At 43.0% G+C, this 239,596-nt stretch overlaps 2 protein-coding genes and 1 non-coding gene across 10 annotated transcripts; 2 read left to right on the top strand and 1 right to left on the bottom strand.

The window, feature by feature from the left end:
* Positions 1-36,304: 36,304 nt before the first annotated feature.
* RXRG (retinoid X receptor gamma) lies at positions 36,305-234,595 on the bottom strand. 8 transcript variants are annotated; one of them, XM_074389872.1, is made up of 22 exons: positions 164,207-166,041; positions 131,552-131,696; positions 124,255-124,542; positions 120,813-120,910; positions 118,981-119,182; positions 118,081-118,253; positions 116,762-116,829; positions 115,160-115,241; positions 112,193-112,331; positions 103,047-103,207; positions 102,340-102,414; positions 82,014-82,172; positions 80,567-81,837; positions 64,379-64,626; positions 55,507-55,651; positions 52,604-52,783; positions 46,187-46,347; positions 45,941-46,070; positions 44,805-44,937; positions 43,491-43,582; positions 42,077-42,182; positions 36,305-36,793 (listed from the first exon to the last, which is right to left on the bottom strand). In XM_074389872.1, the coding sequence occupies exons 13-22, from the start codon at positions 80,613-80,615 to the stop codon at positions 36,646-36,648; spliced, it is 1,392 nt and encodes a 463-aa protein (XP_074245973.1). In that variant the 5' UTR covers positions 80,616-81,837; positions 82,014-82,172; positions 102,340-102,414; positions 103,047-103,207; positions 112,193-112,331; positions 115,160-115,241; positions 116,762-116,829; positions 118,081-118,253; positions 118,981-119,182; positions 120,813-120,910; positions 124,255-124,542; positions 131,552-131,696; positions 164,207-166,041; the 3' UTR covers positions 36,305-36,645. The 8 variants fall into 8 exon arrangements, with proteins under 8 accessions (XP_074245973.1, XP_074245967.1, XP_074245969.1 ...); XM_074389866.1 differs by lacking the exons at positions 131,552-131,696; positions 164,207-166,041 and adding an exon at positions 234,553-234,595 and having other exon boundaries at positions 115,160-118,253; XM_074389868.1 differs by lacking the exons at positions 124,255-124,542; positions 131,552-131,696; positions 164,207-166,041 and adding an exon at positions 184,033-187,286 and having other exon boundaries at positions 115,160-118,253.
* Positions 181,006-201,913, top strand: LRRC52 (leucine rich repeat containing 52). The gene is made up of 2 exons (XM_003928069.4): positions 181,006-181,925; positions 201,461-201,913. Exons 1-2 carry the CDS (start codon positions 181,304-181,306, stop codon positions 201,778-201,780), a joined length of 942 nt encoding a protein of 313 aa, XP_003928118.3. The 5' UTR covers positions 181,006-181,303; the 3' UTR covers positions 201,781-201,913.
* On the top strand, positions 233,241-233,313 carry TRNAK-CUU (transfer RNA lysine (anticodon CUU)). The gene has a single exon. It is a non-coding gene; the product is annotated as a tRNA-Lys (tRNA).
* Positions 234,596-239,596: the final 5,001 nt, after the last annotated feature.

Raw genomic sequence — 239,596 nt, 5'->3', positions numbered from 1 at the left:
TGCATGAATATATTAATGAGATCATTAAAGGAAAGGTTTTTTGTGCATCTAAGACATGATTCCAATTCCTCCTTTCTTAGCCATCAATAACTTATCCCCAATCCTTTTTTAACCTTACAGTTCAGAGGGGAAAAAAATTGTCAGGAGGGTACCAAAGATGACGGTATTCCAGGTGGACGACTTGACTTCAGCAAAGGCATAAAAGGGAGAAAGTCAAGATGAGTTAGAGAATCTCTGTGAACAGAAGGAAATGGGACAATGCCGGGAGGTTTAAATACTGGACTTGACGTTTATGACTCCACAGGCCATAGAGAGCCTTTGAAAATCTGGGATTATTAAATCTGGTATCAGTGTGGCTGATGAATTCGAAGAAAGAAGAGGGAGATAGAACAGATAAACTTAGTTGCTCTCATGTAAGTGAGAAATCCAAGGCCTGTCCCAGGGCAGGGACATTGAGAGGGATGAATGTAACAGCCAGATCAGAAATCAAGTCAAAAAGCTCAGCATCTGTTTAGTTGTGAAGTGAGAAGACAAGAAGAGGAAAAGGCATTAGAGGCTTGGGGAACTGTGTGGAGTAACAGGAATAGGAAGTGTGGGAGGAAAGCAGCAGGATGGGGCAAAGAAGAAGTTTGGTGACTTTTCAAAATGTTTTCCCATCCATTATCTCATTGATTTCATATGCAAGTGGAGTGAGCTCCGCCCTGAATGTCAGCTAAAAACTGCTCTGCCCCTGTTTACAGCTGCCAAGTCTCAATGAGCAAACCTATGCCTTGATCCTTCTGGTGGTACCAGGGCACCCACTGGCAGGTGCCCTGCCCTCTCCAGGCAGCCCCGAACCTTCGCCAGGGCTCAGCCACCCGTCCTGGCTCTGAGCCAGCAGCAGCTAAAAGCTGGGCAGTGCAAACACTGCGGCCTGCCATGCTTGCCAGGAACATGGATGGGTGTGCCCCAGAGTTCAGCCAGAGTCTCGGGGAACATCTGGGCAGGGTGGGGAGGGAGGAGCACAACCATTGGAGTTTCTTCAGCGCCTCATCTTTCTTCCCGCTGTGTAGCAGGCTCTGGTTTCACCACTGACTCACTTCCAGGCACAGGCAAGTGGTTTCACTCCAGGCTGCAACTTCTCCTGTGAGCAATGGGGCAGATAATATTCCTCACCTCCTTAGGACAGCAGGTGTTGATGAGAGGGCTCTGCATGCTCCTGGCTGAGCCTCAGTCGGATGGCACAAGAGATTGCAAACACTGACATAATCATCAAAAGTCAGTCCTGGTTGGGCTCCAGCATGAAATTGGTCTAGCCTCTCACCTCACAGATGAGGGACCTCCAGTCCATAGCCACCACCGCTCCACACTGTCAACTGTTGGTTTTCAGACACATATGTTGGGGCCTCTGATGGATCCCTACATCCCAAGGAAAATCCAAATTGCTCTGCACAAGCTGGCCCCACCCAACATTTCCAGCCTCCTCTCCCTCGCTCCCCTTCTCTCTTCTCTCCTCTCCACTCAACTCTAGGCATTCACGACTCCACACTACCCCCCACCCACCCCTGCACTGTGACTCAGACACTCCCCATCCATTTTCCTGGCACAGACCTGTGCTCTCTCCTGCCTTCAGGCAGAAGTCCCCTTCCCTTTCTTCTCTGCCCTGTTGAAGACCCACCTCTTGTGCCCTCGGACAGGTAATCAGCACCTCCTCTGCCCTGACAGGCTGTTTACCATTTGTCACAAGGTGTCCCCAGTTTTCCTTTAGCTACCTGCCTCTTTCACTGGAAAACACACAGACATGTGATTTGGGGAGCTTAGTGTCTTTAGAGTCTTTGACAGTCAGGAATGAAGAAGGAAAAAGGCAGATGATGATAGGGTTTACAAACCCAGGGTGCGGCGAGGTCTTCCTCCAGCCCCTGCTCTCTGCCCAGTTCCCCCTGATATATAACACACAGGTTATTAGGCATCCTTCCAGTTTCTTTAAGCATACCTCAAAAAACACAACACAAATATAGATCCTTTACTTCCCACTTTGTAACCCAGAACACAAACTTTTTTTTTTAGAGGCCCTTTAAAATCCTTCAAAGTTTCTCATATTCATCCTCCCTCTAGTCAAATCTTCAACTCCTAGTTTTAACTATCCATGAAACACATAACACCACACATATACTGTAAGTCGTTGTACAGGCGCATCTTGCATTTATAAATGAGTGAATTCCTGGGAAATCATGTAAAATCACATTTGCATTAAACTAGTCACATTTCCAGTGCATTGAGGGAGCATGTTGTTTAAAGATGCTCAGGAGTGAATCTTTTTACTGATGAGGAAATGGTTACTCTGCTACTCCCCACACTGTTGGTTCAGTTCAGATTTGCTGATACCTCATTTTTTAGAACCCAGCAATACAAATTTAAATGAGAGCAAGTTTCTCTGTCTGGTGAGTAAAAGGGTAAAATTTAGAGCCAGAACTGCTCCCACAGAAACCCCCTCAAACCCAAAACACAGGAAACTGATAGCCCTCCTTGACCCCACCTTTTCATCTATGGAGCCAGATTCTGTGGGTACATATGCAGCATCCTGGGGATTGGCAAGGTAGTTAGAAACTGATTCCTTGATTTCAGCTTGCAATGGCACCACCTAATGATTTTAAAGAAATTTTTTTTAGAGACAGAGTCTTACTCTGTTGCCCAGGCTGGAATACAGTGGCAAGATCATAGTTCACTATAACCTCCAGCTCATGAGCCCAAGTGATCCTCCTACCTCAGCCTCCCAAGAAGCTGGGACTTCAAGCATGTGCCACTATGCTCAGCTGGTTTCTTAACTTTTTGTAGAGATGAGGTCTTGCTATGTTGTCCAGGCTGGTCTCAAACTCCTGGCCTCAAGCAATCCTCCCACCTCAGCCTCCCAAAGCTCTGAGAGTACAGGCATAAGCCACCATACCAGCTGGCCATCTAGTGACTTTAACTGTCCAAGATTGTACATCAGGGGTCCATCATCTACAGCCATGGGCCAAATCCAACTGACTGCTTGTTTTTTACACAGCCTGCAGACTAAGAGTAGTTTTTACATTTTAAGATGGAAAGAAAAATATTTTGTGACATGTGAAAATTATATGAACAATTTACATTTCAGCATTCATAATAAAGTTTTGTTAGGACACAATCATGAGCCTTTGTTCAGTGACTGCTCTCACCCTACAGCAACACGGGGGAATAGTTGAAACTGCATAGTCAAAAGCCTAAAATATTTACTATCTGGCCCTTTACAGAAAAAGCTTGCCAAACCCTTTTCTAAAAGATATTACAAGACCCAAAGTAAATATCCAGATGAAACAGACATTTCTTTCAGCTTTGGGTGTTCATACCTGGCCAAATAGGATCTCAGTGGTGAGAGTTTTGTTTTTCTTGAAGAAAAGCATCGCTACCACGAACCAATGCTGAGAGAGTCCTCGTCTGCCTCAGAGGATCAAGCTAACCTTTCTCAGCTGCTCGTTCTTGGAGTTCAATATGGGCAGGTGTAGCGGGTCAGCCAACCACCTGGGAACGCTGCAGGTTCCATTACCCTCCTGCAGAACCACAGGTGTCCACAAGAGGGCAGCAGCTCTCCTGTTTGCTGTTCGCTGGTGGCCCTCCCAGCTTTGAAGGACTGCCAGCCCACCTGAGTGCTTTGCTGGCTGAGCCCCTACAGAACTTTCTCTAGCTGGATGGTCAAAAATGGAGCCATCTTACTCTGCAGAAAACCTATATAAGCCTTCCGGTCTCCAGCAGATAGTCCAACATCTTGGTGGCTTACCATCAAATCTGTTATTCTTGAAGTGTCAGCAATTTTTTTTAAAAGAGAGAAAAAAATTCTAGTTTCAGTCCCTTACTTCTTGTCAACTCCCAAATCCTTTTTTGCTATATTCTAACCCAGCACACTGCCCCAGTTTTTCAGCTGCTGTATCTCAGTTCTAACCCCATTCGTCTCTGTCCTGCCCTGCAGTGCTGGATCCGGGACCCTGCAAACCCCCCTCTGCTTTGCCTGGTGCCTCCATGATAGGCTCCGCCAGGTTAGGGTGGAGGGAGGAGGCATTTCCTTCCCTGAAGTTTGCTTCTTTGGGCTTCCTTACGCCTACCTGTTGTTCTGAGCGACACCTAGAAACGCTTCTTCATCCCGGTAGCAGCACCCCCTGATAGCAGCTGAAGCCAGCTGGCATCTTCCCCAGCTCATGCAGAGCTAGCTGCCCCGTGCCCATCTCAAAGACACTCGCATCAGCTGCTAGCGCTCCGTCCTCGGAGGTCTGGGTCCTGGGTCCTCCAGGCCTCTCCTCCAAGGCTCGAATTTTTATAAAGCCAACCTCTTCCTTCCCCACTGGCTCCACGTCATTCCGACAGCCCTATGGGTGGTAGGGCCCTTGGCAATTGCTCCACTTACGGCGAACAAGTGTTCTCTTCCTGCATTTTCAGTTATGCCTCATCTATTTCTTCTGTTAAGTTTTCTCTAATCAAATAACTGGGGGTGGCTTCGCTTTGCTAACTGAACTCTGACTGACAGATACCTTTTCTCAGGTCTAAAACCAATAAGAGATTTAATTGTGACCATTGGGTCGGAGATCCTCCAAAAGTCCACCTGAAAAATTAAGTCTACAAATGCCCACTGTGCATCTACACGTGAACGACACTGGCTTGAAGCTGAGAAATGGGCACCGCTGATCAGCTCAGGTCCCCTGTTCCGGGGACCTCCACCCTGACGTCTGACCCTGGTTCTTTGCCTTGCCCTGCAGGGCAGCTCTGTGACTGGTGCTTTGGACTGGTAAGGAATGCAGGCCAACTGGCTGCCTCCCTCCTCAACACGTGTTGCTCCTTGTTCCTTTAGCGACTGTCACCTAGCCCCCGACCCCCGACAGTTGCACCATCCAGACAAAGGAACACAGCAAAATAACGGTATAATACCTTGCACCCCACAGCGGCCTGGTGAAAGGGGCAACCTCACCGATCTTATTGAAAGGCAGCAACCCTCATTCTCAAGCACGATTCTTTGTAGACAACACCCACCTGGGGAATGAAGAAAGACGCCACCTTGGACACAGAGAAGCGGGCGCAGAACTTATCTCCGCCACAGCTTAGCTTGACTAAAAAGGCCCAGCAGCAGATTTGGGTCTGCCCAAGGGAAAGAGTGGGACAGGAGGGCAGGCAGGGGCCGAGGAGGGAGAAAAGGAGGCCATCGTGTCTCTGCTGAAAACAAAGCTGGACTCTTCGCAGACCAGCCAAGCCCGTCAAAGCCCTCTCTTCAGGAGCCACTGAAATGACAGATTGTGCTGGTTATAGCATTTAAAAAACAGAACCCCCTCAGCCGTCATCACTGGAAAACACAGACTCAACCAAATTATCTGGGATTCCTTTTCATGGAGCTTTGCCCCGCCTTTGCCAGAATGCCCCCACCAAGGCTCCAGCAGCACGGGGACGTTGCTGTGAACTTGAGCGCACCCTGCTGGCAAGTGGCTGCAAAGACACAAGGGCCGTCTTTTCCTGCCACATCCTCATGCCACCTGTGTGCACAGCAGCTTTGAACCTGAAAGCTGCTTTGCCCAAATTTTTGTCCTCTTTCCACACTTTTGTGGTGTCAAACAGACTTCCGCATCCTCATCTCCCTTTTCTTTTCGATTTTTCTGTCCAGTTCTTTCTCCATGTGGCCCCTGGCCTCCTGAACCCCACCACAATTCCCTTTTTAAGACTATCTGCCGAACCCAGCCAAGGCTTGGCTCCTCAAAAGACCATGAGCAGCTCTTGGATCATTAATGGAAGTGATTGCGTTTATTGGAGAGGTGGGTGTTGGGGCAGGGATGGGTAAGGGGAAGAGATTCTCTCCCAACCCTCAGGGTTTCTGGTTTTAGACGCCTAGAAGAAGAGAACCAACCATGGGGAATCAAGCAATTACAATTTGCAATTTGTAATTTCTTAATTACATTGAGAAAAACATCCCAGACCCACTCTTGCAGCTGACCTCAGGCTACGCATGCCTTGGACCAGAATAGCTAACTAGTCAACCCCTTTCACCTCTTCTGGGGCTGTGGACTATGGCTCTGAAGAGGTATGTGTCTGGGTAAACGCAGCCCACACATATACCACTTAGGTATGGATTCCTTTCTCAAGAATTTACTTCATTTCCTAATGAACATTAAGAATTCAAATTCCTTGATTTAGTCCCTGATATGGTTTGGATCTGTTTCCCCAACCAAATCTCATGTCAAATTATAATCCCCAATGTTGGTGGTGGAGCTTGGTGGGAGGTGACTGGTCCATGGGGACAGACTTCTCATGAATGGTGTAGTGCCGTCCTCTTCATACTGTTCTTGCAATAGTGAGTGAGTTCTCATAAAACCTGGGCATTTAAAAGTGTGTGGCACCTCCTCCTACCCCTCTCTCTCTTGCTCCTACTCTGGACATGTGAAGTACTTGCTCCCCCTTCACCTTGTGCCATGATTGTAAGCTTCCTGAGGCCTCCCCAGAAGCTGAGCAGATGCCAGCATCATGATTCCTGTACAGGCTGAAGAACCATGAGCCAATTAAATTTCTTTTCTTTATAAATTACTGTCTCAGGTATTTCTTTATAGCCACTCAAGAACAGACTAATGCAGTTCCCTCTCAAGAAGGTTTGAGAGGATGCAAATAATTCTCAAGCACCCTTCTTCACTTGAGCTGTCAAGTGCACAGTGCAGGTGTGTGAGGAGCCCAAATCAAAGCCAGATGGACACAGCTGGGGCTGAGAGGGTAGGAATTATTCTAGAGGCTTCTCTCCCCAGCTCCTGTTCCAGTGTCCACTAACAAGGAAATCACTTGGAAACCTGGATATTAGACAACTGCCTTCCCGTCATACTGCCCTATTTCCAGGATGGCAGATATAAGGTCTTCATGCCATTCCCATCCCCACCACACACACACACACACACACACACACACACACACACACACATCAAAGATCAATTCATTGATCATAGCAGTGAACTGAGATGCAGTTCAAATTCCTGCTCCACAGGAATTGGAAAACAGCCACTTCAAATCAGAACTAGCCACACTTCCGGCTAGTTCATGCCTATTTTAAAGTTAGAATCTTCAAAACACCAATATGTGGTTGATTGTTGTCTGAAATATTCACTATTCCAAATCTGAGCTCAAAGTCAGCTCTGCTATGGCCTTGTAAAAATCTCAAGTTCCTCTCCATCTCCTCTTTTTTATATATAAATTTGAATATCTGTGGTCCTTTGGTGTGTTTTTGATCACGGTTCCACCTCAGTGCCTTTGCACATCTTCCCTTCATCCTGTTCCCTCTTCTCCCAGATGCCTCCATGCCTCCTGCCTTCACTCTTTGGGTGTCATTCTACCACTGCCCTATCAGAGAAAGTGTTCCTGGATCTCTCTAGATAAGCCCATACCCTCCACCTCCATCTCCAAGTTGTCTTCTCACCTGGTGTTTCCTTCATAGCATGAATCGCCATCAAACCTATTATACGGTTATCAAAGAGTTGATTTTCTGTTTCCCCTGCTAGAAGGCAAGTTCTTTGAGAGCCTTATCTTGTGGTTTGCTTGTTGCTGATTCCACAATGCCTACAGCAGGCCATCAATAAATGCATGCTTAATGGATGAATGAATACGTGGGTAAATAAACAAAGGGAGAAGTTTGGAAAGCGGGAAACTTTTGCCTCACTCTTCAAGGGAAACACCTGCCCTCTGCACAGAAGAACTTGCAACAGAGGCAAGGTACAAAAAGCGGACAACCTCCGAGTGAGGTCTTCCCCACACAGCATTACTATTAACCTCGAGCAAATTCATAGTCATGATTTAACTGTGAATGCAAACATCCCTATTACCTTTTACTGATATAAACACAAAAATGTACAGCATATACTAACATACAAAACATACTTCCTCAACACATATAAAATGCCTTGCTAACCCAGACTAATTGGACATAAGGCAAAAGTGAATTACTGGAAAGTCTAGACTGTTAGATTTTGTGATAGAATACACTTTTATTACTTTCAAATTCAGGGCACCCTCCTTAGTCAACACTCAGACACTTATTATCTCTTTAATTCAATTCAACTGCCAAGAAAAGCCACAAACCCAGAAATAATCAAGAAGTCCTTCAGGCATCAGCAGCAATGACAGTATCCAAAAATAGTCCAAAAGGGAAATCTGCTGAGATTCAGTTATTTTGCTAACCAAAAGAAAGTGCTCCTCCCATTGACTGTTCGATGCCTACACAAGCAGAACTTTGCCAGCACCCGAGTCAAAACACAAAAGAGGAAATAGGTACAATAATGACAGTAACAATAAGCACAATATTAACAAATAATATTTATTGAGCACTTAGTACCTGACCCTATTGCAGTTGCTTTACGTGTATTATACATAATCTATGTAACGACCATATCAGGTATGTGCTATTATTGTGCCCCTTTTACAGACAATGATACGGAGGTACAGAGAACACAATAATGAAGGGAGAAATTAAAAAAAAAGAACAAGGAACAATCAGGTAGACAGCTATGGCCTGTGGCTAGGGAAGTAGAAATTATAACTTAGATTGCAAATGTTCTGTCAATCAAAGGAGATGATGATGGAGCACAGAGTGACCAAGAGGGAAGGCAAGTGGCATACACCAACTATATGAAGCCCAGTGCAGGGTATTCAGTGCTAGGGCTCCTCTGTGACTCTGGGGAGTTCCTCAGTCGGCCCTCCCCCCGTAAAACCTCCACAGTGATTACAAAGACTATAGAATACTCAATTTCTTTGAATTTGCATAAACCAGGTATCCAGAATACGACTTGCCTAGAATGCCTAGTCCAGATGTGTTGACAGCTCAAGTTATTGCAGGACCGGGCTAAATGTTTGGATTGTTATAGCCGGCCCATTTATTTTTTTGCAAAGAATAACTTTAAAATAACTTGAATGTTACTTGGCCTCAAGTGGTTTAAACAATCTCCCCATAACTTTGTTCTCACTATTCTCTTGCACTTTTTTCTTTTTTCAGTGGAAATATGGATTTCAAATTGGAACATTGTCATATGATCACCAATTCTGAATGCAGTAGACCCCAGACTTATGCATGTGTGTATTTCTCTTTCAAATCTGGACCATCCACAATCCTTTGGCAACAGCTGCTATCTGGTGTGCAAGCAGGAACTACACACGAAGGTGAGCTTCTCCACTGCCCTGGGGCCACCCAGGGCAGGGGCTGGCTGGTAATTTGGAGGTTTAGGTGGATAAGCGGTGTTTTCCACTCATATGTGAAATCTGTCAGCTCTCAGCCTGGAATTGTAAGCAGAACAAGTGAAACTTCCTAGGCTGCAGCAGCTCTTTCCAAGCTGCTCCCACAGAGCAGAATGGGATGCACTGGCTGAGATTCCTGGAGTGTCCTAAACAGCCCCTGAAAGAACCCCTCTTAGCCCAGCCCATGTCTGGTCCGCGGTGTGTTGAACATTCTTACCTGAGACTGAGTTTTCCCTCCAGGTTTCACTGAGTAATTTGTAAGGCAGCTCTCAGGAATTATCTCCATTCCCAAATCCATCTCAGTTGTTTTTCTAACTGCTAGTATGGCCCTGAAGTACCTCATAGAAGCCAAGCCGCTGATTCACGCATGCCCCAGGCCCCAGCAGCACTTCTGCCTCCAGGCAGACCCCAAGCCTAAAATGTACTCATGAGATCTTGGAGGACACATTTCCGTGGTAAGTATGTATCCCTAACTGCTCCAGGAACCCAGCTCAGCCTCATCTGTTTCACAGGGTGCTGCAGGGAGTCCCCTCTCCAATCGCTAGCCAGGATTTCCGGGGTGTCGTCCCACCATCTCTGTCCCCAGCAGAGCTAAATCTAGGCATGGATATTCAAAGTCTTGGTTACCTCATGATCGTTGTCTGAAATATTCACTATATGCACTTAAATACAGAAACTGACGTTTTCCAGACATTTGTCTTCCCTTTTTAAGTGTCAGCGACCTTAAGAAACGGAACTCGGTGCACCTGCTTTTTCTTTGTGGGTGGCGAGCAGAGACCAGAGACTCGACCTTGCTCCCTGGAGGCTGCTGCCTCCACAGGGACACCCAAATTATTCCAACCTCCACAAGGCAAAGCTAAACGAAGTCTTGTATTCAGCCTTTGTTCAAAGATCATGCTCGTGAGGTTTTGCATCATTCCAGCACTTTTGCATATTATGCAGTTCACACAAAGTGAACAATGGTTAAACTTTCAGGAGTAGAGCTTAGAGTAAATGTTTTCCCTTCCATTCACTTTTCTGTGGACACTTTTTTTTAAAAAAAACACCCTTGCATTACTGTTAGAAAGAACATCTTTCTTCAGTAAAAACATATAGATTGTAGTTTTGACAGGAACTGAGTTCCTGCATGTTTTGAAGTTTTAAAATATTTTAATGGCTTATTCCAAGTTTGTGTTATTTAAAAGATGATACTTACATTTAGCAAATTGACTGACTTACTCTAAAGATCCACGATTCAGCTTTGTGCCTGTCTGTTTTCAGACTTGTCCACCTGGGAGGGAGGAATGGCCTCATCTCTCCCCTTCCTGGCTGTCAGTCACCAGCAGGGCCCAAGCACACAGATCCCAGACTTGGCATGGTCCTTTCAATAAGCTCCCTGTGGGAAATTTTATAAGTTGCTGTTTTTCTTCACCCTGAGAGATGCACAAAGGCCAGACACAGTCATGATGATTTTGCAGGTGAGAAAACCCAGCTACTGGGAGTTCAGTCCAGTGGATTTCCCAGTTACTGGAAGTACTGACCGCAGGTTTCATGTTGGGTCTTTTAAGACTGATCCCCTGGGCTAAAATCATCTGATAGACTTCCTAAACTGCCTTTAGAGTCGTCATGGGTAACTTCCATTAGCCCTCCGGGAGGGGAATTAAAAACATATTTTTAAAATTCTCACAAGTGATTCACCTTCCAAAATGAAGTCACCCAAATCGATTGCAAGATAAGCTTGACAACAATTAAACTTGTTTCCTTTCGAGTCAATTTTGCACTAGCAAAAATCTCACCTTTATAGTGCTTAAAGAAATTAATGGGATTCTGCAGCCATCCTGTGTGTTTCTGGGAAAGAAGCAAGGGAGCCAACCACTGAGGTAAAAGACCCTGTTGCCCCATCCACCTAAACCACTCTGCGCTGCTCTGTCTATGGGGTAGCCATTCTTTATTCCTTTACTTTTCGAATAAACTTGCTTTCACACAAAAATAAGTAAATAAATAAAACCACTTCCACTTCCACACTTAATTCCTCCCATCCCACTGTAATTGCTGACCACACCCACCAGTCCATTTAGTTACCAATGGTCTCTGGTACTTTCTGTCATCCCAGTGGTACAAGACTGCTTAGTGCCAGCAAACTTGGCCAAGGAAAGCAGAAATTTCAGGTCTGTGCAACGGGTGCTTCCAGGTAGACACAGGTGTGGAGGAAGCAAAGGACAATTCCTCTAAGTAAGACCTAACCTGGTTGCTTTCCAATCATTCCAAAGTGGCATCGAAGGAGGCCCTCAAAGGAAGTGGTCGTGTCCTAGTGTTCTTAAAACCTGGCTTTGCCTGTAGCCCCTTGCCTTATAATCCCCATATACTTGGTATTATATCCCCATTCTTCATCTGTCCTGCATATCTCTAATGAGCCAGATTTTATGTCTATATTAGGCAAGGATTTCTCATTTGGAGGCTTTCCTTTTAAATTGTGTTGTGAATGTCATTGCTTTTCTCTCTCTCTCTCTCTCTCTCTCTCTCTCTCTCTCTCTCTCTCTCTCTCTGAGTTTTGCTTTTGTTGCCCAGGCTGGAGTACAATGGCATGATCTCGGCTCAAGCGATTCTCCTGCCTCAGCCTCCCAAGTAGCTGGGATTACAGGCATGTGCCACCACGCCCGGCTAATTTTTGTATTTTTAGTAGAGACGGGGTTTCTCCATGTTGGTCAGGCTGGTCTGGAACTCCCGACCTCAGGCGATCGGCCCTCCTCAGCCTCCCAAAGAGCTGGGAATACAGGCGTGAGCCACCGCGCCCGGCCAGTCATTGCTTCTTAAAACGTTTTCTTTCTGTAGGTTCATAATACTGCACAAATAACCGGTACAAAACACCATCATAAAACATTTTAAAACATGAGCCTACGAGACCATTGTCAGGGTGCGGCAGCATTTCAAGGAAGAAAATCACCAGCTGGATTCCTTCTATTAGCTTAAAGGTAGGGCTTGTGCACACACTAACACTAACAGTTAATAATACTAAATACAACTACGGAATAAATGAGTGTTTCTGCATTTGAGCTGGACAACAAACCAATAAATGGGTTAGGGCCTGTCGCTCACATTTGACGGGCGAGGACCCTGAGCCTGGCTACCTCGCTGCTCCCCCGGGACCGCAGGCTGCCTGGGCCGGGGGCGCGCGGAGGGCGGGCGCAGCGGGCAGAGCTCTCGGGGGCGCCCCGCGCGCGCGGCGTTAGCTAATCTTCTCAGGGCCTGCGGCGGCGCTTTCTCCGCCAAACCGCAGGGAGGGACGGCCCGGGATGGGAGGGGGCTGGGAAAGGTTTGTTGTTGCTTTTTCTGAATTAAAAGAAAACTGGGACTAAAGCAAGGAAGAGAACGAAGTTCAAGGGAGAATCTGGCAAGTCACCTAGGGCAGCCGCTGGACCGCCGCCAGAGCGCTCTCGGAGAGGGCGAGGCCGCCGAGCGTGTGATGAGCGCCTAGTGAGTATTCACTGTGCATGATAGATGACTGGCCTGGAATCCTTCCACGCCACAAATTTGTTCCTCTATACACCCAGGCAACCAAAAAGCCAAAAGAGATGGGGGGTTGGGGAGGGGGTTTCTCCCGGCTGCCGGCCCCCGCAGCCTCAGACGCTCCCAGCCCCGCCCCCCATTGTCTTTGACTCTGCTCCCTCCTTGGCCTCCCTCGGCCCCCGCCTGGCCCTGGAAGCAGAGCTGAGTTTCCCCTCTCTCAGTGTGCGCACTCGCAGCCCCGGTCCAAGCCCAGCCTCTCCAGGCAGGGATTAGTGCAAGCGTCCGTTGGCTGCAAGGATCGAGGACGGCCTCTCTACCTCCCTGCCTCCCTACCTCCCTGCCTTCAGCACCGTCCCCTCTGCGGCCCCCCTGACCCAGCCATCCACAGCACAGCTGCCAGAATCGCCTTTCCGTTCCACGGTTTTGATCATGTAACATCCCCACTTGGAAGACCGGAGTGAGTCCCAGCGGCCTCATATGTCAGATCTCAGTTTCTAACCATGAGCATTACGGTCCTCCCCGATGGCCCCCCGTCTTGCCTGCCCTGTCTCACTGGCCTTCTCTCCAAAATCTTCCAGTGCAAAACTTCTGGTCAGATTATGCAGAACTTTATAGCCTCTGCCTCCCCTACCCCAGCATGCCGTCATTCCACAAGTATTTATTGAGCATCTACAAGGTTCCAGGCACTGAACTGTGAGCTGCAAATAAAAAAGAACAACAACAACAAAAATCATCCTGCCTTTAAAGACTGTACTGTCAAGTGAGGAAAACAGAAACAAGGAAATTTTCTGGCTCCAGTTTGTCACTAAAACAACACAGTTCACATCTCAATCTGAGTACAGCTATGTAAATAAACGAATAAAAAGGTCGTGCACAGATAAAAGACTGAAATGAAATATACCAACATAGCTATCCAGGTATCCCTGGGCAGCTGCATAGAGGAATTAGGGTAACTGTTTCCTTCCTTTTTTTTTTTTTTTTGTTTGTTTGTTTGTTTTTGAGACAGAGTCTGGCTCCATCTCACAGGCTGGACTGCGATGGTGCAATCTTGGCTCACTGCAACCTCTGCCTCCCAGGTTCAAGTGATTCTCCTGCCTCAGCCTCCTGAGGAGCTGGGATCACAAGAGTGCACCATTATGCCCAGTTAATTTTTGAATTTTTAGTACAGACAAGATTTCACTATGTTGGCCAGGCTGGTCTTGAACTCCTGACCTCAGGTGACCCGCCAGCCTCAGCCTCCCAAAGTGCTGGTATGACAGATGTGAGCCACCATGCCCAGCCTGCTTCCTTACTTCTTCTTTTAGGTAGTTTCTAAAATTTTGACCAGGCATTAATTTTTATGATTAAAAGCAAACTGTTTTGTGTCATTTCTTATTTTTTTCTCATTAAAAAAGCAATGTCTTTTTTAAAGAAAATTTTGAAACTACAAAATACATTAACAAGAAAATAAAAACATTCCCAATCTCAATATAGTGCATAAAATATCAACATTTTATTTGATTAGTACCTAAGTATTAACATGCCTTTTTTTAAAATTGGGCTCCTGTTATACACAATACGCCATAACATTTCTACTTAACATATGATAAATAATTTTCCATGGTGATGAAATGTTCTATGGCATCATTTTTCATGTCTTCACAATATCCAACATGAATGAACCATAAATCGGTTCAATCAATTCTTGTACACACATCATTGTGCCTCTCCCTAAAGTGAAAGAAAATTGTGGAGACTGAAAATAGGCTTTTGACTCATTCAGACCTGGATTCAAATCCTGTCTATACCACCTGTTGGATATAATTTGAAGCACATTTGCTAAATTTTTCTAGATCTCATTTTTCTCCCACATAGATAAAGTGATAATAAATCTTCCTTATGGGGTTACTGTGAAAGCAAAATTATATTGATAAATTGTTTTGGTCATGCCTAGACATAGAGCTCAATGAATAGCAATTGATAGCCCTGATTATTTTCTTAGAATGCATTTCTAAAAGTAGAACTTTTGGGTGAAAGTGTTTAACCATTTTGAAATTTCCTGAGGCATACTGCACTATAATAAGGAGTGTACAAATGTCACTAAAAGGAAGGAGTCAGGAAGAAGTATTTTTTAAAAATTAATCTTGTTTTGGGCCTTGTGTACCCAGTGCAATAATGGGGTCACTCAGTAAAACGGATGTGAAGCAATACGGTCTCTAATCTCCAGTTGTTAGAACCTGGCTGTTCACCAGCCTTCTCTCCACCAGCATTAGTGCCTCCTGCTTCTAAAAGTCTTACTCAGTTGAGTCTTCCCAGATTCTCTAGAGCTTACCCCAGGGAAGCCCTCTTTAAGACCCTTCTCTACTGAAGACTTCAGGTGTGTCTTCACTTTGCACTGCTCGAGACTTCTGCAGTCTCTGTAACATGCTCATGCCAACTCCTCCATCAGACTGCAAACTCCTGAAGTCCAAGGACCAAGCTACATTATAAAAATGAAATTGCTTTTGATTCTTTGACTAAGCAAGTGCTATCTGGGTAGAATGAATGTCCCCAGATTCCAAGTATTCAGGAAGATCTAAGACCTGAACGTAGCTACTATATACAGAATCTACTATAAAGGTGAGAAAATCTGGATTCTGGGAGGGGAACATGCCCTTCCCAAGAGCACGCATCAAGCAATGGCACCTCATTCCTGTCTCTCCACCTTCTTGCTATCACCTCCAGCTGCCTCCCACCAGTTTGCATGTTTTATTGCTCAATCTAAGCCCTGTGTTATCCAGTACACTATCTCAATTTGAAAAATCTTGCCCTCGACTCTTGCTTTAGTGCAGCCTACTGCCCTACTATCATCCAGATCATTTGTGCATTTGAACGTCACACTCCCACCCACCACCCTTCCTTGAACTGGGGGAGATAACAGAATCTGTGCCCACCCCAGCATTCCTGCACATCCTGAACATGAAAGCAGTTGTGAAACATGCGGAATCCTCCCCGATTCATTTCTTTTTACCTTACATCCCTTCCACTTTGATGTCAGTAGAATATTTGAAAGAAAAGAATCTAACGTGACCTACTACCCTGGAATGCCAAGAAAAACAATTACCAGGGCAATGGAGCTCAGGGAGCAGCCGGTGGACGTGAATGAGTGGGGTAAAAATGGTTTGTTTTCTGAACTCGTTCCACCTCGGGGTTGACGAGCAGGTCTTTTGCTGGAGGCTGTCCAGAGCTCCCCACTTACCGAATCTCAGTGACCCACAATCCACTCCTAAAAGGGAGAGGCTCTTTTCCCTCAGTTCCCTCCGGCTCTTAGCATGGCTCAGTAAGAGCCCCAGAAGTTTCCCAGAAGTAAAGTAGATTTGAAAACACTTAAAATTGTAAGGATGGGTGGTGGAGTCAAGTGAGAAGTGACTGGAATACAAAGGAGGATCTGCCTTCTTCCCAGGACGGCCACAGAGTGATGCTAAATTGCCTTAGGGAGCTAGTGAATGCCACAGGGAGCTCAGTTCTATCCTGCCCAGACACCCAGAGCCTATGACCACCAACGTCTCCCCAGTTGTAGTGATTATCACAACTGGGCCCTTTTGTGCAGCAGGCTGGTGCTGTGGGGGATGAAGATCAATGCGGGCTTTGGAGAGGGCTATTTGGTGGTGCATCAGAATTTGGCCCTTACCATGGCCAAGAAGGCCAGTCTTAATGTGGCCCTTTCTCCCCTCCCTCTCTTCCTCTTGCAGCAGGCAGGGGTCACGGACACTTCCTTCTTTACAAGCTACTTTCTGCCACAGGGCATTTACACTTGCTGTTACCCCTGTCTATATGGCATGCTGTACACAGCACCACAAGTATGTACCAATCAACCTGCGAAACATATGATGGACTTATTACTGGTACTACCTGTCCTGCCTGCGGGCATTACTACACACACACACATACACATGCACACCCCTGGCATCTCTGAGTGGATCTGCTGTATCTCAGCATTACTAGCCTCTTCTCTTCATTCACATCTCTGATTAGCTGACTCCTCCTCAGAAAAGCCTTTCCTGGCTACTCTCTAAAATAGCACTCTCCCTCCCCCTGCCTACAGCATCTTCTCTCTCCTTACCTGGAATCATTTTCTTTATTGTGTACTCTGCCTAAAGTAGAATTATTTACTTATGGGTTTGTTTGCTTTTCTATTCTTTCCCCGGGTTCTAAACTCTATAAGAGCAGAAAATTAGTTTACTCGTTGACGAATCCCAAAGCCTAGAACAAAACCTGATTTACAGTAGGCACTGAATAGAATATGCATTTATAATCAGTCACAAAAAGAACTTCCAGGTGTGGTTTTGATGCATAAGGAAGAATTTTATGTAAACTGGGAGAGGTTTAATAGCTGAATCTGTCTCCCCTCTTCCCACTGAGTGCTTTGATTTTGTTTTAATGTGCCAGAGTTTCAGTGGACTTGATGCCTGAGTGGTTTCTACAGGGCTGGGACACCCCCAAAAGCCAGGGTTCCTCCAGTAAGAATGATGGAGGTGTTTCCAGAGGAAGTCATCTGAGAGAGGAGCTCTTTGCAAATGACTGCTCAGGGACCCAGGATGTACACTTACAACCCCTACCCAAGTCAAAAGCATGTATAGAAGAGTGATATATCTTTTATAAGTCATACCTCAAATTCCATTGTTTACAGAGGAAGCATAAGCCATTTAGAAATATGACGAGTTACGAGCCCTGAGCTGGAAGGCTTGACCATGGAATTTCATTCTCTTTGCTCATTTATGTATGCTAAAATGTTTCTTTTCAGTGTTTGACTGTAAGAAAGGCAAATGACTCAGAAAGGAGAAGAGCTTGCATAACAGCTAAGTGTCCATTGGTAGCCATGTGCTGTGAAAGATGAGGACCATGTGGTGTGGTAATATCTTTTTCTGCCACCAGGACGGTAGGAAGTCCTAACACGCAATGTGGGCATGGCGAGTGCTCGTCGAGATTTCTGATTCTCTTCTCCTTCTGAGCACACATCCCTCAAAGTTATATGTATTCCTGTGACTTGCTTTGGCCAATGAAATGTGAATGGAAAGATGTTTGTCAGTTCTGGGAGAGAATAATGTAGAGCCAGGAGGAGTCTCCGTGCTCTCTTTTCCTCTCACTGTGAACCCGAAGCCTGATACTGAGGTGGCAGTGGAAATTCTGCAGTGTGGGACTGAAAGTGTCTACGGCCAACAGAGTCCTCCCTTCGAACTCTCCCTTCAACCTGAATTGGCCTCATTTTATGCACTGGGATTTGGGGTTGTTTGTTACAGCAGAAGCCCAGCCTATCCTGACTGTAGCATCCCTGTAATACATCGGGCTCCTTCCCATGCATTAACTCACACGAGGACCACTGCAACTCTGTGAGTCTCTTTGCACAGATGAGGACACTGAAGCTCAGATTCCAAAAACCGATTCCAAAGCTGATTTAACAGATTCCAAAATCGATTCTCTTCCCACTATACTATGTTATCTTCTACTCTGAAGAAGATTCAACTTGTACATTTCTCTGGATCCTGTGGGACCTGCAGCCCTTGTTCAGCAACTGTGGCTTGTTCGAGTTTGGTTAGTTGTGGCCTACAGCCTCACTGGCCTCATGATTCGACAAGGGAATCAGAGAAAGAAGCAAACGCTTATTCCGCCCTACAAAGCAAGTTCGAGAGCAGGCACACCATGAACACGTGGAGGAGCAGCGCATGTGCATTCGTGTGAGGTCAGGAGGGCACCAGGGAGCCTGGGGCTGAGCAGGGCAGTCCGCGTCCAGGGAAGCCTGACAGTCAGCAGGGGGAATGTCAGGTTGGACTGGGTCCTGGAACACTTGGGTTCCAGGCCTGGCTCGGCCTGCCTTGGTGACTCACCTTTCTGGGCCCCCCTCCCAGCTGTGGAGTAAGCATTTTGGATTCCAACCCTGCCTGCACATTAGCACCACCTGGGGAGCTTTAAAAAGACAAATCTCCACCCAGCCTCAGAGATTCCGATTCGGTGGATAGGGGCAGTGCACAGGCCTCTAGTTCTAAACAATTTTAAAAAGGACACGGATGCACGGGCAGCTTTGGGCGTCACTGCGCTAGATCATTCTAGGACCGCCTTTCTGTCGGTTCAGTGCCTGGGATGCGCCCTCACTACACATCTGTTTTGGCCAAAGGTGTTTCAGCTATCCCTGGAGTCCACCCTAGACCTCTGGGGAAATGTGTCTAAGGCCTGTGCCAGGACTCAAGTAGCCACTCAAAGTCAGAGACTCCAGAGGGACCGTGGGATTCCACGGGGCTTCAGATCCACTTCCCAAGCTATGCCATTGTGAAGAAAGTGAGACGAAGAGTCGAGGAGCTGGGAAGGTTAGTAAGCAAAAGCTTTCCCTGAGACAGCACCTAAACTTTCACAGAAGACGGCCCTTCTAAACCAGAGTAGTTTCATCACAGAGCAGGTCCTAGAGCAATGCTCCCTCTCGAATCCCATCCACAAGGCAATGCTTTCCTGGCCTACACAGAACTAGCCAGCCTAATGCAAAGCTTCTTCAGATTTTCCTCTCAAAAGACCCCTGCCCCAGGACTTCTCTGCCCTGTAGAGCTCTCATCCTGACACTGGCAGCATTAGCTGTGGGCTTGGTTGAAGAAGAAACTGTAGCGATGCCAGGGAATCAGCAGAAAGACCTCCAGCTTCCCCACAGCCTCTTGGCAGAACTCAGGGTGGCCTCTCGGCTGATGTGTTGCAGCCAGGCTGCTGGGTACTTGCCTGGACTTAGTGCCAGGCCCCACAGCAGAGGGCAAGGTGTGTGGCTGCCTTGGTTGGCAAGTACATTCCAATTCTGGAATCTCATGGATTCGTGCTGCAAATTAGCTACCTCACAGCCTCTGTTCAGCTCACTGCCCTCTTCTGCCAATTCTAGCTCTAATTTTTTTGTCCATCTTCCTCCTCCTCATTTTCCTGCCATGATCCTGCTTCAGGTCGTTTCTTCCTCTTGCTTGGCCCTAATGTGATGGCACCCCAAATACTCTTCCCACCTCTGTTCTCTCATCCTCCAACTTAGGATATGCAGTCCTGCCAAGATGATCTCCCTAAGTCACAGCTCTCATTCTGCCACTCCTAAATTAAAAACAAACCGAAAAATTTCCCAGTTGTCCCCATCATAGGTCAGATTTTCTGAAAATAGAGTTCGAGCAGGAGACTCGCATGCAGAAAGTTTCCTGGGAAATCCTCTTGGGAGACAGACCGGTAAGAAAGACAGATGGGCCCCAGGAAGAAGCTGGCCCACAGGTGGTGGTACCTGAGGCCTCTGCTGGTTCTATGAGGAGTTCTGGACCTGGGATGGCCCTGCAGAGTAGTCCCAAATTGAAGCAAGTTTCCAAACATCAGCCAGTCATTGGTTACAGTCTACGCCACCCCACAGAGGGGCATATTCTCAGGCAAGACGGCTCCCTATAGCCAAAGGCAATGTTTAGTGAGGAACACAGCTCAGAGACATCAGCAGGGGATGCTACCAGCATCCAGAGCATGACTCTGTGGACCCTGAGCAGAGCTCTAAGAAGGGGACCCCATTATCCACTTCTATTTCCTCAGCTTGGCACTCAGGCCCACCTCCCATTCTGCTATAAAACCCACCCCTCCCTTTTTTTCTCTTTTGCCTTTCTTTTTTATTATAGGACAAATATATATATAAGTTTGCCATCATAACCATTTTTACATGGATAATTCTGTGGCATTAATTCACAGTGCTGTGCATCTACCATCACTATCCATTTCCAAAACCTTTTCATCACCCCAAAGAGAAACTCTGTAATCATTAAGCAGTAACTCCCATTCCCCGCTTCCCCCAGCCCTGGTTACCTCGAATATACTTTCTATCTCTATGAATTTTTCTAGTCTAGATACTTCCTATGTGTGGGATCATACAACATTTATCCCTTTGCAACTGGCTTCTTTCATTTAGTGTAACATTTTCAAGGTTCACCCATGTTGTAGCATGTATCAGAACTTCATTCCTTTTTATAGCTAAACAATATTCCATTGTATGGATAAAACCTGTTTTGTTTATCCATTTATTTGTTAATGGACAGGTGGGCTGTTCGTATTGTAGTCAATAATGGTGCAATAAACATTAACATTCAAAATATCTGAGTTTCTTCTTTCAGTTCTTCAGGATATACACCAAGAAGTAGAATTATTCCCTCCTCTCTTATAATCACCTAGGTTTCTGTTGAGCAAACCATTCACCAGCCCTGGACCATGACTCACGATTCTCTGCCTTCCAGAGACTGGTATATTCTGACCTTTCCACCTGGAACCCCCTTCTTCTCTTCCACATCTCAAATTGTCTCCATCTGTGCTAGGCAGAAAAAAAGGGCTTCCCACCAAAGATACATTCATTTTCTAATGCCCGGACCTTTGAATATTACCTTACATGACGAAAGTTGTGGTTGAGGCAAGCATCTTGAGAGGGGATTATCCTGGATTATCTAGTGGGTCCTGAGTGCCATCACACGTATCATTGTAAGAGGGGACAAGGGAAAGCAGGCAGACACGCACAGAGGAGAAGGCATCATGAGGGCGGAGAGAGATTATAGTGACGCAGCCCCAAGCTAACGAACACCAAGGATTGCCGGCGGCCATCAGAAGGTGCAAGGGACACGGAACAGAGCCTCCCCTGGGCATGCCTGGGTTGTGAAATCTTTAAGCAGGCATGAAGCCTTCTGTGCCACAGTATTTCATTTAAATTCACATTAAGTACTTAGCATGAGCCAAGCTGTGTTCCAGAGACCAAGCCCTCAGTGTAAAACACATACGTTTTTTCAGTTTTTAATTTTGTAGGTAATTCATTTGATCAACAAGTATTTATTAAACAGTTACTCTGTGTGCCAGACACTGTTTTGGGCTCCAGGAATACAATGGCCAACAAAGTAAACGTCCCCTCGTCCTTGACACTCCTCAAATAGTCCTTGTCCTCAGGAAGGAGACAAAAAATAAACACATCTGCATACATTTATATGTATTTCATGACAAGGAATGATCAATGTTATGAAGAATTTTAGAAGCAATATATAAATACATGCTCATTATAAAAAAGAAATAGAAAAGATGTGGTAAAATCTGCAAGCGCTCTTCAGCACTGCCTCCCATCCCACCTCCTCCAGAAGTGACCACTGTTAGCAGGGTGTGTCCTTCCCATCTTCTTTCTATGCAGTTACATAAACCTTACAAATCACCTCTATGGGTATTTTTTGAATAAACAGGACCATACTTGATGTGTTACCCTGCATCTTAGCATAGAATTGCATGTAGAGTAAATGTTTGCTCTGTATAGGTTGATGAGTACTGAGTTTCTTAAACTTCTCGAAAGGCCTACCCCACCTGATGCCGAGCATCAGGGCCAGGTCCAAGGTCAGCAGCTGGTTCTCGGCTTCTTCTGTTAATGGGTGTGTGCCTAGGTGAGCTCCTTGGTGCAGAGAAGAGGTGTGAACAAAGCACTCTTTGCCAGCCATGTGGACGAGGTGGACGCGGCACCTCCCCAGGGCACCAGAATCCAGTATATCTGTAGACAGTCTTTCTGTTTCTAGCCCCCGTGTTACACCATTTTGTTCTTTTTGGAGATGGAGAAGGGCCTCTTTGCGTTCAGAGTGTGTATTGAAGATTTGGGACAGCCGTAGGCCAGATCCCTAACCCTGGTCTGAGAGGTATCTTTCATTCCTTCAACAGACATTTTCAGATAGACTTAAGTATCAGACAGGGTACCAGAACCTGGCCATGACCACTCCTGGAATAACCCCAGGAATGGAGCGGAGCAGCATATGCAGATACAGGAGTCCACATCCCACTGGCCTCCTGGCTTCACCTGCTTTGAACACACCCAGGAAAGAAAACAGTGGCTATGATGTCTAAGCTGCTGTGATGGATGCACTCACAGGTGGGTGGGAAACTTTTCCGCTCTTAAGTCCAGCCCTGTTCCAGGCTGTAGGAAAATTTTCTGTTTCCACCTCTGCCTTTTGTTCTCTCTTCTACCATATGCCACAGCAGTGTTAGGAAGATTACAGTCTCTCTCTCCCTGTGCGTGTGTGTGTGTGTGTGTGTGTGTGCTCTCCATATGTTCTGTGTTATCACACCCATTGTAAGATGGAAAGATGAAGGCCCTGAGAAATCATTTGAGTAGAAAGGGACACTCCAAAAAGTGTTTCTCTGTCTCCAGGAAGCCTGTGTCTAAGTCATGGACAATAGCTGGGTGTTTTCCAGCTTTTAAATCTCTTCGAGGAAATTGGAACATGACTGAACCCATCTTGGACCAAATTCTAAAAGCCACTTTTTCAGACAAATTAGCTTCCTAGTTGTGTCACCTGAATTACAACTAAACCACACTGTCTCCTTCCATTGACCACATGGCCCTAAGTAAGAGATTTTGCCTTTTCGTCATTACTGAAAAATTTTCAACTTTTCTTCCAATTAATTCCTCATAGAGGACTTATTTATATTAGACATTTGACAATGTAATTTTTAAAGGAGAAGTAGAAGTCACTGTTAAAATGTATATGCCATATTTATTGATTTGTGTTCAACTGTTACCTTTACAAGTTTGTAACTTTTTTTCCCTTTTTTCTTTTGTGAAGTGGCACTCTGCAAGCCAGCTGATAGGCTTCTGAGTCAGTGTTGCTGTTTCTAATTATTGAATATCTAGAAGCAGCTCCAGACAACTGCTCAGCATTACATTTCCACCAGCAAAACCTGAGAGACAGATCTTGGTTACAAAATGCTGGAGCTAAGGGTTGAAAGACAACTTCCATTATAACCTCCTGTTTTCACTCATTTATAATTACCCAAAAACTGTCCTCGTGCTCCAAGTCATTTCATGCTCTGTTTCCACCCCAGGGATGAAATTGCTTGGAAAGTTTGAACAAAAGTGGTTTAGCCAGTTTAGATTCAGGAGACTTAGGGGAGAATATCCTTTTACAACTGAAAAACAAATAATGTGTATCTCTGGCTATGGACAACCCCAAAGCAGCTGTCACCTTATAACATCGGTTCTCTTGTGTGGGTGGTTAGCTTTATCCAAGAAAGGAAGTGTCTGTGAATGCAGCGGAAATCCAGAATCTCAAAGAAAAAATCAGAAGCAATGATGATATGGATTTGTGCTTTCTGCTCTACGATTTGGTGGCCAATGGGGGAGTGGGGCAGGAGAAGGAAGATTTACATTATATTATCTGCAGAATAAAGACTGTCCTCTTTTCCTGGGATTAACTGTTTTGTTTGCAATAGAGTGCAGTGGTTAAAAGTATGGGATTTAAGTTAAGGCATTCCTGAGTTCGAGTTTGGATTCTGCCCATGACTAACTGTGCGACACTGAATTAGTAATGAAACCTCCCTTAGCTTTGATATCCTCTCCATTAAAATGGGGATCATGATAGTAGCCACTTCATAGACGTACACTGAGGGTAAAATAAGGTACTGCATATGAAATGCTTGGCCCGGTGTCTGGAGTACCATGTATGTGCAATGCAGGTTGCCTGGTCGTAGAGCAATGGTAGTAATGGAGAAATACACAGACATGGCCACGTGTTGAATCTGTCAGTTGTGTTGACATCTAGGTTTTTGCCTTTCAGGATCCATTCCCAATTCCAGTGAGCACACCTCGGTTTTCATTTTAGGAAACCATTCCTTCCCAGGTTCAGCCCATGTGATTCATCCCTTGCTATCCCTCCCACCATTCCCGCGGGTGTATCTGGGACCTAATTCCAACCAAGTAGAGCCTGTGAATATCTGCTCCAAGATTTCTGCTGGAAAAGGTCTCTCCTCCTTTGGCTGGTGTCACTGGCCCACAAGGATGCCAACTTAGAGTTCCTGGAAGTCACTTTTGGTCAAGATTACCAAGAATGACTTGAACAGAGGGAAATGCAGACCCCAGGGATAGCAAGAGTCTTGAAGGTACCAAGCGAGGGCCTGGGCCCTCCATACCTGGAGCTGATCCTGTCTTAAGACTTTCAGTTTTGTGAGACTTTAACCTAAACCAGATTGAGTTGAATCTGTATTATTTCGGTTAGTCCTCTTCAGAATAGAAGCTCAAGGCTGCAAGCATCCAGCAGTGAGGCAGAACTCTTCACGACGTGTTTATAAAACACGTAATTTTTCTGCCTCTGCTTTGCTGGCAGCTTTGGACAAGTCCCTTTGCCCTCTGGGTCTCTAGGACCTCCATAGATAGATCAGGCAGAAGGAAGCAGTGGCTGCTGAAGTTGCAACATCCTGAGCATCTGTGATTTGGAGGAAACAGAGTATTGGAGAATCACAGTCTATACGTAGGCTTTTGGTTACAGAGGAGAAATTATGCGTTTGTGGTTAAGGATTAGAGTCTGTCTCACTTTAGAGACTGGTATTGACTTTCAGCTCTACTACTTGCTGTATGACCATGGACAAGTGACTCAACCTCTCTGAGACTCCTCTTCAATTGTAATATAAAGATATTAAGATCAGATAGAGAAAGAAACTTTCTACTCTTCCTAATCTCACATGCTCATTTTAGCTCAAAGATGAAGGGCTCCTGCTTTTCTACTGGACATAAAAGTCCTTGAAGAAATCCTTTGGCTTCCCTGTCCAACCTGTCACTTGCTCATCCTCATAGGAGAGAGGTGACTAGTCTGATTGGCTAGATGAAGGAGAGTTGTAAAACTGTACATGAATGATTTTTTTATGTCAGTTTCATTTTGATCCATTCTTTGTTTTGCTCAGTACTGCACTTTGCCCTCCAACAGCGATGCTCTGTGTAACTCTGGTCAGTTCCTTTCCATTGCGGCAGTGTTTCAGTAAACACGTAGATGGCCACAGACAGAATGGCATGTGCCTCTCCATTTGTTCAGATACGTTTCTGCCTTGGACAAGGTGAATGAGACGAGGGGGAGGGGTAAAAGCCTGACCTGCTGCGTATGTTGAAGTTCAGTGAGCCGTGTGCTTCCAGGACCCATGGCATGAACCCCGTAACAGAGGCACTCTCACCACGGGAGGTCCCTCTTCTTCAGCTTCTCCACCTTGGAAAGCGTGGCTAAATCAGGTCGGCCCTGCTCTATGGACTTGGACATCTGTAATTCAGGAAGGGCAGAGGGTAGAAAGGCCTGTCATGTTCTCCATTACGGATCTGTCTCTTAAAAAGCAGTTACTGTGATCCCCACATGGCTCCTTGAGTCTCTTGTTAGGTTAATGAGAAAATGATTCTGGAACCTTCGGTGAAGGAAGTCCCTCCAACAAGACTCTAGAATTGCAAACCATAAGGTGAGAAGAGGGTGGATCTGCCCACATCAAAATTAAAGATTCTGCTCAAGTGAACAGATGGTATTAGATTGGGAGAAACGACTCGTAACATTTCTGCTATAAAATGGCAGAAATTTCTCATAGTTCTGGAGACGGGGAAGTCCAAGATCAAGGGAACCAGTCTGGTTTCTGATAAGGACCCACTTCCTGGCTCATAGATGGCCAACTTCTGATTGTGTCCTCACGTGGTAAAAGGACCAAGAGATCTCTCTTGAGTCTCTTTTATAAGGGTACTAATCGCATTCTCTGCCCTCATGATCACTTACCAAAAGCCCCACCTCCCCCATTACCTTGGGGGTTAAGATTTCAACATTTGAATTGAGGGGAGAGGGACATAAACATTCAGTCCATTGCCATATATAGTAAGCACTTACCCCTTCTGAGCCAGGCCTAAATTGTGATTCCTTTAAGATAAGCAATAGAATACCCATAAGAAATCTGAATGGTGAATAAAGAAACAGGAGCTAAACCTTTCCAGTAATAAGAGAAAGACGAATCAGAGGAAGGCTTTGGATGAAGCACCCTGACAAAATTAGAAATCTGAACTATATCAAATGCTAAGAAGGATATATGGAAATGAGACCCTTGTGCACTGGTGGGAGTATATAATGTATATACATTGGTACAAACGTTTGGAAAACAGTAGGAAAGTATAGTGAAACTGATTATGCGAATACTCTACTCTCTGGGGCATATACCCAGGAGTAGGACTTGCCTACAGGTAAGCAAGGAGACTTGTGCAAGGATGCCTGTCACCGTGAAGAGCCGACGGCCATCTACGTGTTTGCTGAAACACGGTGCGGCAATGAAAAGGAACTGGCCAGAGTTACACAGAGCATCGCTGACGGATGGCAAAGTGCTGTGCTGAGCAAAACAAAGAATGGATCAAAATGAAACTGACACCAAAAAATCATTCATGTACAATTTTAAAACCAACAAAATACTGCCATATACTTTCTGTAGATGTTAAGTGTAGAAATAAGCCTGTGGGAGGTGGATCTTCAAGGACCTACTAGAAAAAAATAAGAACTTGGAATCTTTGGAGAAGATTTGGATCTGAGATAGTAGATGACAGGAGAAAAATAAACAATAGAAGTACCTTAAATTGTCTGTTTTACCATAAACTCAGGGAGATAAACTTAATTCTGCTCACCTGGGATTAGAAACCATCTTTATAAATCTATATATAGGTCTTTTGAGACAGGGTCCCACTCTGTCAGCCAGACGGGAGTGAAGTGTGGCAATCACTGCTCCCTGCAGCCCTGACCTCCCAGGCTCAAGAGATTCTCCCACCTCAACCTCCTGAGAAGCTGGGAATACAGGTGCACACCACCACATCTGGCTAATATTTTTGCATTTTTTGTAGAAAGGGGGATTTGCTATCTCTCCCAGGGTTATAAATCTATCCTTTAACAGAGCAATAAACTCATAGCAGGTGCTCAATTCATAATTTGATAATTTTTTAATCTGTGCATTTTATCCTTCAGATTCTGGGCTTTCTAAGGAATAGATTCTCTCTGAAATCAGTGCCCAGAGCTAAGGTCGATCCCTGCTTTCATGTAAGGTCGTGGAGCAGAATGTCAATCCATCTCTAAAAGACATTACTGATTCAAAGAGGAGAGACTATCTGGTTAGAATCTTTGATTTTACTGAAGAGAAAGCTGAAGGCCTGAGGGGTTCAGGGACCTGCCCAGGTCAGACAAGTCACTTGCTGCATGATCAGAAGAGGACCACAGGCCCTCTAACTCCTTGTCCCCTGCTCCTTCCACCAGGCCATCTGCCATCAGCATTGCTCCTCCTAAGGGGAGCAAGATCAGCTTTCTGTGAATGCCCACATCTGGCTCTGCAAATTTGGGAAGGGCTGATCTGGCACTTTTGTACTCTGTATGACAACCAGGAAAAGAACAACAGAAAAGTTCCCTAAAACACCATCCCACTAAAAACTCACATTTAGCCAGTCTCAAATGTCCCAAATTCTACCTCTGGGAAAGAGGTCTGTCATGTTGCTGTAGGAGCACGATTGTTGAATGGAGCGGTAACACCCTTTGAGGAACCAGTCCTGATGTGGCATTAGCCTTCGGCTTTGAATGTGATGCTGGTGAATGGGCAGTTATAGATTTGTGTCCCCGTTAGCTAGTGGAGTGGCTGACAGGTGAGTAGGAAGCTGTTCCTTCCCAGCTGGAACCTGACCCCTCTTTCCATGCATTCTCTGTAGGATGCTCCAGCCATTCCCGCTTGAGATTCCTCTCTAAGCCCATTTCCCCAGAGTCTGATGCAAACACTCCACTGAGTGAGTGAGCATCTGGCTAAGGGTACCCTTTCCTCTGAGTCTATTTGAGGTTCATTTCCCAAACTATTATTTTTGTTTTCCATTTTTAAAATCCCTTCCCCTCTCAGGCCTCCTGGAAGCTGCCTTCTCGGAATTGTGCTGCCCTGAGCGGGCAGCAGAGGGCGCCCAGGCCCAACAATCTTCCCGCACAAAGTGTGCAGCCCGGGAGGGGCGGGTTGCAAGCATCCCTCGCAGCTGCACAATCCGAGATGCCTGGGGAGGCTGGGCCGGGCCAGTTCCTCTGTGGTCTGTGGTCAGAGATGGCTATGTGCGCCAGCACTGTCGCGGGAGACATTTCCATGGAGTTCTGTGCTCCTCCCTGGCTGGGAAAGAGTTTGGGGCTCCAGTTCTCTTCACAAACGGACACCTCATATTCATATCTGTCTTCCCTGCCTGCCTTCGGAAAAAAGGGGTTTGTGCTTTCCATTCCACTCCTCACTTAGCCCCTCCCAGTAACGCCTTAATTAATCTTGTAAATGCGGCCCCAAGCCTTCTCCTAGTGGAAAGGCATTGTTGATTTATTGCCTGAAGCCTTGAGATCATTTGGCTCCAAGACCCAGCTCTTCCAGAGCCTGAGTCAGATTTTTTGAATTACAGAAGTGGTGGCAAATTGTCATACATAGAGAGTAGATTTGGTTTTTAGAAATAATCAAATGCCATTCGGCTCCAAATCTCTTGAACAAAGCAGGAAATAAAGATGGAAATACGAATGTGCCAGCCTTGGGCCTGGTGTATCCTGGATTCCGGATTGATGGGCATGGTACATGAACCTGGACCATGAGAGTAGTTGAAGTCTTTATTTAATAAGTCCTTAGTATAGAATCATGAGATCATGTATCTTAGGTGGCCTTAAACCGGCTCTAAAGACAAATATAAAAGGGAACTATCCAAGGAAAATATCCTTGAACTAAAACTCCTGAAGGAGATGTTGGCTAAATGTTGGTTTGCTTATCCAAGTTCCACATTTATTAAAAAATATCATCCCTTATTATTTTATATTTGTTCTTCATATATACCAATCTCTCAACCTACAAATATTTCATGGACACAGAATATGAAAAGTTCCCTGAGGGCCGGGTATGGTGGCTCATGCCTATGATCCCAGCACTTTGGGAGACTGAGACAGGAGTTCAAGACCAGCCTCCCCAACATGCTGAAACCTTGTCTTTACTGAAAATACTGGGCATGAGTGGTGGTGTGCACCTGTAGTCCCAGCTACTCAGGAGGCTGAGGCAGGAGAATTGCTTGAACCCAGGAGGTGGAGGTTGCAGTGAGCCAAGATCGTGCCACTGCACTCCAGCCTGGGCTACAGAGTGAGACTCCACCTTAAAAAAAAAAAAAAAAGTTCACTGAGGATATAGGTCTAGAGGTGTTGGAGTTGAGTGGCACTGGCTCTGCACCTGCTGTGACAGTAGCTGAATGCTGACCACCATGTGTGTCCCAAGACAAGTTGTTGAATCTCTGGAGTCCCAGTTTCTCATCTTTAACATGGAGACCTCAGCAGCTCCTCTACCTACTTCTCCAAGGCCAGATTACCACGACAGACTGTCACATGTGTTTTGTGAACTTCAAAGTGCTGTAGATATATTGTTGCTTAGGATACAGTGGTCCTTGTGCTTTCTGCTTTTCGCCATTGTAAGTTCCCTGAAGGCAAAGAATATGCCTCAAGTTCTTGAGCCACTGCCTGCTGTGCCCATGAAAAGTAACTTGGCAGGCAGTGGAGACCTCGTACCTCCTCTTAACATCCTACGCAGGACTGGTTTTCGGGCTCAGGGCTCCAGTAGGCTCCGGGGCGTGCTGTGGGGACAGACTATTTTCAATGGGCTGCCATCTACTGGGAATGAAACCAGAGGTGCCAATTGCACTAACATGTATTGAATGCCAACTTTGGGCTGGGTACTCTGTTCAAAGACATTATGAATATGCAGTTGAATCAGACATGATCTGCTCTCAAGGAGTTTACAAGTCAAGTCAATAGTATGTACAATCAGTCAATAATGCAATGCGCAGTGCTGAACGGTTTCTAATGGAAACACAGAATAATGATAACGTTACAAAGATGGAGATCAGGAAAAGCTTCACACAGATGTGGCCCTTGAGCTGGTCTTAAAGGATGAGTAGGACTTGAGTAACTACAGCTGGTGAAGGAGTCACGCCAGGCAGAGAGGAATGTCTGAGCAAAGACGTAGACAGCAGGTCATTTAAGAAATAGCTAACTCAGCTGAAGGTATGTGCAAGGTACACAAGGAGAGAGCTGGGAACTTTTACTCTGGGGCCTAGCCACGGACAGCCTTGATTGCCCTGCCAAAAAGCTGGGGCTTATGTCAGAGGCGAAACTAAATCATAACAGCTGATACTTTGGGCAGATGGGCTGGGCCAGACCATCTAGGCTATTCCAGGGGCAGAAGTGAAAACGATGTTGCTAAGTCTGAGAGACTGGTAACCAAAGAAGGCAAAGTCAAGCTGGTGCATGCCTGGGGCCCAGGTTTTTACTAGTGCGGCTGGTATTGCAAAGCTTCTCCAGTCAATGAATACAAACAGAAAAGCTTTATTCTCTTCCAGCCAGACTTCAGACCAGCTCTGTGTTATTCCCACTCCTTGCCTATTAACAGTACTCAGGCAAAGCCCAGAATATCTCACTTCGGTAGTTACAAAGTCAACTAACACAAACTTACTGGTCACTTCTCTCCCTCTGCCTCTACCTTCTTCCCCCTCCTTCCTTTTTGGGGTCTTCCTTCTCTCTCTCTCTCTCTACCAGGGAACTGGGCCCTGGAAGAAGGATGAGAAGAGAGAGAAGTGCTCTTAAGAGTGTGGTGCTGTTGATGCCTTCCATGTGGCAAGAACCAACAGGTGGCTCTTCTCAGTGCCTACAGTGAGCCTTCAGGAGGGCCCATGGGGACTCTGTGCCGCACGGTAACAGCTATGGGCAGCGAATGCTCTGCTTGACCCCTAGTTCCTGCCCATAGCAGTTCAACCCACAGCCTCTTACAGCGGGGGTCCCCTTGCCGTGAGAGGCCACTCTCTTGGCTTGGTACCTTCAGGATATTCTAAACACAGTTTTTTTCCAGGGAATTCATTTGGCTCGTAGAAAATGCCACATCCTGGGCAAACCAAGAACACAGAGGAGGGCGGTGGGATGCTGTTCTCTCCCTTTCCTTCCCCCACTTACATCTTCACAAGGGGCCCCTGTCCTCAGAGGTGTCTCTCAAGAAGAGACATCCATCTTGCTCCACCGGTGGCCCAGGCGCTTCCCAGCACTCCCTCCCCACCCTCTGCAGCAAGGTAGGGCAGTGGGTTTCTGCTGCTGGGCAAGCATGAACCAGGATGCCAGGCACCAGCCTCCCCGTTATGTAGGTGTCCACACCCACTGAGTGGCTCTTTTCGGCTCCCTTCATTTGCCAAGGGGTTGGGGACCCCTCCCTCTCGTGGTATACCCTGGAGGGATAGGGTAAGTAAAGCCACGAATCAACTCCCCAAGTACTCCTTATTCTAAGGACTTCTCTCCTGAAATTCCAATCTTCTACGAACATAGGCTCAAGAAGAGGAGTAAGTCACAGAAGCAGCTCATCTACCTTCAGAAGTCTTTAGAACCTGAGGGGACCTCGTGGCCTCACCTTGGGGCTTTAGCCAAAGTTAAAAAACAATGGAAAATACTATTTGCTATTTTATTTCATTAGTGATGCTTTGTAGCAGTTTTGCAATCTAAGTACTTTCGATTTGGGGACAGATAATTCTTTGCTTTGGGCCATTCTGTGCGTTATAGATGTTTAATAGCATCTCCAGCCTCCACCCATCAGAACTCCCCTGTCATGACAAGTGTCTTCAGATATTGCCAAATGTCCCTGGGGGTGGGGAGGGACACGCTTGCACCCTGGTAAGACTACTTTTTTTTTTTTTTGAGACCAAGTTTCGCTTTTGACACCCAGGCTGGAGTGCAACCTCTGCCTCCCGGGTTCAAGTGATTCTCCTGCCTCAGCCTCTCAAACAGCTAGGATTACAGGTGCCTGCCACCAGGCCCAGCTAATTTTTATATTTTTACTAGAGACAGGGTTTCACCATGTTGGCCAGGTTGGTCTCAAACTCCTGACCTCATGATCCACCTGCCTCAGCCTCCCAAAGTGCTGGGATTACAGGCACGAGCCATCGCGCACAGCCTGAGACTGCTTAATAAAGACTAAAGCAAATCATTTAAAGTTTTTGAGCAAAAAAGCAGTATACAATTATAAACATATTTGGTTGATTTCACAGAAAGTTTTTGAACAAGAAAGCAATATAAAATTATAAACAAATATTTGGTGGATGTCACTGAAGGATATGAAAAGAAACGGCCAAGGCCGAGAAATGCTTACTGTGCAGATGACATCTTTTTCACAGTCTTTAATAGTGTACAAAGTGCTGTCCTTAAATTATCTCACTTAACTTTCACAGCAAGCCTGTGAGGAAGGGCGGACCCACACTGCAGGGGAGAGTTGTCGGTGTGGTGGATGGGGGCTAGGGTGCGCATTGCTCTCAGGTTAGATAGGGTGTGGAGAGGAGTTAGGTGTAGGGTGGGGCTTTTCCATGGAGTCTGAACTTCTTTCCAGACTCAATTAAGTAATAATACTCATAATAATGGCGTACTAAAATTAATTGAGAGCTCACCACGTGCCGGACGTAGCCCTGTGTCCAGTTCACAGATCACCTCATCTGCTTCTCTCAACAGGCTCCTGTGGACAGGTACTATATTTTTCACAGTTTACAAAGTAGAAAACAAAGGTCTAACAGGTTAAATCACTTCCCCAGAGTTACTCAGTGGTCAGATGGGATTTTAATTGAGGCCGGCTGGGCTGACTCTGAGCCCGTGTTCATGGCCATGGCACCTCCCTGCCTGCATTTCCTCCAATCTGACTCACAGGCAGGCTCCACAGCCGCTAGCGCCCTGTACTCACGTGGCCCCTGAGGCTCACACAGGCCTTCCTGTTAGCAGCACTGTTTGTTAGGAAAATGGGGTAGTTCATTCCCATTTTCCTGATGAAGATGTGACCTAGAATAAAAGTGTTAAGCCAAAACTAAAAACTGGAAATTGTTGATCCCTTTTATACTATGTTGGATGATCCAAGCTGGCTGTGGAATAGAATGTTCCAGCAACCTCCTCGAAACTCCAAGATTAAGTTTTAATTGCAATCTCACTCTTCAACAGAAGATAAATTAATATTTTTGCCCATCTTCCATGCCAGTCACAGGACTAAGAGCATTAGCTTATGTAATCCTCACAAGAATCCCATTTCGCAGATTTGGTAACTGAGGCTCAATGAGGTTTAATTCCATCAGGAATGACAAAGTCAGGACTCAAAACCCAAGTATGTCTTATGTACTTGCTCTCACACTAGGCTTTATGCATCTTTCATCTTTTTATCCTTAAAAGGTAGGTATTATTATCTGACCTTTACAAATAAGGTAAGGAAATGAGAGGCAGGGAGGGTAAGTAACTTTCCCTAAATCAAAGACTACAGCTGGCAGAGCCAGGAGCCAAGCTCTGGCTGCCAAAATCCAGAGCGACAAGCTTTTTCTTTTCTTTTCTTTTTTTTTTTTTTTTTGAGACAGAGTTTCGCTCTTGTTACCCAGGCTGGAGTGCAATGGTGCAATCTCGGCTCACCGCAACCTCCGCCTCCTGGGTTCAGGCAATTCTCCTGCCTCAGCCTCCTGAGTAGTTGGGATTACAGACACGCACCACCATGCCCAGCTAATTTTTTGTATTTTTAGTAGAGACGGGGTTTCACTATGTTGACCAGGATGGTCTCGATCTCTTGACCTCGTGATCCACCCACCTCGGCCTCCCAAAGTGCTGGGATTACAGGCTTGAGCCACTGCGCCCGGCACGACAAGCTTTTTACCCCAGAGCCATGAGCTCAGGCTCTACAAGAACCTATGGAAAGCAAGGCTACATTCCTGTTTTAAGTCAGGCTATGCAGTATAGCATATGGGACTCCAAAAACATTAGTCAGTCTCGACCATGCTATCTCCTCACACAGCTGATTCTGCTTGTAGGTGAGGCACGTGGAATGAGGAAAGATCTCACTCTTCAGAGATGTGGGCCCTAGAAGTTTGTCATGGCTTCTGTGGAGCCAGGCCTTCGCGAAGGTGAGCCTCAGTCCAGGTGGAACTGAGCGCCCACTCAGTTGCTCTTGCTAGGGTATAAGGAGGACCGGTTCAGGAAGGAGCTGGCCTTTGGGGCCCTGAGTCTCATAGGAACCCCCCTTGCCATGCAGCAAAGACAGCCGGGCTCCCACCAAGCTTCTGTTCAGGCTCAGTGAGGTTCTCCAGCAGCAGTTCAGGAGACACTGCACTTCATGGATGTGCAGCACCCTGCTGAGCCCTGATGAGTCTGTGTTTTGCTGCGGGCAAAAGCTAAGGTTTGCTGGAAAAGGCATCAAAGATTGGAATGGGGGCCAGGCGCAGTGGCTCATGGTTGTAATCTCAGCACTTTGGGAGGCCAAGGTGGGCAGATGACTTGAGGTCAGGAGGTTGAGACCAGCCTGGCCAACATGGTGAAACCCTGTCTCTACTAAAAACAAAACAATTAGCTGGGCATGGTGGTACACACCTGTAGTCCCAGCTACTCAGGAGGCTGAGGCAGGAGAATTGCTTAGACCTGAGAGGCAGAGGTTGCTGTGAGCCAGGATCCTGGGAGGCAGAGGTTGCTGTGAACCAGGATCCCATCCATCCCTGTACTCCAGCCTGGGCAGCAGAGCAAAACTCCATCTCAAAAAAAAAAAAAAAAATTGGAATGGGACTCAGGTGACCACCAGTGTGAGGGACAGTGAATTTTCCTGGAAGGTTTTTGGTTACCTATAAGGCAGTTGAATGTGTCCAGTGAATTATGCTGGCAGAAGGAAGAGATCAAGGAGGGTACAATTAAATTTTAACACCCATCTCCAATCATTTTCATCATAGTTCACAGTAAATGCAGATACACAAGTAAAGGGAAAAAACAGCAGAATTCAGATTTTCCTTCCATTGCTTAATGTCCAAGGCTAAGAGATCCCTAAATTTTTCTTAGTAGTAAAGTAATCACTGATCGCACAATTGTATTTTGACTGGAGCATTAACCTGGAGATTTTGAGGGGACAAGTTATTGATGGGGAATGAGACAAATGTCATCCACATTGTCATTTAGGGAATTCTTTCTAGCTGTGTGGAACCCAACTCAACACCACAGATGTGTGCTTTACCAGGCCCTGAGTCAGGTGCTTGTGGTATGGAAAAGGTAAAGCGGGGCTCCTAAGTGCAGTTGTTCACCCTGCACATTTACAACCCTAGGAGGTACCATGTAATTCACAGCATACATGGATATGTGTATCTGTTAAGCCCTATTCCTGCAGGTGGCAGGAATGTGAGTTCAAGACAGTGAGCTATATGGGCTGTCCATGGTGTCATGGTCCATACCTTCCAAGAGCTCGTTGTCCAGCAAGCAGTTGAGATTCAAGAACCAGGTAAATCTGGAGATCCCAGGCTGAAAAGTGGGAGAGGTTTTCTCTCTTTCCCTTTTAAGAACAGGCTGCATGGGGTTAAATAAGATTGGAAAATAAACTAGGCGTACTCTAGTCTTTTCACTGTTGTTGCTGGCTCATGATATAACAGAAAAATCTATTCCTTTGTTACCAACTCCCAGAACCTGGGATCTTCCACCAGCTTCCAGGACAGAGAACATCTCTCCTTTGGCCTTACACTGAATTGCCTCCAATCAGAATAAGTCTCTTTCTGCTCATTATTCTTAGGAGGAAGAGAAAAAAAAAAAAAGATTTTTAAAGACAGTGTTTCTTCCCAGTCTCCCCAGAATCTTCCCTGGGACGAAGCTGGCTGTGCAGCGAATCCCGGCTGAGACACAGGCATTGTGCTCTGGGATTTACAGTCTCAGGACCCCAGCCCCAGCCCCGACCCCCTTCTGATACCCCTTCTCCATGTCTGAGACAACTTCCCTGTAGCACAATAACACACCCCATGCTCCAGCAGTGCCAATTTCATATATATTATTTTATTACTCATTTGTTTGCTTTCCAGGGCAAGTGAAAAAATAATTTAAACCAATTGTATGTACAGAGGCTTGGTTAGTTTTCCCAAGAACTTCCAGAAAGTCCCCCAGCCCTGCAGACAGCAACGAGTATTACCTTTAACATCTATACAAAAGTCCACCTATAAAAGTCTCATGTGTAGAAAGGTTTTCTTTATTATAAGCATCACATTTTGGGGACAGGAAAGGGGTCAGGGTGGGAGGTGGAGGAAAGTGCGGGGTGGGGGTCCACACACACCTGCCCAGGGGTCATCCTGGGTGGGGAGGCTGTGGCTGGTGGGGCTCAGGTGATCTGCAGTGGGGTCTCCAACATCTCCATGAGGAAGGTGTCAATGGGGGTGTCCCCGATGAGCTTGAAGAAGAAGAGGTGCTCCAGGCATTTCAAGCCAATGGAGCGCAGAGCTGGGAGGCGCAGCAGCAGCTTAGCAAACCTGCAGGGAAGCCAAGAGGCATCAGGAACAGGGACTGGCATGCACCACACACCTGCACCTGCTGATGGGAGACCGTCCGTTTGGTCTTCTTGACCAATCTATGATAGAGGAGCTGGAAGGGGAGACAAGGGAGTCACAGAATCTCTAAGCCTAGAGAGCTTCAGAAACAGGCTAGAGGGCTTGTCAGCCTTAAAGGCAGAAGCTGGAGCACATGATCCTTCAAGAATCTTGCAGTCTGTAGCCACGTCCCAGGATTGCCCTCAGCTCCCTTTGTTCACGGTGGGGAAGAGGAAGAACTGGATGACTGTGTCCACTCACGATGCCAGCCTTACTGGCTCATCACATTCTCTGTGTCCCTTGGGTATCTGCCCAGATCTGCTGAAGCACTTAGAGCAAAGCATGAGGCACCCAATGTGCTGAATCCATGGCAGCTGTCACCATTAGATGAACATGTTCGAGAACTCCACTTCAGCCACCATGCTTTCAATTTGCTTTAGTTACCCACCCCCACAAAAAATTTTTTTAAGAATGGGGTCTCGCCATATTGCTCAGGCTGGACCTGAGTAGCTAGGCTCAAGCAATCTTCTCACCTCTGCCTCTCAAGTAGGTGGGACTACTGGCATATGCCTTGGGGCTCACAGTCACCAAATTTTTGTTGCCAATTTGTAACCAATTTTTACCTTTTTTTTTTTTGAGATGGAGTTTCACTCTTGTTGCCCAGGCTGGAGTGCAATGGCGCGATATTGGTTCACTGCAACCTCTGCCTCTCGGGTTCAAGCAATTCTCCTGACTCAGCCTCCTAAGTAGCTGGGATTACAGGTGCCCACGACCACGCCCAGCTAAATTTTTGTATTTTTAGTAAAGATGAGGTTTCACCATGTTGGCCAGGCTGGTCTCGAACTCCTGACCTCAGGTGATCCCCCTGCCTCGGCCTCCCAAAATGCTAGGATTACAGGCATAGCCACCGCACCCAGTCAATTGTTATGAATTTTTATGGTCAACTTCTTAGTCTGTGCTTACCCTTAAATGGGGAAAACAGGAGATAGAAAATAATGGTCTCTGCCTCTGAGAAGCCCATGATCTGTTTGAGGAGAGGACACATATATACAACGCATGCATACACACTAACCCACACACACACACTCACACTCTGATGCTCTCACATTCCCTCACACACATGCACTTGCACACACAGCCACACACATACACACATGCCCACTCATATGCACTTTCACATGACCTCACAACAGGTGCATGCACACATACCTTCACACACTCTCATGCACAGACACCTTCACACATAATGTCACATGGTTGCACACACATTCACACGCTCTCGCACTATAGTCATGCACATTACACACACACACATGTGCACACAAGCATTCTCACATATTTCATACATGTGGTCTTACACCCATACACATGCACACTCATGCTCACGCACACATGTGCATGTATCCACTCACACATACATGCAGACACACACTCAACACTCACACTCCAACGTGTCCTATGACATGCCCACACACACCCTCACATGCTCACTCATACATACCCTCACATACATTTTTCTGTAAGTGAGGACACTTGTTGTGAGATTCACAACAGGGAGAAAGACCAGTGTGTGAAGGAATTCATCTCCCATCTCATGTCCTTTTGGGCACCTCTCTCTGTGACATTTTTCACTCGCCTATGTGGCCCTCTGTGCACAGTGCAATATCAGCTCACTTTTAACGTTATTAATGCTACTAGATATGAAGTCACTCTACTCACAACTTACAATAAAAAGTTCAAGGACCAAAATCACATTAGGCACTGTAGCCCTAAGTCAGAGATTTCTGGTTCCAGCTGAATCTTGACTGAGTGTCACAATGTTATTTCATGGAAAAGTTACAAACTGGAAGTTCAATGTTCCTTGAAAATGTGTATATTTCTATACTCATGCCATATGACATTTAAAAGAAATGTATCAATACAAGAAAAATAAAGTGGCACTATCTTTAAAAAAAAAAAGTAGAAATTGCTTCTCTACAGGGAAAAATTAAAGGTCTATGCCAATGCCACACATTACTGCAAAAGCCTCCAGCGGTAAAGCCCCTGAAAGCATTTGAGTGGCATCGCCGTTCAGGAAAGAGGTCGTTAGACAGAGAATAAGGAGGCTGGACTCCCAGCCATACCTCTGCCGGTAAGCTTTATGGAAGTAGGCAAAGGAAACGGCTTCTCTATAAGTGCAAAGTTAGACCAAGATTAACCCTAAAAATGTTTTTTAACTCTAAAAAAGCCAAGATTTTACAATATAAAAATGCTAAGTATGCCATCATACTGCTGCTCTCTGTTGTGTGATCTGGATTTAGGAACTGAGTTCAAAGCTAATAGAAATAAACACACACATGAATGTCACAGCCATGGAACTGCCAACGCATTCCTCACCCCTGAGCAACAAGGGGGATTTATGCCTTTGGAGGCGCCTGCTGTGTGTGCAAGAGCGTGCGTGTGTGAGCTCTGTGACCCGACTTTTGATCTCTGCTTTCTGACCAGAGAAAGCAGAACGCAGCCAGTGACGTGCACTTCTGAGACATCTCCACAGAGTGGCAGCACTCTACCACTGAGAAATCCACCTCCACCTGGCTATGCCAGGATACCCTTCAACCACATTCTGCAGAACTGAGGTGACCAGCCCTCAGCACACTCACCTACCTGGCCAGTGACACCCCTGTTTTGCCTGCTGAGCCAACTACAAACACTTAATCAGGGCAGTCACCCTCAGTCCAAGCTGTACTGGAAGAACCCACGAGACACATAGGGGACCCATCCTCTGCTACCTCTCTGCAGTTCCAGGCTCTCCCTAGTCCTGGCAACAAGTGTTGGCCTTTCTCCTCAGTGTGTGGAGGCAGCCTAGGCTCCTGCCAGCCCTCGTCCAGCAGAAGAGTCAAGTTCCAAAGTTTTCACAGTGACATGCATTGGAAACAACCCAATGTCCATCACAAGGCAATGACTAAATACATTAGGATATGTTCACGTTGCAAGATATTACAAAGCCATTGGAAATGATAATTTGTAGTTGTCAATAATTGAATAAAATTCCTAGAATGGCTAAGGGAAGAAAATAATATACCAAACTGTACAATTTCATATCTAGAAATGCATGCACGATACATGTAATACATAATAGATACATGAGGATACACACGATACATAATAGACACACGAGGATACTGGAAAGAAATGTACCAAAATATTTCCAGTAAGTTCTTATTACCTCCTTTTCTTTGGACAGAGTTTCACTCTTGCTGCCAGGCTGGAGTGCAATGGTGCGATCTCAGGTCACCACAACCTCCGCCTTTCGGGTTCAAGTGATTCTTGTGCCTCAGCCTCCCGAGTAGCTAGGATTACAGGCATGCACCACCAAGCCCCGGTAAGTTTTGTATTATTAGTAGAGACATGTTTCTCCATGTTGGTCAGGCTGGTCTTGAACTCTTGACCTCAGGTGATCTGCCCACCTCAGCCTCCCAAAGCGCTGGGATTATAGGTGTGAGCCACCACGTGTTTTTTCAAAATATTTTCTATTTTTTTTTTTTTTAGCCAAAGTATGCATTGCTTTTATAATTAGGAAAAAAGCAAGTTGGAGTTTTTTGTTTGTTTCTTAAGAGAAACAGCAAGACATAGAGCCAGTTTCAGGAAAATGATATATACGACACTCATTATTTCTAATGCCCTGCATACAAATATGTGTTCAAAAATGAAAGATTTGATAGAAAGTATCCAAATCAGGGCTTCAGTTACTATGACTTGCCTAGGGCTCACACCTAACAGAGGTCAAGCTAATGCTGGCAGCCAGGTCCTGACCCCTTGGCCAGGGCTCACTGAATCTCATCTATAGTGAAGTGCCAGGTTCACTAAATACCAGCCTTTTCTTCTCTTCCTTGGCATACAGCAGGACACATTCTCCAGCCTCCTTTGTGGCCAGCTGAGCCACATGACTTGGTGTCAGCCAAAGAAAGTGAGTGAAAAGATGAGGGCCCTCTAAGTCCCAGGTCTGACGCGTATGGCCTGGCCTCTCCACTCTTCTACCTCTTCCTCCTTCCTTCATCTGGATGCAAAACACACTATGGCTCTGGGTCATGATGGAGACACAAGAAAAAGGAGCTTTGATCCCTGAATGACAGCATGCAAGCCAGTCACCTCTCTGAACTGACTGCCCACCCAGATTTCTGAGCAAGGAATAGACATTTGTGTTAAACTGCTGGCATTTGGTGGGTCTATTATTACACCTTAATCTCACTAATAAACTAGGCCCTGCCTATTCATTGCACCAAAGGGCCAAAACCTACCTACTCAAATTCATCCACAGCCTCCAACAAAAAACACAGCTCAACCTCTTCTGGACAATTGCTAGATGCTGGCTTATGATCCAGGATAAACATCTAAGTAGATACTAGACTTCACGGAGGAATATAAATCATTAGTGAGCGTAGGGAGCATGTAAAATTAATCGCCCAAACAAAATTAATGTCTTAAGACAGTCTTTTCAGTTTCATTTCCAGTTTTCTATGAGATTTGAGGATCATGTGTCCGTACTTTAGCTGGCATCAGTAAAGAGGGAAAACTCTTTTGCTTAGCTGTACTTTGGAAGAAACTTTTGAGAATATTTTTGAATAACCCAGAAATACCTATATTGCTAGATGGCCTCAGAGATCTGCTAGACCAATATTCTTCTTTCCAAATGAGGAGCCTAGACTCAAACCCAGCACCTTGCCAGATGCCACACACATGGCACCTGGGGACCAGCAGCCACGTCTTCTGGCTACCAAAGCCTGTACTTTGTACTGCGTGGGAGTTTCTACGGGGGCAGACAGAAAGCAATACAGTCACACCGTGAACACAGGCTCTGTGAAATCACACCCAGTGGGTTCCCATCTCACCTCCATCGCGTGCTGGCATTATGGTCTTCCGCAAGTCACTTAACTTTTCTGAGGTTCTGTTTCTTGATAGAAATTGGAGATAATAATTCCCACAATTATACATTTGTTTGCTATTTATCCTCCATTTAAAGGTGTGTACTATGTGTCGGGCACTGCTTTATGTGTTGAGGCTAGAGAAGTGAATGGTGAGCAAGACAGACAAGGCCACTAGCCCTGTGGAGTTAACACTTTCAGCTTGTTATGAAGATTAAATAACATTTGAAAACACCTAAACAGTGCCTGCTGCACATTAGGAGCTCAGGAGATGAAGAGTGGAGTCCTTGCTGCCATGACTATCCTTCCGCCAGCACTCTCTCACCTGCCTGGCTGTTCCGGATACTTCTGCTTGGTGTAGGCCTCGAGGGTGGCATAAACCTTCTCTCGCAGAGTCTCCACCTCAGAGGGGTTGGAGAGGCCCTTGGCATCTAGAAGAGATGACTGATTTAGCCTTTGGTTACACACCTTCCAGCAGAGGCTGTCCCGGTTCCCTCTGGCCACCCTCCCTAGAGTTACTAGAGATACCCTGGATGAAAACAAGTGTGAAATAAACAAAGCTGGTCATTCATGCCCCCTTGCTCTTCTTTCTGTGCCCAACTTACCCAACAAACTCTTGGGGCAAAGATTTTAAATTCCATTAATAGGCAAATGTACCCACCACTGACTCTAAAGAGGAGAGCTTTACTTTATCCAGGCCATTCTCGAAGTACTACCTACACACATTTACTGAGTATCTACTGTGTGCTAAGCATGAACTGAATGATAAGATGAGGCACAAAAGCTGAACTGGCACGTGTCCTGCATCAGTGAACTAACTGCCTAACTCTGGAGGTAAAGCCTCTGCACTAGTGACTCCTCATTCTGAAGGTTCATCTTTCTTGACCACAGCTGCGTTTGCTGGAGCTGATCAACTCCTTCGTGAAAGACTATTTTCCCTGAGCCTACAGGACACCACCTGTCTGATTCTCTCCCTATCTCACTGCCTGCCCCTTCTCAGGTTCCTTTGCTGGCTCTTCCTTTTCTCCCTGACCTCTAAATGTTGGCATGCCCCAGGGCTCAGTCCCCAGCCCTCTTCTCTGCTCTGTCTCCCCAGATGATCTCACCCCAGTGTCACGGCCTTACACAGGCAGAGGCTGCCAGCTCACAGATGCACATCTCTGGTTCTGGCTTCTCCCATGAGGTCCAGACTCATATGAGCTTTCTGGGCAGCCACTCTTGGGTATCTACTTACCCATCTCCTATTTTAATGTCCAAAGACAAGATCCTGATTCCTACCCACCTACTCTCAGAACCTGCTCCTCATGGAATTTTCCCCACCTCAGTGAATAAGAACTTCATTTTTCCTGTTGTTCAGGAAAACAAAATTAAAAAAAAAAAAACAGGGAGTCATATTTAACTCCTTTCTTTCTTTTACATCCTATAGTCAATCCATCAGCAAATCACAGTGGCTTTACCTAGAAATATAGCCAGAATCTGACTGCTTTTTACCACCGCATTCACTGCCACCCTGGGCCACTGTCATTTTTCATCTTCCCCACTTGCCCCAGACATGTGCCTGCCATGCCCATTCAAAACATTTTTTTAAGATGGCTGTGGCTGACACTGTGAGTTCTCCTGGATTCCTGGCTCTGTCGTCTCTGTCTCAGCTGAGCCGGAGGACCAACAACATGGGAGCAGTGGAGGCTGGCCACGGAAGGGCTGAGCGCACACAGCCCCTGGGGTCCAAGGGCAGTTACCTGGGTTAAAGAGCACAATGGCTCGCAGGCACCCCAGCTCCGACTTGTCCATCTGCATGTCTTTCATTTTGGAAACCAGCTCAGTTAGAACTCTGTTAACAGGAAAGGAGCAGGTAATGAGAAAACCATGAGTACCAGGCCAAGAGTCAATACGATGAATTCAACCAAAATTTTTATGTACCCACTCTGTTCCCAGACGATGTACCAGGTACTAGGGACACAGAAATGAAAAAGATGCAACCCCCCATTGCAAGGTTACAGCTTAACTAAAGAAACAGACATAAAAACAAGCAGCAACACAAAGCCCGGGAATATAACAGCCATGAGCAAAGTCCAAGTGGGCTCCAAAGAGGCAGCAATGAACTCTGAGCAGGGAACCGGAAAGGTATCATGGAAGTCTTGGAAATTAGAAATGCAACACACAAAGCAAGCTAAGGGCATTGCATATCTAGAAAAGCACTGCAGAGGGCAGCAGTCAGTGAACTGGTACAAATGTCCAGGCACCGTGAAGGGGGATGGGTCATTCCCAATGACATGTTGGACTCTACATGGAACATGTGGGAAAGGGCAGGGAAATAGTAGAGACAGTTCAGTGGATATGCACATGATTAAAAAAAAATAAAATAAGACCATTTACCAAGGAGGTGGAAAGGGGCCACAGGGCCCTGGCACTGGACAGAGAGATTAATTTCAACTGAATTCTCCTCTTTACCAGTTTTCCATCCTCCTACTCTCAAGTCATTAACTACTCATTTTATTTGACTCCTTGGCAGACAGCTTAATTTTCCTTTAGTATCATTTAAGGCCCAGAATGTCTGCCAGGGTGTCCCTGCCTGACCAAGATGGGTTTGCTCCTGCTGCAGGCCTCCTTCTGAGATCATCCAGAGCCCAGCATAAACAGCCCATTTTGTTTGTCCTCTTTCAGACAGATCCTGATCCCTTTCCCATCCCTGGCCCCTAGGATAAGCGGTTCACCCTCTCCACCCACAACTTACTAGCTGGTGTCAAGATCTAATCTCATCTTGGAAAACCCATTGGGATAACAGGTTCTTCCATCTGCCTGGCAACTGTGCTGGCCTCTGACTGGCTCCATCTTATTGTGATCTCAACCTTTATTTTAATCTCCCTCATTCCCCAGGTTTATAGTTTCATGTGCCAAGTGATCTCTGCAGTCACGTGCAGCTAACTGAGCTGCCCGTCCTCCATCCCAGCACTACCCAGAGGTTCATGCCCACATGAGAATTCATGTACATACACTTGTGTATACATACACATACATAATACACACAAATACTGAAAGCAGAAGAGAGACACCTGTCAAAGATGGAGCCGACCCCAGCACTATGGGCACTGCTCCGGTGGACATGTAAACCCGTGGCCAGAAGGATGCCATCCTGCACGGAAACTGAGCGGTGGGAGAAAGAGGCAATCAGCAATTCATTCCACCCTGCAAGGATAAGGAGGAGGTCTTGAGGGAAAACAGACCACATTCTTTCTTTCTTTATAATCACCCAAGGCATGTACTATTATCCCACAGAACACAAGCAGAATTGAAAATCTAGGGAGGTTAAGAATTAGTTCAAGAGGACACAGCTAATTAGTGAAGAAACAAAGCCTAAGACTGGAGTCTGCTGACTTACGGCTCTGCACATCCCCTACTCTCTCTCAGATGCAACCCAGAATGACAGCTTGAGGACAAGGATTCTTTTTTTTTTTTAATCAGTCAACAATGTGGATTGAACATTTAGTAGATAATAGTCACTATGTTAGCTGCCATGGTGGACAAAGCTAATATACCTTGCAGTCTCTGCCCCCAGGACCTGACAACCTAGTTTTGTTTGTCATTGTCTAGTAACTCCCAACAGTATGTAGCTTCCAGCTGACAATCAATGAGTGCTCATTATCTAACAGGGATGAATGAATGGACTGGTTCCCAATGCTCAGCCAATCTTCATATTATTTCCCTGCTGGCTCCGTGACAAAGAGGAGATATGGAGTATGTCAATGGTCTGCAAGTGTCCCAGAAATAGCAGGCAAGAGAAAATACAGCACATAGAGTCTTAAAATAGGAAGACCATGGAACTCATCTAGTACATGCTTAAGCAAACATCTTTGGCTTCTTTATCTCACCTATGAAATGGGTGAGATATTTGCCAATTGCATTACAATAATGAGGTGCTGCTTCAAATTAGCCTCAATAAAAATGATTGAACAGCCTTTGAAAAACGCATGCAAATTATAAAGCCATGGTAAAATTTGCATGGGAAAAGAGTCCCACTCCTTCCTTAACAATGTTTCACTTGGGAATAAACAACTCTGCATGGGGTTATTTCATCATCAACATGGTACATAGCTTGGATGTGTTGCAGCTTCATCAGGCCACCTTTTTTTAGGATCCCAAGAGCAGTTTCAAAATTGTCCCAGAGAGAAAGGCAGACAATATACTTTACCTGCCCGAAGCAGAATGACCTGGTCCTCCAAGGTGAGGTCAGAGAAGTGGGGAATACGCTTGGCCCATTCAACGAGGGTGAAAAGCTGCTTGTCAGCCGCATGACATATGTTGGTAACAGGGTCATTTGTCTGAAAAAGGAAGAAAGTACTGAGAGGACAGGTCCCAGGGCTTGAATACACCCCTTTCTCCCATTTCCAGCCCTAGCCAAGAAATGGAACACACATGTGTATCTAAGAGCACATACCGAGTTCTCCATGTTCATGTCACCATAGGATTCTGTCTTTGGTTCAACAGCAAGTTCAGCTTCTAGAATCCTCTCCACGGGCATGTCTTCATGACCACTACTGGCACATTCTGCCTCACTCTCAGCTCGCTCCCGGCTCCTCTGTCTTTCTTCTTGCACAGCTGACACGCAGCAGGACATGCAGAGGTTACCATAATACCCACAACAACAATGGGAAAATGTATTACCCACCTAAGCCTTAACTTACTCATCTGTGAAAGGGGAATCATCATGATCCTGAATTGGGAATGTTGTAATGTTGACAGACGAAAGAATGAAAGCAAAGCTGTTTGCTTATGCCTATGCAGAAGGAGGGGTTCTTTAGTGACCACACTAAGAAGTGTGCATCTTAAGCTTTAATAAACTCTTTATCTTCTCTTTTAATGGGCCACCCTCTCTTTGCTATCCCTGCAGATCCCCACATTCTTCCTCTACCTGCTGCCTCTAAAAAACTGTGAGCATGAAAGAGTTAAGTAGCAAGCACATTACTTTAAAAACTCCCTCTGTCAGATCCTATGCATCATCCTTGGCATTCACGTCCCATTAGGTCTGCCCCTTGTGCACCAGCTTGAACACAACATCACCTGATCTGACTTGTCAGGGAAGATCTTCAGGGAGCCAGCTGTGGGTATTTAGTAAGTGAAGGGGTGGAGGGATGTCACCTAGATGACATTTCAGAATCTGTGGCTGATTTTGGAGATGGGGGAGGGTACATAGGCAAAGGTGTAGGTTGGAATTATCTCAGCCTCTCCAAAGCTTAGGGTTTTCATCAAGGTTCAGCCCAACTCTCAGAAGCCTCCATGTCTATACATTAGGTTGAAAAGCAGACCCCTGCCCCCTCCAATTCTACGCCCTTCAGGAGAAAAGTTTCTGTTGAGTTAGTTTCCATCATCTAGAAGGCTGTAGTTTCCATCTTAGTCACAACAGCAATAAACAGAATTCAATATTAAAACACATTTTTTACATCCCAAGAGTCAAGAAAATTATCCTTTAAGCAGGTGACTAGCCTGAAACTCAGTGACAGCTACTCCACTAGCAGCTCCTATTTCTGATCTCTCTCCCTTCCTCCCCGTAGTCCACTTGTGAGAGTGCCTCCTACTCTCTCAGGAGATAACGAGCCACAGAGGCTGCAGAACAGACTGGAACCGCAATGCCGAACATCTAGTTTGTCATGCGAGCCATATCAGTCTTTCAAGGTAGGTCAGAGAAGGGTATGACTGCAAAAACACAACTTAGACTCCAAAGCTTAGTGGAGACATGCCAAAAAGCCTCAAGACACAAATGGTACTGTGTGACTGAGAGAGAGGCCAGGAGGGTAGAAAGGAGAAAAGGAACAAGGGAAAGAGACAAGAAAACAGGGGTGAGAAAAAGAGGAAACGGAAGGAAGAGAGAACAACGAGGAGAAGACAGGGAAAATAGGAGCAAAAAACATGTACGTTGGAGTCAAAGAAACCTTTTTCACATATAACTCTTACTCCTTCCCTGCTAAATGGCACTGGACGTATGACTGAGCCGGGCAAGCCCCAGTTCCCTTATCTGTGAACCAGGGATTAACTGAAATAGTTAAGGCTGGTACTTAGGTAAGGCTGGTACTCTTCAGTACCTAACTGAGATAATATCGTAGGGATGAATGAAGCAATTACAAAAAATTCAATATAAATAATCATTTTCTCTTTCCCTTTGTGTCTTTTTAGCCCCTTGGGTTCATCTCTCCAGCTCCCTCTTTGGCCTCTTCCTCTCTCTACTGTTGTTCTTCCTCTTTCTGTCTCATGCTTACTTTCTGCTCACTCTGTCAGCCTTCATTCACTGACAACATGTAGATTGTCATAATATGTATTTTTTATTATAGTTGGATTTACCAGGAAACGTGAATGCTTCTTATATTAATTTTTTAAAGGTAGGTTATGAGCTTCTATTTGTCTTGACTTTAAAAGATGAGGGAAAGCAAACTAGGTTTAAGTTTCATTCGTGGTCCTCAATTTCTTCTACAGACTTGTAACACTCAAGGAAAATAACCTTCAAGCTTCAAAGAAAATAACCTAATGTCATGGAATTAGATTCTAATTCCAGCTTTGCCATTAATTGAGCAAACCCTTTGCTGTTCACTTTTCCTCTTTGTGCTTAAATCTTCCTGTTGTAAACGAGGAGTCATATATTGTTACTGGTGGGTTGCTTCTACATGTCTGACATTCTAAGCTACTGTTACAACACACATCAGGGTCCATCCAGGGAATCCTGGATGATCAAAAATAGTCCCAACCCCCTGCCTTATGAAAGGATTTTAACCATTCATCCAACATGTGATTATTCTGTACTTATTACAATAGCCAACATTTAAGAAGCTCTTTCTCTGCGTCAGGAATTATGCGCAACATTTTAGACAGATTATATTTTATTTAATCCTCACGATAACCCTCTGACATACTATGAGCCATAGAGAAACTAGTAACATATCTGAGGGCATATGGTAGGCCACGGTGGAGCCAGCACAAGCACCCACAATGGCTCCTCCTGGGCCCATCTGTAACCTCGCAGTGCTGCTCCAAGGTACTGGGCTTGTTCTATTGATAAAGACCACACAGGGCTCATAAGGATACCAATGCTGCCCAGGAACAGCTTTAAAGTAATCCATTCTCCAGTCTTGAAACTACATGTATATGACCAGAAATCATGGAAATAGACATTCCAGAATTCCCAAGGTGGCCCAAGAATCAGAGGATCCCAGTCCTATACCGGGTCTGCCATTTGCTTGCTGTGTGAGCTGGTGCAGGTCCCTAGGCTCTCCGAACCTCTGATTCTTCTTTCAGGAAATGGATGTGTTACCTTTGAGAATAGAAAATGTCCGCTCTATCTTTAACATGATGTATCCTAAAAGGGTAACAGGTCCTGGCCCCTGGTCCCAGGCAGGTAAATTCTGTGCCTACCCCAGTTCCATCTCTTTATCTGTGTGATTTCCATTATCTCTCTGTTATCTGCTCCAGGATGTTATTATTCTTGTCCTCAAGAAAGAGTGCAAACTGAGCCCCAAATTCTATAAATCAAGACCAGAAATGATGGTGATGAAGGACAGGCTATCCAGTAGCCTTTTGAATGTGGCCTCTTACGTAGCGAGAGGAGGAATTGATTCACTTCTTTGCCTTCTCTTTGTCAGGGTAAATGGTACTGATCTCTTTAGAAAGTTCCCTAAGAGGTCCTTCCCCACTCCTAATTTTTACTACTCTGCTTTTCATTATTCTTTCTGTTTCTCCACATTATTTTTTTTTAAATGCAGGAGCAAAAACTGGGTCCAATTTTCTATTAAAGTATACAAACCGTGCTAGATTTGCAAGAAGAACTGTCTAGTTTCTTACAGTTCACATGTCCCTGTTTTCCTTCCTTTTTATAAAATAAATAAATAAATAAATAATCACACTTCCAACATTTGGCCTATTGACCACTCTGTTCCTGAGCTGGAGATATTCAGCCTGAGTTTTGAGAGATGGATAAGACTAACTCTAGAGAAATAAAAATGATGCTTTCTCTGACTGAGGCCATTCGCTTTCTTTTAAATCAGTATCATTAGCTTAATGAAAACTGTTATTTTTCCAAGTCAACTGGAAACTTATCTCAAGTGTTTTAGGAGGAAAACAATGACCCTGCAGGCACTGGACTCTTGTTAATGGGAGAAACCCTTGTAGTCATTAGTTTCGTTCTGATAATCACAGTGGGGGAAGCTCCAGGGAGTATCAATTCTATCCTAGTGAAAAAAAGATGGTCTTCATCAGCAGGTATTTTATATCATGTATTCCAATCTATAGCATCATTGATCCCACTGCCACAGCAGGTATGACGTAAGCACAGAGTAGGCACTCAGCTAATACTCAGTGAATAAATGAATGAGTCATTTTTAGGAGCTCCTGCATTTCTAAAATTTCCAATTTCAGCATTCAGTTTAAACTATTCATTCAACAATTTATTAAACGGCTACAATGTATTAGTCACTGGCGATAAAGCAGGGGGAGGAAAAGCAGGCAAAGCCCCTGCTTTCAGGGATACAGAGAGTAAACAAGATAAATATAAGTGTTAGATAGTGATAAGTGCTGTGCAAAAGAGACAAGGAAGGGTTGCAGGCAACTGGCACAATTTTAGACAGTATAGCCAGGCAAGCCTTTAGTAAGAAAGTGAGAATTGAGTCAAGATCCAAAGGATGAGAAGTGAACCATGCAGACACCTGAAAAGAAGCCATTCTAGACAGACAGCAAGTGCAAAGGCCCTGAGGTGGGCACATCCCTGGTGTAGTTGAGGACCAGCAAAGAGGCCAGGAAGGTTGAGGCTGAGAGACAACAGGGCATCCAAACCACGTACAACCTTAAGTCCTAACAAAGATTTTTGCCTTTTTTTCTGAGTGATAAGGAAAGACATTGGAGCATTTTGGCAAAGGAGTACCTTGACCCAATCTACTTGTTCAAAGCCTCCTTTTGTCTACTGTGCTAAGAAGAGACTGTAGAAGGACAAAGAAGCAGGGAGATGTCTTAGGATGCTATGTAGATCACTACAGAAGACAGTGGCTTGGATTGGGGGGGTAGCAGTAAAAATAGTGAAACATGGAAAGATTCTGGGCATATTTTGAGGAAGAGACAAAATTTCCTCACCCACTGCATGTGATGTGTGAAGGAAGAGGGGAGTCAGCCAGGTACGGTGGCTCACACCTATAATTCCAGCACTTTGGGAGTGCTGGTGGATCACAAGGCCAAGGCGGGTAGATCACGAGGTCAGGAGATCGAGACCATCCTGGCCAACATGGTGAAACCTCATCTCTACTAAAATTATAAAAATTAGCTTGGAGTGGTGGCACATGACTGTAATCCCAGATACTTGGAGGCTGAGGCAGGAGAATCGCTTGAACCCAGGAGGCAGCGGGGGGCAGGTAGGGCAGGTTGCCAAGATCGCGCCACTGCACTCCAGCCCGATGACAGAGCAAGGGTCCATCTCCAAAAAAAAAAAAGAAAAGAAAAAAAGAAAAAAGAGGGGAGTCAATGGTTTTTGTTCCGAGCAACTGGAAAATAAGTGGTCATTTCCTGAAAGGGGAAGACTGCTTGAGGAACAGGTTGGGGTGTGGGGCAGATTATCTGGGGCTAAGATTTGGGTCTCTTGCTCTTAGATGTCACAGCAAGGGCTGTCCTCAGTTCCTTCACAGCCTGGCAGGAAGGAGACACAGATCAGCGCCAATCTGGGAGTCAGAGACCTGGGGTCAATTTGTTGCCCGCTTTTGGCACCTCAGAAAACTCCCTTCACCTCTCTGAGCCTGTTTCCTCGTGTGGAGGATGGTTACAGTTGATTAGGTGACTCTGTAAGGCCACCGTTAGCATCTCGACATGTTAAGATTCCAAGAATTTGTTTCTCGTGAGTGACATTCCCTGTTAGCGGGGACACAAAGAGCCCCTCTTCATTGACCCTGTCAGTCAGATGTCGTCTTCTCACAGAAAAGAAGTTCCTCAACAATGAGGAGCCTGCTGGGTCTGACTGAACTCCTTCTTCTTATTTCCTAAAGAAAGGCAGGGCCTTCTTACTCCAAAATCTATTAAGATTCACCACTAGCCCCATGTCCCTGCTTGAGCTGGCTAGTTAATTAACTGCCCACTTCAATTTATTTGTGTTACTTAATGGAAAGACTTTTCCATCTTCTAAAGGAAGAGAAAGTACCTTCAGAGGTTTTTTCTCTGACACTAGAATACCCAGCTAAACCACAGTATAAATTAAAAGATGTAACAGTTTCAACACACAGCTGTAGTCTCTCTGAATGGGAAGGCTAGGTATGTCAGACCTGTGTAATGCCAGTAATGCAAAAGATGATGGAATATACCAACGTCAAAGAATTTAAAGCAGACTAAGGTATAAAGGCTGAGTGAGTGAAATAAAGCCTGCAGTTTTCCCCAGAGAGAGACCTAGGATTAGAGGAGAAAAGTCACCTCCACCCTGGTCAGTCTGACAATCCATTGGTAGAGCACAACATAAGGACCCTGAAACTTTGGCTCTAAGACTTGCTGCCTGGCTACTGGAAGAAAAAGGGAGAAGGTCCAGTTTGGGGATCACCATCTGGGCTCCAGGAGAGGATGGGTAAATGTGGAGGAGAAAGATGCCTCTTGCCCTCTTTGCTCTGGAGAGACACATTTCCTAGGACAAAGGTACATTGAAATACATGAGAAGTCATGGTTCCCAAGGTCATCCTAACCTCCAATTCAGACTTCTCTTTAGAGCCCTGTGGGCAAGAAGTTTGAAGTGGATGGAGGTTCGGATGACTTTGGGCACCATGACTTCTCGTGTTTTGCAGTTGCATGTCCCCTTGCCCTAGGTAATGCTTCTGTCCAGACACATGTATTGGAATTGAACGTGTCTCACCTTCCCTCTTCATGCCCATGACAAGGCACTTCTGATAGCGACAGTACTGGCAGCGGTTGCGCTGACGCTTGTCAATGAGGCAATCTTTATTATCCCGACATGTGTAGATGAGGTCCTTCCTTATCGTCCTCTTGAAGAACCCTTTGCAGCCTTCACAACTGTACACCCCATAGTGCTTTCCTAGTTATGAGAAAAGAACATTCCATAGATTGTTCTTGTGTTTATTTGGATCTTTCATTCAAAAGAACCTCTTGGCTCTTCCCCAGAGAAACAGGCACATCACTTGGGCATTGGGACAGAAAGCAAATAACAACTAGCAGAGAATGCAGGCTTGATCACAGGAACCAAACTAAGACAGAGCAAATAAATACACCTTTCCTTGTGTGTTTCCTCTGTATTACTAATTCTAGATAGCATTATTAGAAAATTCCTAAGGCTAAGACTTTCTTTACATTTATTTTATGAAGGCAACTCTTGGGTATAGTTAAGCAAATGTCCTGCCTTCATTCAAAACGTTAGTGTAAATGATAAATAAAAACACATATGCTTGTCACATATTACCTAGTGGGAAAAGAACCCCAACTTAACTGATATTTCCTATTATTGAAACCCAAGTTCTTAGGAAACCCATTTAAATGTATTGTCCTTTACTATAAACTATAAACAGAATTCTGAGCTATGAATTTTTAAGTGCTACTGCCTGTTTAGGAAATTAATTTGTGGTTTATCTTTATATCATTTGACAATCAAGCTATGACATAAAGATCTGATATTTTTCAGCCAGGCATGGTGGCTCACACGTGTAATCCCAGCACTTTGGGAGGCCAAGGCAAGCAGATCACTGGAGGTCAGGAGTTGGAGAACTGCCTGGCTGACATGGTAAAACCCAGTCAAAAGAGAGAAAGAGAAAGAGAGAAGGAAAGAAAGGAAAGAAGGAAAGAAAGAAAGAAGGAAGGAAGGAAGGAAAGAGAGAGAGAGGAAGGAAGGAAGGAAGGAGGGAAGGAAGGAAGGAAGGGGAAAATTAGCCGGGCATGGTGGTGCGTGCCTGTGGTCCCAGCTACTTCAGAAGCTGTGGTATGAGAATCACTTGAACCGTGAGGCAGAGGTTGTAGTGAGCAAAGATTGAGCCCCTGTACTCCAGCCTGGGTGACAGAGTGAGACCCTGTCTTGGAAAATAAAAATAAAAAGAAGGTGATTTTGCTTTATCCAGACTAATTTGTTGCATATTTCATTGCCTTTATTACCTGCTCCACACATGCAGTTTTTAATTACCCCAGGCCAGGGTGGCTAATTTGTGTCAGGAGAGCCACCAAGCCCAGCCTCACACAGCCATCATGAATCAATCACAGTACTTTTTCTAGGTAGAAGTCTTCTCAATACCAGGCACTATGCTTGATTGATTGAAATTGTGGAACTTCAAAAACATAAGGAAACAAATCATTCAAAACATATTTACGTCTAATTCTTGAATGTAATATGTGATGTCATTGAGCTACAGAAGTGACATGACTTTCTAATTCTGTTTCACTTAGGTTTCCAGCATCTCAGGAGCTCACAGTTCAGAGGAAGCCATTCTACAACGAAATGATGGTTAGAGATAGGCTGCCTGCGGAAAAGCCAGCCTGTGACTCATTAGTTGACCATACTACAGGCTGGCTTCTCACATTGCTGAACTCATGGCAATGATAAATACAGGATTTTATCTCGGGCCCAGAAAACCTAGTGCTCTCAGATCTGAAATATTTGTCTTAGAGAAATATGGGACCAATTTTTCAACTGTTTGGCAGAGTCATTCCCATGGCTTTTCAATATTTAAATGAACCTCATAGACTTTCAACTAGAATAATCATGGCAGAGAAAACACTCAGTTGGACTATGGGTGATGTGCTGTTATGGCAATGGCCAAGTTTGCATGATTTGGGAAGTGTTTTTTGAGAACAAGCAAACATCAGCCATTCAGCTAGGTAAGTTCTAGGTGCCTGGAACTTTCAATGGAGTGATATTCTGTAGTGGCTTTGGTGACAGTAAGAGGATAAGGAAATATTCAGTTAGCCATCATGGGCAACTATAGAAAAGAAAATAACCCACCCCTCTTATTATTCTTCAAATAGTCAAATCGGAGATTCAGATGTGTTCAAAATTGGTGGGGAGGAAAATATGGGACAGAAAGAATGAAGAGGAAAGAAGCAAGGAAAGAAATAACCGAGAAAGCGAGAAGAGAATCAAAAGTAAATGGTGAAAACACATTTGTTCCTGCCTAGAAAAACATCTTGAAAACCTAGAATGTTATAGCAGGAGATATGCTAAAATATTAAAGGGTTTATCTTTCTTGGGGACCTTACGGGTAATTTTTTACTTTTTCTTTGCAGTTTTATAGTTCTTTCAAATCCTGTACATTAGGACATTATTTTTAAAATTGCTTATTTGGGAGGTTTTTTTTTAAATACTTTTTTTTTTTCTTTAAGATGGGGTCTCACTCTGTGACCCAGGCTGGAATACAGTAGCATGATCACGGCTCACTGCAGCCTTGACTTCCCAGGCTCAAGCAATCCTCTCACCTCAGCCTCCCAAAGTCCTGAGATTATAGGTGTCAGCCGCCACACCCAGCAAAAATACTTGATAATCACAACAGCTTCTCTCTCTCAGATACATGTATAATAATGTGACTCCAGAGAGGGGTTTCTGAAATGTTTCCTGTAAATCTCATCCTCAAAAAATAAAGCCATACTTTAAATTCACCCAGACGGTAGCCTGTGAATGCAGTGACAGAAATGTACAGGCGGGTTCCCATCTAGCCCAACCTAAAGGGACACTTTCCTTTCATTGGGTACAAAGTATTCAGGTGGACAGTGGGCAACCCCTTCTCTGGGGCACGTTAGCGGGCTGTCTGCTTCTGCATGTACCTGAGGATCTGTCTCCACAGATGGCACAGATGTGTTTAACCAGCGATCCAGGGCTGGTGGACGGGTAGTTCATGTTTCCAATCCCGGGAAGCCCTGCTAAGGGCTTGATGTCCTCTGAACTGCTGACACTGTTGACCACATTTAGCTGCAAGAGAAAAAAAATACTGTAAAGCACAGAGCCAGAGTAAACTCAATCCCCAAGGCCTAAGGCAACGAGGGCATACTCAAGAAAAAACAAGTTCTATTTCAAGAAACAGTTTCCAAGTGCAGAGTGTTTGAAACTGCCTATCTGTGAGATGAACTTAAGGGAGGGAAAAAAGTGTCATAGGAGGAACAATATCATTTCCAGAAGCTAAAACCTAAACCAAAAATCACAACAACACAACTCCATTAGAGTCTCTCTGCTTTTATTCATTTTACTCATGCGTTTTATTTGAGCTAGAAATCCATGCCAAATTACACACCTAGGACAATGTCAGCTGTGTATTTTTAAATTTTTATCAACTATTGACTGCCTATTCAGCCGTGCTGCAAGAGGAGCTATGGCCCTCAGGCTAAAGCCTTACACTCTAACAGAGCCAAGCAAAAAATGCAAATCCATTCATTAGTCAATCAACAGACATTCCCTGGGCACTCAGCATGCCAGACACTGTGCCAAGCTCTGGGGTACAAAGGCAAGGAAAAGTACACACCCAGAAGGAATTCACAGTGAAAATGGAAAAGGACATGTGTAATGGTCATCTCTGCAAGCACATTGAAAACGCAGACTCAAATACCCAAATCATTGCAGTAGCACCAAAAATTGGGTAGAAAGCCTGAGATCTATTTTAAACCTGTTTGTAATAGATTATCTTCCTGTGAAACTGTAAAATCTGTAGAGCCAGAGGCTGTGTCTGCCTTGTGTTTTCAGCACCTTCCTCATGGAGCCCAGCATGTAGTAGAGTCAGTAGATTTGAATGGCTGTATAAATGTATCTCGTGCTATCCCTTCCTCATCCCTTATTGTAAGTTAATATCAGCTCCCCACCACCACCTCTGTGTTTCCCAGTGCTCTTGGGAAGATTCCTAAGGAACTGCTGCTAAGTGTCTTGTATTCACCAAAGAAAGTAAGTTGAATAAATTTGAGCCAGTGATCCAATCAGCAATAGAAACCTAGAAAATATATCTCTCATTCCTCAAAAATATACAATGTCATCAAGGAGTTAGAACATGCACAAGAAAATAAGAACATTCACAAGCAAGTTCACATGAAGGTAGTGCAGGGTATGCACTACCAGCAGAGGTAAACGTTTAGGGGTTAGGAACGACTGACTTCCCATGGTCTGTCTCAATTTTAAATCATAGTGCCTAACCAAAGTGACAATAATTCTCAAACTGAATCAAAGGTAGGATTTTCCTCTATTCAAGGCTTTGGGACAGAAGAAAAGTTCAATAAAGCAGAAACTACAGAGCCTAAACTAGGTTCCTTCTAAATTCACTAGCTTTTTCAATTCACTAAGCAAATATTTATTGAGTGCAGAAGGCAAACAGAGGCTATTGGTTAAACGTTGTGAGGGATACAAAGAAGAAAAGACACAGCCTTCGGTGCTTTATTTGGAAATCAACATCACTATTAATTTTTTAAAATTAATTTGCATAATAAATGACAACACATATGTGATTGAAGAATTCTCTCTTTCTTCCCGCACCGCCCCCTTTTTTTTACAGAAGGCTATAAGACATCTGGAACTTGTAACCAGCATTTTGTTTTCATAGGAAAACATTTTGTTTCCATAGGTTCTCAACCCTGGGGGCTTTGAAGAAAAACATGGACCCCATGTCTTGAGTTTCTGATTCCATGAGTCTCAGGTAGGATCTTAGCTCCAGCATTTCTTTCTTTCTTTCTTTTTTTTTCCTCCCTGAGATGTAGTCTCCCTCTGCCATCCAGGCTAGAGTACAATGGCATGATCTCCGGCTCACTGCAACCGCCATCTCCCTGGCTCAAGCAACCTTTCTCCTGCCTCAGCCTCCTGAGCAGCTGGAATTACAGGCATATGCCACCATGCCGGCTAATTTTTTTTTTTTTTTTAAGTACAGACGGGGTTTCACCATGTTGGCCACACTGGTCTTGAACTCCTGACTTCAGGCAATCTGCCCACCCTGGCCTCCCAAAGTGCTGGGATTACAGACGTGAGCCACTGCACTCAGCCAGCTTTGGCATTTCTCTAATTTCACCAGATAATGTTCATGTGCAGCCAGGGTCAAAAACCACTGGTGTCGTGTGACTACTAGGCAATAACTTTCTTCAAGGGCCTCAAAGAAACAGATGAGCACCTGGATCCAACTGATGAAATGGAAGAATTTTAGGTCAGGTGCCCCCATAGAGATAGCACTCTAGGTGACCATGGCTCCATCCCCAAGTCCTCAGATGGACAAGAAAAGTCATGGGAGAAAGGAAGAAACCACCATCACCTGAGGCTCAAGGGGATCTCACCCTTCCTTCTCCTCCTATCCCTATCTCCAGCAGGACCAGCTCCACTGCCACCAGCCTGCAGCAACCACAGAGAGTAATGATTGCCATTGCTACCATCCTCGGAGAGGTTGCTCATTGCTAATTAATTCTGTTAATCCTCACAACAACCCTTAGAGGTCTTCCTATTTACAGATAAGGACATTGAGACTTAAAGTGAGTTTATTCCTTTGTTTATTCAGAAATAATATGGAGATCCATAAAGGGGGAAGATGCAGGCACCGCCTGAAGCAACTGGCCATTAATGAGATTAAAAATCAGTTCGGATCATTTAGGAAGGAAAGATCACATGCTGTTGAGATCAGGGAAGACTTTATGAAGAAAGCTGGGACTTGACAGCCTTCAAAAATGGGTAGGATTTTGGATGGGCTAGTGTTGGGCAGAAAGCTTTGAGAGCAGAGGCCGAGAGGGAAGCCCAAGTGTTTGTGGAGCGAACATGTCTGGTGGATGGATGGGAGATAATGCTGAGAAGTGGGCTATGACAGAGCCTAGAAGCTGAATTGCCTGGATAGGAGAATAGATTTAGACTGGGAAGCAATAAGTAGCTACTAGAGGTTTGGAGCAGAGAAATAATGACCTGAAATTACCTCAGTGAAGTAAATGAGGCAGAACATCAGGAAAGATTGAAGGAGACATGTAAGGCTATTGCACCTGCCGGGACACCAGGTTAGGTACCTTGCCAGGCCTGACTGCTTGGACCTAGAACACCAGGATCCTGGATTCTAAACCATCATTCCTCCTTTACCACTTTGTCTGCGTTGGGTGACAGGTGGTCCTCAATCCTTACCTGCCCTAGCAGCTTCCTTCCCCACCTCCTTGGCCAGGAGCCCCTAGAGGAACATACTTGCTTTAAGGCACTTTCTCCCCAGTCGGAGCCAGCAGCCCCTCTCCAACACTCTTCCTCTTCATGAGTGGATGGTGGCGGGAGGGGCAGTTGGGACAGGTGGGTTGATGTTTTCTCTCCCCATCTCTCTGGCTGGCTTGGGGTTTGTTTTGGGCTCAGAGCAATGGCAGATGAGATCAAAGGCAGCCATCAGAGCATAAACCCATTAGCTGCCTGGTCCCCAAGTCCCCCAATCCCTGCTGTCTTGTTCCATTAGAAACAGTCTACTGAAATAAGCACTTTAGAGCCAGGATTCACCAGGCAGCTCCTATCTGCTGCTGCACGCAAGCTGACTGCTTCCTGAGAACAGGAAAGAAACTTACTTGTCTGCTGGATTGTCTTCCCTTTTGCAGACTCAGCCAGGTACCAAATTCATTCTGGATGCTTCTGGAGCCAACCTTGAACACTGAGTCTTGCCTTTCTGAGCTGTGTTCAGCCCAAATCCTTCCACCAAAGGTTAGGCTGCAGGCAGGCGCTCCCGTTCCAGGGCGCAGAATCCTTCTACTGGCACTGCCTTAATCAAGTTAGGGCCTTTGTCATAAGGGGTAATAAGCCTGGATCTCTGACCTGGGTTTGGTCTAAACCTGCCACTTCCTAGCCATGCCGTCTTAATCAGGTCATTTCACTTAGCAAAGACTCTATTTCCTCATTTCTAGGTGAGTGTGTGTATCGTTGGCGGGCAGAGAGGTTGAGGCTTCAAGTCTTTTGTCCCTGGCTCAACTAGATCTGCTTTTATCTTATGTGTATATTAGACTTCCAAATATGCTTACATCTGAAGAAAAGACTTTACGGCTTTATTTTTTTAAATCATCAGACTAGATGAACTTTAAAGTCTATACCAATTCTAACATTTGCAATTTTTACTTATTTTCTATAAAAATGCAGACAGACTTAAGAGGATAGTAATTCGGTTATCAATAAATACCTATGCAGAAATTAGCAATGATAGAACCCAGGTCAGGCTGCAGAGTTCAGGAGGGGAGAAAAAGACAGCAGTATCCCAAAGATCTGTGAGGCCCATTTCAGAGTCCAGCCAGCAGACATCATGCAGACAAATATGCAGTATACACACACACACACACACACACACACACACACACACACACACAGAGAGAGAGAGAGAGAGAGAGAGAGAGAGAGATAGAGAGAGAGAGAGAGAGGAGAGAGAGAGAGAGAGAGAAATGTTTCCTAGATCACATTATCTAAAAAGTATATAAATATCTTCCCAATTATATACTGATGTCTTTAGAAATTGCATCACTGCACTTAGATACTCCCCAGACCAGGGATTGAATCTCATACACAATTTTGGTATCTTCCATGCCCAGTTCTGGGCCTGGTTCAATAAATGTTTCTTGAAATGAATTTCTCTAGAACCTTTCAGAAACACAGTACACCTGAATTACCTAAGTGTATAATACTATCACCTGGGAATAATCATAATAGTACCAAGTTACTGTTATAGAGCAATGCACACCTTGAGAAGTGAATTCTAAATCCACATCTCCTTTGACATGCTTTAAAAAAATCCCTGTAGGGTAGTCAGGGCAAATATTTGTAACCTCACAATAAAGAAAAGGAAACTGAAACAGAAACAAGTTACAGTGGTTTGCAAAAGATTGCACAATTCCTGCCTTCATCGTACCAGTTCTGATCTCTTTACTCCTCAAGATCAAAAATCCAACAGCTGCCAAAAGAGAAGCTCAAACAACAAAATGACAGAGCACAGAGTAGGAGACTGGCCCTGCCTGCTGCCCCCACCCCTAGACACTTCCTCCTCCCTATACCCCCAAATCGTACTTACTCAAGACCCAGGTCACAGAATGAACATCCCTCCATCATGAATCACTCTCAGCCCAGTCCTGGGCAAGGAAGGCAGGGTGCATATTAATAATCTGCCCAGATGATCCACAGGGTCCAGCTCACTGTAGCTAATACCAAGGCCTTTGGTCCGGTGTTGTCTCGTTAACTGGGCAAAGCTTTGCTGCTGTGTGGTTCCGGAGCCCAAGCCCAGAACACTGCTCAGGGTCTCAGGCTGTTGAGCTTCTCCAGCACTTGGCAAGCTTAATATAGCTCCCCAAAGCCAAACTTGGCCTTGGCCTCTGCACACAGCCCAGTTGGCCAGGACCAAAGCTTCCATCTGACCTTTCAACCCCAATCCCTCTGTACAGACATACGGTCCAGGAGTAGTGGCCCTGCTACTCACACAGCTCTGAGGATGAATTGACTAGCCAGGCTTGGCTCAATCAGACTTGAGTGTGGTTGCTAAAAGCAGCCTTAGAGGGATGGTGCCTTGCCCAATTCCTACCCACAGGATCTGTCTACCACCTCCCCCTATTTTATTTCTTTTCAGATTCTATGATTTTTATTTGAAACTATCTTGTTTATTCCTTAGGCTTTTGTCTTTCCTGCCTGCTGTTGTGTAAGTGCCATGACAGTACAAACTTTGCCCACCTTATTCTGTGCTTATCCCTAAAACTTAGGACACTGTCATTTAGAGCCTGATGCACAGTAGGTCCACATAAATAGTTATTGGGATGAATGTCAATGCCTTTTGCAAAACTGTACTTTCATCCCAAAACTTCAATGTACTTTGTCTCTAACTACCAGATTTTACTGGTAGTTAGACTTTACTGGCCTTCTGTTCTGTCTCTAACTACCAGATTTTACTGTCCTTCCTGAACTCTGTTCACAGGAAAGAAAGGGAATAAACCAACTTCACACATTATGAAGCATAGGGTATCAATGGCCCTGATGATTACAGTAGGTAGGAGTGGCATAAATGCATGTACACCCCTACTGCTTCCCCATCCCCACTCCTCTGAGCACTTTTACCCTCACTGGGGTCAAGGAATATATACTGAGCAATTTATAGGTCCCTCTCTTTGCTCTCTTCAGGTCTGCCCCTGACAGCATACATGCAGCACCCAAGTTCAGCGTATCTGCATAATGCGGCCACCTCTCCCATAAGATTCCTTGGGAGCACTGATTATCCATCTTTTAATCCTTGGCACCCAGTAGGAAGATCTTGAGGTCACTGCTCAAGTCAGCATATATCACAGCATTAGGCAAATGCAGAGTTGTGAACACAGGGCTGCGGGCCAGGGACAGGTCCTCATCGTGGCTCTGTTTTTGACTAGCTGTGTGAGGCTGGACAAGTCACTTGGGCTCCCCAAGTCTTGCTACTTCATTTGTGGAAGACAGGATTTGGATAGAATGAGTGATCCTCATCTGAGCAGGAGTAGGGCAGGGAGGATCCCCTGTGGAGCTTTTGCTACCTTCACAAGGGACAAAACATGGGATGAGGGAGAAATATGTACTCTGAAAAAGGTCCTGCAGGTAAGAACCATAAGATTAGAAACTGGGGTGAAGATAACTGGCCAAATTACACCCAAGAAAGTAGTTTATTTGGCCTGAGGAATGCTTTAAAAGTCTTTGAATTTGAACAGCTTTGAGGGAGCAGGGCAGCCCTCCACAGCCCACACCTACCCTCATTCACTTACACACCCCTCGTTTACTCACCTGTGTTACCCGACTGGCCCCAGCTCCTGTAATCCCTACACTAGCTGATCTCTCAGTCTCCAAATTATCTATTCTATGGAGCAACACATTTTTGAAGTCCTTACTGGCTCTATGCTGTAACTCCACATGAATTTGCTTTCAGACCCCTAGAATATGCAGTGTCTCAGAGGAGACTCCAGGCAGAAAATGCCAACATAAAAGGAACCCTGCCTCTTCTCCAAAACTACATTCAAAGGACGCTTTGGGACTGTGTTAGTCAGTGATCTCCAGAGAAATAGAATCTACAGGAGGAGTGTATGTGTGTGTGTGTGTTTAAATTTTCATTATAAGCAATTGTCTTCACATGATTATGGAGGCTGACAAGTCCCAGGATCCACAGGGCGAGTCAGCAAGCTGGAGACCCAAGAAAGCTCATGGTATAGTCCAAAGGCCAGCAGGCTTGAGACCCAGGAAGAGCAAATGCTCCAGTTCAAGTTCAGAGACATGGAAAAAATAATGTCACAGTTCAAAGGTCATTAGGCAGGAAAGTTTCCTGTTAGAGGACGGTGAGCTTTTTTGTTCTATTCAGATCTTCAACTAATTGGATGATGCCCGCTCACATTAGGAAGGACAAACTCCTTTACTCAGTCTACCTTATTTAAATGTTCATCTCATCCAAAAACACCCTCACAGAAACACCCAGAACAATGTTTAACCAAATATGAGGGCATCCTATGGCCCAGTCAAGTTGACACATAGTTAGCCATCGTAAGAACCTGCCAGTTCTCCCTCTAGGTGTGCTGGTAGATGAGGCGGCAGAGATCCTGGCTATTACACAGGAAATGAAGAAGGTGTGGCAGATGGGATTATTGTTCCTAATACTTCACTCCTTCTAATTCTTCATATTCTTTGTATCGTGTCTCTGTAGTACCTCCCACTAGTATAGACACAGCCTTCTTCCTTGCCCCATCAATGTTGGCATCAGTCATATGGTTTTCTTAAGCTGATGGAATATCAGTGGGCATGATTTGAGCAGAGACGTCACTGTGCTTTCTGGATTGGGTTTGGACTTTTGCACTTCTGTGATACACCATGAGAAAACCATGCCCCAGGTAGGTGCTGCTCCTTTACAGTGGGACATGATGAGCCTGCAGCTGAGCCCACTCACCCACCATCTGAAGCAGAGCCATCTATCCTAGCTTAAGGTAGGCATATGAGTGAGAAGATAAGTGTTTGAGGATTTCTGTTATGTGGCATTATTGCAGCAACAGCCAACCACTACAAGAGGGGAAAGGTGATGACCTTAGTGTGGCATTGTTAGAATGAAGTAAAGACATCTGGCCATCCTATAAATTCTGCAGAGTAACAACCTAGCATGAACCACGCACATACCTCTTCTCCTTCACGACAGAATGCACTCGAAATTAACGTAGGTAAAATTTCCTTCCCGATTTCCCATAGTCTTAGAGACAGCATGTAACACAGTGTGCCTTGCTCTCAATTTGTCCACTACCATACCTGCCTATTTCTCCTCTCAGCTGTAAGCTTCTGGAGAGCAATGACCATACCCTGATCGTTTCTGCATTACCTTTAACAAGAGCACATGGCAATTCGGTGACTCAATAAATGCTCATGATTGAATTGAGAGGAATAAAAGGGGTCCACTCTGCTGATGCGAGTTGTCCACAAACAACCCTAGAGACGTTGAAATCACAGCCAGTGCTGAGCTACTAAAACCACAAGGGAGGGTCCCTTTTGGTCACAGTCTCCTGGACCATGAGGAGTCGTCAGGTCTTCAGGACTGCTCAGCCTGAGGACACATGCAATGAAGACCCTGCCTAAGGGACGTCTGCAGACACCATCCAACCCCTTCAGCAAGCACGCGTTACGCACATGCTAAGTGCTGGTTCTGCTCCAGGAGCAGCCTGGATGAAACCATGTAAGATGGCTGGAAAGGCCTTGGAGAGGAAGAACACCTACCTGAGAGCTAGGTGGGGCCACCAGGTTGATTCCTGGAGGGGCTGCCAGCGCTCCTGTGGGTGGGCCCATGGCAGAGGTGATGACTCGATATGGAGAGCCCAGGGCATTGAGGGGGGTCCCCACTGCACTCAGAGTCCGTGGGGCACTCACTGGGGTGTCCGTGTAGCTGGGGTGGCTGTCCATTGGTTTCCCCGTGGACAAGGCTGCCGATGGGCTCATGGATGTAGAGCCAGTGTGGCCAGGGGAGCCTGTAAGGAGAAAGAATATAGGTGGTCCGAGGCTGGGAGGCATGGAAAGGGGCCCCATGGAGACAAAGGCCCAGCCCTACCTTTCTTTCCTGTATCCTGCCCCTCCTTTTAGCCTACATGCCTGTGAGCCCTAGCTGCTCTCACCTACACTATCCTGTTGATATAAAGAGAATCGAGGGACACAGAGGGGGAGAGGGCCCGCCCTAGGACAGAAATAAGCATGGATATTTCAGTTCTCTGGGGCCCAGCCTGAATCCACTCTGGACTATGCCAGATCCACAGCCAGTGGAACAAGGGGCACAGCCCAGTAGCCCTGGCCTGAGTGATTATGGTCTGGGCCAGCCAGCTGCAGAAGGTGAGTCTATACCAAACCTCAGGTGCAGTGAGTGAGTAGGTTCCCAGAATTACCTGCCTGGAACTCATATTGCTCTGAGAATTGGGCAAGGCTGAGATTCATTCATTCATTTAAATGCAACAAACATTTATTAGGGTGCCAGATGCTGGGGATTCAGAGCTGAAGAGCACACAGTCACTGACATCAGGGGAAGGCAGAGGCTGTGTCATACTCCTGGCTTCCTATATCTTCTTAAGCTTTACATACATGATGTTCTTGTCCTGTCCATCTCTATAGCACAGGGTTAATTAGCACTCAGGGGAGAAGACTTGGAATGGACTAGGCACGGCTTTATGGCCACAGAGGGCCAGGAAGCACAGGAAGGCAAGTGCAGGCGGGCCTGCTGAGACCATGTCTGTCTCTGAGAATAGAATGCTGCACCCACGAATGTCTGTGGAACAGGGTCTGGGCGAGGAGGTCATCAGTACCACTTTCTTCCAATAAATTGATCCCATATTCACCTATAGTCAAAAGCAAACTCGAGAGGAAACAGGAGAGGGGCCCCCTGTCATCTTGAGAGCCCCACATGGAACATTCTCTCCACAAGAGAGGAGCTATAAGCTTTAGGAGGTGTGGCAGCAAAGTGGAGACTAGAAACCACCACAGGGCAGCCCACCGTGAATCACATCACTAGATCCCTGTGCAGGTAGCATGCAAGAACAGATGCGAAGAAACCCTGTGCACAGTAGCTGCATGCGACACATCCATGGCACCCATGCCATGGATAGAAAGCGAGAGGATTAAGTGCTCAGTAAGCACGGTCTGCTGGAGAAGCTACCCCATTCTCGGATGCCTACTGTGGGTCATACACCTTGCCAAACAGATGTGATATGGAGTGAGGAAGTCATATACCTGACGTTATGTGGCTCACTGTCCACCCAACAAGTACCTCTTGACAGCCTGCTACAGGCAAGGCACTGTGCTAAGCCTTTGGGCAACATCAGTGAATGCTAAGTGTAGTGTTAGGATCAGGATGCTGGGAGGAACTTGCTTCCTTCAAGTTCTGGAGAGCCGGAAGTGTCAGAAATATAAGTGTGAAACTACTCCCAAACATAAATATCCCACTGAAAAAAGATGTCAACCTGCAGTTTCTCTTGGAGCTTTTGCTAGCTTCGTCAAGGGCTACTTGTGGAAAGAAGTCACTCCAAGGAAGCTGTGACCCTCTTGTCATTTTACCTATGGAGCTTCGGCCTATCAGGGACAATTACCTCATAAACGAGTAAGTCCCAATACCCCATGTCTTAAGTACTACAACCGGGGAGGAAACAGGCTATGGGTCCACAGGGGAGTGGCAAAGGGGTTAAAATGAATAACTCAAACATTTATTATGTGTCCTCGAGAGCATCAGGCAATTTCTGTAACTCTTTATTTTGACCGTAAGCCTATGAAGTCATTTCAGCCTTTTGCAGATGAGAAACTTAAGGCTCCATCTAATTGCAAACCATTCTCAGTTTCAAGATGACTTACCTCTGCCTCCATTGTCTAGATGCTCTTATTCATCCTTCAAGGTCTAACTCAAGTACCACTTCCTCCAGGAAGCTTTTCCTGGTGTTCCTGCTCTGGTTTGCTGCCCTTTTTTTGTTTTCTAAAACTGTCCGTACTTACTCATATCTTGCCTTTGTTATGCTGTATTGCCATATTTGTTTATTCCCATCTTTCCTCTAAACCAAAAGGAAAAAAACCAGGTCCAGTTTTGTTTTTCCATCTCTATCAGAGTATCTGGAGCTGCCCAGGTAGTAATTGGCAAAGCCTCAATTCGAATTGTCAATCTGAAACCCCCGCTTTCCTCTGCGTTTGCTGTCAAGGACAGCAGAGATGATTGGAGAGCCATCTGCACCAAGAGTACAAGATGACTCAATTCTGAAGTGATCTCAAGCTGAAAGTTCATCTGAAGGAGAGAAAAGAGGGCAGCACTCAAGAACTAAAGCCAAAAAAACCAAGACTCTTTTCAGATGGCCACTAATTGGAAAGAGCAGTTTTAGACTCTTCCAAGGCCCTGGGGGCTCTGACATTTAACGAGGCTAATGTATACCTTGAGTCTATTACTAAGATAAAGTGTGACAGGTAAGTTAGGAGCCAGCCCTGACTCAATGGACGAGGAGCCATAAACTCCACTGGGAAGGCAGCTGTCCTTCCCCACGACCAAGCTATTCGAAGGAAACTGATTTTCCCTTTTTGCTTAGGCTTGCCCAAAACAGACCAGATGACCCTGTAACTTTCCTTCTTATTCTGCTTTAAAAGATAGAGAGACTGCACCTTCTATTTCTTTACCCCCAGGGTCAAGAACCAAAGCCTGACACCAGGCCTAGACCAAGGGGACAGAAAAGAGCAAGAGTTTGCTTCACACACTCATCAACCCAACAGTTCCAGGGTGCGGACCCTCTGCCACCAGTGACAACGGGCATTTTAAGTGATATGTTGACAAACTTTAAAAAATTAATCATTTTATATTTATGTTTTGTTTCCTTTTGCTGATAGGGAGTAACTGAGCTCTCCTTTTTTGTTGTAAGATTATCTTCCTAAAGAGAGCTATTTAAGCTTTCTTGAAAAGAGTAAATTGATTTAAGAAAAAGTCTAAGTACACAGGATATATAAAATATCATGAAAATAGTATGCAAAGAAATGATGTTTAAGAAACATCAACCTGCACAAAAATATACAAATATGGACTTTGAAGAACTCATGAGTTGTTTCAAAAATAAAATGTGATAATGATATGAAAGTGATTTGAAATTTAAAGTACATTTTTGTTGTTATCATTATTAATAAAACGTGAGGCAATTTGACTACTTAGCGCAGTGGTGAGGATGGTACATTGTTGAGATATAATGAAATGATGAGTCAAAGTTTGGTTCTTAACGGCCTTTAAAACATGGTTTATTTCTGTTGAGTCAATGACCCAGAAGAGGCGGGCTATTTTATAACTATTTTTTTTAAAATAAAATAGAATTTAAAAAGACAAATACATCTTAGACAAATGCATTTTAGTTCTTTGCCTTTTACAAAGGCCCAGTAGTTCTTAGAAATAAATAGCTTTGCTTTTAGACAAGTTGAAAAATAACAACTTTTATGACTAAAGTGTTTCTCAATGGAAAATTAATCTATTCTCCCAAATAGACACTAATGCATACCTGTCCATGATGTTTTTGTCAGCCTTTCTCACTTCTCTTTTTTTTTTCACAGCCCCATGGAAAATACAGCAAGTATCAAAAGGCACCACAGTTTTCCATATACCTGATTATATCCTATTTCTTTTCCTTCCTCACCTAGCCTTCTGGTTAAGCTCTGAACTAGGTAGAAAACTGAAGGTTTATCTTCGGCATCAGCTGAAAGCAGGCAGGCTCCTGTTTGAAGGACGAATGATGTTTATTGAAAATTGATCCAGGGTAGGCACTGTCTATCCCTCAACCTAGAGCAAGTCTAGCCCAAATCTGAAGTCAAGGTTTTCTCTAATTTTTCCTTTTGGTCCTTACAATGATTTGGATGCATGTGTCCCTCCAAAATTTGTGTTGGAATTTAAACACAAGCAGTAAGAGGTGGGGCCTTTTGGAGGTGAGCAGGCCATGAGGGCTCCACCCTCATAAATGGGATTAATGTCCTTATAAAAGAGGACTTCAGAGAACTGCCTGGCCCTTTCATCTCTTCCGCTTGAGAGGATGCACCATTTGTCCATTTTTCTGTCCCTTCCATCCTGTGAGGCACCATCTTGGAAGCAGAGAGTGGCCCTTACCAGACACTGAACCCCTCGCGCCTTGATCCTGAATTTTCAAGTCTCCAGAACTGTGAGCAATAAATTTCTATTATTTATAAATTACCTAGTTTGAGGTATCTTATAGCACAAGATACCAGCAGGAGAAATGGCCTGATCCAGTCTCTCAGCCCAACTCATACTGTGGCATGACCCCTGGCCCCAGCATCCCATGAAGCTTGCTCCCCGCCCTCCCCTGTGCCCTCATGATCTTCCAGCCTCCTGTGCCAGGCCCACTGCCCAGATGCCTGGAAAATGCACCAAGTCTGTATTCTGCAGAGTTCATTCTCTTTGCTCGGGCAATGATTTTATTACAAAATACCTTATCTGATGAGAAAGTGCTAGTGGAGTTCCTCAAAAGGTTTTCTTCTCTCCTGGCAACATACCCAAGCATAGCATTGCATACTCCTGGGCCTCATTTCCCCCAGTAAGGAGGGCACTTAGTGACCTGTAAGATTCCTTCCAGCACTAATGTTTCATGAGCATTGGGTAGGATATAGCTTATTGGCACTGAAAAAAAAGAAGTGCAGGTCTTGGTGGTCTGGAATGGCCTGCGTCTGGACCGGGTGCTGAGGGGCACCTGTCATCATCAACTGGACCATGTTAGGCCTTCAAACCATTTGGCATTCCAATTAAAGGTGCTAAGAGTGTTACCAGGAGCCAAACTGCGACGGGAATCCATACAGTGCATGACTCTACGATGACTCCGAAAGTCCCTGGGTGCATTGACGGCACTAGGCTTCAGGGCTGCAGGACGAAGGAGGAGACCAGAGCTCCAAAGTCTGAGAGTTCTAGGTAGAACTTAAGGCTCTGCTGCTTTCCAGCTATGTAAATTTGAGTAAGGAACATGACCTCTGTAAATTGCAGTTTCCTCAGTCATAAATTGAGACAAATAGGCCTATCTCAGAGGACTGCTGATAGCTCGTGAGACCATGAGGTCCATTAAGTTTTTGTTAATGTATATAACTAGGTATAGAGTTTATCAACAGAAATTGTTTGCATAAGAAATCAATGTCCCTGATGTTTACCAGAACCACAATCTCTAAACAATGAAGTGCGTACGTGTGTGTGTGTGTGACAGAGAGAGAGAGAGAGAGAGAGAGAGAGAGAGAGAGAGAGAGAGAGAGAGAGAGACTTACTGAGAAAGGGGACACAAAAGCCCGGGTACTTAGAACTACAGAATTCTTACCAAGGTAAGGAAGTTGCTTAGCAACCTCATCCTCAGCCAATAAAAGCAAAATGTCAAGCATGCAGTTTTTCTGACTGGCCAGACAAGGGAGCAAATGGCTTGGTGTTTCCCCCGCTTTGCTGCTGTGCCAGGAAGGGTAGAGAGTTTGCTCTCCCACTAGTAATCCTCTTCAGGTTGGAATGGAAACTTGTAATGAATCATTGATAATGGCTAACGCCCACCCATGGGGAAAGGGACAGAGCTAAAGACTTGGCATTTCTCAGAGTCAGTAGTCTCTATATGAAGTCACGGGAGCACCATAGGGCCCTATCCCTCTCTGATCTCTCCCATGGTGGAACTGTCACACACCAAAGCCTGATTCCATTCCTCCAGTGGAGGGATATGGTGTGAAAGCCCAACAATCATAGGATTCTCAGACACCTGGCTTGTTCTTTGTCTGCAGCAAATTTACTCACATATTCTTTCCCTGCTTGGCTCTTAACACAGACATGCTGCTGAGTAAAGTAGGCAGGAGACTGCCAGGCACAGGCACTTCAACCAACAACTGACTGCCACCTCCTCTGCTGTGTAACAATAACAATAACTAATATTTACGGAGTAGTTGCCACAAGCCAGACATGGTTCTAAATGCTTTACATATACATGTTGAGCGTCTCTAATACAAAAATCCCAAATCCAAAATGCTCCAAAATCCAAAACTTTTTGAGCACTGACATGACTCCCAAAAGAAATGTTCATTGGAGTATTTGGGATTTTTGAATTAGGAATGCATAACCAGTAGGTAGATAATGTAAATATCCCAAAATCAAAAGAAAAAACAATCTGAAATATCTTGATTCCCAAGCATTTCCAATAAGGGATACTCAATCTGGAGTAGCTAACATTTATTAGGCACCTACTATGTGCCAAGCACCTTTCCAAGGGCATGACATGCAGCATCTTGTTTAATATTCTCAAGGGCCCTTGAAAATAAGATACTATTAGTACCTCATCCCCATTTCACTGACAGGAAAGTGGAGCCACAGGGAGGTTGAGCCAACTGCCCAAGATCCCCTAGCTGGTAAGGAGCAGGGCCAGAATCCAAGTCCAGGCAGTCTTGTGCCAGGCCTGCTGTGCTGAACTCCTGTATTGCGCTTGCCACTTGCCAGGGTGGAGAGGAGATAGCAGAAGGTAACCCAGATAAGCCCCAAATGGGTGGATTATGTGTAAGGACAACTAAGATATTCAATTCTTGCCCTATGCTCTTCACAACCTACTTATGGATCATAATGCATTCTTTTTCCTTGAACATACGTAATTGTGGCAAACGAACAAAATGACTAGGAGTGAGGGGGGCAGGAGACTGGGTCCCCAAAGGTGCTAATAAAATGAGGATTCAAATATCTTTCCAGGTGGACCTCCATTTATTTTAATATGTGAAACCCGATTTTACATTCTGGAGTAGAGGTTGGCAAACTTTTTCTTTCAAGGGTCAGTAAGTATTTCAGTCTTTGCTGGCTGTGCCATCTCTGTGACAGCTACTCACAATATCCTTTTGCAATGTGAAAGGAGCCACAGTCAACGTGTAAGCTAACGCACACAGATGTGGCTGAGTTCCAATAAGCTTGCAGACCCCTAGGAGATCATTCTGGAGAAGTTTTATTACTATTACCATTTCTGATTGCTCTTCCGTTAGTAGTGATTCCCAACACCTTAGCTCCACACTGTTCTTCCTCCAGCTTCCCTGTCACAGAGCGGGATTAACTGTCAAAGCTACACAGAGGGGCATGCAGATCAGTGAGTTCAACCCCTCCATTATAAGCAAGGACACCGGGGAAACCAGGGATGGCTTGCCCAGGACCTGTGGCTGTTTGTGGTCTTCAAACTGAGTTCCCATGAGTCCCCTTGGAGCCACCTGAGGTAGCAGGAAGAGAAGTAGAGGGGGGCTGAGCCACAGACAGTCCTCCTCCCCACTTTGGTAAAATAGCTCAATGCTACCAACCATATGGGGTAAGGGTTAACCTTCCACAGTGTGAGGGCTAAATAAAATCAAGCCTGAAAAACTGTAAACACATCATACAAGTTAATTCCCTTTTTCTATAGAAAATCTGGAGACCATGGCACTAAATTTAGCTAGAATTTGGTATGTACCTTTTTCTTAGAGGAGATTCACCTGTTGTTAAAGTGTCAGACTGCACACTATGAGGTGCTAACAACATAAATAAGACTTGGATTCTGCCCCAGAGAGAGCACTGTTTTCAGAAAATTACGTTTTAACCAATCATCCTAAGGCAGGTAGGTGCTCATGAGGTCAGACAGAGGGAGCCATGACCTGGGACTTCCAACCCCTATCATCTTCAGGGGACCCTCACCCCAGGCGGTGACCCTGATAAGTCCCGAACCCCTCCATTTCCTCAAATGCAAATTGAGCAACCTGGAGTTCCTTGCCCGTTTGTCAGCTACTGTAGCCAGATGGGGGCACAAGTGGGGGACGGCAAGAGTTTCAAGGTTAAAAATCAACCCCACACTCCTGGTGGGATTTCAGAATTAACAACGAAACTTGAAAAATGGAAAGGCCTGTTATCATCTTTAATTCAAAAAGCATTTACAAGATGTCAGATGAACGGAAAACAAAGTGGTTAATGAATATTTTCAAGTGTTTCTTCTAGGCTGGTTGCCTGGGTTTCATTTCTGTGACTCAACATCTTTGTTCCACCTTTTCATTTTACTGGTCACTAGTGACATGGGGAAGCAGCCTCCTGGAGGGTTCAGGGCTCACTGTATCTGTGTTTTCACCGCCCCAGCGATGTGGAGAGCAGAGGTGAGAGAGCAAGGGAAGAACAGCCTAGAGCAGGCGTCCCCAAACTTTTTACACAGGGGCCAGTTCACTGTCCCTCAGACCGTTGGAGGGCCGCCACATACTGTGCTCCGCTCACTGACCACCAGTGAAAGAGGTGCCCCTTTCTGAAGTGCGGCGGCAGGGGGGGGGGCGGATAAATGGCCTCAGGGGGCCACATGCGGCCGGCGGGCCATAGTGTGGGGACGCCTGGCCTAGACTGATGGAGAATGCCAGTCAGTCAGCCAGCAGACCTGGCTAAGCGTCTGCTTGTACATGGGCTGTGCAAGACACCAAGAGCATGAAGCCCATCCCCTGCCCAGGCAGACTGTATAAACTAGTTACAAGCTCTGAAGCCTTCAAAACATTTGGAGGTTAATTATTTCTACAAATTTTTCTTAAGGCTGAGTTTAAGTGAATGGATCCAAAGAATTCGGGGATTTAGAGCTTGAGAACAGATATGTTCTGAATATTACCCAATGGTAACATTGGACTTGGAATATAGTTCCTGCATTTGAAGATGACTGCTGTCTTTAGAAGACAATCTATAGAGATTATCTTGCTCAGATAGAGAAAGCCTATCTGAACAAGAAACCCAGAGAGAGAAAGAAACAGAGGTCATGGATTCAAGGGCTGGGTGTGCACATAATTGATGTTCAAGAACTTTAGGAACAAGAGGAGAACTGGGAGCACCCTTATTGGCATCTGCTTCAAACACTCACTGACATCTGCCTTCATGGACTAACCAGTACATGATGTACCAGTATAAGGAATTGGCTTAAAGGGACAGCCAGCCGGTCCTCGTTAGCAGGATCCCCTGGAGCCTCTCATTTGTTAGTGATGGCATAATATCCATCTGCACCAGCAAGGTCTATAATTTGGTGCTGGCTGGGAAAGGTGGCGTGCAAGCAAAATGTCATTAATTATATGCAGAAATGTTCACAGAAATTCTGCTAGACTAGACTCAAATTCTAGGTCTATAATAATTTGCAGCAAGTCCTCAAAAGGGCCGCTTTATCATTCTGAACCTCAGTTTCCTAATCTGTCTAATGGGAATAATTTCTGCCATGCAGACTACACTGAGTTGGTTTGAAGCTTGAGCGACACAGACAGTGGCCCCCAGGAGAGGCCCCTCTATCTGTAGTGCCCAGCACAGGGCTTGGCATAGAATAGGCACTCAACAAATATCTTTTGGCTGATACAACCAATGATTGGTATGAAAATAAATAGCACATGTTTATAAAGAGTTTTCGGAGTGTAAAGCATTACATAGTGAATGGAATAAGCTTGGACCCAGGAGCCAGAAGAAGTGCTGTTTTTGCCTATGCAGCCTTGGGCAAGTCTCTCAATCTCTCTGGAATTATTTTCTCTTCCATAAAATGAGGTGGTTCTTCAAGTTCTAAAATTCTGGTTTCTGAACAAAAATAACCAACATGGTCTTATTAATTTACAACATAATTAATTCAGAGTGGTGACTAAATTGGTCATGGTATAAACTAGTTTGTATTTGTTCATTCACAAAATAATAATAAAAAAGGTTTGTTAAGCAAATAAGATGGTAGAAGTGTTGAGCCTATTTAAGATACATATGTTTTCAAGCAATTTAAAAAGCAGAGTAGGAGCACATTAGCATGTTAACGGGCTGTTAATTACAAAAGAATCTTTTAAAGCAGGTTTTCTAAAATCCCCACTTAGTAACCATTAGCTTTTGGTACTTGAAACACAAACTATTCACATGTATTACTTAGAAGTAATAAAATTGTAATTTAAAAGTAATCTGCCAACTTGTCACAAATTTAGACTGATTTTTCTCTCAATTGATCCAAATGAGTGAGGTTTTGCTATAATTATATATAATGCTGGTGATAATGAGGCTGATTATCAATCTTTCCCTGCTTTTCACTACCTCCATCATTACGGATTTTAGGGGAGGGGGCGGAGGTGGAGGGAAATGAGAGGAGTGGGAGCAAGGGGAGGAGGGGGGTGGAGGAGAGGGAGAGAGGCAGGGATGCCACTCTCTACCTCCCCCTTCCTTCAGGCACTAGAAGCAACCCCAGCTCCCACCCCAGCAGCTCATCAGCCCTTCTCTGGGGGCTGCATGAATCCAGGTGGAACCGCCCTGTGCAGCTCGGAAAGGCTAGCCAGCTTGTTGGAACTGGGGTTGCATGAAGCATACAGCAGCGTCAACCCATCAGCTAATGCATCTTTTCATTCTCACATTCCCACTGAGAGGCTGAGAGGGCTGAGCCTCTGGGGGCAGAAGGAGAGCCTCTTCTACATGCTCTCCACTCTGCAACACGTTCCTTGATTTTCCCCACTGAGGAAGCCAGAAAGGGCTTTGGTAGCAGAGAAGGCTTCCCTCTAATCAGAAGAAAGCTTCTCTCTGCTGCCTATTCCCTGGAAATTTAATGCCTAACATCTTGTTTCCTCCATCTGTTAAAATGTAGAGCTTTGCACCAGTAAAACAGGTATCAAATACCTTCTGATTCATCTCAGGGTGACTGTGCAGCCTAAATGTTTATGTGAAAGTCCCTTTGAAAACGCTGATAATAATTCAAATGTAAGAAATGCATATGAGCTCATCCCTGGTGTCTGAGTAGCTCTTTTGTGGAAAGAGTAGGGAGAAGAAGATTGGGCTGCGCTGGGACCCCTGAGGAAGGGAACCAAAACTGGGGATTGAATTGCAAAGAGCAGGAGTCAGGATGGGGAGTGTTCTAGTGAGAATGGGCCAGGGTCAAAATCCTGGGAGAGGCCAAGTATTGAATTGGGAAGGGGCAGGAAGGACTGTGCTGGGTAACTGCTGTAAGAATTCACAGAGTCTCCGGGCGCGGTGGCTCAAGCCTGTAATCCCAGCACTTTGGGAGGCCGAGGCGGGTGGATCACGAGGTCGAGAGATCGAGACCAACCTGGTCAACATGGTGAAACCCCGTCTCTACTAAAAATACAAAAAATTAGCTGGGCATGGTGGTGTGTGCCTGTAATCCCAGCTACTCAGGAGGCTGAGGCAGGAGAATTGCCTGAACCCAGGAGGCGGAGGTTGCGGTGAGCGGAGATCGCGCCATTGCACTCCAGCCTGGGTAACAAGAGCGAAAACTCCATCTCAAAAAAAAAAAAAAAAAAAAAAAGAATTCACAGAGTCATACAGTATAGGACATGGTAGGGCTGAGATTAACATCCGAACCTGCTGCTTTCCCTCATGTTAGAATACCACTTGTATCATTTATTAGCCAAGTTCCCTTTGGCAAGTTATTAATTTCTCTGTCCCCCAGTTTTTGCATCTGTATATTGCGGATAATAAAACTACCAACCTTTAAGTGGTGTTGTAGTTATGAAATGAGTTGATATAGGTTAAGTATCCCTTATTCAAAATGCTTAACAAACACCAGAAGTGTTTTGGATTTTGGATTTTTTTTATTTTGAAATATTTGCATTATACTTAGCAATTGAGCCTCTATAATCCAGAAATCTAAAATCCAAAATGCTCTGATGAGCATTTCCTTTGAGCATCATCTTGGCACTCAAAAAGTTCTGGATTTTGGAGCATTTCAGACTATAGATGCTTGGATTAGGGATACTCAACCTGTATTTTCACTTTTTTCTTATCACTGAGCTAGGGCTGAGTCAATCTCATGAGAGCCACCAAAGTCCATGCATTCTAGAAAATACACTTCCATTCCCTGGGCCTCTGTGTCTCCTACTTTTAAAAAGAGGAGAAAACACCAGCTTCCTCTGGGACACTCGCCACCCAATGCTGGTGGCTAAGCTCTCTGCAGATCTAGAAGCTTCATAAAGAGGGGAAGGAAGAGGTGGGACATTGAGATGACTCTGCACAATTTCTTCCCCCAGAGGCTATTCAGCCCTCTCTCTTGGTGAGATTGTAAATGTTTTAGAAAATAGTTTATACTAAATATGTTCCTTCCTAAATCTCATAAACAGTTACTCCTTCCCACATAAACCATAACCACTTATGCCCATGGTAGGTTTCAATTAGCCACCCACATATCTGTGGAGGGGAAAAATATGTTCTAGCATATACACACACATACAAGCACCTCCAACTCAACCCCTTCTCTATGGCTATTTTCAGGTGAAAAAGCAAATATTCTGCATGAATGGTCAGGGTCAACTGGACAGGACTCTTGCAAATCAGTATATTCCCAAGAGAAGCCACCAATTAATTCTGCAGAGATTACTGTTGCTTCTCAGTATCTCTTAAACTATCCTGTGGCTTATTCCTCAATAGCCAGCCCATTGAGTCTGCAACAACCAGTCAGTGCTGAGGCTACATTTTTGAGGTTGGACTGGGGCACCAGGAGCTCCCCGGGGGTATGCTGCTGCCCCTGGCTTTGCAGAGCAAATGTGCTACCCACAGAAGCTGTGAGAGGCAGCTCTGAGGTGTGAACTCTGGGAGCCAGTCTGCCTGGGTTCCAATCCCTGGCTGTGCCATTTTCTAGCTATGAGACCTTAAGCAAGTTATTTCACCTCTCAATGCCTCTGTTTCTTCATCTTTAAAAGGAGTGCCCACTCTTAAGGTTGTTATGAGGATTACGAGTTGGGGTGGTAAAGTGCTTACAACGGTAGCTAGTATTAGTGTTACAGTGTGTTTGTTAAATGAAATGAGAAAAGTCCTCTCTCTCCCTGATCTCCTTCTCACCCTGAGGATTACTGCACAATTGGATGGGGGGATTACAGGCTTTGTTTTGCCATCTTCTAAGAGGCAGCAACTGTTTCATCCCAGAAAAACAAACCTATTACTGAGCAGCTGGCAAACCCTGAACTTGGCAGAGAAGAAGAAAAGGGTTCTCTCATCATCACATGGTAGGGTTCAAAGCTGGGGGATTGGGCACCTTTGTAGAGTCACTGTCACCCAGGTAGCCATGACACTTTGGCCAATTTGAGCAGTCTCTTTTTCACTGATCAGATGATGCTCTGACATCTGGTAAGCACAGTCCCAGACACAAATCTCAGGTGTTAGTTTCCAAAGATGGCTTTGCTTCCCTGGAGATTCTTACACAAATCATGGGGGCCCTCTGTAATTTCATATGCTAATATGTAAAAGGGTAGGGGGTTAGACACCAAATATTTTAATACGTGCAGTGCAACCTGCTGCACTGAGGCAAGGGAGGTTAGAGGCTGAAGGTGAGGTCCACTCTAATCCTGCAGTTTCCCCATGACTGCTGTGAGTCCTCCGCCATTCCTCTCCCTAATCACAGGAAGTTCTGAGGCAGACCTCCCTGCAGATGGGGCAGGAGTCCTTTGGCTCAGTATTCAGGCCTCCTCTTAACTGGCGCATGCAAACAAAATGGAAACCATCAACAAAACTAAACAAAATAATTGTTCTCCTCCCTCAGGAATGACAAGGAAAAGTAGCGTTAGAGGAGACATGGCCCTTTCCCCTCAAGTTCCCTGTGCTGTCCTGAACTATTTCCTTCCATAGCTGAACCATTGTGTTGTCCTCTATCTGAAATCTAATTACACTAAGTACCAGAGCTCCCACAATTACGAAAAGCTAAGCCAGCAACATACGAGGGTCTTTGTGGATTTAATTTTATTTTCCCAGATTCCTTATTTATTATTTTACAAAAATGTCTGATTTTTAATTATTTTGCATGTTAGTCCCTGAGCAAAATAGAGGGGAAGAAAATATTGTATTAGGTAGCAAATCTGTGGACAACACTATAGCAGCTGCTTTTCACATGCTAGCTCATTTAATTTTCACAATACGCTATGGATGAGATTATAAATCCCATTTTAGAGAGAAAGACACTAAGTCTCAGAGAGGTTTACTAGCTTGCCTCAGATCACAAAGCTAATAAGTGAAAAACTGGGAACCAAACTCAGCACACTATCTCTCTCTGCCCCCTCCTCCTCATGCTCTTTTCACTATATTAAAGCAATAATATTATAAATTTGAGTAAGGGGCTTTTCTGGAAGTGTTCTGAAACTCAGCCCCAAATAAACTTGGACTAGTCCCTGCCTTCCTTTGAGCCACAGTTTACACATCTATAAAATGAGAGTCTAAGATGCTGTTTCAGGTCCTTAGGATGCTAACATTCCAAGATTCCAGCCTCCATAGAATTTTAGCTAGACCTTCTTTCTCTGGCTCTTACTTTAGTTCTCTCCCTAAATCTTTCCATCTTCAACCCTTTTATTCACCCCAACTGTCTCTGAGGGTCTCTTTGGTATTAATGAAGCCATAGCCTCACAGACCTTGGCCCACAAATCTGGTGGAGAATGAGCATGCATCTCTCACAAATGAACTGAAATATAAAGGAAAAAGCCATTCTCAGCTGTGAATGGGACTGAGGTGGGCATTGAGGAGGCTTTTCACATCTGGAGCCCAGCTATAGACTAGAGATCAAATGCCCAGGTCACAGCATTGGCCACCACTCTCACTCTGTCATCAGACTGGCCTGAAGAACTTGAACATTACCTCGGGAACATTTCCATGGCCCTCACCCCGAGTCCAAGTGCAACCTCCTCATGTGTTTGCTATTACACACACCATGTAGTATTATGATGTGTCTGTTTAACAAGCCTGCCCGAGTCCCAAAGGGCAGAGACTGTGTCTCATTCATATTTGTATTCCCAGTGCCCAACACCATGCCTGCCTCATTAAAATTACCCTGAATGAATGTGCAAACTCCCTGATCTAACACCTCCTGGTGTCAGAGATCACTTCTACCTTGCAGTGTTTCACCATGCCTTCCAGAGGGTCCTGCCCAGCCAAGGTAGGCAAGCTTTACTCCCAAGGCTTCAGATGAATTGGTCCATGGAGGAAGTCAGGAGAGCAGGGATTTTTCAATTCTCAAGACCTTGTAAGAATTTCTGCTTTGTCTTGTTTGCCAGAATCCACCTTTGGCTCCCAACAACATAAGCTACATGCCTCCAACTGACAGGCGAGAGGCCAGTGGGTCAGCTGTTGGTTCTATTTACTCAGAGCTGGGTGGCTGTACTGTTTCTGTCACTGAACCAAGGGATCCTTGGGACGGATGTGCTTGGGCGTTAAGGCAGCCTGAGGACCTAGTCTCCGGAAGCTTCTGTGAAGTGTGACTGGGCTGCCCTGCCTGGCACAGTGACTGGAATCTTCAGTTTGCCAATTATCTAAGAGCCCCAACCCCCTACCCCCAGATCTCTACCTTCAGAGTGGAAGTGATTGCAGCAACCCTTGCAATAGAATTGGGGGCAGCAGCAGGGGAGAAGAGAAGAGGCTGTTAGCAAATCAAAAGGAAAGAAAACAGGGAAAGGAAAACACAGTAGCAAATTAAAGCACTATGTTTTGTTTTTAAAAATCCAATTAAAGAGAAATCTGCTTTCCAGTAAAACAATCATCCCCTTGTTACAAAGTATCCCAGGAACCCTCAAGACAGGCAAAACCTTTTTAATCACATTTTTTTCTCATTGCAAGTTGGCTAATAGGAACATCATAGTAATTCCCCCTTAACTCTTCCACTTTTCACAACCACACAAACACACTGGCTTATAACAATGCTCTTATTTTATCTTTGTCTCAGACACATTCTCAAGCATGCTGGTTTACACTCTCCTTAGAATACCCCCACATCCTCAATCTGATATGCAAACGTATCCTCACCTACGGACCATTCTCCCTTCCTCTCCTGTCTCTCATGCACGTGTGCACATACACACACAGAAACGTTATATACACTATATACACATATAAACATACATGTTCTCCTTTTAATTCAGTACGAATTCAGTCATTCATGTTTCCCAATTTCTTTTCAGTCCCTCATACAGGTCCAGGCAGTGAAGCCCAAGAGAGATACTTACCTCCATAGCCTGCGGGAAACTTCATGAAGTGAGAATAATTTCCATACATGTTTACTCTTCAGTTCATGTTCCTCTCCTGTGCGGCTTCTAAATATTATAGCCTCTCCCGGCGCCCAGGCACAGCCCGGCTTTCTTCAACTTGGGCTAACAAGAGTGGTCATCGCTTCCTAGCAGCCCGGGGAGCACAGGCTGGGCCAGCCCTCTGGGATTAGTCAGGAATCTGCCTCTAGATCGGAGAGTCCACATAGTGCGTTTGAGACGGCTGTGGCGGCAGCAGCTGGTGCCTGTCAGTAATCACGCATAACGCTGCCGCCGCCGCCGCCGCCGCCGCCGCCGCTACTCTTGCCACCGCGGTCGCTGCTGCTGCTGCTGCTGCTCGAGATCCTGTTGCTAGTTTGATTAACTCAGGGCTGGGCTGCTGCGTGCGACTCTTCCAGCTCCCGGCGCGTCCCCAGAGGTCCCTACCGGGTGGCACGATCTATTATCTAGGAAGCCAATTGATGTGTGACCGCCCGGTGTAGGCCAGGAGAGAGGGGGGAGGTGGCAGGGGATGGAAGACTCTTTAGGTGCCCGTTCTTTGACTTGCATCCACAAAAATCAATGGGGTTTTATTAAAATGCATTTTCCCATTCGAGCTTCTATCTGTCTGATGTACTTGGTATTTGATCTGTGAAAGGAGTGGGTAGGGTTCAAGAGAGAACAGGGCCCTTTCAGAAGCACAAGATTAGAAAAGCGTGATACTCAATCTCCAGCTATGGAAAACTAAAATAGAGCAGCCCTCAAGTTGAGGTGGGCCCCTCCTGCTTGGGTGGCCGGAAGCATTTATCTCTGCTCTAACAATGGGAGTTTGACAAGTGCAATTGGGAGCCCAGAGCTCACGCACATGGAAAACTTACAGGTAAGGAGGAGGGGTTGGCTTGATGTGGAGATCTTTCTCTGCATTTATTTTATATACCATTGTTTTCCTGCCACCTGTTCAAAACCACCACTGGGTCCTCACTGACACAGAGCCTGTCTTGTGTGGAACTGACCCGAGATGAAAGAATCTAAGCACCCCTTTGATGTTTGGGACTGTCATACAGCTTTCATAATAGTCACCGCTCAGCCTATACTTGAACACCTCCAATAATGGGGAGTTCACCATTGTCTCATTCCATCTCCAGGCAGTTTTCACCACAAGGAAGTTTCTTACAGAGATGAAATCTGCTCCTTTTCCCCACAGCTTCTGGCCACAGGTGCTAGGTAGTTTCCAGGAGCCACACAAGAGAAGCCTGAAAGACAAAAAGTCATTCACAGTGGAATGCTCTGCAAATTCCAATATTGATCTGCTGCACCCATAATCTCCCTTTCTTTAGGCGTTTGTGGCTCTTTCAGTAATTTTGTATATCACCTAGTGTTCATGTCTATTCACAACCTGTCCTTTTTCTAATAATGTACTTCAACTTACATAGATAACCTCACAGTGAGGAAGGGGGTTGGCCAGACTTGGATGCAGTACTCTGGATATGGTCCAAACCTTTTCCTCATGGTATATGCCTCGGCAGGGTGATGGTGTGCTGTCAGCATACCCATTGAAGGTCCATTTCCTGGGCTGCGCTCTGACGGGCTGGAAAAAAGATGAGAGATTTTCTCCTGATGCAGCACAAGACACAGAGAGCCAGAGAGGTAAGTCAAATCAGGGCCCCACAGAAAAAATTCAGCATTCAAGTGCGAGGAGAAGCCAAAACAAAAATGTAGAATAAAAGGCCAGAGGCAGGAACAAAGTCACGATGACAAAGGAGGAGGCCAAAATGAGGAATCAGAGCAAAAACATGTTAGAAAGGAGGAAGAAAGATCCCGGCCATTCCTGTAAAGAGCTTTGGAGAGCCCAGAGCTGCCTTGACTGATGCTGGGATGAAGGTCCAGTGGATATAAGTAATGTCGGGTACAGGAGAATCATTTGCTCACTGGCCATTAGCTGAGCAACTCTTCGTGTTAATTCATGTAGAACTAACTTGATAAAAATCTCCCCACTCCTACCTCCCCCAACTGGTGTTCTCTCATGCACATTCTTCATGCCATCCTCAGGCAATTGGTTTGGGGACCTGTATGAAATGCTTCCTATATTGCTCTGAAGTTAAAATTTTTTGGCTTCATTCTTCATCCCAAATCTTTTGGGATCCTACTTCTGTTGTCCAAAGTATTTCTTATTCATACCCCTATTTCATGACTTCTGAAAATCTGATGAACTGCTTTTTTATATCTTATTCAACTCACCGATAAAAATGTTGACATGCACACAGCAATGACAACATCTTATATTACCAGAAAGTCGATTCATTATTACCTTAGACAGCTTACCCTGCTACTTACTAGTTATATGGCCTTGAAAGGCTGTATGTATAGTAAAGGCACCAACTTACAAGCCAACCTTGCTGGGTACAAATCCCCATTTTATTGCTTACAGCCTCATGATACCGGCAAATGACTAAATCTCCCTGAGCCTCAGTTACCTTATAGGGTTACCGTGAGGATTAAATGAGTCAACACATGTTAAGCACTTGAAATATACCAGTTAAATACTAAATGCTCAATACATGTAATCTAATTTGATGCTGATGATGGGGAGGAGGAGGAGGTCGAGGAGGTAGAGGATGTAACCTTAAGCAAATCACTTCATGGCTCCTCTCCCTTTTCTCATTTGTAAAATTATGGAGCAGAGCTACTTGAATTCCAGTATTGCCTTCAACTTTAAAACTGAATGCAAACTAATCCATCACTCATTCCGTAATTGTCTATTTTCTCCATAGTGGTATCTGAAGCAAGTGTCTGACAAGCTACAGTTTTCTATTGTATGCATGTTAGAGAAGGAAATGAGTTACTTAAACTGGCTTTTTGGTGAACCTGTGTTTGCAAAGGTATTTCCAAGTTCTCAAGTACTCAAAACCGTTCTTTAAAAAGCACAGTCTACAGACTTCTCCAAGGTCATTGTCAAGATGATCTGTTGGTGGCTTATGGCAGACTCTTTCTTTACATTTTTTTTTCTTTGTTATTATTCTTTACATTTTCTTAAGTTCAGTACATTGTCAATTTCTTTTCCTCACAGAAGAAAAACCAAATCCTAACCTGGCATGGAAAAGCCTCACCGTTTGAGAGGTGTCTCACCCTATCAGATGAGCTCTATGGAGAGGAAAGTGCTTTGGGGCAGTAATCGCAAGGCCCAGGATACACACTCTCTGGGAAAAACATCCATGCTGCCTGCCTCACTGAGGTTTCCAGATTTAGTTTTGGTTTTGTGGCTCATATGTGATAAGAGTTGGGCAGGAGCTCATTTTTACATTGCAAAGTTCTCTACAATTGCTTTGTAAAACAAATGTGAAGAATTAATATGTTCCTGATTTTCTTTCCTCCCTTTCTCTGACAGTTGCTTCTGATCTGGCTGTAGGGGCACGGTATGTTCATGCACCTACAGCCAGGTCAGAAGGAACTGTCAGAGAAAGGGAGTGGCACTTCCAACTTCCAGTTTGATATAATTAGGATGTTTTTCCTCTCCAGCTCCCATGTTGAAACGTGATCCCTAACGCTGGAGGTGGGGCCTAGTGGGAGGTATTAGATCATGGGAGTGGATCCCTCACGGATGTCTTAATGCCATCCTTTTGGTTATGGGTGAGTTCTTGCTCAGTTACCTCACAGGAGATCTAGTTGTTTAAGAGTTTGGGACCTCCCCCTCTGCTGTCTTGATCCCTCTCTCACCATGTGACACCCAGGCTCTTCCTCTGCCTTCTGCCATGATTGAAAGCCTCCTGGGCCTCACCAGGAGCTGAACAGACACTGACACCGTACTTTTTGAACAGCCTACAGAACTGTGAGCCAATTAAACCTTTTTTCTCTATAAATTACCCAGCCTCAGGTATTTCGTTACAGCAACATGAAAAGAACTAATACATAGTTCATTGTTCATGCCCATTTATTTTCTCATCTCTAAAATTCTTGCCTGTCATTCAAATTCTATCTTAGTTCCCACTATGACCACACTTATCCACAAAGATGTCTCCCTAGCCTAGGCCTGACAAAACTTATAGTCCAATGTCTTCAAGTGATACTTAGCATGTATGGCCTTATGGCACCCCCAGTGCAATGGAAAGGAATGGTTATCTTTCCTTTGAATGTGTCTTATCTTCATGATTGTTAACTCTTCCAATATAGTGATAATGTATTATGTGTTTTTGTTTTCTCACCTAAGTGCTAAAACACACAGTAGGTGCTCAACAAATATTTTTGTATCAAAAATGCTTGACATAATTAAATATGTCAAAAACAAGATACCAAACAGTACCCCAGTATGCTTTTCTTATGATACCTTCCATATGGCTTAATATCCCATAACAAACCACACACTTTGCCTAAAGTTCAATAAATATGAATGTGGTTTTTCTTTTTAACCCACTTTTTTTTTTTTGGCTTGACATCATTGTGTCTTCCCTAAGACCATTATTGATATGACAATGTTATCCTAAGTGGCTGGTATTTCTAATCTAAGCCCTTCCCAAACAACTCCACTGACTTCAGTCACTATAGTGTCTCCAGCTGTTACTGAACTCTCATTAGGATGTCAAGTGAAAGACCAAATGCTCAACGTCTATAGAAGGAATTAGCTAATTCATTCACAGGAATTCTTGGCCTACTTCTTGTCAAGGCTAATTATCTAGTGCTCTTAAATAATATGTTCTGCTTTTACCAAAGCCATTAGTGCCTTTGAGTAAATGAAAAGAGCATGCATTTTGACTAGTATGTTTGACTGTTTGACCCAAATTCAGCCAATAATATTTTATGTTCACCCTGGTAATCAAAGAATATAGCTTTACATTTGCTCTTCTTTTTTTTCTTTAGACCCATGGTGATATAAAATAGTATTTTGCAGCAAATACAAACATAAACCCAAACTCATTCATTTGACAATGGCCAACGAACATTAGATATAGAATTTAGATGCAAATATCTCTATACTAATATTATGTATTAATATTTTTATATTTTTGTAATACCTGATTAATAGTATATTAAGTTTCAATGTGTTATCCCCAATATTAGACTTAAATAGGACAGCTTTGTTACCCCAGTTTTATAAATGGGCAATTTGAGACTAAGACTATGAAATCAGAGAAGGAAAGACAGTTGCTTGGACAAATTGGATTTTGGATCTCGTCTCACAACTAGGTAGTGAAAGAAATGAGCATAAAAGCCAGGTGCCAACTCTGACATCTAGTCATATGTCTTTCTCAAGATCACAATCCTTCTCTCATTAATGATATGCTTCCTATCTATGCTTGTGTTAATGGGGATGGGGTTCCTCCTATACATAGTTTTTTTTTTTCTTTGCTGTTAATCATATATTCACTTATCATTCAGCCAACACTTACTGAGAGCTTACTGTCCGACAACCAGTGGGGATGTAAGAACGGAAAAGATAGGTATAGTCCCTGACTTCATGGAGCTTATGCAGCCTGATAGAGGAGACGGATATTAAACAAATAGTCATAGAAACATATATTCCAGCATAAACCATGATAAGAGCTATGAAGGAAAATAATTGGATGAGATGAAAGACTACAGGAGGGGAATCTCACATCAATTGGAAGGTCAGAGCAGATTTCTTTGAGAAAATGACAGTTACATTCAGATCTAAAGGATGAGTAGGATCCAGTCTGGGGAAGAAAGCAGGAGGATGAGGAGAGGGTAGATCACAGAGAACAATAGATCTAACAGCCCTGAGGAGAGAATGAAGTCAGTGCATACGAGAAGCTGGGGGGTAACAGTGATCAGATCTCCCAGGTTAGATGGTCTGGCCATCGAACATGAGCCATCTAACATGGTCGGGCCATCTAACATGGGAGATCTGAACCACCTAACATGGGAGGTCCGACCATGGTCTGGTCATAACATGGGAGCTCTGAACATTCCTACCCCACAGTGAATTCCATTGTTGCATTTTCTCACCCATGATTCTTTGCTTGACATGTCCATGTCAATCAACTCCTGGCTTTGCCTCACCTTCACTTGCTGGTCAGACAGATTACTCACCATTTTTCTGTGACACCCCCTCCCTCAGTAACTCACCACTCTTGTGTCTCTCAATATTTTCCTTCTTGTATGATTATCATGACTGCACCTGAAAAACCCTATTACTAGATGACTAGTAACCGAGTTTGAGTCATTTTTGTAGCTCCTAAAGCCTTTAATACCAGAACCTAACTCATAGGAGAAACCCAGTAAATGCATGATGCATGAAAGAATAAAAGTTTGTTGATTATGCTGAGATGTCCTGATGTCAACTCCAGGGCACTGGGCATGAGGAAATGAGTATTCCCATTCCTAGGTTCCAACAATTTTTAACAGCCCGATTTTCATTTTCATGAAGTCCTTTTCCTGGAAACAGACTCCTGTGTGGACAGGCTCAATGCTAGCACTAGTGCAATACATCAGTCTTGATGACTAAGACCCTCTGATGATGGAAATAAGGCACCTAAATCAGAAAAATTGACGATTAGCTTTAAATTAGAACAGTTTCGTCTATCATTCAAAACACGGCCATTTCCAAAAGGCCTGTTCAAAGGCACAAATTATATCTAAAATATGTCACCCACAGCTTAGGAACCAACTGTAAGTTTGCATCATAGCTAATTGCTCAAGACACTGGTGAAACCAATTGACTGAGTTTGCCTTAAGAAAATGATTCCCAAATTTGCCTGCAAGTTGGAATCATCCAGGAAGCTTAAAAAATTACTCATACCCTTGTTCACCTACAGAGATTATTTAATTAATGTGGGATTGTGGTCTGGGTTTTGGAACTATCAAAAGAACCCCAGTGATTCTAATGTGCAGATGAGTTTGTGAACCATTGACTTACATGAGAACATTCTCATAACAAGCTAAGAAAAACCCATCAGCACAAAATGAGAAACTGTTTCCCGGATAATTCCAAGGAACTAATAAGATCCACTTTGCCCATCTGCTAGTACGCACAATTGGGGCTTATGAACCCAAGAAGCTCTTGCTTAGCGGGAGATGTGGTGGCTATGGCCATCTGCTGTGTAGACATAGCATATACTGACTTGAGGTTTCCGGGCACTGTGTCCTCAGCATGGCATGCTCCCACCACTTTGCCTCTGCTGTCAAAATCTTACTCATTAAAGGCCAGTCCCTCTGTCAAGTCTTCCCTTACAGTTAATACTTTCACTGCTCTCTCCAAAAATGCTTACATCTTTATTACAGCACTAATTTAATTTCCCTTACTTTCAAAACTAATTGTTAAACTGGAATCTTCTTCTGAGTTCAGGCACAATGTTTTATTCACCTTTATATTGTCAAAGAATGTAGCATTTTGATTTGTACGCACTAAGTGCCTAATGAATGCTTATTGAATGAATGCTGAGATTACTACAATGAACAGGGCAGACTCTATCCCTGCTCTTATGGAGCTGTAGGCTATGAGTTACGAGTAGCATAATTACCCTTAACTCCAAACTAGGTAACACTATTACAAAATTTCCAAGGTAGAAGGAACCATTGCATAGATGCCTCTATCTCTTGGTTCCCAGCCAAATGATGATCACAAAACCTTCCCTGTCATACACAACTCAACCACAGCTGCATCGCACATGGGAGCTCTCAGAATACAAAGCAACTGTGACCACACTGAGAGAAGAATAGGGCAGAGACCAGGGGAAAACATCTGGTCCCCTCTAAAGAGGGGACAGCAGTGCAAATGTGGGACACTCTAATCTAGACTGGGTCGAGATCCAAGGATTCCCAGCCAAAGAAGTAGATGTCAGCATGAGAGCTCAGGAAAGTCTGTTCAAGTCCCTGAGAGAGAGAGGAGGAAATGTGAAAATACAGCCCAGCTTCTGAGACCAAGTCACTGACACTTAGATTTTGTTGAACGGACCTGTATTAAGAACCACTGTGTACTGGCTACTGGCTACATGTATTCATGTATTCAGGTGTAGATTTGGAGGCTGCAACCCAATCACACTCAGGCAAAGCAGTCTATTTTCAGATCCCACTTACTCTTGGGGAGAGGCTCTAAATATACCATCCAGTGACTGCAGGAGGCAGATTATCATTGCTGGCAGCTGAGCAGGGTGGGGCAGACAGGGACATCAGGAGCCTCACCATCAACCTCAGCACAACTCAAAGGTCCCCACCACTTGTAGAACTATATTTACATAAGGGCAAATGTCTATTATTTGACTTGGTTTTCATTTAAGAGCTCTTGGGAATAGGTTTTGTATGGCAGGAAAAGCCACTATGTGATTTCCTCCAAAGATCTACTGAGCAAAGCATGTAGATGTCACAAGGTAGGCCTTAGACAAAACCGACCTTGTTCTGTTCTAAGGCATTTACATCATTGGAAGGTCTTGCAATTACATAAACTAAATAATGAAACTGTCTACATATGTAACACCTGATAATTTACAATATGCTTTTGTACCTCATTCATAAATGTGTATAAAATATTGTTACAGCAAAATTCAAGAAGGCTACACTCAGAAAGGATATTGGATTTTAGGACATGAGAATTTACACTGCCAGAATGATTTCCTCTGTAGCAGGGAAGGCCTTTTGAGTAGATGTTCAATAGAGACATAGTTTTCTTACTGCTGAAAGCCAAACACTGCATAATCCTTTCTGTAACCACCCCTATTTCCAGGCAGCTAATACCAAAAGGCCAGAAGGCATGTAGTTTTGGAAGGAATTGAGAGAGAGCCACGCTAACCACCAGGATTTGGATAACTCTGTCCAGTAGTGAAAATGAATAGACATAGCTGTAGGTAGAGAAACAGTTGATTGAGGAAAAGGTTGGGCAGGGCGTGCAGGTAGAGAAGGACAAAATCAGAATGTTTAGCAATATCAGAGTTTGAGAAAGCTCTGTATTCAGTGTATTATTACATTAGGCTTTGAAGAGGTACTAGACCCAGTTTGGCTGGTATCAACCATAGAGTAGCATCCATGGGAATCAGAGAAAGATGGGGTCTGAGACATTCCACCTGCAGCAGGGTGACTCCAAGCCTCCAGGCACCATCTACATCAGACTCATCTGGAAGGTGGCTAAACACACAGACTTCTGGGACCTGTCCCACCCTCTGAATCAGAATCTGGGGCTTCAGTGTGCCTGGACATATGTCCATTTAACAAGCTCCATGGGGGATTCTCATGAGCATGATGTGAGAATCACAGCCTTAGAGAATTGTATCTGCAGAAAGCGAAGTCTGAACTTAGTATGCCACATGACAGCATCAGAGGTTATTTGTTGATTCCTTCTGGTTACTCTGAGGAGTTGATATTAATGCCATTTTAGTCCAATTTCCAAAGTCACAGTTATTAGTAGTGGAGTCAAGATTAGAAACCAATTCTTTGGCAGAGAGGAAGGCTTTTCTGGCTGCCTGTGACTTCACCCACAAGCAGCTGTTGAGGATGCTACGCTATTTCTGATATGGCTCAAACATTAGCGACTCTTATGGTGGAATTTCAGACACATCAGCAGGCTGAGACAGATATTTAGGGGTCAGAGCCTTTCTGACGCCAAATCAAAGCCTATGTGTGAGGCTGATGTTGAACCCCCACTCCCTTCCACAGGAGGCCACTTGGTCCTGCACAGACACCTGTGGTCCAGATCCTTGGCAGGCCTCAGCCAGCCAAGACTGAAAGGGTGTGAAAGCATAGGTGGACATGGCAATGGCGACGGAGGAGATTTCTTGACAGCCTGGCAGATGAAGAGAGCTTCCAAGGACCTCAGGCCATCAAAGGCAAAAGCAAAAAGGGAGGAAATTCAATAAGTAGTTCTTGAACAGCCATTGCTTCCTGACTGAGGGACAGGGATATGCCCTCTCCACACTTGAGTGAGGGATCAGTCCTGCCTGGTAATTAAGAAAAGCAATAATGATCAGCACTAAAAATGAATCACCCTTTTTCTGTGAGAGGGTGGGCAGAGGACTATTTTTAAACTTCCATTTATTGACTGTTTTGTCAGTGATAGACCAGGAAGACGCTGTGAGGGAGGTGGATGGGCCGCCACCCTTCCTCCTTACCTCACCCACCCATCCCATCCTGTGCACTTCTGACAGATTAATCCTCCTAACGCACAGCTCTGATGGGACTCCTAGAACCAAAGACCTTTTTCCCCTTTTTAGAAATAGGGTCTCGATCTATCGCCCAACCTGAAGTGCACTGGTGTGATCACAGCCTTGCACTCCTGGGCTCTTGCAATCTACGTACAGTGGCATATGCCTGTAGCCCAACCACTCCACCTCAGCCTCTGGGTACAGGCCACTATGCTGGGCTCTTGAACCAAAGACTTTTAATGGCTTCTCCTTTGTCTACAGAGATATCTACACTGGGTTTCATCTCATTTCTCCATGCCCTTTAGCCCTCACTTCAACGAGTACATTTCAGTGTCTAGAAAAGTAAACAAGTACTCTCCTATACACTTTTTGCACATTCCTTTTTCCCAGGTTTTGCTCAAACTGCTTTCCTATCCCGGGATACCATCTCCCCCACTACCCACCATTTCAGATGAATCCCATCCCATCCTTTTCTGGGCATCCTGAATGTTCCTCTCCCTAATCCTTTCTAACTAGGTAATCACTGTCTCTTTCTATCTTGCTTTCCCTCTCTCTCTCTTCTCTGTCCTGTGCATCTCTTTCTCTGTCTCTCCTTGCTCTTGATCTCTCATCCCCACCCCCAAGTCCACAGCATCATGTACCTCTATTTCTGATCTACGACTAGCTACTAAGCTGTGTAACCTCTGAGTTTTCTCATTGTGAAGCATATTCACAGACTGGTATCACTTAGCCTTCTGCTACTAAAAACTCATTACTCATGTCTTTTGCTTTTGCATTTTAGCTGATGTTCAGCTTCCACACCAAGGGTTTGGCTTAATTATAATGAGACAGGGAGCCCAGTTTCCTTCTTGGGGGCCAGGCATGTCTTCCCACCTCTCTGGATCAAAGTCTCCTCTGTGGGAACCTTTCCCAGCTGTGCCCCACATCCTTCCATCCTGGCCAAAGTTGGCACCTGTGTTTCCACATCAGTTTCTTACTGTACATGCAATCTTCCTCTCCAGCACATATCACAATTATAATTAAATTAACTGTCTAACCAGGTTTAACATCTGCCTTCCTCCACAATAGGAAGCGCCATGAGGACAAGGCCACACCTCTTTTATTCACCATTGAATTCCCAGTGCCTGGAACATATTAACAGTTGATGGGCAATAGATATTTGGTGAATAAATGAATAGCATTTATCACACTCTGCATCTGATTATAGCTTTGTGTGCAGTGTATGTCTCATCTACTCTTCACTGTCTTTAAGAATATAGGTGATATAGAACAGCCTTTGTATCCCCCCAACACTTTCAACAGTGCCTTGTCCATAGTAGGTGCTCAAAAAAATAGTTGTTAAGCCTATTCCTCTAATGGGTGAGTAATCTAATGCCTATGAAAGGGAGTCAGTAGAAACACATTTGATTCAAAAGAAGACACATTTAGTCCAACAAATCAACAGGTAATTACTGAGTACTCCTTCTGCAAAAAGTATAGGGTTATCTGTCTCTCTAATGGGTGAGTAATCTAATGCCTATGATGGGGAGTCAGTAGAAACACATTTGATTCAAAAGAAGACACATTTAGTCCAACAAATCAACAGATAATTACTGAGTACTCCTTCTGCAAAAAGTATAGGGTTGTCTGTCTCTCTGTCTGCCTATCTATCTTTCAATCTGTCTGCTTGTCTAGGATTAGAGAAGTGGTTGTAGAGACAGTACAGGATCTGGTCTTGAGACCCAGATTTACCCTGAGTGTCTATATGATCTTGAGTAGCCAGGGCCCTCTAAACATCAGTTTCCAGTTTCTTTAGCCTTTAAAATGAGCATAAAATTTTTAGTTCACAGGGAAATTGTGAGGATTGAAAGAAGGGATGTATCTGAAAGCCTTTTGTAAAACATGAAGTGTAACAACATGTATAATTATTGTGAGTGCACGATGAAAAGGAAAAAGGCGACAGAATGAAATATGGCTGTGAGAGTCTCAGTCCCTCTCTAAGCAGTGAGGCGCAGGCCAGGAGTACAGCATGAGGTCCAAGCTCGCTGATTCTGCCTGTCCTGACCCCCTGATAAATCTCTAAGCCTCCAAGACACAGGTTCATCATCTTGTCAAATGGGCTCCAAGTCTCCTGGCTTCCTGGGAGGAGCTGCCTTACTAATAAAGAGATTGTCTTAATAACGTGAAGTACCCGGGTGCTATGGTAACGGGCATTACATGATCTGGAGAAGAGGAGCAGCTTTTGATAAGAATAGGGATCCTGCAGATGGGAAAAGGGGGTGGGGAGGCATGCAGGATGGGAGTGGAGGAAAACGCAAATGTGGATAGACAGAGTCAGCACCAGAGGGAATGAACAAACAGTATTGTTGTTGGTTCCTGTCTTTCAGGGTGTCCTCTCCTGTCTGGGCCCTACTATGGGGGTTTCTCGAACATTTCCTGATTTCGGAGTGCTACTGCAATTTTAGATCCCCATGTACTTAAGCTGATAGCCCCCATGGCTTTTTAAATACATAAACACATGCAAAATCTGGATAAAACCAGGTCGTGATTAAAAAAAAATTAGAAACCCAAGTTTCTTGTATTCACTGACGGATTATTTTAATAAGTTCTCTCATAACTGTTTGAAACAGCCTTGTGATCAAAGATGTTTTCCATAAGTCCTACCAATGTGGAGAACCAGGAAATGTATGCACTATGAAGACATCAATGCCAATGCCAATGTCCATGCCATGAAACTTCATAACCTTATTAAATATCACTGGTCTGAGAGTATACTGTACAACTTAGAAGGGTGTTGGTGCGGCCAGGCACAGTGGCTCATGCCTGTAATCCCAGCACTTTGGGAGGCCGAGGCAGGCAGATCACAAGGTCAGGAGATAGAGACCATCCTGGCCAACATGGTGAAATCCCGCCTCTACTAAAAATACAAAAATTAGCTGGGTAGTAGGACACGCCTGTAGTCCCAGCTACTCGGGAGGCTGAGGCAGGAGAATCATTTGAACCAGGAGGCAGAGGTTGTAGTGAGCCAAGATCGCACCACTGCACTGCACTCCAGTCTGGCAACAGAGTGAGGCTTTGTCTCAAAAATAAAAATTTTTTTAAAAAGGGCGGCAGGGAGTTGGTGCACATTAGATGGGGCAGAGGAAAGGAAAAAGAAAACATGCCTAATGAGTGCTTCTATGTTTCAGACACTGGACTGGGCACTTATCCACATTAGTTTCTGCCAGAGAGTCTGAGAGCTTGGGTTCTGGTCCCAGCTTGCCACCAGCCAGCTGTGACAGCTTTGGGATTTTTTAGAGAGAAGCACATCTGTTCACGAACACTTTTTTTATGATTCTGTTATTAAAAGAGCTTCCTCCTCATGTGGTCACTAAATGTCCTCTAGTTGACCTTTGCTTTTGTTTTTACCTCCTGCTATTTCCTCAGTTATAACTGAGATCCTAAGCCAATCACAGTAATGAAGACAGTTTAGTTCCTTCTTGGTTTTATATTTTGGCTTAAGCTTGTTTTGGTAAATATTAGCTGCCTCAACGGCAAGTTGAGTGTGACTATTTTGTGTGTTTATTGCATAGATGTTTCTACTGCTGCCAGGACTAAAGGAGATGGGTATTAAAAAAGAGGAGGAATTTAGATTAGGAGACTGAAAGAGCTTCCTGACTTCCAGGCTATAGGGTCCACAGGAAGGTAGTGTCCTAGGTGGCTGTACATATTCTCTTTCTATGGCCTTTTAAAGGAAAACTAGACTCTTTCCTTCATTAGTGTAAGGTCAAATGTGCCTACAGAAAGAAAAAGAGAACTGCCCATCATTCCTTTCAATATTTTATGTAAGTTTCATGTAGCTTTGGATTTTTCAAAAACATTCTTTAGTCTGGAAAGAAATATAGCAGAATATGAACAATGTTGAACTTTAGGCCATACAACCTTGAAGTGATTTTTATTTTCTTTTGCAGAATTCAATAGTTTAACAAATTCTCTATGACCATGTATTACCTTCACAATGAGAAAAACAATCAAAGTATTTATAAATCTTAAACAAAAACATTCTTTAGTCTGTTGACTTGTTTGTTTTTGCCATTGGCATATCACAAGTCACAGTCCATTTCCGCCATACATTCTATTTCATAAAGCAACTGACGAATAATAAACCAAACAAACAAAAATAGCCTGGAATCCTCACCTCCCTGAAAAAGCCATGAGATTGGAGCCAAATATTGTCAAAAAGTCCAAAGACGACAAATGTTAGCAAGGGTGTGGAGGAAGGGAGCTCTTGTCTACTACTGGCGGGAATGTAGACTGGTACAGCCATTACAGAAAACAGCCATTATAGAACTTTCTAAAGAACTTAAAAATAGAACTATCACGTGGCCTAACAATTCCTCCTCCAGAAATATATGCAAAGGAAATGAAATCATTGCCTTGTAAAGATGTCTGCACCGTCATGTTCATTGAAGCCGAGCCATATTCACAATATCATATCACAATATCATATTCATAATAGCCAAGATATGGAAACAACCTAAGCGTCCTTTGACGGAAAAATGGATAAAAAACTGTGGTACAGGCCGAGCGCAGTGGCTCATGCCTGTAATCCCTGCTACTGGGAGGCTGAGGCAGAGAATTGCTTGAACCTGGGAGATGGAGGTTGCAGTGAGCTGAGATCATGCCACTGTGCTCCAGCCTGGGAACCAAAGCAAGACTCAGTCTGAAAAAACAAACAAACAAACAAAAAATTGTGGTACATACATACAATGGAATACTATTCAGCCCTAAAAAAGATTGAGCTCTTGCCTTTTGACACAACATGAATGCCCCAGAGGACATTATGCTAAGTAAAATAAGCCAGACAAAGAAAGAAAAATATTGCATGCTCTCACTTATATGCGGAATCTAAAAAAAAAAAAAAAAATTCAAATATACAGAGAGAACAAAACAGTGGTTAGCAGAGGTGGGGTGCAGACAGGGGAGACAGGGGAGATGTGACAGATATGTAGGATGACACATCTAGAGGTCCTGAGATCCTCATGTACAACATGAGTACTGTAGGTAATAAAATTGTACTGCCTATAGGACTCATGCTAAATTAATAGATTTTAGCCAATGTGGCCACAAAAAAATGGGTTACTATGTGAGATAATGAATATATACTTTGCTTTACTATAGAAACTTTTTACTATCTATATGTATCCTAAAACATCATGTTCTGTGTCTTAAACATACACAACATAATTTATTAAAGATTAAAAAAGGCTGGAGCACAAAACCAACATTTTATGAGCATCCTGGGTACAGCCCCTCAGAGGCCCACTCACCTGAATTACATGAGACGTCTTATCCCATCAAAGAATCAAACTCTTCAGTTGCCCCTCCTCCTCCTCCTCTCTTCTATGCTCCCTCCCACCCCTGATCATTTAATTATCTGCTTTTCATGTCCTTCAAAAGTCACTGAAAAGATATACCAAAGATTTTTGGACTAATAAAACTTGTCTTGGTCCTCGTCTATACTGCTAATTTTCTAACCTTTATAAAAGTGTATGCCCAGTGAAATCAGAAGACCTGGATTCAAATCCTGACTCAGCTCTGTACAACATATCTGACCTTAGGAAACTGTATTAGTCCATTTTTCAGGCTGTTGATAAGGACATATCCAAGACCAAGCAATTTACAAGAGAAAGAGGTTTAATGGGCTTACGATTCCACATGGCTAGGGAGGCCTCACAATCGTGACAGAAGGCAAGGAAGAGCGAGTCACATCTTACGTGGATGGCAGCAGGCAAAGAGAGCTTATGCAGGGAAACTCCCATTTTTAAAGCCATCAGATCTTGTGAGACTTATCCACTATCACAAGAACATCACAGGAAAGACACCTCCCCCACATGATTCAATTAACTTCCATTGGGTACCTCCCATGACACATGGGAATTGTGGGAGTTACAATTCAAGATGAGATTTGAGTAGGGACACAGCCAAACCATATCAGAAATATACTTATCCTCTCTGACCTTTCATGCTCCCGTCTAAGAAATATGGACAATAACTGTGAAAATCAGATTTTAAAACATACAAAAATACATGACACAGTGATAAATACATAGTAGGTGCTCAATACATATAAGGAAGGTCTACAGCTATTATTTTGAGAGAACAGTTCAACCCTAAAACTAGTCACTAGAGTTAACCAAGACATCCACTGGATCCTTTTGACTTTTCCCAAGCAGAACCTTCAGCAGCTTAACCCCCAAAGGGTCAAGCTGATAAGGATAACTTATGCAAGCTATGGCTGTCAACAATCTGAAGTTATCTGGACCTGACATTAACCTTAAAAACAGCAGGGGGTGTTAAGCATTGAGGCAGCTCTACCTGCTATAGCACAGTAGAATGGTCCTCTTTGTTAAGGATTCATATTTTCCAATAGGTTCAATAAATATGATTTAATGAACTGTCATTCACCAGGTACTCTGCTGGCCCAGAGGACCGAAAGAAGTTGAAGAAATGGTTCCCGCCCTCTGGAGTATACAGCCTAATAAATAATTTTGACATGTAAATCTGTGTTATGTGACACTTTCCTTTAGTAGCTGCCCTCTCTTTCCCTTCCCAGCTACTCTTGAAAGGGTTGTTGAGGCAATCCTCATACCCACCTTCTACTTCCTTCTCAGTCCACTTCCTTCTCAGTCCACACAGCCTGCCCTCTAGGTCCATCACTCTAATAGGACCACTCTTTCCAAGGTCATAAAAAAATCTCTTTGTTTCAAACTTGAATAAATTTTATCTATGTTTATTTGCCAGCATGATGTCACTCAGAACAACTGGCCATTCCCTTCCCTACCTGAATCATGCTCATTTGGCCTTCTTGGCATAAGTCTCTCCAGATCCAAGTGTCAAGAGGCCCACTAGACATTCACACTTGGATGTCTCATAACCATCTCACACCTAACATTACCCAACTAAACTCATGATCTTCCCTCTAAACCTGGTTTTCCCAGAGTCTGCCATCCCCAGATGGTATCTCGACCCACCCTGGTTATGCAGGCCAGAAATCTAAGAGTCATTAATGAAGCCACTTCCCTCTAGTTCCTTATTTCTCATCCACAATTTGATCCTATCACTTTTCTCTATCTCTGATGTATCTACCTTGTTCTATCACCTTCTTTTGCCTACACTTCTGTAAAAACCTTTTAACTTCTTTTCTGTTTCTACTGCTAAGACCTCCATTCCATTAGCCACAAAATAATCAGAAGAGTATTTATAAACATAAATTTGATCATATTACTCCCATGCTTAAAGTCATTTAAAGATTTATCATTGCACTGAGAAATAAATTATCTTCCTGTAACTGAATCTTCGAGGTCTCCATGACCCAGCCTCTGGCTATTTTTTTTTAACTGCAACCTCATGTACTCTTGCCCAGATCACATCATAGCCACACAAGCCTTTTTTCAGTGCCTAGAACACACCATCCTCTTTCCTGCTCTAGAGCCTTTGGACATGCTATGCTCTCTGATTAGAGGGCTCTTTCATCCACTCTTCCAGGCAATCAAGCAACCTTAAACCTCAGTGTAAATGTCACCTCTTCAGAAAAGCCATCCCAAATCTCCAGTCTAAATTAGATCTCCCTGCTATACTCCCTCATAAAACCCTGTTATTTCTCTTCATAATTTTTATCAGAGTTTTATATTTACTGATTCTATTGTATATACAATGTATGTATTCTTAAAATTATAAATAGCATAAGGGCAGAAACTTTGTGAGCTTAATTGTCTTCCATTTAGTAAAGAAGCCTGGTAAGAAAATAGGACTATACACCCACAAAGGAAATTTTTGCTGGCTTCAGAAATTAATCAACTTACTCTTTCATTCAAAAAATATAATTGACTTCCAAGGATGACTAGGTATTTGAGAAAAATCACCATCACAATTACATATAGATGAACAAATAAAACACTGACCCCAGAGAAAACAAATATAAGTGAATTTTAAAGTAATTCCAACTAGAGTGCACAAAGAGATGCAAAGAAATGTTACATAAATAAAACAACATTGGTGCTATAAAAATAAAACATTCGAAGTGCAAAACAGAATTACTGCACATTAGAGATGCAGTTGCTAAAGAAAAAGACAAATAGAACAACTAGAAGACAAATTCAAGACAAATAAATGAAAAATATGAGAGAAAAGTCAAGCAACATAGAGAATCAACACAGTAGATGAACTATCAATCAGAAAATGAGTGCAGAGTAAATGGAAGGGAGAAAATAATTTTTAAAATGCAGAAAACAAGCAATGCCTTGAGCTTACCAAAAAAATACAAACTGGGTTTACATCCAAATAGATCCCCAGGTAAAGTTTAGAAACATTAAGGACAAAAAATATCCCAAAAGTTTCTAAGAGAGAAAACAATTAAGTTGGTCACCTACAAAGCAACAAGTATTAGACCGTCGTTATTAAAACTATATGCTAGAAGTCAATGATCAGAGGAAAAATCATCTTAAATCTAGAATTCTAGCCAAACCAATCAAGGAAGGGGGAGTAGAGGAGTTTTTAGACATGCAAAGACCCAGAAAGGTAACCTCTGATGCACCCTGTGTAAAGATCATTTGAAAACATACTCTAACCAAGTGAAATAGACATCTAAGAGAAGGTGGGATCCAAAAAGAGTGGGAGTAAACCAGAGGGAAATGAATTGAAATCCTAGAGTGGCAATTCTCTGTAGGGCTGAGAAAGTAACCAAGAAAATTAGAAAAGAGAAAAGAGCTGTTTGAGAAAATGTCTTCAAGAGTCAAGAAAATTTCCTATAGCAAGTAACTGGAATAAGAAGCTAGATGACCTATTGATAAGGTAAAATAATAGCATTATTCTGTAAGCAAGACAATAGAAAAACAGTTAAGAATACCAGGAAAATTTAAAAAGAGTTGTAAAAGAAAATTATGGTCTAAATATACAAAAATGAAAATGTATCAGAATTCTAAGCATGAATAGAACATATGAAAACAGAACACCTCTGACATTGATTCTTAAACCATTCCCCACCCCTTGAATAAAAGAGATTTAACAACATAGAATTATATCCTCTCTATGTGTCTAATCCTGCTACTTGGTTCTGAAGAGAATACTAATTACATAATCATAATGTAAATACTCATTGATTTCCAACTTATAAAATCAACATATAAACAAAACACAGAGGCTTAATGGTAATTACAGAAAATAATTTAACTATTATCAATCTAAACAATGTAAAAGTGATAGAACAGCTGACAGGTTGTGGAGAAAGGGTGAATTTCTTATTTTATGGTGCAGAATTAGGAAAAACTGTCTGAAGTTGAGATATCAAGAAAGACAGTCTTTTAAAATATAAATTAAACATGTTATTTAAAATCACATAGGGAACAAAAAGCAAAATTAGGAGGCTACTACAATAAGTTAAATTATTCCTCTTCTACAGTAAGGAATCAATAAACACTGTTTAAAGTTGGAAAATGAAGAAAAAGCAATATAAGCATTTAGACAATTAAAATTTGTATATAACCACCAGAAGAGCTAGAAATAGAAATGGTTAAACCTAGAGACAGGTGAGGGGGTGAAAGGGACATTTTAACTCTTGTTTTATGTTGTTCTATATGGCTCAGGTACTTATGACTCTATGTATATATTACTCTAATTAACTAAATAGTGAGTGAAGAATATGCAAATATAAATAAACAAGTGTTCTGGGCCAAGGGACTCAGCCACAGAGCTCTCTGAGGGGAGGGATGTTTGAACAGAGAAGCCGTAGAGTAAGGAGCAACCTCCAGGAGCTCCCGTCCATGAGCACCCTGACAGGTGTGTCTCTCTTACACCCAAAATACACATACACAGCAGCCTGCAACTAAGACGGATGGCTGGTGTTATAGAGCATAGGCCTCAAGGGCTGTAGCTGGCCATAGGCTCAAGAGGAGTCAGTCATTTTAAGTGGTCTAACCTAGAGACTCTGAAGCAAGGCGAGCTGGGTGAAGGTCATTTGACTTAGAGGTCAAAATCATAGACTTTGCAACACTGGGCCTTATCTAGACTGTCTCTTACTAGCTGTGTGACCTCAGGCAATTGAAAACAATTATGCCCAGCCTTGAGGAGTTGGATGTGGCTTAATTGAGCTCATTTGTGTTAAGCTGGCAGAACAAAGCACAAGATGAGTGTTAGCTATTATGACCATTATAAAGAGATACAGATCGAAGCTTAAGGGGGAGCCTAAGGACAACAATGAATGTGTTGGCGATTCTGTTTGGTGATGATTTCCCATAGCTGTCTCCTCCTTTACTATTAGAGAAACAACTTGATTTTAGCTTGGGAAAAGAGAATGCCACTTTTGGGAACCACAGCTATTAATACTAATACTACTAATAAATGCTAACATTTATTGAGCATTGACCACATTCCAGGAAGTGTGCAAAACACATTACATGGATTATCTCATTTCATCCTCACCACCATCAGGTGAGACAGACTTTATTATTTCCATTTTGTAGAAGAGAAAACACAGAGGAATTCTTATGGTGAACCATGTGAAAATGCTGTTATTCAACCATCTTTTACCTATGACCAAATAGCAATTTGGAATAATTTACTTTTAGAAGCAAGTAGCCCAAGTCAGTTCTTAACAGAGCCCAGTTTCAAGCCTGTGTCCACAAGTATTTCATGCTGATGAAAACACTTCTGCAAGGATGACTGGGGAGGGCACCCAGGACAATGAACTAAGCCGTATGGGATAAGAGAAAATACAGGAAACACAGGAAAAGTAATTTGGACTTTTTTGAGTCATATGAAAGAGGCATTAGGCCAGGCACGGTAGCTCATGCCTATAATCCCAGCATTCTGGAGGCCGAAGTGGGTGGATCACCTGAGGTCAGGAGTTTGAGACCAGCCTGATCAATATGATGAAATCCCGTCTATACTAAAAATACAAAAATTAATTGGGCATGGTGGTGTCCACCTGTAATCCCAGCTACTTGGGAGGCTGAGACAGGAGAATCACTGGAACCTGGGAGGCAGAGGTTGCAGTGAACTGAGATCACACCCCACTGCACTCCAGCCTGGGGACAGAGCAAGACTCTGTCTCAAAAAAAAAAAAAAAAAAGAAAGAAAAAGAAAAAACAAAAAGAAAAGAAAAGGATATTAAAATAATTCTAAAATATTCTAATAGAGCCACAAGGTTGAATCCAAGTTTCCAGGACCTGATGCTGATTCAATTTGAAGGCTCCTCTTTTTCAAAAAAATTAATATGTACCTATGTAAAATTGGATATTTTCTGTATCATCTCTTCATGTGATCTTATATCTTGTTAGTCACGATGGGTACCCTTCTCAGAAACCAAGGCTGTAGGCAGCCTTGCAGATGGGATTTTATGAAATGCATCAGGAAGCAGAGAGTGAAGGCATTAGAGGCTGCACACCTGTCAGAGTTATGAAGAGCGTGCCTGCATTGCCCCCATGCAGAGACAGGGGAAAACCCCATTCTATCCAGCAGACCGGACCTGCTACAGCTGAGACAGTGGGCCTCAGGGGGCTCTATTATTCCAACATGCAGTGCATCTCTCTTGAAAAGTCAATGCCTGCTGAAAGGTCCCTTTACTCATCAGTGGGTTCAATCAGTGTTTTCTTACCCTAACCCCCATCTTACCTGCCTAGCCTCCCTTTCTCCGCACCCTCCCTCTTCTTTCCTCACCTCTCAATACATCTCTGCTCCCCGAACACTTGAGCACAGACTCAGGCTTCCTCTTCTTATTACTTTCAGAAAATTCTGTAGGTGGAAAGAAATTTAATCGGTAATAATAATGCTTTCTATTTTTAGAGCTTCTGCCTTCTGAGCAACCCGAAGAATGCCACAGCTATAACAAAATCGGTTAAAGGGTTGAAAGGGTCTTCTAAAGGTCTTCTAGGAAAGTCTCCTGCAGTGAGGCAAAACTTTCCTGAAACCCGCTTTGGACAGGTAATAGCCTCTCTTACTTTACCCTGGAATCAAACTCAGCTCCATACCCGGTACTCTCAATCTCCAAGAACTCTCCCCACCCCAGGCAGGCCCCTTCTTTGTATCCCCTGCTTTAATTCTTCCCTCCCTGAAATGAGGGCAATAAACTTCTAATGTTCTCCCAGCCTTTAGCCTCTTCTCTAACAACCTCCACCTACCAATACAATGATCTTTCTGAAGCACAGCTCTGATCGGACTTGGAATGCATAGATGGATATACAAAGTGTTGTGGGGACACAAGGGGGGTATGGGGGTTAAAGGAAAACATCACAAGTTGAGATTTAAAACGATAGTAGGAGGTCACCAAAAAGGGCAGCAGGGAGGAGATATGGCAGGCAAAACGTATAACCAATGCAAAGGATTGAGTCCTAAAGAACATGGATGTTTGAGGCACAGTAACTCACAGTGGAGTGAGGAGGGACGGAAGCAGAGAGGAGCCAGCAGAAGAGAGGATGGAAAGGAGTGTGGGGCCAGATTGGAAGCCAAACCATTTTCTCTGGTAGCAGTAGAATAGTTGGGTGGTGGGAGCCACTGTGGAGCCTTGCGCAGAGTACAGCTGAAAGACCTTGATCCCAAGAAGAGACATGTATCAGAGAGGAAGGCACTAAAGGAAAACAACGATATTGTGTTTCTCCCATTCCTGAAACTGTCTACCCCACCCCCATATGTATACACACACATTTGCACACCCTTCCCCTTCTAGAGTAAGTGATCCTAGTTCTCTGTTGTAGTTTCTGAACTGTAAGGTACTAAAGAAAGTCTTAGATCTGGAGTTAAAGGGCCTGGTTCCAAATCTGTTTATACGCGTTTGGCCTCACTGCTGTGCTTCATCTTCTTTAACACTAAAATGCAGTGGAGACACCTCCGTCCTGGAGTGGTTGAGACTACTGTGGGAAATATGTATGAAATACCTAGGACGGGTCCCAGTACATAGGAAGTCTTCAGTCAATGCAACTTTAATGCAAATTTTGTTTTCTTTGCGATTCTCTCTACAACCCCATGAGTTCTGTGCCCCTAAGCCTTTAGGTAGAAGCTATCTTTGACAGGCAAGGCACATGTGTAGGCTCCAGCTAACTGCACTACCAACGCTGCTCCAGTGAGGCTTTGCTTGGATTTTTCTGGCCTGAAGTTGAGATGGGGCTAACACATATAGAGAGAGGTAGGCTAATAGCAAACCCTGTAGGATGTGTTTGTGTGTGTGTGTGTGTGTGTGTGTGTGTGCGCGCGCACACTTGCACATGTACGCACACACACAGCATTAGTAGATACTGCTAATGCTTAAGGGAGGAGGGAAAGAGGGTTGGATAAAGAAAATGAATGCAAAAATGTGGAGCAAAATCCAGCTGTGCAAAAGAGGGCTAAAATAGATGAAATGCTGGAGAGGGCATAGCTTGCACAGTCCTCATTGACGTCTAGGTGGGCGCACATGGAGAGTGCAAAAGGGGACTGCCCACACCCTCTCAGTGGAATCTCCCAGCTAGGCCACTCAGCCCCAAATGGAGTCCTTCCCTCGGTGCACTCCCTCCAAGCTAGAGACATCCTCCAGAGCTTGAGGCTGGGTGTTGGGCAGAAGGGAGGATAACTCCACCAGCATTCAGCAACCCGCCAATAGTTTCCAGGGCTTCCTCTGAGGAAAGGCTCTCTGAGCACATGCTTTTCCGTGACATCACTGTCAGTGACCTTTGGGGGCCAGTAGGGTGGAGTCTAAGGGGAAGGGGACAGGCCACAATTCTTTGGTCACCACAAAGGTTGGGATTGTGAGCTGCCCGGAGCTGGAGAGCCGCCTCAATGAGGACAATGTCTCTTGCTGGATTGGGAATGGCTTCCCTGCCCGAGGACATCGCAGGACTATAGTGGACCTGTTGTTTTTGCTTTTTTTTATATATTAAAAAGAACATTGTTGAGCACAGAGGCTCTGTGTGTGTGTGTGTGTGTGTGTGTGTGTGTGTGTGTGTGTGTATGTGAAGAAGTGTAAAGAGTCTTGGAAAATTGAATTTTGCTTTTAGAACAAGTGATAATGATGTGGAGTGGAAAATGTACAGCCTAGCAAGTAAAGTGCATTTTTGCTTTTTGGAAGCCTGGAGAATGAAGGAAGGAAGGAGGGGAGAAAGGAGAGGAGAATAGGAAGACTTTTGCTGCTATTTCAGTGAGAACACCAAACGGCATTGAAAGAAATCAATATGCCCAATGAGTCCAAAGCTGATTACAGTTGAGCAAACACAGTCAACTGCCCTGTGTTCACTTTAAGTAATAGCCTTAAACACTTGGAGGAAGTAACTCAATTACCTTATTGATTTGGGATTTGAGCTGCCTCCCCCATCACACAACACACATGAATACCACCACAGACAGACCCATACGTATTATTTTTGTTTTGCTTCTTTTTCAACACTAATGTAACTGGCATGACCTGCTCAATCAGCTTGGAAAATAAACAAAATGATATCTGCTTTTCATATGCACATTAATTGCTCAAGTCACCACCTGCCCAAAATGAAGGATGGCCAGTATCATCTCTCTTGAGAGCTCCTCCCCCAAAACTAAAGAGCCCCAGGTGCTCACTCAGCCCAAATTGGTTAGTGTAAAGAAATAATTGAGAAATCTGATCAGTTCAGCAGCCCTCTCCTCCTGCACCCCCGTTTCCTGCTGTCATCTATTGTAGCCCCTGCCACACGGGGCTGCTGATGAAACCACACAGCCCCACACAGATTGATATCTCGTCACTGCTGGGCCCATGCCTGGCTGGCCTATGCCCCTATGTAGACACAGTGTTTCTTGAGGAAGGATGATCCCACTGCATTAGTGTTCACCCACGCACTCATCTATTTGCTCTCATGTGAGCTCTGGCTGTTCCAAAGCCGGGTCCTCAAAATAGGGAGGGGGCCTCCAATGACAGCCAGAAGCAGCCCTCCCTGAAGACTTCCCCACTGGAGATGCCTGATGCATTCTCCCACTAACAGACCTCATCCAGGGCCCTCAAAACCATCACAACTTATGCCATTGACTTGCAAAAGCTCAGCAGAGACTGGAAAGTGTCTCAGACACTACTGAATCCAATGTCCTTGTTCTACGTGTGAGGAAAATGAAGCCCAGCAGACTCAAGTGAGCCATGCAGAGTCACACTATGACCCTGGAGAATGTTACCTTCGCAGGTAGGGGAATGAGTTGCCGGTGAGGTCAGCAAGTCTTAGTTCCACACCTGGAAAACATCAGGCCTATGTGTGTGGAAAGGTGGCCCTTCAGTTACCCCAATCTCATTCTCCCCAATGCCATACCTGTGCCAAAGCCTGACCATGGAGAAGTCCCACATTGTAAGCCTCTGAACCAAATGCCCCACATCTCAGGAACCCTTAGTTCTGGGCAAACTGGGACAGTTGGTTACCCTAGACTCTGCTCTATTTATTAGCCTTCCCTTGTGCTGTATTTTCAAACTCTCCCTCTCAACTGGCTCTTCTCTATCAGCTCCAACCTTTCCCACGTTTAAACTGTAAAAGTCCCTTGATCCAACATTTCTCTCTCCAACCTCCTCATCTCACCATTCTCCTCCACTCTGCTTTTGCCTTTCCCTTCCGTCTTCTGTTCTGCCCTTTCCCATTTTTCTTCTCTCGAGTGTAAAATAAACAGTCCTGGATGCATGCTCATGCACGTGTGTGCACACACACACACACACTCACACGTTCATCTCCCTTATGCAGTATACTGGGTGAGAAAGGTCACAGCTCTAGTAGCTTCCTTGATAGCCACGTGGCAGCGTGCTGAACCTGGACAGATTCCAGGCATGGGAAGGCCACCTAGGCACTGGGAAGGCAAGGACTAGGTGGCAGGAAGGAGGGTGAGAACAGGCTATTATTCCAGAAACACCCCAGCCTCTGCTGGTCAGGTGGAAACAGCCCAGATTTGTCCTTATGGTCTGGGGATTCCAGGCATTCAGCTGTGGAGGCAGAGGAAACCCCTAAACCAACTCAATAGGTATGAGTGGCATTTGTTCTGCTGCTTCAGGTGAAAAGGTCACCGGCACTGGTCCCCACCCTCCACCCCCACTGCCTGTCTTTCTCTTCCTTAAGAAAGGTTTTTATGTTGTAGAAGCCCCTTCTTGACATGTGCACACTCCACCCTTCATGCCTTCACAGGAGCTTTCTGAGTGGTTTACAGCAGACCCTTTATCTTCCTGACACAGAGGCTGACAATGTGCGATGTACTGAGGAAAGAGAAAGGACGGCCATCAAAAATTACTGAACCCATGCTAAGGGCCAGGCATTGTTCTAGGAGTTACGGATACAGCGGTGACTATGACTGAGGTGTTCCCTGCCCTGAGGGAGCTGGCATTCTAGTGGGGAAACAAAATATACATGTACACATATATAGTAATTATAGATTGCAGAAGTACTAGGAAGGAAATTAACAGGGCATTGTGGTAAATGACAACACAAAAGACTTCCTTGGAGTTTGGAGGAAGTTCTCAGATGCTTTCTGAGTAAAAAGCATCTAAACTAAGACCTGAACAATGGGACTGGGGACACAATTTGGGATGGAATTTAAAGGAATGCTCATATACACTATAATGTCTGTGTTATCACTATCCACAATTTACGTGTCAAGAAATCAAGGATTTGAGAGATGAGGTTACGTGCCTGGTGGCATGGTTCAAACTAATGTGATCAATACCAAGGCCAGGCTTTCTTTTTCACCTTCCCTTGCTTGCGGAATCCATGCTTGCATTCTGAATACTAAAAAGCATCCGGGTGCCAGGCATGGCAGCTCTCATCTGTATTTCAGTATTCGAAAAGCTGAGATGGATGGACCACTTAGCCAGGCATGATGGCTCACACCTGTAATCCAGTATTTGAAAGGCTGAGGTGGGTGGATTGCTTGAGGTCAGCAGTTTGAGACCAGCCTGGCCAACATGGTCTCTACGCTTTTGGTAGAGACAGCAACCTGTCTCTACCAAAAAATAAAAAAGTTATCTGGGCATAGTGGTGTGCACCTGTAGTCCCAGCTACTTGGGAGGCTGAGGTAGGAGAATCACTTGAAACCAGGGGACAGAGGTTTCAGTGAGCAGAGATCATGCCACTGTCCTCCAGCCTGAGTGACAGAGTAAGACCCTGTCTCAAAAAAATAATAATAATAACAAAAAAGGGCATCTGTGAAGCTTTTGCAATCTGAATGTGCAGATTTCAGCTGATGCTTTGAGATCAGCATCCAGTCTTGGTAAAGTATTAAGTACTGAGAAGCTACTACAGGCCCATGGCAGACAAACAGGTTCTTGAAAAACAAGCCAAGGGCATAAGCAAGAGCCTAAACATGGAGTTTGAAAGTGGTACGAGGCAGGGAAGATCTTAGAGGTCAGAGTGCTTGAGCAAGGCAGCTCCGCAAGGACAGAGCCAGGCCAGGCAGAGAGGAGGGGGCGCAGACTCAAGCTGGGGACCTGCTTGTGTTGTGTGAGTCTAGGCAGGAAGCTGCCTTTTCCAGAAGAGAGCTGAGGACCACCGAGGGGGACTGGAAAAACAGCCATACCTTTCCATGACCTGGTACAATCATGAGAAAGTAGAGGAGTGGATCCAGTTCCCTGGATCAGTCCTTCCATCAGCATTTTCTGAGTGTTTAGCTTACAGGTCTCAAATACTGCATGAGGTATTGTGAGAACATTCAGAGCTCAGAATCATGATCTCTACCTCACAGGAGCCGAAAACCTCCTTGATGAGAACTGCTCCTGCTTCTGAAACAACTGAAGAGCCCTTGTACCTGCAGGTGGTGGCACAGCCACGTGAGCCTGGAGAATAGGGCTTCTTGAAGGAAGCAGACCTGGTGTACATTGAGTTTTAAGGGTGGGGAAAAATTCAGATTGGCAGAGACGTGGCAGAGTGGACATGTCAGGTAAAGGACATGCCACTTAAAAGAGCACAAAGAAAGGCTAGCTGGAGGAGGAGCAGTGAGAGCATAAGGGACAGGGAGGACCCAGCAGATTCTGGGCAGGGAAGTGACGTACTGAACGTTCCTGAGCAAGGGAGTCACAGAATAAAAGCAATGCTGCCGGGCGCGGTGGCTCAAGCCTGTAATCCCAGCACTTTGGGAGGCCGAGGCGGGTGGATCACGAGGTCAAGAGATCGAGACCATCCTAGTCAACATGGTGAAACCCCGTCTCTACTAAAAATACAAACAAAAATTAGCTGGGCATGGTGGTGCGTGCCTGTAATCCCAGCTACTCAGCAGGCTGAGGCAGGAGAATTGCCTGAACCCAGGAGGCGGAGGTTGTGGTGAGCTGAGATCGCGCCATTACACTCCAGCCTGGGTAACAAGAGCGAAACTCCGACTCAAAAAAAAAAAAAAAAAAAAAAAGCAATGCTTTCCAAATTATAATAGTAATTCCCTGCTTGCCTGTAACATTTTGCTCAATGTTTCTGATTGCTCCATATACATTATCTCACTTGATTCTCACAACTACCCACTGAGGGAGAAAGTTATCGCTGCATTTTATAGCTGAGTAAATGGATGGGAGAAGTTAAATGACTTGCCTAAGGTCACAAATCTCGGGGAAGGAGCTGAGATTGGAACCCAGTCCACTGATCTATGGAAAGGGGAGTACAGCACCATGAAAAGGGCTCAGATTTGGAAACCAGACAGATCTTCATTTCAGTGGCACTCCTGCTGGTGACTAAGAAGCCCAGGACAGGTTATTTAACCTCTCTGAGTCTCAGTTTTCTAATTTTCAAATCAGTAATGAGAAACCTTAGAGAGATGTGGGTTTGTTGTGAGGTGTAAAGAATGTTGACTCCTGGCACAGAAAAGAATCCTACAAATATTTGTTTTCCTCCTCTTGTTCCACTGCTCCCCACTCAGGTCCTGAACAAACCGAGGGATTGGCCCAACATCCCCCTGCCTTCCAATGGTGTCAATGAAGCTCTGGGGCAAGCGGTTCACCCTCACAACCAAGCAGCACTGATCTGGCTTTTGCAAAACCACAACCCCATCCCAGGCGCAAGGGCTGTGCTGGTGGGCGGTCGCTCAGCACCCAGCACATCCCAATCTAAGAACAGGCTGCGGTGGAAGAGTACGCTGAGCTGCAGAGAGATGGGTGATCTGTGAAGCCGCACAGCACACGCCACTATTTCTTGATAGAGCAGGCCTGGATTTATTGTTGGTTTTTTGTTGTTGTTTTTAAACAAACAAAACAGGATTTAAAATAACAGCCCACACACAAATACTTGTCAGAAATCTCACCCTTGACTTATCTCTTGGATAAAAGCAATTTCTTATCCTGGCAAAGCTCTTTATTCTTTTGAAAACATTTTCATATACATTATTTCACTTGATCCTCAGAAGGCCAGAAGGGAGACAGTGCAGGCTTAACTGTTCCCTTTGAACAGATGAAAACTCCATGGCCTAGCAGCTGGAGGGAGGGGTACCCCAAGCTCCCAACCTCCTGCCCATGGTTCTCTCCCTTTCCTGGAGGCTCGATTCAGAGTCCAGAGTCCATTCACTGGCAAGCTCAACTCTAACATCCAAAATCCTCCCCGCTCCACTCAGCTACTGAAACATCAGAGATGCCCACGTGAGGCTCATGCAACGGGTAAGGTGGGGATGGCAGTTTCGAAAAGAGACAGCTAACCCTGGGCACGTCCTACAAATGTGCTAAACTCTCCAGTCAGAACAGGCAGGAGTCCCTAAGCCCCTACCTTCCCAGGAACCTTTCCTTCATGCTCCAATCACCCATTCCAATCCTCTCTTAACCTGGGATGCTCAGAGACACAGAAGACTCATTTGGAGTAAGATCCCCTGAGGTCCCTGGTAGGTCAAGCCCTCAACTTCAGCTTGAGGATTTAGGCAAGTCAGTTCACTCCTAGAACCTAGCTCAGAGATCCTACAGGAAGGCCAGCCTGCTAACCCAGGCCACGGATTGACTCCTAGGTACAGCAGACCTGCTCTGTCCAGCAGTATGCAGAAGCCCAGGACAAACAGCAAGCAAATATTTAGCAGCAACCACGAAGCGCTCCAGGCACTTAGGGTACATCCATGAATAGGCCTGACAAAGTCCCTCCCCTGCCTTCATTTGGTTTATGTTCTAGTGAGGTGAAGCAGAAAACGAACAAAGAGCAAGCACATTAAAAGTCCGTAGGTGATGAGTGCTGCATGAGAAAAGAGGCACTGGGTAGTGTAGCTGGAGCGTGCTGGGGGAAGGCGGGGAGCTCTGCAGGTTACTATTTTAAATAGGGTTGTCAAAAGCTTCATTGAGAGGTTGACATTTGAGCAAAAATTTGAAGGAGTGAGGGAGCTGGCATATGGATATCTGGAGGAAAGGCATTCCAAGCAGAGAGCCAGCCAGAGCAAAAGCCCTAAGGAACAGGGAGGAGGCCAGTGTGGCTGGAACAGAGGACTCAAGGGGGAGAGTTGCAGGAGATGAAGTCAGAGAGGGAACAGAAACTCGGTTCTGGGGTCACAGGGGTCCTGTAGGACATTGTAATGACCTTCGCTTTTACCCTGAGTGAAATAGGGACATGTGCAGGATCTCGAGCAGATGACTAAAATGCTCTAAGATTTGGTAGGATCAGTTGGCTGCCCTCTTGTGAACAGCTGTAAAGCAGGGACAAGGGTAAAAGCAGAGACCAGCCAGGAGGCTGCTGCAGTGTTCCAGGTGCAGGGACCATGGCGTCTGAACCCAGGGGCAGCAATGCAGTGGTGAGGAGTGGTCAGTTCTGGCTATTTTCTAAAAGGAGAGCCAACAGGATTTCCTGAAAGGTGGGCTGTGGGATATGCAAGGGAGAGAGGGAGAAGGAGAGAGGATCCAAGTGAACCCTAAGGAATTGGGCCTGAGCAACTAGAAAAATGGAGATGCTTCCACTGAATGGGGAAGGCTAGAGGGGAGCAGGTGGGTATCAAAGATCAGGAGTTCAGGTTAGATGTGTTGAGCTTAAGATGGCAGATGACGGCTAAGTGGACCACCACCTGTTGAGGTGGCAGCCACTGAAGCCAGCTGCCATATGCTTGCTGATAACTGCCTGCCTCCATTGCCCAGTATCCAGAGTGGACAGTCCATGAGGGAGGCTTACTTCCCCACCTCATTTTCTAATCCCTGGGAACACAGCTGTCCAGGCCTCACTCCCTGGCCCACTCTCTCTCCCCAAGATAGCTCTGAAAGCTCTCCGGCTGATGGGAAGCATTTCAGAACAAGTCTAACGATGTCTGAGAAATCTCCAAGGATGGGCCAAGCTCTTAATCTGCTCCTTGGATCGAACCCCCATCCAAGGAAGCCTGCTCCAGGCTCCATAACAATAAAAACTTCAGTCTTAGCTAACATTAACTGAGCACCTACTGCATGCCAGGCACTCTGTGGGGCACTTTTACTTTCATTTTCCATTTGATTCTCATCCCAACTATAGATGTTGTTAACCCCTTTTGAAGATGACATAACTAAGACTCGGAAAGATTCAGACTTGCCCAACGTCACAGAACCAGTAAACATAGAGACTAATATTTGAACCAGCCTTTTGATTCCAACCCTGCTGGTCACCCCATATCAAATTACTCATGCTTCAAGGTCCAGTTCATGTCATACCTCCTCAGTGGAATCTCTATCCATCCCCCGGTCAAGTCTTCCCTGTTGCCACATGCTGTGTGCACCTCTTCCATGGAACCTCTGATTTTGCTGGAACTGCTGTGACTTCTGTGTTCCTCCCTACTCGGCTACACCTTTCCTGAGAACAGAAGCCACATCTTTTAATCCTTACTCTTATATGCTCTCATAATCTTCCTTCCCCACAAATGAGTGTGTTTAATATGCTTACTAATGCTATGCTATTTAACACTTTTTACACATTCACATAGAACATTATATTTGGGTCTCAGCCAGTTGGGTAAGCGTGAACCACATGGGTTCCATTAGCCTCACTTATGGTTGAGAATATATATACTCAGAGAGATCAGAGGATTTGTCCAAGGCCATACAGCCAGATGGTGTGTTGGGAACAACATTCTAAGCTTGTAAAACCCAATGCAGTGCCCATTGCAGGGTTGGATCAAGTTCTTAATGTACTGCTTTGATACAATCCCTTTCAGTGAAGCCTGCTCCAAGCCTTATGGCAGTAAAAATTTCCAACTCCTCCAATACTAATTGAGCACCTACTGCATGCCAGGCACTCTGTGAGGCACTGGCCTAAAGCCCCATAATGCCTTTTGGCATATCCTGAGCATTGGCCGGAGCCTTCAAGGTGTGTCGTCTCCTCCCTTTTCTATTTCCTTGGCCTCTCTTCCTTTGTCTCCTCATTACCATATTCCCCCCTTCATCTCCAGCTTTCACCATGATGTCCTTTTCCTGCCCAGAGCTCCTAACCCTGAGCAAGAGGAGGTAAGCTCTGACCAGAAAGTGGCTCTGGGGAGAGAGGCCCCTGCAAAACATCTGGAATGCAGGATCTGAGTTGAGGCTACTTGTTTTGTTATAGTTGTTGTTAATTTTTTCCCTAGGATATAGATTCTGAAGAGGTGTCTTGTTTTAACCACCTTGCATTCACCCTGTTGGTGTGGAAGGGATCCCCACCCTAGGTTAGGGGATGGCAGAACAAATAACAGCTGTCACTGAACAGATGAGACAGACAGTTTATTAGTCACATATACTCACTGCCTAAGGGAGAAAGATACCATATGCTACATATGCTAGTATACCCCCTGTGACTTACTGAGGGTATACACAGGGTGTATACTAGGGAACAACCAGGGGCTTTGTAGTATCAAGAGGGTGGGGTGCTTCTCAGTTCCCACAGGAGGAGGTGATTGGCTTGTTTGAGAAACTCCACAGGCTGGCAGGAAACTAAAAACTGCTACTCAGGATTAAGCAGAAACTGTGCCTGGTCCCTTTGAAAAGGCGAGTTGTTTGACTAGGAGATGCTAGCTGCAGGAGTGGAGCAGGAAGGAGAACCTGCGGTTAGGTCACTTGAGACCTCGCCAGTTGCACTAGATGTCAAGGAAGCACATAATATTAGGCCTTACCAAGCTATCTTACCTTCACCAAGCTATCTTTATTTTTTAATAAATTTTTATTTTGGAATTATTTTTGACTTACAAAAAATTACATAATACAGAAAATTCATGTATATACTTCACTAATTTCCCCTAATGCTAGCATCTTATATAACCATGGCACCTTTATCACAGCTCGGATTTCACAAGTTTTTCCACTAATATTCTTTTTCTCTTCCAGGAGTCACCTAGGGTACCACATTGCATTTAGTCATCTTGTCTCCTTAGTTTCTGCTGATCTGAGATGGTCTTTCAGTCTTAGTTTTTTACGACCTTGATACTTTTGAAGAGTTCCCAATGTAAGTCTGTTGGATGAATTTACATGCTTAGACTGAGGTTATGGGCTTTAAAGATAATGCCAGAAAGGTGTGTGGTGCTTCTCATCATCACAGCAGTGGTGTATAACATCACTAGTGAGGATAATCCCATTGCTTGTTTAAGATGATGTCTGCCACAGCACTCCACAAAACTACTAATTGTCCTTTTTGATATTTTACTCTTTGAAAATGAATCACTAAGTCCAGCCTACACTCAAGGAAGAGGACTTAAGCTCTACTTCCTGAAGGAGAAATGGTCTACATATTTTATTGAAAACTCTTCTGTAAAAAAATAGTTGTCCCTTCCTCTGTTATTTATTTATTCAATCATTTATTTAAGCCTGCATGGACTAGTAGATATATGTACATACAAAACACACACACACACGTGTGTGTGTGTTGCTGTTGTTAGCTATAATACAAGCCTATCATTATTTATTTTATTGCTTAATTTATTCCAGCTCTAGGTGGGAATGTAAATTAGTACAACTACTATAGAACACAGTATGGAGATTCCGTAAAGAACTAAAAGTAGAGCTACCATTCAGTTAAACAATCCCACTACTGGGTATCTACCCAAAGGAAAGTAAGTCATTATATAAAAAAGACACATGCACATGCATGTTTAAAGCAGCACAATTCACAACTGCAAAGATGTGAAACCAACCTAAGTACCCATCAACCAATGAATTAATAAAGAAAATGTGGTATGTATACACCATGGAATACTACTCAGTCTTAAAATGGAATGAAGTCATGCCTTTTGCAGCAACTTGGGTGGAGCTGGAGATCATTATTCTAAGTGAAGAAACTCAGGAATGAAAAACCAAATTTCTTACGTTCTCACTATACAGTCCTTACCCCTCCTTCTCATCTAGCAAAACTCTAGTCATCCTGCAAGACCTAGTTCCAATGTCTCTAAGCTTCCTTCTCTTCATACTAAGAGGCAAACCCCTCCTCAGTACTTTCATAGTCCTTTATACATATTTCCAGTATCTTAGTCTAGAAGAATGATTCCATTCTATTTCTAATCCCCAGTAGACTATGAGCTCTTTGCAGGCCAGGATTCTGACGTTTTCATCTCTGTAGTGCCTGAGCCTGACAAAATGTCTGACACAGAGTATATTTATATTAAATACTTGCTGAATTAATAAGTACAAGTTTCACATGTGTACCCAATCTTGATTACTTACCTCTACTAAGTGGAAAGGAGCACAGGAAAGGTCAGAGATGGAAAAATGAGATCCATTCCATTTCTTCATTGCCCTCCTCTTCCTTTGATGGCAAAAAGAGGAGAGAAAGAGAGCAAGCAAGATTAGGATGGGGTCAGAGCCTACTGCCCCCACCTATTTAAGAGAGCCTGAAGACATTAACTTCAATGAAACTTCAGGGACTTGAATGCCAGAGCAAGTATCTAAGAGGGTATTTCTAACTTTGAAGCCACAAGAATGAAAAATATATTTTTAACAAACAAACAAGATAAAATCATATCTAGTTAATATGTTACTACATTTTACATAGGCATTTATGTCTATAAAAATGACTTTATGTGATTACCTGCTTTACATTTTAGTATCAAAAGAAGTTATATACATATTTTAAACTGTACCTATGGCTAAGCTTAGTGGTTGAAATGGTATCACTAGAGTAACCTGTACTGGTGGCACACTCTCCAGGTTTACACAACTCAGGGGATTCCCCAGGTTTCTTTAAAACTAACTACAAGCCTATTCCTCTCAGAGAGTAATATTTTTCTTAAAAGTTTCATTGCTTTCTTCAAAAGGTGTTTGAGAATGACTATGTATAAAGCATCAGCCATGGAGGACACAGTATGGTCCTTGTTCATGAGAAGCTAACATTCTAGATATTAGGTTATGCTCTTGGAAAGTGATTACACCTTAAGAAAGAAATGCAGGCTGGTGCAGGGGCTCACACCTGTAATCCCAGCACTTTGGGAGGCCACAGCGGGTGGATCACCTGAGCCCAGGAGTTTGAGACCAGCCTGGGCAACATGGTGAAACCCCATTTCTACTAAAAAATACAAAAAGTTAGTCAGGCGTGGTAGTGTAATCCTGAAATCCCAGCTACTCAGGAGACTGAGGCAGGAGAATTGCTTAAACTGGGAAGGCAGAGGTTGCAGTGAGCCGGGATCCCTCCAACTATACTCCAGCCTGGGTGACAGAGTGAGACTCAGTCTCAAAAAAGAAACACAGAAAGACAAAAGAAAGAAAGGGAGAGAGAAAGAAAGAACAAGAAAAAGAAAGAAGAAAGAAAAAGAGAGAGAGAAAGGAAGGAAGGAAAGAAGAAAGAAAGAAAGACAATACTTCCAAGTATATGAAAAAGGGCTTTGATGTAACTGTTACTTTGATAAATATCAATGTTAGGTGAGGTCCGACATTGACTGACAAAGACCCAATGTCACCAGATACCTGCATTAAGTCCTAGGAAGAACAGGAAGGGGAAGTGAGGGAGGGGAAAGGAAGTGACTTGGGAAATGAGCAATAAAAGAGAGAAAGAGAGAAGAGAGCTTGGACCCAAGATGCCTCTGGCTACAGTTATTTCTTGTATTCCAAACAGCTGGCTGTGTGTTTGCAGTTCTGGATGACTCACCATGTAGGAGGAGCCCTGTGAGGAGAAAGAAAAACCACAGAAGAGGGAAACCCCCTTCAGCATCCTTGGGGTGTGGCTGTGGCATTCTGTCTCATGTCCTCACACAGGCCAGCTAACAGCTTGAGCTTCAGTGTTCAGAAGCCATTTTAAGATTTTAAGGATCTTCCAGAAACCCAGGGGCTCACCCAGAAAGGAAAGGAACTTCATTCAGCTTCCTTGTTCATAACCCTAAGAAACCATGTGTAAAGAATCTCTGCAAAGAAAGAAGAGATATATACTTGTCAAAATGGAGATGTTCACTCGAGTCTAAGAAAAGGAAGTGGGGGGAAGGAAGATTAGCCTTGAGCATAGAATTTCATACATTACAAATGGGGCCGCACTGCAAAACCCACGCAGCCCTGTGATTTAAGCTCCTCCTGTAGTCTCAGAGAGTACCTGGGTCTTATGGACTGAATTGTATCCCCCTACCTAAATTCCTATATTGAATCTTAACCCCCAGTACCTGGGAATGTGACTGTAGAGATAGGGCCTTTAAAGAGCTGATGAAGCGAGGATGTTGGGGCGGGCCCTCATCCAATGTGACTGGTGTCCTTATAAAAAGAAGAAATGAGGACGCACAAAGAGGCACCAGGAACAAGAGTGCACAGAGAGAGGAACCCATGCAGAGGCAGCAAGAAGGCAGCCATCTGTAAGCCAAGCAGAGATGCCACTGCGGAAACCAACCCTGCTGTCACCTCAAACTTGGAGTCCCAGCCTCCAGAACTGCAAGGAGATCGATTGCTTTTGTTTAAGCTACCCATTGTGACACTTTATTATGGCAACCTTCGTGGACAAAACACTGGGGAAAGAGCTTCCATACAATTTGAATGTGGTGTCCCAGGAGGGCCTCAGCCACGACACATGCCAGCTAAATCACTGCTGTTTCATTCGTACATCACAACCCAACTTTGGACCATCATTACAAGATACTAATTTGAGTTTTCCCACCTGCCAAACACTATATTAGGCTGCTTTCTCACATACTTAATTGCTAATGTGAACGTGAGGCTCAAAAGAGGTTAACTAGTTTCCCCAAGTGTATTAGCCCATTCTAACACTGCTATAAAGAACTACCTGAGATTGAGTAATTTATAAAGAAAAGAGGTTTAATTGATTCACAGTTCTGTAGGCTGTACAGGAAGTATGGCTGGGAGGCCTCAGGAAACTTAACAATCACAGCAGTAGGTGAATGCGAAGCAAGCACGTCTTACCTTGGCAGAGCAGGAGCTAGAGAAAAAGGGCGAGGTGCTACACACTTTCAAACAACCAGAGCTTGTGAGAACTCTAACACAAGACAGCACTAGGGGGATGGTGCTAAACCATTAGAAACCTCCCTCTCCATGATCCAATCACGTCCCACCAGGCCCCATCTCTAACATAGGGGTGCACAATTCAGCGTGAGATTTGTATGGGGACAAAGAGCCAAACCATATATCCAACGTCATCGAGATAGGGCATGCAGGACCTGGGGTAGAAGCCCAGGCCCTCTGGTTCCAGGTCTGTGGTTCTTCCACACCCCAGGCCAGGGGTCTCAATGGGAGTTGTTAAAGACCAGAGATGTTAAGGACCGCATGCCACTCTCACTTTCGAAAGTCAGCTCAGTCCTTCCAGCAGCATAGTCACTGGGGTTTGCAAGTCCTGTGACACAAAGAGGAAAAATATGTGTTCAGTCCTAGTTCTATCTTTACTGGACCATTCAAGCCCAATTCTTAACTGACCACATACCCTATTTAGTAGCTAGTTATGAGGCTTATACAACTTCAAAGATAATATTAAGGAATCACTTAAGAAAGTATTATTGCTTTCTGGATAATAGGCCACTTTGTTCAGCTCAGTTTGCTGAGGACAACTCTATCTGGAGCTCCTTGTCAATATCTATTTTTAATGGGATATATTTATAATTGGATGTATTTATAACCTCCTTTTCATGGGCACTTGTTTTCTTTCCAGAATCACACAGGCATTTTAATAGATTGGCTATGGCAGTAGAGAAGTGACTAGAAACAGTTTGGGCCTGATTGTCTGTGAAACCTGAGAATCCTCACTCCTCCGATGCTGGTGCCTGCGACACTTTGGGAAGACAGCAGCTTCACCACTGCACGCTGGTTCTCATTTCTATAAAAGACATACATCCCTCCTGGAAGGGATGGAGGACATCGGGGAGATTAAAAGGTTCAGTACATACTGAGAGAAAACTTCAGTGGAAATTCCTATGATTTAATTCAGTTTGGCAAACATTTATTTTCTAACTATTACATGCTAAGCACAGATTCATTGACTGAGATATGTTAATTTTAGCAAAATTATTGAACACAAGTATCAGAGCTGGAAGAAATCTTAAGAGATTATGTAGTCTGATACTTACTCTCACTTTACTGATGACGAGCATGAAGTCCAGACAGGGGAAGTGGCTTGTCCAAGGTCAAACCATCGGTTCCTGGCAGGCAAGGAGCTAGAATCTTTCTGAATCCTAGCCCAGGGGTTCCAATATACTCTGCAGCAGTCAGACCCTTATCAGAGTATCATGTCCAACTTAGTCCACCACATTGTGAAAACCATGTACACATCTGGAAAGGATCCAAAAAGAAAAAATAACCGAAATTGCCACAGGATGGAAAATAGAATTTTTAATTAAGTAACAAATATTCCAGCTGGATATGATGAAGCACTATTTGGCTACCAGGGTTATGAAATATCAAAATGAGCAAATCGAAGGAAAGCACACCCAGAAATTTTCAAAAGGACAAGAGATAAGCATCTTTTATTGATTGTTGGAGGGTCACCTGCCCCCAAACAGGGCACTGGAACAAATAAGCTCTCAATTTTACCCAGCTCTATTAGAATTCATCTAGGATTCCATATGCCTTTTATAAGGCTTTAGCCAAACAAACTGCTGTTACTGCATCATTGATCTTATCATTTGTTGAAATGTCCTCTTAAAACCATTTCTTTGCCCTCTTGTTTGTTTGTTTGTTTTTGTTGTTGGTGGTGGCTTTTTTGTTTGTTTTATTTGCTTTGTTTCTTTTCTTTTTTAAAAAAAAAATTTTTCAAAAAGCCTTTGCAATGAGGTGGAACAGAATCCGGGATGTCTGAATTTTAAGATTTGGGGATTTAAAAAAAATTGCCAGAGGTGACACGCTGAGAGAATAGAGCCCTGACAGTAACCACAGGTCTAGGCCAGCAAAAGGTCAAGTCCAGAGTGAAGCTGGCTGACAGATACCATAGATCTAGGCAGGCAAGGACCTGGAGATCAAAGCAGCATTATCAGGCACAGCAGAACTCTGACCTTAGAGCAGAATGGCCATTTGCTTTTAATACGTTTTACATAATCTCCTAAATATAGGTTGCTTGAAGTTTAAGAGACACGTCAGAGGCAGAATGGTGTCAGAGGCTGGACAGCCATAGGGTTAGAGATGCTAGGACTACCTCACAAGAGGTCATCCCTGTTCATCTCACCTCACCTGCATGGCCACATTAACACCCCCAAAGTGTCCTGGGTACATCAAGAAAGAAAGTTTGGAGCACTTAAGAGGCATCCAACACAATAATGAGATAGCCTTCAACATATCGGAAATGAGATCATGCTAAACCTCAGGTTATAAAGGGATCTGTCTCTACTTCTTTCTAATGTCATTGAAGAGATCTCTTTAAAGGGCAATTCTGCAATGTCCCTGAATAAATGCCAACAGTCACCTCCATTCCTCACTCAGACCCTCTTCAGTCCCTCTTCCCTACTTTTTCTGGGACCCATCTCACTCTCTGTGTACCACTGAGGTTGAACAACAAGAAAATACATATTACTTGATAATCGGTCTCCCAAGAAATTGTTTCTCCCTCACAAAAACTAGAATAGGACAACTAGCCTGGCCTTTGAACCTATTGTTCTGTTGAGAATGAATCTCCATAGCTGTCAAATGTGAGAGTGACAGACCCTCACATCTCTGCTAAAGGTCACTTGCTAAAAGTCAGGGCTGAAAGGATGTACATCATGACAGAGACAAAGAGGAGCATATTAACCTCTTAGGCTTCCATATGTTCTTGGACACTTGCCTCCTACTGAGCTTTGGTTTAGCTTTCTGTGTTCAAAGATTTTTGCAAAAGTACCGGATGTTAGAAAAGCAAATCAAACCTAACAAAAAACTCAGATGCTAAATCCATTTGTTTCAAGGCTCTCCCAAAAGCTGCTGGGGAACTCACATGAAAACAGGTTCCTGTTCCAAGGAGTTGTGAGGTTTAATTCATTTCATGCGATTCAAGGCTCATCCTGAAACGCCACATCCTGTTGATGTCACCTACTTTTGAGCCAGAAGAGAGAAGATAGTTTAGACTTGATGAATTTTCCTTCCCTCACAGCCTGTGCTGTGTTGAGTTTCTGCTTATGTTCACACCAGAAAAACGTTAAGAAAAAAGCTACTGATTTTTCCTCATTCCTCCCCCACTGTATCCCAGTAAGAATTCTATCTGAAGAATGTGTGTGCAAGCATGCATATTTATGTGTACACACACACACTCATATGCACAAATCACAAGTATTTGGCAGATACTCAAATCCTTCTCTTTAAAAGCAACTAAGCCACTATTGAAGTAGTGTGCTAGGTTTCTGGAGAACAGAATGCAAGCATGCTAGGCCAGCAATGGAGAAGCAGCACTCCAGAAGGCTGACTCCACAACCACCAGGTAAACCATGTTCCTGTTCACCCTTATGTGCTTTCCTGTGTCTCTATGAAACCAGTCTCCTTGAGGGCAGGGATTCTCTCTTTATTTTGAGATTCCCAGCACCTGGCCCTGTGTCTATACATGATAGTCACCCAACAAATGAATTTTTGAATGAATGGAGACCATCCCTAGCTGTTTACCAACAATACCATTTAATCACATTTTATAGACAAAACTTCAAGGTGTTCAGGTCCATGTATAAAAATTAAAATTTATTCTTGTGTTTAATTCTGGAGGGCATCCCTAGCTACTTTCCTAAATATCTTCAGGAACATCTTTACCTCCACCGTGCCCAAGTCACACCTTTGTGTCTAGGAAAATGAAAACAGAAATTTCCAAAATAACATTAGGATGCTGTGTGGCTAGTTAGTATCAAAGCCAAATTCTTATCTAGTGCTGTTATGCCATATCTCCAGTTTGAGTGTGCCACCTCTTTCCTGCAGGGACCTAGACTCATACATCCACCCTGGGTTCCTTCTATCTGACCCAAAGTAAACAAACAAAAAAGTTTCCAGGAGATATTTTCAATCATATCTGCCTTGCATATAGTAAGTGTTCAATAAATATTAGATTAAATCATAAAATCATATTGTCAATAACCTCTATCACCTCCAACTATAGGAAAGTAAATTATTTTCTCTCAATTTTAAAAGTTTGGGTTAGAACATGAGAGATATTAAGAAATAAGAATCTTATTTTAAGTTGACAAGTTATTTCTTATTAGAGCCATGGTTCTCAACGTTAGCTGCATGATAAAAAGTATTACGTGTGAGGTACTTTTATAGTAGTAATCCCTCAGCCCATCCCCTCAAATTCTGATTTAATTAGTCTGAAGTGGATTCAGGCACTGGCAGTTTTTTTATAGCTCCCCAGGTGATTCTAAAGGGCATCAAGGGTTGCAAATCACCATTCTTGGCAGAACCCAACTTCTCCTTCTCAGGGATGATAAATCTCTGCCCTAGCCGTAATGAGGTTGCAAGATGAAGAGAAGAGTGTATGGATTATTAGAAGAAAATACACCCAAAGAAGTATTTTAAAAATATTTCTCTCTTAAACATAAATTTTTTGAATACTTAAAATGAAATAAAAATGCTAGAGCAGGCCGGGCGCGGTGGCTCAAGCCTGTAATCCCAGCATTTTGGGAGGCCAAGGCGGGTGGATCACAAAGTCAAGAGATCGAGACCATCCTGGTCAACATGGTGAAACCCCGTCTCTACTAAAAATACAGAAAATTAGCTGGGCATGGTGGCGCGTGTCTGTAGTCCCAGCTACTCAGGAGGCTGAGGCAGGAGAATTGCCTGAACCCAGGAGGCGGAGGTTGCGGTGAGCCGAGATTGTGCCATTGCACCCCAGCCTGGGTAACAAGAGCGAAACTCCATCTCAAAAAAAAAAAAAAAAAAAAAAAAAAAATGCTAGAGCAATATGGTCACAGCAAAAGGTTCCAAGCTCAGGGCCCTGTTTTATAGTCAGGTGCAATGTTCTCAACCAAACTGCCTGTGACACTCAGCTGAGGAACATCTGAAAATCTTAGTGCTCTTGGCCCACTCCAGACCCAATTTTATCAGGATCTCTGGAGTGAGGCCAGGGCATCTATCTATCTATCTATCTATCTATCTATCTATCTATCTATCTAATCTATCTATCTATATACACACACACATATGTATTAATTTCCCAGGTGAATCTAATAGGTCAAGGTTGGGGACCATTAGTCTGGATAAAGCAATTTTTCTAAATATCTTGAAATTTAGATCATAGATTGTTCCATGTTTTTAACACAAGAAGAAATTTTACTTTTCATACATGGACCTGAACGCCTTGAAGTTTTGTCTATAAAATGTGATTAAATGATACTGTTGGTAAGCCTAGCTAAGAATTTTAGTTGTAATGTGGCAAACAGGGTGAGCTGGACAAAAAGTGGTAAGTTTCCATGAATGGTTGCTGACGTGCAATGTAGACATTTACGTGATAACCCAGTATCTTGTAGAGTAATGCTGGCATATGTCTGGATGTGCCCTTCACCCAACAATGGCTCTCTTGGACACATGGCTCCCACATGAAGTGAGTTCTGTAAAAAAACGTTTCTCTGGTAGAAATATATCACCAGCTAAACATATATAGGAAGGGCCAGGTAATACCAGCACTTTGGGAGGCCAAGGTGAGTGGATCACTTGAGGTCAGGAATTCAAGACCAGCCTGGCCAATATGGTAAAAATTACTATTTTGTATTTTTAGTCTCTACTAAAAATACAGAAATTAGCTGGGCATGGTGGTACACGTCTGTAATCCCAGCTACTTGAGGCTGAGGCAGGAGAAAAGCTTGATCCTGGGAATCTCAGTTTGCATTGAGCTGAGATTGTGTCACTGCACTCTAGCCTGAGAGACAGAGCAAGACTCTGCCTTAAAAAAAAAAAAAAAAAAAAAAAAACGATTTCTAGAGACTATTTCCCATCTTCCCATTAACAAAGTGAATCAAAGTAGCGTGCTAGGTTTCTGGGGAAGAAACATAATGCAAGCATGCTAGGCCAACGATGGAGAAGCAGCAAAGGAGCCAGTGTTTGACTCAGAGGCCCAAGCACAATAAGTGTGTAGATTGGTCTGAAGATCATGCAGAAAACATCAGTGTATTGGCCACTGAATCACTATTTTCCTTAAAATGAAATTCATTTCTTAAAAGTACTTTGTAAACTAACATTTTCAAGTATGCTTTTAATTTATGGCAAAACTACAATAAAGAGAAGCAACTTAGTGTGACATAAGACCACTAAATAAAAGGCAGGTTTTGACACTAGCTACATGACTCAGGCAACATATTTTATCTCAATATCTGGGTTTCTATATCTTCATATGTAAAATGAGTCTAGTTTGATTCTTCTCAAACTTGGCTGATCAGCAGAATGCCTAGGGAGGTGTTAAAACCTACCACTTTCTGCGTGTCTCTCCCAGACACTCTGATTTAGTTGGTCTGGAATGGAGCCCAGGCATCAGTATTTCTCAAATATTTCCAAGTGAAGTCAATGTGGGCACAAGCTGAGAAGCACTGCACTGGATGAGCTCGATGTTCCTTTCAGCTCTCATCTTCCTTTGGGCTTAGGAGTCTTAGCTTTGGGGAGTGCCTGAGCCATTAGAAGAGTTAGTAACCAATGATGATACATCCCACAACAGTCAAGGCTAGTATTTTGCCTCTTAGGAGGGTCACCATTTCTTTTTTCTAAAAAAAAAAAAAAAAAAAAGAATATATCTATCAAGCTAAAAAATCTAAAACAGTTTTAAAAATAGGTTCTAAATATGCTGTGCCTCTGACAGCTTGTGCTGTCCTGAGAAGATACTCAATAGCCCTTCCCGTAGTGTCACCAAAAGCTTTCTTGATTCCACTTCACCCCTTCCCAATGTCCTTAGGGCATTTAGGCCTTGGACCCACATTTGTTTTCATATTTGGACTTGAAGAGCTGATTCCTATTTCAGTTTGGATTTGCTGCCAGGTCTCCCGGCCCAAGTTCAGTTTCCCATGGGCTGGCTGAACCATCAGTGTAAAACAGCAAGATAACATCCCAGAGCTGGAGCTCCTCCAGCCATGTTACGTATGGAGAACCAAGTCCATGCTGGCCTCACAGGGTCACTGTTCGCACAGCCAGGGAACCATCTTGGAAGCACAGATGGATGGCTCCGGCATTTCACTTCAACACCATCCAGTCTCTCATTCCAGCTGTTGAGAGCAAACCAGAGAGAGAGAGAGAGAAAGTCCAAAGAAGCACTAATTCAAGCCCAGTTTCAAAAATTAGTGGTTAAATAAAAGTTATGAACCAGACTGAAATTCTGGAATCTGATAAACTACAAAATTAAAACCAGAAGAAAGGTAGGTAGCTCTAAACACTGTGGTCAGTAAGCTTCCGAGTTGATTGACTGAACTGTCCAGTTAATTGCTTCCACCCACACTTTCTCTTGGCTATGAAGACAGATTCTCAATATTAAAACTTAGAAACAATTGCTATCCCACCTGAAGGTTAAAATGACAATGTAAAACTATATCTGGCAAAAAGTTTGATCTTTGGCTCAAGGGATTAGATTGGTTTTAGTCAGGTAAATTTTATAGCCTAGAGAACTATTTTCAAATTGCTGCAATCTTTGTGAACCCAAGATTGTCTCAGTGTATGAAAGAGTTAGCAAGGCCAACCAGGTCTTTATATGAAGTTGGCCTGGAGTTTCTGGTAACCCACATAATCCTCATTTTCAAGATTAAAAATCATAGTAATAAGAATGTTTCTTGAGTTTTGTCATTATTCATCATTAAATTGGTCTAGATCCTTCATGCCAGAAGTAGAAACAAGGTAAGACAGAAAGAGGGTGCTTAGGAAAAGGTCAGGGACAGATTTAAACATGGCCCACTAAACAGGTCAGCCGGTTACCCTGCTCTTAGGCTACTATGCCAGCTATCGCCCACTACATCCTTACCCTGGTCCCACTCATCACCACGCCCACGGAAAACATCCAGAAGAAATCTCCAACCCTACAGAATAGTGAACGAGTACCCAGTTACCTTTAAGATTAACCTACCCTGGTAACACAGAATGTAGAATCCCCCTAGAAATACAGAGGCCAAGAATGAGTACCAGATCTCATTTGGAGAACACAGGCTAATGTTTTCCAAACTATTCAAGTGCTGGATGCCCACAGACGTTGTGCTATCTGCACTGTAAGGCTGTGTAGCTCACTGGTGAATAACACAGGACTTTTAAGACTCATCTTGGTTCCATTCCAAGTTCTACATTTACTTACAGGGAGATCTTGGACAAGTTACACAAATTATTGAGCCTCAATTTCTTCCTCTGAAAATGGAATATGGGGATGGAGGCAATGCACAGCTGAAAAATAAGATAGTCTATATAAATTATAGTTATCTTTACTATCCTTCATAATTACCCAGAATGGTGAAACTATAACTGAATCCATATGGTAAGGATTCTTAGAGCCATATTTTGTGGATTGGCTTAAGTTTTCAGTGAGTGCTTCTGACACTTCAAATTGTACAACAAAGCAGGGCATGTGGTACAAAGCACTGACATTGGCTAAGGCTAACATGGATATTTCCTGGAAAATGAGTAGGAGGCATAGCTGTCAATGGCTCTTAAGCCTGATTCAAACTAACCAAGTCAAGGTCAAGATGGCTCCATTAAACACCTTCACTAAGGATGTTTTCCAAGGAAAACAGTTTTATAACTTTCAGATACAAGCTAAAAGTGACACTGGGTTAAGGAAATGTCTTAAACAAGTTTTTCTTTATTTGGAGGTTGCTTTAGCAGTTAGCTTGAATTTGCGATTGGCACATCGGCTCTGTATATGAGCAAGAGCCTCCAACATGTTAGAATGGATTAAGAAAGATTATACTCAAGTATTTTAAAGCTTCTTTAAAACATTCTATTGGTGATATGTCTAAGCCTCATAAGCTTTTGCTCTCTAGGCAGAACAAAGATGAACTCCAGTTTCTAACCAAATTAGCACTTATCTTCATTATAAAATGGGGGCAGTAGTGCCACTTTCCTTAGAGCACTGAGCTGAGTCTCGTAAAACATTTAGCAAGGCATTCAGCACAGCATAAATGCTCCCAGTCAAGGTTAACTGTTGTTGTTGTGGTTGTGGCTTTGTTGCTGCTTAGCAGCAGCAAAGACTTGTACTAGACACAGTGAATTCTAAGAAGAATACACCAGAGGTCCAGTCCCTCAAGATACTCAAAGCCTCCAGGAAGGGATGGATGTGCAAATGTGTTCTAAGTAGGAACTTCTTTAAGGTCTGAACAGAGTGCTCTAGGTACCCAGAAGGGAGCCAAGGATTACCTTCACAGAGGAGATCATCTTTTATATGGGTTTTAAGGAACATGTGGGAATTTGCCTAGCAAGGGAAAGGGTTTGCAAAGCAGAGAATATAGCATATACAGAAGCTGAAGTTAATGAAAGTCATAGTCAGTGAGCTTTGAGGAACAGTGGTGAGCCCTGGGTTACTGAAGCAGAGGTCACCCGAGGAATGCCAGGAGAAGTGCTGGAGAGTTGCTGGGGGCCAGAGTGTGAAAGATCTTAGAGAGTAAGACAAGGATTTGGCACTGATCCCACTAGCCACAGGCGTCAACAGATTTCATGGGGAAATAATGTGATTTGATTTATATTTTATGAAGATAAGTTTGGTGCCAACAGGGAAAGAAAAAAACTGGAGTTTAAAAACAGAAGGTAAGGCAGTGGAACAGCTTGGTGGGGAGTAATAGCCCCACTCGCTTCACTGAACCCTCTATGCAGTGGCTGTGCTCAGAGTTGATCTGCTGCCACTGGGGCCTGGTGGCCCCCTGCAGTCCATCTGAAGAGGAGAAGGCCTAGGGGATGAGAAACGGGACTTCAGTTGGCTGCTCAATGCAGACACTATGCTGAAGAGAGCTGCAGGGTTTTAGAACAATGCCAGAAGTTAGTTGTTCATTTCACCAGTAAGAAAAAGCCTTCAACTATCCCCAAAATCCCCAAAAGTGGACATTTTGATGGATAAGAACTGAAGATGGTACATGAGGATTCCTAGGTTATGTCCCCAACCTTCCATTCAAGTCCCTCACCTTAATTCATATATTATGTTTTATCTTTGAAATATGCTTGGGGAATTATGTTTGGAAGATGAACTTCAGAAGAGGAGCTCTATTAAGCATAAAAAAACCAGGATGACCAACTATCCTGGTTTATCCAAGACGGTTCTTGTTTTATCACTGAAAGTCCACCATCCCAAAAAAACTGCCCCCACTGCCCTCCATCTTAGGCAAACCAGGATGGCTGGTCATCTGAAAGAGCTATTATAAATACTGTACTATGAAAAAAGACCAGCATTTATGAAATTCATAACTTATAGATATGACTTTTACTTGGGGGAAAACTAGGTGATGATTTTTTTTCTCTATGTAAATTTAGGGTGCCATACATAAGAACTTTCTTCCTCTAATAAAGCCAACGTGTTACTTATAAAAGATAGGAGACAGGAAACTAGTAACAATAATAATTGTGACCACTAACATATTGCTCATGAACTATATTCCAGGCAGTGTTCTAAGTGCCTTACATAAATAAGTCATTTGACTCTCACAACAGCCTTATCATATTCATCCCCATTTTACAGATGAGCAAATGGAGGCACAGCGATCACATACATAATAAATGTACATGGTGGAATTTGGATTTGAACTCAGGCTGCCTAGGTTCAAAGTCCATGCTTTCAAATATTCCCTATATATAATGCATAAATAACTCATTTATTAAGCCTCTACTATGTACCAATCATTGTACTGAGTGTGCATTCCATAAAGTACCTCCTTTAACCCTCACGATAGTCTGTCTGGTACCAGATAGGTCATTCATTCACTTATTATTTGTTAAGCTTATGCCTGTTTAAGAATTATAATATTGTACTTTTGTAGGTGAAGAAGGATGGGGGTTTGCACCAAAGCAGTAGAAGTAAAAATGGATAGGAGAGGTTAAGAGTCAAGAAAAACTTCTGAAGTAAAAACATAAGAATATTATGATTAGTTGAAATCAAGGAATGAGGAAAAATAAACTGTTTAGGACGACCCTGGGATTTTGACCTGAGGGACTGGATAGGTGGTAGTCTACCAATCAAAATCAAAACTACAAGAAGATCTACCTTGATAGGTGCTATAGACTGAATGTTTGTGTCCCCCTAAAACTCGTAAGATGAAATCCTAACCCTCAATGTGATGGTATTAGGAGGTGGGGCCTTTGAAAGGTAATTAGGTCATGGGGCAGAGCTTTCATGAATGGAATTAGTGCCCTTATTTAAAAAAAAAAAAAAAAAAACAGGCCGGAGCGGTGACTCAAGCTTGTAATCCCAGCACTCTGGGAGGCCGAGGCGGGTGGATCACGAGGTCGAGAGATCGAGACCATCCTGGTCAACATGGTGAAACTCCGTCTCTACTAAAAATACAAAACATTAGCTGGGCATGGTGGCATGTGCCTGTAATCCCATCTACTCAGGAGGTTGAGGCAGGAGAATTGCCTGAACCCAGGAGGCGGAGGTTGCGGTGAGCCGAGATTGCGTCATTGCACTCCAGCCTGGGTAACAAGAGTGAAACTCCGTCTCAAAAAAAAAAAAAAAAAAAAAAAAAAAAAACACCTGGGAGAGCATCTTTGCCTATTCTGCCATGTGAGGACACAGAGAGGAGACAGTCATTTATAAACCAGGAAGCAAGTCTCACAATATACCAAATTTTCCAGCACTTTGATCCAAGACTTTTCAGCCTCCAGAAATTTGAGAAATAAATTTTTATTGCTTATAAGCTACCCAGCCTATGATAATTTGTCATAGATGCTCAAAGGGACTAAGACAAGAGAGAAGATAATGAGTTTCTATTGAAATATATTAAGTTTCAGCTACTAAAGAGCATACTAGTCGAAATGACCAGAAAGCCTGGAAACTTATGTCTGGAGTTCAGTAGCAATGGTTGGAAGTCAGTATCCTAGACTTGGTGATTAGGGTCACAGGTGTAAGGAATATTATCCAGAGAAGATGACAAAGGATAGAGCCCTACAGAATGTCAACATTTTAGGGAGAGTAGAGGAGAGTTTGCCAAGGATTTGCCTGGGAAGACTTGAGAAGAAGAGGGAGGAGAATCAGAAAACAAGTAGTTGCCCGGAAACCAATGGAGGAGCTGGTGATGGTCAGCAGGGCCAGTGCTGTAGAGAGGATAAACAGGAAGAGGGCTGAAAACAGAGCACTAGGACCAGGGACTGATGTAGGATAGAGAACACCAGATCCGAACATGAACAGACAGCAGCAAGTCATCCCACTTCTGACCTTAGTCCCCTGACATTCCCTCAGCCAGGAATAAAACCAACCCCAATGCTGAGGGCAAGGCTAAGTCTGCCCCCTGGGGAGTTGGGGACTCTAGCTTCTGAGTCTGAGAGTTAAAGGAACAGGGTGAGGGACCAGGCAGAGAGGCCACTACTATTTACCCATTCATTTCCAGACACTCCTTCAGGCTACAAGACCAGCTCTAAAAAGCCACAGAAACAAAACACAAAGCAAAAGCAAACAACTCAAAAACAAAACAATGAAAACAAAAATAAAAATAAAACCACATACATAATCCCTTTTATAGCAGAAAAAAAAAAAAAAGAAAAACTAATTCTACCTAATGAAATTTTCCGGACAGGTTTATGGCTGCCCGTTTATGGCTGCCTGACCTCCAACCCCAGGCTGGAGAATAACTGAGTTTTATTAAACATCAGCAAAATATGAATGAAGAGAGGGACAAGCTTTCCAAGGGTCTCATTTCATTTCCAAGCCCAAATAGCTCACAGTTGACCTTGAAGCTATGGAACATAATTTTTCCCTCAAGATGATAGAGAAAAGACAAAGTCGTGACAGGGTTCTGAATGGTAACCATCACATTCATGTGAAGCAGCTCTGTTTTTAATACCCCCTCGGGAGAAAACATAGAAAGTTACGAGCTGAAAGATACGTGAATGCAAATCTGACCTCATTCAACTCTAGGCAATTCAGCTCGAGAAAAAAACATGTTATTTGAAGTCAGATGTTTGACCTTCTTGTGTGAGTTGCCCATTATTTATCTTCACTTAAGTGGTATTGCCTGGGTCCATTCTTATGCTCTGAAACCAGGCTCCGTATCCAAGTCTGTGTGATCATCCAGGCATTACGAGGTCTCCACACTAGTCCACCACACTTCATTTTTTAAGTAGCAGGAGGACTGAGCAAAGCATTTCTGTGGGGAGAGATCCACCCAGGCTGCTTCCAAACTGCTTCCTTCAGGCTGATAAGCCCCCATCATAAATTATGCCACAACTGGAGCTTCGGCCTCTTGCCATCAACCTGCCTTTCTCTTGGAAAGATACCAGCTCTGTCCCCTGAAATAAATCCTTTATTTTCAGAGTCCTAGAGGATTCCAAGGAGTAGGAAAAGGAGTGAGAGAAGCCCCTCCCTCCCAGGGCAGATCATCCCCATGCTGCTGTTTCCAAGCCTCAAGCTAACATCTCATTCTGGCTGCGCTCCCTTTTGGATCTCAGCAGAAATTCTACCACAGGGTGATGTGGTATTTCCAGTCTTCCACTTCACCATCTCCACATCCTCTTCCCAGCTGTTGTCAAAGCAACAGGCAAATTCACTGGGAGATTCAATGAGGGAAGACGGTCAGGTGGGAGGGGTGGGATAGGAGGAAGACATACTGAGATAAGAAAAGCACTTGGTCTTCAGAGAACACTTTCCTGGAATGCTGGGCTGCATCTCCATGGCACATGCTTTCACACTGGCTGCTGCATCTAAGTCTGAGCTTTAGAATTCATTTTCTTTGGCTTCAAAAGATTCTCAGACCTGCAACAGGATAAAGAGAGAGAGGTGCAAGGCTCTTGGGTTGGTCTTCAGAACACCAGTTTGCACACTGTGGCCTACAGGCCTGCACAGGTTCAAAGATACACATTGACTAGAAAGACCCTGACCCTGCCTGCTCCAGTTCTAGCCTATCCTTCTAGTCAATGACTCTGCTAAAAGCAGGGTAAGTGGCTGCCTGAACCCTGAGGCTACGAAGTCCTAGAATGGAACCTGTGAGCTCCTGAGCTTAAATCCCAGCCGCTTCCAATTCCAAATATTTTTCCCCAGTGAAATAACTTTTTCTGGTCATCTCATCAACTACTTGTGCATCACTTAGTGGATCAGCCATATGGATGAGTCAGTTTGGCTGCTGGGGCTGCCAAAAGTAAAACCCCAGCCGAGTGCAGTGGCTCAAGTCTGTGAATCCAGCACTTTGGGAGGCCGAGGTGGGTGGATCACGAGGTCAAGAGATCGAGACCATCCCGGTCAACATGGTGAAACCCTGTCTCTACTAAAAGTACGAAAAAATTGGCTGGGCATGGTGGTGTGTGCCTGTGGTCCCAGCTGCTCGGGAGGCTGAGGCAGGAGAATTGCCTGGACCCAGGAGGCGGAGGTTGTGGTGAGCCAAGGCCGCACCATTGCACTCCAGCCTGGGTAGCAAGAGCGAAACTCAGTCTCAAAAAAAAAAAAAAGTAAAACCCCAATTGATTTGGTGGGTTTCTTAAAAATCTTATTGAAAACAATTTAATTCAGTTGAGCTGTATTTCTTCCTGGGACAGTTTCAAACCTTGGAAGAAGAGGAATCACCATGTCACCTATCTCGACTGGAAAGTAGGTTCTGAGGCTGTGCTGATGCATGTGTCTGTAGCAACTCTGGGGAAAATAGTCCATTTAAAAGTTGCAACAGTCACCTCCACACTATGGGAGAGCTTATAACATCACATAGCCATTTGGTTCTGTATGGACTCTTTCCCCAAACATGCAATTTAAAGTTGACTGTATGGGTGCTTGAGCACGCTGTGGGATCTGGTCAGGGATGGGTGCCCAACCTGGCCTGACCCCACATACTCCCCACCCTCTGCACTCTGATGCTGCCTGCATGCCAAGCTCATCCCAGCCAGGATGATGGTAAAGTATTTCCTGGGCTAGAGCGTGCTCCGGAGGTCCTCGGACCAAGTGTTTGCTGCCTAATGACAGCGGTACCCAAATCCCTAGAGCAAACACATTACATGGGGTGGAGACCCCTGAGCTCCTGTCCTGGCGACCTGACCAAGACCAGCAGATGCCCCGCTGGGCCGAGCCACTGTTTCCCCAGTGCCAATCGCTCAGTGTCCATCCGGAAATCTCTACTGTGAAGCCAACGAATCAGACATGACCACTTCACCTGGAACATCAACCACATCCAGCTGTGGTGGTGGAGGAACCACGTGCTTACTCTGGGAACTCTGGCAGCAGCATCTGGATGCCAATCCACTGGATAGCCTGGGTATCCTATAGCTTATTTAAGTATCTCCAGAGCTGTCCAGAAATTCGGTCTCACCCAATTCAAAACCAATGTGATTAAGACAATGAAGGGTGGGCCGGGTGCGGTGGCTCACGCCTATAATCCCAGCACTTTGGGAGGCCGAGGCGGGTGGATCACGAGGTCATGAGATCGAGACCATCCTGGTCAACATGGTGAAACCCCGTCTCTACTAAAAATACAAAAAATTAGCTGGGCATGGTGGTGCCTGCCTGTAATCCCAGCTACTCAGGAGGCTGAGGCAGGAGAATTGCCTGAACCCAGGAAGAGAAGGTTGCAGTGAGCCAAGATTGCGCCATTGTACTCCAGCCTGGGTAACAAGAGCAAAACTCTGTCTCAAAAAAAAAAGAAAGACAATGAAGGGTTTTGAATACATCTTGGCCAAGCTGCACAGTGCGGTCCCTTCCAAAACACTTGTTGAGACAGCTAAGGGAGCCAAGGCGAAGGCAGAGGAGACAGCACTAGACGCTACAGAGAAGACCAAGGACCCAGCCAGCCAGGCAGCGCCCAAACGGCAGCCACAGTTAGTATAGCTAGCCCACCACGCCACAGCACCCCAGACAGCTCAGCTCAACTTCCTCTGCCCTCTCCCCTTTGTATAGTTATTATTAAAAATCAACTTCCAGCCCCACTTTTAATTTTTTAAATAAAAAAATTAAAAAATATTTGAAGTTAATTGTAAACGATTTTTATTTTGAGATGTCTGTGTGAAGTTCCTTACAACCTTGCATCCTCTTAGACGCTTACGGTTTCTCCCAAAAAAATCCAGCAAGGAATCAACCTTCTGCCCCTTAGGTCAGGAAATGGTCTCACCAATGCTAAAGAGAGCAAAGTTCTTTAAAATTTAGGGCTCCCTCTAGGGCAACATATCTGTTGCTCCCTCGAAGCAACAGGTAAGGCTTTGAGCATATCCTGAGTTCTGACCCTATCCCAGCAACTCAAGCCTATAGCTGCTCCTCAGAGAAGGCTATACTAGAAAGGTTCATTGGGTTCTCATGAAAAGAGGCAGCTAGGAAAAGAAATTCCCCCCATTCTTCCATGACACCATGTCTTCCAATAATAATGGCTAACATTTATTGAGTTTTTACTATGTGCTGGGCACTATTCTACGTGTACTCCCAAATCTAATCCTTATAACAACTTTCTGAAGGTGGTACTATCATTATCTCCACTTTACAGGTGGAGAAACTGAGATACAGAGGGATCAAGCAACTTACCTAGAGTCATACAAGGAATAAGTAACAGTGCCAGGATTCTACCAAAGGAAGTCTGGCTACAGGGTTCATCTCTTAACTGCTATATCCCAGTAGCACTTGAACCTGAGTATGAAGAAGCATCTGGAAGGCTTGGTAAAACACAGATTGCTAGGCCTTTCTCCCAGAGTTTCTGATTCAGTAGTCCTGGATGGGACCTGAGGATTTACTTTTCTAGCATTTTCTAGGGTGATGCTGATGATACTGGGCCACTCATTTGAGAATCACTGTCTGTGCTATTCTGCCTCTCTCTGGAGAAAATTCTCGATAGAACCCTTTCTTCTTCCCCACACACTTCTCCACTGCAGATACAAAGCTCAATAAAAGAGGAATTATACTGAGTAATCTCACAAGATCAGTCAACTAGCCAGTCTTTCAGGAGGCCTCAACTATTTCTCAGACATCACTGTGCCAAGACCCGCAGGGCTTCCATGAACAGAATCCCAGCCTTCTGGGTAGAGCCTCTCTGGGCCACTGACTGGAAATACAGTCTGTGGGAAATTAGGGTCCAGACCAGGTACCTCTTCATTTTTCTATCTAGATTCACTCCTTTGCTGATAACACATTGTTTCTAAGTAAATGAGGGTTATTAAGCAACAGCAAGGTCAAGGTAGGAGGATTGCTAGAGGCCAGGATTTCAAGAGCAGCATCGGCAACCTGGCAACAAATTCCCATCTCTACAAAAAAAATCAAAACATTAGCTGAGTGTGATGGCACACACCTGTGGTCCCAGCTACTCAGGAGCCTGAGGTGGGAGGAACACTTGAGCCCAGGAGATCGAGGCTGCAGTGAGCCAAGACCAGCCACTGCACTCCAATCCGGGCAACAGAGGGAGACTCTGTCTCTAAAAATCCGAGAAGATGCAAGAGTAAATCTCATTTGTTTGCTAAAACTTTCTTTATAGATGTTTTTAAAGTTATTATATCTCCCCAGTTTAATTAATTAATTTTTTGAGATGGAGTTTCACTCTTGTCACCCAGGTAAGATCTCGGCTCACTGCAACCTCTGCCTCCCGGGTTCAAGCAATTCTCCTGCCTCAGCCTCCCGAGTAGCTGGAATTACAGGTGCCCACCACCATGCCTGGCTAACTTTTGTATTTTTAGTAGAGATGAGGTTTCACCATGTTGACCAGGCTGGTATTGAACTCCTGACGTCAGGTGATCCACCTGCCTCAGCCTCCCAAAGTGCTGGGATTACAGGTGTGAGCCACTGTGCCTGGCCTGCCCAGATTACTTTATAAGCTCGTTCATTTATTCATTCACTTCACAGTCACTTCAGAAATATGTAGAACAACAAAATACACATGTGTGGGTGGGGAAATTATTGCACAGATAAAATACAAACTGAGCAATTCTGTAAGATAAAGCCAGGATAAGGTTAGTACACAAAGATGCAAATCATATGCAAAATTCAAATAAGGAAACACAACAGGTGCTAAGATTTACAGTTTCTCAGAAGCTCTTTGACACACTGAGATCTAAAAAATATTTCTGTCATTAAAAGGCATACTACATGATGTGGTCAGCAATGTTTTCCACAGCATCCCCAAGTTAATACAAAAATGCTTCACACTACATTTATTAGAGTGGCCCTCAAAGCACACTCTAGGCTACAATATTTTGCAAAATATAGACCCTTCAGGGACCTACATGTCAAGGCAAATGCCTTACCTACAGTAGGCTGCAATAAATATTTGAGAAGTGAAAACGCTTCCAGCAGTTTGACTCTTCACTATTCATACTTCAAAGTATATGGATGAAGCACTATGACTGACCTTCTGTCCAGATGCCCTGTAATTCTGATATGTTTGCCAACAACCTTCCACCCAACTTGCCTTTCTAACTGAAACTTCATTTCCTAATGCTTGAAAACTATTAGAACATCCTCAGAGTGAAAGCCATCATATTGCCTCTTTTTTAAGAGTCCAGTTTTTCTCAAAAGACGATTCTTAAAGGTATTAAGCACTCTCAGCAAATTGTTCATTAATTAGTTTTGATCTGTGACATCCTCTACTCTGACATTTTTCTGTGTCATTCGTAGCATAATGAAAACCACTTAAACCAAGTATCAGAGGCTGAGATTCTAATCCTGTCCCCATAACTTGGTGACTGTGTGGCTTAAGTTCTCTTAGCCTTGTTTTTCTCATTTTTAAAATGAGAGAGACGAAAACTCACCACCAAGAAAACTCTCATTTAAGAAACGGATAAAAGACCAGAATGAACAAATGTTGACTTATAGTTATGAATGAAAGTTACAAGAATGACCTTAACTAACGGTCATCGACTTGTTTTCCCCTAGAAGTACGGATGCATCACTACTTCTAGGGGAAAACTACTACTGCTATTCCCCCTAAAAGTAGTGATGCAATCATCAGTGTGCATGATCCTTCACCTGCAGCTACTAGGGCAGTGGTGATGAACAGGGTGAGATTCCCACTGTGAAGCATACTGGATGGATAGGAGTGCTTCATCACAGCTCAGCCAACATTGCTCAGATCCAGAGAGTAAATTCAACAAGCCCATCTACAACAGTCATTGCACCATGAAGATCTGGTGGACAGCAGGAGCCAGTGTCTAAAGAATACAGGGCTGGAGAATAAAGGGACATAAGAACCAAAGCATGAGTTGAAACAGGGTAACGGGATAGACTGAGGAAAATTCCGGAGTGGCAAGCCAATATCCACAGCTGGACCTGTTTAGATGGACAGGAAGGGATCACACAGATACTCTCTCACCCAGCTCACCTTATCAGTTGTGGCATGTGCTTGCAAGCCTGCCATGAAACTGGAAGAACTGGGAGGCCAGCCCAGTTTTCAAACTCAGACTCGCAAAACTTGTGTCCTTACTGAGGCTCTCAACCTCAGAGTTAAGAAATTTGTTCATTTGTTTGAGACAGAGTCTCATTCTATCACCCAGGCTGGATTGCAGTGGCACGATCTCAGTTTACTGCAACCTCTGCCTCCTGGGTTCAAGTGATTCTCCTGCCTGAGCTTCCTAAGGAGCTGGGACTACAGGCACATGCCAGCACACCTGGCTAATTTTGTTTTTTTATTTTTAGTAGAGATGGGGGTTTTACCATGTTGGTCAGGCTGGTCTCGATCTCCTGACCCAAGGTGATCCACCCACCTCAGCCTCCCAAAGTGCTGGGATTACAGGCATGAGCCACCATACTCAGCCAGAAATTTGTTACTAGCAGTGATTAATGTGTGAAAGTTTGTATTGTAAATGTCTTATTTATATACATGCTTTACTTATATAACTTAGAACTGAGTTGACTTTGTCTGAGTGATAACTCCTCTCTTACTAGTATGCCAGTGGGTTTTTTTTTTTTTTAATTGAAAGAATGGGAAAACAGCCAGAAGTCTGGAAATTGCACATAATCTGAGGATTACCGACGGGGTGTGGCATGACATAGGGAACTTAACCAGTTATAGAAGGAAATGGTGAGAAACCAGTGCTGGGGTCAAGAAACCTGAGGAGCCTCAAGGAAATAACACAAGAGATGACATGGAATAGCTACTGAAGGCCTGTTATGTATTTCAGAGAATCTGGGAGGTACAAAGACCCCAGTGCTCTATGCTCACAATGGCAAAAGACGGAAGAATCAAGCTAATTGCAGATGGTCCTACATAGCCCTGGACTAATGATCCACCTGATGCTCATCATAAATCTTTTTCTCCCTAAAAGAGCTCCAATGATTTTATAATCTGGCTTTACTCATTTGCCATTTTTTAACAGTAATATTCAGATACTAATTACAGGAACAGAGAGGTACTTAAACCCATTCTTTTTTTTTTTTTAAGTGATTCATTTACAATTTATATATTAACAACTTGTGGTAGCCAGCCTCCAAGGTGCCTCCCAGTAATCTCCCTTTCCTGGATATACTCATGCCCTAGAAGTAGTCCTATTCTACATCATACCAGGGTTGGTCTGTGTGACAAATAGAAGATGGCATGAGTGGCCGGGAGCTGTGGCTCGTGCCTGTAATCCCAGCACTTTGGGAGGCCGAGATGGACAGATCACGAGGTCAAGAAATCAAGATCATCCTGGCCAACATGGTGAAATCCCATCTCTACTAAAAATACAAAAATTAGCTGGGCGTGGTGGCCCATGCCTGTAGTCCCAGCTACTTGGGAGGCTGAGGCAGGAGAATCACTTGAACTTGGGAGGCAGAGGTTGTGGTGAGCCGAGATCGTGCCACTGCACTCCACACTGGTGACAGAGTGAGACTCCATCTCAAAAAAAAAAAAAAAAAAAAAAAGGCATAAGTGATGATGTTTGCCTTCCTGCACTAGGTCATAAAAGATACTGCTGCTTTCACCTTGACCTCTTGGACCACTTTTACTTAGAGAAGATAGCTGCCACGCTGTGAGAACACCTCCTATAAAGAGTTCCATTTGAAGAAGAATTGAGGCACCCATTTTCCAGCCTGGCAAGTGCACTATTTTGGAAGAGACTCTCCAGTGCCAGTCAAGCTTGCAAATGACTGCAGCCTCGTAAGAGTGCCCGAGCTAGAACCTCTCAGCTAACCCACTTCCAGAAACCATGTATGATCATACATGTTTGTTGTTGTCGTTGATCATTTAATTTGGGATAATTTGTTATCCCAATAGAAAGCCAATATATAACTCATGTGCTAATTACAAATTACTATTATCACTCATGCAAACCAGAAACCCAAGGACACTTATTTTCTACAACTTAGGAAATATTTAATAAAAATTTGTTACTAATTCCCCAGAAATAGCCCAGATAAATTTCAGGTTTTGTCGTATTTATGTGAATTGGTTTCTGACTTTGGTATATTATTTATTTGGGATTAGAGTCTATTCTCTACGGTGGCCTTCCAGAGACAGGTCATTGGGAAGCTAGTCTACTGTACGTTTGGATATATTTTATGATGATATCTAGGTTGTTATTTGGGACATGAATTAACATGTTATTTGTGATTATTTAAAAAGCCACAGAGTCTCATCAAAGGAATTTACTTTCCTCTCATAAATTTGGCAAAAAGTTTTTATGGTACCAGGAAGGAATGAGTAGCAAAGGTAATTTCTGGGTATTTTTACCACATCTAAAATAAATCAAAAAATTTCAGGATGATTCTTCCTGTCTAGCAGAAGTTAGACAGAAAATATAAAACCCAAATTATTATTTCTCACCACAGGAAAGGTGTGAACAAGAAGCAGTGTCAAAATTAACTTGTTCTGCTCAGGCCAGTACATCATCCTGAGAGATTACATTCCCTGTTTCCTATGGCTTCATGACTTAGCTGGATCTGTGAGTACTGAGAACATCTGACATAGCAACATCTGGGAGACGGGAAGAAACATATTCTACAGCAAAATATGAACTCTGTTTCAATTGGTCCCATCCTTAATTATATGTTGCCCTTTAATCAGTGCAAATAAGCAAAAGCTAGCAATATTTGCAAAGGTCTTAGTTATGACTTATTTTCCTCTAGAAAGAATTGTACCCACCAATTACTGACTGGGAAATGAAAGAAACCAAACTTTAATCAAGATTGTTGCCTGAAAACCAATAGGCCATCCAGAGCATATTTCCCAAATATTTCAGCATAGTGTTTTCCCATATACTGCTATAGCCCCTTATTATCTGATGAGAATTTGTTTTTTATCCCTCTACCCCCAGAAAGCCCCTTCTGATACCTAGACTGTATGAAGAACTCTCCTCTCTGCTCTCCCTCCATGCAATAAGAATTTTGAAGGCTTGATTTTGTTTAACTCATTTTAGGGCCTCAGCGCCTAGTACAGAGCCTGGCACACAGGAACAAATTATACGTGTTGTCCTAAAGTACATTGAACTCATGATTTTCCTATCATAACGTGCTGCTTTTTCTCCGGTGGTGCTTATTTGACAATTCCCTTTGATGTAGTTTCTCTGCCCATTCCCTTTTACAGCTCTCATTCTGAAGGTTTGTGTTTTACTGTTTGGATCAGCAGTAGGCCAAAAAAAAAAAAAAAAAAAAAAAGACAAACATCTCCACATTTTTGTCCAGTCTGTGAGAATCTTACAACCTAAAACACTACCATGTAACTTTACACTCAGTAGGATAGCTATAAGCAGAAAAACATAAAAACAAAAACAGATAATAACAAGTGTTGGTGAGGATGTGGAGAAATTGGAACCCACATACATTGCTGGTAGGGATATAAAATGGTGCAGCCACTGTGGAAAACAGTTTGGCAGTTTCTCGCAAAGCTAATTATAAAAGTACCAAATGACCCAACAATTCCACTCCTAGGTATATACCCAAGAGAATCAAAAACAAGTCTTCAAACAAAAACTTGTATGCAAGTATCCAAAGCAGTACTACTCACTATAGCCAAAGGTGGAAGCAATTCAAACGTCTATTAACTCATGAATGAATAATTATATGCCAAATCTCCTCACAATGGAGTATTATTTGGTCATAAAAGGAATGCAGTTGTGACATATACTATAGCGCAAATGAAGCTTAAGAACAGTGTGTTAGGTGAAGGAAGCCAGTTACGAAAGACTGAAAGATATGTTATAAAATAACATTTATATGATGTGTCCAGAATAGGCAAACCTATAGGGACAGAAAATAGATTACTAGTTTATTAGGTCCTGGGGGAGGGTGAAAAAAAATAGGTAATTAATAACTAAAGAATAAAGTTTCTCTTTGTGATAATGAAAATGTTCTAAAATTGACGGTAACAATGGTTGCACATATCTGTGAATGTACTAAAAACTATTGAATTGCCCATTCTAAATGGGTGAATTATATGATATGTGAATTATTAGTAGTAGTATTTTGAGACAAGGTCTTGTTCTGCCTCCCAGGCTACAGTGCAGTGGCACCATCTCTGCTCACTGCAGCTTCAGCCTCCTGAGCTCAAGCAATCCTTCCACCTTAGCCTCCCGAGTAGCTGGGACCACAGGCATGTGCCATTATGTCTGGCTAAATTTTATGGGGTTTTTTGTAGAAAAGGTGTTTCACCATGTTGCCCAGGCTGGTCTTGAACTCCTGAGCTCAAGCAATCTGTGCTGGGATTACAGGCATGAGTCACTGTGCCTGGCCTTAGTATGTGAATTATATCTCAAATAAAACTGTTTTTAAAAGAAACTACCATGGGCCAAATGTGGTGGCTTATGCCTGTAATCCCAGAACTGAGGCAGGTCAAGGTGGGCTAACCACTTGAAGTCAGGTATTTGAGACCAGCCTGGGCAACCATGGAAAAACCCCATCTCTACTAAAAATACCAAAAAATTAGCTGGGCATGGTGGTGCACACCTGTAGTTCCAGCTACTTGGGAGGCTGAGACAGAAGCACTTGAACCTGGGAGGTGGAGGTTGCAGTGAGTCAAGATTACACTACTGCACTCAAGCCTGGGCAACAGAGCAAGACTGTTTAAAGGGGGAAAAAAAAAAAAAAAAAAAAAAGTCGGGCATGGTGGCTCACACCTGTAATCCTAGCACTTTGGGAGGCCAAGGTGGGTAGATCACCTGAAGTCAGGAGTTCAAGACCAGCCTGGCCATCATGGTGAAACCCCATCTTTGAAAAAAACAAAACAAAACAAAACAAAACTACCATGTAGTTTGAGGGAAATGTGGTGTTGGAATTGTTTTGTATCCTGTTTTGGGAAGTAGTTACAAGACTATGCATGTGTTAAAATCCATATAACTTTACACTCCCAAAAAGTGCCACTTTAGCTGGAATTATGGTCAACTTCAATTGAGACTGGGGTAGCTAATTAAAAATTTAAACCCAAAGAACCAAGCTTAAACTCATTTCCTTAGCTGCATTTTGCAGCTGAAATCCAGATAAATATGGAGAGGTTATCACCCATGTAATCCTGTCTCCACTTCATGCTTAAGGCAGACAGAATTGTTGATTAAGTGGTCCAAGCTTTCATTCCGAGCCCCAGTAACCCCTGGTGATTTTTCTGAATTCTCCATGGTACAAGTACCAGATACTGAACTTGATCTGTCTCTGCAGAATAAATCAGCAACGGTTTACAAAAAAAAAAAAAAAAAAAAAAAAAAAGTTTATACAATCCTACAACTCCAAGCCTTCAAAAGATTCTCCAAGACTTGCAAATATGAAATACTGTGGGATACTGCATATTTACCATCAGGACCTCTCCATTCTGGCTTTTGGTCAGGGTGAGGAGAGACCCCCAAACTGAAAAATGTCCTGGAACAGAAGCAAAAGCAAGAAACCTCTTGGGTTCAGCAGGTCCTGGGCTGTTGGTGGTCGAGGAGACACTCAATAGCCCAGAGTATCTTAAGGCCATCACTAACCACATGTAAACAAAGTGATATTTGTAGATGTTCTCTATAATTAAGGTCCTTCTACAACATGATGTTCAGAATGCATTCATAGATTCAAGTTGGGTGGGCTCCCTATTTAGCAGGTTGTATTTTACGAGCAGCTGAACAGGATTTAATATTAGGTAAAAAGACATTACCAAAATAATAATAAAATTTAGATCTTCCATGCTAAGATCAATGCTTACTCTTGAGTTATAGGAAACTTGTGCAAAAGCCACACCTGTCACCTATACCCTTCTATTTTCTTGGTTCTGCCTACCTTATAATCTTTTATCTACCACCACCTCTATCCCTAAAGCTCCTAATACTCCACTAATCTGTCCTCTGAGGATGGGCTCATTGATATATTTGCTGCAAAATACCCTTGTTTTGTAGCCACCCTTTTTCCCATGGGTAATACATATATCTGAACCTACCCCACATACTCATTAACTTGAAGACTAATTTGAAAGATCTGATTCCCAGAAATCTGTTTTAATCTGAATCCTATAAAACTTTTATATGACTTTCTGTGTGTCAGTCAAAATTTTTTTAGCTCTCACTGCAATAACCTCTCAACAATGAGGATAGAATAAGGATAAAAGATACATGAACAAATCATTGCCAAAACATTTTGAGAGCTTTCATCTGAACTAACTTTGAAAGTTAGTTTAAAACCACACCAGGAAACCAGGCCTGATACACAGACCTTCTATAACATGCTAGCCCTCGTGTTAGTGTTTGGTCCTTATTGGGTGAGGCCATGCTACTCTCCTCTACTGATGGAAAGAGTCCTCTACTAATGGAAAGAATACCTTCCCATGGTTTCTAAGTCAGAACTCTCCTACAACGTATTAGGTGACCTTGGACATTTCATTTAGCATCTCTGGGCTTCGGTCTCCTCATATCTGAAATGCAGAGGGGCAGGTAGGGTGGGAGGAACTAAACCAGGTCATCACTGACATCCCTTCCAGGCCTAACATTCTGTGACCCTTTCACTGGGACAGGGAAGCCTCAGGTCCTAATATCTGCTGAGCCATTCTGTCTCAGCCTTTAGCTTCATCTTCCATTGCTCTGATTGAACAATGATAAACTCTGTGGTAGGGACTCATGTCCCTGGAATGTACCAGTATCCAGAGGCACAAAGGTTCCTAAGAACAAGGACCGCCTGTATTAACTGGGATTAGGTATAGCAGCATATAATGGAATGCCCAAAATAAATGAGGCTTAAACCCAAAAAAAGTTACTCTCCAAAAATAAAAATAATAGAGGCCTATGGGAAGGCAATGTATGATTGATATAAAATTAATGGAGACTAAGATTCCTTCTAACTTTCTACTCCACCACCCTCAGTGTATGGCTTTCACACTTACAGTACTGAATGAGTACTGAAGCTCCAGACACCACATTCAAATTCCAGGCAGCTGGAAAAATAAACAGAAGAAGGGCTAAATAGGCACACTTTCAGCTGAGTCAGCTCACTTTAAAGAGCCTTCCTGGAGATCCATATAAAGTTTGCATGTAGATTTCAATGACCAAAATGTAGTCACAAGGCTACATACAGGTGCAAGGGAATCTAAGAAATGTAGTTTTTAAGTGGGCACATTGCTGCCCTCAGTGATATAGGAGCTCTGTTGATTGTGAATAAGATAGAATGAATGCTGAGTAGACAACCCGCAGTATCAGCCACACCACCTCCATGTCTTCTGGAGTACCTGCACCGTCCCTGGGAGGAACTCATTCAATGCTGTTGAATCGATCTGACTGCCAGCAGCAGGTGATCTGATCTAGATGTGGCTTTGCTTTCTCCTGGTATAAACAAGCATTCTTTAGTCTGGTCCTCAGAACAGGACTATGCATATAAGCACGGTTTTTCCAGTCTTTGAAATTATAAATTGGTCAAAAACATTGACATTCTCTCGGAAATCAGAGCTATGTGTGGAAATTAAAAGAAGTTACTTCAATGTTCAAACTACTAAGACTTCTTAAATTAGAGATGAAAATTTACTGTGTCATTCGCTGTCCTCAGACTCACCCAATGCTTCTCCCCGCTACAGATTTATATAGACCAATGGAAAGTAATTTCTTTTCTTCTTTTTTACTTATTATTATTACTTTGTAGAGATGAAGTCTTGCTATGCTACCCAAGCTAGTCTTGAATTCCTGGCCTCAAATGATTCTCCCACTTCAGCCTCCCAAAGTGCTGAGATTACAAGTGTCCACGACTATGCCAGACCTGATAGAAATTGACTTCATCTGAAGGAGTGTAGAATCAGGGGTGAGTACCTGGTGTGCCTTAACTGTGCTACTGACCCATCCTCTCCTATGGCCAGGCTCCATATACATATCCCCTCAGGAGAAGAAAACATTCAAGAACTAGTTCTTCCTATCCTGTCCCTGTATTTCTAAGAGTTCCTTGTCCATAAGAAAAGGAAAATGAGATGCAAAGTGAATTACGTAACTTGCCTAATTTTAGAGGCAGAGATAGGGTAAAATTTGGTTCTCAGCTCCCAGTTCACTGTTCAAATCAATACAGCCCAAACTATATTGAAAAATATATATCTCTTATTGAGAACCAAATGTTTAAAAGTATGAAGCATTTTGAGTTGCTGTCTGCACTGATTTGGTTATCCAGAAAAAGAGTTTGATTCTTGATTTTATCTTGCCCAATCTGTGTCTTGCCCAGGTCTCTATAACAGTCATCAGTTTAATTCGAAATTTATTGAAAGCTTACTCAGTGATCAGTAGCATGTTACGAGGGAGATACAAAAGGATCATAAGATATGGCCTTATAATCCTATTGCATTGTTAAGATACATAACCATGAATTAATGAGGTTTATTTTCAAAGAAATACACCAACGACAATCTATCTACGTGAGTGGTATATCCTCTTAGGAAGCATTTAGCCCAATAATGGTGTTGTTGCTCAAAATATTTTTAGAATTCATCTTTGAGAATTATTTTAAATAGGTGAACCAAATTATCTTAAATATCCTCAACAGCTAATCAGCGTCTTGCTTTGAGAGTAGATTTTATTTGAGGGAGAAAGTCACAGTGATTCAGATCTGAGTCTGATAAAGCAGATTTGGGTGGTTTGGTTTCCTGGTGACATTCAGTCAACCCAAGATTGCTTTATTCTAGGGCTCTTTTACCATGACAGAATAATCTTTGTGTGTTTACGACAGTGGTTTTCAAACTTGAGTGTGCATCAGAATCACTGGGAAGACTTCTTAAAACACAGATTGCTAGGCTCCAATTTCCAATTCATTGGGTATGATGGGGAGGCCTGATATTTTACTTTTTAAATTTATTTCATTTAAATAGTTTTTGGGGGAACAGGTGATTTTGGTTACACGGATAAGTTGTTTAGTGGTGATTTATGAGATTTTGGTGCACCCATCAACTGAGCAGCGCACACTGTACCCAATGTGTGGTTTTTATCCCTCATTCCCCTCCAACCCTTCCCCTCAGGTCTCCAAAGTCCATTATATAATTCTGTGAGGCCTGGAATTTTATATCTCAAATGAGCTCCCAAGTCAGGCTAATGCCACTGGGAAGGGAATCGTACTTGAAGAATCACAGCTTTAAGACAGTTATTTTAGGTTTTTCCTTATTTATAGCTACACTTAACCCTATCAGATACAGATTACCCCTGCTTCCAGGGAGATTCCTTTCTGCCTCTTATGCTGTGTCCTGGGTACTTCATGGCCTTGCATATTCCAAGTAGGCAACTGGATGTGTGCCCACAGCCCCTACCACAGAAGGGATCACTTTTATCCACAGCCACAGAGGATGGAACTAAAGCTTATGACTGAAAGTGCTCATGGGCATTTCTATAATTAAAACATGACTCTTTCCCAGTGCTCAGGAATGCTATGGAAGGTAAAGCTGGAAGTGATATTAATTATCATCTAATTTAATTCCCTCTACCTCCTCTCCCCCTATTTAAGAGCTGAGGAAACCAGGGCCCAGAGATGCTAAATTCAGTGTCCAGTATCACCCAGTAAATAATGAAGAGTTACTATGTAGAGTCCATGAGAAAGTATCACAGTCACCTCCCAGCTTCAGAGGACAGGGTCATGATCTCACCCCATCAGAGCCAAATACAATATGAGGTAGGTCTAATATGATGTGTGTATCCTCTAAATAACAAATAGTATAAATCTGACTCCATGTTTCTACCCTAAACAGTCCAGCAGTTTGGGGTCCATTAAAAAAAAGTATAGTAATTTACTAATGTGGGTTTCACTCCTGTCATAAAACCATGCTGTTAAGACATATATAACCAAATACTCTTTGATGCATGCAGTCTTGGAGTATGCCAGAGTCAGAGACCTAAATTCAGTTGACTCTGGCAGTATGTAATCAAAGCTGCCATCTCCTAAGTGTGGAAGACAACTATAGCAATTCTGAAGAGAAACGGGGGTGTATACATGGTTTTGCCACTAAAATAAACCACACAACTAGTCCATATGCCTCAGTCTCACAGCCTAGATGTAGCTTACCTATGAACCATAGATGTGGCCAATCTCATTTGAATTGCCACTGAGAAAACCTAGTCTTAAGAAAAGTTAAAACTTAAAATGACATGAATCTCTTAGAGTAGTAGATTGGCAGCAATCAGCAAATCATGTAAGCTTGGCTATAGAGCACTATGAAATATGCTAGGTAGGTGCAGTGGTTTGAATGTTATGTCTCTCTCCAAAATTCGTATGCTGTAACTTAAATTCCAATGTGATAGTATTAAGAGGTGGGGCCTTTAGGAGATGATTAAAGCTCTCATGAGTGGGATTAGTGATGTTAAAAAAGGGCTACAAGGGCCAACAAACATATGAAAAAAAGCTCATCATGATGGATCATTAGAGAAATGCAAATCAAAACCACATTGAGATACCATCTCATGCCAGTTAGAATGGCGATCATTAAAAAATCAGGAGACAACAGATGCTGCAGAGGATGTGGAGAAATAGGAACACTTTTACACTGTTGGTGGGAGTGTAAATTAGTTCAACCATTGTGGAAGACAGTGTGGCAATTCCTCATCTAGAAACAGAAATACCATTTGACCCAGCAATCCCATTACTGGATATATACCCAAAGGATTATAAAGCATTCTATTATAAAGACACACGTACACATATGTTTATTGCAGCACTGTTTACAACAGCAAAGACTTGGAACCAACCCAAATGCCCATCAAAAATAGACTGGATAAAGGAAGTGTGGCACATATACACCATGGACTACTATGCAGCCATAAAAAAGGATGAGTTCCTGTCCTTTGCAGGGACACGGATGAAGCTGGAAACCATCATTCTCAGAAAACTGACACAAGAACAGAAAACCAAACACCGCATGTTTTCACTCATAAGTGGGTGTTGAACAATGAGAACACATGGACACAGGGAGGGGAACATCACATATCAGGGCCTGTCGGGGGAGGGGGTTTAGGGAAGGGATAGCAGGGTGTCGGGGGATTGGGGAGGGACAACATTAGGAGAAATACCTACTGTAGATGACGGGGGGATGGGTGCAGCAAACCACCATGGCACATGTATACCTATGTAACAAACCTGCACGATCTGCACATGTACCCCAGAACTTAAAGCATAACAAAAAAAAATAAAAATACAAGGGCTGCAAGGAACTAGCTAGGCCCTCTTGGCCCTTCCACCTTTCCAATGCTAGAAAACAGCCTTCCAGAGGACACAGCAAATAAGACACCATCTTGGAAGCAGAGACCAGGCCCTCACCAGACACTGAGCATTTCTGTTCTTTATAAATTAGGTACCTAAGTCTCAGATACTTCGTCATAGAAGCACTAATTGACTAACACAGTAGGTGAGCTACTTAAAATAGCATTTTTTAAAAAGTCAAAAAGAGAAAATAACCAGTCTTAGAATGCTATGGAGCTTAAGTCATTATTTCACATTCTTTTTAGACATCATAGAAAATCTAACTCTTAACCTGGACCTGTTCAAATATAGATATAAGAAATACAGAGCAATGGCTAAAAAGCTTCTGAAAGTGCTCAAGTAGAATATTTTTATTTTTTAACGTAAAATATTACCCCCACCTTGTTGCAAAAAAAGTGGGGTGGACTAAGTAACACCACTATTCATCCCTCTATGGGGAAACATCCCTTATAGTTAAGATTCAGTAGTCCTCACCATCTTCAATGATACACCTGTTTGTAGGAGATGATGGGGAGGTGAAGTGAGGGGCAGCTAGAATGCACTTCCTCCGACATTCTTTCATGTAAACATTCACAATATTTACATGGGATCAGAGAAATTGTCAAGAAACCATAGGAGTTGATTTGGCTGACCCCTAACAATGTCTTAAGCATCAATGCAGTCAACCTTTGTCTCAGTTTCTTTCAAATTAATACCAATTGATGGAATGGCACTGACATTTTGGAAGCTACATGCAAGGAAGAGGCTGCTGTGAAGGGTGAGTTGGAGAGCAGCAGACAGAAAGACTGGAGGTTCAAGGAAAGCAGCACCTAGGGAAGCCTGATTTCTCTGTCTTACTCCCTGGCATTGGCTGTATTTCCAACGGTGGATTTGGTCTGCAAACCCAGCCATAGGCCCCCAACACCCTGTTCCACTTGTTCTGCCTTGAGGTGTTCTTCCCTGCCATCCCTGTCCCTGAAGCCCTCTTTTTGGCCCCCAGAATCCTGCTAAAACTCTCCTCTAGAAAACCATCCTGACCAATCTACCTGCTGGTTGTATCTCCAGCAAATTTCTAGATACATTTCCTTAGAGTAGGTCCAGTGCATTCTTGATTGTAGGCATCTTATCCTCCCCTGCTGTGAGTCTATCAAAAGCTGCTCTTTTATTTCCCTTATGGGCTTTTCCTCATCACTCTCCCTGTTCTTCCATCTCCTCCCCTTAGCCCATGGAGTGCTAACTGTTTAGGTACCAGGAAAAGGCTGCCGATCTGCACTACCTAACTGTCCCTGCATGTTAGGGCTGAGTTGGTCTCAGATGCTGCCTTCTTGCAGGCAGGGAGAGCTTGAAAATATAGGTCTGGGAAAGGTCTGGAGAGGAGTCCTAAAGAACTCACAGGGGCAGGTGTGCATGGTTGCTATGGTTACCTGGCAGCTTGGTTGTCTAGCCACTTTTTCCCAACAAGGCAACACTTCTCTGTGAAGCACAAAGAGAAGATGCTTAAACCCAATTCACCTCAAGAGCTAGGGGAGCAGTGACTTAGCCACATCGTCTGTTTGTCACAATGCCAACAGCAAAGTTAGGGGTCACTGGGGCTGTGAGGGGAACACACACGGAAAACTACTTTGTGGATATATTAAAATTAGAATGAGATTAAACAGCCAACTCACTGTGCCCTGCACTCTTTTTGTTCTGTTTTGCTTAAACTAACATCACATCTGTCAGTGTGGTTTTAGTCGTGCCTGGCAGCCAAGCACATGGGCGCACACAGGACTTGGCAGTGGGGAAATGAGCTAAGACCCAGTCAGGACAGTCTCATCTTTCTACCTGAGCTTCAAACTGTGGTTTTCCAGGCTCCAGATGGTGATCATGATTGTTAAAAAGCAACTATTATCCCTGTTAATGAGGATAATAAAACTAAACAATTCATGAGCACCGACAACATATGAAACTTCCTACAAAACGCAGATTTACCCAGCATTATCAGGAAATGAAGTTTTCCACATCAGTGAGTTTTCTGGAAAATTAGAACTTGCCTCTTTTTTAAAATCTTCAGTTTTTTTGGAACAGGTGGCATTTGGCTACATGAATCAATTCTTTAGTGGTGATTTCTAAGATTCTGGTGCCCCCATCATTCAAGCAGTGTATACCCGGCACCCAAACTATAGTCTCATCTCTCACCACTGACCACCATTTCCCCCAAGTCCCCAAATTCCAATGTATCCCACTTATGCCTTTGTGTCCTCATAGCTTATTTCCCACATATGAGTAAGCAAATATGATGTTTGCATTTCCAGGGTGTAACTTTTTAGCTCTGATTTTTTTTCTGAAGACGTTAATTGGGATGGAAACATGTAACCAACTGTGTCAAATATGTAATACATTCTTCCATCTTGCTAAACAGTATAATAAATGCTACATACACCATTTTTCCTGGATCTCTCCTTATGAACATGGAATGAAGCAGAGGGGTGGGGAGAGGTCTCTATCTATACCATCTTTGGGTCTTGATTGGGACAGTTAGCCCACTTTGCCTTGACCTAGTCAGCTATATTCAGGTCTCTCTGCACTTGACAGTAAGTTCCTTAAGAAAGAACCAGGGCTTCCCTATCCTTCACCTTCATTCCCTACAGCCTTGCCACTCAAAAGGTGGCCCTCGGAATAGCAAAGCAGCACCACCTAGAAGCTTATTAGAAAAGCAGACTTTCTGGCTCTATCCCAGACCTACTTAGTGAATTCGATTCTGAATTTTAACAAGATCCTCTGGTGATTCACATGCACATTGAAAGTTGGGAAACATTACCCTCCAGCTGTGCATGCCAGCTTGTCCGTGACCAGTCATATAGGCAATCACCTGAAGTTTCTTGTTAGACACAGAACTTGGGGCCCAGTATGGAATCAGAATCTCTGAGTAGTGAAACTCAGAAATCTATTTTTGTCAAACTCTACAGGTAATTCTGATAGAGTATCCAGCCCTAGGCCTTGCTCAGGGAGGTACTCAATAAGTCTTTATTAAATTGAATGGAATTCTTACATTTGCTTTTCATGGTTATCCTGTCTCCTGCTTAAGCAAGGTGAAAGGTGTTCAACCTTTGGTCTATGCAGATAAAATTCCCATTTCTGATTTTCTAGCACAGTGATTTAGATCTCTACCTTCACTAGTGAAAGAAGCCAAATATAATATGTAGATATTTTATGACTGTATTTACATGAAATAGCCTGAATAGACAAATCCAAAGAGACATAAAGTAAATTAGTGATTGCCAGAGACTGCAGAGAGGGAGGAACAGGGAAGTGACTCCTTGCTAGTGGGTATGGGGTTTTCTTTTTGGGATGATGAATATGAAATGTGAAATTAGATGGTGGTGATGGGTACACAACCTTGTGAATATACTAAAAATCACTGAATGTACCCTTAAAAAGATAAAGTTATGTGAATTATATCTCAATTTTGAAAAGGCCTCAGGTTTTAGAATCAGGACACCTGAGTTCAAATCCTGGTCTTGCCACATAGAGGCTGTGTAATCTTGGACATGTTAATTAACGTCTTTGAGACCCAGTTACATTGTCTGTAAAGAGAATAACAATGTGCCTATGCCAGAGGTTTGTTATGAGATTTAAATAAAATAATCTTTGTAAAAAGTGACAGGTGTTGGCCAGGCATGGCACCTCGCACCTATAATCCCAGCACTTTGGGAGACTGAGGCAGGCAGATCACCTGAGGTCAGGAGTTCAAGACCAGCCTGGCCAACACAGTGAAACCCTGTCTCTACTAAAAACACAAAAAATTAGCTGGGCATGGTGGTGAGCGCCTGTAATCCCAGCTACTCAGGAGGCTGAGGCAGAGAATCACTTCAACTTGGGATGCGGAGGTTTCAGTGAGTTGAGACTGTGCCATTGCACTCCAGCCTGGGCAACAAGAGCAAAACTCAGTCTCAAAAAAAAAAAAAAAAAAAAAAAAAAGTGACAGGTGTTGAAGCTCAAGACACACCACCCCAAAATATGACTGCAGGAGACCAAAATATACCACCCCAAAATAGACCTTTTTGGCATATCATTTTGAGCAGGTTATTTTGAGAAATTGCAGACACAAGGGTAGCTCTGAAAAGTTGCCCTTTTGTAAAGGAAATGTACATTTATAAAGGAAATTTTTATTAGTAAAGATGTGTGTACCAGGCAGAGAGCTACTCCAAGATAACTTTTATCACCTGAGAAACTTTTAACTTCATAAAAAGACAATCTGTTCACCATGCATTAACTCGCCTCATTCTTTTGTAACTTGTTTGTACACCCACAGAAGCCCCAAATCCTTATTTTTTTGTGTAAGGATTTTTACACATTTTCAGCATGCTGTTTGTTATAAGCCTCAATCATCTGACCATTTCTTTAAGTCACATTTTTGTGGGACTCCCATGCATACATTATTTAAATGGCTTTTCTCTTTTTAATCTGTTTTACGTCAATTTAGTTTGTAGGCCAGCAAAGAACCTAGAAGAGTAGAGGAAAGCAATTCTCTTCCTACACTGGTACATCATAAGTGCTGATACATTTTTCCTGCTGTAGGGGTGAAAAAAACGTGTGATGCCTTTTTGATCGCCCATCACAAGGATTAAAACCAACACTCCTATAAACAAAATAAAAATTAATAAGAGGCAAGCATTTCAAATTTATTTAAAACCAAAAATGTTATGCAACACAGGAGACTTCAGAAATGAAGACTTAAGAGCTAGGCATGGTGGTGTCTGCCTGCAGTCTCAACTACTCAGGAGGCTGAGTTGGGAGGATGGCTTGTGCCCAGGAGTTTGAGTCCAGCCTGGGCAACATGGAAAAACCCTGTCTCTTAAAAGAAAAAAGAAAGAAATGAAGAACCAACAACCCAGGGGAAAATATTAATTTTTATGCCTGATTTCAATGAAAAATGGATAGCTGTGTAAAAATGTGATTGGACAAAATGGTATGAACTAATAGTAATAGACACAGGGTGTTGGAAGAGGGAGCAGCAAGACCTGTCCAGATTCTTCTTGGCCTCTCTATGTAAGACTCTTTCCTCCGTGCATAGGTCAGAACATCTGTCACATAAGGAAGGAGATCAGAGAGTGAACTTTTTAGGTTTTGCGGTTTGCTTTAGGGAGAGAAGTTTTAGTTTCTGTGATCCGCTTTGGGGGAGAGGAATTCTATAACTCACTTCCAGAAAGATAGACAGGTGGGAGACAGGTCAGAAAGACCTTGCTTCTGAGACCTTGCCAATCTTTTTCAGTTCTAATTATTTAGCACACCAAAGCACCATATTTTAGAATATCACGTTCTGAGCTTCAAACCGCTAATTTTGAACCCAACAATTCTTAAACTTTAAAATGTTTAAGAATCACCTGGTGAGCTTCATAATATGAATGCCCTTGGATTTTCAGATTTATATGTCTAGAGAGTGGCCTGAGAATCAACATTTTTAATATACTCACCATTCTGATTACAGATGGTCTGGAGATGACACCATAAGAAATAGTATTCTAGGCTGGGCGCAGTGGCTCATGCCTGTGATCCCAGCACTTACGAAGGACTAGGTGGGTGGATCCCTTGAGCTCAGGAATAGGTGGGCGGATCACTTGAGCTCAGGAATTTGAGACCAGCCTGACCAACATGGAGAAGCCCCGTCTCTACTAAAAAAAATACAAAATTAGCTGGGTGTGGTGGCACATGCCTATAATCCCAGCTACTCAGGAGGCTGAGGCAGAAGACTTGCTTGAACCCAGGAGGCGGAGGTTGCAGTCAGCCGAGATCGCGCCACTGCACTCTAGCCTGGGCAATAAGAGCGAAACTCTGTCTAAAAAAAAAAAAAAAAAAAAAAAAAAAAAAAAAAAAAAAAAAAAATTAGTATTCTAAACTCTTGTCAACTGAAAAAATAAACAATGTTTTTTAAATTATTCATTTGTTTCCCACTTAGAATATATAAACTGGAAAAAACATTGCTTCTACCCTTACACCTCCCAACATTTTGGACAATCTACAAATTTACTTTTATGGAATTTATCAGAGAGCTGAGGTTGAAAGGGAAACCAGCAAACCCAAAATCTGAGAAAACGTGTATATCTCCAAAGAGAGACAAACACAAGAACTTAATTACCAGGCCACTGGTCCCAGCTAAGGATAATTCAGTGAAATTTTTTAGCAAATTGCTAAGGGCTGAGTTTAGGTTAGCAAGAGACTATTAAACCCCTGGAGATCCAGACAAAGGAGAATTTTCCCCTTCTTGCAGGCTTTTTCCCACAGACCTTCCTGAATACACACAAAAAAGGCTGGGAGCAGGACAAGAGACTTCAGATAGCATCCCATGTGCTGCAAGCCTGGGGGAAAGTAACAGCTGCCCCCATGTGAAATGCATAAAGCCACACCTGGATATCTCCCTGATATCTCCCCTCAGGACAAAAGCCTTAAACTGTTGGTGGAAAGCAAAAAATCCCTGTCTCTCTTAGGGCACTAGTAAAGAAGCCATTGCACCTGGGAGAAGGAAAAAGGTGGGGGACAAACTCCAGCTACAGGAAAAGGCAAGTATACGTTTTGGGCCCAGACCTACAGCTAACGGTAAAAGAGGATCACTGAGAAAGCCCCATCCCTAAGACTCAGAGACACAATGTCTGCCTATACTTGAGACTCCTTTTTAAAATAATTTCAAATTTGATTTTAGACACAGGGGGTACATGTGTAGGTTTGTTATACATGAGCATATTGCGTGATGCTGAGGTTTGATGTATGAATACTCCTGTCACCCAGGAAGTAAGCACAGCACCCAACAGGTAGTTTTTCAGCCCTGTTCCCCTTTTTCTCTCCCCTTTTAGTAGTCCCCAGTGTCTATTGTTGCCATCTTTCTTTTTTTTTTTTTTTTTTTTTTTTTGAGATGGAATCTTGTTCTGGTGCCCAGGCTGGATTGCAGTCATGCAATCTTGGCTCACTACAACCTTTGTCTCCTGGGTTCAAGCGATTCTCCTGCCTTAGCCTCCTGAGTAGCTGGGATTTCAGGTGCTTGCCACCACACCTAGCTAATTTTTGTATTTTTAGTAGAGACTGGGTTTCACCATATTGGCCAGGCTGGTCTTGAATTCCTGACCTCATGATCCACCTGCCTCAGCCTCCCCAGGTGCTGAGATTACAGGTGTGAGCCACCATGCCTGGCATTGTTGCCATCTTTATGTGCATGAGCATCGAATGTAAAGCTCCTACTTATAAGTGAGAACATGCAGTATTTGGTTTTCTGGTCTTGTTGTTAATTCTTTTTTATGGTTGCATAGTATTCCATGGTCTATATGTACCACATTTTCTTTATTCAATCCACTGGTGATGGACACCTAGGTTGTTTCCATGTTTTGCTATTGTGAATAGTGCTGCACTAAATATACAAGTGCATGTGTCTTTTTTGTAAAACGATTTATTTTCCTTTAGGTATATACCCACTCATGGGATTGGTGGGTCAAATGGTAGTTCTGTTTTAAATTCTTTGAAAAATCTTCAAACTGCTTTTCACAGTGGCTGAACTAATTTACATTCTCACTAACAGTATATAAGCTATCCCTTTTCTCCACAGCCTTGCCAGCATCTGTATTTTTTTGCTTTTTAATAAGCACTATTTTGACTTATGTGAGATGGTATCGCATTGCAGTTTTGATTGTCATTTCTCTGATGCTTGGTGATGTGAAGAATTTTCCATGTTTGTTGGCTGCTTGTATGTCCTCTGAGAAGTCTGTTCATGTCCTTTGCCTACTTTTTAATGGGCTTATATGTTTTTTGCTTGTTGAATTGTTTAAGTTCCTTGTAGATTGTGGATATTAGACCCTTGTCGGATACACAGTTGCAAATATTTTCTCCCATTATGTGGGTTATCTGTTTACCCCCTTCATAGTTTCTTTTGCTATGCAAAAGCTGTTTCATTTAATTATGTCCCACTTGTTTTTTGTTTGTTTGCAATTGCTTTTGGGGAGTTACTCATAAATTCCTTGTCAAGGCTAATGTCCAGAAGGTTATTTCCTAGACTTTCTTTAGGATTTTTATAGTTTAAAGTCTTAGATTTAAACTATAATTTAATTTTTGTATGTGATGAAAGGTAGGGTTCCAATTTCATCCTTCTACATATGGCTAGCTGGTTATACCAGTACCATTTATTGAATAGGGAGTCCTTTCCCCATTGGTTATTTTTGCTAACCTTGTCAAAGATCAGATGGCTGTAAAGGTATGGCTTTGTTTCTGGGTTCTCTATTCGATTTCATTGGTCTATGTGCCTGTCTTTAACCAGTGCCATGCTGTTTTGGCTACTGCAGCCTGATAATACAGCTTGAAGTCAGGTAATATGATGTCTCTGGCTTCGTTCTTTTTGATTTGAATTGCTTTGGCTATTCAGGCTCTTTTGTGACTCCATATGAATTTCAAAATAGTTTTTTCTAATTCTGTGAAAAACGATAATTAAATAGTTTGATAATAATAGCACTGAATATAGACTGCTTTAGACAGTATGTCCATTTTAACAATATTAATTATTTCAATCCATGAACATGAAAGGTCTTTCCATTTGTTTGTATCATCTCTAATTTTTTTCAGCAGTTTGTGTGTGTGTGTGTGTGTGTGTGTGTCTATTGTAAATGGGATTACATTCTTGATTTGGCTCTGAGTTTGAACGTTATTGGTGTATAAAACTGCTACTGATTTTTGTACATTGATTTTGTATCCTAAAACTTTACTGAAGTTGTTTATCAAGTCTAGGAGCCTCTTGGTGGAGTCTTGAAGTTTTCTAGGTATAAAATCATATTGTCACAAACAGAGGTAATTTGACTTCTTTTCCTTTTTGGAACCCTTTTATTTCTTTCTCTTGACTGATTGCTCTGGTTAGGACTTCCTACAACTGAGGCTTATTTAGAACCACAGAGAATGCTTCCCTCATACCCTACCACCAGGCTAACAAGAATCTAGGAACAAACAATAGAAGTCTACTACTGAGAGAGATGCAAAAGCAGGGAGAGAGACCCCCATGGGCACAATTCAAAGAGAAGATCTAAAGGCTGAGTATAGAGCAGACATTGGAAAAAAATCTTCTGGCAAACCAGCCCCGACCCTAAACACAAGATATGGAGGAATATGAAAACTGTGTTATAGCAAGGGTAACCATATCAACGAAAAAAATCCTAAACCGGTTCAACTCTTAAGAGGATTGACTCATCTCTCACATTAAATGCCAAGATAAGGAAAAGCGAGCCCACTTCCAGGTCTAACAACTACAGTCATATATCACTTAACAGTGTGGATACATTCTGCAAAGTGTGCTCTTAGGTAATTCCATTGTTGTGCAAACATCGCAGAGTGTACTTACAGAAACATGGATGTAGCCTACTACATACCTAAGCTATACCATATGGTATATCCTGTGGCTCCTGGGTTACAAATCTGTACAGCATGTTACTGTACTGAGACTCTAGGTGTTTGTAATACAAAGTTGTGTATCTAAACATATATAAGCACAAAGCACAGTAAAAATACAATATTATAAATTCATGGAACCACTGTTGTATTTGTGGTTTGCCATTGACCAAAACATTGTATATGTCACATGACTGTATTTAGCACAGCCTCTACTAAACTATACAGGATACCTGGCATTCATCGCAAAATTAAAATGTATACAAAGAAACTAGAAAAACAAAAACACCATCCAGAGGAAAAGCAATCAACAGAACCAGACTCAGATGTGACACATGGCAGAACTATCTAAAGGGGAATTTAACGTAACTATGATTATTATGTTAAAATACTCCAGATGAAAAAGTGACAACAGGCATGATGAAATGGGTAATTTCTGCAAAGACATGAAAACTATAGAAAGAATATAATGGAAATGATAGAAATAAAAAACACAAGAACAGCATTGAAGAATGATGCAATGGCCTCATCAGTAGACTTGAAACAGCCAAGGAAAGAGTAAGCAAAACCCAAATAAGCCAGTAGATATTACCCAGATTTACCATGTGCAGTGGCTAATGCCTATAATTGCAATGCTATGGGAGGCTGAAGCAGGAGGATTTTTTGAGCCTAGGATTTGAGACCAAACTGAATAACATAGTGAGACCCCATCTCTACAAAAAAAAATAAAAATAAAAAAAATAAAAGTTACCATGGGTCTACTAGTGGTGTGTGCCTATAGTCTCAGCTACTAGGGAGGCTGAGGTTGGAGGATCCCTTAAGCCCAGGATGTAGAGGCTGTGGTGAGTCCTGATTATGCCACTGCACTCCAGCCTGGGTACAGAGCAAGACTCTGTCTAACAACAACAACAACAAGAAATTACCCAAATTGAAACCCAAAGGAAAAAAGAGTAGGCAAAACAACAACAACAACAACAACAACAACAACAACAACAACAACAACAACAAAACCAGAACAGAGCACCCAAGAGTTGTGCCACAGTATAAGTCTAATATGCATGTAATTGAAATCGCCAAAGAAAAGAACACAAAGCGAAAGTTTGGATGATGTATTTAAATTTGTCTTCATTTATTTCATTTTCAGTGCTGTCCGTTTCTTTGTGTAAATTCAATATTCTGTCTGGTATCATGTTTGTCTGCCCAAAGAACTTCCTTTAACAATTCTTGTAGTGCAAGTCTGCAAATAAATTCTTTCAGTTTTTGTTTGTGTAAGATCTGTATTTCTTCCTCATTTTTGAAAAATGGTTTTGCTGGGTATGGAATTCTGGGTTGACAATTTTTTTCTTTTAACACTCCACTGTCTTCTGGCTTGCACAGTTTCTAGTAAGAAGTCTGCTGTAATCATTGTCTTCGTTCATCTAAATATAATGTGCATTTTTCCTCTAGCTACCTTTTGGAATATCTTGTCTTTCATTTTCAGTGATTTGGATTACATATGCAGACGTGTATATTTTGGTATTTATCATGTTTGATGATCTCTGAGTTTTCTGAATCTGTAATTTGGTGTCTTAATTTTGGGCCTAACTTTGGCTAACATTAGGGTGTAATTATTTAGCTGAAAACTAAAGAATGAGGACTTCATCAGAAAAAGAAAGGGCAAGCAATGTTTCAGAGAAGAGGGTCCAAGAGACAAAAGAAATGCCATGATTAGTACCCCACAGGTAAGAAGAGATCCTACATTTTAAGCAAATTAAAAAGACTTTTATAGCTAAGTGAAAAGAGTGAATGCAAAGGTGCAATATATGAAGTTGACAGACAGAGGACACATTGTGGAAGAATGTGTAACCACACTAAGCATTTGTTACTACGGTAAGCAGTGAAGGTTTTTAAGCAGTAGAGTGACATAATCAGATTCAAATTCTTAAATCCTAATTCATAATGATCACGCTGCATGCTAAGTAAGGAGTAGATTGTAAGCAATGTATTAGAAGTCAAGACAGGTTTTTAGATAGAGTCTTTAAGCTGTAGATGCTTCTCTTCCATATTCCTTTACCCTAAGCTTTCTATCACCTAATATATACCTCCTAGTCTCCCTGGAAAACTTACCTGTGCTATGATCCATTCCTTTAGATCTTGCTAAATGTTTATAGATATCCTTCACACACCTGAACTATTTCCCAGATTCCCTTGCTGTTAGATGTGGTCACATGCCTAAGTTCTGGCCAATATGAGTAAGAAATAAACATTTATTATTCTGTATCACTAGGCTTTAGGAGTATATAGTTATAGCAGCTCACCTACTCTTACAAATACACTGAGTAACTACCTAATTAACAAGTAAAGTAAATTTCACATGACTAGTGAATTCCTTGAATTAATATATTATTATGTGAAAATGTTATATCTTATCAAAGTACTAGAAATTTCATAAATAGGTTAAGAAAACCTAAGTAAAAGTTTGTGTATTTGCCAACTCACACAACATCAAGGGCCACACACTTTATTTTACCAGTCTACCTTTAGGAAGTTTCTGACAAAATCCTTTGGATTTATCCTCTTAATTAAGCATGGTATGGTACAATGGAAAGTTCCTTACATTTGTAATATGGAGACTAGTATTATTCTTTCTGAAATATTACTGACCAGCCATTTGGCCTAAGAAAAAAATCTTTTCATTTTTTTAGACATGAAGTCTCACTCCGTCAAACAGGCTGGAGCACAGTGGTGTGATCATAGCTCACTGCAGCCTTAAACTCCTGGGCTCAAGTTACACTCCCACTCAGCCTTCCAAACAGCTGAGACTACAGGCATACATCACCATGCCCAGCTAATTTGTTTTTATGTTTTTAGAGATGGGATCTCACTATGTTGTTCTAGGCTCAGGTGGTCCTCCCACCTCAGCCTCCCAAGTAGTTGGGATTACAGGCACAAGCCACCACATTTGGCAATTACTTACTACTTTGGTGTCCTTTTAAAAAAAAAAAATCTGTGAAAGAGGGAATAATAATACCAATTTTCAAGGGTAGAGGATTATACCATGAGGATTAAATGAGGCAATATCTGTATGGTAAATTCCTATAATTGTACTAATTATTTTCTCTTCCCTGTATCTACACCCTTTGCCAGGTAAAATTTCCCTATCAAAAGGAATGGTGTACATTTTCTCACACCTTGACACTGAATTCACGTGACTTGCTTTGGCCATTATATGAGACCTTGCATGTTTTGCTTGCTCTCTTGTGCCTCTTCTATTTCTTCTCTCATTACCATAAGAACATGCTTAGGTTAGCTTTGTGAAAGATAAAAGACACATGGATCAGAGCTGAGTCCCCAGGTCATCTGACAGCTCAGATCAACTGATAGCCCCAAACCCCCAAATATGTGAATAAGCCTAGCCAAAATTCTAGACTAATGAGCAATAACCACATTGTTGTATGTGTTTATTATGTACGTATAAACATATTGTTGTAGGCGCCTGAGATTTCATAGTTGTTTGTTATACCACATTATTTTGACAACAGATAACCAATAGTCTGGGAGATTATGCTCCTACAAACAGTAAAGTACTACACAAATGTAAACTATTAAAGCTTAGGGATGGTAGAAAAATAGATATGTATCCAAGGGCTCCCTTGCTTTATGAATATTAGAGCCTATGAAAAATCTCATTAAATCCTGTTTCAGAGAGTCCTGGGATCCCACTTTTGAGTTGGACAGGACATTAGAGAAGGTTCAGTCTTATTCTACTTGTGTATGAAAACTTTTCTCTTCTCAGTACATAGATTCTCTTTCGTCCGTACCAACAGACTTGTTCCTCTAGCACTTCTATGCTCTAGTAGTTATAAAAGACATCATCTTTAAATTCTGCTGTCTCTCTAGCAATTCCTATGCACACAACCCAGGAGGCTGGGTCTGGTTTCATCCCTCTCAACTGGCCACTTCTCTGTGTTGACATCTGTCAATTATGCTCTGATCATGCTGCCATTTGCAGTTTTTCCAGATGCTTTCAACATGTGGCCACTTTGACAAGCTAAAAGCTGCTAATGCTGCATCATTTATCATATTTTCCTGCATATTACATTAATCTTAAAGACCCAGCTTAATGCACACAAGGACATCCTCCCTAAATACAGAAGGGCTAGTCTACAAGTTTCATGAAATCAGCATCCTTCCAGATCTCCAAAGGAATAAAAAGCCACAAGAATAAATTGGAAGAGAAACAAGGCAAGCTGTTTTGTATTTTCTAAAGGAAGGAAGAAATTATTTAGCCTGATTCAGGGCTCTTTCAGGCATCTCACACATTGTTATTGCTGAACAAATACTTCTTATTCTTCTGAACAATGAAGTAATCCGAGATGGACCTTTTCTTCCTTAAAAGGAATAAGGAGTCTTTCCAGGTCCCATTTCTGCATCCTGCATGGTATCTTTACCTTAGCTGCTGAAGGATCCTTTTTTCTCTAACCTAGAAGAAGGCAGGAGGCAGAGTGCCTGTCTAGAAAACTGACAAATCAGACATGACATACATATAGACCCATTACTTCTGTCATATTTCTCCTCTTAACTTTTCTCAGCAATTAAGGTTTCCATGAGCCTCCCACTCCTTTTCAAATCCTGCTCGTGAGGCAGTTGAAATTAAATCTCCTTGATCTCCCAATGCTGTTTCTTTGTAAAATAACTTTATCTTAGAAAAGTTTCCCGTCTAAATTTTCCCAAACACGCTTTCCTAAGGCTGTGATAGAAAAATCTCTTCCTTTCTTCTAGGTCTAAATTCAAAAGCACTACCTCTTCCAGGAAGCCTTCCCTAACAACCTAACTCAGCCTCATTTCCAGGCTCTTTCTCTGGACTCGCATAGCTTCTTATACACGCCTCTATTATAATATTTACCACACTGTCTTGTAATCATCAGTGTCCTAGTGTCTCCCAAACTCAGCTTGTGCAAAGAGGACAGGACAGGCCTCAGTGGACTTTGTATCCATGGAGCCAGTTCTGCTAGTAGAATACCAGGGGAGAAACACTGACCAGGTGCTCATCCACTCTCACAGCAACTATTTTGTTTCCTTCGAGAGTGCTGTCAATGTGCTGCGCTTAATTAGGACATAGCCTTTGTTCCCACCTTGTTAGCTTCACAAAGAGAATAAGATGTCATGATTTACCTGATGAGTTTCATGGAATCTTCTGAAATCGTCAAATAACCTATCAAGTGATCTTTGAGCACCCCATATGAGGCCAGATTTGTACTAAGCACCACAGTGGGAAGGGAGTAGTAATAAGGAAATATAAAACTAGGTTTCAGATCATTTGACATATGTTACCGTGTTAGAGATTTAAACATATGTATATAAAACACTAACTTTACATCACAGCATATCAGTGTCATTTAAGTCACATAGACAACAATAGCTAAAGAATTCAGAGCGGGAGAAATTACTGGAAAAGGAAGAACGGTTTTCAAGGCAGCTTTGCAAAAGCAGCCAGTGTTGGGTCTTGAAGGAGGGTAAGATCCCAGCAGAGGGGAGAGAAGCCAGTAACAGCATAAACAAAGGCACAGAGCAGGATCTGCACAGTCTGTTTAGATTTAAAGAATAATGAGTAGACTCGCCCGGCTAGGATGAAGGCCCTGTGATGAGAATAATGGGAAATTAGGTTCCAAAGCCAGGCCAAATTATCTTCATTTTTTTCCCCCAATAAAAAGAACTGCCCAAGTCACCTACTTCCAAGAGGCCCCATTGTATCCTGGTCCTGAACAGGAAATATGCAGTTAAGAAGGGAATGTGCAGTATTACCACAACTCAGCCACCACCAATTACGCCTCAAGAGCACCATGTTAACTCCTCACTAGCCAAAGGCAGTTTCTCTAGTTCGTGCTTCATCTATTTCCACCAACCAGTTTAAAGTGTACACCCACTACGTGCTAATCCACTTACTAAACCCCCTAAATTACTCAAAAATGAAGAAGATAGAATTGAATTCTTAACCTCAAAGAATTCCTCTTATTTTTTCTCTTCTTGTATTTTCCTCTTATTTTTCTTGTGTCACAGTTCCCTGCTCTTCCACTATTTCTTAGAGACAGTATTTATTGAGGAATTCCATCAAACCTTCTGTAGCCCTTCCTTGCTAAACACATCTTAATCATGCTGGTAGATTTAAAAAGAGAAGAAACTCAAGTCCGTAAATAATTTGGCTTCAACAGGGAAGTAGTTAAATTCTCAGTTTAACCACTCATTCTCTCCTCAGTGGTTAAGAGTTGGCTCTAACTGCCAGAAAATATCTTTTGCATCTCCTTCTGATGAGAAACAAGACGCCTCTCTTCTTGTCTAAAAGAGGAATTGAAGTCATGGCCATGCCAAGAGAGTACAGTCCAACTTACCCTTCTAAGCATGACTTGGTCCAGCCTCTGAGCAGGTCCCTAAGACAGCACAGGATGCCTGGAAAATCCTCCCTCTCACTGTGCCAAGCCATGTGTCTCCTTTCATTTAAATACTTCCTGAAATCCCACCCTCTGTGCTCCCTTATGACTTCGGAGAAGAGTAATGAAGTCCTTCCCGTCCTCAGATCCTGTCTCCCCATGAAAAGCTTTTGGCCACTTTCCCTGATCACACCCACAACCTCAATCAGGCTTTGCATTCTTCTTTGCTCCACACTCCTAAATATATGTGCCCTTGAAGTGTACTCATTATAAATAGCCTACATTTTAACTCATCTGGGATCCTGTAAACCGTTTCTGGCGGTCCAAGAAGTCTTGAGCTTGTTAGGATCTAGGGAACTAGCCTTGTTTGGGGTTGTTGTCATCAATGAATTGAGACAGGACTACATCAAACAAGCATTTGTTCACACAGCATTTCCTCTCTTAGGCCATGTGAATGATCCCAACTGTAAAACCAATATTTCCATAGCATTTACAAAATGCTTTCAGATCCATGACTTTAATTTTTCTTCAACATAACCCTGTGAAGTACCATTTGCATAATCCTCTCTTAATAAGGAAATGGAAGCTAAAGGAGGTTAAAAAACTTGCCTTTGGTCAAGTAATAAATGGGGCCAGGAAAACTATTTGGGAATAATTCCATGTACCTGCACCTGACATCATAAAACAAAATAAATCTCGGATGGATTAAATGGTTAAGCATAAAACATACAACTATTAAGAAGAAACATAGCTAACGATTTGCCTGATCACGAGATGAAGAAAGGTATTTTACAGATGAAAGCAATAGAGGCCAGGTGCAATGTCTCACACTGGTAATCCCCACACTACTACGGGAGGCCAAGGCAGAAGGATCACTTGAGCCTAGGAGTTTGATACCAGCCTAGGAGTTTGAGACTTGCTATGAGACAACATAGCAAGACCCTGTCTCTACAAGAAAAAAAAATTAGCCAGATGTGGTAGCACATGCCTGTAGTCCAGCTACTTGAGAGGCTGAGTCAGGAGGGTCTCTTGAGCCCAGGAGATGTAGGCTGAAGTGAGCCATAATCACATCACTGCACTCCAGCCTGAGTGACAGAGCTAGACCCTGTCTCCTGCCCACCAAAAAAGCAATGGAAAAAATCCCAAAAGAAAAGCATTCTGCTCTTGCCACCATGTAAAATATGTTTTTGCTCCGCATTCACCATCTGCATGATTTTGAGGCCTCCCCAGCCATGTGGAACTGTGAGTCAATTAAATCTCTTTCCTTTATAAATTAAAAAAAAAAGAAAAGAAAAGCTAAGACTACATAAAAATATAAGACACTGATGTGTCACAAAATCAAATAGAAAGCCAAAATAGTCTGAGGGAGAACTGCCTGAGAAAGGAGTGCCTTCCCAACTACAGATTTCAGGCAAATATATTTTAAAATCCCTCTAAATTAACAGATACTAAAAATAGAGCAGACAACTTGTAGAAAAGTAAACATAATTAGCTAATAAACCTATTTTTAAGGTTCAACTTTAGTAAGAATCAAAGATGTACAAAATAATATAATAAAACACTGTTTTTGCCTGTCAATGTAATTGTAACGGCAATACACAACGCAGCTAATGGTGCAGTGAAGTGTACACGACCATTACACTGATGAAAGTATAAACTGATGTAATTCTCCTAGAGCAATTAATAACTACCTACCAAGACCTGAAAAATATTCAGACATGTTGATCTAGTAATTCCACTCTGGGAACCTATTTCATGGAAACAATCAGGAATATTCTAGAAAGTTTATGTATGTTACTATTCATCAGTAATATTTAAATCATAATTAATTTGTACAAATCAACATTCTACTATATATAATAAAAATACCAAGCAATATTAGTAAAAAAGTATATAAATTATAATGAAAGAGCAAATGTATTTATCATATATAAAATATATAATATATAATTTATTATATGATACATAATACATATAACATATATTAAATGATATAATTTATTATATTATTAAATACAATGTATGTACATATTATTAAATACAATGTGCATATTTATGTGTGTATATATTTGTATCTATATTTACGTATATTCATACATATATAAATATATATGTATATATATTTTATATAATATGTATGTATGTATATATACATATAAATTATATATAATATATATATAATTTATATACATACACACACACACACACACACACACACACACATATGATCCTCCTGCCTTGGCCTCCCATGGTAGCGCTGAGATTACCAGTGTGAGACATTGCACCCAGCCTCCATATATATATATGATATTTAATCATTATATAGACATTGTATTTAATATGATAAATATTACATCATTTACTGTATGACATATACACACATAAACATACACACACACAAATATACACACACATACATGTTGTATTTAATAATATGATCTTGATTATATAACTATATATATGAACAGGTAGGTTGTCCAGGATGTAGACAATAAGGACTTAGGAAGGCAAAATATTTTATCAGGGAGTAACACCTGTAAAAGACAAAGAGGAACAGCAGGATTGCATGGAAGGACCCTCAAACTGCAGTGCAGATGTGGAAAATCTGTGCCACCCCAACAAGTAGCAACAAAGCAAAGATCACCCTTTAGAAAAGACCTATACTGAGAGAAGTAGCCAGGCTTTGTGGCACAAGCTTGCCAGTCACCTGCTGGGACCACCACTAAAATAGTGGGACCATGGCTCAAATGCTGAGGCCAGTCTCGAAGTTGCTAACAGCTGGAGCCAAGGTATCTCTGGAAGGGGAATCTGAGTGGTCCACAACTATACACAGAATAAAGGCTGGGAATGCACCAAAATGTTAGTAGTGACAATGGAATTATACATTATCTTTATTTTCCTCTTTATACTTTTCTATATTTTTCATGTTTTTGCAGAAAGCATAATAACCAGAAGAAAGTATTAGACTCAGAAAAATAAAATTTTTTAGTTTTAAAATGAGGCCTATCTAGGGATTTCTGTGTTCCTTAGTCTCTCTTACTTCCATCTTCACACGTCCTCTGAGAGTGGTAGTCCTAATGTATTCATTTTAATAGTTTGCTTAGAGACATTTGTGTTAGGACGTTATTTCCAGAACAAGACAAAGCCTTAAATTACACACATATACACACAGACTACTGCTTTTGGTTCACTTTCTGCAATCTTGTTGTTCTTCAAGTTTTACAAGCAAGTTTCCAGTTTCTCTCTCATTGTTAGACCACATTGGAAGAGGAGTCTGGGCAGGCAAAGATGGGAGTTTGCACTTACTGCCTGCGACATGCAGGGCAAGAGCTTTACAAAAAACAAGGTCCAGAGTCAAGTATGTAGCCATACATCTAGTAAAAGCTGGAGACAGGATTCACTCCAGCCAGTTTGGTCTCAAATCTTTGCTCATTCATCTACCCCTAATGCCTTTAATCAAGAAATATCCATATCCTGCAGCTCAGCAAATTTGGCAAAGCTGATCTTCAGAAACACCATTGCATGCAATGTGGAGTTCTGCCAAGAGTGGGCAGAAAGTGAAGAGACTTGTGTTCTAACCCTGGCTGTGTTCAAGGTGTCAGATGACCTTGGACAATTTGTTTTCTTGCCCGTGGAAGCAGTGGCTGGGACTAGCGATTTCAAAAGGGCTTTCCTGCCCTTAACCTCTGACTCTCTCAATATTCATTTATTTGTGCATTATATATGCAATTAATACATTCATTTATGTATGCATATAATGCTCTCAGGAAGCCATTGCTATTGCCATGCCACACCTAAATAAATCATGAAGTCATTCTGCTTCTATAGAAAACCAAGATCTTTAAACTGTTCCCTGCTACTGCCTCACCCAGAACTACTGATAAAGACAACTGCATTCACCGCAGCATTATTTACCAGACAAAGACTGGCAACAATTCAAACAAACACCAGTGGATAGAGGACTAATTCAATAAGCTATGGCACGGCGTTGCAATGGAATACTATGCAGACATATGAAAGATTTAGGGGACTTAGCCAATACTGTCTAGGCTGGGCTTCTGGGACACCACATTCTCATATTTCCCTCCTCTTTGATTGGCTGTCTTGTCCCAGCCACCTGTGTTGGACCTTCTTCCTCCTCCCAACATCTAAATGTGAAAAGGACCCAGGAATCAGTCCCTGGCCTTCTGTCTATGCTCTCTCTCTGCATTCAATCCCAAAGTTTAAAATAGCGTCTTACGATACCCAAAATTCTATCCCCAACTCTAGCCCAAGCCATGCCCTCTGAAGTAAACAACTGATTGCTTTCTGAATATTGTATTCATTAATATTTGAGTGCCCATTAAGGGCCAGGCACTGACTGTTCTAGGCACTGAAAATACAGCAGTGGAAAAACAAGACAAAATCTCAGCCCTCCTTAACATTCTAGCAGCTATACCAGAAAACAAACAAGGAAATGGTAATTATGTTCTGTAATGCCAGGTAGTGATTAAGAACTGTGCAGGAAAATAAAAACAGTAAGAGGGCAGAAATGATGGGAGCTCTTTGAGATGGGATGACTGGGGAGGGCCAGCCTGGGGAGGTGACATACAGGAGTGATGCATGCCAAGGACAGGGTGGACAAGGCTTCCAGGTGAAGAGAACAACAAGGACAAGATCCCAGGACGGGGATGTGTTGGCATATTAAAGAAAAGGAAGGAGGCCAGTGTGGCTAAGCAGAGTAAGATGTAGGAGTCAGGGGAGAGGACATCACTGCAGCGGACAGGTGATGAGCCCATGAGGCCCAGTGACCATGGCGAGGAGTTTAATTAATGAATATGTGTGCTGATACAGAACAATCTCTAAGAAGTATTATTCCATGAAAAAGTGAAGTGCAGCTGCTGCCTGGACTCCTTCCAGAAGGACACACAAGAAACTGTAAAAGGTGGTTACCTCTGGAAATGGATAACAATAGTAGGGGGCAGCAACAGAGAAACCTATTTTTCAGTGATAATTTTTTGTACTGTTTCAATTATCTCCAGGGACATGAATTATTTTTTCAATTTATAAAAATCTGCTTCTGTCTGGTCACTGGTGGTGTTCTAACTGGCCCAGTGGACTAAGCCACATTTGCCTCATGAATAGAACTCCTCAGCCTCATCTGTTGCCTCCCAGGGTCCTTAAGCTTTTCCAGTTCGTTTTGTTTTCTGAAGGGAGGTCACCACATCCTGTAGGTTCATTTTTGTTTCAATTTGTTTTGCAGGAGGGAGGTTCCTCACCACTAAGACCAAAGACCAAAGACTGAGGTCTCGGTGGCTCTGCTGTGGAAGGCTACTTCTCCACTCTCCTCCCAGGGAAGCTGAGAGCTTTCCTGTTCCTGTGTTACAGTGCCCCTACTCTTCCAGTGGCTCCTGACTGTTCCAGACCTCAGGCACCCAACTCCAGGGTGCACCCATCACATTAGTTTGGACAATACTATTTTTATTTTATGTATTTATTTATATATTTAGAGATGAAGTCTTGCTCTGTTGCCAAGCTGGAGTGCAGTGGTGCAATCTTGGCTCCCTGCAACCTCCACTGCTCGGGTTCAAGTGATTCCCCTGCCTCCAGAGTAGCAGGGACTATAGGCGTGTACCGCCATGCCAGGCTAGTGTGTGTGTGTGTGTGTGTGTGTGTGTGTGTGTGTGTGTGTGTGTGTCTTAGTAGAGACGGGGTTTCACCATGTTGACCAAAATGGTCTTGATCTCCTGACCTTGTGATCTGCCCACCTCAGCCTCCCAAAGTCCTAGGATTACAGGCATGAACCACTGTGCCCGGTCAACAATACTATTTTTAAATGACAACCAGAACATGCAGGAGGTGAAGGAGCTGTTTCCCATGCCACTGTTTGTCCCTGGCCTGGCCCCAAGAACTTGAGACCCAAAGCCATAGCTGTCTTGATTCACAGATGAGGAAACAAGCTTACAGAGTGCAATGGTTGTCCAGAGTTGCACCGTGAGTTTATGAAAGAATCAGGACTAAAATTTAGTTCCCCAGATTTCCAGTTCCAGGCTCTTTCCAGCTAGATCTCCACCCCAATCTTAAGTCCAACCCAATTAGCCTTTCCCGAAGCTGCATGCTTGACTTTCAGCAGAAGCTGAAGCAAGAAGAGGGAGAAGGAGAGTGAGTTCCCAACCAAGGCAGCTTCCGGAGCCTCCAAAGGAGCACTGGCCTCTCATGAATTTGGCAAGTGCTTGGGGCCAGTTCATAAATGCTCCTGGGTCTTTTAGAGACACCCTAGTAATCTCCTCGAATCTCCTTTGCAGACCTCAACACACACATGATTTCCTTCTCATGATCTAAAAAAAGAATCAGAATCAGGTTTATTTAAGTTGCCTGCAAAAACCTCATACTCATACCAAAAAATAAAAAAGGATAGGGGTTGATAATTTCTTTCTTTTTTTTTTTTTTGTATTGAGATGGGGGTCTCTCTATGTTGCCCTGGCTGGTCTTGAACTCCTGAACTCAAGGGTTCCACCCACCTCAGCCTCCCAAAGTGCCGGGATTATAGACCACCACACCAGGCCAGAGTTGGTAATTGTAAAAGCAAACATCAAATGATCAAATAAAGCAACACTTCTCTTTGATAATGTATGATCATAAAGAGGAATGTTTAAAAAGACACCAAGGACATGAGATCCTATTTTTAATGAATTTATTTACCAAAGGTTACATACTCACACAGACTCACCTGCCCTAGTCAGAATGCATGACAAGATTTGGGAATGACAGGTCTGATAGCAGAGAATCAAGAGAAAACTTTACAAGTAGCTTTCCTGTAATGCCCCCACAAAAATTCATTGCTAAGAGTTTTTATCCAGAGCAGGGAATGACAGTGTCATACAATCCAGCTTTGTGTGCAGAGAGATTACCTGCATCATGCATGCTTTGTGTGGCAATGCTGCAGGTCTGTATCCACACAGCTGTGTCCCAGCATCATTCACATGGAGGGTCCTGAACATACAAAGACTTCGACTGCTTTGTACAGAAACCTCACCAGTTGATCTTACTGTGCCTAGAACCACAGGTGTCTGAACAGCTTCTGAGGATGACTTTAGACAAGCATCTCCTTAGGAATTCTAGGACTGACTCTAACCTCTGACAGTACTCAGTTACAAATAACAAACCATATTCTAACTTGCCAGCAAATTAGTCATTCTTACTACAATTGCTATTTCTTTGGGGGAATGTATATTATTATATTATTTTGGATTGCTATTTTATTAATAATTTCATAACCATAAATAATATGAAAATTACAGCTACTACCTTTTATTGAACACTTTCTGTATGCCAGATGCCCTTTTAATCAAGTGGCCTAAATATCTCATTTAATGTTCAAAGCAATCTTGGTAATAAATTATGATAATTCCCCAGGTAACAAAACTGAAAATATGTTTATAAGTTGCCAGTTGTACCGCTGATAAGTCAGGTCCACCTGACTCTAACATTCATGTTTTAACCACCAAGTTACATGGTCTCCCATTCCTGCGTATTTAGAGCATTTATCGTACATGCTACAGGCGTCATGAAGAAACTGACTCTGTTGTAGACTCTAACTTGGAGCTTTCTGCTAGTTAACCAAAGGAGTAACAATAAACATTAGATTTATCTTCATACTACTGCTGCCATGTAGGTGAAGAAAATACTCCATCAAGAGGAAACTGTGGAACTTTTATATTTACAGCTACAGTTGAGATCTGGGTTAGGTAATTCATTCCCCTAAAAAATCTTTATGACATCATATTGCATACTATTAACTGGCAATATGTCATTAACCTAATTTCTTTCAGTAAGAGTGAATTAGGACCTCCTATAAGCTAGGCATTAAATAAAAATACAGATTTAAAAAAAAAAAAAAAAAAAGACAAGGTCCCCAGGCCCCAAGGAACTCACATTCTAGTGGCAGAAATTTCTATTTGTGATTAGAATTGCCCTGAAAGTACAAAGTCCAAGAAAGCTTAGAGTCATTCTGTCTAGAGGAATCCAAGAGAGCTTGGCATTTGAACTAGATATGGAATTTAAACTGGGTCTTGAAGTGTGGGCAGGAACTTAAAGGCCAACAGAGTGCATGAAAGAGAACTTCAAAGAGAAAATACCATAAGAGAGCCTTGGGATGCCACCGTTAGTGCCGGCAGAGCCAACAAGCACCTATGTAGCTAGGTGGTAACAAATGAGATTGAGAAGGACGGTTAGGTCCAGATCCTAACAGGCCTAGAATCTCACATGTTAAGAAGATTGAGGCCAGGTGCAGTGGATCACACCTGTAATCCCAGCACTTTGAGAGGTTAAGGTGGGCAGATCATGAGGTCAAGAGATCGAGACCATCGTGGCCAACATGGTGAAAACTTGTCTCTACTAAAAACACAATATTTAGCTGGGCATGGTGGTGTGCACCTGTAGTCCCCGCTACTCAGGAGGCTGAGACAGGAGAATTGCTTCAACCTGGGAGATGGAGGTTACAGTGAGCTGAGATCGTACCACTGCATTCCAGTCTGGGTGACAGAGCCAGACTCCATCTCAAAAAAAAAAAAAAAAAAAAAAAGAACAAGAAGAAGAAGAAGATTGAACACACAGGAAAACAGTGAGCCATCAAAAGTTTCTGAGCCCAGGGGTACAGCAACCAAAAAGCTTTCCTGGCAAAGAAAGATCCCTCTGGAGCTCAAGTGGCTAACAGATTAATAGGTATCTGGGTCTGGGTAGCTTTGGTGGCTCTGAATATTTCATTAAATGAATTTCCTAAACAAAGAAAGGATGATACATTTTAATGTGTTTCTCTCTCTCTCTCTTTCTCTCTATGGCAACTAATCGTCATTATCTCAGAACTCTGAGCTCAAGAAGATATTTCCTCTGTTTACCTTCAGAAAGAACAAGGCAAGGGTTTACTCTGAATATTAAATGTGCATTTTTATAGGTTTACAGCTTAATTAAATAGCGTTGAAATCCATGCGCAGGTTATTGAAAGCATAAGTACCTGAAATGATAGGGGGAAAAATACTTAGAAAGTTGCCATGTTAAAGTATTGTTATTAAAAGAACAGAAAACTCCTATTGAAAAAACAATTTATTATGCCCTGGGTTCTGTCAACTGCAGCTAAATCCATGTCCCTTGGGTTCTTAGAGCATCTTTCTCCACTACAAAGAAAGTGAAGGAAGGAAATATGATCCAGTCCACCCCATGAACCTCCTTGCCTCCTCATTCCCCCACATATGTAGGCAGTGTCTACCACCCAACACTAACATCATAACCCACTTCTACCATTGTGGTGTATGTGACTCCAAACGTTCTTTAGAAATCAACCCAAAAAACACATTAAATTTGGACAATTACCTGGGACAGCAGTGCTGTTGAAAAAGGAAGCAATGATACTAGTCAAACAAAAGGAGTAAATTCTCATGAAATACACCAGCATATGTATTTGGTTGGTCATCTATTCACTGAGTGAACAGAGAGCACCTGATATATGCCCAGCACTGGCCCAGGTATTGTGAATGCTAAGAGAAATCAGAAACAGCCCTTCTTGTCAATGAACTCCATCAATCTCGACATTTACTACAATTCTGTAACTGCATTGTTGAGAGGAGGAAACTGATGCTTAGAGACACTAATTCACTTCAAGATCGAAGATCACATCCAGGGGGAATTTGGAGCGAGACAAAAGGACCATAGTGAGAATTAGGTGAGGATTTAGCCTCTGACTCCAAGCACAAACACAGGAGGGCCCATGTCATAAAAGAAATCCTGGAGTCTGGGGGCCAAATGTACACAGGGGGATTGCAAATGAGAGGGCAAAACACAACTTAGGTAAGAAGCAATGTGGACCATTATGTTCCCCCAAGACCATCTTAGCACTAAAAACATGAAAGAGATTGATTCAATACCCATAGTAAAGATATTCAAGAGACAGTATATATAGTGATAAAATGTGCCACCTCTGGAGACACAAAGTCGTGGGTTCAAATCCCAGCTCTGCACCTTTATAACTGTGGACAAGTTATTTAATAACTATGGACAAATTAATAACCGTGGGCTGGTTACTAAAGCTTGCATGGGTTGATAACCTTTACTACAAGAAACTGTGGTGAGAATTATATAAGAGACAACATACACAAATGCTTTAGTGTAGTGCCTGGCACTCAGTGAGAATCAATAAAAGTGAGCTATGATGCGTCAAACTCAGTAAGTCCCAAAATGAAATCATTATCTGTTCTCAAACACCTGTTTATTCTGTGCCTGAATTCTCTATTGGCATGATTTTCGCCCACTCACCAAAATCAGGAGCCATTCTCAGTTCCATTTCTCAAACCACCACCCTTCCACCTTCTTCTACCACCATCATCATCACACCTAATATTTCTGATGCCTTTCTATGTTTGAAGATGCTAAGACAAGTACTTTAGAAGATGACCTTCTTTAATTGGGCAGAAGAAAACCCTTTTGAGGAAGACACTGTCATTATCTCGATTTTGCATTTGGGGCAGGTGCAACTTCTAGAGAGGTTATGAAACTTTCCTAAGGTCATATAGCTCTTAAGTGAGAGCAGGAAGATTTTATAGACAGTCTGAGTCAAAATCCACGCACTTAAATGCTACACTACATAGCCTCCCAATGAACAGGTCACTCACCAACCCCTACAGGTCCCTCTTTCCAATTCCTCTTGGCTCTATCCTGTCACCACCCTCGGGCCACAGCCTGCTCTCCTAAAGCACAGATATACAGTGTGTTGCATTTTGGAACAATCGAGCTTCGAATGTCAAGCTAATGGGGAATTTGACCAAGGAGAAGTGTGTGAACCGGAGAAAAAGTATTGCTGAGCGAGGGGCAGCCTTGTTGGCGAGGGCAGACAGGAGGGACAGAGCCAGGGAGGAGACCAGTGCATCAGTGTAGGTGTGAGGTACAGAGGGCCTGAAGCAAGGGAGTGGGAGTGGGAACAAAAAGAAAGGCTGGATGCGACAGACATTACCTCACCAGGCACAAATACTCTCGAGGCTGGAACTCAAGTTTAATAATTCTGTTACTAGGGCAACAGCAAAAGAACCTAACTCAGAGAGAACCCCTCAGAGTCTGTTTCTGCACAGAAGAGTGGTGGCTCTAAGCTGGGAAAACAGTTGAAGGCGAATGGCCAGGTGACGCAGCAAGACCTGTGGACCAAGACTTCACATATTTTAGACCCTTCACCCTCTACAGTTTGGGGAGTAGAGACATTTGAAACAGGCTTTGCAAGAAGGAAGATAGCAAGATCTAGGAAGCTAAAGCTATTGAAGCCCCGTGATAGATTAGTAATACTGCCTCTGATTTTTATTTATTTATTTATTTATTGTTTGAGCCAGGGCCTCACTCCATCGCCCAGGCTGGCATGCAGTAGCACAGTCACAGCTCACTGCAGCCTCAACTTCCCGGGCTCAGATGATTCTCCTACCTCAGTCTCTAGGGTAGCTGGGACTACAGGTGTGTGCCACCACACTTGACTGATTTTGTATTTTTTGTACAGACGGGGTTTTGCCATGTTGCCCAGGCTGGTCTAGAACTCCTGGGCTCAGGTAATCCATCCACCTCAGCCTCCCAAAGTGCTGGAATTATAGGCATGAGCCACTGCACCAGGCTGCCTCTGATATTTAGACTAATCGAAGAACACCAGGAAGAGATGAGGAAGGGATGCCTCTGCCACATCTGTCATCATGGAGGCTCTTGTGGAAAAGAGTTCAAATGGGAGCATGTCTGGCAACAGAAGTGAAAGCATAGATCCAAAAGCTGACCACTGAGCTATCTGCTTTTCTTCTATTTGGCATCATTGGAACTATGGCCAGGCCTTAAAGGTAACTTCTTCAGTGTGTCCAGGAAGTAAAGTGCTAGGAAGAGGTTATCTGTAGAAGTAGATTCATGAGCTCTAGGTGGGAAGTACCGATACTCTGCAAGGCCCACAGGAGAGCAAGCCTTCTTCCTATGAATCCCCTTGCTCCTGCTCCATTTGTTCTTTTGTCCTTTCAGGAATATTGTGATGAGATAGCCCTCATCGCATCATTCCATTCGTTTCTTTGTCAGCCAGCCCAGCCAGAAAAGAAATCGCCTTTCAAAATCATTAGGCAATCTAGCTACATTCTCACCAGCCTAGGTACCTAGATATTCACTCATTTTCTGAGTAAGCTTAGGCAAATTGTTTTTCCACTTAGTTTCTTTACCTGCAAAAAGAAAAAATTTATATATCTGTTTATGTGTGTGTGTGTGTGTGTGTGTATGTGTATATATATATATATATATATATATATATATATACCTTAATTTCAAAGTTAATATATGAACTTAAAGCCTGAAAAGTGTCATAAGCCTTCTGAAAGACAAGGAAACCCAAAGCATAAATAAAGCGTTTTACAAACAGTAGTTTGAGCTGCTGTGGGGACAAGGCACCATTTAGGGCTAGAGTGAGACTATGTATTTCATGGATCTGATGAAAACAATAATCAGCATTCTGAGGCACTTGCCCATGATGTTGTAGTACAGCTCAGTAGTTAAGGGCTTCTGCCCAGGAGTAAAACTTCCTGTTCCAATACAGCCTTCGTCACTCACCAGCTTTATGCCTAAGGGTGAGTGGCACCTCTTGGAGCTTCTCTGTCTTCATTCATAAGATGAGGGTCATGCAATATGACTCACTGGGTCCCTGGGAGGATCACATTCCTGACACAGAGTAAGTAGTAAATGGTGGTTATCATGTTGCCTTAAATCACAGGCAATCTCTGTAACAACACTGGAAAAGCAATTTTCATCATCTCTATTTTACCAAAGAGAAAATCAAAGCTCATAAAAGCTAAGGTGTGTGCCCAAAGTCACATGGTAACGAGTCTTCTCACTATAAAGCTCACACTACACCAGTTTACTCTCCCATACTGAAATCTACAAGGCACCTATAAAGCATCCATATTCTCTTCCCAAATCAATGGGCTTAGACAGCTGCCATTATTGGCAAAGTCACAAATCAAGTTTCAGGCATAAGGACTGCTACACATCAGCCAAGCCACAGGCAACAATACATTGATTTGCTATAAGCTGAAAACATGATCCAATTCTGCCCCTAAAAAGGGTATACAGTTTACAGGCTTCCCTTTGGATTCCTCTAGATCATGAATCCTGCAGAAGTGTAGAATGCGGATGAAGCCTGGAAATCAAAGACATCCCTGGGGAATGCAAGAAATGAGAGCGGTTTCTTTTGGCCTTTACTCTGTTAGGGTCCGATCTCCTGAGTGGAGACTTCGGCAGCCTGAAGGGAAAAGACAAAAATAGTTTCTAGCAGCTGACACTGCAAACAGAACCAAGGCTCATGAATAGACAGATACATACATATTTAGCCCTTACACCTCCGCCCTCTCGGCATGTTTTGGAACTACTTTTCCACTTTCAGGCTGAACTTCTTGTTCATTTTCATCTGCTTACCATGGTCCCGAAGCCCCACACCTGCTGAGAGATGACTTTGCTGAAGAAGGCCGAGGCAGTGTCGAAAGTCTGGAGTGAACTGGATACCATAAGTGGCTCCTACACCAAAGTCCTTGAGACTGTGACATTCTTTAGACCTGAACCCACAACATTCCCTGCCTGGGGAGCAGTTTACCAAAGTACTGACTTGTTTGCCCCTACATTGCTAACCCCATGTAAATCCCAAGTTGAGCACACTGGCAATTTCAACTGAATAAAATGGCACGTGCATTTCCTTCTGCTGTTTTTCTCCTCAGAAAATAAAAAAGCATGCCGAAATTAAATATCCCTTAGCACTTGTACCCAGGCAGCTGAGTGGACTATTTACTAGCTAACGTTCATGGTCTGCTTTGTAATCGCTTGACTCTGTCTTGATTGTTTGGGTTTTAATGCTTCAATCATCTGTTCTCTCCCTTCACAACCGAAGCTTGATGGAATTTTAAAACTGGGAAATCCTTTGGAGAATGTTCTATCTTGTTTTACAGAAAGAAAGTCAAGGCCTTTAGAGGTCATGAAGTCATACTGCCTCAGTATCTCAATTGTGTTCACTTTGCCCTATGTCACCCGGCCTCTTCCTTGTAAGATATCAGGGGCTGTGCCCACCTGTCCTTTGGCTCACCAGAGAGCTGTTTGGAGGCATGATGGCACCTGAGAGGGATCATTAAGCTGGGAGGACAGTGCCTCCATCAGATATAGCTAAAAATAGGAGCCTGCCTGAGAGCAGAGTCAGCTAGCACGGTTCTATGAGATAGGAGGGGCCCCTCCAACTGCTCACTTGATACTCCACCTGTCCTCCTGGAAGGATGGGCACACCAGCTACCCAAGGCAAAGGGACAGGCTAATAAAACAGCTGCACACACTAAGGGCAACCATGCTGCAGCTGAAGTTGCATGAGCTGCTTGCTGGGGCGGGAGAATTCCCTTTTTGCAACCACCTGATAGGTGGGGCTACATAGTGTGATTAGAAGGAGTAGGAAGGCTCTCCTCTTGGCCCCAAAATACTTCTGCTGGTTGCTGGATGGTGCCTAAAACCTTTCCGTTATGAAGGAATTTGAAGTCCTAAAGATACTTGGAAATTATCTACTTCATTTACCTCAATATGGAGATGACAGAAATAAAGCCCCAAGAAATTAAGCACTTCAACCAAGGGCAAACAGCCTATCTAGGACTTCCCAATGCAGGATTTCTGAAATAATAGTTTCAAAAGCTGTTCTTCAAAAACAAAATTTCTTTAAGATTCTGAAATCAGGTAATTCAAGCAATGCCACATTTTCTATTTCTCCTTTGTCGAGTCTACTTATTCTTTATTGAACTCAATAAAGGTAAACACATTAGAGATGAGGTACACACTTTAGAGATGTGGTCTAACCTGGCAAAGCTGAAATAAGCTTGTGAGTGTCCAGACTTCAGGATCAAAAAAATACGGCTACCTCAAACAAAAGGAATATTCCCTGAGGTTAAACCACTCATAGTGCTTTGTTAAAATGGTAACACTCCAGAATCAGGCACAGCTGACTAGTGTCCATGAATAACCTTTAGCATGATATATTTACCTAAGGCTTTTCTAAGTAGAGCACTTGTAACCATACAGCCAAACAGGTAAGTCCAATCCTGAGGCTACAATCCTGAGAAAGCTAGTGTGGATAAGGAGGCTGGAAATGAAATAGGGCAACCTGAAGACGGGGCTCACTGAAGGAAAGAGGGAAAGTCAGAAAGAGGGAGAAAGGCGTAAAAGGTGAAGCATCAGCAAAATCAGTCCATGGTGATTTGGCAGGTGAATCAGTGATCATCTCTCATCAAACAGAAGCAGAAAACAAAGCCCTTCCAAACAAACCATCCCTGCCACACTCCACCCACAAAACACATCCTCGCCACAGCTCCCAGAGCAGTCACTCTGGAAATTAATTCTTTTCTATAGACTTTATGTGCCAGGTTTCTCTCCTCGGCAATCACGTAAGATCTAGGAAGGAACTTATTTTTTTAATAGAATTTGTTTTAATTATGAGGAAAGGGTGGCTGCCCTATCAATTAAGTCATGCTTCAATTAGTACAGCTATCATTTGGGTCATTACTTTAAGTATTTGAAATGTCTACTTAAAGAAGGTCACTTTCAATTTGGTAAACACGCCTAAGTCATCATATTAATTCACAGCCAGTCACCCAAGGAATGCTGAGTAAGTAAACAATCAAGCATTAGCTAACCAGCCACAAATCCATTTGACTTTATTAATTTCTGTCTTGGCAAAGAAGCAAGAGAAGGAAGCAAACCACCAGAGACATTCTCACATCGTTCATTCACTATACATTTATTACATACCAGGTGCCAGTCACTGGTAGGTTTCAATATGTCATTAATATTCACAACTCAGTTATACATGAATGCTTTTAAAAAATGAAACCCAATTTTCCCAAAAATAAAAATTTCAGTCCCTCAGATGTTTTATTTCTGCCTGATGCAACCCTTCACCTTCCAGGTTTTCTATCCCTCCCTCCAAAAGACTCCCATCACCTGACAAGTAATTAATGAATATAAACTCACACTGGAAGTACTAGAGAGGCACTATTTTAAAAGTCCTAGGAGAATACGAGTGGTAAAAAAAAAATAGTTCTATTGTTGCACTCAGATTTTTTTAAATATACATTTGGGTTTTGTGTTAGGAGGCGTAGCTTATACTTGTTCAAAAAGTTTTTTAATAAAATACACACATATATATATGTTCCAAATGCAGAGAGAGATGTATACATCCTAGGAATAAAGTCTTAAAAGAGTGCCACTTTATCAGAGGAATTTCCTTTGCCTCATTTCAAAGGAAGCACCCCCTTTCCCATCTGCTCCTGACAACACTGAAAAACTGGCACCCATTCAAATCAATACCCAAGAAAAGACCCACGCTGAGAACTGACCTCAAGCTCTGCTCATCAGTAAGAAAAGGAGTTGGCCTGGAGATGTCCCACGTTCCCTCTATGGCCTGCAGATTAGGGGGTCCAGTGTCACCTAATCTTCTACTACAGCTCCATGGGGAGAGGGTACAGATACCATACATATCCACACACTGAACCCAGCCTGGTCCCCGACAAACGCATGCTGCAGGCCCCTACCCATGAGGCCCCAACTTTCCCCAGGGAGCTCCAGCCAGCTTACCAAGATACACAAAACACCCCCACACCACCCAGAAGGAGAGAGGAATCTCTTTCCCTCAGCCAGACAGTCTCCTGAGGCTGCTGACATCACAAAGGTGTCAACTGGCCACCTCATTGTCATGTGGTTCTCCCCTGGCTCCCCTTCACTTGCAAACACAGGGAAAGGGTGAGACCTTTCAAAGCTGCCAAATGGGCAAGCTTCCAGCGGCAGTCTGGGAGAGAGTGGCAGAGCCACCAAGCTGGGCGGCAGGGCAGTGAGCCTCGCGTTTCAATTTCTGTTCAGTTCTCCTGTAATGGAAAATTGCTTTGCACAAAGCTAAAGTGTTACAGTTCTTTCCAGCGCCCCTCCCCCGCCCCACTCCCCCACTGGCAGCCTTCGGATCAGAGGGACAGAGCCCGCAGGAAGGTGGAAGGACGGTGGTTGTGGCTTCTTACTATGTCCCTTGCTTCAGGCCCTGGCCCTGGGTGGTTACTCTTTTCCTTTGGAATGGGGCTGGTATCAGGGTCAAAGTGTCCAAATAATTGTCTGTGTCAAGCCCAAGAAGTAATCTGCACAGGGAGACAGTTAACCGAATACCCACTTGACATACCCCTGAACGCCCGGAGGCTGTTCCTGAACGAGAACAGAATCACTAGTTTGCCAGCAATGCATCTAGGACTCCTCAGTGACCTTGTTTATTTGGACTGTCAGAACAACCGGATTCGAGAGGTGATGGATTACACCTTCATCGGGGTCTTCAAACTCATCTACCTTGACCTCAGCTCCAACAACCTGACCTCGATCTCCCCATTCACTTTCTCGGTGCTCAGCAACCTGGTGCAGCTGAACATTGCCAACAACCCTCACCTGTTATCGCTTCACAAGTTCACCTTTGCCAACACCACCTCTTTGAGGTACCTGGACCTCAGAAATACCGGCTTGCAGACCCTGGACAGTGATGCCTTCCACCACCTCCCTGTTCTCGAGACCCTGTTTCTGAGTGGAAACCCCTGGAAGTGCAACTGCTCTTTCCTGGACTTCGCCATCTTCTTAATAGTGTCCCATATGGACCCCTCAGGTGAGGGCTTGATTGGGTGTGGGGAAGAGGATGTGATTGAAGTGGCTCCAGAAAAGGTGAAGTCAAAAGATGCTCAGAGTGGGTGAGAAAGTTGGGTAAAGCTGATTGGAAGCATTCTTATTACTCTGCAGGGCCCACCCTTGGGTTGACTGGAGAAGCAATAAGAAAAAATTCTGAAATAGAAATTCAAAGAGCTGAGTTCTGATCCCAAACTCAGCACTTACCAGTTGGCTACCCTTGAAAATGTCACCATTTCTCCCTAGCCTTGGTTTTCTAATCCATAAAGTGGGGACAATAATATTACCTAACGTACAGAGTTGCATCAAATGTATGATGTGTGTAGAAACGATAAAGTACTCTAATTGCAAAGTGATAAGGTAATACAGGGACACTGTATTCTGTTGGTAAACTATTTTAATCTGTTTAATTCAACAACTGAATTTTTCCAGAATCAAAAAGTAAGTTCAGTCATTCATAAGCAGTAGAGAATTCAATAAGAGTATGATATATAGAAGGGAAAATTTCATAAGCAGATGGAAGGAAGGGCGTGTGAGCTACCCAGACAGTGAGAGAGGGAGGAGGGGAGAAGGAAGAAAGAGCTTTTGATAGTTGCTTTGTTTTGAAGATGCCGGCCCCCTACAGAAGGAGAGAATGGCATGAATCAGTGGGAAAGGGTTCCCAGTGCTCCCGGTGTCAAGCGGAGAGATTCTAGTCTTACAGACAGATGCTCAACTCTTATCTGGAAGGCTTCCAAGCTCCTTGCTGCCACTCTACTCACTGTCCTCCCCAACCTGCCATGGCCCCTGTGCCTCATTCCCTATTTGTCTTAGGGACTTTACTGTCTCGTCCTTATCCTCCAATTCTTCTTCCCCCAATAATAGTACTTTACTCAGGAAAGTCAGAGCTTCAGAAATACGAGAAATAACTCCTCACATAAAGCCTGGAGCCACTGACGTAATCCAGCAAAATTGGACTCTGGGTAGAAAATCAAACCCTGTTAAAACCATATCTTCTCCTTTCCCTGGGTGTTTGCCTTTGAAAATGTTTTCATAGAGCCGGCTTCATAAAAGTCCTGAAGTTTCCACCATGAAGTCCTGCCCAGGTAGCAATATCCTAGGAATAATCCTGGCCAGAATGACAGACGTCAGGAAGAACTGGGGAGAGAGAACCAAGTAGTGACAGCAAGTGAAAAACGTGCCCTCCTGGCCTCCCAATGGGCAGGTCTCAAAAAGTCCTCACGGCAGAGTCTGGACTGGGATGAGGCCAGCAGGGCTTTTAGGAGGCAAAATTTAAGGAGGCACTGAGAGTGAGTGCACTGAGATTGACATTGCGAGTCAGTGCCTCCTTAAATGTTGTGTCTTAGACACCCGGCCCTACTGCCAGATATTTCAACTTCAGTTGTTAGAGTAAATCAAAGGGAACTAACTTTGTCAGACCACCTTCCAACAGGACTAGAACACAGAAGCAGTTATCCTGGGTAGGTTGCCCTGCCTCTCTGCAACACCATCTCTAGGAGCCAGAGATAATGTGTTCTACTTTTCTCCAAAACTGGTGCTGTGATAGTTTCTAGAAAGCACTATCAAAGAGGGCCAATATTAATCATCCTCATGCATAACATATGGTCCATAAAGGGGATTCTCCCCTGTCCATGTTACTGTAAATCCGCCTGTGGACGGGTGCTGTCTTCTCTTGCCCCTCACTACCACACATGCACTTTTTCTTGAATAGAGCCCATCAGATTGCAAGGGGGACCTCCCACCCCAGCTGACAAGAGTGACATAGCTTGGCTTCCACCCCAGCACCTAAGCCTACTACTATTTCACCTCCCAGTTCACCTCCCTTCATCAAATTTCTGCTTGCACAGTTGGATCTTCTCAGAATTTTCAGGCTGACCACTTTGGACTCCTTGACTCTTCAGTTCAATCCACAGTTGAATGGAATTATTTCTTTTTCACTGCATAGTTTCCAAGACATCAGAAAGGAGTGTCTATGTTGTCAAGCTCATAAGCTCAACATGAATGAAGAGTCTGTTTTGTGAGATAGACAAAGCTTTTGTCCCACAGCCATGGGACCCCACACATGCGCCCACAACTGCCAATTTACTCACCTCCCTCCATTTTTCCACAATGGTACCTCATTTTCTTTAGTGTGAGTATCACACAACACTGAAATTTCTGCCCTCAGCCTGTGGAGGAGACAAGGATTAGTATTTTTAACCCTATCCTTGAATGAGAAAATAGATTGACCTCCCCAAAATCACACAGCTGATAAATGGCAGGAAAGTTATTTGAATCCCTTGATTTCAAATGCAGGTCTTTTTCCACAAGGCTATACTATCTCATAAATCCTCAAATTACATAACTGTCATCCTCTAAGTGAGTTTAGTTATAAATTTAAGTCGTATTACAAACATACGGCTACAGCATCTAAACTTCAGATTTATTTTTTTAACTGGCTGCCACCTGGAACTGACTCCAGATCATTTTCATTGGATAATAAGCACTAACCATCATAAATTCATTGAAATGCCTATGCTTCCCTTGCAAACCCAGGTTTCACCCCAGTCCACCCCAACTCCTAAAGGGTAAATCTAACCTTAGCATTGGCTCTCATTTGGGCCCTAATCAGTCTGGTTTTCCCTTCCCATACACACATACAATCACAAATGTGCACACAAACACACACACATATGCAAAGATTTACATATACCATGTATGTTTATACCATATATACATACACATATATACATACATGTGTTACATACCTACACGTATATACCATATATACATACATACCTACTTACATGCCCACCCACATATTACATACATATACATAAATGTACAGATTCATGCCCATACACATGAACAGATATGTGCATGCCCATAAAGTTGAACACACATACAGTAGAATTCATTAGCTGCTTCACTTGCCCTGTAGCCAGACCTCCATGCAAAAAAAAGATACTGAGTTCATTTGACTGTCCTATGATGATTCATGATCTCCACTAGGTGAAAATATCTTCACTATTGGCAAACATTCTCGGTGAACTCTCAAACTGAAGTCCATGTATTTACACCACATCTGTTATCAAAATGGTGATCTTTGGCACATTCTAGCATGGAGCCCAGGAATCTCTCTACATATGTGCACATTTCAGGAAATAGGAAGATTTCTATGAAATAAGCTGAGCAACCTGGTTGTTTATAAGACACAATCCAGTTCACAAACAGGTTCATTTTAGACCCAAGGAAATACTGAACCTTAGCAATGGGAAATGTTCACTGTGGCGTAATATTAAGGGCAATATGAGAGTGCACATGTATATATATATATTCCTTGAAAAACAATACAATGAAGGACTTCCATGCTACAATTGAGTTCATCCATTCATCTATTTAAATACTTATGAGTACCTACTATGTGTCAAACAAGTGCTCATGTAGGTAACTAACCAAGAAACCTGAGGCTGCATATGGAGACTCACATAACTCTGGGTCATCTGCATATATCGGTGTCATAGTTCAGTTGGGTGTAACAGAACAAAACAGGGCAGGACAAACGAAGCCAGCATGTGCCTACTGGAGTAACAGGCACTTAGGACAGCCACTTGTACTCTAGGCAATGAAGGACAGCCACCCTGCCGGCAGCAGAGCCCAATGTTGAGAGCTCAGATTTTAGAATAAAATCAACAGGTTATAATCCTAGCCCTGATGCTAACTGTAGGATATAAGACAAGTTACTTAACCTCTCTGAACTTTAATTTCCTCATCTTGAAGACAAGGATAATAATAGAACCAACATTCCTAGGGCTGTCATAAAATGAAATGAGAACATTTATGAAGTGCCATTAGCATTTAAGCTTGACACACTATAAGCAATCAAAAAACAAATGATTGGTAGATGAGGAAAGATACAGGATACTAAGAGAGTATAATGGCAGAAAGCAGTCAAGTGGTCCCTCAGAGAAGCAGTGGACTTCAGGAAGGCTTGGCAAATGTGGTGTTAGAGGACAATGCACCCTGTCTAGAAACAGGACTACAGAGAAGCAGGTAGGAATACAGACAGGATGTGGGAAGGTGGGCAGCTGCCTCTAGGACTCTAATCCCTAATAAAATGGGGCAAGGAGAATCCTGGAGGGACAGGACACACCTTTGCACATTTTGGCTAAGTTGGGTATTATTAGATAAGTTTAGAACATGGGGGTTCAGACCCTAGAGAACAAAAGCAGAAGCTCAGATCAAGGCTTTCTCAGCCTGGGCCATGAGACCTGCGGCTGGACCAGCAGCAGCAGGGTGCCTGTTCCTGAGTCACCTGAATCTAGAACCAAAGCTCTATCTAAAGACAAGCTCCACTTCCAGAGGCAGGTGTGGATGTGTAGGCAACATTCTAGGAATGTGTAGGCAACTTTCTCCTGCCTGGGGAGAAAGACATCACCGACATGGTATAACTGAGCAATAAATACTTTTGCCCAGGGTCTCCCTATCCACTGTCTACCACTAAGCTGAAATTAGCCACTAGAGATTCATCCTTTTGGGTCCCAAATATGTGTCATAATCTTGAAAAAGACCCTGCAAAAACACATGAACTCCTTGGAAGAATAACACAAGTGCCCCTAAGCCTTTATCAGCTCTCATATCAGAAGGAGGAGTTAATTCTTGGGAATTTGATTAGCTAAGATTAATCCTGCAGCAGTGGGGAACCTTGAAGGAAACAGAGGCAGGAAGGAAGTGGAGAGTTCTCAAAAGAAAAGACATGAAGGCAATATCATATGCTTCCCTACGTCACATTTTAGCTAAGGACACCCCCCTATAGAGGGGCTGTAAAAGAAGCCAAGTGTTTCATTCACTTTATTTTATCATAAGGCTACACCAAACAAGAATATCAAAACTTTCTCAAGTTGGCAAGAGATTTGGTGCTATTATCAAAGGTCTGAATCAAAAGAAACTCTCCAATGGCATACTCACCAGATGTCCTGTAAAGTGTTCAGTTCTCAAAGAGTTAACATAGTCACTTTTTTTTTTTTTTTTGAGACAGAGTCTTGCTTGCTCAGGCTGGAATGCAGTGGCGCAAGCTCGGCTCACTGCAACCTCCGCCTCCCAAGTTCAAGCAATTTCCTGCCTCAGCCTCCCAAATAGCTGGGACTACAGGCACACGCCACCATATCCAGCTGATTTTTTTTTTTTTTTTCCAGTAGAGACAGGGTTTCACCATGTTGGCCAGGATGGTCTCGATCTCTTGACCTCGTGATCCACCTGCCTCGGCCTCCCAAAATGCTGGGATTACAGGCGTGAGCCACCACGCCCAGCCAACATAATCACTTTTTAAACACAAAAGTTACAGCAGAAATGGTGGTGTGTTGTGTGTCTCTGGCCAGGGTGCTCTACCGAGCCCTGATCAATACAGACTGAAAACAGCCCCACACATTCCATTTCCTTTTTGGCCCAGGTTAGTAGGAGGACTAATTCCTAGCCAGAACTGTTATTTTCCAGTCATTAATGCTATTTGAAGGCAAGAATGGTCATTGAGTTCTTCCCAGGATATTTGATTTCCCTCAGGGGACAGGGTCAAATGGCTTTCAGGATGTTCTCAAAAACTCAAACTCAGCTCCACAACATACAAAACCTGGCTTCATACATCTGTTCTCCTCCACCACAAAGTCTGGTCTAATGCTGTCACACAGAAGTTTCTGCCACGGAGTAAGTGGTCTATATGTATGGTGTCCGACATAGTAGTCACTAGCCGCCATGTGTCCATTGAGCTCTTGAAATTTGGCTAGTACAAATGAACTAAATTTTTTATTTTCTTTTATTTCAGTACATTTAAATAGCCATGTAGGCTAGTAGCTACCATACTAGTCAGGGTAGACTTTTAACATAGGATATTTAAGGTCGAACTTTAGAATCCAGAGTCACAGGTAAGCGGCTGTAGAGACAAGCCCAGCACAGAGATACCCTGATACTTAAGTTCAATGTTTTTCCCTGATGCGATCATATTTCTTTGCTGTCAAGCACAGCATGATCCATTTAACTCTGAAACATTTCTTGTATATTCATTATGTGCCCAACATTGCATTATAATGCTGAGGTGGCACAGAGAAAAAAGTTACAATTTTTGTCTTGAATAAGATAATCTAGGATACAAGAGACAGAATTGAAAGCCAGGAAGCCCTGTCCTGATCCCAGAAATGCCACTGTGTGATATGGGGAAAGTCACTTTCCTTCTTCAAGAGTCACTTTTCCTGTCCTTAAAATAAAGGAGTCGGGTTAGCTATTCTCAAAGACCTCATCTAGCTGGTAGCCTATGCACCTAAACAGAAAGATTAGCACACAAGAGGTGAAAGGAGAGCAGCGCTCAGCAGGCAGTGTCCCAGGTGAGCAAGTGCAAAGTGGCAAGTGCTGAGGTGGAGATGTTCCCAGTGATGAGAGCTACATCACATAATTAGGAAGTTCAATTAAGAAGCAGGTGCCTCCAACTCCTGCACTCTCCCACTTCCTATATAAGCACCCTCAACTTCACTAAAACAATGCCTCCACCCCAAGGAACTCATTGCCCCAGACATTCCTCCCAGGCCAGACCTGCTCAAACAGTGCTTCTTAAACTCTAATGAGCACAAGAAACCCAGGTCCCATGTCCCATGCCCTGGGGTTCTGATTCAGTGAACTCCTCCTGCAGGTGGTCCTTAGGCCACTTTTCAGGAACCCTAGAACAATGGCCTGTGTTCTGGACCTTTAGTGGTTGTTCCAATTAGTAAATGAATCAATTTGCTCTGAGATGCTAATGACTAGTGTTTTGAAATACCCCTCAGGGAGCATTTGCAATTTGACAGGGAACAACCAGAAACAGTGAGAATTCAGAAAGTGACAGGCTACCAGGGGCAAGAGTGGGGCAGTTTGAGGACACAGTCCCCTCTGTGTCAGCTCTTATAGCCTTCTGCAGTCCTAAATGAGCCTGATGGTGGGGCCCACACATCAAAGGAGCTTGAGCAAGGGTGCTGCAGAGGCAGTGGACAAAGCTACTCAGGGCCATCTGCAGGGAGCAGATGGGTTGAGTCATGTGCTGCTTCAGGTCCAAGTCATTCTGAGGGCGTTTTGAGCAGAGAACATCTTATTTTCATTACAAGGCTATATCATCCCGTATTCAAGACTGCTGTACTGGGATAATGGCCCCATTTCAACCTACCAAGTACAAAGTCATCCACAACTGTGCCCAAACTTAGATTTCCAGAATGAATTCAGGTCCTCGCATTATTCCACTATCAATGCTTACCCATGTCCTCCATCAGGGAAATTAAAGATCAAACGCCCAAAAAAAAAAAAAAATGGCTGGGCAGCCGGCAGTTTCAAGGCTTCCAAGGCTGTTGAAAGCCAGAAGAGCAGCCTTCCAAGGGCAAGGAGAGGGCTGAGAGGAGTGCAACTGAGTCAGTGATCCCTAAGCCACCCAGAAAATCTAAGAAGGGATAGGAGCAGCAAGCATAGGACATTTAGGAACCCCTGAGTGATTCTGACACACTCCCCAACTCAGGCCACTTTGAATCCCTGAGAGTAAGTAGGTGATCGAAGGATATTCCAAGCTCAGAAATGCCAGATCTCTACACCTGGCCCTTCGGGTCACCCAGCTTCACTCAGGACTCTGGAAAACAGCAGTTCAAGTCTGGCCAAAGCAGCCTACCTCAGTTTCCTCATCTTTAAAGGTGAAAAGCTCCTCATCCTTGAGTTAATCCTACAATGGATGGAGCAGCTAGAAAAAAGGATGGGGGCCCAGCTAGGAAGGGCCTTGAATGATTTTCTGGGGAACATGTGATATATCTTAAGAAGTCTTGGGAGGCCAGCGAGCTGGAGGTAGGGCTAGGAAGGAGGCTCCTGTAGGCATTCAAGCCAGACAGTATGGCAGCCTAGAGCAACAGTGAGGAGGAGAGGTATAGACATTGGAGAAGGAACCATTTAGAAAGCAGAAACAACAGGATTTGGGACTGAACTAGTTCCTCTCATAGTTTCCTGTGCTCTCTGTGTAACTTCTGGCACAATTCTAATTAATAAATGTGTATTTATTTAACATCTGTCTTCTCTGATAGACTGGAAGCTCTATGAGAACAAATCTGAATCTTTAGAAACAAGCACAGGCCTGACACAGAGAAAACGCTGAACCAGTGATTCCTGAGTGAATTAATGATATACAGAAAATAAAGGAAAGGGAGAAATCAACAGCAGCTCGCAAGACTTTGGCTTGGGACAATGTTGGGGCTTTCCTGACAAAAACACACTTGGAGGAGGGCAGTGAGGAAGTCAGAAGATAAGCCAAGTCCCATCTTGACCTCTTTGAGTGGGAGGTCCCTGTAAATCACTAGGCATTTGAATGTTCTGGCCTGAAATTCAGAATAGAGAACTGGCCATAAAATATACGTATTATTTGGAGATCATCAACTCACTAGTGATCATTGAAACCTAACAGAAGATGAGATCAATCAGGAAAAAGTTTCAAATGAGGATAATAAGGGCCAAGTACAGAAGCTTTAGGGAATACAATATACCAAAGGGTCAAGTAAGAAAGAGCAACCCATGTAGGACAGCAGGAGCCCCCAAACAAAGCAAATTAGAACAGGGTAAATTCATGGAAGCCAAAGGTTCCAAAAAGCAGGAAGACGTGAGATAAGGACTGAAAACTGTCCATCAGATTTAGCACCAGAGATCCCTGATGTCTTGCGCAGTTCCCTTGGCGTGGTAGGAGCGAACAACAATCCATAATCAGTTATGGGCTGAACATCAAAGACAAGAAGGAGTAAACCATGTTAACTACTCTTCTAGAAAGAGTGGCTGTGGACTGAAGGGAATAGGGTGCTAGCTGGAGACAAAACAAATGAAGAAGGAGGATTTTTAGGAGAAAAGAGATCCAACTATGTGCTTATCTGCTGATGGAAAGAGTTGATGCAGAGAAAAAGGACAAAGATATAGGAAAGAAGGGAAGTCACTGGTAGGATGAAATACCAAGGGGACAGAAATCGATGGATGGTCTCCAGAACCAAATGGAGAGGTAATCCTTGAAAGGGGAGTGGCACCCCCTCCGTCCTCTGGGACTGCAGAGGTGAGGGTAAGCAAAGATGGGGGAGTGTGATGATGGGGGACAAATACAAATGAGGGGACCACCTGGTGCCTATATTTCTCTTTCAATGAGGTAAAAGACAAAGAATGATTTTACACCTATAAAGTACATATTTTAATGTTTTCTATGATGCTTCCATAACACTAATCAACTAGGTGACTATAAAATATCCATTATCCTTGGGATGCTCACATCCTACTTTAGCAGGCAACACTAAGGTGGGTTCTGGATGTGGGCCACCTGGCTTTTCATCCTGCCTCTGTCACTTGCCAACTACCTGACTGTGGGCAACAATCTCCATGCAAGCCAGGTTCTCATCTGCAAAATGCAGATAAAATAGTGCCTATTACCTCAAGTTGTGATAATTAAATGAAAAAAAAACCCACATGAAGATTTTAGAACTGTGCATAGTAAATGTTCAGTTAATGCTAGCTGTCATTGTTGTTACAAACTCTTGCCTGGTTGTGATTCTGACTCTCACGTGAGATGCAGAGAAGGGGTAAAGCAGTGCGAGTTTGCAGAAACAAACAGGGTGAGCAGAGGCAAGGAGTTCAACTTGGGCGTCCCAGAACTCTTGAGGTCTTCAGCGGGTGTTAAAGCTTCCAAGATGGTAACATAAAAAACACCTAACCTGTTGCATGGCCCATATGCAATGATAGTTTCTGTGGGGTTTTTTTCTTTTTTCTTTTTTTTGGAGACATACTCCTACTACTCTGTCACTCAGGGTGGAGTGCAGTAGTGCAATCCCAACTCACTGCAGCCTCAACTTACCAGGCTGGGGTGATCCTCAGCATCCCAAGGAGCTAGGACTATAATCTTGTGCCACCATGCTTAGCTAATGCTTTTATTTTTAGTAGAGATGGATGTTGCCATATTGTCCAGGCTGGTCTGGAACTCCTGGCCTCAAGTGATCTGCTCATCTTGGCCTCCCAAAGTGCTGGGAGGCCTAAGCCACTGCACCTGGCCAATGTTAGCTTTTTTGATCACACAGGTGAATCTGGCCTTCTCTTCAACCCAAATAAGAGAATTACTAAAAATCTGATGCATCCAATGAAAACATAGTTAAGACTGTAATTAAAGTCATGTTAGACAAATCCTTGTAATTTTCAAAGCATTTTCTTCTAACAGCCAAGATGCTTTGGTCACAGCATTTGGCTGAGGTGAGGCACAGGCATTGTTATCCCTACATGACATTTACAAAGGGGTAAAGAACCCAGACTTTTATCTGAGTACATGCATTCACTGACAGTTACTGAGTACCAATCAGATGCCAGTGCCTTGGCCAGGCATGGGGCATACTGCTGTGAACAGAAACAGACATGCTTTCATGAAATTTACATTCTAGTGGGAGAAGAAGACAATAAATAAATTGATACTTGACATAATGTTAAATAATGACAAGTGTCATGGAGGAAAATAAGAGAGGGGAAGAGAAGAGTGTGCCTGAGATTGAGAACAAGGCAGGAACTTTCAGGCTCAGTGGGGCTACAGAGGTGATTTTGAGCAGAGAACTGAAATAAAGTGAGAGAGAAGTCATGTTAATATTATATAGGGAGGAGGAAGGTCTTTCTAGGCCAAGGAGAGAATGAACACAAAGGCCCTAGGCTGGTATGAGTTTGACATATTAGTGAGTATGGCTGGAGCAGAGTGAAGGAAGAGGAGAAAGGAAAAGAATGAGGTAGAAAATTACTGAGGCCAGATCACATAGGGTAGATAAGCAATGGAGAGGCTTTGGATTTTATTCTAAGTGTGATGGAAAGTCATGGAAGGATTTTGAGCAGGGAAGTGACATGATCTGTGATTACAAATTACTCCCACTGCTGTCTCCACATAGAGATTGTAGGAAAAAGCAAAGACACATATTCAGAGGCCAAAACAGTTCAGGCAAAAGAGGACAGTGGCAGGGACCAGGGCAATGATCCAGGTAATGAGAAGAGGTCAGAATCAGGACATATTTTGAAGGTAGGACTAACAGTGTTTGCTTATGATCTGAACATGGAGGGTGAAAAAGGAGGCAAACAGGACTCCCATGTTTCTTCCTGGTGGACTGGTGGACTGGTGAATGGTGGTGCCCTTCAGCTCCTGGGGTTCCACGAATGGTTTGTTTTCCATGAGGATAACTATCTACTCTCTGGATTTTTCTGAGCAGTTGGGTAGTTATTAAGCAGGCCCAGCTCTAGGCCAAACTTAGAAGAACTAGAAAAAAATTTAATTTTTAACTTCTAAGAAGCACCTGGTTCCAGCCCCCAGCCCCATCATACAGCTTATTCCCCTCACCCCACCAAGAGGTGGTAGCAGGGGGGCTACCCCTGAGTAGGGATTAAGGCATTTGCTTCTTTTTCAGAAAACTTTACACTTTGAGTGTTATTTTATTGGTGAAATGAAAGGTTTCATCTCCCACTGAGTTCTGGGTACTGACAAGCACATGGGAAGGAATTATGAGAAAAAGAAAGCTTTCTGCCTCTGAATCATGACCATATGCAACCAGTTATACACAAGATCAGTTCTGTAACCTAAAACACCTGTAAAACACAATAATAATCAGGTTGAACTTGCTGAACATCAAGGTCTCATCTACATGTTCCATGAGTCTATTAATCACTTTTACCCTTTAAAAATCTATAGACTCTACATACAAGGGGCGGGGGGGGGGAATTATGAATATCAGATAAGAATAGTACTTTGTACAAGCCCAAATAACACAAATCCTTAAGGTTTTAAGGTGCCTGGGATGGATTAGTCCAGGAGTCAGCAAACGCTTTCCATAAAAGGCCGATAGTAAATATTCTATCTAGGCTTTGTGGATCTTCATTGCACCTACTCAACTTTGCCATTAGGGTGAAGGCAGCATTAGAAAATATGTAAAAGAATGGGAAAGCTGTGTTCCAATAAAACTTTGTTTATAAAACAGCAGGCTGGATTTGGCCCACAGGTTGTAGTTTGCTGACCACTGGCTTATGCCATCATTGGATGACAGCTGGGCAATGAGTAAATGGAGCTCCAGAAAGGTGAAGGTAGAAGCCAGTGCCAGGACTTGAAATTCTCATAGGTTCATGCATGAGGATCTGAGAAGGGAGCCTGGCTGGCCAGTTAGCTTTGGTGTTCTTGAGCAGCCATATTGCCCAGCCTAGGTTTCCTTCTAGGGAATCATCTCCTCTGGGCACCCACAGTACAACAGAATATATAATTCTGATTCCTTCAAATTCATTTGGGGAACCTGTCCTAAACAGCAGGCCAAAGACATGAGCATTTTTAAAGTGCTATGGGAGATCAGACCAATAATTCACCCTGGCATGCAACATACCTTTATTGAGCACCTACTATGTGCCAGGCACTAAGGATACAAGGGTACAAAAAAAGGATCTCTGCTCTTAAACAGTTGTCAAAAAGCAATTTGGAAATAATAATAATTAATTACCTTTTCATATCATGTCTGCAATGGTTTATCCTCACACTCTTTCTCTTGTTTCCTTCTCTTCAGTCTTAGAGGACAGAGGAGGTGCCCTTCCCAGTTCAAGGTTTATACCTCCATTTGGTCCAAGAGAGCATCCACTCCTGCCTCCTTGGAGCTTCACTTAGCTCACTGAACCCTCCTCACACTCATAGGGATTGGTATTCACCCAGTGTAGAGTGTCTGAGGCAGTCCAAGAGGTCAGCTGACCCACCTGTCATATTCTACCACCCAGGTTCCCTTTCTTCCAGCCAAGCATTATGTAAAGGACAGTGAGCCCAAGGATTTAAGTAACAACCAATTCATTCAACAAACACACCCTGCACTCCAGCATCCTGATAGATGTCAGTGTACAAAACAGAAAAAAATCCCTATCCTCATAGCATCTGTAATCTAATCAGTGGAGTCAGACAAATGAATAGGTGGCAAATCAACTTCCTTGACCAAAAAAAAACATAATTTAGCTTGCAAAGAACAGAAGGCAAAGCATTTTACATCCAGTGATATTTGGGTGGACTGGGGCCTAATAAGAAAAAATGGGGAAATCAGGCTTTTCTCTAGGTCCAGGGTAGAAGTTGATGAAGTGCTTGAAAAACTGCTTAAGCTGACAGAAACATATTTACTCACTGAGAGGTAATTGCAGTACCTTCAGATTCAACCCTCTTGCTTTCCATTGCCACCGCCTAGATGCTCATCCCCTCCAGTCAGTCCAGAAGGTTCCTGAGCAAGCTGCCACAGGGGCTCAGCGCAGGCTGCCCATGGCCTGGCTCCTTTGGGGGCACTAAGCCCCTAGCAACCTGCAGCAGAACCCTAGGCAGAACTGCAGTCCCTCCTGCAGACCAAGGAAAGAGGCAGTTCCCCTTATAAACAGAGGGTTCAAGACTATTTTCTGAAAGGGAGGCTTTCTAGGCTTCTACGCTAATACGTGTGGTTCCAGGCCGCAGACACACAGTTTCTCCATGCATCTGATTCTGACAAAGAGGTTTTCTGCCTTTAAGCAATAATATTGTGTACAGAAATAAACCAGATGGTGGTTTATGTTTCCTTAGGAACTATTTGCAATAAGAAGTTCAACATTAATGACCACTGTAATTAATGACCTGGGCCACTGGAGTGAGGCTGAGGGAAGGGATGGCATAAAGTTGGGTCACCTGTCTCTAATATAAATGGAGCCTCCTGGAGTTCTGCAGTGCACAGCATGTACAACAGTACTTGCTAACCCCTTGTGTGAGAGGCAAGGAAACCAAGAAAGCCAGAGAAGGAAGAATTGATGTACAGTTTATTCATTCCATAGCATGGGAATAATTAAAACTACCCTATGGGATGGATCAAGAGCAGAGCTTAGAGCTTAGTTTTGTAAAGCATCTCATATAGTACATAACACATATCAGGCACTCCAGGATCGGTAGATGGGTATAAAACCTGTAAAGACAGTATACTAGAATAGGAAAAGAGGGTATGGTTAACGAGCTAAAGAAAAGGAAGAGAAGTGACTTTTTTCTATATATAAAAAAAGAAGGCAGGCCGGGTGCGGTGGCTCACGCCTGTAATCCCAGCACTTTGGGAGGCTGAGGCGAGTAGATCATGAGGTCCAGAGATTGAGTTCATTCTGGTCAACATGGTGAAACCCCGTCTCTACTAAAAATACAAAAAATTAGCTGCGCATGGTGGCACATGCCTGTAATTCCAGCTTCTCAGGAGGCTGAGGCAGGAGAATTGCCTGAACCCAGGAGGCGGAGGTTGTGGTAAGCCGAGATCGCGCCATTGCACTCCAGCCTGGGTAACAAAAGCGAAATTCCGTCTCAAAAAAAAAAAAGAAGGCAACAAAGGGTTAGAAAAAGGACATGAAATAAGTGGGACAAATGGAAAAAAATCGATGCTAGATATAATGACAAATATATCAGTAATTACATTAAATGTCAATGGGCTGATTAAAATACAAAGTTTGCTTGCTTGGATGAAAAACAAAACCCAGCTAGGAAAACAAAACATACTGCTTACAAAAGTATGCCTTAAATATAGGAACATAGAAAGATAAAAAGTAGGGCCAGGCACGATGGCTCACGCCTATAATACCAGCACTTTGGGAGGCTGAGGCGGGTGGATCACAAGGTCAAGAGATCGAGACCATCCTGGTCAACAAGGTGAAACCCTGTCTCTACTAAAAACACAAAAATTAGCTGGGCATGGTGGTGCGTGCCTGTAGTCCTAGCTACTCAGGAGGCTAAGGCAGGAGAATTGCTTGAACTTAGGAGGCGGAGGTTGCAGTGAGCCGAGATCGTGCCATTGCACTCCAGCCTGGGTAACAAGAGCGAAACTCCATCTCAAAAGAAAAAAAAGATTAAAAGTAAAAGGACAGAAAAAGATACACAATAAAAACACTAACCAAAAAGAAATTCAATGCACCCATACTAATGTTAAACAAAGTAAACTTCAAGGCAAGAAGCATTACTAGAGATAATGAAAGATACTGGTCAATGACATAAAGGTAATTCTACCAGGAAGATATAAAAATTATAACTTTGTATGCACTCGATAACACAGCTTTAAAATTTGTAAAGCCAAGGTTGGGTGCAGTGGCTTATGCCTATAATCCCAGCACTTTGGGAGCCCAAGGCAGGTGGATCATGTGAGGTCAGGAGTTCGAGACCAGCCTGGCCAACATGGTGAAACCCCATCTCTACTAAAAATATAAAAATTAGCCAGGCATGGGGTGTATTCCTATAATCTCAGCTACTCGGGAAGCTGAGGCAGGAGAACCACTTGAACCTGGGAACTGGAGGTTGCAGTGAGCCGAAATCGTGCCACTGTACTACAGCCTGGGCCACAAGAGTGAAACTCCATCTCAAAAAAAAAAAAAAAAAAAATCGTAGAGCAAAACTTGAGAGAAATCTATGGAGTGGACAAATACACAGCAAAAACTGGTAATTTTACATAATTACTGGGACTAGTAGACAATAGTCTAATAATAACTAAGAAACGATAGATGTTTATAAATAAAAAGTCAATAAGGATATAGAAAATTAGTACACCACCACAACCTAACTGACATACATTGAGAACAATGTACTCAACGAAGAATACAGTAAGTCCTCACTTAATATCAATAGGTTCTTGGAAACTGCCACTTTAAGCAAATGACATATAACAAAACGAATTCCACCATAGGCTAATTGATATAAGGAAGACTTAAGCTTCTATAGCTTATTTATAGTCACAGAAACATCACCAAATTTCTAAATAAAGATCCAAAAAATGCTTCTAATATTTAGCAATGAAATATGAAACATACAAACATTTAAGAAAGATTCATACAAACAATTAAGATAATATTTGCCTAATTATTTCAGTTCAGGGTTGTGAGTGGCTGAAGCCTGTCTTGGGAGCTCAGGGTGCAAGGTGGGAGGCCGTCCTGTCCATGACGCCATTCCATTGGGGGCCACACATACACACTTACATTTACTCAGACTGGTACAATCTAGACACGCCAATCCACCTAATATGCACATCTTTGAGATGTGGGAAGAAACCAGAGCACTTGGAGAAAACCCATGCAGACACAGGGAGCCTGTATAAACTTCATACAGACACTGGCCCTGGCTGGAATATTTTTTTTTTCTCATTAACATTGCAACAAAAATGACATAGTATGAAACAGCATTATTAGAGGATCTACAGTATAATTTTTTTGCAGCGCATGGAAAATGTACTAAAATTGACCTTACATTCAGCCATACAGCAAATTATCAAGAAATTTCAAAGGATCAAAATTACAGAGAGTGTTTCTATAGAATTAAACCAAAACAGTAGGATTAACCTAGCATCTCATAATTTAAAAAAAAAAAAATACTAGAAAATCCCCCATTTTTACGAATTACCCAATTTGGTCAATGAATCCTAGCTCTTATGGACAAGAACAATAATGATCAGACATGTCTACGCCTTTAGGAGCTAAAAGTCCATCTAGTAAGGGAGAAAGGATGCACGTTGTAAATAACCATCATGCAAGATGGAATGTGATCGGTACATTAAGAATGACACAAGGAAATGCTGGGGACGAGTTCACGAGTGGGAACAATCACATATCCTCTGAGCTCTGAAGACAAGGTGGTTGAGGAAGGTATCCTCAGAATAGACACATTTAGGCTAGATTTTAAAAGATGGAAAGAACATGATCCTGCAAAACCAGGGGTATGAGGCGTTTGATACAAAAAGAGCAGTGTAACAAAGGTAACTACAGATGTGGGCAAGGGTGAGATGTAATCACGGCATAATATGCAGTTAATTTGATTGGAGCAAAGGTTACCAGCAGTGCTGAGAAGTAAGCGGGGAAGAGGAGAGAAGAGGTAGATGCTGAGGGGCTCTGAATGCCAGGCCAGATGGTCTGGGTGCTATTCTGAAGTTCACAGGGGGTCAGAGGAGGATTTTGAGCCAGAGTTTGCCTGGGAAGAGCTGTTCTTGGGGAAGGCAATTTGGCAGAAGTGTGTGAAATGGCCCAGAGCTGGGAAAGGGAAACAATGGAGATAGGGAGCCTGGGAGGGGAGAGCCCAGATCTTGGCAGTGACTGTGACTGGGAAGAGGGGGAGAGAATTCAGCGGGAGAGAAACCCAGGCCTCCCTCCCAACAAAGCCACCCACATCCCTCACTTAGCAGCCTAACAATGCATTAAAATCACTGCCTAATTGCTCCTTTCAAAGTTAATGCTCCAAAATGGGGAAATGTGTGTGATGTTTAGTCTCATCTCTGCCGCCCAAGCTGCAATTTGAAAGCCCAATCTTTTTAAAAATAGAATGAGATAAACCCCCCTAGACACATCCCAGACCCTCCAAATCCCATGTTTTCCTTTCTCAAATACATCTTTCTTTATAGATTCATGTGTCTCCCATGGTTTGGGCAGGTGACCTGAGCTCTCTCTCTCTCCAGCTCCCAGGCGCCTCTCCTGCTCATTGGAGCCCCATGCTCAGTCCTCCTGGGCAAAGCCACAGAGGTCCTCAAACCAGGCTGACTGGAAAGAAGTCCAGAGGCATAATTGTGTTCCTGTGACTTCAGTGCTCAACTCCTTTCCCTCTATCTGAGAGCCCTCTGGTGGGGCAGATGTGCCCTGAGGGCCACTATCCCATACTCAGTCTAGAGAGAGGTGTCTTCCTCTCTCTTCCTCTGTAATCATTACAAACAATGGGTATGACACAGTTGCTGCACTGGCTTCCCCTCTTGCATCTACAACTTGTTCTGAGAGTGAGTCCTAAACAGCATTACACACTTCAGGCCATCTTCCTGAACAAAACAAAATGACTTTGCTGTAGGTGTACTGATACAGAAGCAAGAGGAAGGCAATGGTGTCCAAGTGAAGAGGACAGCTCTTTTCAGCCACCCACAAGCCCAAGTGCCTTTTCCCCAGTCAACTTACTTCTGTACTTTTAATTTAAAGGCTTCTTCCAGTGCCCATTAGGATTTCCATAACTGAACCTGATTTTCCTAACATCCTGGGTCACCAAGGATAGTGATGTTTTCACTAGTCAGGCAGTTCCTGCTCTGAAGTTTTGAGGAAACTCCTCTCCACAATAGCTCCTGTTTGCAAATCCCACTTATGCAAAACAAGCTCACACTGGTTTTCTGTCTTCTGTCTTCTCTCTCCTATCTAGATCCTGCAGTTATCTAGAACCTTCGAGTTGTGGGATCTCCTGAGTCTCAGTTTCCTTATTTGTAAGAAAATAATATTATGTGCCTCAAGGTTATTATTAGAATTAAATGAGATATTTGTAAATCACTTAGTGCATAGTAAGAGCTTAGCGAATACTGGCTGCTATTTTAATTTTCTTTGTGGTTGTCTCAAGCCCTGGCCTCAGCCCCGAGCTGGAGCTCAAGGATCTAGTGTGTGCCGGATACCTACACCTCACCACAAGCACTCAGCCTCAGCATGGCAGAGTATACAGAGTTAGAAAAATGCAGGGCCAATGATAGGGCTCCAAGGATTCTGTGCTCGAGGCACAATCACCTGCCTTCTTACCTATGTTGATAAGTCCTCTTGACTACCCTGGGAAGAAGTATCATTCTTTGCACTGCTAAGATGAGGAAATGGAATTCAGAGAGAGAATCCAGTATTTTGCTGAAGTTTACAAAATCAGCAAGTAAGAGTCTGGATTAGAATCCTGGCCTGTCTAGCTTCAGAGCCTACTTTTCTTTCTGTTACATACTGAAGGCCATGGCACTAGATATGGGCAGGTGCTGAGAGAAGTAGCCAGGAAGCTGAGTCAGCTGCTAAGAATGACTGAAGACTCATGTCGATGACATAATCAGCCAGTGATGGATGACATCACCACTGAGAAGCGGAACTGCTTTCCCCATTGGCAACCTCTTTACCCTGAGCTCCCCTGACTTGTCATGGGGGGAAAGTGGGGAGTGGGTAAAACACAGTAAACATTTCAAGGGAATCTTATCTCTCCCTAGAGTTGAGTGGCTTGTGAGGCTCTTGGGGGATGCTAGTGGTGCCAAGCTAGACTCAGCTACTGCTAAAGAAAAAGGAAGAAGGTGAAGGAAAGTTGGGATGGAGGCTAGGGAGGGGCAAGAGGAAGGTGACTGGTGAAGAACAGGGGCATGTCAACACTCTGTGGCAATCCTGCCTAAGCTTCCAACCTCCCCACCCCTGTTGTGGCCTCACCTCCCTTGAGGATCCTTAAGAAGCATTTTCATGGCCTGAATGCAGCAAAGTTTGGGGACAAGGAACAGTCTAGGCCCAGTACTTCTCAAACTCTAATGTGCAACAGCTACCCTGAAAGTCTTGTTGAGATGCAGATTCGGATTCAGGAGGTCACAGGTGGGTCCTGAGCGTCTGCATTTCTAACAAGGTCCAGGTAATGTCGATGCTGCTGGCCCACAGACCACACTTTGGGCAGTGAGGGTCCAGATGGCTCCTCCAGATCCCCTTTGGCCTTAGGACTCTGGGAGTCATGCTGTTTCAGCACCCTACCTGCTGTGTTTTTCTTCTTAGATGATCTAAATGCCACATGTGTGGAGCCCACAGAGCTGACAGGGTGGCCCATCACACGAGTGGGGAACCCACTCCGGTACATGTGCATCACGCACCTGGACCTCAAAGACTACATCTTCCTGCTGCTCATCGGCTTCTGCATCTTCGCCGCGGGAACTGTGGCCGCCTGGCTCACAGGTGTGTGTGCTGTGCTCTGCCAGAACAGCCGCCGCAAGTCGAGTGAAGAGGACGAGGACGAGGCCGGGACTAGGGTGGAAGTCGGCAGGCGGATTTTTCAAACCCAGACGACCTCATCCCAGGAGTTCCCTCAGCTTATTTAGTTGCCTGAGACCACCATCTTATGTGCCTCCCCCAGGCTCCCTGCTTTCTCTCTTGCCCTCCCCATCCCACCACCCTGGAGCTGTCATAGACATTGAAACCTACTAGTAAAATGAATAAAATCTCTGGTGGCCAGTTCACAGGTTGTTCCCTTCCCACTTCACCAGCCCAAGGATGACTCCTCGAGCTCAGCAGGATGGGGTAGAACAAAATCTAGAAATATTGTTGGATGCATCTAAATATCAAGAAAGCCTGCCCCAAAAGTAAGCCAATTTGTGTTTAATAAATACCTATTACGTCCCCAAACTAAGGGCTGGAGGGATGGATACAAGAAATACAAGATTTAAGATCTTCCTTAAAGATCAAACAATTTAAGTGGAAGTTAAGGTTAACATTAATCAAATGGAGAAAAATATAAGGAAATGATAAGAGCTAACATTAATGGAATGTGTCCATGGGCCATCTTCACACTCCATCTCATAGTTATCACAGCGATCCTATAATATTGATATTATTTTACCATGAAAATTTGAGGCCTGAACAGGTTAAATAACTGACTGAGGTCACCCAACTAGTAAATAGCACAGCCTCCCAAAGTCCATGTTCTTTCCTTTATAGGAAATATAAATATTTAGCAGCACAACCAAGGGTTTGTCATATAAGCCTGGCCATATAGAAGTGGCCACCACTTACTGGGTCCATCCCAAGTGCCCAGCATTATGCCTAGCTTTATATGCATTTCCCCCTGGGCTAATGCGGGCAACAACAAGGTCAGGTGGTCATTGTTACCATCATTCTCCTGAGGCATGGAGAGATGAAGTCACCAGCTCATAATCACACAGTAAGAGCAGAGTAACTGCTGGACACCTGCCAAAGTCCATGCCCTGTGCACTGTGAGCTACTGTTTGTCACAAAGTACTAAACAGAACAGCCACATGTACATAAGCATGTCCTGCACTCAGTTCTAGGAAAGGGAGAGAAGAGAGGGTCGGCTCAACCCAGGCCCCAAGACCCACTCCAGGTTTTCCTTTTTGCTCTACTCAGATCAAATTATGCTCATGTTCAAGACTCAGATCAAACCCCCACCCATAAAGCTAGCTGTCTCCAAAGCCCCAACCAGACCCGTTTTTACATCTGCACTTCCACTGTGAATTGCATGTGACTCTAATCACCACTTGCCCCCCAGTTTGTTTGGTGCAATGCTTAAGAGATTGGTCTGAACTCAGGAGCTGGATCTCCATCCCCAATTCTGCACTTAGCACTGTGTGAACTTGAGCTTCCTCCTTATAACAACCTTGAGAGCAGAGACCACTTGTCTTCAGTATTCTCTATTGACACAGCATAAAGGGTGATAACTTATACAAAATAAGTGTTTATTACGGCATTCTATTTAAATCCCAACCCACCAATCGCTCCTACTTTGTTATCCAGAACTAAGAGTGACCATGGGCGAGTTATTTAACTTTTGTGTGCCTCAGTTTCTTCATCTGTAAATGGCAATCACTACAGTACTTACATAGGGATATTGTGAGACTACAATGAATATCAGTTATAATAAGAATTTATTTTAACAAACTTTTTATTATGGAATAATTTTGGACTAAGTTACAGAGATAGCACAGAGTTCCCATCTAGGTCCCCCTAATGTTATCTCACATTACAGTGGTACATTTATCAAAGCTGAAAAACTTATGTTGGAATACTGCTATTAACTCAACTCCAGACTTCACTGGTATTTCACTAGATTTTTTTTCCTTCCAATGCCCTTTTCTCTGTTCCAAGACCCAATCCAGGATGCCACATTTGCATTTAGGATATTTTTTAAAATAATAACATGTCTAACATTTATTGGGCACTTCTGTATGCTTGGCATTTTCTAAGTGCACACACACACACACACACACACACACACAGACACACATTTCAACGAACTGAATCATCATAACAATCCTATGAGGTAGGCATTATTCCCATCAGATCGTCAAACTGAGGTTTAAGAGGATAAGTAACTTGCTAAACATTTCACATCTAGTACGGCCAGAAGTGAAACCAGCTCTGTCTGACTATAGACTGTGTCCTCCAAATCACCAATCAATATTGTCTCTAAGGAATTTAAACTACCAAGAAAGTCTTGGCAAAAGAAACATAAATTGCAGTTTTTCGTGATAGCTTCTCCCCTAAGATTTTGCCTGGATCTTCCAACAATGATTCATTCCACAAAAATGGACTGAGCGCCTACTCTGAGAATGCCTGAGAAGATCACAGTGAACGGGGCAGTCATGAATCTCAGGAGCTTCCAGTTCAGTTTGGTGGAAAAACAAGAAAACAGGCCATTTCAGGACAAAGTGGTAAATGCAGGGCAGGCACAGTATTCTAAGGGGACACAAAGGAAGGGCATCTCAACCAGGAGGCAGTAGGGTGTCCTGGAGGGCTTCTCAGAGGAAGAGGCATCTAAGCTGAGGCTTGAAAGTTGAGATTCACCAGGCAAAGTGGTAAAGTGGATGTGGGTGACAAAGACATCCTAAGCAACAAGAACTGCATATACAAAGGCCTAGACGTGGGGAAGAGCCTGGTATGCCATTATAACTAGAATATAGAGAGTGTATAAGGGAAGGAAGGGAAGAGAAATAACGTTAGAGAAGCAAGACCAGATCCTAAAGGGCCTTTTATATCCCTTGTGTTGGTCAGGCTTATGATAGGCTATGCTACAATAACATATTAACCCCAAAGTTTCATTGGCTTACCATAACAAAGACTAATTTGTCATTCATACAGAGTCCTATGTGGGTAGGGAGCCCTCCTCCACCCTGTAGCTCCAGCATCTAGAACATGGCCTTAGGTCCACTCCGGAAGAGAAAAGAGAGGTAATAGCAAACAACTTGTAACTGCTGGGCCTGGAAATAACACATGTCACTTCCACTCACATTTCACATGGTCCCAACCTTACTGCAGGGAAACGTAGTCTGTGTGCCAAGAATGCTATGGAAAACTAGGAATTGTCTCTGCCCCACCAGAAGATATTGGAACCTGTTCCTGAAGTACACTCAAGAGTTGTAAGCATGAGAACCACCAAGTCTAATTAATTTGTGTTTGAGAAAACTCACTCTGGCTGTAAAGTGAAGAAGAGACCAGAGGGAGGCATGAAAGGAAACCAGACTAGCAGTATTACAATATTCTAGTGGGGACCTGGGGGAGAGGGTGATCGATCGATCAATGGCAGTGGCGGTGGGAACAAACAGAACTGGATGAATTTGCGAGGTTATGTCAGAGGTAGAGTTGGCAGAATTTCATGAGTAAGTGGATATGGGAGGTGGGAGAAGAATTAATGGAGGCAGGATTCAGGAAAAGAAGAAGGAGTTAAGGAGTGTGCCCAGATTTCTGATTTGGACAGCCAGGTGACTGGCAGCATCAGTCACCAAGGCAGACAGAACCACCACATGGCATACTAGATGCAAAAACATGCCAGTCAATAAAATATGGGGAAGGCATAGGGGGAAGATAGAGGGTTAAATCCTCCTTCTCTCAGTGGAAAGTCAATAGTTGGTGCCTAACACCGCCAAAAAATCAAATAGGAGAAATAAGAGCATACTTTTTAGACATATTGAAAGAATCAGCAAAAAGAGTTCCAGGTGCTTGCCTCTGGAGAAAAGGAAACGCTGGGACAAAGAATGGAAGACTGCTGTTTCATAAAAAATGTTGTACAACTGCTACTCTTTAAACTATGTATATGTATATTTGATTAAAAAATATATATATATTTTTTTTAAAAGAAAGACCAGCTGCTCTGGGATGTTGCTCCTTTCCTCCCAGAGGCGTCTTTTGTCTTTAACCACCTTAAATGGCAGGGTGTCCACTGTGATTACTAGCCAATGGGACACTAGCCAATGGGACACTCATACCACCTGCCGCATTTCCTCATTTGCAAATGCCCCTACACTTAATTCTCAGAAAAAACAGGGTTTTTTTTGTTTGGTTTTGTTTTTTGTTTTGTTTTTTTGTTTGTTTGTTTTTTGAGATGAAGTCTTGCACTGTCACCCAGGCTGTAGTGCAGTGGCGCAATTTCGGCACACTGCAATCTCTGCCTCCTGGGTTCAAGCAATTCTTCTGTCTCAGCCTCCCGAATAGCTGGGACCACAGAAATGCGCCACCATGCTCAGCTAATTTTTTTTTTTTTTTTTTTTTTTGTATTTTTAGTAGAGACGATCTCCTGACCTTATGATCCGCCAGCCTTGGCCTCCCAAAGTGCTGGGATTACAGGCGTGAGCCACCACGCCCGGCCAGGGAGGGTTTTTGGGGGGAGACTGTACTTGACCTACATCTTGAAAAATCATAAAATTTCACACAGGAAGGAGCATTTCAAATGGATGGTAAGGATGAGAGCATGGAGGTATGGCAAACAAATGTGTTAGGGAAAGAGTTGTAGTTGTGTTTGGAGCCTGGAAGACAAATGAAGGTGGCTAGAAGATGGAGACAGAAGAGCAATCAGGGAGCTGATGAAACTGGTACATGTTTCTCCAAAGAAGGTTCATGGACCCACATCAAGATCCTGAGGGTCTCTCAGTCCTTCACATGCCCAGGGTGGGCAGTTTCCTGCATATTAATAAGTTCATGAGGTGAATTTCACACACACCAAAATTTGAGAAACACAAGTCAAGCAAGAGGATAAAGTCCTGAAATAAGGTCATGACAGTGTGAATGGGAGGAGGAGATTGTCACCAGACCCAGGGTCTTTTGGGTCCAGAGCTATCCTTGGCCAACAGGTCAGATAAAGTGGCTCTTCTGCCTGCAAAGAAATGCAGATGGTAGGGAACCAGCAATGCCCTACAGCTCCTGCCCACCTTTGACTTTCATTCCTGCCTTAATGCAAGTCCTCTTACTACATATGATATAGAGAAGTAGTATTGATTTTGAGTCTCAGCTTTTCCACTCTGCATGTAATCTGAAAAAAAAAAATCACTTCATTGCTTGGGTCTCAGTTTCCCCAACTGTAAAATGAGGTGGTTGGGCTAGATTACCTCAAAGGCCACCTCTAAATCTAAGCTTCTGAAAGCAACTATGGATAATATCCAGAACGTACAAGGAGCTCCTGAAAATCAAAAAGAAAAATACAGAACTCCAAAACAAAAAATTGGCTAAGAACATAAACAGGCAATGGATAGAAGAAAAAAAACTAGCAAGCATATAAAGAGGCACTGACACTCATCAGTAATCAGAGAATGCAAATGAAACAATAGATGTCACTGTGTCCCTATTAGATTTGCAAAGCTTTGAAATCTGGATGTCACATTTTGGCAGGGATATTAGGCTGTAGGAACCCTCATGCCTTGCTGAAGGGACTCTAAATGGGTGCAGCCAGCCCAGAGAGTCATCTGGCACTATTAAGTTAAATTCAGTATATGTGTAGACTGAATTTAGATATACACTGAATTTAACTTAATAGTGCCAGTCTACTTGTTCCTGGGTGTTTCTGCACAGAAATGATCACACAAGCCCACAAGAGAACACATATGAAGACACCCATTGCAGCATTATTTGTAATGGCAAGGGGTTGGAAGAGTGACTAGGGAAAATTTGTGGACTACTATAGGACCATTAGAAATAAATACCTAGGTATACATATAGCAACAAGATGAATACAGCTGAGTACGTAAAAAAAGAATAAATATAATGAGAACACTCTATTAACACTCAGCATTCTGAAATGACTCCCTATTTCCTTCACAATAAAAGCCAAAGTCTTCACAATGTCCCACCAGGCCCTAAATGACCTGTCTCCACCCTCTCTCCACCACCCCTTTACCTCACTTGTCTTCTTCTATCACTACGCTGTTGCTCACTCTGCCCAGCCTCACTGGCCACCCCACTGCCATGAAATGATATGGGGCATTGATGCTGTCACAGAGCTTTTGCACTGGCTCTTCCCTCTGCCTAGGCTTATAAACCTTCAAAGTCCCTACACATACATTCACACTCCTTCCCCCTTACCCTGCTCAATTTTTAACTTAGACAATAATCAACTGTAATAACTAAATTGTATCCTAGTCTAAAAGGCAATAAGTACCGATCTTCTCAACCCTACCTTCGCCTCTAAAATATAAGCTCCCTAAGAATGGGAAATTTTGCTTGTTTTGTTCACTGATGTTTCCCAAAGATGAGAGCAAAGCCTGTCACAAAAGAGGCACTATTTAAAATACACTTTTAAACACATTATATGAATGTGCATGCAGAAAATGATGAGCAGGAATTGGAGGTAAAGAAGATTAAAATAAGACAGGAGCCTAACCTAGAACAAAGATGATAACACACCGTTAAGGGAGGTTTCTGAGTAATTCAACCTCCTGTACCTGAGGTTACCAAAGTGGGAGAGGGAAAGCAGTGTCTGGTCACCACCCCTGAGCCCATCTGCTAAAAGTTTCTCTTTTTGCCAGCTCTTTGCAAAGCCCATCTACACAGCAGCTGTTTCTGAGATTGCAAGGTCGTGACTAGGCTGAGAATTCCTCACGAGTAACCCTTCCATGTGCAACCCCACCCACCTCCCTACATTTCCTCAGCACAGGCCCACCTGAGGAAGAAAGGCCTGGGCTCCACACAGAACACTACCTAAAAATTTTAGAGTGATTTCCAACCCACAAATCACTCTGCAACTTTGAAAGATATTGCTGTCCCCATGGTATGGGTTAAAAAAAACTAAGACTTAGGAAAATTCGTGGTTGTCCTGTTTCACTGGCTAGACCCTGGCAGAACTGAGATGTTCAGCAACCCAGGTCTTCCTGACACCATGTTTCATGTTTTCTCTACAACTTACTCTCCCACTACATATAGATAAAAAGATTTCCATGTTAGGGAAATTAGCACAAGAAGTTTTTCCAAATCTGATTGTGCATGACCCTGTTCTCAGCTCTTTCCTGTTTCTAAGTAACTACTCTTCATCTCTAGGCTAGGATGCAAATTCAAAACCAGTGGATTTGAGACAGTCTGTCTAAAAGCTAATGTTAGAAAATAAGGCCAAACAAATCATCTATTACTATTAAGACTTTAAAAGGATTATCCGCTCTTTGCAAGGAGCCAGATGGTGGAGACCGCACACTGGCAATCAGCTCTGGCAATAATAGTTCTGATACTACTGAGGAGTACAGAGGAACCACTGAGAATGTGGGGAAATCTCAACGCGAGACTCCGTGTTTGACAAGAATCAGATGATGAAATGGTGAGGGGTGGCTGATGTTTTAAGCAGGCCGACTATTTAGGCCAAGAGATTAACATTTAAGAACAACAGCCAGGTGCAGTAGCTCACGCCTGTAATCCCAGCACTTTGGGAGGCCGATGCGGGCAGATCACCTGAGGTCAGGAGTTCGAGACCAGCCTGACCAACATGGGGAAATCCTGTCTCTACTAAAAATACAAAATTAGCTGGGCGGTGCCTGTAATCCCAGCTACTCGGGAGGCTGACGCAGGAGAATCGCTTGAACCTGGGAGGTGGAGGTTGCAGTGAGCTGAGATCGCACCACTGCACTTTAACCTGGGCAACAAGAGCAAAACTCTGTCTAAAACACATACAAAAAAAGAAACAACAGACTCAGGTATATAACTTAGCATTAACTTGCATGTCACTCCTCAGACTCATTTAGGTGACTCTGGGCTCATTCTCATTCAGCAAAATGGATCAGGGCTAGTCCATACCCATGGCTTCTAGCTCTTCTTCACCCCTATTTAATTTGGCACAGTGCAGTACACATTGGCAGGGGCTCCATAAAGCTCCCTGAATTACAGGCTCACTGAAACTCATGCTGCAATAACTTACACTGAAGCGCTGAAACCTTGCAAGTCTCCTACTAAGAAAGCCTCTCAGGGATTGCCAGTTTCCAGTGAAAATCTCCTTAGGCTGATCTAGTCTTAACCCCTCACCCCACCCAACAAACAAGTAAAAAGAAATACAATATAATGACAAGTATTATTGACATGCTTAGACATTTCCTCGCAAGTGACATGAGCCTTGAACACATTATAATCTCTGTTATTCTCCTTTTCCCTCAAATTAAAATGGGAATTAAACTTACCTTGTGGTTCTAAAAGTTAGAGACTCTTTATATAAAGGACTTTAATATAATTCCTGGCACAAATTAGGTCTCCAAAAAAATGGTGGTTTTGAGGAGAGAATGAGCCACCTTAGCACCCCACACACAAGAATGCTCTCTTTCAGACAGACTCATAGCACTCGTTATTTCGTTCTTGCTTGACACCAGCTATATAACCATAAGGAAAGCATTTTATCTCCCTAGGCTTCAATTTCTTTATTAGTAAAAATAAAAGTTGTGGGCCAGCGCTCTGATATTCCTCCGACCTCCAATTGTTTATGCTTGTTATTTTGGGGTTTAGTTTAAAAGAGGTCCTCAAGCGGAGCATCTTGGTTTTTCTAAGCCTTAACTGGGCTTTTGCACAATTTTTTTTGAGATCAAAAGAACTTTTAAAAATTGTTTGGAAAAATGAGATGGTACCCTACACTAAGACTTTGCACCCCAAGCAGAGAGTCACAAAAGCAAATAATAATATCATAAGATGCATTCTACACACATATATATAGACTTTTTTAGACCACAGAAGAGAAGAGAACTCTGTCAGCCTGGAGAAGCTGAGGAGTGTTTCAACAAGGAGACATCTGACCTGGGATTTCAAGGACGGATGTCAGAAAAAAAACACTTCAACTGAGGAAAGCATGTACAAAGTCCCCAAGGCAGGTGACAGCATGACATACTCAGGGATTTGAAAGAAGAGAGCATTGAAACTGCAATATAGGCAATAAGAAGAGTGGTGCAAAATAAAATGGGAGAGACAAGAAAAGGTCAGATAAGCAGGGCCATGGAAAGGGTTTTGGTCTTTATCCTAAAAGCTAATCAAAGTCATTGAAGAGTTTTAAGCCAAAAGAAGATATGACCAAGTATGAATTTAAATAAAAAGACTCCAACTAGAAGAAAATAGAAAGGATGTAGAAAGAGTTGGGGGAATGTCACAATAGCCAGGTGAATGAGGATCATGGTTTGGTGGTAGCAGTAGGGATGGGGAGAAGTGGCTGATCACAGAGGCCCCAAGGAGGTAGAGAGAAGAGATTCTGTAGATGGATTGGATAGGAGAGTAAGGGAGGAGGAGGTACTAAGAATGGATTCTAAGTGTTTGCCATGAATAATCGGCTGGATGGCCTGGTCCTTGAGGGCACACTTACAGTGAGCAGAGTTAAGTCTTACTGTACTGAGATTTATGGGGCAATCATAGCAGAGATGTTGAGCGGGCAGCAGGCTCTATGGGTCTGGGACTCTGAGGCATCTGTGCTGAGAATGTGTAAACAAGAATCATCAGAGAATAATTAACTGAAGCCATGGTTATGTATAAGGTCACCTGTAGAAGAGCATAGAACAAGAAAAGAAAGGGGCCTATGAAAGCCTTGAGAATGCCAGCAGTAAAGAAGAATGAGTCACAAGTGGCTGAGAATAAGAGGTTGGAAGAGAAAAAGGAAATCTTTTCTCAGATATTGACAAATTACCTTTCAGCAGCTCTTCTTTAAGTAAGAACAACTGAACAAAGGGACAAACTTCCATAGCCAAAGGGAAAGATAGAAATGAAGAGGCTCAGATATTCCATGTATGCAATGCTCAATATTTGTATTACCAAGAATTGCCTTTATTAATATTCTTACTTGCTACAGATTACACTATTCATTTACAAAGCTCCTACCATGTTTTCCTTTAGGTGAACTACACTTACCTACCCAGTGACTCTGAGCTTGACCATATGATCATGAATGTGAGCAAATGTGGCACACACTGTGGCCAGGCAGAGACTTTAAATACATTTATATGGATTGGCTCCAGCCTTCTTGAGTTTCTGCCAGCCACCATAAGAACAGCATGTTCCTTCAACCAGGGTCCTGCAGTAAAAAGATACAAAGGGTAGAACCCAACCCAGCAAAGTCCAGCAAAGCCCTCATGTGACATAAGCAACACATAAACTAATGTGATTTTTTAAAATTTTATAGAGTGAAGGTCTCATTCTGTTGCCCAGATTGGAAAGCAGTAACCCAGACCTGGTTCACTGCAGCCTTAAACTCCTGGGCTCAAGTGATCCTCTTGCCTCAGCCTTCCAAGTAACTGGGACTATAGGTGTATGCCACCACACCCAGCTATTTTTTATTTTTTTATACAGATAGGGGTCTCACTGTGTTGCCTAGGCTGGTCTCAAAATCCTAGCTACAAGCAATTCTCCCACCTTGGCCTCCCAAAGTGCTGGGATTATAGGCATAAGCCACCACACCTGACCTGAATGTGATTTTTAGTGGCTCAGCTTTAGAGGCTATTTGTTACTGCAGCAAATCCTAACTAATATACTTGTCCACAGTAAGATATCTTTGACACTAAACCTACTTAAACTCCATTCCAAAGGAGAAATGGTACTATTTGTCTAGATTGTATTATATACCTCGTACTAATGAGTGATTTATAGATACTATCTCATCTTAATCCTCATGACAATTATTTTCACCATTTTACATGAGCAAATAGGCTCAGTTAAGTTAAATACATTTCTCAGTATCACAAAGCTAGCAAATAAATAATCGAAATGGAACAAAAATTCATTTAACTGATTCCAAAGCCCATACATTCTCTACATTGCCATATTAATGAATCTCCTAGTAATCAAAACTAAGTCTCCCACATGGGAAACAAGTCATGTTAATACATTGTGCTGTATTATTAATAGTTGTGCTGCTGTTGAGCAAGCCAAGAGCAACCAGCAGGAAAATATTTACAGCCTCAGATCCGAAGCTCATATGGCCACAAGCTTCACCTTCCTCTCACAAACTATCATAGCTGAGAAAATGGAAGTCTTATAGCTTGAAATCTGGTGGAATGTGGTGCTCAAGTCAGGTCACACTAAAACATTGGAAACAAATAGCCAGGTGACTTTTTGTAATAGCTCCCTATGATCACCCTTTATGAATTCAGCTTGGGTTTCCCACCTGATCCTCGGTAATGGGAATCATAACTACCTTTCTGAATCTTGCGGCAAAGTTAAATCTTTAACATGTTAAGTAACAAGGAGAAGCAAGATATAGTAATCACTTATCAGTGTCCATTTGTCCATTGAGAAGTTACATGTCCTGCTTGGAATTTACTGCTGCCTTGCAGATCCCCTTATAAGACCTCGTGGGGTCAGTGAGTGTGGGGAGAAATAGTGACAAAGCATAAGCTTTGAAGTCAAACAAATCTGTGTTTAAATCCTGCTCTGCCTCTTACCCACTTTGTGATCCCAGGAACTTGACTTTATTTCTCTGAATATCAGTTTTCTTGGTGTAAAATGCGGGTGATAGTACCTAATTCAATTAGCTGTTTGGAGAGAAATTGAACTAGAACATTCACTTCTTCACTGTGGGTCATCAGCTTCTGTCTTGGGCTGCAAAAAGACTCTGCAGCCAGGACTAGTGTCCTGAAAGCAACATCTCTTCTCAATGCCTCCCCTCCCTTTTAATGGCATGCAAAATGCTGTATAATCATCATCACAGGCACCAACAGGGTCAGGCAGCAAATTGTGAACACCCACTCTATACCAACATTTTTCTAACTCTAAGGCTCACAACCTCAACACGAAAACAAACTGTATTACATTCATTTTAGAGGTCAGCAAACTGAGAGGTTAAGTGGCTTGCCACAGCTCAGAGCTGGTCCTCCTAACCCCCAGGCCCATGCCTTTCTCACTTGGCACACCACCTCTTGTTCTTAGCTGCTCAGCTGGTTATCTCCATTGTTTTCCATGAGAACTCTGAGAAAAAAACAAATGTCCCTGGCAGGACCACACAGACTCACAAGAAGGTACTGATTGTAAGACTTGTACACCAAAAATTAAGTCATTGCTCAGAAAAATTAAAGTAAACCTGTATTAAGGGAGAAACACTTCATTTATGGACTGGAAAGCTCGATCTTGTTAAAGTAGCAATAATTCCCCCAAATTGATCTATAGGTTCAACAACAACAACAACACACACACACACACACACAAAATCCCAACAAGGTTTTGTTTTGTTTTGTTTTGTTGCAGAAATTAAAAAGCTGATTCTAATATTTAAATGGAAATACAAAGGACTCAGAGTAGCCAAAACAATTTGGAAATAAAAACAAAATTGGAAGACTTAATTGAAAAACGTATCATAAAGCTACAGTAATCAACACAGTGTAGTAGTGACCATAAAGATAAAACATATAAATCATTGGAACAAAACTGAAAGTCCAAAAATAACCCCTTATATTTATGGCAAATTGATTTTCAACAAAGGCACCAAGACAATTCAAAGGGAAAAGGATAATCTTTGCAAAAACAGTACTGGAACAAATGGATATCTACATGCAAAAAGATTAACGTATATCCCTGCTCACACCATACAGAAAAATTAACTCAAAATTAATCACATACTTAAATGTAAGAGCTAAAACTATAAAAGTTTTAGAAGAAAATCCAAAATCTAGGAGAAAGTCTTCTTGATCTTGGGTAGGCAAATATTTCTTAGATAGGACACTAAAAGTATGACTCGAAAAGGAAAAAAAAAAAATCACATGTGGACTTCATCAAACTTAAACACTTTGAGCTTCAAAAGACATCATTAAGAAAGTGAAAGAACAAGCCACTGAGAAAATATTTGCAAATCATATCTCTAATAACGTACTTATCCAGAATATGTCAAGAATTCTTACAACTAAATAATAAGACAAGCAAACCAATTTGAAAATGAGTAAAAGATATGAAGAGATATTTAGACAAAGAAGATAGATGAATGACAAATAATCCCATAAAAAGATGCCGATGTTATTGATTATTAAGGAAATGTAAACTAAAACCACAAGATACCACTGTATACCCATTAGAATCAGAAAGATAGACAATCACAAGAGTTGGTGAGGATGTAGAGAAGTTAAAAACTTTATGCTTTATGGTGAGAATACAAAATGGTATAACCACTTTGGGAAATAATTTGGCAGTTTCTGAAATATAAATTTACCATACAACACAGTGGGTTCACCCCTAGCTATTTATCCAAGAGAAATGACAGCATATGTCCACACAAAAACTTGTATACAATGTTCACAGCAGCATTATTTACAATAGCCAAAAACCAGAAATAATCCAAATGCCCACTAACTGATGAATAAATAAATAAAATGTGGCATATCCACACAATGAGCAATTCAGGAAAAAAAATACTGATACATGCTACAACATGAATGGACCTTAGGAATATTAAAGAAGTTAGACACAAAATGCTACATATTGTATGATTCCACTTACACAAAATATCCAATAAACAAAAAACTATAGAAACAGAATGCAGATTCCTGGTTGCCTGGATCTGGGGCTGGAAGCAGGAACTAACTCCAAATTGGTACAAGGAATTTCTGGGGGATGATGGAAATATTCTAAAACTGGATCGTGGTCATGGTTGCACAGCTCTGTAAATTTACGAAACCTCATTGAATTGTTCACTTAAAACAGATGAAATTTATGGCATGCAAATTATACCTCAATAAACCTGTTTTTTAAAAGCTCTTAATTTGTTCCCTTGCAAAATATCAGAAACAAGGCAAAGGAGGCAGCCTGATAAGTCTCCTCTCCAGCCTTTCTCCTTTGTGTCCTCTGGGAAGGACACCTGAGTTTCTATCACTCCACACTAAGAAATGTCTCCCTGTGCAGCCTACAGCAGCTGTACTGGACTTCTTTGCCTAGAGACTTAGTGGCCCCAGTTCAGGCTTCTGGCAGCAAAGCTCACCTTGCAGAAATACTATAAGAGTTATAAATACTTTAGGTCCTTAGAGAGCTCTGTCAGTTCTCTGCTATGGCACTAGTGACCTAGGGCAAGGGAAACTTCAATTCCAAGGTATACTGAGTGTCAGTGAGCAGGGCTGCAAGGCATTCTAGCATCATAACCTGTCTCTTTAATGGCATGGTTTGGACCCTTAAAACATCCATTCGCTATTAAAAGCTAATTCCTACAAGCTAATTGCAGCCAGCACCCCAGAAAAACATGCTGGATGCAGGTAATTCAAGCCCCATTCATCAGGTGAAGGGGCTGGGGAAACCTGACTTCAGAACAGGGAAAGGTTCTTAACCTCAGTTGCATAATTAAACTACCTGGTAAGCTTTTTTAAAATACTATATCAGGTGTAGTATTTTTTAGTAAGTCCTAATCACCCACAGAGATTTAGATTTAACTGGCCCATGTGGCTTAATGTCTGTGTTGTTTTTAAGGTCCTTAGGCAATTATCCTACTCATCCAGGGCTGCAAATCCTGGACGGGTTTCTTCTACCTATTTTCTACCAGTCTCATTCAAGCCTAAAATGCACTACTCCTTGGAAAAAAAACTTTCCTCCCCATTAAAGGACTTTCCTCCCCATATAAGTAAGAGCAACAGGATAAAGATGGCTGAATGTCAGATAACAGGATATTGTCATTTGCAGTGTAGATGCTGCCAATTTATCTCAATTTATCCCAAATGAGTTTATGTTGAATGTATTGACTTACATGTTCTTAATCATGACACCTGAAGGAAGGGCTAATACTAATAACATAACTGATAGTGGAGAGGCTGAAAGAAAAAAAAAGTCTTTATTTTCAGTATTCAAGGACTTTTCTCTACAATAGGGAACAAGAATAAAATATATTAGCATCCAGTACAGTAGTAACACACATTAAATATTAAAAGAAATAAGCAAGCATGAATCTCAGACATCAGCAATGATGAGAATTTGGGACAGAGTTCCCTGCTGGCTTGAGTGAACAGGAAAAGCTTTGCAGAGGAGGCACGGTTCTAGCTGGGCCCTGTAGGACCAACAGAATGTAAATTGGAAAAGTGAAGGAACGAAAAATAAACATCACCCAATAACAGTAATTGCAATAGCCATTTCCTGTACTCCTGGTACCCTCATTTCAAGCATCCTTTCCTTTAAACCTCACAACCACCTTATGATCCTCATTTTACAGATCAGAAAACGGGAGATTAGAGAGCTTTAAAAAATTGTCCAAGTTCACAGTCAGCAAGCAGGATTCAAATCCATGTAACCTGACTTCGGAATCCAGGCAGGCAGGCCAAGGCAGAAAGACAGAAAGGAATCCCCTACTTGTGTGATATTGTGCTAAGAAGGTTGGGTTCTTGTCACCAAAAGCCCAGAAGAGAAGAGAAAACTGCCTAACTAGGACAAGGTCGGATCATTCACACAGCTCTACCCAGATATTAAGCCAACTGCAACAAGGAGAGCTGAATCAAAAGTGAACCAAAAAGGGATTTCCTTTTTTAGAAACACAAGATGATAAAAGCATCAAATAGGTGAGCATGACTAGGGAAGCACAGGTCCGGAAGTTCCCAAGGGGTGAAGTTTCACCAGAGGCTGTGAAAATGCTGAGAGCTGAGACTGGAAAAGAGTCACTGGGCATGAGTTTATGTTCTACCCATCAAGGACTCTCCAGGATGCTGTGAAGGGCGCAAGAGCTAGAAAAGGCAGAGGCTCTGTGGAGGACATTCACAGGAAGTCCACAGAGGCAGCACAGAATGTTAAGGCAAATAGCTGAGCCTGCCTGCCTGCCTGCCTTAGATGAATGACATGTTTCAAAATGCCTAGTTGTAAAGTAGTCAAATGGTACTAGGCACCCAGCGTACCCGGGAGCATGACCATGGAAGTGTCTGTGAAAGGCACACAAAATACGTAAATTCTGACTGCAAGGAATGCATACTTTTATCAGACAGGAAACACACACAGAAATAGAGCATGAATAGTTGTGATTTCCTCAAGTCATTGGAACTAAGTGACAGAAGCTGCGATGATTTTGGCTTTTCCCAATACTGCAATCCGAGAACAAGCAAAACACCAAGAAAGAAATAAATGCAAAAACAAGGAAGGGAGAAAGAGAGAAAAGGAAGACAGGAAAGGGGGAGAGAATGGAAGGCAGGAGAGAAGAAAGGGAGGGAGAACCAAATTGATACAAGAAATTCATTCAGAGTGATGTTAAAGTGTGAACCACGAACTGTCTGCATCACAGTCACCCTAGGTGCTTCATAACAAGGCAGACTCCCTGAAGCAGGGCTTGGGAATCTGAACAGTTACCAGTCCCCTCAGAGATGCTTAGGCACTCTGAAGTCAGAGAACCACGAGTCTGGACACTGCCTATGGCCAGTCCATGTGCTGAGACCCCTGCACCTGCTGCTGCATCTCCAGCTACCAACCTTTACCTGACAATCTCATATTCAGAAGAGTTGTCCTGAGGTGAGACAAAGTCCTGAGTCATCAGATAAAGAGGAAATTATGTTCATAATTTGTCATGGGCTTTGCAGTGAGGCAAACTCTAATGGAAAGCCCAGTTCTGCTTCTTCCTAGCAGAGACTTTAGGGAAATCACTTAAACCCACTGAACGTCAGGGTCCCCATCTATAAAATCCTCACAGGATTGTTGGGAGGGTGATCAGGTAGGAACACGGCTTTCTCACAGCTGCCTTTTATTTGCTGACTTTTGAGACGAAACATATCAGCCACAATCTCATGTGCCTGTAGCCCTAGCTACTTGGGAGGCCAAGCTAGGAGAACGGTTTGAGTACAGGAGTTCAAAGCTACAGTGTGCTATAACTGTAACTATGAAGAGCCACTGCACTCCAACTTAGGCAACAGAGTGAAACCCCATCTCTAAAAGATAAAAATTTTTTAAAAAAGACTGGACGCCGGGCGTGGTGGCTCAAGCCTGTAATCCCAGCACTTTGGGAGGCTGAGGCGGGTGGATCACGAGGTCAAGAGATCGAGACCATCCTGGTCAACATGGTGAAACCCCGTCTCTACTAAAAATACAAAAAAATTAGCTGGGCATGGTGGCACGTGCCTGTAATCCCAGCTACTCAGGAGGCTGAGGCAGGAGAATTGCTTGAATCCAGGAGGCGGAGGTTGCGGTGAGCCGAGATCGCGCCATTGCACTCCAGCCTGGGTAACAAGAGCAAAATTCTGTCTCAAAAAAAAAAAAAAAGACTGGACATCTTAGAAAGATTCTTCAAATCTTAACCCTAGTTAGACATTAGATATTGAATGCCTCTCCTAGCCTCAACTAATGGAGAAAAAATGCCCTTAAGTGTTTCATCTATTTCATTTTATCCATTCCTCAAAACATTCTGCTAACATCAACAGCCTCTAGGCCTTTGCACATGCATGTCTTTCTTTATGAAATACCAACACACACACATCCCTACACCCTGCTTATTCTATTAATCCATATTCATCCTTCAACTTCTTGCTCAAATATCACTGCTATTTTAAAACGTCCCAGACATGACAGCCTGCCCCAACTCACCCATTCCCACTGCAGTGACAGCTCCCAGAACCTGAACAAACTCCACAAGTCTGATCTTGCTTCATTATGATGACTGATCTTCTGGTTTCTCCCCAACAACCACTGGTTCTCCAAAAAGCAATAATTTGTAACTCTAGCACTTACTATCACGCCTAGTGTCTAGCAAGTATACACAATTTGCTGAGTTAATATATTCCACATGTAAAATATAAAATTATAACACTGATTTTTAAAATGGTATATAACTTATACTGTTGTTTTCAAAAGCCAGTTTAAGCCAGAGGGAAAAACAAATAATCACACTAGTTTGGTCTTCTTTTTTAATCTGAATGAGAATTACTTGGCTTTATCCCCTACCTAATTCATTAGATTTGGCTCTGAACTGTAGAATCCACCTCACAAGCGGAACATTTGCCACCATCAAGAATATTAAGAGGACTCTCTCTGACTTTAGAGATAATTCAAGTCAGTGCAATGAACACTAAGTTAAGTACTGAAATTCTACAAATTTCTACAAAAAGAATCCTTGCAAAAACACAGCTTCCCTGATGGAACTAGAGCTCTCTTCCAAAGATACTACCTTCTTGTCTGGCTGACAAGCTCTTCCCCAGACCATCACTTGGTGTGTCTGTTCTTATCTTAATTCTAAACACAAAGAGTAAGAGCCCCATGTCTACCCCTGGGTGCTACCCAAGCTTACCTTGCTGCCCCAAACTCAAAGTGCCCCCTTTATGGATCACTGCCCATCTCCTTCTCCATCCATGCCTGAATTTACCTTTACATTCAAGTCATTTCTCAAAATTCTACTCAATTAATAGCTACTATTTACTGGTAGCTCTGTGTGTCAGATGTCCATCAGGGGTTTTATAGACACTCTAGCATCTTAAATCCCAAACAGCCTATGACCAAGTGTTATAAGCATCCTCATACAAGTAACTGAACAAGTGATGGAACCAGGTGTGACTCCAAAGCTCATGTTAATTGTATAGGTACACATCTTCCATTAGCTCATTAAATATTCACTTAATACTATATGGATGTGGTGTTATTATCTCATTTTACAGGTGAGGAAACCAAAGCATAGCAAGGTCATAAGACTTCTCAGACTAGTTCCAAATTATTTAAGCCCGTCCAGTTATTCATATCTCTTTAGGTCTGTGCTGGTGGCTATCTTGCCAACATAGACAAAATTGCAGCCAACCAGGCAGAGGCCAGGCTCTGAGAGGTGAAGACAGGTGGGCCCTCAAGACACAATCAGGCCTTACTAATATATCTATAGTCTTCTCAGTCACATGAGGAATTAAATTGCCATTTTTACTTTAGTTTGACTTGGCTATAGTCTGAGTATTTATGTTCAAATCCTAATCTTCCAAGTGATGATATTAGGAGGTAGGACCTTTGGAGAGGTGATTAGGTCATGGGATAGAGCCCTCATTAATAGGATTCGTGCCCTTATAAAAGAGGCCTGATATGCTATGTGAAGACACAACAAATAGGCGCCATCTATGAACCATAAAACAAGCCCTTACTGGACGGACACCAATCTGCCATCACCTTGATCTTGGACTTCCCAGCTTCTAGAACAGGAAGAAATAAATTTATATTGTTTATAAGCCACCTGGCCTATGGTATTTTGTTACAGGAGCTTAGACTAAAATAACTTTACTTTGTAACTGTTGCTTACAACCCAAAGAGTCCTATTTAAGACAAAAATGAATACCTGCAAGGTGAAACCATAATGTGGACGACTTTTTAAAAACTCACATACCAAGATTTGTTCATCCAAATGACAGCAGTTCCTTTTGAAGTAGTTATCTTAAGAAAGATGAAGTTGCAAATCAGCAGGCAACCAGAGGAAAAGTTATGAAAAAGATGCCCCCAAATAATGGTATTGGTCAAGCACTGGTCAGTATTTTGGAATGAATAGTGTATGTGATTTTGCAAGCCTAGTTACTTCATGTTGTCATAGGAAGTAGCTCAAGGGACAGAAGAAAAGGAACTTGCTTCCACTCCTATTCAAACTACAGGCTCTTGATCTGTCAGTTAGTCTATTCTGAACACTGGTATAAAATTAATGAATAATCAGCCTCCTACCCCTGAACTAACAGTCTGAAGCTTGCAGATAAAGTACCAAATCTCAACAAAATCAAACCTAAAGTCCCCAGATGTTTAGATAAGTCATATGCCAGGGTCTACCTTTGGCCTCAGATTCTCCTGTTCCCAGCTTTGACTCAGCTGAGACTCAGTGGCTTTTCTCCTGGGACAAGATCAATGGTTCAGCCAAGGCAGCACATTTCTGTACTGGTGTCTAGACTATTACACCAGTAGAATCGAGTCACAAGATCACGCTTACCACAAACTTTGAAATAGGAGAAAACTGGGAGAAAAAAAAAAAAAAAAAACTCCCTTTAGAGCTGTGCTGTTTCTCTTTTTGTGAATAAAAGAATATTCATTATCATTACTCAATTACAGAAGGATCAGACTCTTACCAAGAAGCATTTCCAAAGTACAAGAAGAAAAGAGGAACCTGTGAAGTGAGAAGTCTCACAATGCACACCTGAGACTACCTCAGGCCTGACTGCGGCCTCCAACAAGAGAGCTGAGGCAACTTGTCCTTTGCTTATTCCTCAGAGTTCTCTCTGGCATTGTTGAGTTTGGATTCAACACATTGTTGACCTCTCTTTCCCTACCTACTGCACATGAGAAAGTGAAAACCTGGATTGACATATTACATGTTAATGAGCCCACGTAACACACATAAAGGTGGACCAGTTGCAGAGAAGCATTGAATCTAAAGAAAAAACAAGTTAGCCTTCAAAGAGATCTGAAAAGCCACTGAAATTGTTACTGCAATTTCTTTAAAAGGCACCAAGGGAGCATTCCTTTCATAATAAAAATAAAACTTCTCAAGACCCTCTTTCCCCATCCTCTTCCTACTCTCTCATGAGAACAGACGTGCCACGAATTTCATGTCTCACACTCCCCCAAACTCCCAAAAACTAGCTCTCAAATCTCAGCCTGCATTTGCTGTCAGCCCCTTCCTGTTTCCCTTTCTGGAATATTCTTCTCTCCCTCCAGTACCTCTCTGCCCTAACCAATGTAGCTCAATCATTCAATTCTCCCTTCTCATTATCAGATACCACATAACAAAAGCAGCTGCCCATCCAAGAAACCTACTTTCTTTTAGAAGGCAGGAGGAATGGAAAGAATCTGAATGTGCATATGTTAATTTTTTTTGTCTTTGTCACATTTGCTCACCAAGATAAAGACTTAAATATATGGAAAGAGGCTGAGATCTGAAGTCAGATGACCTGAATTGTCTCAGTCACTGCATGTGACTTTGGGGCAATTAAGCTTTCTGGCCTCTGTTCCTTTATGTATAAGATGAGGTCACAGTAATGCCATCTTCACAAGGGTATGGTGATGATTAAATGAGAAAACATGTTTTGTCATAGGAATAACAAACCATAAAGTGCTTTATGTACATGATTTCTAATCCCACTGACTTTAATTCTTTACATTGGTTAGAATATTATATATACATGATTCAACGTCATTATAGAAAGTTTAATCAGCTACTTGGAGATACAGTTTTTAAGTTTGTCACTCTTCACAATCTTGACTAACGTCTTAAAGGTTGGTTACCTTTGCTTGTGCAGTGAGTCACCTGATTCTACCAACCCATTTTGGCATACTCCATAAATTGGAATCCAGAGTCTTTAGGCCATCAGTTATAATTAAATTCCTAATTCTCAACTCCAGACTTTATGTAAAATGTCTAAACTCCAGGCTCCAAATATTATTTATAAAATTTCTGACTATAGCACAAAAGGTGTTTCTGACTTGAACCCCCCTTTTAAAAACAGTCCCATCTAATTTCTTATTCTATAAATCAAGGCCCCTGCCACCTCCAGGTTTCTAATGAACAGCAGGCAAAGGCATCAGACACAGGTTAAAAGAGGACAGGAAATAAAGGGGTCTAAATTAGAAGGGAAAAGCACGTAGAACTCAAAACCAAAGAAACAAAGAATTAAGGAAAAGTGCTACAGCGATTACACAAAAATACCAAACCATTCCTTCTAAAATAGAATATGAAAAAATTGTGAACACATGTGAATTTACTGATTTGCAGTGAAAATGATTCCAAATCAAACCCTTTAGATTCCATGTAGGAAGGTGTAATTGTGAATAAGTCAGAGATTGGGTAAAAGGGGATATAAAGAGAGAGAGGATGAAAGCACAAAGTAGCATTCAATTTAACAGAGGGTAACACCCATAGCTAGGACCTTCTTAATCTTTGAGCTTCTCATTTGGGATATGGGTACCTATGGCCCAGGCATGGGAAAAAAAAAAAAAAATCAGCCCCTGCAGCACCTGCTCAAGAAATGCAGCAGGTGGTGGGTATCTTTTCCTCCCTTCCCCCAGAATTGGCTGTGCTTCACCTTTTGATGAAGATGTGGCATTTACCTTGGTTCACAACTGCCTATTGGCTAACCAATCACTGAGTAGATGGAAAAAGATGGATAAGAAAGGCTGTATATATATGCTATCTTCATTAAAGAAGACGAAGAGAAATTAAATTTGTTGTTTATTATCTGCCTGGTATAGGATCTAGCAAAGAGAGCAACTCAATAGTCCTTCTTTTTTTTTTTTTTCACCCAAAGGATCAATTTAGCCCTGCCTAAGCAAGAAAGAGGCTAAAAACTCCAACTGTTCAAGTGCTCAAATTATAAACTTTAAACTTGACATTGAAACCCAAATAAATGTAATGCCATAAGACATTTTCCATTGATGCTTCCCTTGAGTTTCACTGCATTTTGTTTAACAAGCAGCTTATCCACATGTGGCTAGAGAATAACTCAAAGGCCAGGGAAGGCCAAAGAGACCCATGCAGGATAGAAGGCTCAGCCATGGAAACTCCACACTCAAGATTGAATTTCACAAGCAGGACAGACAGGCACCACCAAACTGGGTCCAGTGTCCTGACTACAGCTTCTAACTCCCTAATCTGGTTCTATCTGTGAGTCAAGGGAAAAATCTAGAAATAGTATACAGTCACCAAACATAAAGATATTTCCAAGAGATCCAGGATCCCATTCCAAAGAAAAGCACCTTTTCCTTTTACCTTGCTATCTATCTACCTTCAAAGGCACATTCTTAACATTGCTTCTGCAGAGGGTGACTATATTAAACATTTCAAAAATAACCAGACTAGATGTTGATATTCTCCAGAGAACTGCAGTTTTTCTACAAATAAGAAAATGTAGCTCTTTAGAGCATATCTAAGGAACCAAATACCTGCTTAAACCCTTCTGTAACAGACATTGACACGACTTAAAATGAACTTTTCTCAAACTTTAGCTATAAGTCTTTATGATCTAGCTGAGATGTCAGGGCACTAGAAAGTCTCTGTCTAAACATATAATCAAGAAAGAAATACCCAGAGTTTGCACAGTTTCTGACAGTGACACCAACTATCCATTGAATTGCTCTCATTGCCAAAACTATCCTTTCATTCGGTAAATAAATATTCAAGAAAACACCCACATATAGAACACCCATGTGGTAAACAATGTGAGGAATTAAAAAAGTAGCTTAAAAATAGACCTTCTCTTCAAAAACTAAGACATATATAACCCTCCCCACCACCCCCCACCAAAAATAAGGTAGAAAGCATTAATTCCCCTAAGAGGGGTATAAAGTGCCACATGCATGTGAGTTCAGAGAGGCTGAAATTATTTCTGATGGAAGGAGTCTGGAAAAACTTCACAGAGGAAAATAGTATTTGAGATGACCTTTGAAGGGTAGACAGGATTTGAACCTGAAAGATGAAAGGAAAGTGCATCCAGGTGGAAAGATTGTTCTAAGCAATCAATCTAAGGAACCAAATGCAGGAAACAAAACATTTATTTCAGTCTGGCTGGAGAATAGGCTGCAAGGCACAAAATTTGGGGAGGTGGGTGGAAAAACAATCGAGAGCCATTTTATAGATGGCTTTCAGGAAGAATTAGGAAATTATGCCATAAACAAGAGCCCCTGAAGGTTTCTGCACCGGGGAGCGGCGTGGTGAGGGCAAGGCTTCAGAAGGATTAATCAGGCAAGGCAGATTAGAGGAGACTGTGAGAAGAGTCAAGAAGACCAGTCAGGATAGAAATACCATGGTGTGGGTAAAAAGCAAAGAACTGTGGTGTCACAGAGGGCATGGAGAGGAGGAGGTAGATGAGAGTTGGGGTCAACATGGAGAGGAGGAGGTAGATGAGAGTTGGGGGCCAACATTCATTCTATCATGCAAATTAGAAGCCTGGGAATCATCCCACATTTGTCCTACTCCTTTACCCAGACATCCATCTGTCATCAAATTCTATAAGATACAATACCAAACTACTAAACATGGCACAAAAGGCCCATCATTATCTCACTCCTGCTTTTTGTCCAAATTCATTGGTGGTCATGTGGAAAAAGGACATCGAAGATCATCCTGATGGATGTATTCTGGATGTCTGAGAAGATAATCATATTCTCAATAGAAAAGGAACTCAGAAAGTGAAGATGCCTGTAGCAATCCCAAATGCTGATGTTTGGTCATCCACTGGAAACGTGGGCCTGGTGCCAGGAAGTCACAGAAATGTCTTTGGAAGACCAAAGCTATCGTTTGGTCTCAGTTACCTTATCTCTGAGATATTTGCCATTGTTGACCCTCTCCTCCTTGAAATTTTCCTCTTGGGTTTCTAAACAGTATCCATTCCTCATTTTCCCCTTCCCTCTGTGGCAACTCTTTCCATCTCCATGAGCTCCTCTTCTCCTACTTGTCCCACAAATGGTTGTATTCTCCAGAGCTGCAGTCTCAGTCATGTACTGTTCTCATTGTACATCCTGTCCCTGAAGTCTCATCTACACCTGTTGCTGCAGTTACCGCTGTCATGCGGATGGCTCCTGGAGAAAGCAGTGGTTAAGAATGCAGATGCTAGTATCAGCCTCTGTTCCCATTCCAGCTCTACCTCTGGCTGGCCATGTGACTTTGGACAAGACATGTACCTTGGTCTTCCTCATCTGTAAAATGTGGTTACGGAGTTGTTAAGAGGACTTAACATGATGATTAATACAAATTCTGGTACATAGTAAGTCCTCAGTAAATGGTAATTATTATTGAACAAAATCTATGACTGGAAATCTAGATCTCTCTCTTGATAGCCAATTTATATATCAGTTGTCACCTGGGCAGGATCCCTCAAAGTCCCAAAGTAAACTCATTGTCTTTCTTACCTCCCACAACCTGCTCCTCTGTATTCCCAACATTCATTCTATCATCCAAATTAGAAGCCTGGGAATCATCCCACATTTGTCCTACTCCTTTACCCAGACATCCATCTGTCATCAAATTCTATAAGATACAATACCAAACTACTAAACATGGCACAAAAGGCCCATCATTATCTCACTCCTGCTTTTTGTCCAAATTCATTTCCCATCATTCTCCCATTCCCCAGTGCACTCACACCCTCTGGTTCAGCTTCATGTCAATGTACTTGCCATTCCTCACAAATATTGAGCAACCTAATACAAATGTCTTTGCACATTTCTTTCGAATAGCCTTCTTCCAACTTCCCATGCCGAATTTAGATAATTCTTATCTGCCATTAAAGATAAGAATTATCAGGCCGGGCGCAGTGGCTCAAGCCTGTAATCCCAGCACTTTGGGAGGCCGAGGCGGGTGGATCACGAGGTCAAGAGATCGAGACCATCCTGGTCAACATGGTGAAACCCCGTCTCTACTAAAAACACACAAAAAAAACTAGCTGGGCGTGGTGGCGCGTGCCTGTAATCCCAGCTACTTAGGAGGCTGAGGCAGGAGAATTGCCTGAGCCCAGGAGGCGGAGGTTGCAGTGAGCCGAGATCGCGCCATTGCACTCCAGCCTGGGTAACAAGAGTGAAGCTCCGTCTCAAAAAAAAAAAAAAAAAAAGATAAGAATTATCTTGTGTCACCTCCCTGTGAAGGCTTTCTTGGCTACCAGTGAGCAGGTAGGTGGCTTTCTCTCTATTTCTGTAAGTGTATTTCCCTGTTGTGGCACTTACCACATTAGAATTATTTATCTGCTTGTCTCTCTTCTCCAGTAAGTTGTAAGGACTTACAACTGAGGATTGTGCTTCTTTCATTGTTCAAGTCTCCTTCCTCTGCCTTCCCTCTTGCATAATACACAGCACATGACAGGTACTTAATTTTTTTTTTTTTTTTTTTTTTTTTTTCTGAGACAGGGTCTCACTCAGTCATCAGGCTGGAGTGCAGTGGTATGATCACAGCTCACTGCAGCCTTGACCCCATGGGCTCAAGTGATCCTCCTACCTTGGCTTCCCAAAGTACTGGGATTACAGGCTTGAGCCACCTTGAGTGGCTAGTTTTGTTTTTTGTTTGTTTGTTTTTTGTTTTTTGAGGCAAGATCTCACTCTGTCACCCAGGATGGAGTGCAGTGGTGCAGTCTCGGCTCACTGAAGCCTTGACTTTCCAGGCTCAAGCAATCCTCCCACCTCCGCCTCCATAGTAGCCAGTACTAAAGGCACACACCACCATGCCCAGCTAATTTTTTATTTTCTGGAGTCAAGGTCTCACTTGACTGGTGTTGCCCAGGCTGGTCTTGAACTCCTAGACTCAAACAATCGTTCTGCCTCAGCCTCTCAAAGTGCTGGGGTTACAGATGTGAGCTTGGCCTTTTTTTTTTTTTTTTTTTTTTTTTTGTATTTTTAGTAGAGACAAGGTTTTGCCACGTTGGCCAGGCTGGTCTCGAACTCCTGACCTCACCTGCTTCAGTCCCTCAAAGTGTTGGTTATTCACCTGCCTCAGTCTCTCAAAGTGTTGGTATTACAAGCGTGAGCTACCGTGCCCAGCCCAATTTTTTTAATATGTAAATAAATGACTGAATACAGACAAACCAAGATAATCCTAGTGGTTTCCTGCTCTCTTTTTGTTAGCATCGTTAGTCACAGAATTCATGCAGCTTGACTTCAAAAGTTTTTCTGGTTTAGTCCATCCTCTGGATAATAACTAATAGTTTCTATTCTATTTTCTAAGCTATACGTCTTTTAAAACTAATGGGATATTTGATCACAATCTCCTGTTGGGTTGTTAAATAAAAGAAACCAAAGCTTTTTTAAATTTTGTCTTTGGTGTCTTTCCTACATTCTCCAAATGTTCTCTGTTTAATCACTTGATCCACACCATATAAGTCAAACGAACTCACCTGATGAAATGTAAAGGAAAGCCTGAAAGAACTTTAAGTTTGCAAATATAATTAGACTCTCTTTAATTCAAATAGTTGGATAATGTGATTCCCTAAGACTGTCATTCAGAATACCAACTCTTATTGCATTGGGGGAGAGAAGATGCATGGAAACTCCAGGTGACAAAATATTTAAAAACACAAAACATTTTTTTCAAATGTATCCTTCTAATTTAAAGATGACACATCTTACTAAGAGGGGGATGAGAGCAACAAAACCACTCCCAGTTATTACAGTGCACCTGCCAGAAGACCAGCTTTTGATCCCTATCAGCAGTCTCTGCCTAAGAAGCCGTTCCAGTTTTCATCCAGCTTTCTGGGTCCATCCCTCCACCCTCTCATTCCTCACATCTTGACCCTTGGGGATCTCCTACTGGAAAGCGTTCTTTCCTACCATCAATCTCCTAGGCCCCTACCAGGGACCCAGCCCCAGTGGGGCTTAATAGGCACCTTGGCATGGTAGTCTGGTGCCCTAGACTTTTTTTCTCTTAATTGAGGTGAAGTCTCACTATGTTGCCCAGGTCTCAAACTCCTGGCCTCAAGCATTCTTCCTGCCTCAGCCTCTTGAGTAGCTGGGATTACAGTCCACACACCACCACGCAAAGCCAGTTACCCTAGACTTTTTGACGAGAAGAAGAAGTTCTCCTCCAGGTTAAGAAAATGAGCCACAGATAACTACAACTGCAGCATCAAAAAGGAAACTGGCTGACAGATCAGCAGCTCAGAGATCAGTGACTTAGACAATGCTGCCACCTACTGAGCAAAAATAGAAGTACTGCTGGTCTTTTCACCAACGAGCAACTTAATGGAACATTTCATATGGATTTGGATTAGGTAGTCACTGAATTGTTATTATCATTATTACTGATGCCTCAACAATAAGTTTTTTTATATTCATAACACAATCACAACTAAAGCCTATGAGCAGGATGTGTGGCAGAAACTGAAAAGGTAGAGTGGGAAGGTAGAGTAGTGAATGTAAAGGAGTAAGTACTCTAGTAGTTTTCCTTAATTCTGGGAATGTAGAGTAGGAAATGAGTTCAAATCCTCAAAGAGGGAAATACAGGGAGGAAAGTCTGAGAAAAGTGCCCTGAATAGAAAAACAAATGGAGTAAGAGGAAGATAACAGCACCAGGAGACTGACCACCTCACACACTGACTCAACGAGGTACATTCACATAAGGATTCTAATTTAATCACCACTAAAACCCTGCAAGACTAGCATTTTTGTCTCCGTTATTGGGTCCCTATTATTAGAATGTAGCCAAAAAGACTACAGATTTGCATAAGCTCACAGCTCAGACCCAGCGGGACTGGTTTGAACTCAGGTCTACCTGCCCCGTCACCAAAGTCCATTCCCATCCTAACAGACCAAAACCACCAATTATCGGTTTTCAAATTTTTTTAAGGCAGATACTGAGTACATAAGATTGTTCCGATTATAACAATCTCCTGCTAGGGTGTTAAATAAAGGAAATCAAACCTTTAGGGGATGCTTACACTGGGAGATTTGGTGACACGGATTCTCTTTATTCAATAGGGTCTCTTTTTTTCCTTTCTCCTTCCTGCCCCATTTTCCTCTCTTCTCTAAAATCCTCTGCCTAAATAGAGATATAGTAAAGTAACAGTTCAACAGCCACTGTCTACATGTGGCCATTGGTACCTGAAATTAGGCTAGTCCAAATTGATATGCACTGCACATGTAAAATTCACACTAGATTTCTGAGACTTCATATAAAAATAATAATTTTAAAATCTCATTAATGATTTTTATATTGGTTACACAGTGACATGGTACTATTTTGGCTATATCCAGCTAAATAAAGTATGTTGCTAAAATTTCAGGATATCTGTTTTTATTTTTTTTATTTTTATTTTTATTTTTTTTTTTTGAGACAGAGTTTCGCTCTTGTTACCCAGGCTGGAGTGCAATGGCGTGATCTCGGCTCACCGCAACCTCCGCCTCCCGGGTTCAGGCAATTCTCCTGCCTCAGCCTCCTGAGTAGCTGGGATTACAGGCACGTGCCACCATGCCCAGCTAATTTTTTGTATTTTTAGTAGAGACGGGGTTTCACCATGTTGACCAGGATGGTCTCAATCTCTCGACCTCGTGATCCACCCGCCTCTGCCTCCCAAAGTGCTGGGATTACAGGCTTGAGCCACCGCGCCCCGCCCTGTTTTTATTTTTTAATGGGACTACTAGAAAATTTTAAATTACATATCTGGATGGCACTGTATATCAACTGGATAGCACTGGTTTAAAGACATGCAAACATGCTTGTGTAAAGAAAGGCATTTCATACACTAATTAGTACAAGATCACAGGCATGAAACCAAAATCTATTTCCTGCTCAGTTGATAGGCAGAAAACTGCCACATGAGGTTCAATTAAGACAACTATAATTATTAACTGGAAGCATCACATCATGAGCAAACTAATGAAGCCTGATTTTCTCTGGTTGTATGTCTTATGAGTGACTGATTTGTTCCCTAATTATCCCAAAGTTTTTTATCCTGCAGATCACATTAATAATAGTGTGATTTATATACTAGAAGAATATCTCCCATCAGGCTCAACAATAACTTCACATTTCTTATATTAGAGAAAGTGGAGCTATTACTATTCCCCTCAGAAGCGTGTTTCTAAGAGACTGTGGAATCTTCTTACCCCTACCTAGTTCAATGTCTTTAAAGCAGATAGAAATGTCATTGTGAGCTAAAGGCTGGTCACATCCTAGGATTAAACCAATTCACCTTGAAGGCTTATTTTCAGGCTAACCAGGGCTTCTTACAGGTTTTTCTTATCAAAAACAACCTGGAAAAACAGACTTAGAGAAATCTACAGGCCAATGGACTCCCAAAGACAAGACACAGTCAAAGTTCCTAACCACGAATTAAAAGGTCAGGCTTACTCCCTACGTTGACAAACAATTGGTCCAAACCACATGGAGTTGCTCCTTCAACAGAGCCCTCAGCACAATGGTACTTGAGACTAGACCTCATGCACAAGGTTCTTGGGCAGGCAGAGGGCATTCTGGGATGGCAGAAGACATTCTGCCTGTCCAAGAATTTCAAAGAGCTTCCATTTGCCCCTTGGAGTCAGGCTCTATGTCCATCACAATGCCAAGTTTCCAGACAGGAGGAGGATGGACTAATTAATTTCTCAAGTTCACCTTCAAAACCAGACTCTGATCCCACACTTTCAGAATAAGGGAACATACCCAACAAGTTAAATAACCCTGGTCTGAGGTTTCCCAGGAACCCATTTGAACAGTGCACAATGCAAACACAACAGATATCTTCTGCCAGCTCTTTTCAATTTTCTCTGCTATGTGTGATATTTTCCATGGATGAGACCAGAGATGTTTGGTTGTAAATGACTGTCAGATGTTTAAACAATTTTGTTGCTGAAACATGATAATTTCCAGAAGCCCCTTTTCCGTACACGGTTTCTTTTGCTAAGACCCACCACAAAGAAAATGAGTTGTACAAGAAGAATGGCAGAAGATCTGGAAATTAACCAGGAAAATGGACCATAACATACCTCAAACAAAACAAAAAAATCGTTAATAGGAAACAGGCCAGTTTCTAAGGGTCATGGAAAGAATACACATTGGGTTTCCAGCATCTGGCTGTGTTTCAAAGTCAGTAACCTCCAACTTGTCAGAGAGGATTGTGGTTAATGCTGTGAAAGACATGTGCTGAAAGATTTCTAGTTGTCCTTAAATTCCTGAATTTCTAGTCAGGATATCATACCACACATGTGCAAAACAGAAAAGTCTGGTAAAGTCTAAGTGGGTCCTGCTGTAAGTAAATAAAAACTTATAAAATCAATACATTAGGTAATCACTTATAACAAAAAAGGATTAACTCGAAAATATTTTGAAATAAAATTTTCCTTCTTCATATACAGTAGTAGGTTGAATCATATGAAACTGCAAATATTTGACTCTTTTTGACCCAAAAACCCCCAAATTCCGGCAATTCACGCTATACATTTTATTAACAACATTGGTACTAAAAATTTAAAGAATACTAGGAATCCCTACAAATTTCAAGGTTGCAAAAATAAATTTTTTTTAATTCTCAAATTACAAAGTCAATAGGAAAAATTTTGTTCAATGTTTTCCATTTTTATCTATTTTTTTTCAGTGATGTATCTATAGCCTCGTTTAATCTGAATACCACAAGATATAATCAGTGATGACTAAGAAGAATTCTTTTTTTTTTTTTCTTTTTTTTTTTTTTTTTGAGACAGGGCCTCACTCTGCAGTCCAGGCTGGAGTGTAGTGGTGAGCACAATCTTGGCTCACTGCAACCTCCACCTCCCAGGGTCAAGTGATTCATGTCTCAGCCTCCCTGGTAGCTGGGATAACAGGCATGTGCCACCAAGCCCGGCCAATTTTTGTATTTTTTGGTAGAGATGGGGTTTCATCTGGACTAAGAATTTAGGTAATAAATTTGGCAATGCCTAAAATAATAGTAATACACTCCACATTTATATATTTTTTATATTCTAAAGTAGCTTTAAATGAAATGACTCTATTAAGCCATTTCCTCAAATCATTTGTGTGAAAATGAGAGCGATACAAGAGGGAGAGAGAGAAGGAAAGAAGGAAAGACGGACTAATTTTAACTATCAGAATTTATACATCCTAATGAGGACTGCTTTTCAAAGGATACCCCTTGGAAGCTACATATCTAATTCCAGGTGACACCACCACACTGATCAGAATGTTCATGGAATTCCTCTTTGGAATCACTTTCCAAGTTACATGAGAAAACCAGTACATTCCTTAATAGTCATATTTTTTCTTTTTCTTTTTAAATTCGCCCAGCTAGCTCAGTCGGTAGAGCACGAGACTCTTAATCTCAGGGTTGTGGGTTCAAGCCCCACATTGGGCGCTGTTTCCCAGCACTATGGGACGCCAAGATGGGCAGATCACTTGAGCTTAGGAATTCGAGACCAGCCTGACCAACATGGCAGAACCCTGTCTCTACAAAAATAAATAAATAAATACAAAAATTATTCAGGTGTGGTGGCGCACGTCTGTAGTTCCAGCTACTTGGGAGGCTGAGGTGGGAGGACCACTTGAGCCCAGGAGGTGGAGGCTGCAATGAGCCCAGAGTGCCACCACACTCCAGCCTGGATGACAGAGTGAGACCCTGTCTCCAAAAAAAATAAGGAAAAAAAAAATGGCACCAACCAGCCTCTTGATCTACTTAGTTCCAAATGCTTTTTGACTATTTGCTGAAATGTATACGTACATGCATACATTAAAACAAAAACGACTCAGGAAAGGGAAATATTTTTACAGTGAGGATATCCAAGAATGCTGGGTACATTACCCCACTTTCCCTTTTTGTCTGCTTATTACCCACCTCCTCCATCAGTGCCCTCCACCTTCTGACAGAAAACCAGGTCTTTTCTCTTTAAACCAAGGGGGTTCGAAATGATATGGGGGGAATGTCCCTTACAGTGGCCAGCCCCAATCCCACCAGGAGTAACTTCAGCATATTCCTTTACTCTTTCTGCATCTTTTAATATGTCTAAAAATAGAAAGTAGGTAAACTTTCTATTTTCAGATATGTTAAAAGTACCTACTTTTCAGAATGTGGCAGGGATTGGAGGTGTAATCTCTCTATGTAGGAGGAAACACCGTAGGCTCCCAAGTAACAAAATGTAAATGTCTAGCAAGTGGGGGGGGGGGTGGGAAACAGTAGGAAAGGTATTTTTCTCATATAAAAGGCCAAAAGTAGGGAAGTGACAGAAAGGCTGATTGCCGACCTTTTCAGAGTTTACTTATTTTAAACCATTACACTGACTCATAAAATAAAAGTATCTCTTGTGCCCCTGTCAAAAGCAAGTGGGTTTTTACCTCAAGGGTGAATAATTACAATGCTTTGGATGACGAATAAAAGAGCTTCCCCTGACGGGCCGAGGTGAAGCCATCGGGGCTATCCCACCTCCCCTGGTCGAACTGGAAGGCTTCCGGAAGGAACTGGGGTTTGTGTCCCTGGCACTCCCGGGACCTGCTTGGGGCTCAGCGCGCTGCCTGGGGACCTCCGCCCTCGCTCTGGCAACAGGCCACCCCGAGTCGCGGCCAAAGTCCCTGCTGTGCAGACCTGGGCGACAGCACTTACCGAGCGCGCGGAGTCCGCCCAATGAGCTCCGCCCTCTTCGGCGCGCTTTCCGTGATCCACCAATCAGGTGCTGCTACATCAGCCCGAGCTGAGTGGTCAGCTTCCCTGGGAGGGCGGGGCTTAGGGAACCAGAAACTGGACGGGAAAGGGGGCTGTTTTTCCCCTTGTCTGTGACAGGGATGTTAGTGACTAAAGCCCAAAATTCCAGTTAAGGGAGGAGTCGAGACTTTGAAGCCGAGTGTTCCTATGGAGCCAAGAGAGCGGTTTCAGAGGAATCCCAGTAAGTGAGAGTGCTGGGATGTGGGAGGGGCCCACAGAGTCCCCCCTGCGTGTCTGAGATCACACCCTGCTGGGTACCCTGCCGGCGTGTGCTGGAGCAGGTGACTGGATCAAGACTCCAGAGTTTGCTCCTGAGATGGAAAAACAAAACAGCCCAATAATAATACTAATAATGACAGCCCTGGGAGGGGACGGTTGCAACAGGTCTTGTGAGAAAGTCAGTAATTGTGTAGGTTCAGGGAAGGTGTGGGCATGTTGGGGAAGTAAGGTTCTGAGTGGAAGACGAAAATGCTGCTTCTTGGGGAGGAGAATACCGTCAGAAGAAGGAAAGAAAGGAGGGAGTGCGAGGGGAGGGGAGATCAAGGGAGAGGAGGAGAGGGGCAGAGGAAAGGGAATACGTTCAGGTGACTGGTGTTCTGCCAACCCCATTCTGCTCACTAGTGAGACCTGGCAGGGACTACAGTTTCAGGAAGAAAATACGAGAATAATGAGGGATAACAGAGAGGAAAGAAAAAGGAAATAATTGAAAAGTTTGAAAGAAGAAAGGCAACAGCTGAACCAGTGGGGGGAAAAATAGAAAGAAATTAAAATTATCTAAGCTCCTGTTTCATGGATAGAAGGACGATATTTTCTGGCTCATTATCAGGATACAAGATGAAAAAAAAAAAAAAAAAAAAAAGCTTATTGAACTTATGGGGAAGGTGGCTGGTTTAAATTAGTCCTGCCTCAGAAAATCTAAGCTGTGTGTTTGTGGGTCTTAAGGTTGAGTTAACTCATAGGCCCAGAAGAGGAAGGATGAAAGGATGCCTGAATGACCCGCAAAGAATCTGCATCCAGTCAACACTCAGAGCATGTATGCTACTTTCTTCGGAAACCTTCAGGAGTCATAGACTATGGTCAGTTCTTTATCAGAATTATTTTAGACTTACTTCAGTTGTTTTCTCAGCAAATGCACATAAAGCATGGAATTGTTCTTAGCTGTGCAGACCTTGTCTGTTTTCTAAAAGGAATAACAATGCTAATTTTTAAAGCCCTAAATACATGACATCTTTGTACTTTTCAAATCACTGTGTTACCCCCTTCCCTTCTCCTCTGACAGTGCCTGGCTCAGTCTCTCCTATTCTCACAATGGCTTTGCCTCCATTCCACTGAGGTCACTTCCCATTGCTCACATTATTATTCTGTTTTTTACTTCACTTCCAAGCTTGTTTCTGACTGTACAAAGGGTACTGTAATTCTGAGTTCCCTATATAGAGAGTTGCTTTTCCAGGAACTTTATTAATAAAAGGAAAGGTCTTCCTTTTCCATTATGGAGCTATACCGATGTTACATTGTGCTTTGATGATCTGGGCTCTGACTTATAAAACCAGTGTCACTATAATTTTCACCTCTTTGAGCCACTCTGCCTAGTGAGTTCTCCATGAGTTTTTCTTGTTTCGTTTTTTAATCTTAGCTGGAATCTATCTTCATTAGGAGTCCAGTGTCTTGTTCTCCATAGACCTCTGAAATGGTATAGCAGAGAGAAGGGTACTAGAAACAGCAGACTGATTCTCTTTAATTTTCTAACAACTCAAATAGTTTTTTTGGCTTCTACTGTTTCCTGGCTCTTCCTTTCTTCTTTTCATATAGCTGGTCTACCTTACTGATGTTTCAAGTCACTCTGTCTGCTAGAATTTAGATGAATTATATTTTAGGCTTTCAAGCCATTTAAGGGGGCATGAAAGATTGTGGGGGCCGGGCGTGGTGGCTCAAGCCTGTAATCCCAGCACTTTGGGAGGCCGAGGCGGGTGGATCATGAGGTCAAGAGATCGAGACCATCCTGGTCAACATGGTGAAACCCTGTCTCTACTAAAAATACAAAAAATTAGCTGGGCATGGTGGCACGTGCCTGTAATCCCAGCTACTCAGGAGGCTGAGGCAGGAGAATTGCCTGAACCCAGGAGGCGGAGGTTGCGGTGAGCCGAGATCACGCCATTGCACTCCAGCCTGGGTAACAAGAGCGAAACTCCGTCTCAAAAAAAAAAGAAAGAAAAAGAAAGATTGTGAATGTCTGGACCTCAGATCCACTGGCCTTAAGAGCTCAGTGTCACTCACCACAGGTTGTGGGCAGGTTGGTGTATGTTGTTCTCTGATGTTATCTTGTATCCATCTGAATGGCTCTCTGTGCACTAAGCCTTGGGAAGGAAAGACATTTGAGGGTTCACCTTCCCTAACTCCTACTCTTCCATCATTATTTTAATATCACAATATCTTGGACATTCCCATTCACTGCCAAACCAGTATAGACTGAGTGTTTGGAAAAGAGGCAGTGGGAGGAGAACAAAGATGAGTGGAAAAAGCTGACGTGAAAGCCTTTTCTCAAAAGCTCCTGGTCAGGAGAAATGGCACTGTAGGGCAGATAACTCTAGAAATAGTAGGATACACAGGGGAAGGGCCAGAGTTCAAAGACATATGTGAACTTGACATTGTAAATAGAACATGCATATGAGGAAAACAGAAGACTCTAGTGATTGCTGGCACAAACTCCTGGGTTCTGATTTCGACTGTGGTGATTACTGTGTGGGTGACCCTAGACAAGTTACTCAACCTCAGCTTCCTTGTCTGTAAAAGAGGGATAATAATGGCACCAACTTCATAGGGTTGTTGTGAGAATTGAATAGGTTGATATAAAGTGCTTAGAACGGGACCTGGCATTTGGAAGTGCTAAATAGGTATTAACTATTATTATTCTAGAGCCATAATCCCAAACCCACAACAGCTTGCCACCACAGGTGTTTCTCTGACACAATCATTCTTTGAGCAAGGACAGTGGGGCATTCTTTCTCATAGTTACTTTTTCCTTTCTTGCTATAGGCTCTACTTGGTGTCCAGGACATTAATTAAGCAAACAAGCTTTTGCTTCAATTCCATAAAAGCATCAGAATCCATTTTCATTTCTACTTTAATACAAGGGTCAATATGAATTATCATCCATTGATAATGGAAATTCTCAACAATAGTTTCTCTATGATTGTGTTGGCAGCACAGTGGAGAAATATATGAAAACTTTCTCTGCTTTCCACCTCTTTCTCTGATAACTCTCAGTATTCCACAATCAATTCCTTCTACATTACCAAGGAGAGTCTAAAGAAATCAGTGTCTTGAGATCTACCACTGAAATTAAGCGTTGCTAGGGTAACAACTCAAGTGACTTTGACTTCCCAAGATATAGCAGTAATTAGAAATACAAAAGGGAATAGGGGAAGGTAGAGCATTTGATGAGAAGTGATAAGGTGGCCACAAGGTGGCATAGGATGACAACCACAGAGCACTACCTTCCAGTGACTCCATTTTTCTTCAGGGCTCTGTCTCTGCTGCCCTACACTCTTACAACTTAGTGCCCTCAAAAGCTGTCTTTGCAAACACCCTGACCCCTTTCTTCTCCCACATGGTGGTCCTCTTTCCCTAGTCCCTCTTTTCTTGCAATAGGTCTCAATTCTCATTGTTTCAGCATGGATTTCCCTTTTCTCCCAAGTGACCCTGCTGACTGGTTCTGTACTCAGCAGTTCCTCCTTCAGAAAAGTGAGCTCCTCTACTGCATCTCCAAGTCACACTTTCAGTGGAATCTAAGTGCAATGCAGTGGAGTCCGCTGGTTTGGCCATTTCACCAGTCAAGTTGGGGTCCAACAGGGCTGAGTAATAGAAGGCTGTTGATTGACTTTATGTAACCTTCAAGAGTTTCCTGAGTAGTGTCAGTTTGAGTTTTTTAGATGATATGATTTCTATAGAGGAAATAGATTACGGCAGTAAAACAGAAAGCAGTGCCTGACTGGATGTTAGCTATGGAGTTATTACCCAAAGACAAGTGGCCTAAAAGTCATAGACCAACATAGATTTTAATCCCACTGCTAGCACATAGCTTGTATCCTTAGGCCGGTTACTGAATTCTATGAGTGACATCCTTTTGTCCACAAAATGAGGGTAATACCCATCTTGTAGGATTTGTAACATGTAAAATATTGACTTCAATAAATGTTAGTTTCCCCTTTTTTCCTCACACACAAAATGAAGGGGACTGGGCCAGGTGTTGTGGCCCACACCTATAATTCCAGCACCTTGGGAGGCCAAGGCTGGAAGATAGATTGAGCCCAGGAGTTGGGGATCAGCCTGGGCAACAAAGTGAGACCCAATCTCTAAAAAAAATATAAATAAATAAATAAATAAATAAATAAATAAATAAAAATCAGCGTAAGAACATTTTTAAAAGGCCCCTAAGACTAGGGAAGAAAGCTTCAAAGATATGGTCATTTATACCATTTTTAAAGGATAAGAAAGAGGAATTGTTGGAGAAGATTGGCATGGGAGAAGAGAATTGAAGCAGAGGGAACAGCATGGACAAAGGTACAAAAATGTGAAACAGAATAACCTGCTGGAAGAACTACATCCTACTGACTAGAATATAGTGTCCAGCACAAGGAGAGACAAGAACCCAAACCTGGTTGGAAAATACAATCTGGGAGGCAGCTGCTGGGCGTAGAGGAGCCTCTGGTAATTCTCTAGTATCAACAGCATGCCCAGGTAGAGTGGTTTCAGCAGTCAGAGAGTGCCCTCAGGCAAAGAATGGCAGCGGCTGACAGCTGGAAATTGTAATCCATGGAAATGGTTGTAGCTGAGATGTGGGTGGGTGCCCCCAGCATCTCCTAGATCAACCGTACATTTATGTGAGCCATTTGGTTTTCTCTAGTAGGTCTTGATTTAAGGTCCTGAACTCTGCCCACCGCCACCA

The sequence above is a fragment of the Saimiri boliviensis genome, chromosome 19 (genome assembly GCF_048565385.1).
Source record: "Saimiri boliviensis isolate mSaiBol1 chromosome 19, mSaiBol1.pri, whole genome shotgun sequence".
NCBI classification, from domain to species: Eukaryota; Metazoa; Chordata; class Mammalia; order Primates; family Cebidae; genus Saimiri; species Saimiri boliviensis.
Note: the sequence above shows the minus strand (reverse complement) of the source record. Positions and strands in the feature narration are given on the sequence as shown.

Bases quoted from the DNA above. Each gene is read 5' to 3' on its own strand.
- RXRG (XM_074389866.1), bottom strand. From the start codon at position 80,615: ATGTATGGAAATTATTCTCACTTCATGAAGTTTCCCGCAGGCTATGGA. The intron at 46,348-52,603 runs GTGAGACACGTT...GCTGCGTGTCAG, and splicing joins CATGGGCATGAAGAGGGAAG to CTGTGCAAGAAGAAAGACAG. The intron at 42,183-43,490 runs GTAACTGCCCTT...CATCTCTTCTAG, and splicing joins CATTGTGCTCTTTAACCCAG to ATGCCAAGGGCCTCTCCAAC.
- LRRC52 (XM_003928069.4), top strand. From the start codon at position 181,304: ATGTCCCTTGCTTCAGGCCCTGGCCCTGGGTGGTTACTCTTTTCCTTT. The intron at 181,926-201,460 runs GTGAGGGCTTGA...TTTTCTTCTTAG, and splicing joins GTCCCATATGGACCCCTCAG to ATGATCTAAATGCCACATGT.